At 39.0% G+C, this 288,358-nt stretch overlaps 18 protein-coding genes across 54 annotated transcripts in view; 9 read left to right on the forward strand and 9 right to left on the reverse strand.

Annotated features, from left to right (window-relative positions):
* The first annotated feature begins 63,785 nt into the window (after positions 1–63,785).
* Fife (regulating synaptic membrane exocytosis protein fife) lies at positions 63,786–118,037 on the forward strand. Of its 5 annotated transcripts, none has more exons than XM_015175813.3 (18): positions 63,786–63,909; positions 64,051–64,305; positions 75,957–76,085; positions 84,863–85,385; positions 88,854–88,989; positions 90,978–91,300; positions 93,960–94,208; positions 94,281–94,531; positions 94,585–94,845; positions 94,920–95,161; positions 100,833–100,957; positions 101,808–102,027; positions 102,222–102,286; positions 108,491–108,672; positions 108,860–109,593; positions 115,266–116,137; positions 116,215–116,376; positions 117,006–118,037. In XM_015175813.3, the coding sequence occupies exons 4-18, from the start codon at positions 85,350–85,352 to the stop codon at positions 117,195–117,197; spliced, it is 4,050 nt and encodes a 1,349-aa protein (XP_015031299.2). In that variant the 5' UTR covers positions 63,786–63,909; positions 64,051–64,305; positions 75,957–76,085; positions 84,863–85,349; the 3' UTR covers positions 117,198–118,037. The 5 variants fall into 5 exon arrangements, with proteins under 5 accessions (XP_015031299.2, XP_032290787.1, XP_032290788.1 ...); XM_032434896.2 differs by having other exon boundaries at positions 64,149–64,305; XM_032434897.2 differs by having other exon boundaries at positions 63,786–64,305; positions 94,284–94,531.
* Positions 111,740–114,935, reverse strand: LOC6623861 (synaptic vesicle glycoprotein 2C). Of its 7 annotated transcripts, none has more exons than XM_070208405.1 (10): positions 114,655–114,930; positions 114,263–114,587; positions 114,088–114,209; positions 113,731–114,034; positions 113,569–113,670; positions 113,083–113,209; positions 112,755–113,029; positions 112,573–112,700; positions 112,376–112,511; positions 111,740–111,963 (listed from the first exon to the last, which is right to left on the reverse strand). In XM_070208405.1, the coding sequence occupies exons 1-9, from the start codon at positions 114,692–114,694 to the stop codon at positions 112,462–112,464; spliced, it is 1,473 nt and encodes a 490-aa protein (XP_070064506.1). In that variant the 5' UTR covers positions 114,695–114,930; the 3' UTR covers positions 111,740–111,963; positions 112,376–112,461. The 7 variants fall into 7 exon arrangements, with proteins under 7 accessions (XP_070064506.1, XP_032290804.1, XP_032290800.1 ...); XM_032434909.2 differs by having other exon boundaries at positions 111,741–111,921; XM_070208407.1 differs by lacking the exon at positions 111,740–111,963 and adding an exon at positions 112,059–112,077.
* A 488-nt stretch (positions 118,038–118,525) lies between the features above and the next one.
* LOC6623874 (putative transporter SVOPL) lies at positions 118,526–121,939 on the reverse strand. 6 transcript variants are annotated; one of them, XM_015175202.3, is made up of 9 exons: positions 121,805–121,939; positions 121,416–121,740; positions 121,233–121,354; positions 121,132–121,179; positions 120,786–121,068; positions 120,343–120,729; positions 120,149–120,276; positions 119,982–120,089; positions 118,526–119,897 (listed from the first exon to the last, which is right to left on the reverse strand). In XM_015175202.3, the coding sequence occupies exons 1-8, from the start codon at positions 121,842–121,844 to the stop codon at positions 120,052–120,054; spliced, it is 1,371 nt and encodes a 456-aa protein (XP_015030688.1). In that variant the 5' UTR covers positions 121,845–121,939; the 3' UTR covers positions 118,526–119,897; positions 119,982–120,051. The 6 variants fall into 6 exon arrangements, with proteins under 6 accessions (XP_015030688.1, XP_032290807.1, XP_032290806.1 ...); XM_032434916.2 differs by having other exon boundaries at positions 118,526–119,740; positions 119,821–119,897; positions 120,786–121,179; XM_032434915.2 differs by having other exon boundaries at positions 118,526–119,740; positions 119,806–119,897; positions 120,786–121,179.
* Positions 121,940–122,057: 118 nt separating this feature from the next.
* On the reverse strand, positions 122,058–159,358 carry Cip4 (formin-binding protein 1-like Cip4). 11 transcript variants are annotated; one of them, XM_002047326.4, is made up of 12 exons: positions 159,302–159,358; positions 158,074–158,190; positions 130,647–130,762; positions 128,872–128,922; positions 127,743–127,887; positions 127,192–127,661; positions 126,934–127,129; positions 125,927–125,962; positions 124,903–125,252; positions 124,692–124,829; positions 124,039–124,205; positions 122,058–123,968 (listed from the first exon to the last, which is right to left on the reverse strand). In XM_002047326.4, the coding sequence occupies exons 1-12, from the start codon at positions 159,341–159,343 to the stop codon at positions 123,805–123,807; spliced, it is 1,992 nt and encodes a 663-aa protein (XP_002047362.3). In that variant the 5' UTR covers positions 159,344–159,358; the 3' UTR covers positions 122,058–123,804. The 11 variants fall into 11 exon arrangements, with proteins under 11 accessions (XP_002047362.3, XP_070064504.1, XP_070064505.1 ...); XM_070208403.1 differs by having other exon boundaries at positions 159,308–159,316; XM_070208404.1 differs by lacking the exon at positions 159,302–159,358 and adding an exon at positions 159,128–159,178.
* Positions 159,359–159,527: 169 nt separating this feature from the next.
* On the reverse strand, positions 159,528–166,058 carry Ack (activated Cdc42 kinase). Of its 4 annotated transcripts, none has more exons than XM_015175193.3 (4): positions 165,658–166,058; positions 165,043–165,212; positions 162,182–163,346; positions 159,528–162,116 (listed from the first exon to the last, which is right to left on the reverse strand). In XM_015175193.3, the coding sequence occupies exons 3-4, from the start codon at positions 163,333–163,335 to the stop codon at positions 159,968–159,970; spliced, it is 3,303 nt and encodes a 1,100-aa protein (XP_015030679.2). In that variant the 5' UTR covers positions 163,336–163,346; positions 165,043–165,212; positions 165,658–166,058; the 3' UTR covers positions 159,528–159,967. The 4 variants fall into 4 exon arrangements, with proteins under 4 accessions (XP_015030679.2, XP_015030680.2, XP_070064494.1 ...); XM_015175194.3 differs by having other exon boundaries at positions 165,043–165,216; XM_070208393.1 differs by having other exon boundaries at positions 165,043–166,058.
* A 153-nt stretch (positions 166,059–166,211) lies between these two features.
* Noc1 (Nucleolar complex protein 1) lies at positions 166,212–169,916 on the forward strand. Its single transcript, XM_002047328.4, has 5 exons — positions 166,212–166,801; positions 166,865–166,979; positions 167,041–168,603; positions 168,667–169,491; positions 169,554–169,916. Exons 1-5 carry the CDS (start codon positions 166,325–166,327, stop codon positions 169,793–169,795), a joined length of 3,222 nt encoding a protein of 1,073 aa, XP_002047364.1. The 5' UTR covers positions 166,212–166,324; the 3' UTR covers positions 169,796–169,916.
* Positions 169,917–171,629: 1,713 nt separating this feature from the next.
* On the reverse strand, positions 171,630–182,531 carry JIL-1 (JIL-1 kinase). Of its 2 annotated transcripts, none has more exons than XM_002047329.4 (8): positions 181,744–182,531; positions 180,303–181,351; positions 177,479–177,547; positions 177,276–177,409; positions 175,725–175,809; positions 174,849–175,660; positions 174,337–174,791; positions 171,630–174,275 (listed from the first exon to the last, which is right to left on the reverse strand). In XM_002047329.4, exons 2-8 carry the CDS (start codon positions 181,216–181,218, stop codon positions 172,940–172,942), a joined length of 3,807 nt encoding a protein of 1,268 aa, XP_002047365.1. In that variant the 5' UTR covers positions 181,219–181,351; positions 181,744–182,531; the 3' UTR covers positions 171,630–172,939. The 2 variants fall into 2 exon arrangements, with proteins under 2 accessions (XP_002047365.1, XP_015030678.1); XM_015175192.3 differs by having other exon boundaries at positions 180,303–181,465.
* A 422-nt stretch (positions 182,532–182,953) lies between these two features.
* Positions 182,954–183,945, reverse strand: Iyd (Iodotyrosine deiodinase). Its single transcript, XM_070208591.1, has one exon. It carries the CDS (start codon positions 183,943–183,945, stop codon positions 183,013–183,015), a length of 933 nt encoding a protein of 310 aa, XP_070064692.1. The 3' UTR covers positions 182,954–183,012.
* Positions 183,946–184,017: 72 nt separating this feature from the next.
* LOC6623813 (basic-leucine zipper transcription factor A) lies at positions 184,018–186,217 on the reverse strand. 2 transcript variants are annotated; one of them, XM_070208590.1, is made up of 2 exons: positions 185,732–185,873; positions 184,018–185,672 (listed from the first exon to the last, which is right to left on the reverse strand). In XM_070208590.1, the coding sequence occupies exon 2, from the start codon at positions 185,668–185,670 to the stop codon at positions 184,018–184,020; it is 1,653 nt and encodes a 550-aa protein (XP_070064691.1). In that variant the 5' UTR covers positions 185,671–185,672; positions 185,732–185,873. The 2 variants fall into 2 exon arrangements, with proteins under 2 accessions (XP_070064691.1, XP_032291040.2); XM_032435149.2 differs by having other exon boundaries at positions 184,018–186,217.
* Positions 186,218–187,034: 817 nt separating this feature from the next.
* Positions 187,035–187,676, reverse strand: Irbp18 (Inverted repeat binding protein 18 kDa). Its single transcript, XM_002047332.4, has 2 exons — positions 187,541–187,676; positions 187,035–187,441 (listed from the first exon to the last, which is right to left on the reverse strand). Exons 1-2 carry the CDS (start codon positions 187,649–187,651, stop codon positions 187,199–187,201), a joined length of 354 nt encoding a protein of 117 aa, XP_002047368.1. The 5' UTR covers positions 187,652–187,676; the 3' UTR covers positions 187,035–187,198.
* Positions 187,081–187,873, forward strand: LOC116650707 (uncharacterized). Its single transcript, XM_032435148.2, has 2 exons — positions 187,081–187,129; positions 187,633–187,873. Exons 1-2 carry the CDS (start codon positions 187,081–187,083, stop codon positions 187,680–187,682), a joined length of 99 nt encoding a protein of 32 aa, XP_032291039.1. The 3' UTR covers positions 187,683–187,873.
* Positions 187,874–188,193: 320 nt separating this feature from the next.
* On the forward strand, positions 188,194–190,179 carry APP-BP1 (Nedd8-activating enzyme E1 regulatory subunit APP-BP1). The gene is made up of 6 exons (XM_002047333.4): positions 188,194–188,338; positions 188,393–188,557; positions 188,617–189,262; positions 189,321–189,654; positions 189,719–189,967; positions 190,030–190,179. The coding sequence occupies exons 1-6, from the start codon at positions 188,268–188,270 to the stop codon at positions 190,140–190,142; spliced, it is 1,578 nt and encodes a 525-aa protein (XP_002047369.2). The 5' UTR covers positions 188,194–188,267; the 3' UTR covers positions 190,143–190,179.
* Positions 190,029–197,507, reverse strand: dpr20 (defective proboscis extension response 20). 4 transcript variants are annotated; one of them, XM_032435146.2, is made up of 8 exons: positions 197,387–197,507; positions 195,374–196,088; positions 193,753–194,470; positions 192,494–192,608; positions 191,624–191,849; positions 191,380–191,557; positions 191,163–191,299; positions 190,029–191,104 (listed from the first exon to the last, which is right to left on the reverse strand). In XM_032435146.2, the coding sequence occupies exons 2-8, from the start codon at positions 195,897–195,899 to the stop codon at positions 190,974–190,976; spliced, it is 2,031 nt and encodes a 676-aa protein (XP_032291037.1). In that variant the 5' UTR covers positions 195,900–196,088; positions 197,387–197,507; the 3' UTR covers positions 190,029–190,973. The 4 variants fall into 4 exon arrangements, with proteins under 4 accessions (XP_032291037.1, XP_032291036.1, XP_070064689.1 ...); XM_032435145.2 differs by having other exon boundaries at positions 197,372–197,507; XM_070208588.1 differs by having other exon boundaries at positions 197,367–197,507.
* Positions 197,508–198,213: 706 nt separating this feature from the next.
* Positions 198,214–204,163, forward strand: LOC6623846 (uncharacterized). Of its 2 annotated transcripts, none has more exons than XM_002047335.4 (6): positions 198,214–198,715; positions 199,924–200,486; positions 200,551–200,731; positions 200,914–201,588; positions 202,066–202,269; positions 202,339–204,163. In XM_002047335.4, the coding sequence occupies exons 2-6, from the start codon at positions 199,991–199,993 to the stop codon at positions 203,009–203,011; spliced, it is 2,229 nt and encodes a 742-aa protein (XP_002047371.1). In that variant the 5' UTR covers positions 198,214–198,715; positions 199,924–199,990; the 3' UTR covers positions 203,012–204,163. The 2 variants fall into 2 exon arrangements, with proteins under 2 accessions (XP_002047371.1, XP_032290601.1); XM_032434710.2 differs by having other exon boundaries at positions 201,184–201,588.
* A 233-nt stretch (positions 204,164–204,396) lies between these two features.
* On the forward strand, positions 204,397–205,479 carry QIL1 (MICOS complex subunit MIC13 homolog QIL1). Its single transcript, XM_002047336.4, has 2 exons — positions 204,397–204,665; positions 204,734–205,479. The coding sequence occupies exons 1-2, from the start codon at positions 204,655–204,657 to the stop codon at positions 205,101–205,103; spliced, it is 381 nt and encodes a 126-aa protein (XP_002047372.1). The 5' UTR covers positions 204,397–204,654; the 3' UTR covers positions 205,104–205,479.
* A 4,410-nt stretch (positions 205,480–209,889) lies between these two features.
* Positions 209,890–214,094, forward strand: SecCl (Secretory chloride channel). Its single transcript, XM_002047337.4, has 7 exons — positions 209,890–210,655; positions 212,074–212,201; positions 212,268–212,675; positions 212,732–212,890; positions 212,952–213,107; positions 213,177–213,556; positions 213,623–214,094. The coding sequence occupies exons 1-7, from the start codon at positions 210,576–210,578 to the stop codon at positions 213,869–213,871; spliced, it is 1,560 nt and encodes a 519-aa protein (XP_002047373.2). The 5' UTR covers positions 209,890–210,575; the 3' UTR covers positions 213,872–214,094.
* Positions 214,095–246,018: 31,924 nt separating this feature from the next.
* On the forward strand, positions 246,019–250,363 carry Ir64a (Ionotropic receptor 64a). The gene is made up of 8 exons (XM_002047338.3): positions 246,019–246,482; positions 246,553–246,803; positions 247,555–247,711; positions 247,775–248,764; positions 248,818–249,079; positions 249,136–249,298; positions 249,361–249,463; positions 249,517–250,363. The coding sequence occupies exons 1-8, from the start codon at positions 246,072–246,074 to the stop codon at positions 249,643–249,645; spliced, it is 2,466 nt and encodes an 821-aa protein (XP_002047374.2). The 5' UTR covers positions 246,019–246,071; the 3' UTR covers positions 249,646–250,363.
* Positions 250,364–280,914: 30,551 nt separating this feature from the next.
* The window catches only part of DIP-delta (Dpr-interacting protein delta), a 19,127-nt gene continuing 11,683 nt past the window's right edge, over positions 280,915–288,358 (forward strand). The window contains exons 1-3 of one of the 3 annotated variants that reach the window (XM_002047340.4): positions 280,915–281,044; positions 286,194–286,746; positions 288,279–288,358. The exon at positions 288,279–288,358 is cut by the window's right edge and continues 27 nt beyond it. In XM_002047340.4, the coding sequence (XP_002047376.2) occupies positions 286,632–286,746; positions 288,279–288,358 (195 nt within the window). In that variant the 5' untranslated portion in view covers positions 280,915–281,044; positions 286,194–286,631. Of the gene's footprint in view, positions 281,045–281,088; positions 281,156–286,193; positions 286,747–288,278 lie in introns of those variants that run through there. The other 2 variants (XM_032434969.2, XM_070208298.1) reach the window with 2 other exon arrangements.

Raw genomic sequence — 288,358 nt, forward strand, 5'->3', positions numbered from 1 at the left:
TTAATATGTTATACCTTTTTAAATTCGTTCGGACTCCTACTTTCAATTTGCATTCAAGCAAATTGATAATTGATGGGCTTAAAAAAGTTGTGGACCCAAAAACGATACGTTTGTAAAATCAATCTTTTTTGATGATTTTTTTGGAATATCTCAGCCAAATAATGTCAGATTTTGTAGTTTTATACCATTTTGGACCCGTAGGGATCAGGACTATCGATTGGCATTAAAAGAATGCAAATCTGAATTTTGACCCAAATCGATAAAAATAGCAAGGGGTTACATCACGTTTTTTCGCAAAATCGGGGTCGGTCCGAAATTCAAAACTTTTTTGATTATTTTTGTTTAATATCTCGAGTAAATATCGTCCGATTTTAATATGTTATACCTTTTTTAATTCGTACGGACTCCTACTTTCAATTTGCATTCAAGCAAATTGAAAATGGATGGGATCAAAAAAGTTGTGGACCCAAAAACGATACGTTTGTAAAGTCAATCTTTTTTGATGATTTTTTTGGAATATCTCAGCCAAATAATGTCAGATTTTGTAATTTTATACCATTTTGGACCCGTAGCAATCAGGACTATCGATTGGCATTAAAAGATTGCAAATCTGAATTTTGACCCAAGTCGATAAAAAAAAAGCAAGGGGTTACATCACGTTTTTTCGCAAAATCGGGTTCGGTCCGAAATTCAAAACTTTTTTGATTATTTTTGTTTAATATCTCGAGTAAATATCGTCCGATTTTAATATTTTATACCTTTTTAAATTCGTTCGGACTCCTACTTTCAATTTGCATTCAAGCAAATTGATAATTGATGGGCTTAAAAAAGTTGTGGACCCAAAAACGATACGTTTGTAAAATCAATCTTTTTTGATGATTTTTTTGGAATATCTCAGCCAAATAATGTCAGATTTTGTAGTTTTATACCATTTTGGACCCGTAGGGATCAGGACTATCGATTGGCATTAAAAGATTGCAAATCTGAATTTTGACCCAAATCGATAAAAAAAAATGCAAGGGGTTACATCACGTTTTTTCGCAAAATCTGGGTCGGTCCGAAATTCAAAACTTTTTTGATTATTTTTGCTTAATATCTCGAGTAAATATCGTCCGATTTTAATATGTTATACCTTTTTAAATTCGTACGGACTTCTACTTTAGAATTGTATTCAAGAAAAACGAAAATAGATAGGATCAAAAAAGTTGTGGACCCAAAAACGATACGTTTGTAAAGTCAATCTTTTTTGATGATTTTTTTGGAATATCTCAGCCAAATAATGTCAGATTTTGTAATTTTATACCATTTTGGACCCGTAGGGATCAGGACTATCGATTGGCATTAAAAGATTGCAAATCTGAATTTTGACCCAAATCGATAAAAAAAGCAAGGGGTTACATCACGTTTTTTCGCAAAATCGGGGTCGGTCCGAAATTCAAAACTTTTTTGATTATTTTTGTTTAATATCTCGAGTAAATATCGTCCGATTTTAATATGTTATACCTTTTTAAATTCGTACGGACTCCTACTTTCAATTTGCATTCAAGCAAATTGAAAATTGATGGGATCAAAAAAGTTGTGGACCCAAAAACGATACGTTTGTAAAGTCAATCTTTTTTGATGATTTTTTTGGAATATCTCAGCCAAATAATGTCAGATTTTGTAATTTTATACCATTTTGGACCCGTAGCAATCAGGACTATCGATTGGCATTAAAAGATTGCAAATCTGAATTTTGACCCAAATCGATAAAAAAAAGCAAGGGGTTACATCACGTTTTTTCCCAAAATCGGGGTCGGTCCGAAATTAAAAACTTTTTTGATTATTTTTGTTTAATATCTCGAGTAAATATCGTCCGATTTTAATATTTTATACCTTTTTAAATTCGTTCGGACTCCTACTTTCAATTTGCATTCAAGCAAATTGATAATTGATGGGCTTAAAAAAGTTGTGGAGCCAAAAACGATACGTTTGTAAAATCAATCTTTTTTGATGATTTTTTTGGAATATCTCAGCCAAATAATGTCAGATTTTGTAGTTTTATACCATTTTGGACCCGTAGGGATCAGGACTATCGATTGGCATTAAAAGATTGCAAATCTGAATTTTGACCCAAATCGATAAAAAAAGCAAGGGGTTACATCACGTTTTTTCGCAAAATCTGGGTCGGTCCGAAATTCAAAACTTTTTTGATTATTTTTGCTTAATATCTCGAGTAAATATAGTCAGATTTTAATATGTTATACCTTTTTAAATTCGTACGGACTCCTACTTTCAATTTGCATTCAAGCAAATTGAAAATTGATGGGCTCAAAAAAGTTGTGGACCCAAAAACGATACGTTTGTAAAGTCAATCTCTTTTGATGATTTTTTTGGAATATCGCAGCCAAATAATGTCAGATTTTGTAATTTTATACCATTTTGGACCCGTAGCAATCAGGACTATCGATTGGCATTAAAGGATTGCAAATCTGAATTTTGACCCAAATCGATAAAAAAAGCAAGGGTTTACATCACGTTTTTTCGCAAAATCGGGGTCGGTCCGAAATTCAAAACTTTTTTGATTATTTTTGTTTAATATCTCGAGTAAATATCGTCCGATTTTAATATGTTATACCTTTTTAAATTCGTACGGACTCCTACTTTCAATTTGCATTCAAGCAAATTGAAAATTGATGGGATCAAAAAAGTTGTGGACCCAAAAACGATACGTTTGTAAAGTCAATCTTTTTTGATGATTTTTTTGGAATATCTCAGCCAAATAATGTCAGATTTTGTAATTTTATACCATTTTGGACCCGTAGCAATCAGGACTATCGATTGGCATTAAAAGATTGCAAATCTGAATTTTGACCCAAATCGATAAAAAAAAGCAAGGGGTTACATCACGCTTTTTCCCAAAATCGGGGTCGGTCCGAAATTCAAAACTTTTTTGATTATTTTTGTTTAATATCTCGAGTAAATATCGTCCGATTTTAATATGTTATACCTTTTTAAATTCGTACGGACTCCTACTTTCAATTTGCATTCAAGCAAATTGAAAATTGATGGGATCAAAAAAGTTGTGGACCCAAAAACGATACGTTTGTAAAGTCTATCTTTTTTGATGATTTTTTTTGGAATATCTCAGCCAAACAATGTCAGATTTTGTAATTTTATACAATTTTGGACCCGTAGGGATCAGACCTATCGATTGGCATTAAAAGATTGCAAATCTGAATTTTGACCCAAATCGATAAAAAAAAGCAAGGGGTTACATCACGTTTTTTCGCAAAATCGAGGTCGGTCTGAAATTCAAAACTTTTTTGATTATTTTTGTTTAATATCTCGAGTAAATATCGTCCGATTTTAATATGTTATACCTTTTTAAATTCGTACGGACTCCTACTTTCAATTTGCATTCAAGCAAATTGAAAATTGATGGGCTTAAAAAAGTTGTGGACCCAAAAACGATACGTTTGTAAAGTCAATCTTTTTTGATGATTTTTTTGGAATATCTCAGCCAAATAATGTCAGATTTTGTAATTTTATACCATTTTGGACCCGTAGGGATCAGGACTATCGATTGGCATTAAAAGAATGCAAATCTGAATTTTGACCCAAATCGATAAAAATAGCAAGGGGTTACATCACGTTTTTTCGCAAAATCGGGGTCGGTCCGAAATTCAAAACTTTTTTGATTATTTTTGTTTAATATCTCGAGTAAATATCGTCCGATTTTAATATGTTATACATTTTTTAATTCGTACGGACTCCTACTTTCAATTTGCATTCAAGCAAATTGAAAATGGATGGGATCAAAAAAGTTGTGGACCCAAAAACGATACGTTTGTAAAGTCAATCTTTTTTGATGATTTTTTTGGAATATCTCAGCCAAATAATGTCAGATTTTGTAATTTTATACCATTTTGGACCCGTAGCAATTAGGACTATCGATTGGCATTAAAAGATTGCAAATCTGAATTTTGACCCAAGTCGATAAAAAAAAGCAAGGGGTTACATCACGTTTTTTCGCAAAATCGGGTTCGGTCCGAAATTCAAAACTTTTTTGATTATTTTTGTTTAATATCTCGAGTAAATATCGTCCGATTTTAATATTTTATACCTTTTTAAATTCGTTCGGACTCCTACTTTCAATTTGCATTCAAGCAAATTGATAATTGATGGGCTTAAAAAAGTTGTGGACCCAAAAACGATACGTTTGTAAAATCAATCTTTTTTGATGATTTTTTTGGAATATCTCAGCCAAATAATGTCAGATTTTGTAGTTTTATACCATTTTGGACCCGTAGGGATCAGGACTATCGATTGGCATTAAAAGATTGCAAATCTGAATTTTGACCCAAATCGATAAAAAAAAATGCAAGGGGTTACATCACGTTTTTTCGCAAAATCGGGGTCGGTCCGAAATTCAAAACTTTTTTGATTATTTTTGCTTAATATCTCGAGTAAATATCGTCCGATTTTAATATGTTATACCTTTTTAAATTCGTACGGACTTCTACTTTAGAATTGTATTCAAGAAAAACGAAAATAGATAGGATCAAAAAAGTTGTGGACCCAAAAACGATACGTTTGTAAAGTCAATCTTTTTTGATGATTTTTTTGGAATATCTCAGCCAAATAATGTCAGATTTTGTAATTTTATACCATTTTGGACCCGTAGGGATCAGGACTATCGATTGGCATTAAAAGATTGCAAATCTGAATTTTGACCCAAATCGATAAAAAAAGCAAGGGGTTACATCACGTTTTTTCGCAAAATCGGGGTCGGTCCGAAATTCAAAACTTTTTTGATTATTTTTGTTTAATATCTCGAGTAAATATCGTCCGATTTTAATATGTTATACCTTTTTAAATTCGTACGGACTCCTACTTTCAATTTGCATTCAAGCAAATTGAAAATTGATGGGATCAAAAAAGTTGTGGACCCAAAAACGATACGTTTGTAAAGTCAATCTTTTTTGATGATTTTTTTGGAATATCTCAGCCAAATAATGTCAGATTTTGTAATTTTATACCATTTTGGACCCGTAGCAATCAGGACTATCGATTGGCATTAAAAGATTGCAAATCTGAATTTTGACCCAAATCGATAAAAAAAAGCAAGGGGTTACATCACGTTTTTTCCCAAAATCGGGGTCGGTCCGAAATTAAAAACTTTTTTGATTATTTTTGTTTAATATCTCGAGTAAATATCGTCCGATTTTAATATTTTATACCTTTTTAAATTCGTTCGGACTCCTACTTTCAATTTGCATTCAAGCAAATTGATAATTGATGGGCTTAAAAAAGTTGTGGAGCCAAAAACGATACGTTTGTAAAATCAATCTTTTTTGATGATTTTTTTGGAATATCTCAGCCAAATAATGTCAGATTTTGTAGTTTTATACCATTTTGGACCCGTAGGGATCAGGACTATCGATTGGCATTAAAAGATTGCAAATCTGAATTTTGACCCAAATCGATAAAAAAAGCAAGGGGTTACATCACGTTTTTTCGCAAAATCTGGGTCGGTCCGAAATTCAAAACTTTTTTGATTATTTTTGCTTAATATCTCGAGTAAATATAGTCAGATTTTAATATGTTATACCTTTTTAAATTCGTACGGACTCCTACTTTCAATTTGCATTCAAGCAAATTGAAAATTGATGGGCTCAAAAAAGTTGTGGACCCAAAAACGATACGTTTGTAAAGTCAATCTCTTTTGATGATTTTTTTGGAATATCGCAGCCAAATAATGTCAGATTTTGTAATTTTATACCATTTTGGACCCGTAGCAATCAGGACTATCGATTGGCATTAAAGGATTGCAAATCTGAATTTTGACCCAAATCGATAAAAAAAGCAAGGGTTTACATCACGTTTTTTCGCAAAATCGGGGTCGGTCCGAAATTCAAAACTTTTTTGATTATTTTTGTTTAATATCTCGAGTAAATATCGTCCGATTTTAATATGTTATACCTTTTTAAATTCGTACGGACTCCTACTTTCAATTTGCATTCAAGCAAATTGAAAATTGATGGGATCAAAAAAGTTGTGGACCCAAAAACGATACGTTTGTAAAGTCAATCTTTTTTGATGATTTTTTTGGAATATCTCAGCCAAATAATGTCAGATTTTGTAATTTTATACCATTTTGGACCCGTAGCAATCAGGACTATCGATTGGCATTAAAAGATTGCAAATCTGAATTTTGACCCAAATCGATAAAAAAAAGCAAGGGGTTACATCACGCTTTTTCCCAAAATCGGGGTCGGTCCGAAATTCAAAACTTTTTTGATTATTTTTGTTTAATATCTCGAGTAAATATCGTCCGATTTTAATATGTTATACCTTTTTAAATTCGTACGGACTCCTACTTTCAATTTGCATTCAAGCAAATTGAAAATTGATGGGATCAAAAAAGTTGTGGACCCAAAAACGATACGTTTGTAAAGTCTATCTTTTTTGATGATTTTTTTTGGAATATCTCAGCCAAACAATGTCAGATTTTGTAATTTTATACAATTTTGGACCCGTAGGGATCAGACCTATCGATTGGCATTAAAAGATTGCAAATCTGAATTTTGACCCAAATCGATAAAAAAAAGCAAGGGGTTACATCACGTTTTTTCGCAAAATCGAGGTCGGTCTGAAATTCAAAACTTTTTTGATTATATTTGTTTAATATCTCGAGTAAATATCGTCCGATTTTAATATGTTATACCTTTTTTAATTCGTACGGACTCCTACTTTCAATTTGCATTCAAGCAAATTGAAAATTGATGGGATCAAAAAAGTTGTGGACCCAAATACGATACGTTTGTAAAGTCAATCTTTTTTGATGATTTTTTTGGAATATCTCAGCCAAATAATGTCAGATTTTGTAATTTTATACCATTTTGGACCCGTAGCAATTAGGACTATCGATTGGCATTAAAAGATTGCAAATCTGAATTTTGACCCAAATCGATAAAAAAAGCAAGGGGTTACATCACGTTTTTTCGCAAAATCGGGGTCGGTCCGAAATTCAAAACTTTTTTGATTATTTTTGTTTAATATCTCGAGTAAATATCGTCCGATTTTAATATTTTATACCTTTTTAAATTCGTTCGGACTCCTACTTTCAATTTGCATTCAAGCAAATTGATAATTGATGGGCTCAAAGAAGTTGTGGACCCAAAAACGATACGTTTGTAAAGTCAATCTTTTTTGATGATTTTTTTGGAATATCTCAGCCAAATAATGTCAGATTTTGTAATTTTATACCATTTTGGACCCGTAGGGATCAGGACTATCGATCGGCATTAAAAGATTGCAAATCTGAATTTTGACCCAAATCGATAAAAAAAGCAAGGGGTTACATCACGTTTTTTCGCAAAATCGGGGTCGGTCCGAAATTCAAAACTTTTTTGATTATTTTTGTTTAATATCTCGAGTAAATATCGTCCGATTTTAATATGTTATACCTTTTTAAATTCGTACGGACTCCTACTTTTAATTTGCATTCAAGCAAATTGAAAATTGATGGGCTCAAAAAAGTTGTGGACCCAAAAACGATACGTTTGTAAAGTCAATCTTTTTTGATGATTTTTTTGGAATATCTCAGCCAAATAATATCAGATTTTGTAATTTTATACAATTTTGGACCCGTAGGGATCAGACCTATCGATTGGCATTAAAAGATTGCAAATCTGAATTTTGACCCAAATCGATAAAAAAAAGCAAGGGGTTACATCACGTTTTTTCGCAAAATCGAGGTCGGTCCGAAATTCAAAACTTTTTTGATTATATTTGTTTAATATCTCGAGTAAATATCGTCCGATTTTAATATGTTATACCTTTTTTAATTCGTACGGACTCCTACTTTCAATTTGCATTCAAGCAAATTGAAAATTGATGGGATCAAAAAAGTTGTGGACCCAAAAACGATACGTTTGTAAAGTCAATCTTTTTTGATGATTTTTTTGGAATATCTCAGCCAAATAATGTCAGATTTTGTAATTTTATACCATTTTGGACCCGTAGCAATTAGGACTATCGATTGGCATTAAAAGATTGCAAATCTGAATTTTGACCCAAATCGATAAAAAAAGCAAGGGGTTACATCACGTTTTTTCGCAAAATCGGGGTCGGTCCGAAATTCAAAACTTTTTTGATTATTTTTGTTTAATATCTCGAGTAAATATCGTCCGATTTTAATATTTTATACCTTTTTAAATTCGTTCGGAATCCTACTTTCAATTTGCATTCAAGCAAATTGATAATTGATGGGCTCAAAAAAGTTGTGGACCCAAAAACGATACGTTTGTAAAGTCAATCTTTTTTGATGATTTTTTTGGAATATCTCAGCCAAATAATGTCAGATTTTGTAATTTTATACCAATTTGCATTCAAGCAAATTGAAAATTGATGGGATCAAAAAAGTTGTGGACCCAAATACGATACGTTTGTAAAGTCAATCTTTTTTGATGATTTTTTTGGAATATCTCAGCCAAATAATGTCAGATTTTGTAATTTTATACCATTTTGGACCCGTAGCAATTAGGACTATCGATTGGCATTAAAAGATTGCAAATCTGAATTTTGACCCAAATCGATAAAAAAAGCAAGGGGTTACATCACGTTTTTTCGCAAAATCGGGGTCGGTCCGAAATTCAAAACTTTTTTGATTATTTTTGTTTAATATCTCGAGTAAATATCGTCCGATTTTAATATTTTATACCTTTTTAAATTCGTTCGGACTCCTACTTTCAATTTGCATTCAAGCAAATTGATAATTGATGGGCTCAAAGAAGTTGTGGACCCAAAAACGATACGTTTGTAAAGTCAATCTTTTTTGATGATTTTTTTGGAATATCTCAGCCAAATAATGTCAGATTTTGTAATTTTATACCATTTTGGACCCGTAGGGATCAGGACTATCGATCGGCATTAAAAGATTGCAAATCTGAATTTTGACCCAAATCGATAAAAAAAGCAAGGGGTTACATCACGTTTTTTCGCAAAATCGGGGTCGGTCCGAAATTCAAAACTTTTTTGATTATTTTTGTTTAATATCTCGAGTAAATATCGTCCGATTTTAATATGTTATACCTTTTTAAATTCGTACGGACTCCTACTTTTAATTTGCATTCAAGCAAATTGAAAATTGATGGGCTCAAAAAAGTTGTGGACCCAAAAACGATACGTTTGTAAAGTCAATCTTTTTTGATGATTTTTTTGGAATATCTCAGCCAAATAATATCAGATTTTGTAATTTTATACAATTTTGGACCCGTAGGGATCAGACCTATCGATTGGCATTAAAAGATTGCAAATCTGAATTTTGACCCAAATCGATAAAAAAAAGCAAGGGGTTACATCACGTTTTTTCGCAAAATCGAGGTCGGTCCGAAATTCAAAACTTTTTTGATTATATTTGTTTAATATCTCGAGTAAATATCGTCCGATTTTAATATGTTATACCTTTTTTAATTCGTACGGACTCCTACTTTCAATTTGCATTCAAGCAAATTGAAAATTGATGGGATCAAAAAAGTTGTGGACCCAAAAACGATACGTTTGTAAAGTCAATCTTTTTTGATGATTTTTTTGGAATATCTCAGCCAAATAATGTCAGATTTTGTAATTTTATACCATTTTGGACCCGTAGCAATTAGGACTATCGATTGGCATTAAAAGATTGCAAATCTGAATTTTGACCCAAATCGATAAAAAAAGCAAGGGGTTACATCACGTTTTTTCGCAAAATCGGGGTCGGTCCGAAATTCAAAACTTTTTTGATTATTTTTGTTTAATATCTCGAGTAAATATCGTCCGATTTTAATATTTTATACCTTTTTAAATTCGTTCGGACTCCTACTTTCAATTTGCATTCAAGCAAATTGATAATTGATGGGCTCAAAAAAGTTGTGGACCCAAAAACGATACGTTTGTAAAGTCAATCTTTTTTGATGATTTTTTTGGAATATCTCAGCCAAATAATGTCAGATTTTGTAATTTTATACCATTTTGGACCCGTAGGGATCAGGACTATCGATCGGCATTAAAAGATTGCAAATCTGAATTTTGACCCAAATCGATAAAAAAAAGCAAGGGGTTACATCACGTTTTTTCGCAAAATCGGGGTCGGTCCGAAATTCAAAACTTTTTTGATTATTTTTGTTTAATATCTCGAGTAAATATCGTCCGATTTTAATATGTTATACCTTTTTAAATTCGTACGGACTCCTACTTTTAATTTGCATTCAAGCAAATTGAAAATTGATGGGCTCAAAAAAGTTGTGGACCCAAAAACGATACGTTTGTAAAGTCAATCTTTTTTGATGATTTTTTTGGAATATCTCAGCCAAATAATGTCAGATTTTGTAATTTTATACCATTTTGGACCCGTAGGGATTAGGACTATCGATTGGCGAAAAGATTGCAAATCTGAATTTTGACCCAAATCGATAAAAATAGCAAGGGGTTACATCACGTTTTTTCGCAAAATCGGGGTCGGTCCGAAATTCAAAACTTTTTTGATTATTTTTGTTTAATATCTCGAGTAAATATCGTCCGATTTTAATATGTTATACCTTTTTAAATTCGTACGGACTCCTACTTTCAATTTGCATTCAAGCAAATTGAAAACTGATGGGCTCAAAAAAGTTGTGGACCCAAAAACGATACGTTTGTAAAGTCAATCTTTTTTGATGATTTTTTTGGAATATATCAGCCAAATAATGTCAGATTTTGTAATTTTATACCATTTTGGACCCGTAGGGATCAGGACTATCGATTGGCATTAAAAGAATGCAAATCTGAATTTTGACCCAAATCGATAAAAATAGCAAGGGGTTACATCACGTTTTTTCGCAAAATCGGGGTCGGTCCGAAATTCAAAACTTTTTTGATTATTTTTGTTTAATATCTCCAGTAAATATCGTCCGATTTTAATATGTTATACCTTTTTAAATTCGTACGGACTCCTACTTTCAATTTGCATTCAAGAAAAACGAAAATAAATGGGATCAAAAAAGTTGTAGATCCAAAAACGATACGTTTGTAAAGTCAATCTTTTTTGATGATTTTTTTGGAATATCTCAGCCAAATAATGTCAGATTTTGTAATTTTATACCATTTTGGACCCGTAGGGATTAGGACTATCGATTGGCGAAAAGATTGCAAATCTGAATTTTGACCCAAATCGATAAAAAAAGCAAGGGGTTACATCACGTTTTTTCGCAAAATCGGGGTCGGTCCGAAATTCAAAACTTTTTTGATTATTTTTGTTTAATATCTCGAGTAAATATCGTCCGATTTTAATATTTTATACCTTTTTAAATTCGTTCGGACTCCTACTTTCAATTTGCATTCAAGCAAATTGAAAACTGATGGGCTCAAAAAAGTTGTGGACCCAAAAACGATACGTTTGTAAAGTCAATCTTTTTTGATGATTTTTTTGGAATATATCAGCCAAATAATGTCAGATTTTGTAATTTTATACCATTTTGGACCCGTAGGGATCAGGACTATCGATTGGCATTAAAAGAATGCAAATCTGAATTTTGACCCAAATCGATAAAAATAGCAAGGGGTTACATCACGTTTTTTCGCAAAATCGGGGTCGGTCCGAAATTCAAAACTTTTTTGATTATTTTTGTTTAATATCTCGAGTAAATATCGTCCGATTTTAATATGTTATACCTTTTTAAATTCGTACGGACTCCTACTTTCAATTTGCATTCAAGAAAAACGAAAATAAATGGGATCAAAAAAGTTGTAGATCCAAAAACGATACGTTTGTAAAGTCAATCTTTTTTGATGATTTTTTTGGAATATCTCAGCCAAATAATGTCAGATTTTGTAATTTTATACCATTTTGGACCCGTAGGGATTAGGACTATCGATTGGCGAAAAGATTGCAAATCTGAATTTTGACCCAAATCGATAAAAATAGCAAGGGGTTACATCACGTTTTTTCGCAAAATCGGGGTCGGTCCGAAATTCAAAACTTTTTTGATTATTTTTGTTTAATATCTCGAGTAAATATCGTCCGATTTTAATATTTTATACCTTTTTAAATTCGTTCGGACTCCTATTTCAATTTGCATTCAAGCAAATTGATAATTGATGGGCTTAAAAAAGTTGTGGACCCAAAAACGATACGTTTGTAAAGTCAATCTTTTTTGATGATTTTTTTGGAATATCTCAGCCAAATAATGTCAGATTTTGTAATTTTATACCATTTTGGACCCGTAGGGATTAGGACTATCGATTGGCGAAAAGATTGCAAATCTGAATTTTGACCCAAATCGATAAAAATAGCAAGGGGTTACATCACGTTTTTTCGCAAAATCGGGGTCGGTCCGAAATTCAAAACTTTTTTGATTATTTTTGTTTAATATCTCGAGTAAATATCGTCAGATTTTAATATTTTATACCTTTTTAAATTCGTACGGACTCCTACTTTCAATTTGCATTCAAGCAAATTGAAAATTGATGGGCTCAAATAAGTTGTGGACCCAAAAACGATACGTTTGTAAAGTCAATCTTTTTTGATGATTTTTTTGGAATATCTCAGCCAAATAATGTCAGATTTTGTAATTTTATACCATTTTGGACCCGTAGGGATCAGGACTATCGATTGGCATTAAAAGAATGCAAATCTGAATTTTGACCCAAATCGATAAAAATAGCAAGGGGTTACATCACGTTTTTTCGCAAAATCGGGGTCGGTCCGAAATTCAAAACTTTTTTGATTATTTTTGTTTAATATCTCGAGTAAATATCGTCCGATTTTAATATGTTATACCTTTTTAAATTCGAACGGACTCCTACTTTCAATTTGCATTCAAGAAAAACGAAAATAAATGGGATCAAAAAAGTTGTAGACCCAAAAACGATACGTTTGTAAAGTCAATCTTTTTTGATGATTTTTTTGGAATATCTCAGCCAAATAATGTCAGATTTTGTAATTTTATACCATTTTGGACCCGTAGGGATCAGGACTATCGATTGGCATTAAAAGATTGCAAATCTGAATTTTGACCCAAATCGATAAAAAAAAGCAAGGGGTTACATCACGTTTTTTCCCAAAATCGGGGTCGGTCCGAAATTCAAAACTTTTTTGATTATTTTTGTTTAATATCTCGAGTAAATATCGTCCGATTTTAATATGTTATACCTTTTTAAATTCGTACGGACTCCTACTTTCAATTTGCATTCAAGCAAATTGAAAATTGATGGGCTCAAAAAAGTTGTGGACCCAAAAACGATACGTTTGTAAAGTCAATCTTTTTTGATGATTTTTTTGGAATATCTCAGCCAAATAATGTCAGATTTTGTAATTTTATACCATTTTGGACCCGTAGCAATCAGGACTATCGATTGGCATTAAAAGATTGCAAATCTGAATTTTGACCCAAATCGATAAAAAAAGCAAGGGGTTACATCACGTTTTTTCGCAAAATCGGGGTCGGTCCGAAATTCAAAATTTTTTTGATTATTTTTGTTTAATATCTCGAGTAAATATCGTCCGATTTTAATATTTTATACCTTTTTAAATTCGTTCGGACTCCTACTTTCAATTTGCACTCAAGCAAATTGATAATTGATGGGCTTAAAAAAGTTGTGGACCCAAAAACGATACGTTTGTAAAGTCAATCTTTTTTGATGATTTTTTTGGAATATCTCAGCCAAATAATGTCAGATTTTGTAATTTTATACCATTTTGGACCCGTAGGGATCAGGACTATCGATTGGCATTAAAAGATTGCAAATCTGAATTTTGACCCAAATCGATAAAAAAAGCAAGGGGTTACATCACGTTTTTTCGCAAAATCGGGGTCGGTCCGAAATTCAAAACTTTTTTGATTATTTTTGTTTAATATCTCGAGTAAATATCGTCCGATCTTAATATGTTATACCTTTTTTAATTCGTACGGACTCCTACTTTCAATTTGCATTCAAGAAAAACGAAAATTGATGGGCTCAAAAAAGTTGTGGACCCAAAAACGATACGTTTGTAAAGTCAATCTTTTTTGATGATTTTTTTGGAATATCTCAGCCAAATAATGTCAGATTTTGTAATTTTATACCATTTTGGACCCGTAGGGATCAGGACTATCGATTGGCATTAAAAGATTGCAAATCTGAATTTTGACCCAAATCGATAAAAAAAGCAAGGGGTTACATCACGTTTTTTCGCAAAATCGGGGTCGGTCCGAAATTCAAAACTTTTTTGATTATTTTTGTTTAATATCTCGAGTAAATATCGTCCGATCTTAATATGTTATACCTTTTTTAATTCGTACGGACTCCTACTTTCAATTTGCATTCAAGCAAATTAAAAATTGATGGGATCAAAAAAGTTGTGGACCCAAAAACGATACGTTTGTAAAGTCAATCTTTTTTGATGATTTTTTTGGAATATCTCAGCCAAATAATGTCAGATTTTGTAATTGTATACCATTTTGGACCCGTAGGGATCAGGACTATCGATTGGCATTAAAAGATTGCAAATCTGAATTTTGACCCAAATCGATAAAAAAAGCAAGGGGTTACATCACGTTTTTTCCCAAAATCGGGGTGGGTCCGAAATTCAAAACTTTTTTGATTATTTTTGGTTAATATCTCGAGTAAATATCGTCCGATTTTAATATTTTATACCTTTTTAAATTCGTTCGGACTCCTACTTTCAATTTGCATTCAAGCAAATTGAAAATTGATGGGCTCAAAAAAGTTGTGGACCCAAAAAAGATACGTTTGTAAAGTCAATCTTTTTTGATGATTTTTTTGGAATATCTCAGCCAAATAATGTCAGATTTTGTAATTTTATACCATTTTGGACCCGTAGGGATCAGGACTATCGATTGGCATTAAAAGATTGCAAATCTGAATTTTGACCCAATTCGATAAAAAAAAGCAAGGGGTTACATCACGTTTTTTCGCAAAATCGGGGTCGGACCCGAAATTCAAAACTTTTTTGATTATGTTTGTTTAATATCTCGAGTAAATATCGTCCGATTTTAATATTTTATACCTTTTTAAATTCGTTCGGACTCCTATTTCAATTTGCATTCAAGCAAATTGATAATTGATGGGCTTAAAAAAGTTGTGGACCCAAAAACGATACGTTTGTAAAGTCAATCTTTTTTGATGATTTTTTTGGAATATCTCAGCCAAATAATGTCAGATTTAGTAATTTTATACCATTTTGGACCCGTAGGGATTAGGACTATCGATTGGCGAAAAGATTGCAAATCTGAATTTTGACCCAAATCGATAAAAAAAGCAAGGGGTTACATCACGTTTTTTCGCAAAATCGGGGTCGGTCCGAAATTCAAAACTTTTTTGATTATTTTTGTTTAATATCTCGAGTAAATATCGTCCGATGTTAATATGTTATACCTTTTTAAATTCGTTCGGACTCCTACTTTCAATTTGCATTCAAGCAAATTGAAAATTGATGGGCTCAAAAAAGTTGTGGACCCAAAAAAGATACGTTTGTAAAGTCAATCTTTTTTGATGATTTTTTTGGAATATCTCAGCCAAATAATGTCAGATTTTGTAATTTTATACCATTTTGGACCCGTAGGGATCAGGACTATCGATTGGCATTAAAAGATTGCAAATCTGAATTTTGACCCAATTCGATAAAAAAAAGCAAGGGGTTTCATCAGGTTTTTTCTCAAAATCGGGGTCGGTCCGAAATTCAAAACTTTTTTGATTATTTTTGTTTAATATCTCGAGTAAATATCGTCCGATTTTAATATTTTATACCTTTTTAAATTCGTTCGGACTCCTATTTCAATTTGCATTCAAGCAAATTGATAATTGATGGGCTTAAAAAAGTTGTGGACCCAAAAACGATACGTTTGTAAAGTCAATCTTTTTTGATGATTTTTTTGGAATATCTCAGCCAAATAATGTCAGATTTTGTAATTTTATACCATTTTGGACCCGTAGGGATTAGGACTATCGATTGGCGAAAAGATTGCAAATCTGAATTTTGACCCAAATCGATAAAAATAGCAAGGGGTTACATCACGTTTTTTCGCAAAATCGGGGTCGGTCCGAAATTCAAAACTTTTTTGATTATTTTTGTTTAATATCTCGAGTAAATATCGTCCGATGTTAATATGTTATACCTTTTTAAATTCGTACGGACTCCTACTTTCAATTTGCATTCAAGCAAATTGAAAATTGATGGGCTCAAAAAAGTTGTGGACCCAAAAACGATACGTTTGTAAAGTCAATCTTTTTTGATGATTTTTTTGGAATATCTCAGCCAAATAATGTCAGATTTTGTAATTTTTTACCATTTTGGACCCGTAGGGATCAGGACTATCGATTGGCATTAAAAGAATGCAAATCTGAATTTTGACCCAAATCGATAAAAAATGCAAGGGGTTTCATCAGGTTTTTTCTCAAAATCGGGGTCGGTCCGAAATTCAAAACTTTTTTGATTATTTTTGTTTAATATCTCGAGTAAATATCGTCCGATTTTAATATGTTATACCTTTTTTAATTCGTACGGACTCCTACTTTCAATTTACATTCAAGCATATTAAGTAAGTAAGTAAGTCAATCTTTTTTGATGATTTTTTTGGAATATCTCAGCCAAATAACGTCAGATTTTGTAATTTTATACCATTTTGGACCCGTAGGGATCAGGACTATCGATTGGCATTAAAATATTGCAAATCTGAATTTTGACCCAAATCGATCAAAAATGCAAGGGGTTTCATCAGGTTTTTTCGCAAAATCGGGGTCGGTCCGAAATTCAAAACTTTTTTGATTATTTTTGTTTAATATCTCGAGTAAATATCGTCCGATTTTAATATGTTATACCTTTTTTAATTCGTACGGACTCCTACTTTCAATTTGCATTCAAGCATATTGAAAATTGATGGGATCAAAAAAGTTGTGGACCCAAAAACGATACGTTTGTAAAGTCAATCTCTTTTGATGATTTTTTTGGAATATCTCAGCCAAATAATGTCAGATTTTGTAATTTTATACCATTTTGGACCCGTAGGGATCAGGACTATCGATTGGCATTAAAAGATTGCAAATCTGAATTTTGACCCAAATCGATAAAAAATGCAAGGGGTTTCATCACGTTTTTTCGCAAAATCGGGGTCGGTCCGAAATTCAAAACTTTTTTGATTATTTTTGTTTAATATCTCGAGTAAATATCGTCCGATTTTAATATGTTATACCTTTTTAAATTCGTACGGACTCCTACTTTCAATTTGCATTCAAGCAAATTGAAAATTGATGGGCTCAAAAAAGTTGTGGACCCAAAAACGATACGTTTGTAAAGTCAATCTTTTTTGATGATTTTTTTGGAATATATCAGCCAAATAATGTCAGATTTTGTAATTTTATACCATTTTGGACCCGTAGCAATCAGGACTATCGATTGACATTAAAAGATTGCAAATCTGAATTTTGATCCAAATCGATAAAAAAAGCAAGGGGTTACATCACGTTTTTTCGCAAAATCGGGGTCGGTCCGAAATTCAAAACTTTTTTGATTATTTGTGTTTAATATCTCGAGTAAATATTGTCCGATTTTAATATTTTATACCTTTTTAAATTCGTTCGGACTCCTACTTTCAATTTGCATTCAAGCAAGTTGATAATTGATGGGCTTAAAAAAGTTGTGGACCCAAAAACGATACGTTTGTAAAGTCAATCTTTTTTGATGATTTTTTTGGAATATCTCAGCCAAATAATGTCAGATTTTGTAATTTTATACCATTTTGGACCCGTAGGGATTAGGACTATCGATTGGCATTAAAAGATTGCAAATCTGAATTTTGACCCAAATCGAAAAAAAAAGCAAGGGGTTACATCACGTTTTTTCGCAAAATCGGGGTCGGTCCGAAATTCAAAACTTTTTTGATTATTTTTGTTTAATATCTCGAGTAAATATCGTCCGATTTTAATATGTTATACCTTTTTAAATTCGTACGGACTCCTACTTTCAATTTGCATTCAAGCAAATTGAAAATTCATGGGCTCAAAAAAGTTGTGGACCCAAAAACGATACGTTTGTAGGGTCAATCTTTTTTGATGATTTGTTTGGAATATCTCAGCCAAATAATGTCAGATTTTGTAATTTTATACCATTTTGGACCCGTAGGGATCAGGACTATCGATTGGCATTAAAAGATTGCAAATCTGAATTTTGACCCAAATCGATAAAAAAAAGCAAGGGGTTACATCACGTTTTTTCGCAAAATCGAGGTCGGTCCGAAATTCAAAACTTTTTTGATTATTTTTGTTTAATATCTCGAGTAAATATCGTCCGATTTTAATATGTTATACCTTTTTATATTCGTACGGACTCCTACTTTCAATTTGCATTCAAGCAAATTGAAAATTGATGGGCTCAAAAAAGTTGTGGACCCAAAAACGATACGTTTGTAAAGTCAATCTTTTTTGATGATTTTTTTGGAATATCTCATTTTGGACCCGTAGCAATCAGGACTATCGATTGGCATTAAAAGATTGCAAATCTGAATTTTGATCCAAATCGATAAAAAAAGCAAGGGGTTCATCACGTTTTTTCGCAAAATCGGGGTCGGTCCGAAATTCAAAACTTTTTTGATTATATTTTTTTAATATCTCGAGTAAATATAGTCCGATTTTAATATGTTATACCTTTTTAAATTCGTACGGACTCCTACTTTCAAATTTGCATTCAAGCAAATTGAAAATTGATGGGCTCAAAAAATTTGTGGACCCAAAAACGATACGTTTGTAAAGTCAATCTTTTTTGATGATTTTTTTGGAATATCTCAGCCAAATAATGTCAGATTTTGTAATTTTATACCATTTTGGACCCGTAGCAATCAGGACTATCGATTGGCATTAAAAGATTGCAAATCTGAATTTTGACCCAAATCGATAAAAAAAGCAAGGGGTTACATCACGTTTTTTCCCAAAATCGGGGTGGGTCCGAAATTCAAAACTTTTTTGATTATTTTTGGTTAATATCTCGAGTAAATATCGTCCGATTTTAATATTTTATACCTTTTTAAATTCGTTCGGACTCCTACTTTCAATTTGCATTCAAGCAAATTGAAAATTGATGGGCTCAAAAAAGTTGTGGACCCAAAAACGATACGTTTGTAAAGTCAATCTTTTTTGATGATTTTTTTGGAATATCTCAGCCAAATAATGTCAGATTTTGTAATTTTATACCATTTTGGACCCGTAGGGATCAGGACTATCGATTGGCATTAAAAGATTGCAAATCTGAATTTTGACCCAAATCGATAAAAAAAAGCAAGGGGTTACATCACGTTTTTTCGCAAAATCGGGGTCGGTCCGAAATTCAAAACTTTTTTGATTATTTTTGTTTAATATCTCGAGTAAATATCGTCCGATCTTAATATGTTATACCTTTTTTAATTCGTACGGACTCCTACTTTCAATTTGCATTCAAGCAAATTGAAAATTGATGGGATCAAAAAAATTGTGGACCCAAAAACGATACGTTTGTAAAGTCAATCTTTTTTGATGATTTTTTTGGAATATCTCAGCCAAATAATGTCAGATTTTGTAATTGTATACCATTTTGGACCCGAAGGGATCACGACTATCGATTGGCATTAAAAGATTGCAAATCTGAATTTTGACCCAAATCGATAAAAAAAAAAGCAATTGGTTACATCACGTTTTTTCGCAAAATCGGGGTCGGTCCGAAATTCAAAACTTTTTTGATTATTTTTGTTTAATATCTCGAGTAAATATCGTCCGATTTTAATATTTTATACCTTTTTAAATTCGTTCGGACTCCTACTTTCAATTTGCATTCAAGCAAATTGATAATTGATGGGCTTAAAAAAGTTGTGGACCCAAAAACGATACGTTTGTAAAGTCAATCTTTTTTGATGATTTTTTTGGAATATCTCAGCCAAATAATGTCAGATTTTGTAATTTTATACCATTTTGGACCCGTAGGGATCAGGACTATCGATTGGCATTAAAAGATTGCAAATCTGAATTTTGACCCAAATCGATAAAAAAAGCAAGGGGTTACATCACGTTTTTTCGCAAAATCGGGGTCGGTCCGAAATTCAAAACTTTTTTGATTATTTTTGTTTAATATCTCGAGTAAATATCGTCCGATTTTAATATGTTATACCTTTTTAAATTCGTACGGACTCCTACTTTCAATTTGCATTCAAGCAAATTGAAAATTGATGGGCTCAAAAATGTTGTGGACCCAAAAACGATACGTTTGTAAAGTCAATCTTTTTTGATGATTTTTTTGGAATATCTCAGCCAAATAATGTCAGATTTTGTAATTTTATACCATTTTGGACCCGTAGCAATCAGGACTATTGATTGGCATTAAAAGATTGCAAATCTGAATTTTGATCCAAATCGATAAGAAAAGCAAGGGGTTACATCACGTTTTTTCGCAAAATCGGGGTCGGTCCGAAATTCAAAACTTTTTTGATTATTTTTGTTTAATATCTCGAGTAAATATCGTCCGATTTTAATATTTTATACCTTTTTAAATTCGTTCGGACTCCTACTTTCAATTTGCATTCAAGCAAATTGATAATTGATGGGCTTAAAAAAGTTGTGGATCCAAAAACGATACGTTTGTAAAGTCAATCTTTTTTGATGATTTTTTTGGAATATCTCAGCCAAATAATGTCAGATTTTGTAATTTTATACCATTTTGGACCCGTAGGGATCAGGACTATCGATTGGCATTAAAAGATTGCAAATCTGAATTTTGACCCAAATCGATAAAAAAAGCAAGGGGTTACATCACGTTTTTTCGCAAAATCGGGGTCGGTCCGAAATTCAAAACTTTTTTGATTATTTTTGTTTAACATCTCGAGTAAATATCGTTCGATTTTAATATTTTATACCTTTTTAAATTCGTTTGGACTCCTACTTTCAATTTGCATTCAAGCAAATTGATAATTGATGGGCTTAAAAAAGTTGTGGACCCAAAAACGATACGTTTTTAAAGTCAATCTTTTTTGATGATTTTTTTTGGAATATCTCAGCCAAATAATGTCAGATTTTGTAATTTTATACCATTTTGGACCCGTAGGGATCAGGACTATCGATTGGCATTAAAAGATTGCAAATCTGAATTTTGACCCAAATCGATAAAAAAAGCAAGGGGTTAAATCACGTTTTTTCGCAAAATCGGGGTCGGTCCGAAATTCAAAACTTTTTTGATTATTTTTGTTTAATATCTCGAGTAAATATCGTCCGATTTTAATATGTTATACCTTTTTAAATTCGTACGGACTCCTACTTTCAATTTGCATTCAAGCAAATTGAAAATTGATGGGCTCAAAAATGTTGTGGACCCAAAAACGATACGTTTGTAAAGTCAATCTTTTTTGATGATTTTTTTGGAATATCTCAGCCAAATAATGTCAGATTTTGTAATTTTATACCATTTTGGACCCGTAGCAATCAGGACTATTGATTGGCATTAAAAGATTGCAAATCTGAATTTTGATCCAAATCGATAAGAAAAGCAAGGGGTTACATCACGTTTTTTCGCAAAATCGGGGTCGGTCCGAAATTCAAAACTTTTTTGATTATTTTTGTTTAATATCTCGAGTAAATATCGTCCGATTTTAATATTTTATACCTTTTTAAATTCGTTCGGACTCCTACTTTCAATTTGCATTCAAGCAAATTGATAATTGATGGGCTTAAAAAAGTTGTGGATCCAAAAACGATACGTTTGTAAAGTCAATCTTTTTTGATGATTTTTTTGGAATATCTCAGCCAAATAATGTCAGATTTTGTAATTTTATACCATTTTGGACCCGTAGGGATCAGGACTATCGATTGGCATTAAAAGATTGCAAATCTGAATTTTGACCCAAATCGATAAAAAAAGCAAGGGGTTACATCACGTTTTTTCCCAAAATCGGGGTCGGTCCGAAATTCAAAACTTTTTTGATTATTTTTGTTTAATATCTCGAGTAAATATCGTCCGATTTTAATATGTTATACCTTTTTAAATTCGTACGGACTCCTACTTTCAATTTGCATTCAAGCAAATTGAAAATTGATGGGCTCAAAAATGTTGTGGACCCAAAAACGATACGTTTGTAAAGTCAATCTTTTTTGATGATTTTTTTGGAATATCTCAGCCAAATAATGTCAGATTTTGTAATTTTATACCATTTTGGACCCGTAGCAATCAGGACTATTGATTGGCATTAAAAGATTGCAAATCTGAATTTTGATCCAAATCGATAAGAAAAGCAAGGGGTTACATCACGTTTTTTCGCAAAATCGGGGTCGGTCCGAAATTCAAAACTTTTTTGATTATTTTTGTTTAATATCTCGAGTAAATATCGTCCGATTTTAATATTTTATACCTTTTTAAATTCGTTCGGACTCCTACTTTCAATTTGCATCCAAGCAAATTGATAATTGATGGGCTTAAAAAAGTTGTGGATCCCAAAACGATACGTTTGTAAAGTCAATCTTTTTTGATGATTTTTTTGGAATATCTCAGCCAAATAATGTCAGATTTTGTAATTTTATACCATTTTGGACCCGTAGGGATCAGGACTATCGATTGGCATTAAAAGATTGCAAATCTGAATTTTGACCCAAATCGATAAAAAAAAGCAAGGGGTTACATCACGTTTTTTCCCAAAATCGGGGTCGGTCCGAAATTCAAAACTTTTTTGATTATTTTTGTTTAATATCTCGAGTAAATATCGTCCGATTTTAATATGTTATACCTTTTTAAATTCGTACGGACTCCTACTTTCAATTTGCATTCAAGCAAATTGAAAATTGATGGGCTCAAAAAAGTTGTGGACCCAAAAACGATACGTTTGTAAAGTCAATCTTTTTTGATGATTTTTTTGGAATATCTCAGCCAAATAATGTCAGATTTTGTAATTTTATACCATTTTGGACCCGTAGCAATCAGGACTATCGATTGGCATTAAAAGATTGCAAATCTGAATTTTGACCCAAATCGATAAAAAAAGCAAGGGGTTACATCACGTTTTTTCGCAAAATCGGGGTCGGTCCGAAATTCAAAACTTTTTTGATTATTTTTGTTTAATATCTCGAGTAAATATCGTCCGATTTTAATATTTTATACCTTTTTAAATTCGTTCGGACTCCTACTTTCAATTTGCACTCAAGCAAATTGATAATTGATGGGCTTAAAAAAGTTGTGGACCCAAAAACGATACGTTTGTAAAGTCAATCTTTTTTGATGATTTTTTTGGAATATCTCAGCCAAATAATGTCAGATTTTGTAATTTTATACCATTTTGGACCCGTAGGGATCAGGACTATCGATTGGCATTAAAAGATTGCAAATCTGAATTTTGACCCAAATCGATAAAAAAAAGCAAGGGGTTACATCACGTTTTTTCGCAAAATCGGGGTCGGTCCGAAATTCAAAACTTTTTTGATTATTTTTGTTTAATATCTCGAGTAAATATCGTCCGATCTTAATATGTTATACCTTTTTTAATTCGTACGGATTCCTACTTTCAATTTGCATTCAAGCAAATTAAAAATTGATGGGCTTAAAAAAGTTGTGGATCCAAAAACGATACGTTTGTAAAGTCAATCTTTTTTGATGATTTTTTTGGAATATCTCAGCCAAATAATGTCAGATTTTGTAATTTTATACCATTTTGGACCCGTAGGGATCAGGACTATCGATTGGCATTAAAAGATTGCAAATCTGAATTTTGACCCAAATCGATAAAAAAAAGCAAGGGGTTACATCACGTTTTTTCCCAAAATCGGGGTCGGTCCGAAATTCAAAACTTTTTTGATTATTTTTGTTTAATATCTCGAGTAAATATCGTCCGATTTTAATATGTTATACCTTTTTAAATTCGTACGGACTCCTACTTTCAATTTGCATTCAAGCAATTTGAAAATTGATGGGCTCAAAAAAGTTGTGGACCCAAAAACGATACGTTTGTAAAGTCAATCTTTTTTGATGATTTTTTTGGAATATCTCAGCCAAATAATGTCAGATTTTGTAATTTTATACCATTTTGGACCCGTAGCAATCAGGACTATCGATTGGCATTAAAAGATTGCAAATCTGAATTTTGACCCAAATCGATAAAAAAAGCAAGGGGTTACATCACGTTTTTTCGCAAAATCGGGGTCGGTCCGAAATTCAAAACTTTTTTGATTATTTTTGTTTAATATCTCGAGTAAATATCGTCCGATTTTAATATTTTATACCTTTTTAAATTCGTTCGGACTCCTACTTTCAATTTGCACTCAAGCAAATTGATAATTGATGGGCTTAAAAAAGTTGTGGACCCAAAAACGATACGTTTGTAAAGTCAATCTTTTTTGATGATTTTTTTGGAATATCTCAGCCAAATAATGTCAGATTTTGTAATTTTATACCATTTTGGACCCGTAGGGATCAGGACTATCGATTGGCATTAAAAGATTGCAAATCTGAATTTTGACCCAAATCGATAAAAAAAGCAAGGGGTTACATCACGTTTTTTCGCAAAATCGGGGTCGGTCCGAAATTCAAAACTTTTTTGATTATTTTTGTTTAATATCTCGAGTAAATATCGTCCGATTATAATATGTTATACCTTTTTAAATTCGTACGGACTCCTACTTTCAATTTGCATTCAAGCAAATTGAAAATTGATGGGCTCAAAAAAGTTGTGGACCCAAAAACGATACGTTTGTAAAGTCAATCTTTTTTGATGATTTTTTTGGAATATCTCAGCCAAATAATGTCAGATTTTGTAATTTTATACCATTTTGGACCCGTAGGGATCAGGACTATCGATTGGCATTAAAAGATTGCAAATCTGAATTTTGACCCAAATCGATAAAAAAAAGCAAGGGGTTACATCACGTTTTTTCGCAAAATCGGGGTCGGTCCGAAAATCAAAACTTTTTTGATTATTTTTGTTTAATATCTCGAGTAAATATCGTCCGATCTTAATATGTTATACCTTTTTTAATTCGTACGGACTCCTACTTTCAATTTGCATTCAAGCAAATTAAAAATTGATGGGATCAAAAAAGTTGTGGACCCAAAAACGATACGTTTGTAAAGTCAATCTTTTTTGATGATTTTTTTGGAATATCTCAGCCAAATAATGTCAGATTTTGTAATTGTATACCATTTTGGACCCGTAGGGATCAGGACTATCGATTGGCATTAAAAGATTGCAAATCTGAATTTTGACCCAAATCGATAAAAAAAGCAAGGGGTTACATCACGTTTTTTCCCAAAATCGGGGTGGGTCCGAAATTCAAAACTTTTTTGATTATTTTTGGTTAATATCTCGAGTAAATATCGTCCGATTTTAATATTTTATACCTTTTTAAATTCGTTCGGACTCCTACTTTCAATTTGCATTCAAGCAAATTGAAAATTGATGGGCTCAAAAAAGTTGTGGACCCAAAAACGATACGTTTGTAAAGTCAATCTTTTTTGATGATTTTTTTGGAATATCTCAGCCAAATAATGTCAGATTTTGTAATTTTATACCATTTTGGACCCGTAGGGATCAGGACTATCGATTGGCATTAAAAGATTGCAAATCTGAATTTTGACCCAAATCGATAAAAAAAAAAGCAAGGGGTTACATCACGTTTTTTCGCTAAATCGGGGTCGGTCCGAAATTCAAAACTTTTTTGATTATTTTTGTTTAATATCTCGAGTAAATATCGTCCGATTTTAATATTTTATACCTTTTTAAATTCGTTCGGACTCCTACTTTCAATTTGCATTCAAGCAAATTGATAATTGATGGGCTTAAAAAAGTTGTGGACCCAAAAACGATACGTTTTTAAAGTCAATCTTTTTTGATGATTTTTTTTGGAATATCTCAGCCAAATAATGTCAGATTTTGTAATTTTATACCATTTTGGACCCGTAGGGATCAGGACTATCGATTGGCATTAAAAGATTGCAAATCTGAATTTTGACCCAAATCGATATAAAAAGCAAGGGGTTACATCACGTTTTTTCGCAAAATCGGGGTCGGTCCGAAATTCAAAACTTTTTTGATTATTTTTGTTTAACATCTCGAGTAAATATCGTCCGATTTTAATATTTTATACCTTTTTAAATTCTTTCGGACTCCTACTTTCAATTTGCATTCAAGCAAATTGATAATTGATGGGCTTAAAAAAGTTGTGGACCCAAAAACGATACGTTTGTAAAGTCAATCTTTTTTGATGATTTTTTTGGAATATCTCAGCCAAATAATGTCAGATTTTGTAATTTTATACCATTTTGGACCCGTAGGGATCAGGACTATCGATTGGCATTAAAAGATTGCAAATCTGAATTTTGACCCAAATCGATAAAAAAAGCAAGGGGTTACATCACGTTTTTTCCCAACATCGGGGTCGGTCCGAAATTCAAAACTTTTTTGATTATTTTTGTTTAATATCTCGAGTAAATATCGTCCGATTTTAATATTTTATACCTTTTTAAATTCGTTCGGACTCCTACTTTCAATTTGCATTCAAGCAAATTGATAATTGATGGGCTTAAAAAAGTTGTGGACCCAAAAACGATACGTTTTTAAAGTCAATCTTTTTTGATGATTTTTTTTGGAATATCTCAGCCAAATAATGTCAGATTTTGTAATTTTATACCATTTTGGACCCGTAGGGATCAGGACTATCGATTGGCATTAAAAGATTGCAAATCTGAATTTTGACCCAAATCGATAAAAAAAGCAAGGGGTTACATCACGTTTTTTCGCAAAATCGGGGTCGGTCCGAAATTCAAAACTTTTTTGATTATTTTTGTTTAATATCTCGAGTAAATATCGTCCGATTTGAATATGTTATACCTTTTTAAATTCGTACGGACTCCTACTTTCAATTTGCATTCAAGCAAATTGAAAATTGATGGGCTCAAAAAAGTTGTGGACCCAAAACGATACGTTTGTAAAGTCAATCTTTTTGTGATGATTTTTTTGGAATATCTCAGCCAAATAATGTCAGATTTTGTAATTTTATACCATTTTGGACCCGTAGGGATCAGGACTATCGATTGGCATTAAAAGATTGCAAATCTGAATTTTGACCCAAATCGATAAAAAAAGCAAGGGGTTACATCACGTTTTTTCGCAAAATCGGGGTCGGTCCGAAATTCAAAACTTTTTTGATTATTTTTGTTTAATATCTTTAGTAAATATCGTCCGATTTTAATATGTTATACCTTTTCAAATTCGTACGGACTCCTACTTTCAATTTGCATTCAAGCAAATTGATAATTGATGGGCTTAAAAAAGTTGTGGACCCAAAAACGATACGTTTGTAAAGTCAATCTTTTTTGATGATTTTTTTGGAATATCTCAGCCAAATAATGTCAGATTTTGTAATTTTATACCATTTTGGACCCGTAGGGATCAGGACTATCGATTGGCATTAAAAGATTGCAAATCTGAATTTTGACCCAAATCGATAAAAAAAGCAAGGGGTTACATCACGTTTTTTCCCAAAATCGGGGTCGGTCCGAAATTCAAAACTTTTTTGATTATTTTTGTTTAATATCTCGAGTAAATATCGTCCGATTTTAATATGTTATACCTTTTTAAATTCGTACGGACTCCTACTTTCAATTTGCATTCAAGCAAATTGAAAATTGATGGGCTCAAAAAAGTTGTGGACCCAAAACGATACGTTTGTAAAGTCAATCTTTTTGTGATGATTTTTTTGGAATATCTCAGCCAAATAATGTCAGATTTTGTAATTTTATACCATTTTGGACCCGTAGGGATCAGGACTATCGATTGGCATTAAAAGATTGCAAATCTGAATTTTGACCCAAATCGATAAAAAAAGCAAGGGGTTACATCACGTTTTTTCGCAAAATCGGGGTCGGTCCGAAATTCAAAACTTTTTTGATTATTTTTGTTTAATATCTTTAGTAAATATCGTCCGATTTTAATATGTTATACCTTTTCAAATTCGTACGGACTCCTACTTTAGATTTGCATCCAAGAAAAACGAAAATAGATGGGATCAAAAAAGTTGTGGACCCAAAAACGATACGTTTGTAAAGTCAATCTTTTTTGATGATTTTTTTGGAATATCTCAGCCAAATAATGTCAGATTTTGTAATTTTATACCATTTTGGACCCGTAGGGATCAGGACTATCGATTGGCATTAAAAGATTGCAAATCTGAATTTTGACCCAAATCGATAAAAAATGCAAGGGGTTACATCACGTTTTTTCGCAAAATCGGGGTTGGTCCGAAATTCAAAACATTTTTGATTATTTTTGTTTAATATCTCGAGTAAATATCGTCCGATTTTAATATGTTATACCTTTTTAAATTCGTACGGACTCCTACTTTCAATTTGCATTCAAGCAAATTGAAAAGTGATGGGCTCAAAAAAGTTGTGGACCCAAAAACGATACGTTTGTAAAGTCAATCTTTTTTGATGATTTTTTTGGAATATCTCAGCCAAATAATGTCAGATTTTGTAATTTTATACCATTTTGGACCCGTCGCAATCAGGACTATCGATTGGCATTAAAAGATTACAAATCTGATCAGTCCGAAATTCAAAACTTTTTTGATTTTTTTTTTTTTAATTTCTCGAGTAAATATCGTCCGATTTTAATATGTTATACCTTTTTAAATTCGTACGGACTCCTACTTTCAATTTGCATTCAAGCAAATTGAAAATTGATGGGATCAAAAAAGTTGTGGACCCAAAAACGATACGTTTGTAAAGTAAATCTTTTTTGATGATATTTTTGGAATATCTCAGCCAAATAATGTCAGATTTTGTAATTTTATACCATTTTGGACCCGTAGGGATCAGGACTATCGATTGGCATTAAAAGATTGCAAATCTGAATTTTGACCCAAATCGATAAAAAAAGCAAGGGGTTACATCACGTTTTTTCCCAAAATCGGGGTCGGTCCGAAATTCAAAACTTTTTTGATTATTTTTGTTTAATATCTCGAGTAAATATCGTCCGATTTTAATATGTTATACCTTTTTAAATTCGTACGGACTCCTACTTTCAATTTGCATTCAAGCAAATTGAAAATTGATGGGCTCAAAAAAGTTGTGGACCCAAAACGATACGTTTGTAAAGTCAATCTTTTTGTGATGATTTTTTTGGAATATCTCAGCCAAATAATGTCAGATTTTGTAATTTTATACCATTTTGGACCCGTAGGGATCAGGACTATCGATTGGCATTAAAAGATTGCAAATCTGAATTTTGACCCAAATCGATAAAAAAAGCAAGGGGTTACATCACGTTTTTTCGCAAAATCGGGGTCGGTCCGAAATTCAAAACTTTTTTGATTATTTTTGTTTAATATCTTTAGTAAATATCGTCCGATTTTAATATGTTATACCTTTTCAAATTCGTACGGACTCCTACTTTAGATTTGCATCCAAGAAAAACGAAAATAGATGGGATCAAAAAAGTTGTGGACCCAAAAACGATACGTTTGTAAAGTCAATCTTTTTTGATGATTTTTTTGGAATATCTCAGCCAAATAATGTCAGATTTTGTAATTTTATACCATTTTGGACCCGTAGGGATCAGGACTATCGATTGGCATTAAAAGATTGCAAATCTGAATTTTGACCCAAATCGATAAAAAATGCAAGGGGTTACATCACGTTTTTTCGCAAAATCGGGGTTGGTCCGAAATTCAAAACATTTTTGATTATTTTTGTTTAATATCTCGAGTAAATATCGTCCGATTTTAATATGTTATACCTTTTTAAATTCGTACGGACTCCTACTTTCAATTTGCATTCAAGCAAATTGAAAATTGATGGGCTCAAAAAAGTTGTGGACCCAAAACGATACGTTTGTAAAGTCAATCTTTTTGTGATGATTTTTTTGGAATATCTCAGCCAAATAATGTCAGATTTTGTAATTTTATACCATTTTGGACCCGTAGGGATCAGGACTATCGATTGGCATTAAAAGATTGCAAATCTGAATTTTGACCCAAATCGATAAAAAAAGCAAGGGGTTACATCACGTTTTTTCGCAAAATCGGGGTCGGTCCGAAATTCAAAACTTTTTTGATTATTTTTGTTTAATATCTTTAGTAAATATCGTCCGATTTTAATATGTTATACCTTTTCAAATTCGTACGGACTCCTACTTTAGATTTGCATCCAAGAAAAACGAAAATAGATGGGATCAAAAAAGTTGTGGACCCAAAAACGATACGTTTGTAAAGTCAATCTTTTTTGATGATTTTTTTGGAATATCTCAGCCAAATAATGTCAGATTTTGTAATTTTATACCATTTTGGACCCGTAGGGATCAGGACTATCGATTGGCATTAAAAGATTGCAAATCTGAATTTTGACCCAAATCGATAAAAAATGCAAGGGGTTACATCACGTTTTTTCGCAAAATCGGGGTTGGTCCGAAATTCAAAACATTTTTGATTATTTTTGTTTAATATCTCGAGTAAATATCGTCCGATTTTAATATGTTATACCTTTTTAAATTCGTACGGACTCCTACTTTCAATTTGCATTCAAGCAAATTGAAAAGTGATGGGCTCAAAAAAGTTGTGGACCCAAAAACGATACGTTTGTAAAGTCAATCTTTTTTGATGATTTTTTTGGAATATCTCAGCCAAATAATGTCAGATTTTGTAATTTTATACCATTTTGGACCCGTCGCAAACAGGACTATCGATTGGCATTAAAAGATTACAAATCTGATCAGTCCGAAATTCAAAACTTTTTTGATTTTTTTTTTTTTAATTTCTCGAGTAAATATCGTCCGATTTTAATATGTTATACCTTTTTAAATTCGTACGGACTCCTACTTTCAATTTGCATTCAAGCAAATTGAAAATTGATGGGATCAAAAAAGTTGTGGACCCAAAAACGATACGTTTGTAAAGTAAATCTTTTTTGATGATATTTTTGGAATATCTCAGCCAAATAATGTCAGATTTTGTAATTTTATACCATTTTGGACCCGTAGGGATCAGGACTATCGATTGGCAATAAAAGATTGCAAATCTGAATTTTGACCCAAATCGATAAAAAAAGCAAGGGGTTACATCACGTTTTTTCGCAAAATCGGGGTCGGTCCGAAATTCAAAACTTTTCGGATTATTTTTGTTTAATATCTCGAGTAAATATCGTCTGATTTTAATATGTTATACCTTTTTAAATTCGTACGGACTCCTACTTTCAATTTGCATTCAAGCAAATTGAAAATTGATGGGATCAAAAAAGTTGTGGACCCAAAAACGATACGTTTGTAAAGTAAATCTTTTTTGATGATATTTTTGGAATATCTCAGCCAAATAATGTCAGATTTTGTAATTTTATACCATTTTGGACCCGTAGGGATCAGGACTATCGATTGGCATTAAAAGATTGCAAATCTGAATTTTGACCCAAATCGATAAAAAATGCAAGGGGTTACATCACGTTTTTTCGAAAAATCGGGGTCGGTCCGAAATTCAAAACTTTTTTGATTATTTTTGTTTAATATCTCGAGTAAATATCGTCCGATTTTAATATGTTATACCTTTTTAAATTAGTACGGACTCCTACTTTCAATATGCATTCAAGCAAATTGAAAATTGATGGGGTCAAAAAAGTTGTGGACCCAAAAACGATACGTTTGTAAAGTCAATCTTCTTTGATGATTTTTTTGGAATATCTCAGCCAAATAATGACAGATTTTGTAATTTTATACCATTTTGGACCCGTAGGGATCAGGACTATCGATTGGCATTAAAAGATTGCAAATCTGAATTTTGACCCAAATCGATAAAAAAAGCAAGGGGTTACATCACGTTTTTTCGCAAAATCGGGGTCGGTCCGAAATTCAAAACTTTTTTGATTATTTTTGTTTAATATCTTTAGTAAATATCGTCCGATTTTAATATGTTATACCTTTTCAAATTCGTACGGACTCCTACTTTCAATTTGCATTCAAGCAAATTGAAAATTGATGGGATCAAAAAAGTTGTGGACCCAAAAACGATACGTTTGTAAAGTAAATCTTTTTTGATGATATTTTTGGAATATCTCAGCCAAATAATGTCAGATTTTGTAATTTTATACCATTTTGGACCCGTAGGGATCAGGACTATCGATTGGCAATAAAAGATTGCAAATCTGAATTTTGACCCAAATCGATAAAAAAAAGCAAGGGGTTACATCACGTTTTTTCGCAAAATTGGGGTCGGTCCGAAATTCAAAACTTTTCGGATTATTTTTGTTTAATATCTCGAGTAAATATCGTCTGATTTTAATATGTTATACCTTTTTAAATTCGTACGGACTCCTACTTTCAATTTGCATTCAAGCAAATTGAAAATTGATGGGATCAAAAAAGTTGTGGACCCAAAAACGATACGTTTGTAAAGTAAATCTTTTTTGATGATATTTTTGGAATATCTCAGCCAAATAATGTCAGATTTTGTAATTTTATACCATTTTGGACCCGTAGGGATCAGGACTATCGATTGGCATTAAAAGAATGCAAATCTGAATTTTGACCCAAATCGATAAAAAATGCAAGGGGTTACATCACGTTTTTTCGCAAAATCGGGGTCGGTCCGAAATTCAAAACTTTTTTGATTATTTTTGTTTAATATCTCGAGTAAATATCGTCCGATTTTAATATGTTATACCTTTTTAAATTAGTACGGACTCCTACTTTCAATATGCATTCAAGCAAATTGAAAATTGATGGGGTCAAAAAAGTTGTGGACCCAAAAACGATACGTTTGTAAAGTCAATCTTCTTTGATGATTTTTTTGGAATATCTCAGCCAAATAATGACAGATTTTGTAATTTTATACCATTTTGGACCCGTAGGGATCAGGACTATCGATTGGCATTAAAAGATTGCAAATCTGAATTTTGACCCAAATCGATAAAAAAAGCAAGGGGTTACATCACGTTTTTTCGCAAAATCGGGGTCGGTCCGAAATTCAAAACTTTTTTGATTATTTTTGTTTAATATCTTTAGTAAATATCGTCCGATTTTAATATGTTATACCTTTTCAAATTCGTACGGACATGCATTCAAGCAAATTGAAAATTGATGGGATCAAAAAAGTTGTGGACCCAAAAACGATACGTTTGTAAAGTAAATCTTTTTTGATGATATTTTTGGAATATCTCAGCCAAATAATGTCAGATTTTGTAATTTTATACCATTTTGGACCCGTAGGGATCAGGACTATCGATTGGCATTAAAAGATTGCAAATCTGAATTTTGACCCAAATCGATAAAAAAAGCAAGGGGTTACATCACGTTTTTTCGCAAAATCGGGGTCGGTCCGAAATTCAAAACTTTTCGGATTATTTTTGTTTAATATCTCGAGTAAATATCGTCTGATTTTAATATGTTATACCTTTTTAAATTCGTACGGACTCCTACTTTCAATTTGCATTCAAGCAAATTGAAAATTGATGGGATCAAAAAAGTTGTGGACCCAAAAACGATACGTTTGTAAAGTAAATCTTTTTTGATGATATTTTTGGAATATCTCAGCCAAATAATGTCAGATTTTGTAATTTTATACCATTTTGGACCCGTAGGGATCAGGACTATCGATTGGCATTAAAAGATTGCAAATCTGAATTTTGACCCAAATCGATAAAAAATGCAAGGGGTTACATCACGTTTTTTCGCAAAATCGGGGTCGGTCCGAAATTCAAAACTTTTTTGATTATTTTTGTTTAATATCTCGAGTAAATATCGTCCGATTTTAATATGTTATACCTTTTTAAATTAGTACGGACTCCTACTTTCAATATGCATTCAAGCAAATTGAAAATTGATGGGGTCAAAAAAGTTGTGGACCCAAAAACGATACGTTTGTAAAGTCAATCTTCTTTGATGATTTTTTTGGAATATCTCAGCCAAATAATGACAGATTTTGTAATTTTATACCATTTTGGACCCATTTTGGATTGCAAATCTGAATTTTGACCCAAATCGATAAAAAAAGCAAGGGGTTACATCACGTTTTTTCGCAAAATCGGGGTCGGTCCGAAATTCAAAACTTTTTTGATTATTTTTGTTTAATATCTTTAGTAAATATCGTCCGATTTTAATATGTTATACCTTTTCAAATTCGTACGGACTCCTACTTTAGATTTGCATCCAAGAAAAACGAAAATAGATGGGATCAAAAAAGTTGTGGACCCAAAAACGATACGTTTGTAAAGTCAATCTTTTTTGATGATTTTTTTGGAAATCTCAGCCAAATAATGTCAGATTTTGTAATTTTATACCATTTTGGACCCGTAGGGATCAGGACTATCGATTGGCATTAAAAGATTGCAAATCTGAATTTTGACCCAAATCGATAAAAAAAGCAAGGGGTTACATCACGTTTTTTCGCAAAATCGGGGTTGGTCCGAAATTCAAAACATTTTTGATTATTTTTGTTTAATATCTTTAGTAAATATCGTCCGATTTTAATATGTTATACCTTTTCAAATTCGTACGGACTCCTACTTTAGATTTGCATCCAAGAAAAACGAAAATAGATGGGATCAAAAAAGTTGTGGACCCAAAAACGATACGTTTGTAAAGTCAATCTTTTTTGATGATTTTTTTGGAATATCTCAGCCAAATAATGTCAGATTTTGTAATTTTATACCATTTTGGACCCGTCGCAATCAGGACTATCGATTGGCATTAAAAGATTACAAATCTGAATTTTGATGCAAATCGATAAAAAAAAGCAAGGGGTTACATCACGTTTTTTCGCAAAATCGGGATCAGTCCGAAATTCAAAACTTTTTTGATTTTTTTTTTTTAATTTCTCGAGTAAATATCGTCCGATTTTAATATGTTATACCTTTTTAAATTCGTACGGACTCCTACTTTCAATTTACATTCAAGCAAATTGAAAATTGATGGGATCAAAAAAGTTGTGGACCCAAAAACGATACGTTTGTAAAGTAAATCTTTTTTGATGATATTTTTGGAATATCTCAGCCAAATAATGTCAGATTTTGTAATTTTATACCATTTTGGACCCGTAGGGATCAGGGCTATCGATTGGCATTAAAAGATTGCAAATCTGAATTTTGACCCAAATCGATAAAAAAAGCAAGGGGTTACATCACGTTTTTTCGCAAAATCGGGGTCGGTCCGAAATTCAAAACTTTTCTGATTATTTTTGTTTAATATCTCGAGTAAATATCGTCCGATTTTAATATGTTATACCTTTTTAAATTCGTACGGACTCCTACTTTCAATTTGCATTCAAGCAAATTGAAAATTGATGGGATCAAAAAAGTTGTGGACCCAAAAACGATACGTTTGTAAAGTAAATCTTTTTTGATGATATTTTTGGAATATCTCAGCCAAATAATGTCAGATTTTGTGATTTTATACCATTTTGGACCCGTAGGGATCAGGACTATCGATTGGCATTAAAACATTGCAAATCTGAATTTTGACCCAAATCGATAAAAAAAGCAAGGGGTTACATCACGTTTTTTCGCAAAATCGGGGTCGGTCCGAAATTCAAAACTTTTTTGATTATTTTTGTTTAATATCTTTAGTAAATATCGTCCGATTTTAATATGTTATACCTTTTCAAATTCGTACGGACTCCTACTTTAGATTTGCATCTAAGAAAAACGAAAATAGATGGGATCAAAAAAGTTGTGGACCCAAAAACGATACGTTTGTAAAGTCAATCTTTTTTGATGATTTTTTTGGAATATCTCAGCCAAATAATGTCAGATTTTGTAATTTTATACCATTTTGGACCCGTAGGGTTCAGGACTATCGATTGGCATTAAAAGATTGCAAATCTGAATTTTGACCCAAATCGATAAAAAAAAAGCAAGGGGTTACATCACGTTTTTTCGCAAAATCGGGGTCGGTCCGAAATTCAAAACTTTTTTGATTATTTTTGTTTAATATCTCGAGTAAATATCGTCCGATTTTAATATGTTATACCTTTTTAAATTCGTACGGGTTCCTACTTTCAATTTGCATTCAAGCAAATTGAAAATTGATGGGATCAAAAAAGTTGTGGACCCATAAACGATACGTTTGTAAAGTCAATCTTTTTTGATGATTTTTTTGGAATATCTCAGCCAAATAATGTTAGATTTTGTAATTTTATACCATTTTGGACCCGTAGGGATCAGGACTATCGATTGGCATTAAAAGATTGCAAATCTGAATTTTGACCCAAATCGATAAAAAAAAGCAAGCAACATCACGTTTTTTCGCCAAACCGGGGTCGGTCCGAAATTCAAAACTTTTTTGATTATTTTTGTTTAATATCTCGAGTAAATATCGTAGGATTTTAATATGTTATAACTTTTTAAATTCGTACGGACTCCTACTTTCAATTTGCATTCAAGCAAATTGAAAATTGATGGGATCAAAAAAGTTGTGGACCCAAAAACGATACGTTTGTAAAGTCAATCTTTTTTGATGATTTTTTTGGAATATCTCAGCCAAATAATGTCAGATTTTGTAATTTTATAACATTTTGGACCCGTAGGGATCAGGACTATCGATTGGCATTAAAAGATTGCAAATCTGAATTTTGACCCAAATCGATCAAAAAAAGCAAGGGGTTACATCACGTTTTTTCGCAAAATCGGGGTCGGTCCGAAATTCAAAACTTTTTTGATTATTTTTGTTTAATATCTCGAGTAAATATCGTCCGATTTTAATATGTTATACCTTTTTAAATTCGTACGGACTCCTACTTTCAATTTGCATTCAAGAAAATTGAAAATTGATGGGCTCAAAAAAGTTGTGGACCCATAAACGATACGTTTGTAAAGTTAATCTTCTTTGATGATTTTTTTGGAATATCTCAGCCAAATAATGACAGATTTTGTAATTTTATACCATTTTGGACCCGTAGGGATCAGGACTATCGATTAGCATTAAAAGATTGCAAATCTGAATTTTGACCCAAATCGATAAAGAAAGCAAGGGGTTACATCACGTTTTTTCGCAAAATCGGGGTCGGTCCGAAATTCAAAACTTTTTTGATTATTTTTGTTTAATATCTCGAGTAAATATCGTCCGATTTTAATATGTTATACATTTTTCAATTCGTACGGACTCCTACTTTCAAGTTGCATTCAAGCAAATTGAAAATTGATGGGCTCAAAAAAGTTGTGGACCCAAAAACGATACGTTTGTAAAGTCAATCTTCTTTGATGATTTTTTTGGAATATCTCAGCCAAATAATGTTAGATTTTGTAATTTTATACCATTTTGGACCCGTAGGGATCAGGACTATCGATTGGCATTAAAAGATTGCAAATCTGAATTTTGACCCAAATCGATAAAAAAAGCAAGGGGTTACATCACGTTTTTTCGCAAAATCGGGGTCGGTCCGAAATTCAAAACTTTTTTGATTATTTTTGTTTAATATCTCGAGTAAATATCGTCAGATTTTAATATGTTATACCTTTTTAAATTCGTACGGACTCCTACTTTCAATTTGCATTCAAGCAAATTGAAAATTGATGGGATCAAAAAAGTTGTGGACCCAAAAACAATACGTTTGTAAAGTAAATCTTTTTTGATGATTTTTTTGGAAATCTCAGCCAAATAATGTCAGATTTTGTAATTTTATACCATTTTGGACCCGTAGGGATCAGCACTATCGATTGGCATTAAAAGATTGCAAATCTGAATTTTGACCCAAATCGATAAAAAAAGCAAGAGGTTACATCACGTTTTTTCGCAAAATCGGGGTCGGTCCGAAATTCAAAACTTTTTTGATTATTTGTGTTTAATATCTCGAGTAAATATCCTCCGATTTTAATATGTTATACCTTTTTAAATTCGTACGGACTCCTACTTTCAATTTGCATTCAAGCAAATTGAAAATTGATGGGCTCAAAAAAGTTGTGGACCCAAAAACGATACGTTTGTAAAGTCAATCTTTTTTGATGATTTTTTTGGAATATCTCAGCCAAATAATGTCAGATTTTGTAATTTTATACCATTTTGGACCCGTAGGGATCAGGACTATCGATTGGCATTAAAAGATTGCAAATCTGAATTTTGACCCAAATCGATAAAGAAAGCAAGGGGTTACATCACGTTTTTTCGCAAAATCGGGGTCGGTCCGAAATTCAAAACTTTTTTGATTATTTTTGTTTAATATCTCGAGTAAATATCGTCCGATTTTAATATGTTATACCTTTTTAAATTCGTACGGACTCCTACTTTCAATTTGCATTCAAGCAAATTGAAAATTGATGGGCTCAAAAAAGTTGTGGACCCAAAAACGATACGTTTGTAAAGTTAATCTTCTTTGATGATTTTTTTGGAATATCTCAGCCAAATAATGACAGATTTTGTAATTTTATACCATTTTGGACCCGTAGGGATTAGGACTATCGATTGGCATTAAAAGATTGCAAATCTGAATTTTGACCCAAATCGATAAAAAAAAGCAAGGGGTAACATCACGTTTTTTCGCAAAATCGGGGTCGGTCCGAAATTCAAAACTTTTTTGATTATTTTTGTTTAATATCTCGAGTAAATATCGTCAGATTTTAATATGTTATACCTTTTTAAATTCGTACGGACTCCTACTTTCAATTTGCATTCAAGCAAATTGAAAATTGATGGGATCAAAAAAGTTGTGGACCCAAAAACGATACGTTTGTAAAGTTAATCTTCTTTGATGATTTTTTTGGAATATCTCAGCCAAATAATGACAGATTTTGTAATTTTATACCATTTTGGACCCGTAGGGATCAGGACTATCGATTGGCATTAAAAGATTGCAAATCTGAATTTTGACCCAAATCGATAAAGAAAGCAAGGGGTTACATCACGTTTTTTCGCAAAATCGGGGTCGGTCCGAAATTCAAAACTTTTTTGATTATTTTTGTTTAATATCTCGAGTAAATATCGTCCGATTTTAATATGTTATACCTTTTTAAATTCGTACGGACTCCTACTTTCAATTTGCATTCAAGCAAATTGAAAATCGATGGGATCAAAAAAGTTGTGGACCCAAAAACGATACGTTTGTAAAGTCAATCTTTTTTGATGATTTTTTTGGAATATCTCAGCCAAATAATGTCAGATTTTGTAATTTTATACCATTTTGGACCCGTAGGGATCAGGACTATCGATTGGCATTAAAAGATTGCAAATCTGAATTTTGACCCAAATCGATAAAAAAGCAAGAGGTTACATCACGTTTTTTCGCAAAATCGGGGTCGGTCCGAAATTCAAAACTTTTTTGATTATTTTTGCTTAATATCTCGAGTAAATATCGTCCGATTTTAATATGTTATACCTTTTTAAATTCGTACGGACTCCTACTTTCAATTTGCATTCAAGCAAATTGAAAATTGATGGGCTCAAAAAAGTTGTGGACCCAAAAACGATACGTTTGTAAAGTTAATCTTCTTTGATGATTTTTTTGGAATATCTCAGCCAAATAATGACAGATTTTGTAATTTTATACCATTTTGGACCCGTAGGGATTAGGACTATCGATTGGCATTAAAAGATTGCAAATCTGAATTTTGACCCAAATCGATAAAAAAAAAGCAAGGGGTTACATCACGTTTTTTCGCAAAATCGGGGTCGGTCCGAAATTCAAAACTTTTTTGATTATTTTTGTTGAATATCTCGAGTAAATATCGTCAGATTTTAATATGTTATACCTTTTTAAATTCGTACGGACTCCTACTTTCAATTTGCATTCAAGCAAATTGAAAATTGATGGGCTCAAAAAAGTTGTGGACCCAAAAACGATACGTTTGTAAGGTTAATCTTCTTTGATGATTTTTTTGGAATATCTCAGCCAAATAATGACAGATTTTGTAATTTTATACCATTTTGGAACCGTAGGGATCAGGACTATCGATTGGCATTAAAAGATTGCAAATCTGAATTTTGACCCAAATCGATAAAAAAAAGCAAGGGGTTACATCACGTTTTTTCGCAAAATCGGGGTCGGTCCGAAATTCAAAACTTTTTTGATTATTTTTGTTTAATATCTCGAGTAAATATCGTCCGATTTTAATATGTTATACCTTTTTAAATTCGTACGGACTCCTACTTTCAATTTGCATTCAAGCAAATTGAAAATTGATGGGCTCAAAAAAGTTGTGGACCCAAAAACGATACGTTTGTAAAGTTAATCTTCTTTGATGATTTTTTTGGAATATCTCAGCCAAATAATGACAGATTTTGTAATTTTATACCATTTTGGACCCGTAGGGATCAGGACTATCGATTGGCATTAAAAGATTGCAAATCTGAATTTTGACCCAAATCGATAAAGAAAGCAAGGGGTTACATCACGTTTTTTCGCAAAATCGGGGTCGGTCCGAAATTCAAAACTTTTTTGATTATTTTTGTTTAATATCTCGAGTAAATATCGTCCGATTTTAATATGTTATACCTTTTTAAATTCGTACGGACTCCTACTTTCAATTTGCATTCAAGCAAATTGCAAATTGATGGGCTCAAAAAAGTTGTGGACCCAAAAACGATACGTTTGTAAAGTCAATCTTCTTTGATGATTTTTTTGGAATATCTCAGCCAAATAATGTTAGATTTTGTAATTTTATACCATTTTGGACCCGTAGGGATCAGGACTATCGATTGGCATTAAAAGATTGCAAATCTGAATTTTGACCCAAATCGATAAAAAAAGAAAGGGGTTACATCACGTTTTTTCGCAAAATCGGGGTCGGTCCGAAATTCAAAACTTTTTTGATTATTTTTGTTTAATATCTCGAGTAAATATCGTCAGATTTTAATATGTTATACCTTTTTAAATTCGTACGGACTCCTACTTTCAATTTGCATTCAAGCAAATTGAAAATTGATGGGCTCAAAAAAGTTGTGGACCCAAAAACGATACGTTTGTAAAGTTAATCTTCTTTGATGATTTTTTTGGAATATCTCAGCCAAATAATGACAGATTTTGTAATTTTATACCATTTTGGACCCGTAGGGATCAGGACTATCGATTGGCATTAAAAGATTGCAAATCTGAATTTTGACCCAAATCGATAAAAAAAAGCAAGGGGTTACATCACGTTTTTTCGCAAAATCGGGGTCGGTCCGAAATTCAAAACTTTTTTGATTATTATTGTTTAATATCTCGAGTAAATATCGTCCGATTATAATATGTTATACCTTTTTAAATTCGTACGGACTCCTACTTTCAATTTGCAGTCAAGCAAATTGAAAATTGATGGGATCAAAAAAGTTGTGGACCCATAAGCGATACGTTTGTAAAGTCAATCTTTTTTGATGATTTTTTTGGAATATCTCAGCCAAATAATGTCAGATTTTGTAATTTTATACCATTTTGGACCCGTAGGGATCAGGACTATCGATTGGCATTAAAAGATTGCAAATCTGAATTTTGACCCAAATCGATAAAAAAAAAGCAAGGGGTTACATCACGTTTTTTCGCAAAATCGTGGTCGGTCCGAAATTCAAAGCTTTTTTGATTATTTTTGTTTAATATCTCGAGTAAATATCGTCCGATTTTAATATGTTATACCTGTTTAAATTCGTACGGACCCCTACTTTCAATTTGCATTCAAGCAAATTGAAAATTAATGGGCTCAAAAAAGTTGTGGACCCAAAAACGATACGTTTGTAAAGTCAATCTTCTTTGATGATTTTTTTGGAATATCTCAGCCAAATAATGTTAGATTTTGTAATTTTATACCATTTTGGACCCGTAGGGATCAGGACTATCGATTGGCATTAAAAGATTGCAAATCTGAATTTTGTCCCAAATCGATAAAAAAAGCAAGGGGTTACATCACGTTTTTTCGCAAAATCGGGGTCCGTCCGAAATTCAAAACTTTTTTGATTATTTTTGTTTAATATCTCGAGTAAATATCGTCCGATTTTAATAATAATTGATGGGATCAAAAAAGTTGTGGACCCAAAAACAATACGTTTGTAAAGTAAATCTTTTTTGATGATTTTTTTGGAATATCTCAGCCAAATAATGTCAGATTTTGTAATTTTATACCATTTTGGACCCGTAGGGATCAGGACTATCGATTGGCATTAAAAGATTGCAAGTCTGAATTTTGACCCAAATCGATAAAAAAAAGCAAGAGGTTACATCACGTTTTTTCGCAAAATCGGGGTCGGTCCGAAATTCAAAACTTTTTTGATTATTTTTGTTTAATATCTCGAGTAAATATCGTCCGATTATAATATGTTATACCTTTTTAAATTCGTACGGACTCCTACTTTCAATTTGCATTCAAGCAAATTGAAAATTGATGGGCTCAAAAAAGTTGTGGACCCAAAAACGATACGTTTGTAAAGTCAATCTTCTTTGATGATTTTTTTGGAATATCTCAGCCAAATAATGTTAGATTTTGTAATTTTATACCATTTTGGACCCGTAGGGATCAGGACTATCGATTGGCATTAAAAGATTGCAAATCTGAATTTTGTCCCAAATCGATAAAAAAAAGCAAGGGGTTACATCACGTTTTTTCGCAAAATCGGGGTCCGTCCGAAATTCAAAACTTTTTTGATTATTTTTGTTTAATATCTCGAGTAAATATCGTCCGATTTTAATATGTTATAACTTTTTAAATTCGTACGGACTCCTACTATCAATTTGCATTCAAGCAAATTGAAAATTGATGGGATCAAAAAAGTTGTGGACCCAAAAACGATACGTTTGTAAAGTCAATCTTCTTTGATGATTTTTTTGGAATATCTCAGCCAAATAATGTTAGATTTTGTAATTTTATACCATTTTGGACCCGTAGGGATCAGGACTATCGATTGGCATTAAAAGATTGCAAATCTGAATTTTGTCCCAAATCGATAAAAAAAAGCAAGGGGTTACATAACGTTTTTTCGCAAAATCGGGGTCCGTCCGAAATTCAAAACTTTTTTGATTATTTTTGTTTAATATCTCGAGTAAATATCGTCCGATTTTAATATGTTATAACTTTTTAAATTCGTACGGACTCCTACTATCAATTTGCATTCAAGCAAATTGAAAATTGATGGGATCAAAAAAGTTGTGGACCCATAAACGTTACGTTTGTAAAGTCAATCTTTTTTGATGGTTTTTTTTGGAATATCTCTGCCAAATAATGTCAGATTTTGTAATTTTATACCATTTTGGACCCGTAGGGATCAGGACTATCGATTAGCATTAAAAGATTGCAAATCTGAATTTTGACCCAAATCGATAAAAAACGCAAGGGGTTACATCACGTTTTTTCGCAAAATCGGGGTCGGTCCGAAATTCAAAACTTTTTTGATTATTTTTGTTTAATATCTCGAGTAAATATCGTCCGATTTTAATATGTTATAACTTTTTAAATTCGTACGGACTCCTACTATCAATTTGCATTCAAGCAAATTGAAAATTGATATGATCAAAAAAGTTGTGGACCCATAAACGTTACGTTTGTAAAGTCAATCTTTTTTGATGTTTTTTTTTGGAATATCTCTGCCAAATAATGTCAGATTTTGTAATTTTATACCATTTTGGACCCGTAGGGATCAGGACTATCGATTGGCATTAAAAGATTGCAAATCTGAATTTTGACCCAAATCGATAAAAAACGCAAGGGGTTACATCACGTTTTTTCGCAAAATCGGGGTCGGTCCGAAATTCAGAACATTTTTGATTATTTTTGTTTAATAGTTAGAGTAAATATCGTCCGATTTTAATATGATATACCTTTTCAAATTCGTACGGACTCCTACTTTCAATTTGCATTCAAGCAAATTGAAAATTGATGGGCTCAAAAAAGTTGTGGACCCAAAAACGATACGTTTGTAAAGTTAATCTTCATTGATGATTTTTTTGGAATATCTCAGCCAAATAATGACAGATTTTGTAATTTTATACCATTTTGGACCCGTAGGGATCAGGACTATCGATTGGCATTGAAAGATTGTAAATCTGAATTTTGACCCAAATCGATAAATAAAAGCAAGGGGTTACATCACGTTTTTTCGCAAAATCGGGGTCGGTCCGTAATTCAAAACTTTTTTGATTATTTTTGTTTAATATCTCGAGTAAATATCGTCCGATTTTAATATGTTTTACCTTTTTAAATTCGTGCGGACTCCTACTTTCAATTTGCATTCAAGCAAATTGATAATTGATGGGCTCAAAAAAGTTGTGGACCCAAAAACGATACGTTTGTAAAGTCAATCTTTTTTGATGATTTTTTTGGAATATCTCAGCCAAATAATGTCAGACTTTGTAATTTTATACCATTTTGGACCCGAAGGGATCAGAACTATCGATTGGCATTAAAAGATTGCAAATTTGAATTTTTATCCAAATCGATAAAAAAAAAGCAAGGGGTTACATCACGTTTTTTCGCAAAATCGGGGTCGGCCCGAAATTCAGAACTTTTTTGACTATTTTTGTTTAATAGTTCGAGTAAATATCGTCCGATTTTAATATGTTATACCTTTTCAAATTCGTACGGACTCCTTCTTTCAATTTGCATTCAAGCAAATTGAAAATTGACGGGATCAAAAAATTTGTGGACCCAAAAACGATACGTTTGTAAAGTAAATCTTCTTTGATGATTTTTTTGGAATATCTCAACCAAATAATGTCAGACTTTGTAATTTTATACCAGTTTGGACCCGTAGGGATCAGGACTATCGATTGGCATTAAAAGATTGCAAATCTGAATTTTGACCCAAATCGATAAAAAAAAGCAAGGGGTTACATCACGTTTTTTCGCAAAATCGGGGTCGGTCCGAAATTCAAAACTTTTTTGATTATTATTGTTTAATATCTCGAGTAAATATCTTCCGATTTTAATATGTTATGCCTTTTCAAATTCGTACGGACTCCTACTTTCAATTTGCATTCAAGCAAATTGAAAATTGATGGACTCAAAAAAATTGTGGGCCCAAAAACGATACGTTTGTAAAGTCAATCTTTTTTGATGATTTTTTTGGAATATCTCAGCCAAATAATGTTAGATTTTGTAATTTTATACCATTTTGGACCCGTAGGGATCAGGACTATCGATTGGCATTAAAAGATTGCAAATCTGAATTTTGACCCAAATCGATAAAAAAAAGCAAGCAACATCACGTTTTTTCGCCAAACCGGGGTCGGTCCGAAATTCAAAACTTTTTTGATTATTTTTGTTTAATATCTCGAGTAAATATCGTAGGATTTTAATATGTTATAACTTTTTAAATTCGTACGGACTCCTACTTTCAATTTGCATTCAAGCAAATTGAAAATTGATGGGATCAAAAAAGTTGTGGACCCAAAAACGATACGTTTGTAAAGTCAATCTTTTTTGATGATTTTTTTGGAATATCTCAGCCAAATAATGTCAGATTTTGTAATTTTATAACATTTTGGACCCGTAGGGATCAGGACTATCGATTGGCATTAAAAGATTGCAAATCTGAATTTTGACCCAAATCGATCAAAAAAAGCAAGGGGTTACATCACGTTTTTTCGCAAAATCGGGGTCGGTCCGAAATTCAAAACTTTTTTAATTATTTTTGTTTAATATCTCGAGTAAATATCGTCCGATTTTAATATGTTATACCTTTTTAAATTCGTACGGACTCCTACTTTCAATTTGCATTCAAGAAAATTGAAAATTGATGGGCTCAAAAAAGTTGTGGACCCATAAACGATACGTTTGTAAAGTTAATCTTCTTTGATGATTTTTTTGGAATATCTCAGCCAAATAATGACAGATTTTGTAATTTTATACCATTTTGGACCCGTAGGGATCAGGACTATCGATTAGCATTAAAAGATTGCAAATCTGAATTTTGACCCAAATCGATAAAGAAAGCAAGGGGTTACATCACGTTTTTTCGCAAAATCGGGGTCGGTCCGAAATTCAAAACTTTTTTGATTATTTTTGTTTAATATCTCGAGTAAATATCGTCCGATTTTAATATGTTATACATTTTTCAATTCGTACGGACTCCTACTTTCAAGTTGCATTCAAGCAAATTGAAAATTGATGGGCTCAAAAAAGTTGTGGACCCAAAAACGATACGTTTGTAAAGTCAATCTTCTTTGATGATTTTTTTGGAATATCTCAGCCAAATAATGTTAGATTTTGTAATTTTATACCATTTTGGACCCGTAGGGATCAGGACTATCGATTGGCATTAAAAGATTGCAAATCTGAATTTTGACCCAAATCGATAAAAAAAGCAAGGGGTTACATCACGTTTTTTCGCAAAATCGGGGTCGGTCCGAAATTCAAAACTTTTTTGATTATTTTTGTTTAATATCTCGAGTAAATATCGTCAGATTTTAATATGTTATACCTTTTTAAATTCGTACGGACTCCTACTTTCAATTTGCATTCAAGCAAATTGAAAATTGATGGGATCAAAAAAGTTGTGGACCCAAAAACAATACGTTTGTAAAGTAAATCTTTTTTGATGATTTTTTTGGAAATCTCAGCCAAATAATGTCAGATTTTGTAATTTTATACCATTTTGGACCCGTAGGGATCAGCACTATCGATTGGCATTAAAAGATTGCAAATCTGAATTTTGACCCAAATCGATAAAAAAAGCAAGAGGTTACATCACGTTTTTTCGCAAAATCGGGGTCGGTCCGAAATTCAAAACTTTTTTGATTATTTGTGTTTAATATCTCGAGTAAATATCCTCCGATTTTAATATGTTATACCTTTTTAAATTCGTACGGACTCCTACTTTCAATTTGCATTCAAGCAAATTGAAAATTGATGGGCTCAAAAAAGTTGTGGACCCAAAAACGATACGTTTGTAAAGTCAATCTTTTTTGATGATTTTTTTGGAATATCTCAGCCAAATAATGTCAGATTTTGTAATTTTATACCATTTTGGACCCGTAGGGATCAGGACTATCGATTGGCATTAAAAGATTGCAAATCTGAATTTTGACCCAAATCGATAAAGAAAGCAAGGGGTTACATCACGTTTTTTCGCAAAATCGGGGTCGGTCCGAAATTCAAAACTTTTTTGATTATTTTTGTTTAATATCTCGAGTAAATATCGTCCGATTTTAATATGTTATACCTTTTTAAATTCGTACGGACTCCTACTTTCAATTTGCATTCAAGCAAATTGAAAATTGATGGGCTCAAAAAAGTTGTGGACCCAAAAACGATACGTTTGTAAAGTTAATCTTCTTTGATGATTTTTTTGGAATATCTCAGCCAAATAATGACAGATTTTGTAATTTTATACCATTTTGGACCCGTAGGGATTAGGACTATCGATTGGCATTAAAAGATTGCAAATCTGAATTTTGACCCAAATCGATAAAAAAAAGCAAGGGGTAACATCACGTTTTTTCGCAAAATCGGGGTCGGTCCGAAATTCAAAACTTTTTTGATTATTTTTGTTTAATATCTCGAGTAAATATCGTCAGATTTTAATATGTTATACCTTTTTAAATTCGTACGGACTCCTACTTTCAATTTGCATTCAAGCAAATTGAAAATTGATGGGATCAAAAAAGTTGTGGACCCAAAAACGATACGTTTGTAAAGTTAATCTTCTTTGATGATTTTTTTGGAATATCTCAGCCAAATAATGACAGATTTTGTAATTTTATACCATTTTGGACCCGTAGGGATCAGGACTATCGATTGGCATTAAAAGATTGCAAATCTGAATTTTGACCCAAATCGATAAAGAAAGCAAGGGGTTACATCACGTTTTTTCGCAAAATCGGGGTCGGTCCGAAATTCAAAACTTTTTTGATTATTTTTGTTTAATATCTCGAGTAAATATCGTCCGATTTTAATATGTTATACCTTTTTAAATTCGTACGGACTCCTACTTTCAATTTGCATTCAAGCAAATTGAAAATCGATGGGATCAAAAAAGTTGTGGACCCAAAAACGATACGTTTGTAAAGTCAATCTTTTTTGATGATTTTTTTGGAATATCTCAGCCAAATAATGTCAGATTTTGTAATTTTATACCATTTTGGACCCGTAGGGATCAGGACTATCGATTGGCATTAAAAGATTGCAAATCTGAATTTTGACCCAAATCGATAAAAAAGCAAGAGGTTACATCACGTTTTTTCGCAAAATCGGGGTCGGTCCGAAATTCAAAACTTTTTTGATTATTTTTGCTTAATATCTCGAGTAAATATCGTCCGATTTTAATATGTTATACCTTTTTAAATTCGTACGGACTCCTACTTTCAATTTGCATTCAAGCAAATTGAAAATTGATGGGCTCAAAAAAGTTGTGGACCCAAAAACGATACGTTTGTAAAGTTAATCTTCTTTGATGATTTTTTTGGAATATCTCAGCCAAATAATGACAGATTTTGTAATTTTATACCATTTTGGACCCGTAGGGATTAGGACTATCGATTGGCATTAAAAGATTGCAAATCTGAATTTTGACCCAAATCGATAAAAAAAAAGCAAGGGGTTACATCACGTTTTTTCGCAAAATCGGGGTCGGTCCGAAATTCAAAACTTTTTTGATTATTTTTGTTGAATATCTCGAGTAAATATCGTCAGATTTTAATATGTTATACCTTTTTAAATTCGTACGGACTCCTACTTTCAATTTGCATTCAAGCAAATTGAAAATTGATGGGCTCAAAAAAGTTGTGGACCCAAAAACGATACGTTTGTAAGGTTAATCTTCTTTGATGATTTTTTTGGAATATCTCAGCCAAATAATGACAGATTTTGTAATTTTATACCATTTTGGAACCGTAGGGATCAGGACTATCGATTGGCATTAAAAGATTGCAAATCTGAATTTTGACCCAAATCGATAAAAAAAAGCAAGGGGTTACATCACGTTTTTTCGCAAAATCGGGGTCGGTCCGAAATTCAAAACTTTTTTGATTATTTTTGTTTAATATCTCGAGTAAATATCGTCCGATTTTAATATGTTATACCTTTTTAAATTCGTACGGACTCCTACTTTCAATTTGCATTCAAGCAAATTGAAAATTGATGGGCTCAAAAAAGTTGTGGACCCAAAAACGATACGTTTGTAAAGTTAATCTTCTTTGATGATTTTTTTGGAATATCTCAGCCAAATAATGACAGATTTTGTAATTTTATACCATTTTGGACCCGTAGGGATCAGGACTATCGATTGGCATTAAAAGATTGCAAATCTGAATTTTGACCCAAATCGATAAAGAAAGCAAGGGGTTACATCACGTTTTTTCGCAAAATCGGGGTCGGTCCGAAATTCAAAACTTTTTTGATTATTTTTGTTTAATATCTCGAGTAAATATCGTCCGATTTTAATATGTTATACCTTTTTAAATTCGTACGGACTCCTACTTTCAATTTGCATTCAAGCAAATTGCAAATTGATGGGCTCAAAAAAGTTGTGGACCCAAAAACGATACGTTTGTAAAGTCAATCTTCTTTGATGATTTTTTTGGAATATCTCAGCCAAATAATGTTAGATTTTGTAATTTTATACCATTTTGGACCCGTAGGGATCAGGACTATCGATTGGCATTAAAAGATTGCAAATCTGAATTTTGACCCAAATCGATAAAAAAAGAAAGGGGTTACATCACGTTTTTTCGCAAAATCGGGGTCGGTCCGAAATTCAAAACTTTTTTGATTATTTTTGTTTAATATCTCGAGTAAATATCGTCAGATTTTAATATGTTATACCTTTTTAAATTCGTACGGACTCCTACTTTCAATTTGCATTCAAGCAAATTGAAAATTGATGGGCTCAAAAAAGTTGTGGACCCAAAAACGATACGTTTGTAAAGTTAATCTTCTTTGATGATTTTTTTGGAATATCTCAGCCAAATAATGACAGATTTTGTAATTTTATACCATTTTGGACCCGTAGGGATCAGGACTATCGATTGGCATTAAAAGATTGCAAATCTGAATTTTGACCCAAATCGATAAAAAAAAGCAAGGGGTTACATCACGTTTTTTCGCAAAATCGGGGTCGGTCCGAAATTCAAAACTTTTTTGATTATTATTGTTTAATATCTCGAGTAAATATCGTCCGATTATAATATGTTATACCTTTTTAAATTCGTACGGACTCCTACTTTCAATTTGCAGTCAAGCAAATTGAAAATTGATGGGATCAAAAAAGTTGTGGACCCATAAGCGATACGTTTGTAAAGTCAATCTTTTTTGATGATTTTTTTGGAATATCTCAGCCAAATAATGTCAGATTTTGTAATTTTATACCATTTTGGACCCGTAGGGATCAGGACTATCGATTGGCATTAAAAGATTGCAAATCTGAATTTTGACCCAAATCGATAAAAAAAAAGCAAGGGGTTACATCACGTTTTTTCGCAAAATCGTGGTCGGTCCGAAATTCAAAGCTTTTTTGATTATTTTTGTTTAATATCTCGAGTAAATATCGTCCGATTTTAATATGTTATACCTGTTTAAATTCGTACGGACCCCTACTTTCAATTTGCATTCAAGCAAATTGAAAATTAATGGGCTCAAAAAAGTTGTGGACCCAAAAACGATACGTTTGTAAAGTCAATCTTCTTTGATGATTTTTTTGGAATATCTCAGCCAAATAATGTTAGATTTTGTAATTTTATACCATTTTGGACCCGTAGGGATCAGGACTATCGATTGGCATTAAAAGATTGCAAATCTGAATTTTGTCCCAAATCGATAAAAAAAGCAAGGGGTTACATCACGTTTTTTCGCAAAATCGGGGTCCGTCCGAAATTCAAAACTTTTTTGATTATTTTTGTTTAATATCTCGAGTAAATATCGTCCGATTTTAATAATAATTGATGGGATCAAAAAAGTTGTGGACCCAAAAACAATACGTTTGTAAAGTAAATCTTTTTTGATGATTTTTTTGGAATATCTCAGCCAAATAATGTCAGATTTTGTAATTTTATACCATTTTGGACCCGTAGGGATCAGGACTATCGATTGGCATTAAAAGATTGCAAGTCTGAATTTTGACCCAAATCGATAAAAAAAAGCAAGAGGTTACATCACGTTTTTTCGCAAAATCGGGGTCGGTCCGAAATTCAAAACTTTTTTGATTATTTTTGTTTAATATCTCGAGTAAATATCGTCCGATTATAATATGTTATACCTTTTTAAATTCGTACGGACTCCTACTTTCAATTTGCATTCAAGCAAATTGAAAATTGATGGGCTCAAAAAAGTTGTGGACCCAAAAACGATACGTTTGTAAAGTCAATCTTCTTTGATGATTTTTTTGGAATATCTCAGCCAAATAATGTTAGATTTTGTAATTTTATACCATTTTGGACCCGTAGGGATCAGGACTATCGATTGGCATTAAAAGATTGCAAATCTGAATTTTGTCCCAAATCGATAAAAAAAAGCAAGGGGTTACATCACGTTTTTTCGCAAAATCGGGGTCCGTCCGAAATTCAAAACTTTTTTGATTATTTTTGTTTAATATCTCGAGTAAATATCGTCCGATTTTAATATGTTATAACTTTTTAAATTCGTACGGACTCCTACTATCAATTTGCATTCAAGCAAATTGAAAATTGATGGGATCAAAAAAGTTGTGGACCCAAAAACGATACGTTTGTAAAGTCAATCTTCTTTGATGATTTTTTTGGAATATCTCAGCCAAATAATGTTAGATTTTGTAATTTTATACCATTTTGGACCCGTAGGGATCAGGACTATCGATTGGCATTAAAAGATTGCAAATCTGAATTTTGTCCCAAATCGATAAAAAAAAGCAAGGGGTTACATAACGTTTTTTCGCAAAATCGGGGTCCGTCCGAAATTCAAAACTTTTTTGATTATTTTTGTTTAATATCTCGAGTAAATATCGTCCGATTTTAATATGTTATAACTTTTTAAATTCGTACGGACTCCTACTATCAATTTGCATTCAAGCAAATTGAAAATTGATGGGATCAAAAAAGTTGTGGACCCATAAACGTTACGTTTGTAAAGTCAATCTTTTTTGATGGTTTTTTTTGGAATATCTCTGCCAAATAATGTCAGATTTTGTAATTTTATACCATTTTGGACCCGTAGGGATCAGGACTATCGATTAGCATTAAAAGATTGCAAATCTGAATTTTGACCCAAATCGATAAAAAACGCAAGGGGTTACATCACGTTTTTTCGCAAAATCGGGGTCGGTCCGAAATTCAAAACTTTTTTGATTATTTTTGTTTAATATCTCGAGTAAATATCGTCCGATTTTAATATGTTATAACTTTTTAAATTCGTACGGACTCCTACTATCAATTTGCATTCAAGCAAATTGAAAATTGATATGATCAAAAAAGTTGTGGACCCATAAACGTTACGTTTGTAAAGTCAATCTTTTTTGATGTTTTTTTTTGGAATATCTCTGCCAAATAATGTCAGATTTTGTAATTTTATACCATTTTGGACCCGTAGGGATCAGGACTATCGATTGGCATTAAAAGATTGCAAATCTGAATTTTGACCCAAATCGATAAAAAACGCAAGGGGTTACATCACGTTTTTTCGCAAAATCGGGGTCGGTCCGAAATTCAGAACATTTTTGATTATTTTTGTTTAATAGTTAGAGTAAATATCGTCCGATTTTAATATGATATACCTTTTCAAATTCGTACGGACTCCTACTTTCAATTTGCATTCAAGCAAATTGAAAATTGATGGGCTCAAAAAAGTTGTGGACCCAAAAACGATACGTTTGTAAAGTTAATCTTCATTGATGATTTTTTTGGAATATCTCAGCCAAATAATGACAGATTTTGTAATTTTATACCATTTTGGACCCGTAGGGATCAGGACTATCGATTGGCATTGAAAGATTGTAAATCTGAATTTTGACCCAAATCGATAAATAAAAGCAAGGGGTTACATCACGTTTTTTCGCAAAATCGGGGTCGGTCCGTAATTCAAAACTTTTTTGATTATTTTTGTTTAATATCTCGAGTAAATATCGTCCGATTTTAATATGTTTTACCTTTTTAAATTCGTGCGGACTCCTACTTTCAATTTGCATTCAAGCAAATTGATAATTGATGGGCTCAAAAAAGTTGTGGACCCAAAAACGATACGTTTGTAAAGTCAATCTTTTTTGATGATTTTTTTGGAATATCTCAGCCAAATAATGTCAGACTTTGTAATTTTATACCATTTTGGACCCGAAGGGATCAGAACTATCGATTGGCATTAAAAGATTGCAAATTTGAATTTTTATCCAAATCGATAAAAAAAAAGCAAGGGGTTACATCACGTTTTTTCGCAAAATCGGGGTCGGCCCGAAATTCAGAACTTTTTTGACTATTTTTGTTTAATAGTTCGAGTAAATATCGTCCGATTTTAATATGTTATACCTTTTCAAATTCGTACGGACTCCTTCTTTCAATTTGCATTCAAGCAAATTGAAAATTGACGGGATCAAAAAATTTGTGGACCCAAAAACGATACGTTTGTAAAGTAAATCTTCTTTGATGATTTTTTTGGAATATCTCAACCAAATAATGTCAGACTTTGTAATTTTATACCAGTTTGGACCCGTAGGGATCAGGACTATCGATTGGCATTAAAAGATTGCAAATCTGAATTTTGACCCAAATCGATAAAAAAAAGCAAGGGGTTACATCACGTTTTTTCGCAAAATCGGGGTCGGTCCGAAATTCAAAACTTTTTTGATTATTATTGTTTAATATCTCGAGTAAATATCTTCCGATTTTAATATGTTATGCCTTTTCAAATTCGTACGGACTCCTACTTTCAATTTGCATTCAAGCAAATTGAAAATTGATGGACTCAAAAAAATTGTGGGCCCAAAAACGATACGTTTGTAAAGTCAATCTTTTTTGATGATTTTTTTGGAATATCTCAGCCAAATAATGTCAGATTTTGTAATTTTATACCATTTTGGACCCGTAGGGATCAGGACTATCGATTGGCATTAAAAGATTGCAAATCTGAATTTTGACCCAAATCGATAAAAAAAAGCAAGGGGTTACATCACGTTTTTTCGCAAAATCGGGATCGGTCCGAAATTCAAAACTTTTTTGATTATTTTTGCTTAATATCTCGAGTAAATGTCGTCCGATTTTAATATGTTATACCTTTTTAAATTCGTTCGGACTCCTACTTTCAATTTGCATTCAAGCAAATAGATAATTGATGGGCTCAAAAGAGTTGTGGACCCAAAAACGATACGTTTGTAAAGTCAATCTTTTTTGATGATTTTTTTGGAATATCTCTGCCAAATAATGTCAGATTTTGTAATTTTATACATCATCGATTGGCATTAAAAGATTGTTAATTTGAATTTTGACCCAAATCGATAAAAAAAGCAAGGGGTTACATCACGTTTTTTCGCAAAATCGGGGTCGGTCCGAAATTCAAAACGTTTTTGATTATATTTGTTTAATATCTCGAGTAAATATCTTCCGATTTTAATATGTTATACCTTTTTAAATTCGTACGGACTCCTACTTTCAATTTGCATTCAAGCAAATTGCAAATTGATGGACTCAAAAAAATTGTGGGCCCAAAAACTATACGTTTGTAAAGTCAATCTTTTTTGATGATTTTTTTGGAATATCTCAGCCAAATAATGTCAGATTTTGTAATTTTATACCATTTTGGACCCGTCGGGATCAGGACTATCGATTGGCATTCAAAGATTGCAAATCTGAATTTTGACCCAAATCGATAAAAAAAAATGCAAGGGGTTACATCACGTTTTTTCGCAAAATCGGGGTCGGTCCGAAATTCAAAACTTTTTTGATTATTTTTGTTTAATATCTCGAGTAAATATCGTCCGATTTTAATATGTTATACCTTTTTAAATTCGTACGGACTCCTACTTTCAATTTGCATTCAAGCAAATTGAAAATTGATGGACTCAAAAAAATTGTGGGCCCAAAAACGATACGTTTGTAAAGTCAATCTTTTTTGATGATTTTTTTGGAATATCTCAGCCAAATAATGTCAGATTTTGTAATTTTATACCATTTTGGACCCGTAGGGATCAGGACTATCGATTGGCATTAAAAGATTGCAAATCTGAATTTTGACCCAAATCGATAAAAAAAGCAAGGGGTTACATCACGTTTTTTCGCAAAATCGGGATCGGTCCGAAATTCAAAACTTTTTTGATTATTTTTGGTTAATATCTCGAGTAAATGTCGTCCGATTTTAATATGTTATACCTTTTTAAATTCGTACGGACTCCTACTATCAATTTGCATTCAAGCAAATTGAAAATTGATGGGATCAAAAAAGTTGTGGACCCATAAACGTTACGTTTGTAAAGTCAATCTTTTTTGATGGTTTTTTTTGGAATATCTCTGCCAAATAATGTCAGATTTTGTAATTTTATACCATTTTGGACCCGTAGGGATCAGGACTATCGATTAGCATTAAAAGATTGCAAATCTGAATTTTGACCCAAATCGATAAAAAACGCAAGGGGTTACATCACGTTTTTTCGCAAAATCGGGGTCGGTCCGAAATTCAAAACTTTTTTGATTATTTTTGTTTAATATCTCGAGTAAATATCGTCCGATTTTAATATGTTATAACTTTTTAAATTCGTACGGACTCCTACTATCAATTTGCATTCAAGCAAATTGAAAATTGATATGATCAAAAAAGTTGTGGACCCATAAACGTTACGTTTGTAAAGTCAATCTTTTTTGATGTTTTTTTTTGGAATATCTCTGCCAAATAATGTCAGATTTTGTAATTTTATACCATTTTGGACCCGTAGGGATCAGGACTATCGATTGGCATTAAAAGATTGCAAATCTGAATTTTGACCCAAATCGATAAAAAACGCAAGGGGTTACATCACGTTTTTTCGCAAAATCGGGGTCGGTCCGAAATTCAGAACATTTTTGATTATTTTTGTTTAATAGTTAGAGTAAATATCGTCCGATTTTAATATGATATACCTTTTCAAATTCGTACGGACTCCTACTTTCAATTTGCATTCAAGCAAATTGAAAATTGATGGGCTCAAAAAAGTTGTGGACCCAAAAACGATACGTTTGTAAAGTTAATCTTCATTGATGATTTTTTTGGAATATCTCAGCCAAATAATGACAGATTTTGTAATTTTATACCATTTTGGACCCGTAGGGATCAGGACTATCGATTGGCATTGAAAGATTGTAAATCTGAATTTTGACCCAAATCGATAAATAAAAGCAAGGGGTTACATCACGTTTTTTCGCAAAATCGGGGTCGGTCCGTAATTCAAAACTTTTTTGATTATTTTTGTTTAATATCTCGAGTAAATATCGTCCGATTTTAATATGTTTTACCTTTTTAAATTCGTGCGGACTCCTACTTTCAATTTGCATTCAAGCAAATTGATAATTGATGGGCTCAAAAAAGTTGTGGACCCAAAAACGATACGTTTGTAAAGTCAATCTTTTTTGATGATTTTTTTGGAATATCTCAGCCAAATAATGTCAGACTTTGTAATTTTATACCATTTTGGACCCGAAGGGATCAGAACTATCGATTGGCATTAAAAGATTGCAAATTTGAATTTTTATCCAAATCGATAAAAAAAAAGCAAGGGGTTACATCACGTTTTTTCGCAAAATCGGGGTCGGCCCGAAATTCAGAACTTTTTTGACTATTTTTGTTTAATAGTTCGAGTAAATATCGTCCGATTTTAATATGTTATACCTTTTCAAATTCGTACGGACTCCTTCTTTCAATTTGCATTCAAGCAAATTGAAAATTGACGGGATCAAAAAATTTGTGGACCCAAAAACGATACGTTTGTAAAGTAAATCTTCTTTGATGATTTTTTTGGAATATCTCAACCAAATAATGTCAGACTTTGTAATTTTATACCAGTTTGGACCCGTAGGGATCAGGACTATCGATTGGCATTAAAAGATTGCAAATCTGAATTTTGACCCAAATCGATAAAAAAAAGCAAGGGGTTACATCACGTTTTTTCGCAAAATCGGGGTCGGTCCGAAATTCAAAACTTTTTTGATTATTATTGTTTAATATCTCGAGTAAATATCTTCCGATTTTAATATGTTATGCCTTTTCAAATTCGTACGGACTCCTACTTTCAATTTGCATTCAAGCAAATTGAAAATTGATGGACTCAAAAAAATTGTGGGCCCAAAAACGATACGTTTGTAAAGTCAATCTTTTTTGATGATTTTTTTGGAATATCTCAGCCAAATAATGTCAGATTTTGTAATTTTATACCATTTTGGACCCGTAGGGATCAGGACTATCGATTGGCATTAAAAGATTGCAAATCTGAATTTTGACCCAAATCGATAAAAAAAAGCAAGGGGTTACATCACGTTTTTTCGCAAAATCGGGATCGGTCCGAAATTCAAAACTTTTTTGATTATTTTTGCTTAATATCTCGAGTAAATGTCGTCCGATTTTAATATGTTATACCTTTTTAAATTCGTTCGGACTCCTACTTTCAATTTGCATTCAAGCAAATAGATAATTGATGGGCTCAAAAGAGTTGTGGACCCAAAAACGATACGTTTGTAAAGTCAATCTTTTTTGATGATTTTTTTGGAATATCTCTGCCAAATAATGTCAGATTTTGTAATTTTATACATCATCGATTGGCATTAAAAGATTGTTAATTTGAATTTTGACCCAAATCGATAAAAAAAGCAAGGGGTTACATCACGTTTTTTCGCAAAATCGGGGTCGGTCCGAAATTCAAAACGTTTTTGATTATATTTGTTTAATATCTCGAGTAAATATCTTCCGATTTTAATATGTTATACCTTTTTAAATTCGTACGGACTCCTACTTTCAATTTGCATTCAAGCAAATTGCAAATTGATGGACTCAAAAAAATTGTGGGCCCAAAAACTATACGTTTGTAAAGTCAATCTTTTTTGATGATTTTTTTGGAATATCTCAGCCAAATAATGTCAGATTTTGTAATTTTATACCATTTTGGACCCGTCGGGATCAGGACTATCGATTGGCATTCAAAGATTGCAAATCTGAATTTTGACCCAAATCGATAAAAAAAAATGCAAGGGGTTACATCACGTTTTTTCGCAAAATCGGGGTCGGTCCGAAATTCAAAACTTTTTTGATTATTTTTGTTTAATATCTCGAGTAAATATCGTCCGATTTTAATATGTTATACCTTTTTAAATTCGTACGGACTCCTACTTTCAATTTGCATTCAAGCAAATTGAAAATTGATGGACTCAAAAAAATTGTGGGCCCAAAAACGATACGTTTGTAAAGTCAATCTTTTTTGATGATTTTTTTGGAATATCTCAGCCAAATAATGTCAGATTTTGTAATTTTATACCATTTTGGACCCGTAGGGATCAGGACTATCGATTGGCATTAAAAGATTGCAAATCTGAATTTTGACCCAAATCGATAAAAAAAGCAAGGGGTTACATCACGTTTTTTCGCAAAATCGGGATCGGTCCGAAATTCAAAACTTTTTTGATTATTTTTGGTTAATATCTCGAGTAAATGTCGTCCGATTTTAATATGTTATACCTTTTTAAATTCGTTCGGACTCCTACTTTCAATTTGCATTCAAGCAAATTGATAATTGATGGGCTCAAAAGAGTTGTGGACCCAAAAACGATACGTTTTTAGGATCAATCTTTTTTGATGATTTTTTTGGAATATCTCAGCCAAATAATGTCAGATTTTGTAATTTTATACCATTTTGGACCCGTAGGGATCAGGACTATCGATTGGCATTAAAAGATTGCAAATCTGAATTTTGACCCAAATCGATAAAAAAAGCAAGGGGTTACATCACGTTTTTTCGCAAAATCGGGGTCGGTCCGAAATTCAAAACTTTTTTGATTATTTTTGTTTAATATCTCGAGTAAATATCGTCCGATTTTAATATGTTATACCTTTTTAAATTCGTTCGGACTCCTACTTTCAATTTGCATTCAAGCAAATTGAAAATTGATGGGCTCAAAAAAGTTGTGGACCCAAAAACGATACGTTTGTAAAGTAAATCTTTTTTGATGATTTTTTGGAATATCTCAGCCAAATAATGTCAGATTTTGTAATTTTATACCATTTTGGACCCGTAGGGATCAGGACTATCGATTGGCATTAAAAGATTGCAAATCTGAATTTTGACCCAAATCGATAAAAAAGCAAGGGGTTACATCACGTTTTTTCGCAAAATCGGGGTCGGTCCGAAATTCAAAACTTTTTTGATTATTTTTTTTTAATATCTCGAGTAAATATCGTCCGATTTTAATATGTTATACCTTTTTAAATTCGTTCGGACTCCTACTTTCAATTTGCATTCAAGCAAATTGAAAATTGATGGGATCAAAAGAATTTTGGACCCAAAAACGATACGTTTGTAAAGTCAATCTTTTTTGATGATTTTTTTGGAATATCTCAGCCAAATAATGTCAGATTTTGTAATTTTATACCATTTTGGAGCCGTAGGGATCAGGACTATCGATTGGCATTAAAAGATTGCAAATCTGAATTTTGACCCAAATCGATAAAAAAAAAGCAAGGGGTTACATCACGTTTTTTCGCAAAATCGGAGTCGGGCCGAAATTGAAAACTTTTTTGATTATTATTGTTTAATATCTCGAGTAAATATCGTCCGATTTTAATATGTTATACCTTTTTTAATTCGTACGGACTCCTACTTTAGATTTGCATTCAAGAAAAACGAAAATAGATGGGCTCAAAAAAGTTGTGGACCCAAAAACGATACGTTTGTAAAGTCAATCTTTTTTGATGATTTTTTGGAATATTTCAGCCAAATAATGTCAGATTTTGTAATTTTATACCATTTTGGACCCGTAGGGATCAGGACTATCGATTGGCATTAAAAGATTGCAAATTTGAATTTTGACGCAAATCGATAAAAAAGCAAGGGGTTACATCACGTTTTTTCGCAAAATCGGGGTCGGTCCGAAATTCAAAACTTTTTTGATTATTTTTGTTTAATATCTCGAGTAAATATCGTCCGAATTTAATATGTTATACCTTTTTTAATTCATACGGACTCCTTCTTTCAATTTGCATTCAAGCAAATTGAAAATTGATGGGCTCAAAAAAGTTGTGGACCCAAAAACGATACGTTTGTAAAGTAAATCTTTTTTGATGATTTTTTTGGAATATCTCAGCCAAATAATGTCAGATTTTGTAATTTTATACCATTTTGGACCCGTAGGGATCAGGACTATCGAATGGCATTAAAAGATTGCATATCTGAATTTTGAAGCCAAATAATGTCAGATTTTGTAATTTTATACCATTTGGACCCGTAGGGATCAGGACTATCGATTGGCATTAAAAGATTGCAAATTTAAATTTTGACCCAAATCGATAAAAAAAAGTAAGGGGTTACATCACGTTTTTTCGCAAAATCGGGGTCGGTCCGAAATTCAAAACAGTTTTGATTATTTTTGTTTAATATCTCGAGTAAATATCTTCCGATTTTAATATGTTATACCTTTTTAATTTCGCACGGACTCCTACTTTTAATTTGTATTCAAGCAAATTGAAAATTGATGGGATCAAAAAAGTTGTGGACCCAAAAACGATACGTTTTTGTAAAGTCAATCTTTTTTGATGATTTTTTTAGAATATCTCAGCCAAATAATGTCAGATTTTGTAATTTTATAACATTTTGGACCCGTAGGGATCAGGACTATCGATTGGCAATAAAAGATTGCAAATTTGAATTTTGACCCAAATCGATAAAAAAAAGCAAGGGGTAACATCCAAGAGGCATGTTTTAACAATAAAAAGTGGTGTAAGCCCCTAATTTTTTTTTTAATATATATACTATTTAATTAATTTCATTAATTTGGCCATTTCAAACTCGTCGCACCTTTGGATACCTAACACGTTTGCAACATCATATTTTTGCCCATACACTATTCAATATTTTTGCTTACTATGTATGCCATTCCAATCGAATACATTTGGGCCGCTGATTATCTGTTTTTTTTCTTAGTTAATTGTTGGAAACTTGCGGTGCGGCAAGCTTACTACCCTATGAACGTGTCACTCTGAGCTGCTATTTGCTGCTACTATATCCGCATTGCATGCTACATTTATGACTGAAGCAACTGTCCACACTTTCACATACTCGTATAAAGGTATAGAGTTGTATGCATATAGGTAAATATTTGTGTGCTTTGTTTCGTTCGGTTTGATTTTGTTTGCCCGAAGCTGCGAGTAGTAAAAACCGTTGCTGCAGGACTCTCACGTGCGCTTGTATTGGTGCTTGCCTGTGTGTGTGTGTGTGTATGTGTTTGGGAGAGAGTGTTTGTGTTGAATGCATGGAAATGTTTTACTTTTACTTTGAGTTTTCGGTTTTCTGGCCGTGCGGGTATATTTGGGGGCAGTAAGTAAGTGGTTTTCTATTTGCATGTGGGTTATGGTTTTTGCTGGTACTGCTTGCGTTGCTGATTGAAGCAGACTTTGTTTTAAAACAACGACCAAATTACATTTTTTCGTTCTATATGTTTATTATTATTAAGCCAACTCAACTGGACTAATATCTCATTATCCCGGACCCTGAAAAGTAGGCAACCATTTTTTTTCAAGCGACCAGATAAATGCCAAAAAGAGCGCCATAGAAAGTGAGCAGAAACTTCATCTGGAAAAATCAATCTGCAATAAAAATAAAATTAAGCAAGAATCCAACATTATAGCAGACAAGCGCAGGATGCTCTAAAGAAACCGGCATAGGCAAAAGACATACGGAAAGATAGAGAATGAGTGGCAAGGAATATGGTTGAATGGACGCACGGACCCTCAGGTATGCGTCAGGATTACGCGGCATTTCGTTACGAGTGTCGGACATAAGGGCGTGAGGACTGCCCCGCACGCAACAGTCAGCGGTTAAGCATCCAAAGGATATTCATAAATAAATATCTGCAAGCATACAAATTGATAAGCTGGCAGTCAGAGCTATAGAGCTTTAGGTCTTCACTTGGTTGCTGGGTTCGGGTACGAGTCCAGCTAAAGCCTCTCGGTGTCTCTCACGACCCAAAAGCAATCCCAACAACAACAGCAGCAATAAGGGCTCTGCATCTTAATCGACACATGCTGTCTACCTTTCGCTGTGTCCTTCGAACAAGACCAAGACAAATACACCCCTGCTGGCTGCTGCCTGCTGGCTACCTGTAAACATTGGCCACGTTCGTGCGTTCGCTTTTGCAGCTTTCTAATGGCCGCTCGTCCTTCAAGAGGCGCTGCTTCTTTCACACGCAACATTTCTTCTTATTTTTTATACGTTGGCACATTTTTCTGCTGCCTCCTCGCTTTTTTCCCTTTTGCTGTATTGTTGTTGCCGTTGTTGCTTTCGTCCTTTCTTTGTGCCCATTCAATTTTATTGTGCGCTCTCAAATTGTTTTGGTATTGAGGCTTTAAGCACGCGACTGCTTGTAGGCCCAACAAGCCCATCCTGCCATCTTGCCAACCCGCCTGCGGTTCTGTCGACCCGACCAGCCAGTCATTCAGTCAACTTGGCTGCCCCTTAACATCGTTGTTGTTGTTGTTATTATTGTGTTTTGCCTTGTGTGCGATGTTTTTGTGCTCTGCGATGTTTTTGCAGGTTTCCAACATATCCTGTTGCTTGCAAAAACGCAACCAGTTGAATATTTCCACTCGCGCTCTCTGCGCTTCGGCACTGCTCGGGATTCGTTTAAGGCTCTCTCATTCTATTGTCACTGTCTGTCTCTCTCTCTCTCTCTTTCGCTCTCTCTCTCCCTCTCTCTCTCTCTCTCTCTCTCTCTCTCTCTCTCTCTATGTTTCCCCTCCCGTCTGTTGCTTCTCGAACGCTTGGCACATGTTTAACGCGCAATTATTTTGGTCCTGTTGCGCTTTTTTCAGGGTCTGTGTGTATGTGCGTGTCTTGGTCCCACTGTGTCCTTTAGTTTGTATACAGCATGAACACAAAGCCAATGTTGAAGTTGTCAAACGCATTCAAATTGGCCATTTACAGAAATTAAAATGTAATTATAGCTTTACAAAAGTTTGAGTAAACAAGACAATTTTATTGTTTCTGACTGAAAACAATTTTGTGCATGTTTTTCATTAATAAATTGTAGTCTAATGACTACTAACTTATTTTTAAACTATTTATTTTATTATGAAAACAATCTTAATATCTTTATGCTTTCACTTTTATCAATAATATATAGGACTTAAATTTATAAAAGTTTTGTAATTTCAAATATATAATATGCATTTTCTACTCATCAAATCTGCTCTTATATTGTATTGTTTTCCTTGGCATACGTGAAACTTTAGCAAAATGTTAAAAAAATGATAAAACCTGTTGTCGACCATAAGTTAAAATTTTCATATTTCTATCTACAATTATTTTATGTTAAATTATATTTTCATTTAACAACTTTTGCGACAACTGCAATTAAACCGCGGTGTTCACCCTGACGTATACGCGACATTCACAACATCCTAGCATGCAACAATTATTAAACGAAAAACTCTCCACAGCGTGCTGGCTTGTGTAGACAAAACGGAACGTGCAGAGCACGCGCACCTAACGCAAATGCGTGGGCGACAGGAGGCGGGGCCCCAGTGCATGGACAGACGGACGCTGCTGCATCCTGGGAAATCGCTTAGCTGTTGCTTTCGCGTTTCGACGCTGTTTGCAAGGTGGAAATTGATATTACTTTTTAATGCTGCGCCAGCTGGTTTTACGCCGAGCCGAACCACACACTCACACAAAGGAATACAAGCAACACGCGGGGCGCTTTCCAGTGGCACGAAGGTGCGTGGGAGAGCGAACGCCATTAAGAGAGAACGAAGCTTATGCGAAGGACCTGACTGGCTGCGGCCGCAGCAGCTGAGCTTCGTTACAGTTCGAGTTGAGCCGTTTCGTGAACAGGACACAAAACGCGGAAGCTGCCTCCAGTCTAAAGCAGTTTGTCAAGCCAAGCAGCGTTGAAGGCGCCGCGTTCTGCATTGTTTTCTAACACTCCAGCGTCAAGGTGTGTGGTGTGGCTGTGTGTGTGAGTGTGGGGACTGTGTGACGGTGAGCTTGATTTGAGGTATGCGTGTGAGTGCGAGCACTGTGACTGTGTACTTGTGTGTGTGCGAATGAATGTGTTTCTGACCAAACAAAAATCCAGCAGCAGCAACTAAGCCCACACAAAAAACGAACACAGTAACTTTCAAGTGGCAGCTAAGTGTTGAAAATTATACGCCATTAAAAATATATTTTAACAAGCGCCCGCCCATAAGAACCCTCAAGTGCAAAAATATAAGAACCTACAGATATATATACATCTGTATATATTGAAATACAATAATACACATGCCTATTAAGAAGCCAGGCATGTAACTACGCTAAAAGCCTGATCAAAATTGGTAAAAGAAAAAAACAGGTAAGATTTTAGCCGCAATTGTATTCTTCTCACTTTTATTTTTTTCCGTTTTTTTGATTCCTTTGCTATTTTTGTTATAATTTATTTTGCTTTTGTCAGCAATTGTTGTGAATATAAGTAGTGCTTGTGGGCCAGACTCGCTAACAAATAGTTTAATTTCCGCTATGGTCGTCATCGGGCGCACGTCCGGTTTCAGTTTTTATTTCCGCCTGTGTCCAACGCTCAGAACTCGGTGGCATGTGCCGCATATAAATCTATTTAATGTTATACGCGCATTCAATTCCTCTCAACTGACATAACTCATTTCGTGTTTTTGATTGTTTAGCGATCGTCACGAAGTATTGCGCATTGGCTATTGATTTTTGGGCCAAGAAAAGAAAAATCTATTAAGCTGGCTTAGCGGAGCTGCTGCTACATCTACTTCTGCTCCGACTGCTGTCTCTCGTAGGACACCTACTCGCAGGGATTAGCAAAACAAAAGCCTGAGGCTCATGGCCCGAACGTCTTGAAGGACCAAATAAAACCAGCTAATGAAGCAAGAAATTGAAAACATTACCGAGGCGATTAATTATTGATACTTTGATGTTTGGCACCGCCTTGTCTGGCATTCTATGCTTTGTTAGATAATTAATTTATAATTAAGTTAGTAATTTGCCAGGCAGCAGGCATCAGGCACCAGACCTCAGTCGACAGGCGCCAGGAGCTTAACTCAAGCGCCGCTGCCACTTCAAGAACTGTTTTTGCCTCAAAATTAATGGGCTTTAAGTTGTGTCCAGCAGCTGTGCGGTCTTCGATTAAGACTTTCTGAACGTGACTGGCCTGGCATATTGATGCCAATCAGCAGAGTCGTGCACGGTGCGCGGGGTCTGTGAGTTTTGCTTAATGCCACAATAGATACGGCTACGCTTCAACTAACCCAAAGACCGGGGCCCCAAGAGCAACATTTAGCTGGGTTTTCAGCAGGGGCCGCAGTAGTGGCACTGAGAAACAGTCATTACTCTTGGCCACCCTAACCCCGCCAGCGATTTTGTACTCGTCTGCACCTGTCCTGGCCAAAAGTTGTTTTATGGATGCCATTTTAATTTAGATTCTTATCAATCCGTAATAAGCGTTTTGTGCGCCCCACATTTAGATCAGAGACATAATAAAATATAATTGTTATGATTATGGGCTAATTTAATTTTAGGAATCGCCACAACAACTGTACAATTATATTTAAAACAAATATTTTACAAAAATATATCTGTGTAATTTTACAACTTTATTGCATTATAATTGTAGATTATATTTGATGGTTTGCTCTTTGACACTGCACAGCGTAGGCAAAATTGTTTTTGATTTTTAGCTGCTTTATGGCATACGTTAACAAAAAATAATTCTTGCCCAGCCTTTTGGGACACAAATTTACATAAATTTCCGCCTCATTTTGTTAGCAATTTGTATGCGCAAGCGAGTGACACGTGCGTTTTAATTGAATGCAAATAAAATACGCCATAATACATAATATGACAAGCCATAATCCTGACAGCAACAGTTATATATGCTGACAGCTCGTTCGCCTCTTCCTTCTCCCACACACACACACAAACATTCAGAGGGAGGGGTAGCTGCCAGAAGACATGTCACTAGCCTGACAGGCTGCCCATCTCTCAGCATTTAATGGCATTTTAAACTACTGACTCTACTCTGTGTCTCAGTTCCCTGTCTGTCTGTTTATATGTTCAAGTTTGTCTGACATATATCAAAATAGTATATATACGATTGTGTACATATATATGTTCGTTAATGTCTGCCAAGTCAAAGTGTTTAAAATGTTGTACACGCTCGGGGCAAATCCTCGTGCTCCTGCTAGATTAGGCCGCAGAGAAACATGTGTGTGGGGCTGCTGAAGCCTTTTCTGCTGTGAGACGAATTACTTCTGCGCCGTATTTAAGATTTATATATAAAGCAGCAGCAAAAATTAATTAATTTTTGGCGGAAGCGCCAAGCCAATTGAGCCGTCCCCCAGCGCTTATTTAGCTTAATGCCCCGCGTTGATATATGTGTATGTATTATTTATATATATGTGTGTGTCTAGCATATTCGGAAAAAAACAGAATAATAAAACTCTCCGGTGGCAACTGATGCCTTGTGCTATTGCACAATGTAAATTGCCACTTCATTTGCACAAATTTTTAATAAACCAGCGTCGCTCGGCAATTTTTTATAGCACACTTTTGGGGGCGGGCGAGTAGCAGCGAAGGCCAAAAAACTTGGTCGAAAAAATTCATTTGCCATTGGCAACGCTTTTTTGACTGTGGCCGCAGACACAAACATTTATTTTAATTTTTTAAATAACTCACATATTTGCCTCTGTTTTTTTTTTTTAAGTATTTATGTATATTTTTTTTTGTCAGAACTTACACAAATTGTTTGGCTGTCGAACACACACACAGAACACGCATAAGCGAGCGGAATTTAATTAATTTAATTTCGTTGGACATGCCCACTTGTTGTTCAGGGCACAAAGCTGCCTTTTTAGTTTATTATTCATGTGAATGGGGTGCAGAGTGGAGGGTTATGCAAAAATCAAACGACTTCAAATGCAAGGTAGGCACATACACATACACACATACACACATACACACACACACACACACACACACACACACTCACTCACACACACGCACTGACCTACCCCTAGCAATATGCGCACACACATAACTCAGTCATGCAATCAGTTGTCAACTTGTCGTTTGCAGTTGCTGTCGGTCCTATTTACTTGCTGCGCCCTGCAATTTTCAATTAAAATATTCACTCAAAGAAGCGCAGAGTGAAGCTTTTTCCAGCAGCATTTGCATACGTATGCAACTATTACTTATGTTTCAGGCGACGCATTCACTGGCAAATCGTTGTTAATTCCCAAAATTAAAGTCCATTGCCATGTAAAGCAACAAATTGTTGGCTTAAATTATTAAGACATGACCTCCAGTTAGTTGTTGCTGTTTAAGATATTCTTTTGCTTAGCATAATAACATAATTTCCATATAAATGCTACAGTAAATCCCGCGCCACAGCTCCGGCCGAAAGAAAATGTAACAAATTTTACAAATTTCGTGCGCAATTTTCTGTGTGTTTGGCTGGATTTGCTTGGCCGCCGGCTGTTGGCATTGCCATTATCGTTACGCGGACTAAACCTAATATCCGGCAAACACAAGCTCTCACACACACACACATACCAATGCAGAAGCGCAGACAAAGGTGGTTAACTAAGGCGATGCCTGGCCTAGCTGCTTGTTTACATTTTTGTTAAAAGTATCCCTGACCCATGTCCAACTCTGTATGCCCGCCCTTCTTGCTCCGCTCTCTTCCAACTGTGACTATAATCTCTTCAAAGCAGCTGATAATGGTTTATGTTAGCTAATGCACCCCCCGCACTCACCCATCACTCTCGGCAAACACAATTTTGCCGCATTGTTTGACTGGCCCGCAGTGGCTCTGCAGCAAAAATTGTCATTTTTTCCGACCTTCTCATAGTTTGAGTGGATTTTGGGATTGGATTTTACAGTGCAGGTCTAATGAAATATTTGAGTTCAGGCTTTGGTCTCATGCTTTGATTAATGTAATTGGCACCCAGGGGCACAATTTGGCATTTTGATCCCATAACGCCCGTGCACTCGAAATGATTAATGTATGCACCATGAGCTACGCAAAACTTAAAAAGCATAAAACAAATATAAATAATACATTGTGAAAAATCTAAAGAATTTTTCCTAAATGTAAAGTTAAGCATGCACAACAACAATATAATAAAGACTGAGATGGATGGCAAACCAGCGAAGTTTTGACAGCTTCTCAGCTCTCGGCTCTCCCAGCTAGTTGCCCCTATTGCCAACTGGTAGCTGCGGCACATAGGCGAAATCTGCAATGGCCAAGGCCAGGCCAGCCCTGGGCGGCTTGTTTGCTTAAAGTTTTACGCAAATTTCTACGTTTTTTTTCTCCGTGCACAGTTCGTGTTTTTTTCACGACCACGACGCTGTGGCTCGCTGATATCGCTTGGTTACAAAGCTTGGAAAATTGAAACTGGGAACTGAGCTAAGCTGAGAGCAACAGTTTGGCGAAAAGTTGAAGCAAGCATTTATCAAACGAGCTGTGCAAAAAGTTTTACCACAAACATGAAAAAAAAAACAGAAGAAAAAGGAAAACAAGCTTAAATACAACGACATTTTAATGCCCTTGCAAAGCTTTATTTGTGAGCATAGATACTTATTCAATTAAGAACTTTACCTTACAATATGCTACAAAAAAAAGCTGATTTTTAAAAAAAAAATCTTTTTTTAAAGAACTTAAATGTGCAAGTCGAAATATATCGGAAAACATTCTAGAATATAAGTATACATATATATATGTATCATATGAGTGACTAATTTTCTACAACCACTTTGAACATTGTTTCACTGAGTTTTTATGGCTGTTGTCAAAAATTGTATTGCTTCTCGCAGTTGCTGTTGTTGTTGCGGTTGAGGCTCATATGCTATACGCAAATTACGAGCGGTTTTGTCAGTTTGGCAACTGCCGCGCCCAAAAGCCAAAGGATTGACAGTTATTAAAAATGAAACGAGGCAATTACGAGTACATGCTGTTGTTGTTGCTCCTCTCCTTGTTGTTATTCGCGGTTAGCTGGGTGTGTTTTAGCTGGCGTGTTTAACGGCGCTTTGTTGCCAGCAGACAGAGGTGACTGTTTATTCGACTGTGCCCGTCTGTGTGTGGGTGCGTGGGTGTGTATCGGGGGGTGCCAAAACGAGGCCACGCATATGCTGATTGCCAAGGTCTTGCCTTATCGTTGGCTTTAAAAAATTGGAATAACCCGAAAAGCGAGCATTATGCTTTTTCAGACTGAACGCTGCTTTGTGCTCCTGCTCCCATAAATCATATATATTTTCGTTATATTTTTTTTTGGGTAGACGCAACAGCGCTCGACATGCCCAACAACTCATTTTTCATGGCGTGGTAAGCGTAAGCGCATTAAGCTTCTACTTTTTTTTAGCAGATTTGGTTGATTTTTTGCGCTTCTGAAATTGAATTTTATATTTTATGCGACTGCAAAATAAATGTTATATGCAGTAATTTTTATCTGCTGCAGGACAAAATCAAAATCCCTTAAGTGTGCTTCCCAAATGAAATATTAAACGGGGCCAGCCGCCTCATATATCATTTTATAGGGTCTCCTATTCCGCTTACTGTTGGCCACAGTATGCCAATTATGCCATATGGAGCAGGAGGTTGAAGAGGCGGGGTAACAGGCTGTTGCGTTTGGTTGCCCGGACTTGAAGCTCTCGTTCATCTTCCGGCCGAGCAGATAACGCCAAGGAGGAAAACTTTGCATAATAATGAGCAGTTTATTTAGCTCCATATGTGAATATGTGTGCGTTTGTGTGTGCGTGTGTGTGTGTGGCTTCCGTTTCCAAGCCTCGCCATGTGTGTGCGGCAGCTGGCTGCTCGGCTGGGCCACAACAGCCACAGCAAACGACGGCGGCGGCCAAAAGTTTGCACAAATTTCGTGTTGTTCTTTCATTTGGCGCAAAATTGTTGCGTTGTTTTCGTAGCTGCCGCACTTTGATCAGATTAACACGCCCAGAATCGTTTTGCTTTCCGGTTGCCTTGCTAAAAGAAAAAAAAAAAAGTAAAACAACAACTGACTTATAAATAGGAAGGCTTAAATAAAATGTTATTTCTTGCTTAATACCGTATACAAAGAAAATAATAAAACGCAGAGATAAGCAAATATTCTTTAAATATTCTACAAAGGCTAATAAAAAATAGATGAGAAAATTAAAGAACTCGCTTAGCTATGTGCATAAATATTATTCGCAATTTATAGATAGAAAAATTAATTAAAATGTTGCTTTTTATAAATGCTTGAATACAATACAAGAAATTTTATTGTTGGCAAATGTAATTTAAAGCTTTTTGTGGCTCAGCTAACGAGTTGCCATAACTTTAAAGGGTATAAAAAAATATTTGTTAGACAACTTTTGATGCATGTTGTTTGTTTTACCTATTTTTAAAAGCTCTGTTTGCTTTGCACTTTGCTTGCTGTCCGAACAAACTCGCACAAACTAAGCTCCGACCAGAAGGGCGAGTGCCGTTTGCTTAGCGCTTGGGATGCGGTGCACCCAACACACACTGAGATACAGACAGGCACTCGGGCCCAGAGAACAGCAAGGGAGCAAGCGTATTTCTCATGCTCACAAAACGCACATCAAATTTGCATAATTTTGCGCAAAGCAACATTTTGCACAAACAAATGGCCACCTACCAGGCACACGCAACAGGCAGTCCAAATGTGGTCTGCTCCGCATGGGTTGGGTGGCGGTGGGGGGTCATGTCATTGCTGTCATTGCTGTCATGGCTGCGCATTAGTTAGTAGATTTTATGAGCTGTGTTATTGCGTAAAACAATGGAATCTGCTTGCATTTAACTGCCAGCTAAACGCTGAAATCAAAAATTTGACAGTTCGAGTGAAGTTTTAAATGCTAATTAAAGGCGCAGCTGCCAACGGTGGCGTATACATAATGAGGCCAATTTTTCAAATTGGCCAAGAATATGAGACCTGGCAGCGAAAAAGTTTACAACATGTGCGTGTGGCAGCAAAATCAACATATGAAACATGAGAGAATTGTTAGGGGAATGGGCCTTGGCAGCCAGTAGTACTAGGCAAACAACGTGATCGTGAGCGTGAGTAAGTGTAAGCGTGGCGCTGACTGACTGCTGCTGTCTGCTGTCAACTTATTAAGTCAATGTGAATACACTCTCTGCGAAGGCAGCTTCGTGAATTATAAGCATGGCTAAAAATACTTTACCATGCCCAAGTATCAGCCAAGGGGGCCGGAAGCAATGCAAAGAGACTGCTAACTTAACGAATAGACAACGCGCAATATATGATTTTCATACTATTTTAACAGCTGTGGCTAAGTGATAAGTAATCCGTAGCAAAATTAATATATGCTGGACATTTCGATTGAATCAAAATACGTATTTAAATTACTTACCATTTCCGCATGAATTTATACTATAGAAATGCATACAACTAACCTTAAAGTAAACTTAAGCCATGCCTAGCAACCGTTTATCGTGCTCTGCTGCTGCGCCTAAGGAAACGCGCATCATTGCAACATTCACGTAATTGCTGCCACACGCATGAGAGCCGGCAGGCAGACATGTGCATAACCATAACAAGTATATAACTAGCACCTGAGATAACAGGGCGTATAGTTGGCTCGGTTGCCTTGACATTGAGTGTGCGGCCAAATGTTAATGATGTGGCCTTAACTGCACTTGTTGAGCATTACTTTGTGACGCCACATGACGTGCCGCAAAACGTCAATCTCAGTTAGAGTCGCACGTTTCGCATTTACTGTCTCCATTGACAGTATGTGCACTCAGTGGAGGCAGCGTAAGCTCCGGCAAATCTCTATTGATTATTGCGTTTATGTGTTTGGATTTGGTGGCATAAAGGCATAGCATGTACCACGTTGCAGTGGGTGTGGCACATACAAATTCAACGTGTCGCAGCTGTCTTTGATAGCAGGTAAATCAATATTTTCCAATATAAACGCCTGAACAACCATATATATTCGTATTTTTTCTTTCTTATTTTGTTTTTGTTTAACGCTCTTCAACAAGCAAATCCTTTGCCAAACAAAGGAGCCAGGACTTTGCTGGCAGCATTCGTGCCGAATGCGCTAGGTTTGATATAGGGACTAGAAAAGAAATGGTTGCTGCTTTGTTTCGCTTAGTCCCTCTACATGTGTTGTATTTATTTTTATTTGGTTTATTTGGCCATCGCCTTGTTGTATGTATAAGTAATGCCCTACCAGGACATGGCAGCAATGGGCAATGCACATTACGTGTGCACAAGGTTAACGAAACCGAACTTAAGTAAGAGAAATCCTGAGATCTATTGGCGTTGGCAGCATTTTAGATTGCCTTGGCTATGCTCAACAAAAGGGTTGCCCGGAAACCGGAAAAGGAACTGGCAAAGGAAGCGCCCCATTGCAGTCAGCATAGCTCATGGCTCTTGGCTGCCAAGCAGGCAGTTCGTGGCAGGCCACTTAATCCGCTCATTAGGCAACAGCTGCAGCTTAGAAATGATATTTATATAAATTTTAGAAAGGCTTATTATGACTTTTGGACACACAGCACTAGCACCAGCACAAACCTAGACTAGTGTTATAAATTATGGTTTTCATAGCCGCAGCAGCAGCGATTGCCATGGCAAAAGCTGAGAGAAGAAAGCAGGGCAGATTTGAAAATGCCGCATGCTTTGTCCTGCGTAAAGTGTCACTTTGAGTTGCAATTCTTGGATGCATTCTGAAGGCAGATTGTTGAGCTGGTGCCATTTATTATATACAATATAAGCAGCTGTCATTTGGCATGCCTCGCTGCACATCAGGTTGCAAGCCCTTGTCTGGCCCGCATAAGTATGCTACACTTGCCTTGTGGCGCCTTTGTACTAAACTTGGCTGCTACTGCTGCTGACTGCTGCTTTATTTATTTACACACACATGCACAGGATAGGCTGCTGCGCCTTAAGTAAACATTATTAAAATTGCCAACGCCGTTGCCAGGCAATCCTAAAATAACCAAGGAACCCACGCAGCCATGAAAACCGGCAGATATAGAGTGAGATAGATATAATGATAGCAAGAAAGAGAGGAAGGGAGAGTTGTGGCCCTTCCACCAAGCCCTGTAGCTAAGCAAGTGCCTTTGTAGTGGCAATGGAAATTGTCATTTTCATATATGAGAAAAGTCTCGTTTTTCCAAGCTCTTGAAAAGCCACATTGAAAAATACGAGGCGTCATGGCAGCCAAGGTTATTATTATTATTGCTCAGCTAAAGTGGACGCCACACAGACACACACACACACATACAGGGATGTCCACACCCACCCGCACACCCACACACACACACACAGTCGCACATATAGAGATACACATCTACTTGTTGATTATGCTGGGCCCTGTATGATTATCCTTTTTTTCACTGGGTTTATTAGAAAGCTGTCAACAACTCTCAGCGCGCCTCGACGCACACTTGACATTTATTTATGCAAAAATGTGAAATCATTTGTGAAACTTGCTTTCAGCGCACAGCAGTTGCGCCCACACCCGCCAGCAAAAAGGACCAGGCAAAAAAGGATGCATGCCTCGCTGCCTGGAATATGTGTGCCACAAAAACTGGGCAAGGCTTATGGTTAAAAAAAGGGTTCGCGGATCAAGTTTTTTTTCGCAGGCAATCAAATCGTAAAGGCTTAAAAAGAGGCGAAAAAAATGCGGGCGGCAGTCAAATTCGCTTTTGTGCAACATTTTATGGCACACTATGCGGCATATCGCTTGCTGCAGCTGCAGTATGCTCTTTATCCCGCACCCTCTCTGCTAATAACTCATCATTAGATTAAAAACTTTTGTGCCATCACGCGCTTTTTCAGTTATGGCTGGGAAAGCGTAAAATTTTCAAGCATTTTATAACTTTGTCTCGCCGAAAAAATCATACTTTTTTATTGTGCTGCCGGGGTGCGCATTAATTTGGCAGCAGGAAGCATGAAATTTTCATATTAAAATATTCAGGCACATAAATGGATCACTCGTGCCTAGCGAGTCACAGCTTCCTCTTCTCATGTATCTCTCTCGTAATATGCTTTTGTTATTTTTTGATGAATCTCAGTGCGCACGTGTCTCTGGGTTACTTCCGCTTCCAGGAAACAGCAGGCAATGCCAACGCTGGCATCAGGGGCAGCTCATTAGGCGAAATGCAAAACAAATACATGTATTGTTTGTGTAATTCAGAAGGTTGTGCTTCGGTTATTACTCTATAAGTGCAAAGTAATCGCATAGTCTACATAAGTGATACAGCCATAGTCAAGTATATAAGCACAGGCACTGCCACGTCCACACACAAAGCCTCAACGAAGGCTCAACCCGAATCGCTGTGACGCATATCAGGCGCAAATATCTTGGGCACACTTCGCTGAGCTTAGGCAAACAACTGAGTGACAACAACAACTACAACAACGAACAATCCACTGCTATAGATACATTTGGCTACAGCTATAGCTATATAGCTATATAGCTTTATTGTTGATTGAACAAAAACAAGTTCATGTAGAAGTAAAGTGCCTACGTGGACTATGGACTGAGTTAACTTTAACTCTTGTGTCTGACTGGCACGTACAGGAAACCTCTCCGGCCGTCTGGCTAGCCTGACTATCTGACTGTCTGTCTGGCGGTGCTTCATAATTTTTGGGCCTGGCTATGCATACGCTTAGACATGTTGGCCAAAGTTCCAACTTATGTGCTTCAACGACTTTGATGCTGTTGAAAATGGACTTCGACTTGGAGCGCCTTCGACATGATGAAACTTCAGACTTTGGTACAAAACTTTCCATTGCCTTTGTGTAATTTATGCTCTTGTTTTTGTGTGTGCAATTTGGCAAGGACGAAAACGTTCAAACTGTTGTTGGTGGTGCTGCTGCTATTGACATTGACGACAACTTCCGCCAACGTCAACTGACTTTACATTGCGGCTGGCGACGCGCAGCTGTTAGGCATTTTCTAATTTACTAATTTAAATCAACTTTTGCAGCGCTGCCGAAAAACTTTTGCGGCACAACTTGGGAAACGGCACTTGGCACAATTATGAGCATGTCCTGGGCTCAAAATTATGCCAACACTATCATTAGTTGCCTTGCACAATACAAACTGGAATCCTTCGCTTAGTAATTGAAGTGCATACTTGAAGGCATTGTGGGCGGACGCTTCATTGTCAGCGTTTATGCCCAATGAGGCTCGACCGCAGCCCCAGCAGCTCCAAAGCTGCCTCCCCCAGAGCAGCCCAGTTGACCAACTTTGATAATTATGAGAGTAACGGCAACAGCCGCAAATGCCAAGGCACCGAAAACTTTTCCCAGTCAGCCAAGAAATTAACGATGCAAATATATTTTCCTTGTTGAATATGACTTAGTGCGAACTTTCGGGGGACTTAGTAGACACTTAGACTGATATGCTGATAATTTGTGCCAACTGAAAGCATATTTAAATTGCTTTTCACAGTTTTTCTGTACTTAAACACAAGTTATAGCATTCGTTATATATGAAGCCAATAATATGTTGGCTTTAAGCTTAATAATTAGTTCAAATATTTTACGCACTCAAAAATATTTTCTAATTTGTAAAGTTAATTCTTATCACATTGTTCGTTAATTTAGCAATGTAGGAAAATATGAATTAAAGTTTTGGCAATCAAGTGCTCCAATCATGGTATGTGTCTTTAGTTTGCCTTCAACTGCGAGCCGAAAATATTTTTGCAAATATTTAGATATGCTTAAAACTATTTCAATTAAATTGTAATGCATTTGGTTTAATTAAAGTAAATTCTCCTTTGCTGAATACTTGCAATTCTCTCGCTCGGCGGTTGATTTTGAAATGCCTATATATTGGTTTTGTTTTTGTAAAATTTCAACTATGCAGCAAATGAATTTTGGTTTAAGTGATTTATGCTTCATCGCACCTTTTATTTGATTTATATGCCACATTATAAATTCGACAGCTGTCGAATACCATGCCGTGCTCAGCCCATACTCAATCAGCTCTATACACATTTTTCATCTGCAGTGCGTCTAGAAGAAGCCACGTAAATATAATTCCCGAAACCGAATCAGGCCAACAAATATACGAAACAAATCGAGCAGCTTGATAATGGCAGCAGCTCCCACAAAAAGGAAATGAAATCAAATCGCACAGGTAATTTGTACTCACAATCTTATGGGGAGTACAAGGTAAATCCCAGCCTCCTTTACTGATTATATACTAAAACTTCTTATATACATAAACATATTTATATATATATATACATATATATTGTGTGTGGATGTGTTGCCGTGTATATATTATAAATGTTGGGCTTAGGCTGGGCTGAGCTTGCGAAGCCTTGAACAACATGAATCGCCTGATGCGGGGCTGTTAGGAAGCCACAAGCCGATATGCCAGCCCGTCCAAAGACAGCCAGTAAGTTGCTTACCAAGGCAAATGCGGTTGAGTAATGGCATCATCTATGTGGCTGCTGCCAAACCAAACCACAACAATTATTGCTTCTCCATTGCCAATGCCTGCGGATCCATTCAAATTGCCCGATTCAACAACAGAATGACTTCGGTTCTACTGTGTGCGTATATCTGTGTCTGATTATATGTTTGCAGAGTGTGTTTTTGTGTGTATGTCTGTGCTTGATTAATAGCCATGTTAAATGCATTAACAAGAAAAATGATTTGCCAAAGTCACTTGAACCCGTCACATGCGGCGTACGCGCAACATGTGTGTAGCTCCACACAATGCGTATACGCCATGCTGTGCAGCAACAACATCAAAAGCAATATGTTCTATGCGTGCTATTGTCTGTTAACAAAATTATGAATTATGATGATAGATGTTGATTTTAATGGCGTCACAACATCAACACAATTAGCAAGGCGTTCGGAAATATCCATCCATTTGTATATATAAAATTTAATATATGCAAAATTGATGTAAATTTTGGCAGCAATTACATTAGCTGCTATTTAAATGCATTTCAACATCATTTTTAATTAAAATGTAACTTCTTGTCGCTTGTCTAAACAGACAATCAGTCGGTTACAGTGCAATTAATTTTATTCACAGCGTACAACAATGAAAATAAGTGGCATAAATGTTCAATTCTGCTCGCATTATTTATGAGAGCACTGTGGATTACATGTATTTAATGATAAAATCAGAGAGAAACTGACAGCTGGCAAACGGCAGCGGGCAAAAAAATAATGTAAAGGATTTCAAGGCAATGGCCCGAGGGTAATGCAAGTGTAAATAGCACAAGTCAAAATCTGCGGCCAACACAATAAAACCTATAAGCATTTAGCTGACTGACTGTCTGTTAGTTTGTGTGTCTGTCAAGCTGTCTGTCAGGCAGCTGCATATGGCATTTGACCTTCAAATGCTTGCACCCAGGCGGCAAATAAATAGTGCAAACAATACAAGCCCTTGTTAAATATTGCATGAGTAACAATAAATAACAAGTGACAAATCCTAGCACGCAATGATTCGACTTAACATACCCTTGGAGTCCATCTGTTATGCATTGCTGACGCGAATATATTATGTTGAATATTCTCAACTGTTTCGTTAATATATAACATTATAAATAATACATAGATTTAGAGGCAAGGCCTGATGACTGTTACATATCGTAGCATTAGTTTTTACTACCGTATCATTGTTGGTTACAGGGTATGCACAGAAAAAATGCAACACAAATAAAATGCAATTTATACGCTCGAGCATTTACTGTGGCAAATGCTTAAAAAAAGTTGCACCAAGAGACACCGAGTGGAGACACACACACACACGCGCGCTCATGCACACGGATAGTCAGACGACATGCCAGACGATGCATGTGTGGCGTTGCAATGTGTACGATAAGTAAGCAGAGCAAAACAGTTTTAACAACAACAATGAAATTGTAATAACAATAATGACAACAGCGACTGAGGCCAAAGGCGGAAGACAGAAAACAGCCAAGGATGCGACTTCGTCCGTCACAAGGGAGACAAAAAGTCACGCCATGAGAATTGAGGGCAAGTGAAAGTATGTGCTCATACATACACTTACACACACACACGCACACACGCCCGAGCAATTGTGTGCATACGAGAATAGACAGATGTCTAGATAGTACCACAGACATGTGAATTGCTCTGCAAGTTAATGTAGTGCATTTTGCTTGTCTATGGAACGCGATTAAACAATTTACAATTTTATAATAAACATTTTTCCAAACGTTTCACTTGAGTGATAATACAGCGAATAAGTAATATCTTTTACATTAAAAATATTTAAATGTACAGGGCTTAAAATAACTATGAGTTAGCATAAATAATTAAATTCCACTATTATGGCTGATGCACATTTTGATGCCCGTCAACGTTCAGATATTAATTAAGCTACCTAAGAGACACTCTCTGCAAGAAGCTAAACTGCAGCGTCCTTCATTTGCATATATATCATCTCTTCTGCATATTAATGTAAAATTTATTTAGTTGTCTCTCATCGTTTTAATTGACTTTGGTTTTGAAAGCTGACGAACTGACGCAAATGACTTTTAGAAGGTCGACCTAACCCGACGAATTTGACATTGAATTCACATTAGTTGCGCTGCAAAAGTTCTTGTGGCCGTTGAGCTACCAAACACCACCCTGCCTGCTAACTTTGTTAGCTTGTTTCATTGGACGACAGTTTGACATTGACATTGAGATTGACATTGACATTGACACTGACATTGGCAATCGCCGATTGCATATATGAAACCACAATAAAAATCAAAAAGCTTGAATATTTAATGCACTTTTTGTGCAAGAACCTAGACCTTGCTGTATTGCTCTCAATTAAATATTAAATTCCAAAAATTATGCATTTTGATGCATGCGTACATGTATCCTCTTCTCTTTTCAAAGCTTCGCAATAAGCTTTTATTTTTTCCAGCTCTTGCGTAGCCTTATCATTCATTTAATTGCCGACGCCGCAAGCTTCCATCTCCTTGTGTCTAATTAATTGCGGTCACTTTGTTTTCGCTGAAATTCCAGCACTTGGCTGCTATTAAACCCTTTTCGCGAGTTTCTGGGCCCTTATTTTTTTTTTTTTTGCTCTTGTCCTAGGTCTTTAGCAATTTGATTTAATTTGCTAGGTCAGACGTGCTTTATTTATGTGGCAACAGTTTTACTTAATTAAATCAAATAAATCTAAAGTTATGCATTTCGCCGCACTTCTGAATTTGGCCAGATAAAATTGCAAAACTAATTTCTGTCCAGCAGCCCAATATTACCTCAGTGTGTTGAGTTTCACGCATTGCTAATGTGCTTTCATGGCGCGACTTCATAAATGCGAGGCTGCCACGCACACACCTTCTCACATACACACACATGAGGAAGTCCTTGAGGACAACAGCTGAGTTCGCTTGGTTTGTTGCGTGCCGTCATGGAGGCAAATGGGCAACCATTGCACATTCTGCCCCGGCCTTAATGAGCTCCACTCCTTTTATATTGCCCATATTCAGTTGATTTCGTTTTATGGCGTCGCGACGCGTGACTTCAAATATTTTATGGGCCACGCTGCGTATGCGTAATTGGTCCTTGGCGCTTTTCGGTGTACCTAGCCGTAAACGTTGCGTATATATTATATGTGCTAAGTGAAGTTTCGCCTAATGCTGCAGTTTTGCTACGTGTTAACGGTGCGTATAAATGATGCAGAGTTCAAAACTCACTTATGCTATGCCACACATACGATTGTAAGTAATAATAAAAATATAAGGTGAACTGTAAGCACAATTCCCTCGTGCATGTGACAACAAATACGATTTTCGGAATAAATAATTCAACATACAATAAGCCATGAAAAACAACAGCACAGCACAGCAGGGAGCAAACAAACAGAATACAAGTAAATTTAGTGTAAAATTGGAAATTTATATATCGTCCACAAGGAACAATAGGAAATCATTAGCAAACCGACTGACAAATCCGACCAAAAAATGTAAGCCAATAAATTACGAAAATGGCAACAACAGTAAAGATCGAAATTGCGGAAAACAAAAGCACGCAGCATGCCACACAATTACATTCTGAGAGTGGAATCACTTTGATTTGATTTCAATTAAGATGAAAGCGACAATAGCAAAAACAGTAACAACAACAACAACACGACGACCAACAGAGCACAACAAGTGACAGCCGTTGGGCCAGACCGCAGCAAACACATGAACTTGTGGCAGAAAACCCATGATTCTCAATGGAGCACGTTGCCAGAATAGCTTTCGGGCTGAGTATTTGCTGTCTCTGAGCATGTTGATTAAATGCCAAATTGCGGGTATCAGCGCATGGCCGCCGTACATGTGCCACGCCTACGCAGTTACAGCACTCGCATCATGGCATTTGAATAATTGAGTTTGAGTTCAAGTTTGAGTTTAGGCAAATGCCTCGGCCCACCCCCGCTTAACAAAAACCAGTTTAAACGTTTGTTTGCTACAGTCTCAGCCAAAAATGTTGTTGTCAACAGTCAGCCACTGCCCTGACTTCCGCACCCGACGTCTCCTGTGGGGCGTAGTTCCATTTCATTTGGATGGCATCTACGTGCCTCGCATGACCAATGCCAAGTGCCAGCTGCTGCGACTCAAACATCAATCTGTAAGACCAAGCCATCGCTACCCTAGTGCTCCTGCCGCATTGTTGTTGTTTTTGTGCAATTAAATGTTTAATTTAAGTTGTTTAAATTCGTGCTTAGATTCAAGCTCTAAGTGCTGACTGCTGCCTGCTGCCAGTTGATGCTGCATTACGCAGCCGCCGCGTGTAAACCGGCCGCTGTCAATTAGGCAAACGGCGTTGACAATGAGTCTAGCTTACGCTTCACTAGCTAAAAGCAAATGCCTTGCCTCGTTTCAGCCCACCTTGCCGCACTTTCGGGTTCATTAAAAATCCTGTTAGACAATAATGGCCGTGTCGCTTGCCTGTGTGTGTGTGTATGTGTGTGTGTATGTGTGAGTGCTAAAAGCTTTAACAATGATCCTGGCTAGCGCATATGTGTGGCTGTGTGTATTGCTGTGGACAGCAAATTGATGGTTATTATGTGCGCTTGTTCACTTGTTAGGCAATCTCTTTAAAGCTCTTTATATAATGGCAAAACTAATCTATATTCCTTTTAATTACTTTTTATTAGAAAGCTTATTGTTATTATTATTTAAGCTGATTAGTTGAATTTATATTTGTAATTTGCATTGGCAAATAGTTAAGTAATATTCAATGTACATAAATACACGCCAAATATGCCTGCAAAGCAAAGTCAGTCAATATAAGCAAGCAAAACAACAACTAACGTTTATATTATATACTTCTTGCCAAATGACTTAGATGCATTTTGGTTGAAGGATAAAAGGCAATATGAGGGCCCTCTTTTTACTGATACCCATATCAGCCTGACAACAATTTCAGACAGTCGTATATAACATATAACAAGGATCTCGATTTCATTGCCAAAGTAAATGGTACTGAGTACAATTAGGCTTAATAGTAAGTGGCCAATCTAATCCATGCTGAATAAAGCATACAATTTGTCTTACGTAATAATATATTTATGACAAAATAAAATTTGCTGTTCAATCAATTCTTTATTTATGGACTAATTTTAGTTGATCAGCTTTCGACGGTCACATTATTTGATTTACTGCAAAGCAGCTACTCTCAGCTCTCATAGTTGCTACTGTTCATAAAACTTGACTGAGATGTGGTGCAAATTTAACATTTATCTTATCTTGTTGCTGGCCAAAGTCCTGACCGCAACAGCATCCACGGAGCAGCATTTGCAGCGCTAACAAGCCAAACAACAGGCAACTAGTTGCAGTTGCAATCCCCAATCTCTCCGTTCTCTATCTCAATTGTGTACGCAGTCCCCCTCTAGTTGCTTGGCATTGTTGACAGCGCTTCATTCATGGCATTCATGAGGCTGTGGCTGCTTCCTAGCCCTCTCACCCGCTGCTTGGCACTTGCACCCTGCTGCTGGCCACTTTATTTATGAACTGCGCTGCGATTTCTCAACTGCAATTTGAGCTGCTGCTGACGCTGCTGTTCGACTCCTTTCGAGGTCCTGGGGCTGGTGGCTGCTCTGTTCCATTTGGGTTTTTCTTCATGCTTCATTTGGTCCAATACAATTTCATCTGGACTGCGTGCTGCCATTTATTATAGCATGCTGCTGAACAGTTAATTTGTGTCACATGCACGTTCCGGAATTCTGAATTACAATTCACTTTCTACACTCCATTGACGTGTGGCACGCACAACCCAACAACAACAACAGCAACAACAATAAAAAATAACCTGTTTGCTTGTATTTATTTATCGAACGTTTCAATTTCGATTTCGTACGCCTGTGCGTGACAATTTCAGGACTATGTCCTTCTGCGTTTTGTGTGTGTGATAAATCTTGTTTAATTTTGCCTAATGCACGCATTATTGCCACATACATATTGACCTTTAACGCTATTGGCTATCCTGATCAGTTACCGATTAGCATGCAAAGGACGAAACTTGCGAAGGTTGTTTTGGTATTGGTGTTGACGTTGGTTATGGGTCTGGAAGCCTCCAGCGTGAACAGCTGCCGGCTCGTTTGGCCAATTTCGCGCTAATTAACTATGTGCCAACCATACCAGCTGGAACTTTGCCAGACCTCGTCCTGTGTGTATGTGTGTTCATGTGATTTCATGCTTGTTGCCTACAACCAGCCGCAGCAGCAGCAACAGCCAAAGTTACAATTTATGAGCACATCCTGGCGTGACAAGCTCGTGTAAGCAGCAGCGGGGGCAGGCGGGTCAGCGCCTTCCCCAACATTCTCATACTCATTGTCGTCGTTTTCATCGTGATGGGCGAATGGGCGTGGCATGCAAACACTTGTAACTTGTTACAGTTTGCTTTACATTCTGGAGGCAAACGCCCACGAAAATCGTCCGAATCGCGCATATTGCAGCGGGTCCTGATTTATATTTATCTTCCTCAGTCTCCTTGACGTGTCATGCAGCTCCGTCCTGTTGCTGGCATGTTGACAGCCTTCAGCTTCAACTAATTTTTCTGCATTTCTTATTTGCCAAATGCCATTTATAAAGTTAAGCAAACTCAACTCATTTAGCAAGTCAAAAATTTCATTTAGCGTAAATATTTTCGATGTCAGGCCCCAACCAATTCCCATGAATATCTCAGCGCCATCTCTGGATGTCCGCCAGTTGCCGGCCAACTTTCCAAACAGCGCTTCGATGGCTTTTTATGAACTTTTGTAATGTGCACACAAATGTCAAGAAGAACCCAATGATAGAAATAACCCAACAATGAACAAACCATTGAAATGAAATTTCTTTTGCCAATTTCTTTTTACGCAAAGTTCGAAAACTTTCGGACCATGTGAAATAGTTGAACACTGTCTTTAATTTTTGTAGCAGCAACTAGATATGGGAATTGCAAATGTTGCAAGTGCTCGCACAGATCGTATATTGACTGCAAATCGAGCGATTCAATTGCTATGTGGGTCATTTGATTTAATAATGCAGCCAAGCCAAGCCCGGTGAAAGAACAAGAAAAACCGCTAAACTGAACAGTGATTGACTAGAAGATACCTTGTAGGAAGCTTAAAAGTAATCTACCATATGAACAACAAACAGCTGCGTAATTTCTAACTTTTGTGCTTATTATATTTATATATAAACTAACCCTAAAACCAAACCGATTGCCCAAAACACAGGCAAATCTTTTCGGTTCAAAATAAAAAACTTGGAGGGAGATCCACACATAAGAATTACGTGTGTCCCAACCATCAAATATAGCCTGCAATTTCTATATGATAATATTGATGGCTTACAATATTTTCATTAGAGCGGGCAGCTATACATTCAGCAAAGAATTTATTCGAATTTGTTTTGAATTTGCTTAGAATATGCAGCACAATGAAAAGTTTGTATACTAAATTTATTTCCGCAACTTTTTCTTGTGTATGCCCAATTGTAATATATACAGGGTATAAAAAGGGGGAACTGCGCTGCTAAGTGCGGCTACTATTCCTTCGTCAAAGGAAGGCAAAATAAGGGCAACAGACTTGCTGTGAATGTACCATAAGCTGTACAAAGCGCAAGAGTTGTGAATGGCTGTGAGCAGCTTACGAGTACACCCAAGGATTTGCGCCAACAGAGAAAACTGATGACAATGACTGACATAAGCAAAATAAGAGACACAACTTAAAGTTGAAGGCCTTAAGGCGACTGAGTGGGACGGTTGGCAAAGTGGCAGGTGCCAAGTAAGTAAAGCAACTCGATACTAGTCGATGCTTTTAAGCACCTAAGTGCTGTGCACGAAAGCACGTATTCTTGCATTTATTTTTAAGGTAAAACAAAGAAATAAATGCCTTAAGCTTCTTACTAGCTAAAAGTATGGAAACGAAATACAATTTTGTTTTCTTAGAATGTTGCTATTTGCGTACCTATTTCTTTTGTTTTAATATATATTAACGTATAAGTTTATTTTTACACGCGACTTAAAGCGACTGCCTAACCTAGTTGTAAGCTCTAGCAGCAGCCATTATAATGGTCAGTTTATCGCGCTGCCACCACGCCCACAATTCACAGTACCCTTAAGCACTTTGCATGCAGCGCAACACATTATTTTCCGCCTTATAAACTTTTGCCGCTCGACTTTTCAGCGCCATGTCAGGCACGAGTGTGTATGTGTGTGTATGTGTGTGTGTGTGTGTGTGTGGAAGTGTGTATGTGAATGAGTGTGTGTGAAGGCAACCCAAATGCTGTTGATGCTTATCGCTAGCAAAAATTATGGCGGGCCAAAAATTTAAGTACGGTGTAAGCCCTGCGGCGATTTGGGTATGACTTGCACTTAAAACGATTCCTGCAACTTTTCAGCCTATATTAAATAACTAATTATAGCCCCTAACCATTTTTTCCATTATTGCAGTCGCTGTAAATTAAAACCAATGTAAATTAAAGGCGAGCGGCAACAACAACGTTGAGCTGGCTTTAAAACCCATTAATGCCATGGGACTATAAGCGCGCATAAATCAATCACGCGGAGCCGAGGAGCAACATGTAGTTCGTGAAACCATGTTGCATACGCTATAAGAACGATTTCGATATACAATGTCAATGGCTATTTACATGGCACATGAAAAATGGCCATTTGTTTTCAATCAAATTGAAGCGCACACAGAATGAACAGCAACAACAACTACAACAGCAATGCAGCAAAAACAAAAATGACTTAAAGCCGCTTAAGAGCGCAAAACAAACGAAAAAGGCAACATAAAACGAAACTCACGCGCAAACAAAACAAAAGCCGCAGCAGCATAAATTCCAGCAGGCACACGGCCAACACGGCGTATGCGTGATTAATTGCACTTTAAATACAAACAAAAAGGACACGCAAGGACGACAACACTGACAAAATGTTGCCCACAAATGTGATGACGTTCATGAAAAAGGTAAGCGAGACCGAAACTGACAACATTTTCAATATTACACTTGCCGTAATTTGCTTTCCAGCTCTTATTAAGTTGTTATGTGTTAACCACAAAGGGGCAGGGTATATTTCTTCTGTACAATATCTGTCTGTCTAAAGAAAATAGTTAAGATCTTTCTCAAATGATAACGCCAAACATTCTGTTAACACTGGAGCAACGGAATATTCAGTGATAAAATTTCAAATGAATATTTTCACACTCTCTTTGAAGCAACAGTCTTTGACGCTGTCAGTTAACAGTTGCTAACGTAATTTATGCCTTAATTTCTTTTTCACTCTCGCAAAGTGTATTGATTTTAAATTATTCTTTTTCGCTGTCACTGAAAACTTAATGAGCATTTGCTGTGTGGAATGCAGTGAAAACAAATGAATTGAGAACCAAATTAAAATTCACAAGCCAACTGCACTTATTTAAAGGTATATCAGCTTCCACTGTGTGGGCACCCAATGATTTTAAGCCTTTTTCAAACGGGGATCAACAAAGACAAACAACGCTTAATCGCAAGGGAAGAGAAGGAAATAGGGTGAATGAGAAAAAACAATATGCAAACAAAACTTTTTAATTAAAAAGTCCGCTAAATGCTTTGGACGCTTGACTGCATTTATTTTTGTTATTTATATTTTTTCACCTAGCTAGAAAAACACGAAAATTATCAAAAATAAATAAATGAAAGGCGCAGCAATCAAAGGGATTCAATTGTATTTAAGCACCTGCCCGAAGGTTGCGTCGTTTGCCTTTTTTTGGCATAAAATTAGACATGAGCCAAAAATAATACTGTAAAAACACACACAAAGAACATGCCAAAAAAACCCAACCAAAGTGAAAGTGTAAATTCCGCTGAAATTATTTAGCCCCAAAATTCTTTGGAAAAGTTTATGAGAAGCAGAATGTAAGAGAAAATATAAGTAAAAGTAAACTGAAACAAGCAAATGTCTCAGGTTGTGCGTGATGAAATGTTTCCTTAGGTTGCCTGAGCAGAAAAACTTTGATTATAGCAAATGAAGCACAAAATCAAAGCAGAATACCACCCAACTCAGGAAAATATGATGTGCCGATGACAGTTAAGCAATGTCATTGTCAGCAGATCCTTACAAAAAGAAATAAATATAAATGAAAGGATTGCCCAAAGTTTTGCTATTTATTTTGCCCATTAAATGCCTTACATAAATTTCATGCTACTCTGTCTCTCCTTTTCCTAAGACAAAGAAAAAGCGCACAAAAAAAAGCCACAAACTCCAAAGCCAATCAGTGGGGCGTAAATGAGTTGCAAACAGAGAGCAGGAGAGTGAGAAAGAGAACGAGGGAGAATATAAGATTAAAAGTGCGAGAAAAGCTTAAATGCAGGCAAGCGCCTGTTGTAAATGATGTGCTGTAATTTTCTTAATAGTTTTCCTGAACTTTATCAACTAGCAAACACACGCACACACGAACACATATACACCATATCAGACCAGAATTTAAGTAGCTGCCTGCAGTTTGTGGCTGACAGTTGTTTGTGGTTTTTCACTGCAATGAACACATCCACACTCACATTCGGCCTAATGTGAATGTTGCCTGTAAGCCACATGATGTCCAAAATTTGGCTCTGTTAGTTACATTTACTCCTGAGATGCAAGCAAATCAGCCGCCCCTAACAGCATGCTAGAGCATAGCTGAAGCTTTTGCATATTTATCCAAAGAAACATCTTTATTTTACTGACAGCAATACCAATCAGCAGCCGACTTTATGTCTAGCTCAATTTGTTAGTGTATTGCATAGTCGTTGTACGTTTTGATAGATGCTTTCAATTTGGTTTTTATTGATTTTCATGTGCAGTCAGCTGCAATTCGTGCGCTTTCAATCACAACGCGAAAAAGCCACTGCTCCGTTTTCGCCCACCTCAACCCTGCTGCTGCTCTCTTATTACATATTGACTTGCATTTTATGTAGCGTACTTTACGGCCATAAAGGACGCACATATGGCTTGTGTGGATTATGGCAGTCTTGGCAGCATCAGCCGCACTTAAATGTCTATACAGCTGCCCATAATTTTTGGGCACTAAAAACAACACTATTTTGAGACAGGGCTCGCCTCTAAAAAAACCTCATAATAAATGACGAAATTAACACGGCCATAATTACACGTGCTAAGCGGCAGCACCAGACACTGACAGAGACGATGGCGGAGTAGTTTTTGCCATAGTGAGTACATAAATTATATGGAACGCCAGGGCATGGATATGAGAGTATGCAGTAGACCAAGATTGGTTTCCAGCTAGTTAGCTGGGGCAGACAGAAAAGCATATACATAAATCCGGAGCAACATGAATATTGCCTTGAGGCCGACTTCGAAATGACATCATCAAAAATGTAGCACAAGCTGAGCACAAAGCGACCATAATCTGACACTAGGCAGCGCTTAGCCGAGTCTGAGTACAGAGCAGGTGCTTCCCTCCTCCCAAGGCGCACCGCCAAAGGTAGGCAACGAAAAACGTTGCAGCCAAAAGCACTTAGCGTAATTTGCGCCATATCTGACTGAGAGAGACGGAGAGTAAGATAGTGTGTGTGTGTGGGTATGTGTACTGGACTGTGTATGGCCCACATAGGCGGCTGTTTGTTCCGGTTTCGTCGCCGCCATCGCTTTGGCAAATAGAAAATTTCCACTTCATAAAACGCTGACAACGCAGAGCACTTATGTTACGGCGGGAGATGGAGGGGCTGCTCGCTTGGTCGTCTTGCCAGCCAACCAGCTATTTTGTTGTTGTTTTTCTCAATTTTAGTGTTACACTTTCCCCTCTTCCATTGTGAGGCTCACGCTCACGCACTCTGGGGTGTATGTGTGTGCATTAAAAAGAATGACGGCAATTTTTGAAAGCCGCTCACTTGGTCGTTTTTTTTTTTTAGTTTAAACAAAAATTGCTTGCCGCATTTTACGATTTCTTGGCAATTTGTTGCGCCTGAGCCGCAGCCGGTCCAGCAGGTACAACAACAACAACAACGAAGAGAAGCAACACAAAAACAAATAAAACGCAACGCACTTTTTCACCTGCCTGCCTTTTCGGTGTTTATCAGAATGACGATGCTCGAAATGAGCATGAGCTGGCAAGACGTTATAAAAATATGCGAAGAACCAAGGGCTGGGAAGGTGGCATGAAAAGTAAAAAGAAAATTCAAATAAAATTAACAAATACATTTGCCCAGCTGAGCAACAGCTGGCGCGCAGTTAAATGAACAGTCATAAAGCTGTTCCGGAATTCAATTTCGATTCAATTTCAACAAGAAATTGCATTTAAAACCATACAGATTTAATAGCCCCTGCGTGGCCTTAAGTGTATGCACATAACTATAAATATTTTGTTGCTGCCACAAATGAAACTTTCAGCTCAATATGCAGTTAATATTTTCAGCTACCTTCTTAAATTATTTTTTTCTTTTTTCATCTTACCCAGATGGTGGCCACCGATGAACAGGCCAACCAGGGGCATCAGCATGCAACTGATTCTGGCAGTGGCGCCTCAAACACTGGCGCTTTAAACAAGATGAAGGCAACGCTCTCCTCATCGCTGCTAACCGTGACAGACAAAGGTGAGTCCAGGTGTGGGGTTTGGGTTTTGGGACTCGGATTGGCGTACGCGTTTCGTAAGTGCATGCGAATTTATGGCATGAATTTTTATGCAAGTGCTCATAAAGCTGCTCGCAAAACTTTCACAAAACTTTGCCCTTGCAATGCCAAAGCCAGCTGACGGTTGCCTGAAAAAATATTACGTATACGCAGCGTAAGCGCAAACAAAAGGCCAAAGCTAAGTAAGCGCTCAAAGTGCACGCAAGTTACAACAATGAGCCAAACAGGAGATGTGCCAAGCTAGCACAACCAACCCGCTCCTAATAACACCCATTAGCTCTCGGCATTTTAACTTTGCACAAAGCAACAAACGTTGCGTATACGCAATATTTTCTTTTTGCTTTATACGCTCGCTGCGCACCTTGAATTATGCAAGGGTCAGTGTCAGCCAAATGCATTAGCCAGTCATTGGCATTGCCATTATTATAGTCATTGTTATGGCTGCCATAAACAACGAGAGCTGTACATTTTTTACTAGTGTCCACAGCACAAATCCAATGTCAATAAATGGCTAACAGCAGCTCCAGCAACCGCACATACACGAACGGGACTATTGACTTTTGTGTTATTATACTCTTGCAGAGGGTATTCCAATTTTATCATGATATGTGGCATTCTTTCAAATAGGCAACATTGACATCACAATATTTATATATTTATATATTTTCTTTGACACACAAAACAATTATGATTAGGAGCCGTTTCTCTTATTAAATGTTAGTAAGGGTATTTCTAATTCGTTAAGCCACATAAGAGTGTTTCTTCTTGATTTTATTGCATTTTAGTTGGCTGTGCGGTGGCTTCCTGCTTTTATTGCATCCACAGCAGATTTATTAGTTCGAAATGAAATGTTATTTTATGATGTTGATTTAACCAACTCTACTTGACTTCGCCTCCCGCTGATTCCCCCATCGCTACCATAAAGACAAGTCCACAGCCTCAAGTGTTTGTGCTGTTATTGCTATTGTGTGCATAATTTGTGCAAATATTTTGCCCAATGTACTTGTGCACGACCTCGACTCACGATTCCAATTGCCACATAATTGACTGTGCTTAAGAGCGCATTTGAGCGCATTTTATAGCTGCATTTTTTGGCCATATAAACTAGCGAATTGGCCAGCAGCTTATTAAATTATTTCAGTGTTGTTTGACTGGTCCCTTTTAAACCAATTTTACTTGGTCACAATAGCGGTAGCTTTTTTACAAATTCTCTTACAGATTAAAATACATCGTTCATATTTAAGCAAAATTAACAATTTATATAGTGGTCACAAAAATGTTGATTCACCTTTTGCCATTGTTCCATTTGGCCCAAAAAAAGCTTTGTTTCCTCTGGCAAAAGGAAAGTCTTCACGTGCAACTGAGCGTATACGCAACATGCCAAACAAAGCAAGCTTTGTACTTGCCTCTCGACTGTATCTAATGCGAAGCAAACTTGTCCATGTCATGACTGCCTAAGTGGCGAACACTGAGAGCTTTTTACCAGCCAAACGACCCTTATAACATTTTTTATTTATTAAAAAATAATTTCATACATTGTATATATTAATACAATTGTGTATTTGTAGGCAAGCACATATTAATGTACATAAATAATTTCTTTTTCCGTTTGGCTTCCAATGGCCTTAGCTTTCGCCTTCGCCTACGCTTGCCTCAATTAATTGGCAATTTAGAGCCACGCCCACTTGTCGCTACGATGTCGGCAATTTCCGCTTTGACTATCGCTAATCGCAGTCATTTATTTTATTTATCGCCCTTTTTCGTCTGCGCCTGTCACGTTACTAATTTACAAATGAATTAATTATGAAATCAGGTCACATTTTGCCGAGCAACAAGTGAATTATTAAATCTGCTTGCACAAAGCGCCAGCCACGCCCATTTGGAAGGGTGGGGTCGAGGTTTTCAATGCATTTGTGGTGACTTCATTGAGCGCAATTTTCTCTCGTTGCAGTTAATAAAATGTCGCCACGCCCCTCGCTGGTGCCAACGGATGCGGACACCAGCGGCAGCTATGGCTCGCCCAGCTATCAGCAGCAGCAGCAGCAACAGCAGCAGGAGGCCAGCAGCAATCTGAACAACAACAATAACAGTACCGGCGGCGGTGGCAGTGGTGGCGCCGCTGCCAAACAGGAGCCCGGACGCCGAGCGGGCGCGTGCCGGGTGTGCCTCAAGTCGTTCAAGCCGGACGACTACCACAAGACGTGCTTCGAGTGCCAGCAGCGTGTGTGCGAGGATTGCGCCAGCTACAGCAAGCTGGACGATCATGAGGATGCGGTAAGTTTTGTCATATGTGGCGGGGTTGGAGGAATAGGTGGCGAAGTTGTTGCTGTCAGCAACTGCAGCGAAAACTGGGGGACAACACGTTTCCAAGCCACTAGGCAATGTCCATTTGTGGGCGTGGTAAAAATAAACACATTATCCCGCGGCGCTTAATTAATAAGAGAAACAACAGCTGTGTACGTGTATGTGTGCGTTGGCGTGTGTGTGTGTGTATGAGCGCCACAATGTGTTTTGCTACAGTTTTTGTTGGGTATGGCGAAACTAAAGCGCTGCTGGCATCTGGCTGTGACAATGATTGCGTGGGCGTGGCAGCAAGGGCGTGGCAGTGGCATACATTAACCGCTGCCTGCACACAAATTAGATTACATTTAGGGGCTGCCAGCAACAGTGACAGCGGCGCCAATAACAATAGCTCTGCCTTCGCCCTGCCTCGTGGCATTAACAAGATAAAAGCCAGATTAACGAGATTAAATGACAGCTACAAAAGCCAAAGAGTGGCTCCGCGGTGGTCAGGCTGGTGCCAGTTGCACTTGGCCTGTTGCTCGGCTGGTTGCCTAGTTGCCTAGTTGCCTGCCCAGTCAGGCATTAATAGGGCGACAACGCCCACAAGTAAGCAGCTCTGCCTGCTCTACTCCTGCTAAAACCTATTCAATCAAACACTCGCCGCATGTATCAATAACACACATAATGACCACGGACAAGGCAACCATAAGAAGCATAACATAACATACGTATATATATATATATATGTATCCATAGAGAGATAAAGCGAGAGAGTGAGTCTCGTATCTGTTGAATCAGCAACAATGCCCGGACGGCTGCAACTTTGTCTTGAATTTGTGGTAACTTGGCGGATTTTGCCATGTCGACAGCCCTGTGAAGTGTCCGGCAACGCCCTGCGCATAAAATTTAACGTTTGTCCGTCAGCTGGCCACTTTGGTTAATTGAAATTGATGTTTGTGGGCGAGCACCAACACACACATAGCTACAGTTACTCAGCAACGATTACACTCGCACAATCACACACGCACACAAGCATACATAGATGTGCATATATATTTATGGCCACAGGAGCGTAATTATGGCCCACGTTTGCACAACGAACGCATGCGACGTTTCAGGCAGCTGTTGGCTTGACCACAACCTGACCCAAGCCGCTGTCATCATTTGAAATGAGTTGGCAATTTGAGGTTGTGGCAGAGGCATATGATATGCCTGCCCACTGAATGCAGCAGCTATTGCATACCCACAGGGGTATGCGCAGCAGCAATTAATCTGGGTTATTCCAATTTAATTGTGTTTGTTGTCATTTTCAGCATAGTTAGGGAGCTAATATTGTATTTATTGCAGTATGTCGATATAACAAGTTTGTGGGGTGCATAGTCCAATAAAACAATCGGATTAGGTAGGAGGAGAGAATTGCAATACACAGCTTTACATTGTATAGAATAGTCTGTTGGTGCAATTCGTCAAGCCCAATCGAAATTTGCTTATTGATCAAGTCTCCAGTTGTTCATTTAAAAGACCGCTGCGCATCTTTCTGTCTCTAGTCAGGTTTTCCTTCTAAAATCAACAGCAGTCCACTATTTAATGCACTTAATATTCAGAGTTTCCTGCCCGGCTTCCTTTCTCGCTTGCATCTCAAATCGATTTCCTGCTTATGCATACGAAATTGGCCTTCAATTGAAATGCCTTTACTTTGCAGCAGCGCTTAAAATGTTCACTCAAAATCGCAGCTGCGTTTGTTGTGCGACAAGCTTTAAAACCACAGTTGCAATTGATTTCTCGCCGGGATCACGAGCCGGAGCCACAGCTTCTGTAATTATAATACAACCAGCTGGGGAAAACAAAAGCAATAAAAGCGAAAGCGCAGCTTCTGCATTGCCGTGGCTGTGGGATGGCCTTAGCATGGGGACAATACAGTACGATCCATGATTATAGACGCACTTGATGCACACATACACATGGACACACAAACTCACTTGGATACATACAAGCACGCTCTGCCGCACCTTAATTAAAATGGCGGCAACTTCCGGTGCAGCATTCACACACATGACCTTACCGTCGGCTGCCGCTGGGTCAAATGAATCAACGACCAGGTGGAAGTGAAGCGGGCATTGTTGGAGCTTAGTGCAGGCTATGGTACACGTGCAGGTGGGGTCGGGTTGAAGTGCCAGGCAGTCATTTGCGCTCACTCGTGGTTGAGAACGTGGCAACTGCTGCCCACTCTTATTCTCGCTTTTCACGTGCGCGGAAATAGATTCATTTTTCGCACAGCTCTCGGCTGCACAGTGCAACTTTTGTTCAAAAAGTAATTAATATTTATTTCCAACCAACACTAAAACAACAGCAATAACAACAATGCCAGCAGCAACCGCAGCCACAGGGCCGAGCATAATGTGGCCTTTTCTTCAACTTTAACGAACTAATAAATATTATCCCGCTGTTTTCTGCAGCCACAAATAGAATTTTGCGCTAAGCTATTTAATTTAATTAACGCGGCGTATACGCAATGTGCTTTTCACTGATTTCCCATGTCTCTCCATCTCTCTCTATCTCTCTCTATCTCTCTCTCTCTCTCTCTCTCTCTCACTCTCTCTCACTCTCTCTGTCTCTGTCACACTTCATCCATCCCTTTCTCCATTTGCAGAACATGTGGCGATGCAGCGTTTGCCGCCGCAAGATGGCCTCGCGCGTCTGTATACCACAGGACTCGACAGATTCCACGCTGGACGTGCCCGTGCTGGAGGCACTGCAGCGACGACACTCGGACGCTAAGCTGGGCAGCAGCACACAGACGCTGGCGCCGAGCAATGGTGCCGCCTTGGCACCGCCGCGCAGTCCAGAGTTGCGTCGTCATTCAGATGTTTCACCTGCATCACTGAAGGAGCTGGAGCGCGTAAGCTAATCCCAGCACACACAGCAGTTACTGCCCACTGCCATTTGTTTCATGAAATTAATGTAATTTCAGCAGCTAAAAGGTGGCCGCAGCATGGCACCAAGCCGTTCGAATAGTCCGCCGCGTGGCAGCGAACTGGAGCCCGCATTTGGTGCGCCCCTTTCACGGATGCAGTCGCGGCGTGGCTCACGTGTTTCGCGCCAGCACAGCTACGATGATGACATGAAGACGGGCGGCGTGGGTGGGAGCATGGGTGGTGGCGGGCCCGCGTTAGGCGTGGGCCCTGATGGTGCTGGCCTGGGCATACCAGCCATGCCGCGCAGGTAAGCGAAATGGCCAGCAAGCAAGACTGCTGCTAACGATAAATTTCCAACAGGAAATCAGCCTACGATGTTTTTGCCCCGGGACTGTTGCAGGGCGCAGCAACAGCAGCCACACAACTGCAGCGTTCACCATGTGATGGCGGCGGTGGCATAATGCCACCCGTGCAGCTTCCGGGCTCGCGCCGTCCCTCGTTTCGTGTACCGCATCCCTCGGAGGATATGCAAAATGATGAGTCGCCCGGCTCGCCGGATAAGGGCAGTCCTGTGCTCACAGTGGATGATGATCGACGCATGCGGCGACGCGGTTCACAGCTGTAAGTGGAAACCAGTTTTGGGGCTGGCAGCTCAGCACGTCTTAACATCATGTTTTATTGTGTCTCGATTGCAGGCCGGACATTGCGGCGCTGCAGAATCGCGGCGCGTTGCCAACGGGTCTGACCTGCGCAATTCCGGCGCCAATGGCCTCGTTTACGGGCCCCAATTTGGAGGATTTGGAAGCCCCACGACGACAAACTTCCATGGATGGCGAGGCCATACGTATTGTCATACACGATGTTGATTCCGGTCCGATATGTGCATCAAAGCGTCGCATTGTCCTGCGCCGGGACCCCACGGACAAGGCACATCGCAGTAAGTAAAGCCATCAGAGAGCACACAAAGTGCCTCCACCTTAATGTGTGCATAAGCATGTGCATGTCTGTGTGGGTCTATGTGTGTGTGTGTGTACAACAAATTTCATTTGATGAAAGCCCACTTGGGCCTTGCTCCCTCCTGGCCATACCGGAAATGGCCAAGTAAATAAGACTCATTACAACGTTTGGCTATGCTAATTCGTCAGAGCGACCTACCGACCAGAGACTCACTAAAAGGACTCGACCAAGCCGCTAACATTTCCTGTCCGCTCTGCGCTCTCCCCAATTCCCAAGCAAACTGCACGCCGATACGATACGACCGTAAAGAATAATGTGGTCGGGGTCCCATGGGCCCTAATGAAACCCAAAGCGGAAGCAAACTGGTAGCAGATTAAGCAACTGAGCGGATTTTATCGACATAAAGGACTGCAGGCACTACTACGACTGAGCCACAGACCCAACACAACAAAGTTTATACGTGCATGTACATATATCTATGCTAGTTTACATATACGATAGATATATAAAGGCAGCTAGCTGCTGGCGTTGCTTCTCCACTTTCTCCCAACAGCCATCAATTTAAAGTGTGTGTGCATGTGCGAGTACGTATTTTAATTATATGCATTTTTTGTTGCATTCCTCCATGGGCAGCTGTGGCTGCGATGGCGCTTGACAAACGATGCGCATAAAATGACCGTGCAAATGAATTTTTAATTATCAGGACAGCAAAAAATCAATAGCAAAAAACGTGCCAGAGCATTAGAATTAAAAAGAAATTGCATCAAATGAGCATGAAGAAGAAATGAAAACTTATTAAAACAAAATGAGCAAAGAGAAACTCAAGAGTTGATAAAAAGGCACAAGCTTAAGACGAACTATTAATTATTCCTAAACATAATAAACTGAATGGGAACTTTGAAAAATATTATTTTAGTTTTCTTCGCTTATCAACTTAAGCCATAAAAGTTTTTATATCTCAAGTCCTTGTGAATATCGGTTTAGTTTTGACAAAGTTATAAAAGTGCAAAAACAAGATTCTTAACCAATTGTAATGTTCATAATTGCTGTCGTGCTTAATATTAAAATTAACATAAATTAACTAAAAACTTGTTCAGCTTGCATTCACGCTCAGTTGTGTTCCCTAAAAATTACCTAATCGCATAACAACATTTTAAAGTACATGCAAAACTGTCACGAATGGCTAGGAAATGTAAAAAGTTACAACCGAGGAGAGCAGAAAGATGGAAAAGATTGAAAAAGCAGCGGAGCAGGCAAGAGACGTTGAGTGGAAAGTTTATGCAAATATGTAAGAGCGCAAATTGAAAATCGATTTGCCAGTTAGTGGCTCACAATTAAAACTCAAATCGCTTATTCGTCCATTTCACTGATTTCACTTTATATATGCATATATTTGACAGATATATATTGGCCATGACTGCAAGCCAGGTTTTCACTTTAAATCGAGAACAAAAGATAATTGGCTTTATCTACAAATTTTTGGTAGTTGCCAACTTTGGGTGAAGATCTAATTTAGCCCGCAATTTCTGTATGAAAATATCTACGGCTTGAAATATTTTCAGTAGAAGGGGCACTTACAAATTGAAAATGAGTTCTTGCATCAAAATGTCGAGAGCATATGACAAGCCAAGGTTCGAAATAAAAACTGGATTAATGGCTGTGAAAATCCAGCTGCACAAATCGAAACACAGGTCAGGTAGTTAGTTTGTTACTGACAACTCGTGTTGCTGCTATATTCGCTGGCCGGAACACGTTAAATTACATGAAAAGCAAACCTAATTGGCTTAAAGTGCTTGGTAGTCAGGCTTAAAGTCACGAACACAAATAATTTTAATCAAATAACTAGCCGCTGGCTTGTTGGCTACCTGTCTGCCACTCACCTGTGCCACAAACGTGCGCCTGACTGGCTTATTTCCCTATATACGTATAACTCTATATAGTAAAATTTCAATTTGCATATCATAAAAAAATGTCAATACCCAACAAATACGCGTAAGCGCAGCCTGCAATGATAAAAATGTGTGCGTGTGAATGTCCTCCTGTGTGTGTGTGTGTGTGTGTGTCTGTACTCGTATCAAGAGTTAAGCAGGCTCTCCTGACTGGTTGGCTGGATCGTCTCTATGCCGTCGCCTGCCTTGGCTGCCTGCTTACCTGGCATATTTGATATGCAACGAAGCAAGTGGAATTTTAATGTGCTAAACCATTTTCTTGCCTGACGCTGGCGCGCCACTGCTGGCATTTGTTGTGGCTGCCATCCTTATACATATACAATATATATATATATAGATATATATATATATATATATATATCTTTAGCTATATCCCTGCTTTAGCTATTTGCCGTGCGGCTTAACCGCAAGCGCACGCCTGACACACGCTGTGACTGTGGCTGCGGCACCTGCTTGCCTTGAGAGAGATATTGACTTGCATGCGATGCAACGGGTGTGCGTGTGCGCGTGTGTGTGTGTGTGTCATACGAGTGCCTTATAATTTTAAAGCATTTCTGCACATTTGTTAGAGCAGTTGCGCAATTAGCAGCTGCTTTGAAAGGGCGCTCAATTAAACCGAAAAGCACATCAAATGCAGCTACAAAGCAATCGATGGCAAATGTAATGTAATTGTAAATGGCCAAATGCGCTTTCAATTATGCAGTCCGTCCAAGTGTTTTATTGGCTGTTAGGGTAACACACACACTCATACATACACATACACATACACAGTCACACAAGCAATAATGAACGCCACTGGGCGACTGCGTTAGTGGCCCGAATGGCGTCTTAACACGCCTAATGAAATTTTATGCAGCCTCATGAGCAACGCATTTATTACTGCAAATCACGTAAAACCCGCACACCCACACACACACACACACTGATAGGAGTTTGCGTGCGATTGGCTCGTTTGGTTTTGTTCGGGGCAACAGGTAGCCAGAGTGCGCCCCCTACCGCCCGCAGCAGCAAGCGTGGCTGCCATTCATAGTTTTAGTGCTCTTAAGCACACTGCTTACTTGCGGGTATTTTCCAGGCACGCTATACTTAGCTGCAGCCCCTTTGAGTCGCCTGTCTCCTTCAGCTGCTGGCTCGCTCAACTGTTGACATAAACGAGCGATTGGCTGTCTTGTAGCTGTTCCAGGTGTTCCAAAGTAGCACTTGGATGCACACGTGCGGAGCACTTGTTTATTAGTTTTGTCTCAAAGTTGATAACCTGGCTAAGGTCTGTCTCATGTCTCCTAGCGGCAACTACGCTCTTGCTAGTTTAATTAAGAATCAATTTTTATGGCTGCTGATAGCAGCCACTAAAACGCTTAGTCATGCCCTGGCAGCAGCTGCGTGTGTGTGGGTGGGGATGGGACTGTGTGCATCGATTAAGTCCTTCGCCCAGGCAACTAAAAGTTTGCACTGCTAATGCCATTAGATGCAGGGCAAGCTTTGGCATGCCACACAAGCTATTGCCAGGACACAGGCTTAAAAGTTTCTCAGCACAAATTTCAAACAGGTGAATCTTAAAGCAACTACCACAACTTCTGCCGCACACATAGATCACTTTTTAAGCGTGCCCAAAAATTAGTGGCTGACCTCAAAGGATAGGCGAGGGTTAAATAAGAGGGTGACCCTCAATAAAAAGTTGGCAAACTCTGGGCATAAACATGGCCATAGCTACCAGCAACAATGTTCAGTATTTGGCTTATTAAAATCCTAATGATACCCACATAAAAATAAAAATACAAAATACAAAAGAAAATAAAAATAAAAGATCAACAAATTGTATCATAAAACGTAGCTGAATGACACATGCACACGAAAGGAGCAGCTAGCCGACAACCGACAACCGGCAGCAGGACAGCACAGGACAAACAATAAGACACGGGCTGCCAAAATAGCCGAACCAAACAGCGAGTAACAGAACCCAACCTCCCGCATCGGAACCCAAAACCCAACCTCACCTTAGTGCTGTCCATTCAGGGGTAGTCTCATGATTTTAATGTGGCCGGTTTTATGACCAAGTCTAAGCATATCGAGTATTCACTCAGCACGCACAGTTCGTGCATGTTAAGTGCGGCCAAGGGATAACTTAGTCAAAGTTACATTCGCGTATGCACGACTAATAGTTACCCTGCAGGCAGTTAAGTTTCCGTTGCCTCATAAATCAGTCTTAATTATTTCTAAATGGCAGCAGCAAATCGCGACTTTCAAAACTGCCACGTCACGGACTACCTTTATATCCCGGTCAGCTTGTGAATAATCTGCGCAATTTTACATCCTTTTTTTGGCATTCGCTTTTGTGCTGTCAGTAGGACGCAGGCAGCGCTGACAGCAAAGGATTTGAGTTTTATTTATTTCATTTTTATGGCCGTGTTTAGCGAGCATAAGAAAAGATAAGAAACAACAAGGGAAAGTGAAGCGAAAGAAAACTTTTGATTAAAACACTTAGAGAGAAAATGTCGCGTTATCCTAATTGGGTATCAATGTGGCCCAAATCAACAGCAGCAACGGGGCGTATGCGCAACATTTTATTGCATACTTCTGAGGGCGCGGCGACAGTTTGTTGGCATTTCCTGCGCAAAACTTTTCCAAAAAGAAAACGGAAGGCACCTGCTCTGAATAATTCTGCTGTGGAAATCCACGCAAACATAAAGGCAAAAATGTCACCGAAAACCTTGGACTAACAAAATTTCATTGTCAATGTCTCGTTACCCCACATACTAGTCTCCCTCGCTACTTGGCTCTCCTCTTCCTTGGCTCTCAGCAAGTCGCTAGTTAACTTTCTTGGCAATTGTCTGCAGCAAGCGTTCAACTGTCTGGCCGCGAGCTGAGCATTTCTTGGTTGAGTTGCTGAGAAGAAGATGGGGCAGGGGCGGAAATCCGCTTTCGTAAGTTTTCGTGCACAAATTGTTGAAATTAGTTTTCTGCGCCCAATGATAAGTACTTGAAACTGAGCTGCACATTCGCAGCGCACTCGGCCAACAGCAAACTGAAATTGCAATTAAATTAATTAAATCGTTTGGATTCTTGCAACGAAATCTTGAGAGTGCAGCTGCAGACTTTGCCTAAGGTAATATTTGCTTGTTTTCAAGTTGAACTCGTACAGGTGGCAACCGAATTTTCTAGAGCTGTTCTGCTTTAGAAATATTTTTTAAAGTATACAGAAGACTAAACAATTTTGGCTTATAGCATTTTAGGCAAGGCAAAGGCACTGGCCAAAATAAGTCGAGTTCGGCTCTATATAAATCCAGCACGCGCCCAGCTCTAGCTCGAAGCTAATATGAAACTAAGCATCCCTTTCAAATAAAAGTCGACTAAGCACAAAACTTGTGCAGACAGTCAGCTAGAAAAGTAAATAGTCGAGTTGTTTGCCGAGTCGAGTGCTTTTGTCTATAGCATATACGCAGTGTGCTCGTAGGGTGTCAGACAAACACGCAAACAACGAGGCGTATACGCAATGTACTCGGGGTGTCAGACAAGCAGTGCAAACTGCAAATGAAATCAACACAAATTGCTTGCCACATGCCCCAAATTTGTTGCTACGTGCTATGTCTGTGTGGACTCGAAGATTTAATATTGATTTTCCTTTTTGTTTTTCGGTACCCATAATCAGTCAGCATATTTTCTTATTAAATTTGTTGCTGTCTTCTTCATTTTTTTTTTTTGCAGCACGAGGCTTTGGCATGCGCGTTGTTGGCGGCAAAACCGGCACCGACGGGCGGCTCTTTGCCTACATTGTCTGGACAGTGCCTGGCGGACCGGCTGAGAAAAATGGCCTACAGCAGGGCGACAAGGTGAGTCAACTCCTAAGAATCTTATTACCAGAACAATTCGAATAATTAATGAAGACAGGACAAAGATGATGTGAGATTTTAAAAACTAATGTTTTAGGGTACTGTCCAAGGCTAAGTTAAAATTCAGTCTGGTCAGGCCATATACCGATAATAAAACAAATAATGAGCGCAGAGTGCAATGTCGGAGTTCAAGTACAGTAGCCATATAGTCCGAAGGGTATACAAAAGAATATTTATATCAATTCCCTGAATATAAAGCCGAAGGCAATAACGTTCATGTCTCAAGACAACATAAACACGACAACTAAACAATATAATTGTTTTAGAAAATGTGTAATTAACAACTCACCCACTTATTTCACAAGCGTCGATCGTCAGTGCACCTCTCCCCGCACGTCTGCACTCTTCAAGCGACCCGAAACTACTGCGCAGTAAACAACGTTGCTGCTAACGGAGCACTGGATGCGCCTTTTCTCTTACGACGTCGACGCTCTGTTAAGTCTGCGACGCAAGCCTAGAGAGCGTGTCTCTTTGTCTTACTCAATTGCTATTAGAAGTTGGTGCGTCGCTCAGCGTCGCTGTTAAATCTCCAGAGAATCCATTTTGTGCAGCTGTCTAGCTTTCAACTATGTGTGTGTGTTCGCTTTCCGTTCTTTTTGTTGACAACCACTCACTCAAACCTGCGATAAATAAAAGATAAGAAATGTATGTAGAGACCAATCGGTATATGAGGGTAATAGTGGATAATAAATTTATAGAAATATATAGCTGCATGTGAGAAATGTTACTAAAGGAAAACATTTGCTGACAAATGATCGCTAGAAGGATAACTTTATTTTTAACATAACAGATACTCGAGTGGAATGGCATGTCGCTAATCGATCGCAGCTTTGAGGAGGTCTGCTCCATTATGGATCGCACAGGTGACATTGTCGAGCTGCTGGTGGAACATGCCACAGATTTTCGCATGTGCGATCTGTTCGATGAGAATCTGCCACCCGGCAATAGTGGCGGTCAGAGCGGGCCAAGGCGATCCGGCGATGGTCCTGTAGGACTGGGACTTATAGCGGGTAAGTTTCAGGCGCTCATTCATGTAGCTAGTCCCACTGTCCAACACTGTTGTAACCAATATTGTATATATATACATGTGCATAACTAATTTATTGATGTACCCTGAAAACAAACATTTACATAATTTTCATTTGTTGTTCTCCTTTCTTGTTACTTCTTTTTCAAAAAAAAATAATTGTAATAAAAAAAACAGACCCCGAAACCAACACAGACAAATCACCAGCATCGCCAACTAGACGGAAATTACCAAAAACTCCGGTATAAAAACAATTTCGTAATATTTATTTCAATTTGAGATTTGCGATATGCGATTTGCGATATGCAATTTGCGATTTGAGATAAAAGAGAATATGAACTCTGGCAGTGAACATACAAATATAAAACGGAAATTACCTTTATATACTAAAACTATAATACACAATGGGCTATAATGCAATAATTAGCTATAAAAACAATATGCAGCTTAAGCATACGCAGTTTTCTCCACACAAACTTTTCAGCTTTATCTCAAAGTGCTCACAGTATATGAAATCATTTGGCATATTTCAGTGCAGCTTCAGTGCTATAAAAAAAACTCACCCTTATATCAATCCACTTTACCAAACGGTTTTTATGATTTTCGATATATTTGATTATGTTTCAAATACGAGATTTGTATTTGTAGTAGATAATATTGATTACAAATATATAATTATGTTCTGATTTGATTTCTATGTGTTTTTCGTTTCGGTTGATTATTAATATTACTTACTTACCACTAACTAACCATAAACAAATGGCTATGGCTAAATGTGTTCTTTGCTATTTTGTCATATAATCACAATAATTACATTATATTAATTTTTCGGTGTTGGTAGAAATGATTGTTAGTAAACTAAAAACAAAAAAAAAAAACAAAAAAACAAAAACAAATACAAAAACTACGTATATAACATAGTATATGTCAACTACTTAACTAGAAATAGAAGTGACTACGTTTAAGGTTACTATAAACTAAACAAAGGAATTAGCTTAGCTACGAATGCTCAATACTAATACTATACTAACGATTTCGATATACGTTATATAGCACCTTATATTATTCATTACTCGACATATATTTTGTGTTAGTTGAACCTTCTCTTGGGCAATCGAATTGCCCGTAAAACACAGTAAGAACAAAGCACCAACAATAGATTTATAAGCTGAACATAAAGTTTTACATAATTGTTAGTCGTGTCTACTCTGAGTAATTGTCCGCAGCCGAAGACCCGTTCGATAAGAGAGTAACGAATTTTTAAACATTTTCCTATATACGCAGCTTGTGTAGTACCATTAAATTAGGCTCTACAAATCGATACAATAATTGAACAACTACTAAGAATTATGAAATAGCTGTGCTGCGTTTAGGGCCAGGCTAACTGAAAACAGTTGCCCAAAACGCAGTGAACAGTTATTAAAAACTATTTATATAGAAACAAAACAACAACAAAAAAACTTTATAAATGTTAATAGTGCAAATTGTAGCAGAGTTTAACTATATATTTATGTGTGTTTTAAATGTTATTAACTTTATATAAGTAGCAAACAAAATGTGCAAAATGTGCAAAAAAAAACTAAAGAACAATCCAAAAAAACAAAACAAATAAGTAGCTTGTTGTTGAAATGTTTAAATGTTTTTTAACCGAAAAACAAAAAAATTAAACAAAATTGAACCCAACTTCCTTAAATGGTACCCAATCACAAGTAATTGATGTATATGTATTTTGCATACATATACATATAGAACATACGCCTATATCTACACCTATACACATTTGTATTTGTGTGTAATGTCATTGTTAGTGCTGTGTTTGTAAATGTTTAACATAAATACAATTTTGGAGAAAGCGCGATTATATATACATATATATCTAGTAGATCGCGGAGCCCACCTACTGATAATTACATATATGATGAACCCACAATAACAAAGTGCTAAATGAAATATAAATCATTTCTTGAAAGAAACAGACAAAATAATAAAACTACATTTTAGACTCTTACTAAAATACCGTTAACTAAAGCTGCTGCTTAGCTGTGGAACTCCTGTCAGATGGGTGATAAAATTGAACTTTGATTTTGTAAAATACACTTTGTATAGCCTACATACACATACACACACACATACACATACATACTTATAACTGTAATTGTACCTATGTATTTATAGTCCTTATACAACTCGTTGAACTACACACAAGTATACATGTACATACGTACTCATATGTACTTATTACTATGTACTACTTCCCCCCAGCTATTGACTTAAGTACAATCCAAAATGAGAACTCTATAAAATGATTATATGAGAAACATGAAAACTGATGACTGTAATTGTATTTTTGGCGCAAGTTGTTGCATTGACATTTTTTTGTATGTATATGTTTAATTAAAAGTGAAAGGGTGAAAATAGAAGAGCTCCAGTTCGAGCTATTTAAATGGAGCCGCTGGCAGGAAATTTAATCACATTTTATGAAAGTCAGTCGCTTATCTTTATACCTATATATATATATACATATATATATATATACCCATGTATACATAACTTTACAATTCTATACGATATCTATATACACCCAGTTATTTTGAAAATTTAACGCATACCGATGTGCTAATGATTTGAAAAGTAAAAGAAACGTGAAAAATAAAGTCTCTCTATATTAACTGCAAAAAAAAATATCAAATATGAAATGCCTGGAAATTCGATTTTATAACTTTTGTATGCAGCCAGTTTCAAGATTCCAGCCTCGACACCAATGCACCCCATTTCGATGCCCAACAAATGGTAAATGAACAATAAACAACTCTATCAATACCCAATATGTAAATGAAGCATCCCATACAAAATATATACATAAACCAACTATATATATCTTAATAACTTGTACAGCTCTAGCACTCCCAAAACAAAAACGAAAGTAAAGCCCGCTAGCAAAAAATCCTTTCAATAATACCAAAACCAGTGTAATATAGCTAGGTTCTATAAGTTGTACTTACATATTGTAATGCCCACAAAACTATAAAAGGAAATGTGTGCGCTTTTCTTTTTTTGTTTCTTTTGAACTTTTGTTTCTACTGCTTTGTTTTTTTTTTTTTTATTTATATATAAGTATATATGAAAATACATTTTTCTTTGTTACTGTTGCGTATACGCCCCGTTTTTTCGCTGCGCTGTGTCCTTGTGAACAATTTCCCATTTCTCTGTCAATTTATGAGCTTTTGTTTACGTTTCGCTTAGCAAATGTTTACCTATCCTTACCCAACGTTTCATTTCGTTTCAGTTTATGCATATTTCTTGACTCTTCAATGATGCCCCCTCTCTCCACCTCTCTCTCTTTCTTTCTCTCCAACTTGTACTCGTACATAGTGTTGCATAACGTTTTACACTTTCTCTAGTTGTCTAAACAAAGCGAAGCCTTGTAATATACTTACTATTCACACACCTTGCAGTAAATACTACCTACTATTCCAATTCAATCTAATCTATTTTTTGTTTGTATATAAAAAAAAAGTATTTAACTTGTATACAAGGAACATTAATTGTAATGAGGACAGCTTTAAGATCTGTATTAGTGTTAGCTGCTTATATGAAGGGTCGCTTGGCAGATTTACAAAGAACAACAAAGAACACATACAAAAACAACTTGAAACTTTGAGTTTTTGTATATTTTGGAATATTTTCATATTAGTTTTGATATTTTTCATTTGTCTTTCAATTTTACCAACTGTTTCTTTAACTTGATTGCATTTTGCTTAATTTGCATAACATGTACCGCAAAGCCTACCAATACAATTTATTTGACTAGCATTTAGTGGCTCTTTAATCTTAAACCGATTAGCATTTCTTTAAACAACTTGCAACTAATACAAATGCATTTAACTATAAAACTTTATATTAAACATATATATATATATATATATAAACATAATAAACAAAACCCTACTACCGATTGTATATGAACTAAATTTTCATTTCCACCTGTACAAGAATTGTAACCCCAGCTGGCACGAGTTATGGCAATGAATATTCAAAATAATCTTTACCAAAATAGAACTGCAGCAAAATGCAGCAAATCAAAAATATACTAAATAGATCACTTGGTTTTTGCCAGAAAAATTACACGCAGTAAATAAAATAACGATGACAAAAATAATATCAACAAAAATATTTAAAAAAAAATAAAAAAGCAGAGCAGTACAAGCTGCGAAAGCAGTAGGAACAAATTAGTGTCATCAATGCGATTGATTGATTGATGAGCAATGCTGTTTCGCGTCTGATTTTATGATAGATTGATTCTTTTGTTGAATGTAATAATTTCATTGACATATGCATATATGTAGCGGACCCTTAGACATAATGAATTGAAATTTAAATACATTGACTTATCTATAAATACTATACATATATATGTTTGTGTGTGTATATATACTTATATATCAAGGGGATTGAGTCGCCCAAACGTATGAGTAGCTAATTATATATCTATGTAATTTTTTATTTATATAAATGTATATTCTCTTGCACGCTTCAAACTCATATAACATCGTATTTAAGCGTTTATTCGTAAACTTAGTCTTGTGTCTGCTGAATGTCTTGCGTTGAGACTGTCTGCACTACATTTATTATTCATACGCACCGTAGACGCAAAGTTTACTATCAATTTTAGTTACTTTTGCCACACGCACAAACAAGCAGTCGGGGGAAAAAGGGGCAGATGGCATGGGGCAAGCAACCACAGGCCTTCGCCTAGCTGTGGTTTAAGCGCCACAACTTTGAGACACTCTCTCTGCGTATATGTGTGAGTGGGTGTGTGTGTCTGGGGCAGGTGTCAAGTTAGCGTGCGAGTTTTTCATTACGCCCAAAGAGCAGGCAACAGTTGACTCCTGCCACAGCGCTCAGTGGCTGTGGGATGGGTGGTCTGGGACCTCGTTTTAGGCCCTGGCGGCTGTCAGCAACAGGTGCTGTCGCCTTTAATTGACAGCTGGCAGGCATAAAATGTTTGAAATGTCGAAAATTAGAAAACTTTTAACAACAATTCAGGCAGCGACGTCGTCATTATTATCGGCATTGCCTTTGAAAGGCAACAACCCCCTCCGATGCCCATGTCTTGTGCTAGCCTTCTGCTGCAAAGTTTTTCAAGTGTTTGGGCACTTATCGCTGCCTGCCAGCCAGCCATTTTGATCAACTTCAATAATCCTTGTGTGTACGTGTGAGCGTGTGTGTGTGTGCTGCTTACCTTTAGATAAGTGCGCGCTTCTGCCTCATAAACGCCCCGCACGAATTCGATTTCATGCGGCCCGCTACCCACTCAACAGATGAGAAATGTGTCTCGTAATGTAATAAACTTTTTGGCACTGCCATAAAGAGTTGCTACACACACACACACAGACACGCGCACGCCGAGCAACAGTTCCTTAAATACATTTGCATGTGTATGTATGGTCCATTTCCGTTTTGACACACGTTATTGCAATATGGCGGCTTCCGTTGCCATTGCAGTGCTCTCTGTACGCCAGACAGTTCGACATTCGTTTCAGCTATTGCTGTTGTCGTTGTTGTTGTTGTTGTTGTTGTTATTACTGTGCGCATATACACGCTATGAATATTTTATGAGGCTGCGCTATATTCAACACACCCAAGTATAATAAACACAACACTATGCCAACAACAACAGCAACAACAGCAACAACATCATCAGCAGCAACAATGACTCTTATGCGCAACTGCGCAGCAATGACTTCCGTTTGTGTGGGATGGCCCGATAGTGGAAAGGGGGGAGGAGGTGAAGTACAAATAAAAAACACCAGTCAGCGCCCACAGCAGATTGCATTTGCGGTTCTCCGTGTGGTCAATGTAAATACAAATATATCTCTGTGTCTGTACGTGTGTGAATTTGTGTGTGTGCTCATGTGTGTGCTATAACGTGCGCTTATTCAAGCATCATTTACATGTAACTATGCATGCGTTTTTGTATGAGTATGTGTGTGTGTTTGTGCATGTGTTTGTATAACGCCTGTAGCTATGCACTGCATATTCGCATGCTTTTCACTTCCTTTACTTTCACTCTATGTCTCTGGCCTTGCTCGCTCTCTCCCTTTCTCTCTTTCTCTTTCTCTGTCTGTGTGTGTCTCTGTCTTTATTTTCACCCGTTTAATTAGTTTTATTTATGTTTATATTGCTTTAATTTGTTGTTCAGTTATGTACACAACAACAACAACAACAATAACAACAACAACACAATCAAGCAACTGTAAATATGCGAGTTGAATAATAAACTAAAGAGTAAAGATTCAATGCGTTACATATGTAGGCATTAGGCTAATATAACCCACTAAACTAAATACTAAGCTAAAACTTGTACAGCGCAGCCTTTTTAACATGCTTCGAGTTGTTGGCCCGTCGTAATTGGATCTATGTACTAATACTTCTCTCAACCGCAGGAGCAAATTGCACGGGAGAAAATGGTCAGCGGCCGTGTCCAAATACAGGTTTGGTATCATGCGGAACGCAGCGAATTGGTCGTATCCCTAATGGCTGGCGATGATCTAGCATTACGCGATGAGGCATACGGGCATGGCAATCTGCCGGAAGCATATGCCAAAGTACGCATATTGCCCAAGTGGTAAGTGTACCTCTTTATTTAGCTATTAAAGTTCTTATGCAGCAAACATCAATAATCTATAATTGTGACTTCATTACTTATTTAAAAATATACTCAAAAATAGACTCTACAGCATTTTCTTTTAGTTTTTTCTATTAATGCTGTATAATATATTTACTAACCTTTGATTATCCTCTTGCTACTGCAGCGGCGACGGCAGCGTGCAACAAACAGAGGTCAGTCGGCCCACTCAGAATCCCATTTGGAATGCAACCTTGACCTTTGCCCATGTGAAGGCCGACAGCTTGATGGATCGCTATATAGACATACAATTGTGGGATCTGGTGCCGCATACAGAGTCCATATTTCTGGGCGAATGCAACATTGAGCTGCAGCAGGCGTTTCTCGATGACCAGGCCATCTGGTGTCGTCTGGAGGACCCAAAGGGGCTGCGTGGCATTAGCATCAGCAAGTCGCCAAGCGTCTCGCCACGTGGCTCCATTGCTGCGGGTGCTGGCCATTGTGCCGACATGACACGTTTGCTGCGGCGGGATTACAATATGCAGCGCTCCATATCGGACGATGTCGATTCGATAGGGGACGGTGCATCATTGCTACATCCGGATCACGCTTGGATAGCGGGCTCGCGACGCGGCTCATCGCAATCAGAGACAATGGAAGTCGAGGTATACCAGCTGGGTAAGGACTTCTCGCGCTCATTGCCGGGCTCGCGTCGTTCAAGTTTTCAGGATGCCGAAAAGAATCGGCTGGAGGAGGATGCCATGGCCACGCCACCCACATCCTATCTTGTGGGCCGGCGTCGCTCCTCAGTTGCACGACGCGATCCGGATGAGATCTTGAAGTCCTTAAAAGCTGTACGCGGCGAGCTGGGACGCACCATGAGCCTGGGCACCGAACAGAACAAGCGCATGGGCTCGCGACGTAAGTATCGATACCAAGTAGCTTAGGTTAATTCTTTACCTTTCAGCTGGGTTCGGGATGCAGCTGTTATGATTTCATAAAAATAAAAGAGACCTTTCTCCAAAGTGTGCTCCTACAAAAACAAACTCTCTAGTGCTGTCATGATACCCCAACACTGTCTTTTTCTACCACACCTCTTTCTCTCTTTCAACACTCTCAGAACCTGCCTTGCTGTGCGTCTGGTACTATTTTCCGCCTCACTCTAGCAACTATATACTAACTATATAACTATACAGATATTTGCATTGGCCTCTATTTACAACTGTCTATCTAATTTCTTTGCTCTCCCATATCTTTCTCACTATTAGCCACAATATCGGTGTCGCATTATCAAAGCTTTGACACACCCTACACTAACTGGACAAACACTAAATGATAAACCATATCACACAATACTCAATTAACTAAGCAATAAGCAAATAAATCCCATTAATTTCCAATGATTAAAATATAATGCAAGCAAATATTAAAGAACTCTCTCAGCACCTGACACCTAAACTTCGTTGCCAAACCTAATCAAAAGCTCTCAACTACACAAACTCTAATATTCAATTTTAAAAACATTCTTTGCACGGCAATAATCAAATTAAATTAAATAACTAAGCCAGAAACCACAACAGCAACTAAGTAATCGAAAAAAAAAAAAACAAAAGTTTTTAAAACACCAAAAATCCCAAAAATCTTTTTTGTAAATTATACGAGACACATTGCAAAAACCACACTGCAAATTGAGCTTGGCAGCATAATTGTTTATGTTATTGCAAAAGAAAAAAGAATATATATATGTATACATTTATAAAACAATACAAACAACAACAGCAATGCAAAGCAAAAGTATTTAAACACACAAAAACCACGAACTCACCCACTGGTAAGAATGCAAAATGAACTTTCGTTTTGAGTTTGAGTTTTGTGTTTCAGTTCTGCCCGACTAGTGCTTCACTTTGGCTTATTTCAATCTCTAAAGGCTTTTAAAGAATTGTTAGTACAAAATTCTAGCCGCATGCCACTTAATTAACACACACTGAGACACACACAATTTACCTGTGCACGCTGCCTGGGCCTAAGAACTCCGCTTGCCACTCACCCTGCACAGCTTTTGGTATATTATTAAAGCCCACACCCACACACAAACACAGCCAAACCTTCACATACACACACATGAAAAAGTCCTGGGTTGCGCGTGCACAAAAAAGAACGGATAAGTCAAGTCCCAGGACTCGTGAAAACTTTTGATGCCATCATTTGGTTGAGCTTAATTCAGCTTATTGCTGTTATTTGCGCCAAGCAACAAAGCAGCCTCAACAAATTTTATTTAAAATGCAAAGCCACACACCCACACACATACACTCACACTCACGCCCAGCCAGCGAGCTGCCACGCCCTATTACCTGTTGGCTGACAACTCCTTGACGCCTGCCATGAACCCTTCCGCAGAACCGAAAAATAGCTCAGCCTTGAAATTAACTTTTAAAAGCAAGCGACACGCAAAATATGAAAAGCCGCATAAGGCACAAGCAAAAGAAAATCAAGCAGAAGAAGAAGCACACGATGTTAAGCAAATATTAAAGAAAAAGGGAAAACAACAGCCAAATGGGACGTCCTCTTGATGAGCCACAAACAAGCCTTTAAATATGGAAATCAGCCGCGGCCCCAACTTCGACTCCAACTTCTACTGCCCACAAATTGGGAGCTACGGCAAATGTTTGCGTGTTGATGTCACGAAAGAAAAACACGGCAAGAAAACCTACTAAAGAAAACTAAAGAAAATGGAATATTTTGTTTGAAACCGAAATGAAATATACAAAAGACCAACAAATTATTTTCATTCTAAAATAATAAATAAAAATGAAATGAAATACAGCGAAATTACAAGAGTCAAGAAAATTAGTATTGAAACGAATTCGTTACGTAATGAAAAAAGACGTGTTACTCAACACGAAAAAAACGCTGACACAGCTCTATCCTTAGATGCTGCGGCGGCTCAGCAGCTTGGCCTGTTTAGTTTTGGCACTGGTTTTCAATACATTTCGATCTACGGAAATTTATTTGGCTTCATATAATACACATGCACAAATACACGCACACAAACACACACCCACACACACACACAGCTCTAGGAAAAGTTTTGACATTTATTTTATTTTTAGTTAAAAGGGCATTGGTAACAAAAATCTTTGAACTCTCGCCATAAGCCCTTTTGCCACATTCTGTGCTGTGCGCTCAATTGATTGATTGATTGATTGACTGTTTGAATCAGCTGATAATGAAGCTGGACGCTCTCGACAACTATTATATAAGTATGCATATCACGTCACAGATACCGCCGTACTAGTAAAAATATATATTTCAATCATGTGCAAGTCCTTCGTTGGTAAAAACAATATGACAACGGCGAATCGCACAGCCAATGATTGTATTAAGAGCAAATTAAGTATACGCACCCTATGCAACTTACCCAAAAACAAGTGCAAAATAATTGAACAATATCAAGCAGTCAGTCCACATGAAATTGCCGATAAGGTGAGAGACATAATAAAATAAAAAACTTGATTAGCCAGATATTATCCATACGCACTGTTGGATGCTCACAACATATGAGCCGAGCACTTAAAAGCGGTTCACGCAATTCAGAGCCCGCAGCAGCTGTGCTAAATCGTATATGTCGTACGTAGTCCAGTACGGAAATGCAGCAGATACTGCAATTTCCGGACTGTCAAAGTTTGGAGGCGGAGCAACTTACCAATTGTAAAGAAATATATAGACAAAATGAAACCGAAAGCCAAACAAGTACAATACGAATAAGCATAGCCTGGTTGCCGCAGGGCCTTAGTTGCCAATTGTCTTCTTCGGTAGAAAGAAGATGAGCAAAATGGTAACTGCATAAAAAGAAGTTTTACAATATCAAGAATGTATGCACCATATGCATAGGCCACTTACTTGACATGCCCGCTACGTACACATTAAATGTTACAAAGCAGCAGCATTTCAGCGTATAGCCCATAAATAAGCTGCCAATCAGAACGCCAAAGCGACCACACATCATAGACAGGGCGACAGCTTTGCTTCTGCAGAAAAAAGGGTGTTGGAAATCTGTTTGAAATACGTCGCCTGACTCTTACCTCAAATGCGTGGCTATCACATCGATCAGCACAGTCAACGTCAATCGCATGCTACACAGCGGTGGCACAACGAGCAGGACAAATGCCAGAATGACCAGCTCATCGTGGATGACAAAGTTCAGCATGAAACCTGACAAACTGGAGAGAATCGAGAAGCACAACAGAATTGTCTTACGGTTAAGACAAATTAACAAGACGCTGATCATCATGAATCCAACCAAACAGGCGCTGCCATGATAAAGGGAAGCGAGCAGATTAGCTGTAGCCAAATGGCACTAGAAATTGGCTATCTTAAGTTCTGGTCAAGCGCACTGATGAAACAACGAACCTTGGAAACGCCCGTACTGGCATTCTGAGCGGCATATTCTTTTAACACATCACAGAGTACCATACTATCTTCGACTTCGCTTGTCATTTTGAGAACGCGCGGCATCCAAACCGTCAGGACAGCGCCGCTATAAATGTATATTATTATTTATATAGATATACACGTGAGAATACCCGACTAGAAGCTACTCTGAACCCAAGAACAAGCTGCCATTACGAACATTCCAAGATTCTTCTCTTAGAATCGACTATGTTATCATGATGTTATGAGATTCCGTAAATAGGTAAACTAATACGAGATTATATACATTCTCCCTAGTTATATTCAATATATTCAATAACTAAGCAGAAGAGCAGATGAACAGACAGACTGGCATAGCTTACTCAACTCATCTTGTTGCACAGATCAACAATGTATATGCCTTATGGGATTAAAGTCCGCCTTGTCAGCCAAATAACTATCGACTATGAATGACCTGATACTCACGTGGCAAACATAAGAAACATAATTCCAATAACAATGAGCATATAGCGCACATTGCTGCCTTGCAGCAGGGGTTTCGTATCTTGCCAGACACGTCGGAAAAAGCTGTGGAATAGATAGTTATTTTGAGCAAAAGGTGCAAGGTTGCTCGTTAAACTTACTCACTTCTTATCAGGGACCAGGGAATCACGGCGAAGATTTGACTGCGTTACAGATTCAATGCCCAGACTCTTCAGCGTTACATTCTTACCCTTGTTGTATCGACAGCACATCTCCAGGGCGTCGAGAGCCTCTTGCGTCTTCTGGACAGACAAATAGTACTTGGGACTTTCGGGCATGGGCAACAGCATGAATAGGGAAATCATGCCCGGCAGCAGATTGGTCATGCTGAGCACACGCCAGCCGCTAATCGCATAGTCGCCGGATATCTTCAAGTTTATTTCATACGGCAATATCAGCATCGCAGAAGCTGTGCGTGGAGCCGGAACAGTAGGCATCTCTTGATACGAGCAATGCGCTTACCTGGCACATACATCATGCTGACGCCAACGGAATAGCACATAAAATTGAGCACCATGGGCCGCAGCTTTATCTTGGTGAACTCGCCCATGTACGTGAGCAGCGCCATGCCAGGACCTGTAAGACTGTTAGACCGAGAATAAATGCATGAAATATTAGCAACAAACGAGAGACTTACAAGCAGCCCACGATGAAGCGCATCACAAGGAACGACCAGAACTCTGGCATCAGCGATGATATAAATGAGGTCAACATGGTCAGTGTTGAGGTGATGACCAGCAGCTTGCGGCGCCCGATCTCATCCGACTTGTAGCCCATATAATGGCTGGTGCAGACCTGCGCCATCAGCCCTGCGGTCATGAGCCAGGACAAGTGATGATCACCGATGTTAAGCTCACACCTTGCTGCCACAGTTATCAGCGAGATGCCGAACTGCTCATTGGTCACATAAAACTGTTGCATTGCACAGCCAAAAAATATAATCAGTTGCATGCGGCCAAAGCCTGTGAATGCCACGGAACACAGAACTAAGAAACTGCAACCGCAGATCGAAATGCAGCACACGCTTACCAAGTGTATTGAACACATCGTCAATGTCCACATCGGCCATATTTCACTAGAGAACGTATTGGAGCAGCCCTTCACAAATCTGAAGCCTAAGAGAAAGTAATCAAAAGAGAATTCAAGTTTTCATGGGGCAGTTGAGAATTCAGCTTAATGTTTAAAAAAGTGCACATGCTTTGAATTGGAATAATCGGAAATAAACCACATTCTGTAGACCAAATGACAAACACAGCTTAATTTGAGTTTAAAATTCTAAATAGAAAATAAAAATGTTAGTGTAGTAAATAAAAATTGTACTGTCAATATAAAGCACACAACTCTTACACAAACACATACATATATGTTTTTATTATATATATTCAAATAACACGCATACGCACTGTTTATTTCTTAGCTGTTGTTTTGCATGTTTGTTTTGTATAGCTTAAAGCATTTCTCTGCCCTTAGACCTTAGACTTGGTATTAGACCATGCAACACTCTCTTCATACTTCGCCCAGTAAACCTTGAATACATTGAGTTGGAGTTGGAGTTTCATTCAGTTGAGCCACCTGCAGTCCATGACAATGCCGAGTTGTATTAATTTAATTTGTGCTTGTCGCATCCCTTGCTGCTGCAGGTGCCAGCCGTGCTGGCCTGCCCAGTGGTCCCAACAGTCGCAAGAGCTCCATACAGGATCTGTCGCAGCAGCAGCAACAGCAGCAGCAACTGCAACAACTGCAACAACTTCAGCTGCAAAACTTGCAGCTGCAGCAACAACAACATCTGCCGATTGGCATTGGCACAACGGAGACCAGTCCGCCGTCTGATGATGAGGACAAGCGCTATCGTCCACGCTGGAAGGGCTCGGGCACACAGCTGCCACCGCAGAGCGCCAAGCAGGCATTGTCCAGGCTAAAGCAAGCCGCCTCCGTCTCGAATGTGGCACAGGAAAAGCAGAGCCAGCTGTTGGGCAGCAGCCTGGGCGACAGCAGCCAGCAGCAGACGCTGCGCAAGGGCAGCATGGTCAATTTGCGTGGACAGGATACGCTCAACGCAGGCGGACAGCTGCAGCAGCAGCGCAAGGGTAGCATGTTTCAGTTGGGTGAGGGGCATGCCCCACAATCGCAGTCGCAGTCGCATTCGCTGCAGCGCAAGGGCAGTGTCTATGTGCCCTCTGCCAGCGATACGCCACCCATGGGCACGCCCACACGCAAAGGCAGCATCTATCAGCGGACCAGCACGGAAAGCGGCGACAGTCCACAAAGAAAGGGCAGCATCTATCAACGCACCAGCACGGACAGCGGCGACAGCCCACAGAGGAAGCAGAGCGTGGTGAAAACCCTCAGCGGCAGCTATGTCAACGTCTCGGCCATCACAGGCAGCGAGTCCAGCTATGGGCTCAAGTTGGGCCCCTCCCAGATACATCCCAAGGGCTATCGCCTGACCACGGCGCGATATGGCGAGCTGAAAATGGGTTTCGTGAAAATTAAAGGCAACGTCGAGGTGGAGGTAAAAGAAAGCTGTTGCGTTTTAATTAAAGCACTGGAAAATATATACCTAATCAATGGCATTTTACATTCTCACAGCTGATTTGTGCACGAAACATTGTCAACGCGGACTGCGAGACACCGCCAGACACCTACGTCAAATGCTACATCAAAGACGGGGAACGTTTGCGGCACAAGAAGAAGACGCGCGTGGTGCGGCATGCCGCAGAGCCAATCTACAAGCAGACCATCAAGTATCAGGTGAGCAAATGGGCCATCAATAAAGCGGGACAACTCGCCGATGATGACTCAAATGGCGATAAGCACTGACGCTGGCCGTCAGGTCCATGTTGTTGCAGTTATTGGTTGCATTTTAATGCGATTAATGGCGGCCAATTTGCAGCAGACTGCGCTGTGCGTGTGTCTCCAGCGCGTGAATACAATGCAAATAGGCCGACAGAAGACGGTCGGGTGCCAGCGACTAACTGATACTCTGTACACAGTTGAATTAAAGGTAGAGTTAGCTTAAAAGAGTCTTCTTGCACGAACAAACTGTGCCTTGGGGAACAACTCTTGCCAACTCTTGCTCTATGACTGTAGAAGATAATTGACTTTACTTGAAAATGCATTAATTACTAGCAGACAGCCAGACGTGTAAACGGACAGTGCATAAAACAAATATACTCTTTTGACTTTATGAACAGTGTATAAGAAGCATGTAAGCATTGGCTGCTTCTGCTGTACATTTATTTATATGTATATTTCCCAGTAATTACACAGAGTGACATTAATGCAATTTGTATGCAAATAAACTTTACTTTTAAACACGCACACCCACACACACACACACACTCACACATACACACGCTCATGGACACTTACACGCACAGAGCTCTGATGTCTTTGGCCGGAACATTGTCATAATGGTATGGCAACGATGTGTGGGCTTCGAGCACAACCAGGGCCTAGGCGGCACGGAGGTGAATCTGGACAAAGTGAACATTGGACAGCACATCAGCGGCTGGTATCCGCTGTTCCCCATGCACAGCTACGGCGGCTCGGATTCGGATAATTCCCCTTGACCGAACACGCGAGCGTGCGCGACAAACGAAACAATAAAAATGAAATGCATAACACCAATATTTAATGATATGCTATTGCTTAAAGTAAACGCTCAATTTGTTAGTACTTAAGCTGGGCCATCCGAACAATTTGTTGTTTAATCGAAGTTTTAATCCCAAGCCAAGCACCAATAATTCCCACATAAACATATATATAATCATATATATATCTATGTATGTCCCCAAAATAGTTTTAGTAGTTAAATGAGCTTGACAGCGTTTTGGATGTGTTAAAACATTATGGTGCGAGAGCTTTGTAGGTACAGTAAGGCAACACTATGGCAAACAATTGCAGGCACAATAATTGAGAAACCGGAGTACCAGAACGAACAGACAGATATATAGAAATACGAATTATACAACAAATCGAAAGAAAAGAAAACAAAAAAAAAAAATGAATCAAATATATATTTTTGCTTGTTGTTGTTGTGTTTGTGAGTGTTTAATGCATGTTGTGTTTGTGGCACGCGCAGGAAACGCAAAAATCCAATAAAACAAATCGAAAATTAACAATAAAGTCGTAAAATGCAAGGCAACGAAGAGGCAAGTAAATCGAAAGCATACGCTACAGGAAACCTAAAGTACACTAACTTATATTAACAAATATATTCAACTAAATGTTTGCTAAATGCGCTAATTAATCACTTTTCAGAAGTCAGAATGGCGAAACAATTTAAACAGTTAAAACCAGAGCTAAATAAGCCCGCGAAGGCTTCAAACTGCAAGACACACAAATCGAATGCAAAACTAAACGCTAAACTTTCTCAGTGTATAAGATATGAAAAAAAAAAAAAACACTCGAACGATATCAAGTGAAAAACATATACAACTAAATTAATATGACAATCTTCTTGTGTATGTGTGTGCGTGAGCGAGAGTGTGTGTGTGTGTGTGCGTGAGCGACTAAAGCGTGATTAAGACGAATTTACTGTAGTCATTTTTTCGGTAGTCAGTGTGGTAGGCGCAACACAACACTTTAAGCATTTTGCTTAAATGAAATCCTCAACTTCCTTCCTGTCCCGCTTGCCAGCCACCCATTTGTATTTTCCCAGAACTTGCAGCTTCACATTCGACTTTCGACAGGACAATCTCTTGTAATGAAATACTAGGAAACAAAAAGGTTGAACAAAACAAAACACGTCTTTTTGTGGGCTTGCAAACAAAACCAACGTTCAACTTATCGACTTGGAGTTTCAAACTTGGCAAAAATTATATGAGAAACAAAACAAAAATTGTCTAAAAAATATTTACTATCTCTAGCATATACTGGTGTCATATTATAAATTCTAAACTAGACTACATTTAAGCTTTGAAAAATCTTCAACTTTTTACTCTCTACTAACTAAAACCCTCTAGGAAAAAACAAAAAAAAACACCCGACTATTTCTACAAGTGCGACAACTTTTTAACGTTAGTTAGCAAAAGGACTTCAAACAATTTCACATGGTACTAAAGAAAAAACTATCAAAATTCTATATACTCTACTACTCCTAGGTATTAATTATATATTGTTTTTGTTTTCGAAAACCCCCTAATTGCTAAGATTAAGAAATAATCTATTTGTCATTGTGCAACTACTTAAGTAACATGTGCATATATGCTATATATATATATATGTAATTTGTCCAGGTAGCCAGGGTAAAACCTTCGAGTGGTATCGGTAATAAAAAACATTTCAGTTCAAATAAATATTAAATACTCTTTACATTTTGGCTGTTGACCTTAGCTCGAGAATCAGTTCAAAAATATTGTTGTAAAACGAAAGGGCGACAAAACGAAATGTTTTGAAACGAAATGAAAGGAAACGAAACGAAACGAAACGAAAACTAAAAATTGGTTGTGCTTTGAGAAATCTATTGTAATCATTGTTGAACTCTATTTTCTATAATGGCTGTAAAAGCTTTAAGATATTTTCAGCTAAACTTAAGTATCTTAATACTAACTATTGCTGTAACTGAAACTTAAGTCTATTTGATCAACTTTGTACGATCTGTACTTTAACTATTAAACCTACTATACCTATTACCTGTTGTTAATTGTAATTGAAAGTACTCTGAAAAGAAAAACACTGTAAAAATAACACCATATCAACGTGTAGCGTTGAGGACAAGGATTAGCAAAGATTAAGGACAGCGCTTTAAAAGTGCAGAGTGTGTGTAGCATGGCTGACGATTATATGAAAAGGATAACTTAACTTTAACAATTTGTTAAAAATAAGTAATTACTTGCATTAAACTATTAAATACAATATATATATATATAGACAGATGTGAACAATATGAACGTACATATATGCGGATATATACAAATATTATAATTAAATGTAGCAAAACCAAAAACACCCACAACAATATGTATATCAAATTGAGTTTCAATAAACATACAATATTTATTTGAACAGCGCTGTGTTCTTATTATAAACGTAGAAATTAGCAATTGGTTCAATCTTGAGGAAATTTCTGCTAATTCGACTATTTGGAATGCATTTATGGGATCTGTTCTAACTGGATTTGCAATCAAGAATACGTTCAATTTGTTCTTAGAGACGTGTTCGTGCTATAGCAATTACCTTTCAATTACCTACCAGAGACAACCACCACGTTAAGTTTCAGTGGGCCGTCCTTAATAAATTTGGCACGAACCACTTCAGAATAACCGGCACTGTAAATAGAAAGGAAATTATGTGCATATTGCGTACACAATATGTCCAATCATATATAACAATCAGCCTTCAATGCGACTTACCAGAGACAAGCACCAAACTGAGTTTCAGTGACTCAAGATTTTTGTCAGCCACCATGTCGTTGACTATTTTTCATATCTGTGGCAGGAAGAACGTCAAAATCGCCACCACTGTAAATATAAAAGAAATGATGCACATATTACGTATACGACCCGAGTGCAGCACTTACCCAATGCAAATATCACAAAGATATTGAAGGTTACCAGGCAGAAGGGGACCATCCAGTTGCCAATAATAGCGCTGGCAATAACGACCGATAAGCGCGCGAACATATAGCTCATATTGATAGCCATGCCCCTGAAAATATATAAACATACGGTATATATACAGATCTGACAAGTGTATTAAGCAATCTGTGCTTACCGCAAATGCGTGGGCACCACAGCGCATAAAACAGATGATATCAGTGGAATGCTGCTGGCTAACAGCGAACTGAACATCACCATCGCGATAAGGATGGGCACATGAAGCTTCAGGAAATTTAGGCTAAAACCGCATACTGTTGCGATCATTGCATACAATAGCTGAATGTAAGAGTTGCGCACCCAAATCAGCAGCAGGCTGATTAAAATGCAACAGCCAAGGAAGGCGCAACCCAGGATTATGCCGTCGATAAAATTGGACGCATCGTGTGAGCATTTTGAGGTGGAATGCGAGGTTTTCGTGTACTTTATCATGTCGCAGATGATCATATTGGAATCAGACATGTTGTGACGTAGCTTCATGAACCATAGCGTGATGCCATTGCCCCTGATGGAGAGAGAACGTGGTAGCTATTGGACAAGAGTCATCCCGCATAAACTCACACAAAAAAATAGCCAGACAGAATGATGGTACAGATCAGAAAGTTCTTCAAATATGGTCGCTTAAATAATGGCACCGTATCGTACCATAAACTTTCACAGAAATTTCGTTTAACTGTGCTTTCGGGTAAATCTGCTTGAAACACGCCGGTTATGCCCAGGCTCGCCAAGTCCTTTCCTCGATTCTTTAAACAAAGCCGATCGAGAGTCTCGTAGGCGCGATCCACTTTTCCTACGGATAGTAAAAATTTCGCTGTCTCGGGTAGAATCCACATAAGGGCAATTGCTAAAAATCCAGGAGTCGAATTAAGCAGCATATTAAGACGCCAAGCACGCAGATGAAAGTTACCCCAGCTAAAAAGTATGCGATTGAGCGGACTGAGAAAATGGGACACAACTGCAGACGGTAGAAGTCAGGTGGAGAGTCGAGTCTTGAGAAATGCTACTCACCTGGCACATAAATAGCACCGAAAGCAAAAGCAAAACACATTATGTTGACAACAACAGACTGCAATTTTACTTTGGTAAATTCCGATATATATGTAATATTATTGACGCTAACACCAGAGATTCTGTGGGCGAGAGTAGATATCGATCAAGTACAAGCGAGCCAAAAAACTTAGCCGTACCCACAATAGGCCCGTCATAAATCTCCAAAATAGAAAAAAGTAGAAACTTGGCATTAATATGGAAATGATCGATGATACCATAGCCAAGACCATGGAATATAACATAATTGTACGCCGTCCAATCTTATCCGTCAAGTAGCCCGAATAGTGTGATGTCAGAATCAGGCCCGCAAAAGCGGCAATAGACAGCAATGAGAGCTGATTATTACTCAGCGAAAACTCACAGGCTATGTCAACGGCAACCAGACCCACGCCCATGATCTCGTCATTAAGAAATACGCAAGTCAAACTGCAGGTAAATACCATCAGCGCTTGCATGCAACCGAAGCCTGTGAGAAAATGCTGCATGTCCTGCAATTGCTGCCTGGTAAAACCAATAAAGCCAATAGTTACCAATCTCATCCAGGACATCGTCTACATCCGCGACGACCATCTTCGGTGCTAACTAAAAATAGTGTTTAAAAATATGTATAATATAATACAAAAATTTAAATTTGACATTTAATACTTATACAATTCCTGGGAAACTTGGCTTTAAATCCTTGGTAGGTAGTGCGCGTTTTTAACTACAGATGACGGCTGCAGATTTTTTTTAAGTTTAATCCAAGACAAACACCACACACAACTCTCAATTTGTAAAATCAAATTAGTTTAAATTCATTTTATTTTCTTTATTGTTAATTACATATGTTGTCATGTGTTCGCCCACAGGTCGAACAACTCCCACATATGACACCATTTGCCACATTCATTTTGCTCAGCTCTCAATTCATGTTCAAACACTTTCTCATATATCAGCAAGTGTATAAATTATATAAAGTTAAGAGTTTTGGAATTGTTTTCAGTGCGCTCGCACTTCGTTTCAGTTTCAATCAAGTAACCGCGCAATTGCAAGGATCAAAAGTTATAAAGCTTTACTTGATTTAAGGTTGGGCAAAATTAATAATTACGAAAGGACAGCTTCTCCAACATATTTACAGCCTGATTAGGTTTCTATGCAGGCTGCACACAAACGGACACGTACAGTAGAGACTAACTAACTAAGCATCTAATTCACTTGCCAGGCCTCTAAAAAACGTTTACTAAGCCGCAGACTTTTCACTTTTGATTACGGTTATTAATATATATGCTCTTTTTCGTTTTTCCATATCATATATATGTATATATAGTATATATTATGTAAAGTATAAATAAATGTATTGCAAAGTGGCGTCCAACATAACAAAAGGTAGCGCCGCCCGGCTTTGCATTTGACTTAAGCCTGAAAAGTAGTCAACTTAAATAACTAAAAGGGCCCTAAAACAATATTAATTTCGTATTTAATGAAATCTTGTGTTTTCTCATTTTCATCGTCTCATTGTCTTAACATATAGTATCTGTGTTTTTATGTGGGTGTGGGTGTGTATGTGTGAAAATGTACAAGGCAAAAGCAATACAAAAATTATTTAGGTATAAAATTATAATTATGTTTTTGTTTTTTGTTTTATGCATAATGCGTAAAGTAAAATGTACAATTGTTGCTATTCCATATATAACAAGCTAGCTCGCTCTTTGCTTTCCAATTCGCATATGCCTCATGCCTAATGCAAAATTGTCATAACTTTTGCTATAAGTAAATCGTTAAGGAGGAGACTTTCTTCAAATGCGGTCAATGGAAGTATTTCTCTCCTATATTAATTATTCTTTATAGATTTATCAATGATTGAAGGTGCGTTTTAGTGTATTCTTTTTTTATCTAATAGCCACAATTACTGTTGCTTTTCTTGGTCAGCTCGAAAAGTAGCAGGTGCCATTAAATATGAAATGTGATTATAAAAAATAAATCTAGTAAGCATATTGCTAAGTGCGTTTCCATTTTAATGCTTTCAATCAATATGTTTACCAGCTTATTTTTCATGACGAATGTGGAAAATGTATGTGCCATATAAATTACATTTTATATATATGTGTATATAAATAGTTAATACATGATTGTTATACTTGTAGTTCTGTTGTGAAAAGGGAAACGTTTCATTACGTTCGCTTACATTAGGTGAGGTCTTTTCGTGGGGTGCACATATGTATATTTTTTTGTTATATGTGTGTGTAGCTATGATTAGTGACCGTATTTTATATAATATGTTGTTCTCTACTTTATAATCAATGCAATTTTAAATCAAGGTAAATATACAAACACTGTGTAAAGAAATGAAAATTTTTAGCTTATCTTAAAACGAATGTACATGGTTGTGCGTTAGAAGTGTATGTGTGATAATTGGTATGGTATTCATGTTTTATGGCTGTCCAGAATAACGCAAAGTTATGACAAAAGTACACAAATGTATGGAACATATGCAAATGCTGTTAAGTAGTTAACATTTAAAACTGCCTGCCTCCTCCCTACTAGAACGAATCTAAGCAAAGAGTGTGCACTCAATGTAACTCGTGGGCACAAAACCCTCGTCCCAGCCATTTGAATTGTTCGCTCGCCGCACACGCGTCCAGCCATCACCCTGATCATTTTCAATCACTTGCAGCTCCTCGCCTTCGTTCATGGGTATGCTGCCTTCGCTGGTAGCTGATGGGAGGCAAGATAGACAAGTTAATTAGATAAGAAGGTTTCTTCATAAACACGTTTGAGGACTTACCTTCAAAGGGATACAGCGCTCGACATGTGCCTAGGGGCTGTAGCAGTTCCACCTCGGTTTCGTAGGTCGTCTCCTCGCCAGCGGCATTTTCATTGGCGCTGCCCTGTCCGGAGCCGGGCAGTGACGTGTGCGAGGTGCCTAGGCCGCTCTCGGGACTTGCCGAACTGCTGGATTTCACCATGGAAAGGCAAAATGAAACGAAATATTTGAAGAAGTTGCGATTTGGACATTATTACGTGTTATATGTATGATGTAAGCAATTAAAAATCAATAAGAACTAAAAGTAATTTAGATAATTGAAAGCAAATTAGATGAATTAAATATAAACTTTGTTTCTTTGGCATATTGTGGACTTTCTTTTTTAGTGGGCAATTTTTTCTATTACTTAAAAGTTTCGCTGATGACAAATCATACGTGCAAAATATGAGCAAACGGAACCAACACCATAAAATGCCACCAAAATAAATTGAAACAAAACCATGTACAATGGAAATGATACAAAAATGAGTAAGTGAACGAGCCAAATCATACGCGAATATACGGCATACAATAATGTATGAATGTGTAAGTGTGTGACTGTGTGTGTGTGTGTGTATGTATTAATGTGTAGCTGAGTGAATATATAAACATTGAACGTAGACTTATGAGTGTACCCGTTATTGTTATTATTATGCCCATTTTGAATTTGCGCCACATTATCCTCAGAATCTGACCTGCTTAAGCTGCCAGCATCATCGGGCTGATCATCGCCATCATGATGATCATCAGCGCTGGCGCTGCCATTGGAATGTCTGCAAAAGAAAACATTAAGAAATGTCACGTTAAATGGACATCATTAGCTAGGTGGCTTATTGAAGTACTCACCTGGATGTTCGGTGTCCGTTTTGCAATTGATTACGATTCGATTGCGGACTATTGTTGGCCACCTGCAGCTGATTAGCCTTGTCCAAAAAGCCTTGATATTTTTTCAAATTCACTTTCAGTTTTTCCAATTCATGTTCGGATTCGTTCAGTTGTCCCTCAACAGTCATCGGATTGCCCAGCGATGAGTTCGCCTCATAAACGATTTTCATTTTCATTAGGCCATCACGTGTGTTCGTCTCCTGATCAACCTTATGCTGCAGCTCGGCAATTTTCGCCTGCAGTTTTTTGCGCTGCTGATTTGGTGGCAGATCGCTAAAGTCCTCCTTTTGGCCGTCCGCAGTTAGTGAATTCTAGATATGAATTCAAAAAGCATTAGTTGTTGGGCTCAAAAAATCAATACATACATATACATATGCATATATATGTTATATATATATATGGTATGTAGAAGTGCAATGAGTACTATACAAGACAGAAATGACGGAACAACAATTTTAACAAACACATTCACAACGATTAGCAGACGCCAGTTGTTTACACAGATAGGGTATACAAAATAAATAGAAACCTTAACGGAAATTGAATAGAGTTTCCAGAAATGTAATGAATAGAAAATAATTAGTAAAATAAATATCAGAATAATCAAACAGCATGTCGCAAAAAAAATTAGAACAAAAAACATGCTTGAATTTGTAATAAATTATTGATAAATTTAAACAAAAGTTAATTATATTTTCTGCAGTGTGTGAGTGTGCTGCTGTGGCATGTTGCTAACTAACCAACTATTTAATTAATCTTCGCATATAATATTAATTATTATATTTAATTTAATAATTTTTAGTTTTAATGTTGTACTTAAGGTTAGGTGTTCAAAGTGAATGTAACTCAGTGAAGAGGCTAAATAAATTGCGCTAGTGTTTGTTGATAATGTTTAGCAGTTGTGATTAGTAGTTAAATGCTTATTAGTAATTGATGTTAAGAGCAGTTAGTTAGTTAGTTAGAAGAGCTGGAATTTACATCATACCTTCATTGTGATACAAGCTTCAATTATCTGCCGTTGCTATTGGCAGCGAATTGATTGATTATTGATTTATTTAACATTTATTTTGTTTACATTGAAAACGTATCACATTTTGTTTTCGTTTTAGTTTTTCCGAGTGTGGGTGTGGGTGTGTATGTATGTGTAAGTAAAAGCATGTTTTTTGTGTTAGAAAATTGTATGACAGCAACAAATATGCATAAAAGAAATTAAAGAATTAAATACAATTAATATTTGTGAACTGTTCATTGTGGTTGTGTCTGTGGCGAATTTTCAATAATAATGGAAAAGCGAGTGAAAAGCGTAGGCAGCCAATTGTTGCATAACTAATGTAAAATTTGTTTTAATAATTGTCAAACAGAGACATAAAATATACAAATTCGTATGCAATTGTTAAATGTATGTTTATATAAGGTGTTGAGTATGGTATATATATTGTATATGAAAGACTGCAACAATCATTGTTTGGTTTAGTCGACATGTAAGACATGAGATGGGAGGACACGAAACGAAACGGCGCTGAGCTGCCTGGGGTAGGTTGGACAGGCAGCTGGACACTTGGTACTTACAGCAAGGTGGAACCAACGTCCATATGTTTCGTGACATAAATTAAAGAAATGGCATAACGATTTTTGTTTTTGTTTTCGATAAATGAAATAAGAACAGAAAAATAGAGACGGCATGAGTAAAACTATAATTAGAAGACACAAAACCTACTACTTAAAAATTAACTTAAAACTAATCAAGAAGCATCGGAAACACAAGAGGCAATTGTTGTGCTGACTGGTAGAATCTCTCGCAACAAACAGACACATCGAGAGAGTGAGAGAGAGATAGAGAGACAGTGTGTGCCAGGCAATGATAGAGATAGGATAGAGACATGAACATAACAGAGGATCACTTAGAAAGAAATAAAATAAAACGGCTTGAAGAGCTTGCAGCTAAATTGTAAACCTGAACCAGAAGCGGGAATCGCCAACGACTGCTCTCACCTTGTTGCTGCCAAAGATGCTGTTCAAGATGCCGCCACGGGCCTTCTTTAGCTTGGCGGCGGTTAGCGTGCCGCTCTTAATGGTCAAGTGATTGTAGGGAACACTGCTGTAGTTGGATTGCGGCACTGCGCTGGGGTCCATCTTTGACAAATCCTCAAATGGTATGTCCGTTGGTGGTGTGAAGCCCGATTGATATCTGAAATGATAAAAACGTTTAGTTAAGCCCGAACAGAAGTAATTCGAGTTTTTCAAGCAAACCTCTCGATGACTTTTAACGAGTCTTCCGTCTCGTTGATGGATTCGCCGGCCTTGACAATGCCTTCCATGCAGCGCGCAATTATAGGTGCCACCGAGGACTCAACGTCCGCGGCACCAATAATAAACTCGCGTATGCCACGCGTACGCTTCTCGTCCAGCTCCTGCAGCCGATTGAAAACGGCGGGCAATAGTATACCATAGTGTTGCTGTTGGAGATTGTTGGTCTTCTGCAGCTGATTGGCGTATTCGTTCTTTGCATCATCCGACTGCTGTATTTTGGACGTCATAATGTTCTTGTAACGCTCCACTTCGGCGCGACTCAGATTGAAATCCATGTCAGCCTTCTTGTAATTCTCAACAGCCTTCTCCGAATCCCTATAGGCCTTGTCATAATTTCGCTTGGCGCGCTCTAATGACGAGAGCTGTGCGCTGAGGGCCTGTTGCAGCATTGTGCCATCGTTAAGGCATTTCTATAGAAAGATGACAGATGAGAGTATGATTAACAACATATATAAACAACAACAACATATGCAAAGTTCAATAGACATTACCTTGCGGTCCTCTCGCAGTGTTTTCGATAGCAACGTCACACCCTGGATTATCTGTAGCTGCAGGGTCTCGGACACCACCTCACGCTGCCCCGCCAAGTCGCCCACCTCCTTGAGCAGATTGCGGAAAGCTTGCCTCGATGTAAATCTGTAAATAGCAGGCCAGGCAATCAGTTAGTTAACTGGGTTTACAGTCGACCCACGCCTTTTCGCGCCTTCGGCTACAAACTACTTCCAATGTCTGTCCCGAAGCACCAAGACCAAGACCAAGAGCCGAACACTGGCTAAGGCGATTTATGGCCCTCTTATTGGACACGCGCTTTGTGACGCGCACTGAACACCCACGCGACGCTGTCGTCGCCACAGTCTGTCTGCCAGTCTGTCCGCCAGTCTGTCAATCCGCATATGGTATAGTTCCAGGCCGAGCGGCAATCATGAATAAATATATGGATTTTACAACTGTATAAGGCGAAACGTCAAGCGATCGAGAGAGCTGCCTGGCATTTCATTACCAACTCTTTAACTTGGACGCAACGGCTTCATTGTCATATTACAAATGCCAGCAAAGATTTGCGCCGAGCTATTTGCGAGCCATGATGTCAGGCGGCCGCAAATTGTATGGAATGAATGTAATTAAAACTGAGTGGCAGGCCGCACAATATTCTCAGACCACACATGGAACATGTGGACCCTAAAGTGGCTACAATCATGATTCCCCTACGAGTCTCTCTTACAAAAGAAACGCCACAGACACGCAATTGGTTATATGAGAGTCATCGCTAGCGTTGGCCAAAATTAACACTTAACACGTTGCTAACATGTATGCCAAACAGCAAATCGCTCAAATTATGGATAATTTTCCAAAAGATTTAACAAACTTTTGCGCAATCGTATTAAAGAAAACCATCAACAATTTTGGGAATACCCTTCAAAAAGCGTAGTACAGGGCATAGTCATTTTCATGGAGCAGCATGTAAGAAGTATAAAAGTTTGGATTCCATTTCTGGAATGGAAAAAACCCAGCTCACAGAAATCAAATTTTCAGTTACAGGGTATACTCAACGCTGAGCTGTTGCAATTAACTTCTCTTTTTCTTACAACTATATTTAGTTTTTATATTTTTTGTGCTTACTCATTGTCTTCCTCCTCCTTCTTTTTGGGCTGATAATTTTTCACTAAGCGCCTGTAAAAAGAAAATCAAAAGAGCATGGCATTAGTGAAACTTTGTTTATGCATAGAGAAAGAAATAACAATAACAACCACTATGTATAACTATTATTACAATAATAATAATAACAACAGCGCCAAGTTAAAACATTTGCATTAACACGAGACTTTTCATTTCGGCATTGCGGGACACGCGAAGCACTCTTCAAATTTCAGTCTACCCGGCCACAGATTTCTGATTTCACTAACTACAATATGGATATATACATATGAATATATATATATTTAATATACAGAGAGTGTTTTTCAATCAATGCGGCCGCATTTGTGGTCTAGTTGGGCGCCTGGGAAGAGACGCCGCCAACGCCGCGTCGCAATGATAATGTCATTATAAAGGGCTCAGACCGTACAGTAGCTGCAGGCATATCAGGCACAGTTCAGCTGGTTCAGCTCAGTTCGGTTCAGTTCAGTCAGTCATCAAGCCAACTCTCGACTCATTTTGCGGCATTCAAATTGTGGGAACAGACGCCACCCCATTGAGAAATATAGTTTTGAAAAAAAGCGGCAGCTAACGATAACCACGTTGCGAGACAGCGTTCCCAAGTGCTCCAACAACTTGGCCCAAAGCAGCAGCAGCCGCAGCAGCAGCAGCGGCGACGTCGGCGGTTCGAATCTTCAAGCAAATTATACAATTATGACGCCCAGTTGCAAGTACATACAGCCTGGGCTCGGCGTTGCCCAAGCTCAATCATATTTAATGGACAGCATTATCAGCTATACCCCACACCTCTCCAGCGCGCGCATCACTCTTAGTCGCGTGTCAGTTGCGTGGGGCAGGTCGCGGTCATCTCTTGTTTATTCAGTTGTCAATCTATTGCGCAATTTAGCTGGCGAGCTGGACACAGGCATGCGCGCATATTATTGGGGTGGGTACCAATGCGCACACCCTACATACCCGCTCCCTACACACAGCCCGCCCATACACGAGGTGCGGCGCAACATTCTCGAAATTGAGCCCATGTTGTCGCTTGTAAAAGGGCATTAATTGAAGTGCGGCGCAAAAGGCGTGCATATATCTTTATGAGCGCTCTCTGCGCTGGCCACACAGCATATAATTAGTTACTTATTATATATATATAACCCGTCTCCCCTCCCCCCGCGCCATCAGTCAGTGCAGCTCAGCTACTGCTCAGGAATGGCCATTGGACACAATGCACCGGAGCACAATCTCTAGAACTGGCTGACCTTGTGCTTATTTCATATTTCAATTTATATATATGAAAAAAAAATAAACTTTATATTTATGAGAATTGCACTCGCGTTCAGTTTAATGTGTCTTGTTTTTTGTAAGGAATTGTTTGTTATTTACTTGTTGTTGTTGTGTATTTCTTTTTTGTCTTGACAGACCCGCAAACGGGCGAGGCCTTTGCCAGCAAACCGTACAAAAAATCATTTAATTGACGTACAAATGTGGGCATTAAGTGGCGCCACATGATTTACACATTTTTGGGAGGCTTTAAAAGCATTTGTAATTACAATTATTTTCCAACATTTTTTAATAAGATCTCAACAAATGAGATGTTCAGTTTGGGCTACAAATGTTTATATTATCTCAAGTATTTTCCAGCTAAGTCTTAGTCTGTCCTTATTATGATAATTATCTTACTTGAAGTAATCTTATCTTCTACTACTAATCAATCATCTAGGGAATTGTAGATGTATATATTTTACTGTACTCACCTTAATTTGCCGGCATATTCCGTTTCTATGACCACTCGATCGCGTAAAAAATTGGCATATTTATCGAGCACTTCAATGCCTTTGTTTGTGTGTATTGAAAGATTATCGTACTGATCCTGCAAATGAAATAAAACGACACATGATGCGGATTAGTTGAAAATCCTTTTTTTTATTTTTATAAATTGACATTGAGCCAGCAAAGAGAAACTTAATTGCGTGTGCAAATCAGCAAATCAAGAAATCTGCGCTCCACAAAAATTTAATTGAGTTTTGTATTTTATTAGAGCAGTAACTGCGTCACAGCATGCGAGTGGCAACAACGTGGCGTATACGCAATACAGTCACATTAATGAAATTTAATTGAATTATATGTAAGATTAAGATAGCGGGCTTTCAAGTAGTGTGTGGATAAAGATCGCAATATAGCTTTTCAATTAGCTGCCATAATTTAAGCAATTTGCCAAATGCTTCAACAACTAAAAGCGATCTATTTAAACAATAATTATCCGACAAGGAAGTAATGAAATGTTAGCCTGCACCCAGCTGTATCATCAACATTGTAATGTATTGGAATTTATAAAAATCGCAGTCGTTTGCTAGCTCTCTCTATTTCTCTCCGTCTCTAAACATTTCTCTCACCCTCTTTTTTTTTTGTCAATACTAATCTCTCACTTAATTAATGGAATTACCTCACTCTCTCTCTCTCTATTGAACTCATGCACTCCTGCATTATCACCAAAAGAATATAAATCTGTAAGCATTACCTGATTTTTTGAAAATCGCAGAGAAAGGCGATATGCATAAGTAAGTTCTCTATTGACTCATTTCGTTGCCCTGATAAATGTAGAAATATAGATAGAGATAAAGACAGGTAATTAAAGAGATACAGAGATACAGAGAGAGAGAGAAAGAGGAATAGAGATATCCTTCATCTCAGCCCATTTTTAATCGGTTCTGCCTATAAAAATAAGCAGAAAAATACAAAGCTATCAAATGCCATAAAGAGACTGGCTCCAATTAGCAGCTACTGCAAACGATTTAGATTCAATATTATGCTAAACGTTAGCAAACGAAATAAGTCATTTACAGTAGTTGCCGCAAATATGGAAGTCGTCAAGCTGTGCAACTTCCTCAAAGCCCGGTGACATAATGCTCGAGATATGCTGCGGCAATTTGCAATGCCATTCAATACACAATTTGTCAATAGAGAGGCAAAACAACAAAATGTGCTCCACTTTTTACTTTTTCGCACACAACAAAAATAACAACAATAAAAATAAAAGGAAAAAAAAAATAAAATAAAACAAAATACGTAACATCAAAAGACGTGGCCAATCACGCCCACAAAACCAAAACAACAATAAAACAATAGCAACAAACTCGTCAACTCGGCAAACAAATTGAATTCAAAGCATTCAAAAAACGGCAAATAGACCAAGTTTAAAGCTGGCCCCAAACATGCAAATTTGCATAAGCTGCACAAATTCAAAAAACAATTACATAATGGAGCACAGTTACAGGTTGTTATCATGATCATGATCAACATCAGTCCTCAATAACAAACTATTTGGGACACAAGCTTTACGTTTTTTGGGTCTTCTTCATTCGACTTGCATTTCGTATACCCTGTACTCGACAAAAGTGGACATAGATGGGCAGTTAGCGAAGCTATCAGAAAGTTTTTATCAAATGAAAACCACATCTGGGTATTTAATAATATTCCAACTGAAGCATTTTTTAACACATTTGAAGATAAGAAGCTTTTGGTATTTCTTATGGATCAAGGGTATCTGGCCAGTTGGGCACAGGCTTTGTCTTTTTTGTTTATTTTTTTTTTTATATTTTGTTTAATGTGTAGCGAATTTAAATTTGTCTCGTTTGCATTGATCAGTGAAATTTGGCAATGTTGCTCGCTGCCTTCGACAATTTTCACTCGATTTTTGAAGGTAACTCGCACACATTTAGTTAAAAAACACAACAACAACAACAGAAAACTATTTATGTGGTATTTGTAGAATTTTTTGTCACACAACTTTCACTCGGTGCGTGTGGGTGTGACCCCCGAAAGAAAAGCATTTTTGTGGTTGCACAAAAACTAATCAAGAAAATGGTCAGGAAAATGCGGCACGCCCGCCCGCCACACACGTGAGCGAGTTAATTGAGTGGCGAATGTTGCAACGTTTGGGCAACTGCCACTGTGTCATGCATAATGCATGCGCATTGTTGTTGTTGTTGCTGCTGTGGCTAAAAATGTGGGTGGCAGCTTGTCAAGCAGCGGGCCTAAAGCACCGAAGTGCCAACTGCTGCAGTTCGCATTACTAAAATGCCCGAGGGATTCAACTAGGCCAGGCCAAAACCAAATTACTTTTGAAATTTATTTAGTTCGCTTTTTTTATTATCAATTTTTTTTTTTTTTTTGTAGCTGCCGCTGCGGCGCTTGCGCAACAAACCTGCCAGCGGGAAATTGATTTTACAAGTGATCTGCTCTGTGCCAGTTTATTTTTTAAACACTTTGCTGATTAAATGGGCGCATGCGAGTGGCAAATCGTTTGCGTCTGGGCAGGAAAGTTGCGATTAGCGCCATTTATATAAAGAGCTAATAACAGGTGAGCGGCACAAACATTAATTAAATTGTAAATAAATTATGTTCGGAGACAGCCAGAGAACAGCGATAATAATCACTTTCTTGAGGTCTTTGAAAAAAAAACGCAAGCTGCAGCTCATTTAAAACTCAGCCAACATCTTTAAAAAGAGTTGCACGCATTCTTGCAATATTTCTCAACAGTTAGACATTAATTAATTAATTATACAATTTATAGTATTCTTAACTATGTCAGACATATTTTGCAAATGTTGCACAATCTTAATGATTTTTAAAAATTATTTGTACATATATTATTTTTAATATTTCACAATATTAGTTAGCTATTGAAATAAAAATTGCCTAACAAATGCACAAAAACCACAAGCTAATTTTGGGTTTCGTAAGCAATTTTGTAACATTACATTTTTAACTACTTTAAGTTCTCGACAGTCTAGACACTTATCTCTGTTAAATATTAGCTGTAAGACCTATTCTGAAATATATTCATTTGATTTGTTAACTCAGTTTGGCGACTTATGAGCTGATCAATGCTGATTCACAGATTAAAATGCTGCTCAGTTATGCTGGGTATTGGGGCTCATCTCTATGCACGCGGCGAGTCCAACGTTGACATTGACAGACGACTCTGGAGGTTATTTGCCAATCGGAACGGAGCACATTGGATCGCATAGTTAACCTTGACCAGGCGGCTGGCAGGCAGTCAACGAGCAAATGTTTCGCGCGCTCCGGCTATAAAAGGCGGATAGCACAAACACGTACATATACAAGCATGCTTATAAGGAGCAAGGGTTTAAAATTGGCATGCCAGGGCCGCCTCCCGCCGGCTGCGCTGACTGCTGGCTGCTGACTCCAACTGGAGACAGACTCCCCAGTGCAGCATGTGGCGGCACGCGATGCCAAATGAGGAGCGCTGGCAGATGGCAGCAACAAAGTTGCATGGTTTCAGCTGAGGCTGCGGCTGTGGCAGCTACGGGTTGGTTGGGTTGGCTTGGGTTAATAACCTTTCGATATTGAAGATAAGCAAAGATAAACATTTAAATAATATTTATTTATTTCAGAGAGTCACAGAGATTAATGTCGCAATGACCGAAAATGCTGGCCAATAAATCATGGCGAAAGCTGAACAACAACACAAAAAAGAAACAAACTACAAGATGAGGGGAGTACAGCGGGCTAGCAAATGTCATCAGGCACACTTCAACTTCAAATCCATCGAGTTATTAGTCGCAGCAACACCAATCCCCAAAATCACTAACCAGTCGACGCTTTCACTGATACCACTCATGTCTCTAGCCGCGCACACCCGTTGGCCCCGCGCAAGCCACCCCTTATTATCGCCAAAGACAATCAAGTTAATGTAACAATAAGAATCTAAAGACAACACAATAAGTTTCCACTTTCCCAGCAAAAGAAATAGAAAAGAAATACGAACAACAATGACAATAAAAACCAATAAAGAAATTAACAAATTGGTGAGAGAAAAAAGATGCAGCAAATAGCAACAAAACACGACAGAAACAAACAAAAATTAAAACCAAAAGTGTTAAATTCGTTCAAAGATTGTCATCGATTGAGCGGGAAATGTGAGCAATCAATGTGAAATGGAATCGCTGCAGCCACAACATAAGGGCGTTTCCATTGCCCAGACCCCATCCGATCTGAGTGGGGGGGGGCCTTCAGGTCGGACACATGGCCACTGGGTCAAGATTGAAATTTGAGCGATTGATTAAGGCACTCGCAATCGCACTCGCACTCGGAGTCACACTCTGCGAGACTCTGCATTGTTGAAGTTCATTAAATTAATCGTGCCTCTGTTTCGATTCGTTACGATTTGTTTTCTTACTTTATTTTATTGTATTTTATTATGTTGTTATTTGCTCGTGACAATTGATCAAAACATAAGTTGAAAGATTAAAAATGCAGTCGAAATGAGCACAAGCTGAGGAAATGCTGAAACGTGACTGTTCAAGTTCTAAAATCCATAATAAATTCGTTTTTATAATCCAACTGTCGTGAAATTGTCGCATTTGAATCGATTTCAAAGCCATTTTTATCATAACGTTTCCTTAAGCTGCATTACTTTCTTTTCAATGTTGTTTCATTTCTTAAATTTAAACTAATAATTATATTTAATTATACTTCAAATTTAATTACATTTATTTTTACTAAAAACCTAACTGAATCATTCTCTTGTGGTTTTCAAAACCGATTTTGAATAAATAACTTGGGCCCCGCAAATGGATTTATCTAACCACAGTCTTGCCCAGTTTTGGTGTATATCAAATATAGCGCGCCTCTTGTATATGAAAATAATTACGACTTGGACTATTTTCAGTAGTACAGACGCGCAGTTTTATATTCAAAATTGAATTGTTATATTAAAATTGACAAAATATGTGACTAAATAAATTTTAAGCCGAAACCTGGTTTCAACGAGGTGTAAGCCTGGGTTCGAGCAGTAAACCTAAATAAAGACATTTCGATCTGGGTCTTATACTTATTTATAAATAATTATAGTAATTTTATTCTTAAAAATACAATTTTGTTTGATCACCTTTGGCAACTTATCCTTAGCTAACAATCTGCAAACGTGATAAACTAATACAATAAAGCGGCTAAATTGACTAAAGGTAGGGAATTCACAAGCTCACAATTGCAATGATTTGTTATTGAGTGATATTGGTTTATGCTTGATTTTGTTTCTTTTTTTCACATAGCTTTGGGGCCTGTCATAAATTCAATTCTATTGCCTGTTGGTGCAGTGCGGTGCCTAGTTTATCTAATCGAACACAGACACACAGGTGTATTAGACACCATGGTTAAAGCCAAATCAAATATTGTGCAAGAGCCGGCGGTTGCGGTGTAGGGGTTTCCCCTTCGCTCAACGAGCTGCGAGCCAGCGTCGTGATGGCCACCAAATGAGCTGCGCGTCGTTCGCAGTCAATGTTTGTTTTTATGCAACTGCAACTGCCACTGCAACTGCAACTGCAACGGCAACTGCTCGGCTGAAGGGTGTCAATTGAAGCAGAAAGCGACAGCATTTATATGCTTGTCTCGCTTGCACCAATCGCAGTGCCACAAGCGTGTGGTACAATATGGTTCCTGTTTTACATTACAATTGTCGAGGCGCTCACTCGACCAGAAACATTGGCTTCCTTTTGGCCACGCATAGCTTTTGTTTTTAGTTGTTTTTTGAGACCCACTTTGGACGACCGACTGACCAAGCTAGCGCTAGCCCGCCCGGCCAACAGGCTAACAGCAAGCAACAAAACTGGGTAACAGGTGCAGCGACAACGTCTTTCTTGCCAGTTGCAGCTGGAAGCCATAGACAGGCTGAGTAATAAGGGTGTGGGGTGGATTTTTGGTCTGGGTTGTGGTCAGGCGTTAACTTAGACATGCCAACAGCTTAAATCGCTGCCCCAAAGGCAAGCCACGTCAATTACACTATGCAACAAGATTTCAAACAAAACCTAAGCTGCAGTTATGTATGCTAAATATGAACTAGACTTTTTAACTAAAACTTTGAACATACATCAAGTCATATATTTCTTTAAAATAATTTGGTTTTTAATTTTGGGCTTATAATACAAATAGTATTAACATTTAAGTGCTAAAAGTCAAGACCTTATCTGAATATATTTCTAAGAAAAAATCGTAAGAAAGTTATCTTTGGGTTGTCGAAAATTTAATACCCCTCCAGACATATATCAATATTTTTGACAAATTTCTTTGCTTGGCTACACATTTGATGAAATGGACTCTCTCGTTCTATATCTGTATTCCTCTTGAGCTTTAGCCAAGTACTTTTCTCGATTCAGTAAATTCTTTAATATAAAAAGAAATGTTGCAGTGAATGGTTCATATGGTTGACGCATTGCATGTTATGATTACAATAATAACAAAAAAAAATGAAACTTGTGAATGACTCTGAATGGAAGTTCCGCAGCACGCGTTTTATCTGCAACGGACGTGGCACGCAAAATAAGCAAAAGAATTGTAACAGCCGCAAGAACAGCGGCAACAGCAACAAATGCAACAGCAGCAGCGGCAGCAACTGTTGCAGCTGATAAGCAAAGCAACAACTATCGACAATGAAGTTGAGCGCCCCAGCGTGTCGTTTGTTGTTGCTGTTGCATATGTAGCTGCTGTTGTTGCTGTGGTTGTTTTTGTTGTTGTTGTTGTTGTTGCTGCTGCACCCAGTTGACATTTAGATGACGCTGCTCGCTGGTCGTTGGTCGCCCGTCGCTGCACGCGGGGCCTTGGGCCTGGCAAATTGACATTGGCTTCATGTATTAAGCGCGTATTCATGCTGCCGACACACACACACACACACACATACACACTCACACATGCCGCCCGCTCCCTATCACCCCCTGTTGTGGCCATATGTGTTTTGTACATACATTTTTTTTTCACAATTTAACAAACGGCGGCGCCTTTGTTTTGACTATAAACTGTCAAACTCATCATGATGTTTGCTCGAAGTGCATTATTTTTGCCGTTGTTGCTGTCAATTGAAGAGAGTGTAAAAACATTTCTGAAAGGCGGTTCAAAGTGCCAGCAACGTGCAACAATTTAAGGAAAAAGACAACAACAACAACAAAAACCCTAACTAACAACAACTGTCAACAATTTGGCCAGCTGTCTCATGTGATTTTCCACAAATTTGCGCTAATTTCGTTTGATTTGAGGCAAAACCTCAACTAGGCAAAGAAAGAGAAAACTGCGAAGTAAAAAAATACAGAAAAAGACAACGAAAACAACAGCACAAACAACTCCTGACCCGTTTTCATACACTTTTAGAAGGTACTATAAATTTCTCACGTGCTATGTATGTATATATATACAATAATATGCTAACTAGTCTCTCAGTTTACCTTTTTTGTCATGAAACTTTGCTTAGGTGTGTCTTTCAGTTTCAGGCAGGTTACGTGACTGCAGAGCCTACTTAGATTCTTGAGAATCAAGGAGAAGAGCACTTGGTAGAAATATGTTTTATTTAAATTTGCAGCACAACAACATTTAAACTAGACATGTATTGCATGCATACAGTAACACACACACATACATACACAGGCACACACACTCAAACACCAACACATAGACCTATAAGCCTTCCTACAAAATACTTTTATTATGTATATGTTTTTCATAGAACCAATCGGTCGGAAATAAAGCTTTCTTAAAGCACTTCCTAAGCAAACGCCTGGAAGGGTATTTAATCTTCGGCATGACGAACATCGCTGTTCTTTTTATTTTTTAAACTATTTATAAGCAGCTTGCTCGCTTTTGTTGTTGTTGTTGCTCATTTTCAGTTAATTTGTTGCAACGATTTTCCGCATCAACAGCAACAACACTGAAGCCCTTGTGGGCAACTATTGTTGTGTATATTGCCTACCACTTGTTAGCCCACAATGCCCCAACACTACCCTTCCCTACCCCCCTCCTATCGTTTACTAACTCAACTTTTCAAAAGCTATTTATATGTCTATGCGTTGCCTCTGGGGTCTCTCTCGCCCTCTCACCTCTAACTCCCTCTCACTCTCACTCACTCATTTGCACTCTTACGTGGTTTCTACCAAAAATTAGCACATTAACCCGTGTGTTGTTGTTGTTGTTGCTGTTTCCTTTGTGTGTCACGTTTGTTATTGATTAAATAACCTTTGCAAGGCGCGCACCAAAATCAATACCCATATCTTGATATTAGGTTAGGCAACCACAAGATCAAAAGCAACGCGACTTTATCCAATTATAAACTTTACAAGATAAAATTAAAAAAAAAAGGGAAAACATAAATAAAAGGTACAGTCGCAGCCTGTCAGAAACATGTGTACCATACTTGCAACAACAAATTGCCCGCTTACAAGCTCTGATAATTACTTGAGTGTATATACATGAATACATATATATATATACGTTTATATATATACTATATATACAGCAGCTGAATGAATAAATGAATAAATCAAGCGACGCCTTTTCACAGTTAACTCTTGAGCAGCTGCCAGAGGCCAGAGGCAACAGCTAAAGCCGCTGGCAAACGAAAACAAATCTTGAGAATCCACAGAGCAACAGTCAAGTTAATCTCCAAGCGCTAGACGACAGCAACAACAACAGCAGCAACAACAACAACGCGCACAACAACTTTGTGGCAGCAACAGCTACATGATCTTGGCCAGAAGAAGCTCACGCTCGTAATGATGACGACGCCAACTGATAATGCGCGCTCGCCAGACCGAACAGGAAGCATAAAGCATCAGCCAAAAAATCTAACAAAAAACACATTCTATACTATAATATAATATGTGTATATGTCTGTGTGTGCGTACAACCGTTAACAGCTAGCAGCTAGCAGCAGACAAGTAGCATAATCATAAAATACTTGAACAACGCCGTTTATTTGAACTTTAACTTTAGCCACAACAGCAGAAGCCAAGCAGCAGCAGCAGCAAAAGTTGGTCAAATTTGGTAGCCAATGGCCAAAAATGCAACTCTTTCAGACGTGGTCACGTGAATGGCCCAAACGCAACGGTTCACTTAGCGTGAGCTATCATAACAAGATTGCTTTTTCAACAATAATATAATAACTTATTTGGCTTATAGGCAACATAAAAAGCGCCTTAGCTAAATTAAATAACTTTTATAATTCTTGAAGTTTTTTTGAAACCAATTTATACTATATTTATATAGTATCTATGATATTTTGCCACTTTATTTAGAATTTATTTATATTCAAATCATACTTGTATTAAAGTTGCTTTTTATCTACAAATATGGGCAGCTATATATAAACAATGTTATCATATATACATTCCAATTTTCAAATCTTTAAAGGCTTTGTTTAACGCTTTGATTTAAATATAACTTTGAATTACCACAAATATTCGTAAGCCAAGTAACGAATAAATTTTCTCTGCTTCTTGAGACACACAATTCACATTTATATTGGGATTTTCTTTTCGATCGTTTGATCAACTTCTACACTTCAGCACCAATTTTACATTCTTTCGAATTTATATCAATAAAGTGCACATTTTATAAATTTTATTCACTTCCAAACAGTTCTTAAAGTTCCTTAACGTACGACTGTACTTTCTCAGCTTGCATTCCAGCAACTTTTGTCCAGCTCTAGCACACACACACACATTTACACGTCGTTTACAGAAGTTGGTTATGCAAAAATCAAAGCACATTTAAACGGCGACATTTAATTGCAAACTGGTTGGCCACGTTAATGCAACTAGCAGCAGCCAGTTAACCACCTGCGGTGCAGTTCTTGTGGCTGTCGCTGTTGCTGTGGCCACCTCGCGGGCACTCACCAAAAATTCCATATGCCAATCCTTGTGGCTGAAATGTGTAACAGCAGTCAAATAGCCAAACAGGCAGCTCATGATGTTGAAAGCCAGATGCTAACTAATTGGCCAAGTGTTGCAGTTGCAGCGCAGCTTAAAGTGGCCCAAAACTCATTTTTGGTGTTTCGCGATAAGCCAAGAATTTCAATAAATAGCCAAATCGCAATTCGTGAGCAGAAGAACAAGAAGTAACGCCGATTTGCTTGCTTATTAAAAATTTATGTTATTGTTATATTTATTGCGATATTTATGTGGTTTTTTTTAACGCTGATTGCGCGCTGGCCAAGTGACCTCGAAACGTGCCCGCAACGCGCAAAAAAAACTGGCGCAAGCTGAACGCTGTTGGCCTGGCCAAAACAGAACTGGCCCGTTGACAATTGCGGCTCATTAGGCGTGCAGCAACAACAAGCAAAAACAATTCGACTGATATAGTACAAAGTACCTGCAAAGTGCCCAACAACAACAAGAGCAAGTTTCAAGAAACAAGCAAGCAATTTCAATTGGCAGCTGGTCAAGCAAACAGTTGGCCAACAAACACTTCCGGCTTCTCATTTTTTTTAGCATCATGCTGTGATCTATATAAAGTCCACAAGGCATTCGGCAGTGAACCGCGCTGCCCCCAACTCCCGTCTCCTCACTCAAACGCCATCCAAGTTAATTTGCTCCAATTATGAAAATGCCCATGTGCTCATTAAACTTAATTGAGAAGCTGCAGAGAGAAGCTGCAAAGAAGCTGAGCAGCAGAAACGAAGAAAACAAACAACTTAAGACTTCAGACTTAAGAAAAAAGCCTAGCAGCAGATGTGCTCTACGTTTTAAATGAATGAACGTATTGTAGAAATGACTGAATGACGACGGACTACGGACCACGGACCTCTCCAACTGACACTTAAACTCGCAACATAGTTAAGTCCCACTTCATATGCAAAGCAAGGCAAACGGAAAATCTTTTGTTTTAAAGCCACGAATGCTGAGATACACTACATGAGTTCAAAACCAAAATAAATTACTAGGAAAACTTAAAAGCAATCGAAAAGATAAAATACTTTTAATGTAGGAATGTACTTTTTATGTTCACAAAGAAGGAAAGTTCAGATATCGATTTAACTTGGACAACTTACAACGGGAATCCAAAAAATTGAATGTAGGGAACGTTTTTTCCTCCTTAAGAACAAAGCAACAAGAACTATAAGTTCTGCAAGAGTTTTTTGCATGAGTCCTGTAAATCTCTGGGTCCCCAAAATAATTCTTATATAAAATGGCAGGCCATTTAATTTTCATATTAATAGTTTTCCATTTTTCTTTGTTATACATATAAACTAAAGCAATCTAGAACTTCAAGAAGTTGAAGAAAAATGGCAATTGGCATGTATCAGAAATATAAAGACAGTTATTTAAATACATCTTCATAATCTCTAATTATTTGTTGGAATATTTATTGACATTAACTAAAAACTTTAAGACTTGCGCTGTTGACACACACACAGATTTTACATAGATATGATGTGTTTGGCATTTATCGGTCGGCCCTGCCCTCTTCCCCCTGCTCAAGTGCTAGTTTATGTGGCATGGCCATTTGGCGCAACATATTTGCGTAAATCTTGCACGTAAATTGCTAGAAAAGTTAAATTTACTTATTTTCTAGCTGTTGCTGCCGCTGCTTCTGGTTGAATAGCTAGAAAAATGTATATTGAAGAAGACTTCATTGCGTAGCCGGCTGTAGTAAAGTTGAAAGCAAAAGAGCTATAAATTCGCAGCCACATTCTTGTGGCCGTCGTCGCAAAGCGGCCGAACAGGTTGAACTACTTTGTTGGAACCGTGTGGCGCATGCGCATTGCCCAATGCAGGCCCGGACATTGTAGAATCCATATAGATGTGGCTGGAAAGAGGATCATGGCATGGTCAGGGCAGCAATAGCAATAGCAATCGCAATAGCTACGACTATCTTAGCTATAAATAGACAGTGGCCAGGACTTATAGGCCAAGCTTAGCTTTGCAATAGTTTCGCTTTTGCAGTGCGTTTTCGTTGCCATGCGCTTAGACAACAACAATTTGTTGCATTTCCGTTGCTTGTACGACAAAAAATGCAATATTATTATATATATTTTTCAGCTTTAACTAGAGCAGGCGGCGTAAAAAGTGAACAACATTTCCAAGTAAGTAATTTCTCATGCACTCGTGTTATTCTTCTACGTTGTCTTTTCGCTGGAGAGTCAGCTCTTAACTCAACTCAAGTTATCATTAATCTGAGCGCAGTGCAAGGCGAGAGGCCCGAGGCATACATAGTTTTCATATATAGTTATACATATATCTAAGTAATTAGTTGTTGTTGCTGGCTTATAATTAAAATTCTCACATACATGTATTTACATACGCTTTTGATTGTACGGATAGCGGCAACAGATTCGTGGAAAACAAGGTGGCAATTATAAAAGCGAAACGCGTTGCGAGTCACTAGGCAAAAGAACTAAAGGCGAACCATAGACAATTACTTGGAAAGAAATGGGAGAGAAAGAGAGAGAGGGAGAGAAAGAGAAAGAGAGAGAGAGAATAGGACAGCTATCTAGGAGCCAAGAATCTTGTTCTCACATGCCACAAAGTAAATAAACAAAGGCAAATTAAATATTTTATTTGAGATCTCTCGCGTTGAGGAAATGCTCGGCACTATAAAAAAAATCAGTGCGTAACTTTCGCTGCATTTTTCTGCTATTTTTATGCCTTGTGCTAAATATTTTATTACCTAATAATTTAAGGGGTATCATAGGGTAGGAAGTTAGTAAAGTTTAAGTTTGTATATTGGACAGTGCAAGAAATATTAATTATTAAAAGTCTAACAGCAATATAACAGCAGTAGGAGCATGCTTACTTTTGTATATACACAACCACAGGGTATGCACATAGTCAAGCACTCAACGCCTGTTGACAGAGAACACATGAGTATGTGAGTAGTGAGTGACTGTGAGCCATAATGCAATATTTATGAGCCATGAAAATGCAATTCGAGTCTTCCTGGCAGACAGACGCCTCACACCTCACACAATTGACTGCAGTTTTTAGCTGCGACTTCATTAAGCAGCAGCTTCCGCAGCAGCAGCAGCCATGGAAATTGTGGGTGTTGCACTCCCCACACTCTCTCCGTCTCTCCCTGCCTCTCCCTCTAGCTCTGTCTCACACTTTTTCCTAAAGTTTCGGGCTGCCATAGACAGCGGGGCGTATGCGCAATAAATTAAACGCTGTCATTTCGCCCGGTCGAGTCAACTCAAAAGTCAATTAATAACAGGCAGGCAGCAGCAACAACTACAACAACAACAATGTGCTACTCCAGACATGCAACGGCGACGACCGACCACAACTGACGTCACATGCTGCCTCAGCTGAGCTCTTTGGTCAGTTCAAAAGGTTAAATTGGCTACGACATTCGCCAGCTGCATGAACGTGAGAGAGTTTTAGCTGAGGAAGCAGCCAAAAGTTATGTTAACTTAAGTTATGTCCCAAACGCCACAACAACAAGAACAACAGTCACAACAGCAACAAAAGAAAGAACAAGATTTACATGATAATTAAGCTGGTAAAATGTAGCTAATTTTTAAAGAAGTATTTTAAATGAAGCATTAAAAGCTGTAAAAGTTTTACGGTTTTGTTATTTCTACTGATTTAAAAAATAGAATAGAAGATTCACTTGAAAATATATATAAATCGAAATAAAAAAAGATAAAATATTATTAAAAAAATTAATTAATAATGATTATATAAAATATATAAATAATTAAACTTGCCAAATACATTATTATTATTAGTAGAATAAAAACAAAAATTGAACGTTTTATGGTCTTCATATAAGTTGAATAACCTTGGAGCGACTGAGTATTTGTTTTGTTTGCATTTTGGGCAACTGTGAATGCGCTCCAAAGTTTTCAGCCACTGCACACAATTATGGCCAACAACAGCTTTGCATAAACTCGGCTCCAATCAGGTCTGCAACAAGTTGAAAAACCAATTCTGCAATAGCCGAGCAACTGGCAGCTAATCAATGTGGACAATTGGCTGGGCCAGAGACGCTTTCAATTAAGCGAGCGAAATGTCAGTAATATGCGCGCTTTAGAACAAAGCGAAAATTGGCCCAGGCAGCTGCTGCTGTGAACACGTGCCGCTGGCTGCGATCCAAGTGCAGGAGATGGCACAGACGCCTCCACCCCCAGGCCCAGGCGCAACATTCACTGACTGAATGATTGGCAAGCGTGCGAGGCGGGAGGGTTGGTAATTGACCGACAGCCGCAAAAGTGAAAATCTAAACCAAACGAAATTCTGGTTTCAATTGCTCGCGGTTGTATTTGCTTTTTTTCTCTCTCTCTTATTTTCAGTTTCCTACGGTTGAGTGCAACGAGCAGCTAGCGGCAAGCGGACTTTGCCATTGTTTAGCCGAGATTTTCTGTTTGTTCCAGCTGCTTGACGACGTTAAACACACAAACACACACAGACTGGCCGGGGTGTGAGGGGCGAAGTAAGAGTCTAACTTAGTTGCCTGCAACTCCATCATCAAACGGCTAAACGAGTTTTAGCGCCAAGTGCCAGTCCCGTCAGTCCGTCTGGGGCTGTGCCATTGTTTTTTGGCCTGGTTCAATTCCAACGCTTGGCGTTTGAACAACGCCTTTTGGAAAAATTGAAAATGATCACCGGACAATGAAACGTCTGCAAAGCTAGCTAAACACAACTAGGCACTCAGGGAAAGAGAGAGGCAGAGATAGAGAGGGAAGGCGGAGTGTTGGCGATTTCATAACAATTATTGCCAAATGCTGCCTCCTACCAACAACCAAAATCGAAACGATTTATGAACGAAGCAACAAACGCCGCATTTAAAATCTTTTTTATGCATATGTTTTTATATCTCGAGTGTATTCTTTTTCTCTAGTTTTCTCTTCATTTTTCGCCGGCTGTTGAGGCTTTGTGGCGTGGGCGATTTTTGGGTGTGCAGAAAAACGTTAGCCAAGTGCTTTGCTTATTTTTATATGTAAAACAATTTCCAAGTGGCCATTTGGCCGCCGTCTATATAAATACATTTGCGTATTTTTGTATACATAGTAAGGAAAATTTTGTTTTCCATTGATTTAGTCATCAAAAAAATATTTATATATCATTTGCTTGGATATTTTTACCTTACAAAACAATCACAATATATTTGATATAAAACCTAGGTAAATAAACAGTTTACTGACAATATTCCGATATTCTTCAAAAACTTGGTTCCTCAACTGCAAATACCTGTCAGTCTTAATCTTCTGGAAAATGTTCTTCAAATAGTTCCCCAACTTAAAAATAAACCTGTCATCAGCAACATTTGTGCTTGGAAATTTATGTTTAAGATAGGCCTAATATGGACACTTAAAAAAAATTCTTCTGTCGGGAATTCTTAGAAGTTTCGGGCTCAACTTAAGAGCTGCAACAACAGTTAGAATGCATTTTAACTACCGTTAGTAAAAGAGATTCTCGAAGCGCTCTTTAAACAAAATTTTCATATGTTAATTTTTTCCTCAAATGTTTTTATGATTCAACAGTTGCTTTTATTTTTGTGTTGTCTGTGTTTCGTTGCTTAATTTGCATTTTATTTGTGTTATTAAACTAAATTGTTACTGGGCTATAGCTATAAAAAAAAACTGTTTTCACTTTCGCAAATTAACAAAAGAATTCAGACAAACAGATTCCAAAGCAGACTCTCCCCAAGAAATGCACACAAAATTCAAATCAAATCGAAAATCGAAAAAAGCACAACTTTATGATGCAGTCAGAGTTTTATGAAAGATATACAAGAGTTGGTAGAGTCTCAACCTTATAAACAGGTTTTAACCTGTCGCTGCGATATGCGATATGTTAAATTATGAAAGAGCTGGGCATAGAATGCATAAATAATTTTCAAAACAAACAACAACAAATCTTTTATGAACACAAATTTAGTGTTGTTGTGTGTTATTGTTGCTGCTATGATAAACAATGGGAATGCAAATTGACTGGCCGCATGACGTTTTATGATTTGTAATGTTAATTATGCTGATGAATAATCCGAACAAGTGAGAGAAAGGGAGGAGGGCTGCAGCTTCATTAGTCAGCTCGTCAAGTAGACAATAAAGCGAATGCATGAGCATTAATGCATATATATCCATATATATATATATATATATACTCAGATATATATATGATTTATAAAACAGAAGGGGGAATACGCATAAAACTGAAAGTGCCAAAACAAGCTGCGGAAACACTTCCACATATCGCATATAAAGAGAATTTTGAACGGATTGCGATCGTACATATGTATCATATATCAAAACTGTTGCGTTATTTCAATTCGATACAAAAGTAAAAGTTAACCAGCTGCCCTTCCACTGCAAATGGGTGAAATGTTTGTGGCCTGTGCTGGAAGAGCTCTGATTGCGACGTGCTGTTTACTAAATAGAAAATTAAGGAAAACAGTGAAATGCCACGGAAATGCGTCAAGAAGTTAAAACGAATTGAACGCGGCGCAGTTTCAGTGGGTGGCTATAGATGCCTATGTGCTGTCTTCCTCTTCTCATTCAGCCAGCAGTCAATGTTAACATAAACACAACAACAACAACAACTGGAGACTTATAAACATTGCCCGATCGAGCGCTTGAAAATATATGTATTTTGTTTATAATAAATGCGCTAAAGGCTTATAAAAATAAACGCATCAATTGCAATGCCGGCAAAGAACGCAGCTAAAGGCCGATACTTGGTGCTGCTTCTTTCAACTTGCTGCCCCGCGCATTGTTTATAAACTGGGAAATGGCAAATGTGTTTATGGAATGGCAGCTGGTGCAAACGACTCACGTGGCTTGATTAATTGTGAAGATTGAACTTACCTGGAAAGCAAACATAAAGAGAAAGAGAGAGAGAGAGAAAGAAAGTTAATGAACATACAGAGGAAAATTACAGAGTGGGAAATAAGTGAGTTACGTTAGCGATTTAAATGGAAATTATTTCTACAACCTACCACAAATGAAGAATAATTGTATATGAAATTGTAAAGGCCAAAAGTTCGGGAAAAACAATGGAGCTAAACGAAAGAAATGTATGCTGATTTATATGTATACTATACTATATAGAGGGGTTTTCGCTAACTTATCTATTGATCGGTTTTCATCTATAACAATTTAAACTTTTTCTATCCATCTTTCACTTAGTTAATTTACCCTCTGAGCATTCATCCAAAAGTAACTGATAGTCGACTCAATTATAGCCGCCAATTTGTGTGCCCAATAATCATTTATGAGGCACATGTCGCAATTGATTAAATATAATCGATCGCTTGATTAATCGATTGATTTATCTTTCTGCTTGGATTAACATATTTTAATTAGAAATTCGCTATGCATCACATAGTTTGCCGACTCCCCATTGGCTAAAGCTTCAAAGTCAATGTTCTGCTGCTTCTTCTCTTCTACTTCTACTTTATGTAGAAGTTGTTGTTGTTCTGCTTCTTCTTCTGTGAAATCAACGCTACCATCATAGAATAATGGCATTATCACAAGGCGACAACGACAACGACAACGTTGAAGACGACGTGTGCAGCGAGTTGCATGACACGACCCAGGACACATACACGCACAAACACTTGCAACACTCATTAGTGTGTGTGTGTGTGTGTGTGTGTGTGTGTGTGTGTGTGATGCAAAATAGTTGGCAGCTGAGGCAGCTGCCACAATGACAGCCTCGTATGGAGTGCAATGCACCGGCAACAACTGTGCAACAACTTCTTGTGCCTGCCACACGCCCCACACCCGACGCCCCACAGCTGCCTGCTTCTGCTCCACTGGCAGCAAACAACGCGCAACTTTTATGCCCGTCGCCGTCGGTCGCTGTCGTCGCCCGTCTGTTGTCCGCCCAGCAACGTTTTTCTCTCTTTTTTTTTTATGAACCAAGTGAAGTTTTAATATTATTATGCCACGTCGGAGTGGCGAGGCAGCAGCAACAAAGTCGGCAAGACACGTCTCAGACTCTTGACTTATTTCGACTTTGCCACAATTTGAGGCAAAAAGTGTGCCGCAAGCTGAGCCAAAGCTGCTGCTCTGCGCAACTCGGACTCACGGACACAAACGCAAACTAAAACCCGTAGTCCATGATGATGCTCAGCTATTATGAACGGCTATATCAATGCCAATTCTCACGCGCTGGCAAAACAAAGCCAATGAGATTTTTTAATGTGCGCCATTCAATGATTGATGCATTTTATTTCAAATTGTCATAAAGAGCAGCAAAAGGGGTAGACAATGGCAAATACCTCACCAAATACACAATCCCCCCGTCACTCTCTCTCTCTCTCTCTCCCTCACTCTTTCTCCGGTGTGGCACGCGTTTCCTTACACTTTATGCGCGTTGCGTTTTTATGAACGAGTGATTCAGTTATGTGCAGAAACTGAAAGCGACCCCATTTGTGTTTATGCCACGTACAATATGGCTCTGGCCGGACCGGCCCATGAGTCAAGCACTTCGCTGATCGTGCCCAGTAGCCGGCTACGTGCGCGATCCACGCTGCGGCGCTGCACTGCCCTGCAAGCAGCCCCGCCCCTCGCCCAGATCGTTGTGCGGCCCTTCCGGCCCCGAAAGAATCGATTTCTTTATGCACAGAAAAAAAAACAAAAACAACACCATGCTGGCTTTTAAATGAGTTCGTTGGCATCGTTGCAAAATATAGATGACAGACAGCCTGGCAACATGTTGCAGCAACAAGCAGCTTGTTGCCTCAGCTTGACGCTTATCTGCGCCTGCTCTCAAAAGCATTTAACGATTTCCGTTAGGTGCGACTCCTTCACACAACTTGCCCACGCCAGCACGAAAAGCAAAATCATAAAGCTCAAAAACAAAATGAAGATAAATAAATAATTCGACTGGAGATTTTGCAAGCCGCGCCACGAGCAAAACAAGAGACAACATAGTTTCCAGTTGCTGGAGTTCTAATACCCTACATATTCATATCAAAGCCATCTACAGCTGCAGACTATCAGGCTATAAATATATGAAAAACTATAAGAAAACCCGTTTTAGACAAGTTCTTGCAAGATTTCTGCAAATGTAACAGATTTCACAGAATAGTTAGTTCTTCTTAAGATATCTTCTGATTTATCCCGCATAAATAGACTCGTCATAAACCAAAACTAAATATACCTCATGGAAATCAAAGTTTTCGTCCCAATTCTTGACAATATTATAAAATATAAGGGTATAAAAAGACAGCCATGTCCCAGACAATTTGCGTATGCCCTTTAAATATTTATGAATAACATCAACAAAAAAAACAAGAAAAGAAAAAAAACAGGCGTTGAATTTTGGTAGGGTTTAAGCCGCGGGCTGTCATGTGACAGGAAATGAAGCTAATTTGTTGGCCGGGTGTGGCAGCTGCTTGGCCAAAAAGGAGGGCGCGGACCAAAGACAAAGACCAGACCAGGCCAGGCCAGGCCAAGGCGATTGCAAAAGCAAGGAACTGGCCAGGTAGAGCTAATATTTACATTCAGTCTTTATGGCAAATGTATAAAAGCGCGCGTTCAAAAACGCATTCACATCACATTTTATGATGAGTTGTCAACACACACCCGCACACACAAACACACACACACACACACACACACATACATGAAGTATACATAACACAACAAAGGAAACATCCTGCCGCTCTCTTTCGCTCTTATGCTATTGCCTTTGAACTTGCCTGGGGCAAAATATATATGAAAGCTTTCTGTATGCGGACCAAAGCTTGCGACAGCTTCCACTGCACTGAGCGAAAACCATGGGTAAGTTGTTAAATTTTAACGACTTGAACTGAGCATTTTATTTAAATTAAGAGTAAAAAAGCAGCTCGTTTATCGAACTAAAATGAATATATATCCAAATAAAACTTAAATTATTAAATGAAACTTGTCTGTCGCCTATTCTCTTTAAATGAAGGATATTTTTTTGGTTAGTGCATCGTAAAACAGAATACTTTTCCACTTTCAGTATTAAGCAAACATCATAATCAAGCATTTTGCCGCAATTTTATAGACAAGGGTTTGTGTACCAGGCACCGAGAGCAGAGGGGGTGAATAAATAACAAAACAACAAAGCCACCCACGCGGCCCACCCTTAGAATGTCAGCTGTGGCCGTGAGTCATACAGCCAACAGCTGCTGGTGGGTTGCCCCGTTGCCAACTGAGGGTGGACCTCATCAGCCCCTTTTGCGTGTGGGTGAGTCAGCAAGATTATGGAAAGTCGGAGCTGGGCAGAGAAATGAGTCAAAAAGGAAAAGCTTTTCGTCAACTGTCAAGCAGATAATGAAACGTGTTGCTGTGCGGCGAAAACGTGTTGCAAGCTGAAATTAGAGCATTCGCATTTTGAATGTGACAGAAACGTGGCTAAACAAAGGAATCGGTCGCCCTGACTCCTGGCACTTGTCCACTTGATGTCAAGTGCAGCCAACAGTTGAAATTGGAAGTGAATTTCTGATTTAGCTGCTCGAGGGTGGCTGCCATCTGTTTCCCGCTCTCCTTATCTCTCTTGCTTTTACGCTCTTCTCAAGTGATTTGTGGTCGATTTTTGTCGCCGATTTGCAAAAAAATGGCCTCACATTTGGCAAGGGCTGCTTTGTTCTTTAATATCCCGTGACCGTGTGGCAGCCACATGTCGCAGCATGAAAAGTCCTCAGGCGTAAATGAATTATACGCATACGCTCTTCACGACACATTATTCACACAAGTAATTAATATAATTTTGAAAAGCTTACAGCTCAGAGTTTAATAATAAAACAAAAGAATGGAATCCAGGCGAGCCTGTACCACTTCATCAGAATTCTGCAGTGCTTATCAATGCGGCAATTCTAAGTAAGAGTATTGGTATTTATTTACATAACTATTTTTTATCAGCTCAGCTCCATACATTTATTTGCATAAGCTCACAAATATACAAAAAAAACAAGCATTCTTTTGTTTTTCTCTTTTATTTTGTTTGCCTCATAAATAATTTTGGTATTTTTAATTATTGAAAATAAATCTCTAAACGCGCAGGAATGCCTGACCATATTAAACACGCCTGAGTTGCCCATTTTTATTTTTATTTTTATGTTTTTTTTTTTTTTTTGCAACCACACCCCAACATGGCCATGTTGAAACGCTTTGCAGCCGAAGCCCCAGCATTAATTGGCTTTGCTTATGGCCTTTGGGCCAAGAAAAATACACAAAATGCGAATAAAAAAAGTATTCTAAAAGTTACCTGTCACGACGTTGTGTATCTAATATCCAACTAATATTTGCTTATTAACCTTTGCTCATATCGCTGTCAGCATGTGTGCGTGTTTGTGTGTGCGTGTGGCAAGATAGCGTACAAAGTTAAACAAAATATAAATATATATTCGAGCTATCGCTTGCAACCAGAAATGTATAGCTGAGTTATTTGTTATACTTTATTTAAGGCTCCAATTCCCAACGAGTTCTTGTTGCAATTGAGAGTTGTAAAACACGACATAAACTCTCGATTTGTCTATTGTTTGTTAAAGCAAGTGTTGTAAAACACGATAAAAACTCTCGACTTGTCACCTTTTCAGGCCCTTATGCCTGCCAAAATGTAAAACTGAATTATTTGATATAAAAAAATTCCCAATGAGTTCTTCTCACAGTTGAGTGTTGTAAAACATGGCATAATCTCTCCACTTGTCTATCGTTTTTCAAGCACTGCAAACGTTTTATTATCATCATTTGTTGTAGGTCATATGAAGCGCGGCGATAAGGCACAACTCTCGATAAAAGAGCCAACAAATTTAATAAAGTCACACGGCTTACCTTCTATTTGGGCGAGTGTGTGTTGTATATATGTTTTGTGTGTGTTTGTATATATTTATATGACCAGCAACAGGTTCATTTAATTTAGTCAGAGTCCACATATGCCCCAACCGATTTACTGATAAGTTTCTTACATACCCTGACGCATCCAAATATTACACATATGAAGCGGAAATGTGTGCATGCCTTATAAAATCTAGAAGCCATAACCCTATAGAAAACTACAATATGAATCAGCCTAAGATGCTGACCAAAAAGACGAGAGAGAATGCGAAACACTCACTTATAAAACAAAAAAACAAAACAGCAATGCGATGACGCATAAAGTTTAAACAAATTAAATTGTTTGCCGCAGCGGGGAGTGGCTCATAGGTGTTAATCATACAAACACTCACAGGGCAAATCAGAAAAGAAAATTAAGCAAAAATATAAGAAAATAAAACAAAGTGCTCTAATTGAGAATGCTTTTTAGGATCTACAAATCCTGTAAGCAGGAAAGTACAGAAAGTCGCTAAAGCAACATTCGTATCTCAATAGGGCAGAACTGGATCTATGGAAGCAGGTGTTAAAGTCGAACTTTTCACCCTCTAGCCTCTGGGTTAGTTTAAGTAGTTATCCCAGTCTAGTTTATCCTTATATAACATCAAGCTGAGACATGTCTATTGTCTGTTACATATATTTGCACAACTTTATGTTACCCTTTTCACACATTTTTAATGAAAACAGGGTATAAAAAACATTCGCTGCATTCAAATTGTTTGTTTATCAGTTGCAAATGAATGGCTGGGCAAAAAGTAATTTCAAGCGCCAAAAATTGTGTTGAAATATTTGTTTATTGTTTTCATTTAATTTGTTTTCAATTTGTTACGCCTTTATCGCTGCCTCGAAAAAAGTTGGTCAAGCGATAACTGGCAAAGGAAATGCGTGCTCTTTAAAAGAACAATTGATATACATATATATTAAAAAGTTTACATATATTTACTTATATGCAAATGCGATGTCCAGAACGTCTTGGCTTATCAATGTTTTACCACAAATATGCTATACGAGTGCAAGTACATGGCATACTATATAACCATATAGGAATGTGTGTTGACGCAAGAGCAAAGGCAGGCGCCGGCGCAATTTTGAATGGCAACGGTCACCATTTGCATATGAAGCACCTTGGCCAAATGTATCTGATGGATACACAGCGAAAGAGATAGATAAAGAGACAGTGGCAGACACAGCGGCAGCTGCTTAATATGCATACAGCACAAGCTAAAGCCTGAAGGCTACTGAAATCAATAGACAACAGACAGCAGACACCACAAAGCAGCAGCAACTCGAATGCAACAACAACTGCTCAGTTTATTTTACAATGCACTTGGAGAATGTGAGCGGAATTCGCAATTATTATAGACTAAAAGATAAACATCGAACGCAGCTCGAGAAGAGCGAGAGAGCGAAGAGACAGATAGACAGAGAGAGAGGAAGATAAAGAGTATTTGCTATACATTGTCTTTTTACACAGGTACTATCTAGATATAGATCGCAACTTAAAATGCTGCTTCGATAGGTATCAAAAATTATCGAAAAATCCCGCCTACGCAATCTTAAAATATATTGTAATCTTTATGATTTCCTTTGCCCATTTTCATGGGATGTTGTTACTTGCGTAAAATCTAATAATATATTTCTACCCCTTGGACAACATGAATTGCGTCTTAAATCTACCAAAAAGTAAAAATAAAAATAAATAAATGAGAGAAATGTCAAGGAAAACCCGCCGGATGCAATGAAATCATCGAGCATTTTTGCAACCACCACGCGCATGGCTCGTATGCCATATCCTTGCAAGTCCCAAGGCGAAAGTCCTGGCCGAATGCCACGCACAAGCGTGTTGCGAATTTTCCGCTGCAGACTGGCGCCAAGAAGCTGCCCTCCAGCTTGGTCTGAAGGTCTGCTGCTGCCAAATCGATGGGATGTTCAACAAAGGAGATTTGCACTTAGGGTGCGACCCCAAAGAAATTGTGTCTAATCTGCAATCGAAATGCGTTGCTTGACAACTTGGCCTTGAGCGCATAAGTCGCCGCCGGTGCCCCTCCCCCCCTGACCACGTCTTGTGCCTTAATTGGCAGCTGCAGCGATGGGGTCGCAAGTGTTGTGTGGGGTGTGTGTGTCGGGAGGGGGTTGAGTGCCAGAATTTTAATTATGGCGCACACGTTAGCTAAATTAACGATCCGACTGCAAACAGTAATTGGTACTGTTAAAAAATATACGAGCCCGAGTTCTTGACGCTTTTTTTAAGACTTTACGATACATGTGTGTCATTCGAAATGTCCATAAAAACTGTTGTTGTCTAGAGTTTATTTTTAGCTTGAAATACACGTGTCATTAAACAGCTAAAAATCGTTAAAAACAACACGCAGTCCAGTTAAGTTTTAGCTAATTGCATTCGATTTCAGTGTCAAGAAAACCTATTGAAAAACTTCGAAAACACGAAATCTCTAGAAAACAAAAAAACAGCTGAAACAGACAAAAATGACGACAATGGCTTTGAGCATCGAGTCGATTCGATGGAAGAGTTTGAAGGAGCTGCACGACGCACAAGAGACCTCGTTAGAGACACATTCGGAGGGGGAGAGGGGGAGGGGCACAGCTGGAGACAAGTGCCTGCCACAACAAACAGATACAAAGCTGCGAATCGATTAACAATAACACAAATGCACATCAATGTTGACTAAGCATGGGCACAAGCTGATAACCTCATACACTAAAAAGACTATAAAAGTCACAGAAATGCTCGAAAATTAGGCAGAAAAAGTAGAAATAATCGTTATAAAATGAATCATGATATTATTTAATCTGAGTTTATAAAAATAATCAAAGCTTGATAGCGAACAGCTGTAATAAACAACGAAAGCAGCTGATAAAATACTCAAGAAATTGCGGGGTTTTTTTTTTTGTTCTATAAACAAGAAGTAAAAGTTAACTACGATTTGACTAAGATTAAATATAACAGATGTACAATATCAGCGCAGATCCCAGACTCAAGTGGGTGTTTTATTGTTATGTGGTTTATTAGTCGGAAGTTAATCAATTTCGACTCGCAATAAAACACATGACTTCTTGTGCAAATATGAAAGGCACAAGCATTTCTTTTGCATTGTAAGTTACACTAAAAACCTATTAGAAAATGAGAGAATATATCTATCTATACAAAGGTTTTGCTTATCAGAGCAACTTTTCATTGAATTTTCTAAACATTTTCTATCTTTTCTAGTTCTGCCTCATTTCCACCAGGGGGGAATGCATAGGTAAATCTTTGAAAATGAATGGAATTTTCCCACACAGTAAGTGTGCCAGGATATGTATATCTACACCTTCGTAATTAAAAGTGTGACCTTGGCTCTAAAATCTTGTTTTGTCTATATTGAAACGCTTGACATTTTATCGTTTTTCTTATACACCTGAGCTGACAAATGTTTATCGATTCGAAATTCCTGACACTAATCCAAAACTTTATATAGGTAATGACAACAAAACGCAGCAGCGCAATAAAAATACTCGGCGCAGAGCGGGAAGGTTTTCCACTAGACCGCCGCCGCACCCCTCCCTCTTTTCTTTATTAAATGACAGGCGGCTATTTTTAGAGCGTGCGTGTGAAAGAGAGAGAAAACGTTTAGACGAGGGCGTCAACGAACCAAACAAAAGTATAGAAAATAGAGAAATGTAAAGGAAATTCACCAAAAATAACGACGGTTTTTATTACAATTTTATTTAATTTAATTTTTCGTGCTTTTTGCATATGCAAGGGTTCAAGATTTTAATGGACTTGAAGACGGCGGCGCGTGCTTTAAATTTAATTAAAGTGAAAATTTTGTTCACAAAAAAAAAATGAAATAAAATAAAATAAAAAAGAAGCGCAGCAAAAATGCAAAGAAAGTTTGTTGTATTTTTTTTTTAGTTGACTGGCGCTGAAATTGGCTTCGGCTTTGGCTTCAGTTCGTGGTTTGGTTTTTATTTTTATAGTTATTTCTATTTTTATGCAGGCCTCGCAATTGACCCGCTTATTAGCCCGGCTTTAAGCTTGCAATTTGCATTATAAATAACGATATTTTCGTTTACGTGTCGTAATCAATTAAACGTATTTAATACTCTGCTTACACTTTCCATGCATGACATGCAAAATGCGATTTGTTTCTATTTCTAACAAAAGAAATCATTTTTTTTTTTTTTCACTCTTTTCTTTCAGCCAAATATTTGCGTGTAAATTATTTATGCAAACGTTGAAATGTTTATGGTAAAAAATAAACAATAATTGGCCACAGTAGCTACAGATTTTTATTCTCAATAACAATGAACAACGATTGAGTTTTCAATTTATGGATGACTCGGAGAAAATGCCTCAACAAAAATGCGTAAAAGGCTGGCAGAACAAAAATGTGAAATCAAATCTAAAATGAATGTGAAATTATCGTTAGGCTTCATTACAACTGAGCATTAAACAATTTGTATTATAAAACTATTTATTGGGAAATTTTACTCGCAAAGGTGAAAGAAGGCAAAGACAATTTCAAATTAGAAAATACAATTTTTATTTAGTTTAAATATCTCTAACCCTTTTAGCGTTTTTGGTTTAAGCCAAGAATGTGCAAGAACAAGTTCACGAACCGAACCTAAAGCTCGATGTTGAACTGAACTTGTAATAAATGACTGAGTTTGCAGCCCTGGTACATATTTATATCACAGTTCAAATTGCTTCCTTAAACCCAAAATCCAAAATCCAAACAAAATACTCCCTTTTAGTTGGGTTCAAGCTTGACAAACTATCAAAATGCGAAAACATGGCATGAATGCGAATAGTAGATAAATCTGACTGCGAACGTCTAGACATGCAATTTTATCCTGGCAGAGAGCAGCAAAGCTGCTGCGATGGCAACTTTACCAGCTGCACACACACACGCGCACACACACACGCACACCTACATATCGATAAAGAGAGTTTGAGGGTGTGCTGCCGGCTGCTGTCGCAAAAACTACCCCCAAAATTGAAATCGAAATTGAAAAACGAATAGAAATGAAAAGAAATCGCATCGAACTGTTAAGCAAAAACTAAAAATGATAGACACCACCCCCCTCCCCCTCCCCAAAATCTACGCCGCGCAACCACAGCTGAAGCAGCAGATTTGAGTGCGTGCAGCGTTGGGGGCGGCGATGGCGGTATTCAGGTGAGACGCTAAACGGGCGTGTCAGCAAACGAGTTAAAAAAACAAAAAAAAAAAAAAACAGCTGTGTGCCAAATGGCGACAGGAGGCCATGGAAAAACAGTTAAGAATAAAATCAGTTGACGGCTGCCTGGAACGGACCCAAAAATAAAAAATTATAATACAACAACAGCAACAACAACAACAAGTAGAATTCCACGCTTGCGGGCCGCAATTTACATAAAACACGCAAAACCAGTTTTCAGTATTTTTTTTAAGTCGTGTTCTGTTGGTCAAGAGAGAGAGAGAGAGAGAGGGAGAGCGCGCGCGAGAGAGCAGCCGCAAGAGAACGCTTAAAACACACGCTTGCACTTTGAGCTTTACGTACAAAAAAAAAAAACTACAATAGCTTGCTTTGGATATACAAAAACAATAACATGAGAAGAAGAAGAATAAACTTACCCATAGCTCAGTACCCCAACTCATTTTGTTGTTGGAGCTTGCCGCTGCTGCTGCTGCTGCGTTTTCTGGTTCTGCCAGTTTCTGCTGCTGCGCTGCTTTTGCTTGATCCGTTTGCCACTGTTATTATAATTATTGTTGTAAGCAACAGCGAAACATGGGGTAAGATAGATAAAATAAATATAAAAAAAAAGAATAGAAACTGAGAATTTTGTTTCGTTTTCGTTGCCTTTGCTTTTCGCCTAATTGCCTGTGAGCAAACGACAACAAAACGAAAAGAGAGCAATTTCCAATACTCTGCGTTTCCAGCAACGTTTAATGCAGACGTGTCCACAGGCGCAGCGCCGACGCCGGCTGCGGCGGCGACAGCGGCAACGGCAGGTAGATCAAATGGTTAAGGAATTTCGTTTGTGGAATGGGTACGGGTATAGGACTCTTAAAAAAAAAGTGCTGCCAATCGCTTTGAAGCTAACAACAGCAACAAATAAAACCGGCCGCCGCCGACGCCGCTGCTGACGTCAAGAAAATGTTCGTGCACTGGCATTTGCTGCAGCCTCGCGACAGAGCCAGTGACAGAGACAGCGCGAGAGAGAGATAAGACGCGATTTTGAGAGCATGGCTGCATTTCGTAATTGGGAGAGTGCGATAGTCAATTGGAACGTATAAGCAATCATTTATTTATGACTTTCGATACATTAAAATATTAAACACATTTAGCCGCGCGCACGCCTCTGTTTAATTAAATTTGCCATTAGTTTTAATTTTCAATTTAACCGCTGCCAAACAACGAACCGCAATAGCTACAACAACAAAACAATTCGACGCCAGAGCTCACAATAGGCAAATGTGCCTATTGTTGTTTTTTTTTTACATAATTTCGCACACACACACACACACACTCACACGCAGACTCATACACGGGCGCGGGCGCGCACATACACACACGCACACAGCAACGAGCATAGGCCGAATGCACGCACTCTGCTTCTTCTATGCTGCATTGTTGGTTTCTTTTTTTGCATCGTATTGAACTGAAGTGCAGCGTTTGGGATTTTACATTTTTTGCCGTTCGAGTGTTGCACAATATTTTTATCACACTGATATGCGCTTGCACTTAGTATGCGTCATAAATTTAGGCGATACAAGCACTCGCAGACACACACACACGAACATAATTGAATTGTTGTTTTTTTTTTCTCGCAAAAACAAGCAACATGCGGACCAAGCGTACCTTTACCTTCGCCGATTCGATTGCAACTAAAACAAAGCTCATCAGTGTGACCGTACTGCGATATAACAAAAATACTATAAATACACCGATGTTACAATCGACGAAATGTGTTATCGATGAGTAACGATTAGTCCGAAATTAAAAGTATCGAGTAAATGGAAATAAATCGTTATTTTCGAATTAATTATCGCGCTATTACTTTGCACAAAGAGGAAACGTATTAAACTTTGTAACAATTACATATAATTTATTGATTTAATAACTAACTAAATAGCGGCCATACATTGGCGTTTTTGCTCGCCTATTGCAGCTAGCATCATTAATTGTGAAGTTGCGTATTTTTCTGCAAATAATTTTGCATTAAATTATATACAGTAATGCAAATAACAACAATTACAAAAAGTTCATTTCAAATCGTTGCTTAAGCTTAAACATAAAATAATATGCTTGTGTGCTAATACATAGTACAGTCATTGGACTTTTGTTTCTGTTCTGAAATTCATGCATTCTAGTCGAGTATTTCGCATAGATTCGAGACTTTTTCGTTTGGGCAATAAAATTAGATCGGGCTAAAAACTAAAAACACGGCGGCTGGCAGCAACGGCCCGATTACAAAACTAATCCAAATATCTGGCTAAACTAAAGAATTGTGCCAATTGGCTGCATTTAACCCGCCGCCGTCTGCAGCAGCAGCTCTGCGGCCATTTCCAAGCTCCAGCCGGTCTGATGCAGCGCCTGCTCGCACTGCGATCTGCCGGCAACGCCCAGCCGGGTCAGCTGATCGATTTTGTAGTGGCGCTGAGCCAGCTGCACATCGCCGCTGGCGGCGCGCAGTGCATTGCGCACATCCTGCTCCACCGCGGCGCTGCCCAGCTCCAGCATCAGCTGCTGCAGTTTCTCCTGCTCGCGCTGCGCCTCCGCCGGCACCGGTGCATACAGCTGATGGGCGCCCTCGAGCTGTTGCTGTTGCTGCTGACGCATCTTGTCCAGACGCCGCTGGATTTGTTGTGCCGAAAGTGGCGGCGGGGCCAACGGTGCCGGCCGATGCGGGCGCAGATAATCGTCGAGGGTGACCTCATCGTATATGGCCGTACCGCTGCCATTGGGCACCTGACCATAGTAGGCGGAACCGGCCATGCTGGCGGCCACCTGATCATAGCGTTCGCCGCCGGTGGCCGCCACGCTGCCGTACAGCGAGGCATTGGAAGCGTAGACGCTGCTCTTGGGCGCCACCACGCGATTGGATATGGCCACAAACGAGTGATGCGTTTCCGGCTGCTGCGACTGATTTTGATACAGTTGCTCCGCCGACTCTGGCGGCGGCTGGGCATAGTACTCTGAGGACGTGGCTGCCACACGCTCATACCAAATGCGATTCACGACACTCTGCGTGCTGACAGCTCCTCCTGCTACTGCGGCTGCAGCGGTCTCCACATTATTCTGTTTGGGCGTGGGCGTGGGCGAGGCCTGGCTGCCGTTGGATGTGGGACTGGAGTGGTTCGAGAGATTGCCGCTGCCAGTTGCATTCTTGAGGGGCGTAAGATTCTGTTTGTAGACAATCTCCTTGTTGGCATACATCTGCGCCGAGTTGCGTTGATAATCCTCCTGCGCCTTGTTGCTGCCGCAATACATGTCCTTCTCCAGTTCAGCTATAAAGGATTTGTCCAGCAGCACGCTCTCCGATGCTGGCTGTGACGACTGCTGCTGCTGCTGCACAGTTGTCACCTCGTGGCGCTCCAGCGTAAGATTGCTCAGGTTGTACTGCATGGCGGCCGATTCCAAAGCGGGTATGTTCTCCTTGTTGGCATGCCCGTTGGCCAGGCCAGCGCCAGCGCCAAAGAGACTCTTGCGTGCAGCTGGACTGCCATAAACGGGCGCAACAACAACAGGCTCTGGAGCCGGCGCATTCGAGTAGAGCATGAGGGCGCCGGCGCTGGCATCCAGGCTACTTGTATCGAACGGATCCCGCACAGGCGTCTGCTGCTCGCGCTTCTGCAGCTGCTGGGCAAACTCCATGGTGTTGGAGTAGGTGGGCGGCATTTGATAGGGCGGCGGCTGCAGGCGTCCCGGCGAGGCGCCTGTCGTCGACTCAAAATCAAACTGCGGCTGCTCGTTGAAGTATGTGGGCGTGTTTGGGCCCGAGGAATAGGCTGTGCCAGCGGCAGCCTCAGCAAATGTGGGCACATCAATGGGCGCATCCAGCAGGCAAAATGAGTTGTCCAGCTGCAGCGAGGCGCTGTCGCCAGCGGCCAGAGCTGCCGTCGGTCGCATCTCCGGCGAAATGTCGATCAGTATGCCCTCCTGCTGCTGCTGCTGCTGCTGCTGTTGGTGCGGCGGCGGTGGTCGGTTCGGACCTCTTGCTGAGATCTTCTGCTTGACCGCATTGCGTCGCTGCAGGCCGCCGCAATCGTTGACGAGCTTGTTGTAGGAGAACTGCTTGCTGGATATGGACTTGCGCTCCTTGGCATGACCCTGCGGCGACTGTGCGGCCTGTGGCGTCAGTGAGGCGCACTTGCGCTGTCGCTCTTCGCCGTTGGCCTGCGCAGCGCCAGCAGCGCCCCAGCAGAAGCCAAAGGGCGAGCCAGGCGCCGCATTGCCTCGCAGTTGGACATCGCCGAGACGTCGCTGCTCCAGCAGCGCACGCGGAAAGACGCCAATGTCGTAGGTGCGCTGGTTTTGGCCCTTGATCAGCTTCAGCTCCGTGCGGCCATCGATGATAGCGATGATGTCGCCCGGCTCCAGCTGCAGGCCCTTGGCGTCATGATAGCTGCGCGTGGCGCGCATCACCGGCGGCGACATGCTGGCCAGATACTCCCTAGACGTGGAGTATATTGAAAGCATTAGCAACGAGTCTCGTGTATATCAAAGAGCGAATCTTACTTGAGTGCCGCAAACGTGGGTCGTTCGGCGGGCGTCTTGTCCCAGCACTGCAGCATCATGGCATACACATCTGGCGGGCACGCGTCCGGCTGATGCAGTCGCTCGCCCTCGCGATCGATTTTGCGCAATATCTGGGAGCCATTGAGGCCCACCCACGGATCCTCGCCAAAGCTGAACATCTCCCAGAGCGTAACGCCAAACATCCAGGTGTCCGAGGCGTGCGAGAACTGACGGAAACGTAACGACTCGGGTAACGACTCGGGCGCACACCACGGAAACGGCACCTTCTTGTGCTCGGACATGACATAGCAGTCGTCCTCCTGGGGCAGCGCACGCATCAGACCAAAGTCACCAATCTTGATCTTGTTGCCGGCGGCCAAGAGCACATTGCGACAGGCGAGATCGCGATGCAGAAAGCGCTTCTGCTCCAGATAGGCCATGCCAGTGACAATCTGCACGGACCAGTTCCAGATGTGGGTCAGCGATGTGTGGCGGCATTGCTTGCGCAGCGTGTCCAGCAGCGAGCCGCGCTCCGCCAGCTCCGTGATCATCATCATGGGCTGGGATAGCACCACGCCATACAAACGCACCAGATTCGAGTGATCCAAGGCGTGCATGGCCTGCACCTCGCGAAAGAAGTCATCGATGATGCCCGGCTGTGTCAGATTGTCCGACTTGAGCACCTTGACGGCCACCTGCAGCACCTGGCCCGCCGGCGAGGCGCTCCACTCGCCGCGCCGCACCACGCCAAAGGAGCCATCGCCCAGCTTCAGGCCCAACGTTATGTCCTTCTCATGTATCAGGCACGTCAACGCGCCCGGCTGCATATGCTGCTGCTGCTGCTGCTGTTGCTGTTGCTGCTGCTTCTTGGACGAGGGCTGCTTGCCGCCGCCAATCAGCTTGGAGAGTATATTCTTGCGCCACTGATGCGCCTTCTTCTTGCGCACCGCCTCCATCAGACGTCTTATGGCCGGCTTGCCCAGGCCACAGCGCTCCAGATCATCGGGCAGCACGTAGTCGAAGTGCGCCAAGCGCGTCACCTGCAGATCATCGCGTATGCGCTCCAGGAACTGTTCCAGCTGCACCTCACGCAGCAAATCCTCCAGCCAGGCTGTCTCGCTGGCGCTGCCATCGCCACCCGCAGGTGAACCCATTATTGTGTCAGCTGCCAGGTGCAAATAAATCAAGTAAAACAATTAAATTTGAAGACAATCTTAAATAATTTAACAGAAATAAAACAGCTGTCTTTTTATGCAAACGATTTTTTAACCAAATAATAAAAATCGCGATTTAACAGAGGACAAATACCTTTTAAAATGTGTGTTTCGATTAATCCTGTGATTTGACATAAAAAATATTTCGCTCAGAATATATATTTTTTGATCTGGAAACCTTTTCCTGGGTGCTTCGAGTACTTTTCTCACACTGCGTAGAAAAGTATTCCAAGTCTTTTAATGAATCATGCTTTGACTCAGTATATCTTTTTGAATATAATTGAAGTATTTGACTATCCATTCTCCTTTTCTTGCTGCTCTCTGAAGTTGCTTAAGAAATGCAATTTTTCACAATATGTTTGCATCGTTTTTAAGTTGAGAATAGCCCTTTTCTTTGGGGGGATGGGGGGTGGCCTACAACAAATTGAAGTTTGTTTTTTGCCTCGAATTTAGACGGGGACTTCCCACGCTCACGACAATTTGGGAAATTTGATTTGCATGCCGCTCACGTCTGTTGTGTTACATTTTCTCGGCAACAAAAAAAATAAAATAAAAGAGGAAAGCATTGAATTGTGTCTAGCTTTGAGTTCGAACATGTTTAAAGGGGGTTGCGGTTCGCTTTCAAACTTGTTGCTACGCCCAGTTTTTTCGAAAAGCCGCGGCGAACTTGAACCCATAAAGTCGAGACATAATTGCCTTAAAGTACTTAGTTAGCGAAAGTGCCATATGAGAATTTATGGTCAGCATAAAATTAAAATTGCCCACCAGTCGCTGCTTTATTATCAATAGCAACAGCATTACGTCAGCCATAAGCAGCGGTAACAGCGCAGGCGACGCAGACTGCGACTGCGACAGCGACTGCGCTGCTGCATGCAAGTGGGCCACGCAGTGCCTGTGCGCGTGTGTGTATGTGAGGAAGAGAGCGAGAGCAAAAGAGAGAGAGAGCAGAGCGCGCAGCTGCAACATCAACAGCACGCATGACGTCAAAGTAGCAGCGACTGCAACGAGAGTTAAAAGAATTCTTGACGCGTGCTAAAGTTGCATTTGTAAGCGATAAGAGCCGGAGGGGAGCTGCGGAACAACGAGTTTCTGTGATTGTTTGTGCTCGCTTAGAAATGAGCGCAGCCCACATTTTTAGAGCTTGACTAAGATCAATTCCAGCGATAAGCTTTGCAAAAAGCTTGAGCTAATAACGCTTAGCGAACTAAACTATTGAGCAATTATTTAGACGGAAACAATTAGTGTTGCAAAGCGGATGCGGGCGAACAACGACACAAACTGATATTAAAACTACAAAAGTCGCTTGGAAAACAGATATTCCAGAAATGAGAGAACTTATAAATTTACTCTAACATCTTCATTTGGAAATCAGAAAAGCCGAAAATGTATTTTTATCCAATTTTTAGTCCCTTTAAATAATTATTACTACTATTATTTCTTCTTAATAAAAGATGCGATACGAAAATTATTTTTTATTAATTAAGATCCCAGGTGTTCGCATTTTCGAACAACCACTGTTATCTGTGGTGAAAATCATCCACCACCCAAAATTAGAACAGTTGCGACCACAGAAGGATACAAAAGGCTCACAGTTGTGCGAATTCGCAGCAGATTGATAACAAGAACACCCAATAAAGGGGCGCTTACCCGAGTGAGAGCTTCTGGCGAGCGGTTTTGGTTTTTGGGAACAGCTGCAGCCGCTGGCCGAATAAAGTCACAGGCAATGGCTCAGCGAAGCGTTGACGCTTCCGTTGTTGTCGTCGTCGTTTGTGTTGTTGTTGTTGTTGTCGGCTGCTGCACTTTGCGAAACTTCCTGTCTGGCTGGTGAACAGGTTGTGAAGATGAAACTGAAACTCAATACGTGTGCACAGCTTGGACAGCCGCAGCAGGCGCAAGGTGAAGGACGTCAACGTCGATGTCGATGTCGACGTCTACGTCGTTTTGTATTGTGTTCGGTGCGTTTGTATGCGTGCGCGTATGTGCGAGTGTATGTGTGTTGCTTTGTTTACACTCGCAGAAAGAGCAGCTGGCTCTGGAAGCGCCAACGTTGTACATGGAAATTGGCCATCATCGTCGTCATAACCGGGGCGAATCGAGGAGCAAGAGGAGGCCGCTTAATATTAATTTAGCTGGGCCCCCACACACGCACACACACACTGCACAGACACTAATGCACTCTTTCAACAGACGATTTGCCCGTGCCCCGCGCTGCTGCTGCTGCTGTCGTCACAGTTTTTTGCACAAATTTTCTACAGTTTTTACCCCTTGTTTTTGATAGTTGTTGTTGCTGCTGTTGGTTGTGTGCGTGCCAGCGTTTATTTTGTTACATATTCCTCACATTAGCTTTGTGTAATTTCGCATAAATTAAACAAAAATTAACGTTTTCCATGGAAATGCGCGCACGAAAGACAGCACAAAATGAAGATAGTAAAAAAAAAAATGAGGGGCGAATGCACGAAACGAAGCTTTAGCTTTAGCTGCTATTGCGTTGACAAGTACTGCACGAAGAGCTTTTATTCGAGTCACGTTTACAGCTTGTTGTTCAGCAGCAGCAAACAACAAAACAAAGCGCGAGGCTTAATTATATTTTTAAAACAAAATCTGCTGGTAAAACCCGTGCGACACAGCCGCTTTCTGCGTAAGCTGATGTATCAATACTGGACGGCAGTGGGACCGAATCTCAAAAACAAAAATATACTAACTTCCTTAATGCCAATCATTCCAGTGCCATCAAAATGCTAGCGTTAACAAGTCAACTTAATGTGGACTTCGCAGCCAACTTCATGCGGCTCATTGTGCGTCGCAACGGCGGTCACACTGTGTGTAGCCGCCTTGTGGTGAATGTCACTTCCAAGCACACGTGCAGAGCGCTCAATATTTGTTAGTGAGTTTTATTTAATGCTAAAGTTGCTTTAAAGAAACCAAAAATATGCCGGCAGCTGTAGCTACAGGCATGCAAATCAATGGACCATTGAAAAATAAAAAGATTGTTTTTAACGATGATGGCGAAGCCTTGGCAAAGCCCAAAAACGAGAAGCACAACAAACAACCGCCTGCCCAAAAGGCACAAAATAATAAAAATGCGGCCAACAGAAGCGGACAGGTGAAACAGCCGCAGAGAATTAAGTTTGCCGACGATGGCAATGCAGAAGTAGAGGAGAAGGAGGCGCGATTCACTAAGAAGCCCAAAGAGCAGCCAGCAAAAAAGAGCAACCAACTCCCAGAAGGAGGCCCAGCAAAGAAGCCGCAGCGCATAAAGTTCGACGACGACGGCGCCGAGAAGCAGCAGGTGACGGAGAGTGAGAACGAGAGCGACTACGAAGCTGAGGAGACTGCCACAAAAAAGCGGAACAGGCAACAGTTCCAAGCAGACGACAACGATGCCCAGCAGAAATGGTATCAAGTGGTACGTAAGCTTTCCCAGAATATATATATGTATGCTTATTAATCTGATATGATTTAAATGCAGCACACGGAGTATCCCTCCACCGATGAGGTGCTGGACATGAAGGAAAACGAGCAGCTGGAGCTGTTCAATCTATGCAAATCGTCCTTTGAAGCGGAGAAGACAACATTCAATAAGCGTAGGTTAATCGTTGATAAAGTGTGTCAAACTTCTAACAATCATTTTATATTCCCGCGAAGGCAATCCCACTGATGCACGCTGGCTGCAGACTGCCCTGCACAAAGGCACTGCCAAGGATCGGGCCAATGCGGGCGCCTTGCTGGTGACCAGCAATCCGCTGGGCAATCTGGATGCACTCTCCAACCTGATTGCCTTCTGCAAGATATCAAACAAGAGCAGCAACGATGTCATTGCCGTGCTCACGGATCTGTGGCAGGAGGTGCTGCTGCCGCCGCAGCGCAAGCTGTTGGCCATACACACGCGCGGCGCCGACTGGAAGCATCTGAAGAAACGGGAGCTGCACAAGGAACAAACACGTCGCATCTACGCCTACTGGTATTTTGAGAGCGAGCTCAAGGATCAGTATCACGAGTATCTCAAGAACCTAATGCAGGGCCTGCAAACGGGTCAGGAGCACAATAAGACGGCTGCCATTGTGGCCGCTGCTAAACTGTTGGCCTATGCGCCCGAGAAGGAGCAAATGCTGCTCACAATGCTAGTCAACAAGCTGGGCGATCCCATTGCCAAAATAGCATCCAAGGCGCTGCATCATCTAAGCGAGGTGGCCCAACGGCATCCCAACATGTGCGGCGTCATTGTCGCCGAGGCCGAGAAGCTGCTCTTCCGCAACAACATTTCCGAGCGTGCCCAGCACTTTGCTTTGTGCTTTCTGTCCAGCATAGCGCCATCGGGTCGTCCCGAGGTCTGCACCAAGCTGGTCAACATATGCTTTGCTCTGTTCAAGGTGCTGGTGCAGAAGGGTGCCGTCAACAACCGCACCATGCAGGCGATTCTGCGTTGCCTGCAAAAGGCTATCACCGAGGCACAGCCGGCCAAGGGCAGCACGGAGCTGTTGACCAAGGAGATGCAGGATACCATCTATCGTCTGGTGCATCTGGCCGACATACGCGTCTCGGTTCAAACGCTGGGCCTGCTGCTGCAGCTGGTCACAGTGAAGACCGAGAAATCGGATCGCTTCTACAATGCGTTGTACATTAAACTGCTGGATCTGAATCTTATCAACATTGGCGGCAAGACAGCGGCCCAACTGCTGCACATTGTCCATCGAGCCATCCACACGGACAAGCATGTAGCACGGGCTCAGGCGTTTGTGAAGCGCCTGCTGCAGCTGGCGCTCTATGCGCCGCCCAACATGGCTGCCGGCTGTCTGATTGTGCTGCACAAGCTGCTCCGCATGCGCCGCGAGCTCGTTGCTGGCATTGGGGACACGGCAATGGCGGCCAGTGCTAAGAAACTGCTGCCGGCAGCTGCTGCTGACGATCTGGACAAGTTTGGCAGCGATGGTGAGGAGGTGTACAAGGATGTGGATGTGGATGTGGATGAGAAGCAGACGGAGGCGACGGTGAAAAAGGAGAAGGAACCCGGCAGCAGTTCCTGGCACCATGTCCATCTGGTTGCCACCGAGTCGTCCAAGGTGCGCGACATTGACGCCTGCAAATACGATCCCTACCATCGTGTGCCCGCCTTTGCGGGTGCCGGCTATGCGCTGCGCAACGAGCTGCTGCTTCTGCGCCAACATTATCATCCCACGGTGCAGGTCTTTGCCGAGCATATACTGCTGGGTGAGTAGCAACCGTTGTATGCCGTTTGGACTTCACTTAACTGTTACCTTTCCCGTCGTATAGAGCAACGCATCGATTACTATGGCGATCCGTTGCGTGACTTTGGTCTGCCGCATTTCCTGGAGCGTTTCGCTTTTAAGAATCCCAAGAAACTGGACCATCAGCAGGCAATGGAGGGCGCCGCCAGCGCTGCGCACAAGCGTTACACGGCATTCGGAGCACGTGGCAAGCCTGTTAAGTCGCTGACCAAGACCACCTGCACAGAGGATGAAATGTTTATATTCAATTATCTGGAGCATAAGCGCAAACAGGCAGAGCTGATGGAGCAGAGCAAAAAGCAGCCAAAAATAGAGGAAAAGGCACCGGAAACGGTGGATGATGATTTGAAGGAGGGCGAAGTCGACGATGATGAGTTTGAGTCCTATTTGGATGACTTCTTTGGCAAAAAGCTGAAACAAGGCGGCGATGATGACCACGACGAAGGAGAACTAAACTATCTAGAGGAGCTCGGCGGTGAGCTGCAGGCGGACAAGTCCAAAAAGAAGCAAAAGAAGAAGAAGCAAACAGAAGATGATGATATGGATGACGATTGGGACGATGATGCTGAAGATGATCTATCAGGCGCTGAAGCAGACGATCAGTCGGACGATGAGACGGGCTCAATTGATTTGGAGCCCTTGGATGACAACGATGAGGACGACGATGATGATGATGATGATGCTGGCTCCATATCTATGGATGACGATAGTGATGCAAGCGAGGCGCCCGACAGTCCTGACGCGGATGAAGATGATGATGATGACGATGCGCCACCCAAAACAAAGAAATCACGCAAAGATGCCACCTTGAATGAGCGCAACTTCGCTCAAAAACTGAAACACAGCAACGGTGCGTATGAGTTATTTGCTTAACTTACAAACTATGTATACTAATATATAATCGATTCCTAGATATGAGTTCGCTGTTTGCTGCTGCGGATGATTTCTCAGCGCTGCTTGAGGAAACGGGCAAATCCAAGGGACAGGGCACCAGTAATGCGCTCTTCAACAAGGACAAATCCTCCGATAAGCAACTGAAATGGGAGGAAAAGCGTCGCTCGAATAGCAAAATCTATACAAGCAAAAAGTTTGGCGGAGGCAAAGCCAAAATGGGTGGAGGCAAACCCAAAGCGGGCAAAAAACGAAAGCATTAGCTGGAAATCGAGATGCAGAGCGCTGTATGCAACTGGTTTTATATATAGAAATCAAATTGCTTTATCAATTCTGTGTAAATAAATAAACAATAAAACGACTTTTGATAGTTACAAACAAAAACCACTTAAGTTTTGATGTCCTTCGAACTAGTTAGCAATGAGGCTTTGGGTTCTTGTCAGCTGTCTTAGGTATACCAAACGCAGGTCATTTCGATAACCAAGAAAGGAAATTAGCTCTTTTGACGGGTGTATAGCACACCTACATACGTACATACATACGAACACCTATGTATGTATGTGCGTATGTATGGATGTATGTATGTATGTATGTATGTATGGATGTATGTATGTATGGATGTATGTATGTATGTATGTATGTGTGTATGTATGTATGTGTGTATGTATGTATGTGTGTATGTATGTGTGTATGTATGTGTATGTATGTATGTGTGTATGTATGTATGTATGTATGTATGTATGTATGTATATATGTATGTATATATGTATGTATGCATGTATGTGTGTATGTATGTATGTATGTATATGTGTATGTATGTATGTACATATGTATGTATGTATCTATGTATATATGTACCTATGTATCTATGTACCTATGTATGTATGTATGTATGGACATACGTATGTATCTATGAATGGACATACGTATGTATGTACATATGTATGTACGCAAAACACAATAAAAAAAAAACACATTAAAAAAAAAGCACAATAAAAAAAACACAACAACAACAAAAAGCACTACACTACTGGCTAAGTATGAAAAACTGCTGAGCCTACTTGAATTCTTGAGAATCGAGGAGGAGAGCACTTGGCAGAAATTTGATTTATTTACATGTGCTGTACAGCGACAAGTAAGTTTGGCTTGCGTTTGTGTATTAGAAAACAAACATGCATGCTGTATATATATATATATACATAAAGGCATACATATATACATAAATGCATACACACATGCACACACATATAGCACTTACATCGCTTCGTGCGAAATACTTGACTGACAATAAAATCAAAGGATTTTTAAGAAATAGGAAACTGGCGTATATAGTTATAAATTATAAAGATTCTACTGATTAATTAAAAGTTATGTGTTTGCAAACATTGAAATTCATAGATAATTCTAATTTGAGACTTGTTGACTTTCTGAAATCGCTTAAAATTGATATTTGAAATGTTTTATTTGAACTTTATATACAAACTTTGGTGACTTATACGCTAGCAAGTTAATATGTGGTTTTTATATTCTCATTTTTACAGCTAAAACCAACGCCTCGAACTTTTCGCAACTCGTAATTCTCATAATTATAATATGCTATTCTTATAGATGAACCGTATCGTATGCTAAAATAAGATATTCTATGCGATTTGATTGTTGATCTTAACTTGTAACTAATTGTTGACGTCCCTTCATTTGTTGCTTAAACTTGGGTGTTGTGGTACATATATATATATATGTATATATATTCTATTGGAACCTTATAGACTATTGCTACGTTTGTAAAAATTCTCTTGCATAACTCGTTAACAACGCTTGGCTCGTATTTGTTAGCCAGCGCATTCTGTATTTTGGCTTCCTCTAAGCGATAATTCATGTTTTCTTTTCTTTTCCTTTTTTGTTGGAGATTTTGTTTAACATTTTCATATTTTGTTGTTTGTTTTCTAAGGCAACTTGTTAAAAGGCAACTTTAATATATTATTAAATGTTAATCGCTTTACACTAAACAATTTCGGGATCATGAGCTCTTGTTCTTCGCCTTTCCACAATTTCAATTATCAATTAATTTCAATTTAAAAAAATATGTAGATATGTGTGTTTTTGTTGTTGTCAGAGTTTAAAAACAAACCAAATATAAATTGGTGTCCTTTTTTTTTTTTTTTTTGATATTTGCATTTACATTTATTTCATTTTAATTCATACAGATGATAAACGCTCTTAAGTTTTGTGTGTTGGGGAGATTTGGGGAAATTTCAATTTCATTTCTTTTAGCTAACAAAACAAAATGCATAAAACAAATCAAAGAAAACATAAGTTAACAATATATTGTAGGTAAAGTTAAATTAAAAGAATGCTATATAATAATTATATAGCAATGCTTGAAGAGTCAATCATAAATAGGAGATTTGACATAATTAAATAATATATCGCTCACATCGAGCAGATGTATCGATGGAAATATGAAAAAGTAAATTTCATAAACAATTCACTTTCAATGTTCTATGTTATACTTATTGTTGTTGCTGCGGTTGGCATGCCTGTTTAACAATTATTTCTAAACTTAACATAGAGCACAACTTAAAGCGTATTATTATTTGTAATATTTAATATTATATATGTATGCATATGTATGTATATAAGACTATTAATATGTGTACGCGTTTAGATCTCCTTTCGTTAAATAGCTTAATTAACTATCTTTGCACTTAACTAATTTTCAAAATTGTATGCCTTTTTCTTTTGTAATATACGTTATTTTCCAAACAAAATTTACAATAACCAAATTTACATTTGCCACCATTTTTCTTCAAGAGTTTACAAAAATTGTTTTCTTTTTTTTTTGTTTTGTTTGTTTTTTGCTTATGACTTTGTACATTACGCTATAAAAAACAATTAACTAATCCAACAACAACGAAACTTGTTTTGTTGTGTACAGGTGTGTGTGTGTGTGTGTGCGGAGTTAAATATTCCAATAATTAATCGAAGTCAAATTCAACTTATACTTAAACTTTACACAATAACAACTTCTAAATCTCTATTGACAGGATCTTTGGTGCTGCTCAATGATCCGTTAGGCCCACATTAAACATCATCTTCACATCTATGCATGTATATATATGTATGTGTGTGTGTGTGTGTGTGTTTGCGTGTGTCCATATGGGTGTATAGGTTTATTAAATTGTTACCATCTGATTGCGCCGTCGTAATCGTCTTCCGTCCAGCGTTTTCCTTGTCCAAGTCAGAGTCAATTCGCTCATCTGCCGTCAGCTGCGCTGCTGCAGCCGTTGCATTTGCCGCTCCGTCCACCTTCCATTGGCCGCTACGAGCACCGCCTGCAGCAGCCGCTGCTCCTCCTCGTCGATGACAGTTGTTACTTCCACCGGCTCGGCCTTCTGTTCCAGTGAGTGTCATTCAAACACATAGCGCTGGCGCAGCGCACGCGCTCGCTCTGGCTGCACACGTGTGGGTGGTCGTGGCACTTTGGGTTGTTTCTTGGCCTTGCGCTGCGCCGGTGGACGTGGTCGCGGGAATATCAATGGCTTCTCGTAGGCCTCGTCCAGACGCTCCGCTTTGATTGTGACACCGCAGTAGACGCGTCGCTCCTTCTTGAAACGATGCTTGAGCACCTGTTGGACACCATTGAGCAGCAGACAGAAGTGACGCCAGCTGGCGCGCGATTTGCGCCATGTGCCCTTCGCCTTGCCAAAGCCACAAAGATCGTTCAGAGGACGCGGCGAGCGTCGGCTGTTCGTGGGCGATGCAATTGGCTTGGCCACAGGCAACACATCCACCAGTGGTGGCAGCTGCTGTATCAACCGATACAGTCCAGCCTTTGAATCCTCCTGCTCCGGCGGCGTTTCCGCTGTTTCTCGTAGTTCGGTACGGCGTTGTTGCCGAGTGCGTGGTCGTTTATTTGCTTCAGCCGGCGAGACAATTGGAGGTAAAGCACGCGACGGTCGTGCAGCTGGTGGCAGCATAAGGGCTGCGGGCTCTGGATTGTTAGTAACATTGCACTCGTGTGGATGTGGGAGCGGCAGCTCAGTGTAATACTCAGAGGGCAGTCGCAGTGGCGGCGCAAGTTCGTCAAAGCCATGGAAATCGGTGAGCGCCTCAAAGTCCGGATCAAAGATGCCCTGCATAACATCCTCGTTGGTCGTCGGATCCGTTGACAGCTCTTCAGTCGACTCGCCGACAGGCAAATCAACACCAATGCGCATCTCTGCGGCCGACCTTTGTTCCATAATGAGAAGCAACTGTTTTTGGTGTTCCTGCTTGATGGACAATTCAACTGGCTGCTCCATGGTGTCTTCACTCAAGTCGACCACAACCTGTTCGGGCGGTGGTATTATGTCTACATCGGGATCGTTATTCTGTTGCAACCAATCGCTGTCCAATATATCGCTTAACTTGGGCCGTTTTGCTGGATCCTTCTGCAGACACCAGCTGATCAATTGTTTGAGCTGCGTGCTTGCATTTAACCAGCGCTTGGAACGCTGATTGAATGACTCCTTCTCGATGCGTTTACGCAGCTTATGATGCACCTCGGGGCCATGACCACAGTCGCCCAGGTAGAGGCGATAGGGCGCATGACCCACAAACATTGTATAGAGCGTCGCGCCAAGACCATAAACATCCACAGCTGGCGAATATGTTACTACATTGGGATCCTTCAGAAGCTCCGGCGGCGCATAGTCTACAGTGTAGCGCGGCTTGTCCCGCCAGCTCTGGAAGCGACTATTGTAGCTGCAATGAATTGTTGGTAAGTTAATGCTTTGAAGGCGATTAGCAAGCGTTTGGTTCTTACCAGGCATTGCCAAAGTCCACCAACTTAACATCCATGCTGTCACGGCTCACGAACACTATGTTCTCCGGCTTGATATCCCCGTGTATAAAATGCTTGGAGTGCACATGCTGCACAGCCTGTACGAGCTGCAGAAAGATGTCGCGGCAGCTGTTCTCGTCGAGTGTTGCGCTCTGTAGATAAGTGGCCAGCTCCTCGCCACAGAGATATTCTTGGATTATCCACACCTCACACTTGTCACGGAACGTGCCATGATAGTTCACGATGCTACGGTGACAGTGCGTGTCCAAGGCGCATGATGTAAGTGCATCAACTTCGGAGGCCCGAAACTTGGACAGCGGTATGACCTTTGCCATAAACACAATATCCGAAGCGTCCACCACAAAATAGCAGGTGCCATAGGCGCCCTTCACAGTCCGCGTGCCCAACTCTAGATCATCTGGTCGTGAGGGTATATTCTGCAAAGCGATTTGATTAGTTTAAATTTTCCAAATGAGAAATTTATAACAACCCACATGCAAATCCGGATTGCAGTACTCAATCTGGCAGCGATTGTCGCGACGCATTTGCTCCAAATGCTCGGGCGCCACATATGTATAGCCGCGAAACAATCGTATGCGTGCGGGCGGTGCATCACATTCGGGATCCTCGGGCAACTGATCCGTAAACTCGTTGCTAAAGTTCTGCACATCATCCTCGGCATTGAGTGTTGGCTTGTAAGGTGCTTTGCGGCGTTTGGCGCGCAGCTCCTGCCAGTTAATGCCATGGAAGAACGGATGGTCTTTGATCTCGCTGGCATCCCGATGATTGCCGCCAAGTCGACGCTTCGGATTCTTCTCCAACATCTTGAGCACAAAATCACGGGCATTTGCACTAAACGACGATGGTATCAAGGGCTGTTCCTTTTGTATGCGACGTGAAATCTCCGATTGCTGACTCTGACCATCCGAGGTAGCAAATGGTGAGGCGCCCGTCAGTAGCTCAAAAGTGAGAACACCAACCGACCACCAATCAACGGCACTGTCATGACCCGGCGGCCCAGTTCGTATTATTTCCGGAGCCATATATTCCAATGTACCGCAGAAGCTGTGTGCACGATATTCATTCTCGGCGGTGAGTATTTTGGACAGGCCAAAATCGGATAGCACAATATGACCATCGCCATCCAATAAAATATTCTCCAATTTTATGTCACGGTATATAATGCCCAGCTGATGCAGCTGCTCCAGCGCCAGCACCACCTCGGCAATGTAAACCCGTACACGCGATTCCTCAAAATGCTCCGCATGATAGAGATGTGTGAAAAGTTCCCCGCCATTGGCAAAGTCTGCAAAAGCAAAGAACGCCAAGTCAATAGGCCATGTTGCAATGTTGGAGCATTTAAATCTTACCCAGCACTAGATAGAGCTTCGACGATGACTGAAATGCATAGTGTAGGCCAACCAGAAACGGACTGCGCTGCACCGCTTCCAGAACCTAAAGTATTAAAAGAGCATTGCATTAGTTTTTTCATTTTGCTAGTATGTTTGTATTTAAACTGATAACATTTCTACTGAATATATTATAGGCAAAAAGTAACGGTCGCACTGCCGCTTATCGAATATTTTGCCGATGACTTTTGCCACATTGCTCTAAAGCTTTTTTTTTTTGCCTTATCTTTACGCTTACTATTTAATATGCTTTGTTTATAAATTGCGTTCGGCGCTCGTTAGTTGTGCGCGTTTTGTTGTTGCCATATACGTTTGAGGAGCTAACTGTACACAACAGCTGTTTGGGAATTTCCCCCAACACAAATATCCCAAACATACCACAATTGCCCTACGGCTCTTAAATATATATGCATATGCATATGTAGTAGGTGTTTTGGTGGCGGCGTAAAAGTGAAAAGATATTTGTGGTACAATTTAATTTCATATTGAGATTACTTCATCTTTCTCTTTTTGCGTTCATAGAGAATTGTCAAGCATCTCTTGTTGCATACACAACTTTCACATTTCACGTTTTTATTCCTTTCCTTTTTTGGCTAAAACAACAATACAATACAGCAATACATAACGCAGGGCGAACAGCGATGCCAGCGTAAGCACGAAATTTATATATATTACAGCCGGTACATAGGCCTCCACTTCCTCGGCCCTGCCCTATTTACCCCACCCCTCCTCCCTGCCACTAACACACTTATGTATACTGCTTAACTATGTCAATATCTAGGTTAGTAGCACAAGCGTCATATTCGTCGTTGTTGTTTATGTACCTTGAAAAATGTAAGATGCGTGTGTGTGTGTGTGTGTGTGTGTGTGTGCGTCGCGTTTGTATGTAAAAAGACAACAAGTTAACGCAGTGTACACTTTTTAAATTGTTCGCCGAAAATTGCCCTTGTTGCCCAGTTTGTACTCTCTCTCCTGTTCTCGCTTACCACCTACACCTGTTTGCAGTTATTTAACCAAGTTTTGCATTCGGTTTTCTATTTTCAATGCCGCTAACCGGTTGTGGATAGCACACACACAAATTGAATACATGCACACATACACACATGTAGTAGATCAGCCAGCTCTCTTTTGGCTCTCTCTCTCTCTCTACTTGTGTCCACCACTATCTTTGGTAATCCGTTAGCTTTTTGCCGGTGCAACAAGTTAAGTGAGCGGTGAGCGTACGAGTGTGTGTGTACGTGTGTACGTGTGACACGAGCACGCTTTGATTCTTACAAAGTTTTTGGCTACCGCCTCTTTTTTGCTTTCCTTTAGCTTTTTTATCTTTCTGTGTACGTGCAGCAACTAAAGGTTTTGTTTCAATTATCTGCGCTTTTTGATCATGTTAAATGGCAAGGGAAAGATGCAATGGCAAACAAAAAAAAAAAAACTTTGATTTGGGCTTTCTTATGTTTTTTTTTTTTTATTCTTAATTTGCTTTGAGCATTTCTCTTTACTGTACATTTTACTTACCACACGCTCAGTTTTTGTATGCTCAGCCGTTTTACGCTTTTGCACTACTGTAATCTTATTGAGAACCTTCATGGCATACAATCTGCCTGCATCGTGTCTGGTCAGTTTACGCACCAAGAAAACACGTCCATAAGCTACAGGGAAAATAGAAATAATTGTTTATATAAACTTGATATAAGTTTGATCAGTTATTTAATGCTTACCTCCCGTGCCAAGCACGCGAATGATTTTAAAGTCGTTTAAACTCACGCGCTCATCGCTATAAAGTTTGACTGCGAACGAAAAATTGAAATGCAGATTGATTAGCACAAGAAATGAGAGCACTTACAACTAAGAATAAAGCTCGAAAGACAAAACAGAAAAAGACGACAACAGCTAAACACATTGAAAAACGATAATGGCCACACATACCGATGCATGTACATATACACACACACACACACCGACTGTGTAGACTACACAATTGTTTACTATGTAGCATGTGATTAGCATTATCGCAATTCGGTATGCAGCTGAGCAGCACGTGCGACACTTGATACAAGCAGCTAAACTATAAAAGTGTATGCATTGCAATGTATACAGAGCGAACTATCACTTGTGTTCGCTGTGCTATCAACATTCATATATAACACACATACACATATGGGCATATTAAAGTACTTGTATTAACATGTCATAAGGACAACAACAAAGAGCGTCGGGCGACATTGCAGCAGGTGGCTGACCCACTGAGAACGTCAAACGTCTGTGCAAGAGCAGAAGAAGGCGCAGCAGCCAATCAGAGGCAACCTGCCAGCCAACTCTCTCCCTACTTAACGGTTCATTGGCCCTGTCTCGCATTTTGGCAATTTACAGTTACAGTGACGCGTTCAGACGACATTTGTGCATTGGGCATGGAAAATGACAACAACAACAACAAAAAATATTCAAATTGTGTGCAAACAAACCTGCGCGCATATTTAATCAAATTTCCCAAGTGACTAACATGTTTGCCGTCTCTCACTCTCCCCCTTCCACTCCCACACACAGTGCTAACATTTGCCAAATGAACTCCGCAGTTGACAAACAGCCTGCGGTAGACAGAAGAGAGCGCACCAGCAAAAGATAGATAGAGAGCGAGTTGAATGCCATTGCTGGACATTTGTCCTTGAACCTGCGGCCTTTTTATTTCGTGCCAGTTTCATAGGATTAGTCATTTCTTCGAAAATATTGGAATACTTATACAAGAGAAAAGTAAGGTAAACAAAATCAACAGCTCTTCGTGTGCATTCAACCCCCTTTTCTACTGGCTTCAATCGAAATTTCAACTTGTTGTGAAATATGCTCAGCACATTGACACAAACCAGAGGTTAATGAAATTACCTTGCTAATTTTTGTTATTTCAATAAACCAGTTACTTATATTATTTATATATTTTTTAATAAACCCAAGTTGCTAACACGTCCCGAAAATGTATGTACTCCCACTTGTTTTTTGTGAAGGGTCCAATGAACTTAGTAGTGACAGCATTTTCGCCTCTCTTGGGTGGCCGAGCACATTAAAAACAAACAAACAACACTTCAACAAAAATATGTTTTTGAATGGCTAGCAAAATTATTGATCCAACACAACGCAGTAGAGAAACACTATAACATGAATATTTCTGTTAGCAATTCTCTGGATATCATAACAGCCTCGTGTACTGTTTACAGTATCTCTTCGAATTTTCCGGAATTGTGTTACAAACAACAATCACAGTAAAAAAATGCAATGGAGCCAGAAACCTACTGAAAACATGTTTCTCTTAAAATTGTCGAAATGACCATAAAAAATGGCATATTAAACAATGTTCAAGCTTTTCATCTATAAATTAAATAATTTAATAAGTTTTTTATTAATACACTTTATTTTTAAACCGCAAAACATTCAAAAATCACTTTTTGGCCTTGTTGAGAGATATATTTACATACAAACGTGCATATTCGTACATATGTACATATATAGAAACATATGCATGTATTTTCCTAGCAGGCTTTTAAACTGTTTAACCTCAATGCGATTTCAGTTGTTTTTTTTTTTTTTTTTTGTCGACTAGCCAAAGTTTAATGAACGCGAAAAATGTGAAAATAAGTATTCCAAAAATATGTTAAACAGCTACAAGTCGTAAAAACGATTTAAGTATCTTGGATTTTAAATAACATGCTTCAAATTCAATCCGAAGAAGTTATGTTATTAACATGCTTATCTGACAGATCCATGTAAATGAGCTATTGACGCTGTTAAAAAAGTTCGTATGTTAGATGCTTTTTAAATCGGGTGCGGTGCTGTACACAACATAAAGCGCACAGCTGTCTTCGTGACATTCATACGCATTCAAGCACACGCACACACTTAAGAGCCGTTATGGAGAGTATATTAGCGCTCTCCAGTGAGAGAGCTAGTTCACGATCTGTTGATTGCTGCACGCACTATAACAAATTGCAGCGTAAAGGGGGAGGTCAACAAGAAATACATATATGCTCTCCGAATTGACGTCAAGTTGTTACACACTGTTAAATGTAAATTACAAATTGACAATAAGACGCAAAGGCTAACACGCTTTAGATAAATATGTGTATGTATATGCATATAGTTGTTGCTGGGACAGTTGCATTGTCAAGTTCAAGTAAATCAATTGCTTATATGTATGTATGGCCATGCTCACACACACACACACACACACACACACACACACACCTATATATGCAAATAGCCAAACAGTCTGAATGTGAAATGTTGTTCGTGGTGTGGTGAGTTCAGGTGAGTTACGATTTGGGGTGAATTGCAGTGGGACAACGCAACAAACACCCAAATAATACCATTCTTACGCTCGCACATGTGTATGTGTTTGCGCAAGTGTGTCAAGGTTGAATGCATGTGCCCCATTTCAAAAGGATTGATAGAAGACGAGGTCGATGCCGCTGCATTGACCAGGCCATATTACCTCCCCAACTCCCCGCAAATCAATTGTAGACTCAAGTGAGTCTAGACTGAAAAGCATTTACTCACCATACGAACGCAGGTCGGTCACGTTCTCCAAATCCCGTTGATGCGCCTCATTTTCTAGATCCAATGGCGTGCTGTTGCTAGTTGGCATTGCATATGTTGTGGGTGGCGTAGCTGCTTTTGCTGCTGCTGCTGCTGCCGCCGCCGCTGCTGCTGCAGCCGCTGCCGCCGCATTGTTGTTGTTTTTGGGTTGCCTGCTGTTGCTAGTGGTGGGCGATTCATCGATTTCCAGGTCGCTATCCTCCTCCGTTTCTTGGTCGTAATATTCGATGCATTCATTCTCGTCGCTCTCCGCATCCGAAATACATACAACATCTGCCGCAGCATTCTGGGGCGGCGGAGAGGCCGGTGAGGCTGGCGAGGGCGGCGTCGGTATTGTGGATATGTTATTACGGTAACTGTATTCCATTCGTGTGCTTGTTGCTGTATTGGTATTTACGTTTTGCTTCTTCTTCTTATTGTTATTGTTGTTGTTGCTGTATTGCCGCCCGTTTGCGTTGCTAACATTATTGTTTTGCTTCTTATTGTTGTTATTATTATTATTATTATTGTTGTTGTTGTTGTGGTTGATAGCTTTCCCGTTGTTAATTTGCCGCTGCCCACTGGAGGTCCCAGAACTGCTGCTTGTCTCCACGACATTTTGCTGATGCTTCAATTTCGGATTTTTGCTGCCGACTCCGTTGGTCAAGTGCTGCAAGGGCTCATCATCACTCTGTCGTCGTCGTTTGGTCGTCTTACTATTACCGTTCGCCGTCATCGTGTGTCCATTGACGAGCTGTGCTGAGCGCATTTCACTATCGGCTAGCGGAGGTGCTGGCGGGGGTTGTTTCCGTCTGCTCTTTGCACCGCTGGTGTTGCTACTTATAATTTCGCACTGGTTGCGCTGTTGTTGTGATTGCTGTTTCTGTAGGCGACTCATTTTAAGTGACAGAATCTCTTCGGCGTATTACGCTTTACGTTGCAAGTTGTAGATGCTAATTGCAATAACTGTTTAGGGCGAGTTACAGCAGCTGATAAACATGTCGCTTAGGAGCCGAACGGGCGAGAGGGAGCTGTAGAGTGCAATCGAAAATTAACACGCGCTCTCTCTCTCTCTCTCTCTCTTGCGAGTCTACCAGTTAGTCAACAATATGGTACAGTTTGGACTAGAGATGAGCGCGTGTCGGCTAAATTTAAAGAACGAACAGAATTATTATTTTTTTTTATCGATATTGTTATATTTGAAAAAAACCCGAGTTCACTAGATTTTAATATTTTATGAAGACCAACTCGGTATTAATTTGTATAATTGTAAAGTAATAAACTCAATTACAATAATTGCATTTGGTCGAAGTGTGTTTTGTTTATACACAGGCACGAATGCATCACGCGCTCATCTCTAGTACAGTTTGGACACAAGCACCGACTAAAAAAACTCTGAAAAAAAAAAACAACTACAACTCACCTCAGAGCAATAAAAGGCGCAAATATGTCGGCAACAACAATTTAGCACAATTATGTTTGAACACGTTTAAAGATGTTGGATGCCAGGCGTTTTATTATTTGCATATATATATAATAAATTGTTGTATATATTTTTGCTTTTTATTTTGTTTTAAACCCTTGGCTTAGATATTATTCAACCATTTGTTAATACGAATTTGTGATAATCACAAATTTCATCAATTGCGTTTTGCGCCTGCTTTTCGTATGCACTATTTTTCTTTCGTTTTTTTTTTTTTTTTGCTATGGGTCTTTCTTATTACGCTCGTACACACACATACAAACACGCAGGCGTTTTTCGGCTACGTTTCACGGTTGTTTTGTTTTGACTTGCAGATTCTACAGTGCAATAGGCCTGATTTATTTAAAATTCCAATTGACGATGAAATCGATTTTGGCGGTATTAAAAAAGATTTAATTTTATTATATGTATGTATCATACGTGTGGATTTTACAAGTTTTTACCGCCGCTTTCTACTTCACATACACACACGCACATAAAACCAACACCAATGCGGCGCGACGCTCTTTGCCATCTGCTTTGCGCTCTCATTCTTTGCCACTTATTTGCTGTTGCATCGACAATAAAGCACACGTTTGTAATAATTTATTAAGTATATTTCAGCCAGCATTGTACGCGAACGGCTGCAACTACAAATGCATTAAAGCAAATTGTAATATTTATTTATTAACTCATTGGGTTCTTTGGTAATTTCGATAATTTCCCGACAGCGCGACCGAACACATTGAAGTTATTTATAAAATGAACTGGTATGCGCTGTTATCGATATGTGACAACGCTTTATATGTATCGATGATACATTTAGTGAACGGGCACGATCGAGTTTTTAATAACTATTACTATAAGATGTAAAGAAAATAATTTTCCGTGCCGCAATTCAAAGTAGCGTTAATATTCTTGTACGGTTTTGGAATAAGTTAGCAAAATTAAAATAATTATAATACTCACACATCGATAGGGCTTGGCCTATCGGTGGCCATTCACAGTAAATGATAAAACAGCTGACATCCCTTACAGAAGCCATGCAATCGATAGGTTTTAGAAGCGGATCGGCCAAGCCACCACAAATTATTAAAATGTGCTCCTGAAGCTTAGTATGCATCTTAGCATTTTGCCTAATGCTTAGTATTAAAAATAGCTATGTAGTATATACTGAAACAGATTCAAATTTGTTTACTGTGTTTTTTGAGATCTTTTGGCATGAACAATTTAATATTTAACCATAATGTCTTGCAGTTCTTTGCGTTTTAAGTCTGGCACCTTGCAATTGTCTTCCGCATAACCAACAGCAAGCAAAATTAACAGTTTCTCATTCGTTGGCCTCTCGAGCAAACGTCTCAAAGCAGGCCCACAATTAAGGGGGGTTGTGACTAGCGAGCAAAGTCCAGCTGCTTGAAGAGCGCACAGTAATATCCCGGCAGCCATGGACGTTGATATTTCATTATAGTAATGCAGCTTCTTGCGTCCATCTGTTGTGGTACCATGCGTTTGCTTAAAGATAAGAATCAGATAGGGCGCATCCGTGAGATATGGCTTGACTGCATTCGTGTGCAAGGGTCGCAGATCCGTCACCCACTGTGCATGCATGCGTGTGCTATAGTTGATCTGCTCCTCGTGCTCCACGATCTCGCGCACAGCCTGCTTCACTGCCAACTGCTCGATCACACAAAACGTCCAGGGTTCGGTGTGTGCGCCGCTGGGCCCCGTGCCGGCGCCGCGTATGCAGTCCTCTATGACGTCTATTGGTGGCTTAATGTTGGCGTTAAAAGCACGTACACTGCGGCGACCATGCATCAGCTCGTAGAAACGCTTGCCGCCACTGGGATTAAGATTAAGGCCAGGTACAAATGGCACATGTGGCTTCTCCTCCAAGACGGGCTGAATGCCAGAATCAGCCAGTGTGAATTCAACTGTGGAAGAGCTACCCGCAACATTCTCTTCTCCCTCCAAATATTCGCAGATCGAAGTCTTTGTCCTTGTAAATCGCTTTCGATAGTTATTGATGTATTTAATGGTCAGCGCGACGAGTAAACCAAGCAGAATGCTGGGCCAATGTCTAAACAGCTTGGAGCTGCTCAACAGTGCTTCCATCTTGGATTGCAGCTGCGGGAAGACTGTCGGGCGATAAGCGACAAGGCACATCTCTTTCTTATCTAACAAAACTTGGTCAGGGCCGGCGAAAAACTGGTTGATAAGCGAGCTAAAGTGACGATTTTACCGCCTACGTGGATTGGCACAATAGGGGCAGCCTTGGGATTTAAGGTGGGCCAGCCGGGATGGTCCGGGTTTTTTTGGATCTGGAGGTGGATCGCATTCATTTGGACCGCACGTGCATTGTGACGGATCACCCCTTTTGTGAATCATTTGACGTTTGTTTACTTCACGGAGGATTTCAATAATGCGCCACTTGGCATCGAAGAAAATGAAGTCGGGAGCGAATTCAAGCTCCGCTCTTATCAAGTCGAGCAGCATGTCCACCTGCTGGTCTCTAGGAGTTTCGGGCGTTGAGCCGCGCGGGTCTTGAGATTTACGTGATTCATGACTTGCCCGAGATACACGAGAGTGGCCATTTGAACTCCCCGCATTTCGAGTGTCGTGCTTATGTTCAACACACGACATTGGGGCATCTTCACTATTGTCCGCTTGTTCTGGCGCTTTAATGACTGCAATACACTTGTAGCGCGGATTTTGAACACAGACTGCTTTACATTCATAGCTTCCTGAACTAGCTAGTTGTTCATAAGCTGGACACTCACAACTTTCCTCTAGCCCAGCTTGCGAAGCACGTTTATTGTTTTCCTCTTGCTGAATCGACTGCCGCTGAGACTCTGTTGTCAAAGCTCGTTTTTGCTGCTCCGCATCAACTGGCCTCGCATCGCTCGGCCGCTGTTGCTGTTGTTCCTGCAACAGGCGCTGCGGCGACTGCTGCTGCCCAGGCTGTTGTTCCTGAGATAAGCGCTGCGGCGCCCTCTGTTGCCCAGGCTGTTGGTCCTGCGACAGGCGCTTAGGCGACTGCTGTTGATCCTGGGATAGGCGCTGCGGTGAACGCTGTTGTCCAGGCGGTTGTTCCTGCGACATGCGCTGCGGCGACCGCTGTTGCTCAGGCTGTTGATCCTGGGATAGGCGCTGCGGCGAACGCTGTTCCCAAGCCTGTTGTTCCTGGGATAAGCGCTGCGGTGACCGCTGTTGCCCAGGCTGTTGTTCCTGCGACATGCGCCGCGGCGACCGCTGTTGCTCAGGCTGTTGATCCTGGGAGAGGCGCTGCGGCGGCTGCTGTAGCCCAGGCGGCTGTTCCTGCGACATGCGCTGCGGCGACCGCTGTTGCCAAGCCTGTTCTGGCGGCTGCTGAGTTCCCTGCTGCTCTAGCATCATTGGCTGCTGTTGCGCTTCCGGTCCTGATTGTTCCTGTACCGGCTGCTCTCCTTTGCGCGAGGGCTTAAAAATCATTGGGTTCGAGCTCATGCTGTCCGATTGCTCTCTGTTTTTCGTTTTCGTTTTAAAGAATTGCATGCCAGACGCAGACGAAGCATTAACAATGTATTTATTTCTAATACAGCTCAAGCCCATCGGATTCCACGCCTTGCTAGAAGAGGTGCGTATTTTGCTGGGCCCACAGCCGGCTGTTTGCCCATCAGGGTCTATCGGCTGTTCAGATGGCAGCGCTTCGTCGGTGTCGTTAAAGTTGATATTTATAAAGGGCACCAGAAACAGAAACTCATTGTAGTATTTAATCGAGGGCGTCAAAATTTCGCCATAACGACGACGCGCATTCTCAATGATGGCGTATTCACGTTCAAAGGACAGGCGCAGCTCCTGCAGGCAAGCTTGGATTTGTGGACCTGTTTGGCTTGGGAACGAGCGTGCCATGTCTGAAAAGTAAATATTTTCAATTTGCTTATTGCCATATTGAGGGTTCTTCGGATTGTACAGATTCTCGTATGTCGAATATAGACTTATCAGCTTGCGTATATCAATGTCGTCGAGAGGTGTTTCTATTTGATCCGTGCGCTTCCTACTTGACTGAACTGTGGATTTGTTTCCAGAGATAAATGGAAAGAACTTTCGGAAGCCGCGAAGATTCTTTGGCTTATGGTTTGGAGCATCATTGGTTTCTTCCACAATGTAATCTTTAGTTGCGTTGTCCTTGAACCCTAATGCTTCCCTATCGGAGCTCATCGTTGGTGAGATATCGCGTGCCTTCAACGTCAGATCGGAACACTTGAAATAGCTGTGATTGCGTCTCTGTTCCGTTCTCAGCAATTTGACGCTTCAGCAGGTAGAATTTGGAGTTGGCGTGTAGATAGGGAACAAAATCATTCAAGGGCAGCAGCATTATTACTGTTTTAAATTTTGTAACATTCTAAAAGAACAAAAAACACAAATTTGAATTGTTTGAAATGATCTTTGACGGCGCACGTACTTAAATTTATCGACATTTACTTCAATGCAGCCCTAATCAATTTTTTGGCTATGACATTTTTCAGCACTGTAAAAGCAAATGACAAAAAACCTAGTTTTACTTTTTACTTACATAAAAAAAAACAGTATTGTAACAAGCCGATAATATTAAGAATGTTTTGCACTATAAATTCAACAACAGTTGTTGCTCATGAATTAAACATTAAGAAATTTGAGTTTTATTGATCACTGTTAGGTGCACTGTTAAGTAACAGCTGTCTGTCGTCCGATTCTGTAAACTGGCCATGGGGCAACAACAAAGCAACAAAAACAAGTTACGTGAAATATAAATGGAATAATAGACAAATAAGTAAATGGCATGGCCAGCCTTGTGATTACAGAAGCACAGAATTCGTTCTAGTCCGACACACAGCGTCAATTAAAGCTGTCATTTAATTGAAACTCAGAGCAGGCTATGCAATTGGCATTGGGAATTTGGCATGTGACGTTTCTCGTACTAAAACTTGCTGTCAAAACCAGCCGGGGTGTTAATTATATGTTAAAGTTTCAGTTTTGATTTCTCCGTTTCGGCAGATTATCAAAAGTATTAACGCATATACGAAATAAATACTCGGCAATTCAGCTAACTAGTGAAGACTAAATATAACGTGTACACTCACACACACACACATATATATATATATACACACACATGAAAAGTGCAATAAATCAATGCCCAGCAGTGTGAGACGGAAGTGAGCAAAACAGAAACAACAACAAAGACCAGAAGACTGAGCAGCCGTAACGGGATATTGGCGCAAGCTACAAAAGAATTTAACATTACATTACGCGTTGGTTTATTACATTTAACAACCAAAAATGGATGAAGTTTTTTCACTGCACATGGAAAAGCTCGATGTCTATGACGGTTAGTAGAGGGGAATTGTTTAAAAATATGTAAATAGTATTAGATATATTAAGAACAATTGCTCGTTAGTCATTTTGGTTTGATGTCCTCGTCGTCTTCGTCGTCCGTGGATTTATTCAATATCTCGTCAATAAGGCGATCCTGTTCTTCATTCTTTTTGCCCTGCACAATCATTTCCCGCAGTGTTTTAATGTGCTGCTTTTCTGAATCAATTTTTGCCCGTAGTTTTAGGTTCTCATTTTTTAAATTGTCGATTCGCAGTTTGCGTTCCTCGGCGGTTTTTTTCGTCTTTTCACGCGTTCGCTGCACTGCCTTTAAAAATAAACATACAGTTAATATTTTTGGAAATGCTATTTTAGGGGGTCGCTCATCTAGGCTAGCAACATTATCGATCATTTTATTTACATTTACCTCGTTATTCTTCTTTCTTTTCAACTTGTACGCGGGATCTTCTGTCTGTGGACTGGTTTCCGTGCTGCCGCTGCTTGTGGACGGTGTTGCAGTCCTTCTCCTGGCTGGCATTCTCTCGGTGATAATATTAATTTGTATTTAGTTTTATGTTGTTTCCTTTTATCAGCTGAAAAATGTAGCCAGCAAACAAACACAAGTCGTTGTGAAATTACAACGCGAATAATGTACCAAAGCGTAATTGTAAAACATATGTGCCCTCTTGGAGCAAGTGTTGTAAAGCGTCAGCAGCCATTGCCCATGAGAACAAATAGAGATGCGGTATTATACAATTAATTTATCGACTTCAGTGAACTATAGAAAAATTACAATTTTAACATGATTGTCTACAATAGTTAATTACATTTATTCTTACGTCCCTGAAACATGTATGGTTTTGCTCACAATTTGGTATTATTTTTGCCGATATAAAAACTATGTTAATACAATTTGTTTGTAAAGACTGATTTCTTGTATGTAGTTGAATAAGATAACAAACTTGAACGCAATAAATTTTAAAGCAAACACAAAAACCATAAGTATGTGAAATGTTATGCGTATAAATAAATAAATAAATATTTAAAAACCCAACTCGCGCCTTCTATTGGGGGCAAATTCACAAATCGATAACACACGATAATGTGCAAGTTTTGCAACACTCACAATTATTATTTTGCTACCGGCTTGGAAAATGTCTTCGCCTGCACCGCCAAAGTCGCCTGAATTATCAGATAAAAGCAAAAAATATGATAGGCAAATCAGGTAATTATGTGAATACGCTTAAACATTGTGATTGGCCTAACATGACCCCAACAGGCTGTGGGGTGACCACGGACAGACATTGCTGGAGACGGCCACAATTTGCCTGGTCAATGTGACAGCTGTAGGCTGTGAGGTAGCGAAGGGACTTGTGCTGCCGGGCATTGGAGGCTTTACTGTGGCTGATGGCAGCACTGTTAAGGAGGAGGATTTGGGTAACAAGTAAGGCGGCAAACAAAATATGTTCTGTTCAATTGTATTGACTAAAAGCTGGAGAGTAGCTTTTTTCTAGATTATAGTTACCTGGGTAAATCGAAGGCACTTGCGTGCAAACAGCTGTTGCAGGAGCTCAATCCGGATGCCAATGGTGATTATGTAGATGAGAGCATTGACTATATTTTGGAAAATCGGGCGAACTTCTTTGAGAGCTTCGACCTGGTGATTGCCTCAAATCTGAACGAGCAGTCACTACTGCAGCTGTCCAACCGCTTGTGGGAGTCCAATGTGCCGTTTGTATATTGTCGTTCACTGGGTATGTTGGGCTCCATACGCCTACAACTGAAGGAGCACTGCATTGTCGAAGCCCATCCCGATAATCGTCAGTTTGATTTGCGCCTGGAGCAACCATTTGAGGCATTGCGCGACCACTTAGAAAGCACAGAGGTGACAAACAAGGTACCCTGGCTATTGGTGCTGTATAAATTCCTGAAAGCTTGGCAGACTGAGCATGGAGCTGGGCGACAGGCGCCTGGTAACTATAAGGAAAAGACACAGTTGCGCGAGGCAATTGGAGCAGCAATGCAGAAGGATGAAGAAAACTACGAAGAGGCTATAAAGGCGGTTAACACTGCATTTGGCGCTGGCCTGGTGCCAAGCTCACTGAAGGCCATATTCGAGGACGATGCCTGTGAGCAATTGCACAAAAAGGTAAGGCGCCCAGTCTGAATGGTCCATAACTCATACAACAATTTTCAATTTGCAACAGAGCGATGTCTTCTGGATTATGGCCAAGGCACTAAAGCACTTTGTGGTGGAGGAAAATAAGGGTTATCTGCCACTGCCGGGCGTACTGCCCGATATGACAGCGAATACGGACTCGTACATAGCACTGCAGCACATCTACCGCCAACAGGCTTTGCATGATGCCGATCAGGTGTACCACAAATGCCAAGAATATCTCAAGCAATTGTCACTGCCGGCGGACAGCATAGACGAACGCACTGTCCGTTTGCTGTGTCGTGAGGCTGCCGGTCTGTCGGTGCAACGTGGCACACGCATCGCCGATGAGTACGAGAAAAACTGTCGCCTGCTGCCTCTGGGTAAGTGCCGCCTGAGTGAAAGATCGAAAATTTGTAAATAATTACCTGTTAAACCGATTTGTAGTGGAGGACAATGAGCTGCAGGGCAATTTAACCGTCTACTATTTCGCTCTTCGTGCCTATGAGCGTTTCCTAAGCGAGTGCGGCAGCATTCCCGGCGAGTGTACTGTGGAACAGGACATTGGACGTCTAAAGACCATCACCAGCAAAATGTTGAACGACTTGGGCCTGCATGTGGCCATCAGCGACGATGTGCTGCACGAGATATGCCGCTACGGCGGCGCCGAGCTGCATGCTGTGTCTGCGTTTATTGGTAACTATATACTATGGTAATGTCATGACGTATGTATATGTATCAATTTAATTTGATTGCAGGAGGATGTGCTGCACAGGAGGTGATCAAGATTATTACCAAACAATACAAACCAATCGATAATACTTTTATCTATAATGCTATAAGCACTGAAAGTGTAACGTTAAAGTTGTAAATGAATTCCTTATAATACAATTATACGAAATGGAAGATTCTTGAAGCATTCAGAAACTTCCCGAATCTGATTGAACAGTAAAACAATACATATTATTAATGGTGTCACATTTCGGTAAGGGGCAACTTGTTCTGATCAATTTGTAGTTTTATATTTATTAATCATATCTCTGCTTATGCTCTAGATATTGTAAGCGTTCGATTACGCATGTTTATGCTGTGGTATTCTTGAAATAGTACTGTGTGTATACCTCGGTGTTGGGACTTATATTGTAAATTCCATTTTTTTCTTTTTTTTATAAAAGCCCAGCACAAATTCTTTTGCTCATATGTTATCTTACATTCCTGTATTTAATTGTGTTCTTTTAATTCTCATATGCGGGTTCCTTCATTGTTTGTATAGAAATTCGTTGGCATCATTTGCGCCAAACGCAAATATTTGACTTATATTAATTTAATTAAGTTTATGTGTGCTTTTACATGTACAAATAGATGCTAACGAATATCAAACGAATAGACAGTACATTATATGATTTAAATAGGCATTTACTTACAGTACACTTGCTTATAACAACAATTCAGTTTAGTTTTCCTCTTATTATTTGTTTTTTTTTTTGAACTTATTTCGTTTTAATTTTAACTTAGTTTTTAGTTATTTCTAATAACTTCCCGCTATGTGTCTATTCCAAAAATCTTTACAATTAATTAACAAAAATGTACACAAGAAGACTACCAGGAGAACAATTTATGCCTATTTCATATTTTTGCATATATATATATATATATATATATAATATATAAAATTAGGCGTTTGGTGTTCAGTTTGTTAACTTTACCTGTATGTAAACACGGTCTTACTGGCGGCCCATCGAAGCAGCAGCAGGAAACATAGTCCGACTATATGTTGCCAAGTGGCATGAGCCGCCCCAGCACCCCCGTGATGCAGCTCAGCAAAACTTTCGCCTTAACGAACCAAATGTGATTAACAATATTTTGTAGATGTTGCGAAGGCAAAACTTACCATTTAGTATGTGCACCACTATCGTGAAATTTTGATACTCGCTTATGGAGCAGGTATAATTCCCGGAATCGGCTTTGTGAATTTTCGCAATGGACAATGTGGAATTCGCACCATCTTCCATCAGTTCAGTTTTAACACTAGCAACCAAATAAATCGGAAACAAATAATCAATTAACAATGAGTTAGCTCATCTTGTAAGGGTTTAGCATAGTCTTACCTAACACCACCTCGTGTTACATCATAATTGAGTACATTTTCGCTGTGTTTCCAGAAAACAACGGAGCTAGTCATAGCCACATTTCGCACCACACAGGACAGCTGCAGCGTGGAATCAATTTCATAGTATTTCTCCTGCAATGGATCCCCGTATTCATCCACAATCATCACCTTTGGCGCTGTGCGTGGAGGGAGATGCGTTATTAGTTGTATTAATTCGAAAGTTGATTTCAAGAATTTCCTACCATTGACATGCAAGTTAATTTGTATGACGCGGGGCGGATGCGTTGAGATCTGGCATTCGTATGTCGCCTCATCGTCCTTTTTAACATTTATAATTTTCAGTCGCCAGTTGTTGGGATATTGAAATTCCATTTTATAGCGCTTATCACCTGTGTAGGCGTTCAGGCCAACAGTCAGTAAATCCAATGCGTTCTCCTCATTTTGCGCACTACGACGCACCCAGGAGACCTGTCAATAATAACAACAATAAAACATAGCTTCGTCCAATGTTTCTATATAGTCATAGCTCTCGTCATTTCTATCGGTCTCTCTGCTTTTCTCTATCTCTCTCTCTCTCTCTCTCTCTCTCTATTTCTTGACTTTAACTAATACTCTAACGGAAATAACACTTTAATTTGTTTCTATGAAAATCGCATAGAAGGGCGATATAATGCAATGAGTAAATCAAATATGCTGCAATTCGTTCTCCTTGATTCACCTGCTCTTTCTCGTTGACTTCTTTGCACAAGAATTTTTTATTTAATTTTCTTTTCCCGCCCGCTTTCTCTCTGTCCGTCTCTCTCACTCTTACTCTCTCTCACACTTTTTCTCTTTTTTCTTGCACTTTTTATCTCTCGCTCTCTCTCCTTATAGCCCGGATCAAGTTACGCTCGTTCTTGTTCAGCCCTGCTTACTTGCTCTCTCTCGCTCTCTCACACTTATCTTTTCAATATCGCCCTTCTATTCGATTTTCATATAGATATGTGATAGATATGTATGTACATCGATGCGACTCTCATAATTGTGTAGCTCTCCCATATATAGCTATACTTCAGGCCTTTGTTTTCTTAAAGCTAGGCACAAACGAGCTTACACTAAGTATGCATGCTTACAGTCTTATCTTGGAGCAATGAAATTCTGCAATTTAAATGAATGCTGCTGCCCGCCTGTACAGTCATATTTGTGGGTTGTCCGACACGCTGCACGTCCTCAAAATGGGGGCCATATCTGTAAGAAAAGTGAGCCATATGTGATGTAAGTAAAACGTGTGCAGACACACAAACATATATATAGAGAGAGACCGATGTGGTTATGGTATGCATTTTTATTGGTCAGCAGGTGTATGCAGGTAAGCCTAGGCGCGCGCACACACACACACACACACAGACTGCCAGTTAGTGACTCGGAGTTTGTGTGCCCTTATGCTTAATGTTTATTGCTTGTAGCAAAAGTCTTAAAAACTTGAGTTTTAAGCACGTTTTACACAGCAAGGACCTTCGGTAAACTGTTTTTATTGCCGCTTGTCGGGGCTAAAAATTTCTTTTTTTTTTCTGTGTAAGTTTCACAAGTTTGTGGGCGAACTGTTCTTTGAATTCTATTTACAGTCCAATTATTATGAAAATTATAGATTTGTTGTGTAATTACAGGCTTAGGAGTACTTTAACCTCAATGGCAAAATGCTCTAATTTTATTATTGGGTTGCTGGTTTTTATTATTTATACGAATTGCATAGAAACTGAATAAAGAGCTAACTGGAGCAAGGTGTTCCATTAAAAGCCGAAGTTAATCAATATTCCTTTCCGATAATTTCATAAATATTTCATATTCATAATTCAGCAGAAATTTCAAAAGAATGTGGAGCTCGGAAAAAAACAAACTTCTCGGAACCAGTTTATTCGGACTTCATTAAAGTATATACTGTTTCGTATTTAGGACTTAATTTATTAGATTTTAAGATTGAAAAGAGAATTATTCTCTCAATTATTCTGTTCGTAATTGTAGAGTCAATAAAACTTTACTCGATACAAAAATCTAAACTACTTTCCCATATCTGAAATAGGATTCATTTGGTTCAAAAATAGATTATTATATAAAAAATAGAAAAACTAAAAATAAAGAAATCTATAGACCGTTTGAACAGTATCTTGTGATGAGTTTAACGAGGCTTAAAGCCCAAGACAAATTAAATAAAATATCAAGATTTTTATCTCCCGACTAAAGAAGTTGGCTCCTACTTGGGAATAAAGGTTAAGTTTACTTAAGAGATTCGCGAGATTCCCGACTTGTTTTTCTCGCAGTGCAGAGTTAAGGTTTAGGCTTAAATGAATAGTATATTAGGGAATAGAGACTGAAATCTTGCAGTTGAACCAACCTTTGATCGTGATGATGATGTTTGTTAGCCGCTGAGAAGGTATCGAAGATATAGTTGAGCATGGGTGCATCGGTTTTCTGCTGCTTGGGCAGAATATATTTGCTCTCCACCTTCCTGGCCGAGGTGCGCACTGGGGACTTATCCGCACCGCTCGCTATCGATGGGGTTGGCATGGCCAGGGAGCCATTGCCAGCGACCTGTTGGCCGCTGGAGCCCTCAGTGCTGGCCATTGTGGTCGCTGGCACATTTCCATTGACGCGCTGTGAGCCAATTTGTTGAAATGTGCCACCAGCTGCGGCGCCACCGAAGCTGATGGAGTTTTTCAGACTTGATGCGCTCTTCTCGCGTTGCACAGCGGCTGCTGTTGCTGGTGCTGGTGCTCGTGATGTTGATGTTTGATACGAACTAAGCTGCGATAAGGACAATAAATCTTGTGTTTTTGCATTCATTAGTTGTCTGCCATTCGCTGTGGCGGCCGGCGCGGCAGACGTTGCTTTTGGTGCTCTTCTCTCATTTTTCTCGTTTGTTATATTGTGCCACTTGCTCTGCTCCTGCTCCTGCTCCCGCTCCTGCTCCTGCTCCTGCTCCATGGCAATGATGTAATCATTGGCCGACTTCTGAACGTCATCGGCATCAGCATCAGCATCAGCATCCGCATCAAAGGCAGCAGCTGCTCCTGCTCCCACAGCGGTATAGGAATTATCGATTTCATTGGAATCTGTGTCGCATAATGAAAGACAAGACAAAATTGAGTTTAAGGTCATTTGGCGAGCTGGTAAAAAGAATAGAAACCATGTACTTTGATACCCTAAAAAAGGAATCCATACTATATTAAGGATAGCCTATTGCAGAACCGAACTCTGGAACCTTTTGTCTACAGAACTATTGCGCCAAGACTGCGTCTTCTTCTTAAGGATTCATGGTCTTATTAATGAAGCTTGTTTTTGTTGTGCCTTCAGGGAATATTTACTTAATGCTTAAAAAAAAAGTTCGACCTACTTCCTTGCTGGCATATTTATATCCTTGGCAATTTGAGCTGCCAGGGTATTTAGTTTTCGTCCCGCCCACGCATATCTTTGTTTCCTTTTTGAAACTGAGACTTGATTAATATGTTGCAATCAAGTTTCAACGTTTCTCTACGGCGGGGGTCAATTGTGCTCGTGTTAGGTTAAAGCTGCCAATGATTTTTGCTCAACAAAAAAGTATGGAAAGAAAGTATCGTAAGCTTTTCCAAAAATTACTTTAGATTAATGAGTCTATAAATAACATGATCTTACTTATTTTTTATTTATTGCTTGTGTTTAACACATAATGGCCCAGAAAAGTGCAAGGAGCTTGGAAAGATTTTTTGCTAACAAGCGAGAAAAATGCTTAATTTTCCATTAAATATATTCGCTTGCGTTACGAGAGAGAGAGAGAGAGAGAGAGAGAGAGAGAAAAGTGGGAAAAGTTGGGCTTTCAATTGACAAAGATCTGGACTTAATTACAGGAAAGTAAGCTCAAGGTCGTCGAAACACAGCAAAAGCTTTTGAGTGGGGGCATGCCTGGATGGCTTTCGGTTGGTTTCAATTTAGATAGCACATATTCTGGATAACCGCACAATTGACTAGCCGTTACTTACCATGGCTAACACGTAACGTTGTGGCCAACTGCATGTGCGGCTGCTGCTGCTGCTGCTGTGTGCGTGTGTGCGTGGGTGTGGCTGTGGGTGTGGGTGTGGGTGTGTTCGTGGTAAATTGAAATCCTGCGGATTGCATTGTTGTTGCCGCTGGCAATTTGGCAACTGCAGCTGCAGCTGCAGCCAGCATTGAGGAGACGTCGTCGGCTGACAGCTGCCCCTCCTCCAGCTGGCGACCACGAAGCGCGTCCATGCTGGCCACCGAGTGAGCCTCTGCCTGGAGCGTACCGCGGCCCATGGCGCTAGCGGTGCAGACGATTGTTGTTGTTAGTATAAATAATTGTATTAAATTGCAAATAAAACATTCAGTTTGGCGTGTTGCAGGCTTTGTTGTTGTTGTTGTTTTTCTTGCTGTTGTTGTTGTTGTTGTTGTTGCTGCGGTTGAAGCTTGAAGCGTTTGTTTCGTTTTGGTTTTAATGCGTGTTGCTGCTGTTGTTGTTGTTGTTGTTGTTGTTGCACTTAAACGCATTTTGTATTCGTGAATTCCTGCGTGGAATTTGGCTTAACTAAAACACATTTCACAAACTGCATTTGAGCTGGTTTCCACACACTGATCCCAGCCGCTTGTTGCCACTTATAAAAACAGTTATTGTTTTTAATATTTGTTGGCCTATTTTTTTCTCATTTGCATTTGCATTTGTTGCTGTTGCTGTTCTTGCTAAAACATGGTTAAATAATATTTAATTGATAATTTTGTGTGTTGTAAATGAAATCAGTTCGCTTTCAAATATTCATTTTAATATTTGCCAAATGGTTGATTGTTTAATATTTAATGCAATTGCAATTGCACGTTTCACATTTCTTTCTCGCTCACTGCCCCATAATATGCCACACATAATTGAATTGGCTTAGTCGTCTGTAATTATTTAGAAATACAAAATATTTCCATTGAATAAATACGGCTTAAGCTGGCCAAAGTAGGCGTTGGGTCTATGCTATTTGTGATTTGCTGTTCTTTGTTGGCCCAAATAACTTTTCCAGTTAGCAGAAACAGACAGACATGTGTTCGACTTGCTGTGACGGCAAGGCCTCTTGGCCATAAACTAAATTTTGTACTAGGCTTTTGCTTTTATGCTGCAAATGCCTTTCAGCCTTTATGCCATAAACATGTATTTATTTGTGTGTGTGTGTGTGTGTGTGTGTAGGGCTCACATTACGGGCGCAGCATAAAGGCAAAAAAGAACCTGTACAATATATTGACAAGCCTAGGCATTGCATGTTTGCTGTTCTTTTACGTTTTGTTTTCTGCAGCTGCATTCATAACAAATTCTCATAAATTCGGATATGCTGATTTATAAAAGTCAGAGCACACCAGGCAGCTGTCCAACAAACCGCGCGGGTTTTTGCAACGGTGCCATAAAAATAAAAATGTAAATTAGCGCAAAATGGTTTTTGGGCAACAAAAAAAAAAAAAATAAAATAAAATATGTTACAGCTATTCAAGGGATTTTTGGCTTTACAGCCCGATATCCGTGCCACATAGAAATTGTTTTAATTTCGCATTCGTATTTCCTATTCCATCGCACACGCACACTCAGCTAAAATATCTTAAAGATACATTTTTGTTGGGGCACCGCGAACTTTTCTTGAGGGCATAAAACCGCGACAACAAATCCCATTTATGAGCTACGCCCAGTTTATTTATTTTATTTATTTTTGTGTTTCTATTGCGATTCTTTGTGATTTGAAGCGCTTTCAGCTTTGGCCAAATCTTGTCCCGAACTTGGCATAAATATTTATTTTGTCTAACTTGGCACTGGTTTCTCTCTTTACAGCCACAATTATTTGTTATTATTATTTTTGTTGTTGCTATTACAATTTCATGACATGCACAAAAAATTAGCATTTCCTTTGCAACACACACACACACTCACACACACACACGCACAGAATCAGAGCCAAACTTTTTTGAATATGAAATCTAAATAGTTGCGACTTCACGTTGTGTTGTTTTACACGCAAGTTTGGCCATCTACAAGCGCCTCGACGAGATTCGGGGATACGCTAGACACGTTCAGCCGGGTGCGCCTTTTGGGTAAAACGTCAACACGCCGTTACACTTCGTTTATGACTGTCCATCTGAAGGCAGCCAAATCAGTGGATTGTTGAATTTGAATTGTTGTTGACTTGCCGAACTCGTCAAAGCTGCGAAATCTCTGTCTCGTTAACCGAGCTTCGGCTCTGGCTCGGGGTAATGCGGAGCGGCCAATGTTGCTTTCGTTAAGTTTGTTGAATTTGCCGCGCGTGTTGAGTTTATTTACTCCGAATTTGTTAGGGGTTGTGTGGTGACAAGGTTAGGCATAAATTCGGTAAAGCAGTGCACTTTAGGTGGAATTGTTCTTGAAATATTTGGGATTCATTAGACTTAGTATTTAATTGTTTTTCTGATTTTTCATTATTTGGCATTATCTTTCCCCCTCTTACGCTCTATCTTAAATTATAGCTATTTAGAGCCGGGTCTTGCCTTTAAAGCTATGCATATTGGCATAATTCGTATTGTTCGTAATTTATAATGGACTATTTTAAATACATCCTTTACTCAGTACACTTACTCTGTTATACAGAGGCAACTTGTATGTTCGACAAGAACACTTCTACGTATAATAGTATAACAGCTCGTACTTAACCAGAGATGGCGCCATCTGCAGCATTAAACCGTTTTATGCCAATTCGCTTGCAGAGCCCACTCAACATTCTCGCTCCATCTCAGCGTGCGCTCTCTCTTTATACCAATCTCTCCATCTGCAACTGTTGTGGCTGCTGTGTTATCAGAAACGCTTGGATGCTGGTCGGGTGCAGACGTCCTTCGGCCTTGACAGTGTTATAGTCGAGTGCTAGAATAAATTGCTGCAACTAGTTTAAAGTGCGGAAAACGTCTCGGCTGAATGAAAAAATTTTAAGTTTCCCTCATAATATACACACACAACCTGAGTAACGTGCTAAGAATAAGGCAATAACGATATTGGCCAGTGTTTTTTTTTGTTTTTTGACAATCAAGACAAAGCAGACACCACGCACAGCAGAATTGAAGCGTTCTAATGAATACATAAGTATACACACACACACACACACACACACATCCATACATACATATATACACAAACGTGAAAAGAAAAGTTGTTTTAGGTCAAACAAAAGCCAAAGCGAAGCAAAAAACGAAAAAAATTCGAACATTACGGATAATTTAAGAGAGCGCGAACAAAGGCCAAAAATAATGAAAATCAATTGGAAAAACCTTTAAAAAGCCAGCCTGAGAAAATTAAGGATCAACTAAAGCTGAGACGCGTAAGTAATTAATTATGCATGCTGTGCGTGTGTCTGTGTGTGTGTGAGTGTGTGTCTGTGTGTGTGTATTAATTATACTCAAATGTTTGTTATATAAAAGAACGTGTGTCTGGGAAAACTTGGCGCTGGTTCTAGGCGCTACTCACACGTCTCCTTTAATTTGCAGGTGTCTGCACACCTGAAAAGCTCTTGTTATCAGATCCTTCAGCTCGCCTCCCGCCTCCCGCCTCCAGTTGGGATTTGTGCTAATTGTCCGATGTGTGTGGGCTGCTCCCCCCGACAAGTGGCTGCTGTTGTTGCTCCATAAGATCTGTTTGCAGCTACACTTGCCACTGACATTGTTGTTGTACCTCTTGTTGTTGTTGTTGTTGTCGTTGCCGAGTCTTGTTGTGTGCACAATTAGTTCTGTGTGTGCATACACACGCCCAGCCGCAGCGCCTACTTGAACTGGGCGCTGTCTTAACAGCCCCGAGTCACGCACAGATGACCTTCCCATGCAAGACACAAACAACAGGTGGATGTGGCAAGTTCTTAACAACTATTGTTACTTATTGGTAGCCGCCAGGTTGTGGGGTCGACAGCATTTTGCAATTCTAATTAGTAAAAACTAAATTCTAATTAGTAAACTAAATTGAACCTCATTCAAAAGCCTTCAATATTTCCTAATAATAATCATATATGTTCAATAAACTTTACATGAAATAAATTTGCTAGTTCAGGAAAAACTTAAAGGGTATCTTCTAGTCGATCATTCATGATTTGAGCACTCTAACTTGTAAACAGAAAACTTGTAGTTTACGTCTAGTATGTTAACTTAAGCTATATTATCTTATATAAAGTCCAAGTCAACTTGTAGAAAATTATGAATTGTTGTTATATTTTGACAAAGTTTAGCTTGAGTTTTCTTTTATGTGAGTCGAAACTGAAGATTTGTAATCTTAATATAATAATTAATATTTTCGTTAAGCTTAGGTAATGTTTTTAAATAAACCATGCTCATAAATCTCCTGTCGTCTTTCATATCGTTCTCTTAAAGCTTTAATTATAATCAAGTTAAAATATAAATAGAAAATATTGCATAGTCGCCTTGACTTTTTGTAGGATAACTTGCAGTCCTTTATGTCGTGTCCTTTGACAACAAAGAACTGATTGTCCCATTCAGAGAGAGTTGCCTGGCTTTCTAATGGTGCCTTTTGTTTGTCCTGCAGCGCATCCGTTGATGAGCAGCTCGTTGGCTATAAATACACCGCAGAGCGAGACGTCAATGCGGTTGTAATGCCGTCACGTCGCAGCGGTGGTGTTGGCACCACACGGCGCAAGCACTCGGTGGGCAATCTGCGCAGGGCGCATCCGGCCTCTGGTGCCACATGGAATGTGCAGGTGGTGCGCGGCAAGATGTCCTCGAAATGCTTGTGGCACGCGTGCCGGGCACTAATATTGGGCCTGGCCCTCATGATGGTGGGCGCTGGCATGGCCACGCTGGGCTACTATGCGGATCATCTGTCCATGGGCTCCGAGCTGCGTGGCAATGTTACGGTGCGTGTCAAGAACGATCTGAAGGGCTTTCATTTGAACAATTTCGCATATGTGGGACCCATTGTCATGGGCTTCGGCGGCTTCATTGTCGTCGCCTCCTGTGTGATGACCTTCGAGGCACGCGACTCCGCGGCCAAGGTGGTGCCGGCACGTCTCCGCGCTGGCGGCGGCAGCTGCAACAAAACGACAGCGCGCAGCAATCAAGGCAGCTCCGCCTCGCAGCGCCGTGGCATGGGTAAGTCATAGATTTGGATTTGGCCAGCTGGCTGCTGCTTATTGCTGCTCCCGCTCTGACACAGGTGCTCAGTATCAGACGACGCGCTGGGATCAGCATTTTGGCGTCTTCCGCTCCTCGCCCGGCGATCCACATCAGCAGCTGCAGGCGGTGGCTGGTGCGGCTGGCGCTGGTCAGCAGCAGGCGCAGCCTTTTGATCGCGAGGCTCTCACCGCGGAGCTCATCAACTTCTCCAAGTCACTCAGGTACTTTTGCCATGTCCTAATTAGTGCACACTGAATTCACATAAGCATCGCATACTCTGTAAATTTGTATATAAAATATTGGCTGCCTCATGCTGTCTCTCTCTCTCTCTCTCTCTCTCTCTCTCTGTCTCTGACGCTCTCATGCATTATCTTTCTCATGAATGCTTTGCATCTGCCATTAGCGCATCCACACGCTTCTCGCCACAGCTGCGCCGTCTCACCTTCACTGGTTCCGTGCCCAATCTGTCTACCATCCGTGCAAACGCTCATCCAACCGCCTGCATCGACACTAATCACTCCAATCTGTTCTTGCCGCATCCCAAAATGCCGCTGGAACTGCTACTACAACAACAACAACAACAACAACAACAACAAATGTGCTGTAAACGGCATCACCATCATCGCCATCACCAACACAAACAACGCAAACAACAAACGTCCACCTCGAGCAGCAGCGTCCGGCGCGTGCGTCAAACGCGCACAGCCACCGCCCCCGGCGGCGGCAACGGGGTTGGCGTCGGCGGTTTCGGCTCCGGCGGCTCGAATGCACGCCTCATCAGCAACTCATCCAGTTTGATACAGCGCGCGACCAGAGAGTATGCCGCCTGCACCTTACTGCAGCCGCCGGCAGCCAGCCGCGTTTACTGGCAAGCCTCGTCCTTTGATGCCGGCATAGGCGCAAGCTCAACTCACGGCTCTGCTGGCGGCGAGAAGCGCGCTGAGCGCAACAAACGCTCCGATACAGCCAAACGTCATGTGCTGGCACGTCAGCGACCCATCGAGCATGAGGAGGCTGCAGCGGCGGCAGCGGCAGCTGCCCGTGATCGGGAGCGTTGCAGTCCGCTGGGACACAGGCGGTAAGTTCGGTTCCCAACACTACCTTAAAGCTTTAAAGCCACAGTACACATGCTTAACAGCACTGCATAATAGTTAATAAGTTTGAAATCTATTGAAAGCAAACGAAAGCTTTCAGCTAAAAACTGAACTCATAATTTGATGCTATTATTATGGCTTAAAGAGCAACATACACGCAAAACACATGTTTATCAACACTGCACATTGTTTACAGTCTTAAAGGCACATGAAAGCTTAAGTTCAGCTCCAATGACAGTTTACTGTTGCTCATGCTAACCAACACTGACTATTGTTAAGAGTTCGGAAAGCACATTAAAGCTTTAGTTCAGTTAAAAGCTTCAACGACTATTTGATATTGTTCATCTCTCGCTCAAACCAGTTGCGAATTGTTTAAAGCTGTAGAGCTTTTGCAAAAGCTTTCTTAAATTCAAAGCACATTTTCCACCAACTTTTCCTGCACATCTGCAACCTATTTTCAGCAACTCAACCATGTCAGACTCGTCGTATAGCGGCCGCTGGACGGCGCGTTGTGCTTCGGTAGCGAGTCGCACTTCGAGCATTGATTCACGGCGTATCCAGGTGGATCTGCACAGTCCGGAAGTGATGCCCAAGTCAATACTGCGCTCGCCCAAACGCTACAGTTCCGGCCCCTCGGCGACGCCATCAGTTGAGAAGGAGTTCCGGTAAGCGTGCCGCATTATCATATCCACAGCACAAACGATTTACCAACCGTGAAACTGTATGCCTTACAGCAGCCAATTGTCGGTCTGTTCAGAGCCGCCTCCACCCGTGCGTCAGCTGTCGGGACAGTCTAGCATGGAGCCGGCTGTGCCGGAGGAGAGTGTGGAGCTCATCGACGAGCGTGTCGCGATTGAGTGCCACAGCAACAGCGAGTGCAACGTGGCCTACAGCGAGATCAGCGAGCTGGTGCATCATACGCACAGCCTACCGCCAAAGAAACAGCGACCCGACTTTTTGCCGCTGGGCGGCAGCTCAGATCAGCCACAGCAGCAGCAACAACAACAGCAACAACAACAAGAACAGCAACTGCAGCGTGAACGAGAGCGGGAGCAGAAGACGACACTATATAGAAGCAACAGTTCCAGGCAATTCTATCGGCCCAAGCCGGCCATAGCCAAGGATCGGGATGATTCGGTTTTCTATATACGCTCACTGGAGCGTGCCGGCAGCGCGGCCAGCGGCGATGATCACATGTACGATTCGCTAAAGGTGATCAATGAGCGTCGCACCACCCTGCTAAAGGCCGATTCGCAGAGCTCGTTGGGCTCCGCGGAGCGCAAGCTGAGCAGCTTTTCGCTCAAGATGCCGGACATAACGGAGCGCGAGAATTCCATAGATATAGAGGACGGACCTCCGATAACACAGTCAATCGTAGAGCTTGAGAAAAACCCAGATGAAACTTGAATATTGACCTAGATAATATAAATATGTGTGTGTGTGTGTGTGTGCGCGTGTGTGTGTTGTGTGTATCGATAAGGTGTATTGGATATTTAACCAACGACAGTTACTTTAGCACGGATCTATTATAATGTTGGGGAAAAACAGAGATTTTTTGATAAGCCAGCAAAAATTGGTACACCGAATTTGAATTTAAGTTAAGTACAGAAATACGATATCAAAATACCCTTACTTTCACTTTCGCGAATCAAATCTATTTGAGAAAATCGTTAACTATGAATCGTTATCTGTGTTGCCCTAGGCGCTAATCGATGTATTACGAATTAACTATTTTATATATGTATTTATGTGTTTCAAATTGTAGTCTTCCCGCTGTTGAATTGTTAATGTAACTACAAAAAAAATAATAAGAAATCGAATATAACATTGTTATATGTTAAAATGCATTCTATGGATATAAACGAGCTTTTAATAATTAAGCGCTCCGAACCCGATTCCGGCTGTATTCTGTTTCCTCTGTCTAAGCCACAAGAAACCAAATGCTTAAGAATTCAATTTGAAATTGTATATAAGAAACTAAATGTAATATTACAATCAGCTTACAAGCGAAGACTGATGTTCGTAAATTTATGTTCTCAAAGTTCTGAAAAAATGTCAATTTCTGTTCAAATACAATGAAAAACCAATAAGCAATTATAATTATTTATAATGCACAGAGTGCAACAAATTAACAAAATTATGTTTCAAGTGTTCCACAACTTAAACATTATAAAGCGAAAAAACAAAAAAAAAAAAACATCAGAAAATCCGAATATCAGCTAACTTTGGTTTACTGAAGTTTATCAGAGTTAATATATCAAATATTTTCACAGAAGGTTTGCAGCAATTTCTACCAACGTAATTATTGATAATCATATAAAACAATAATGTAAAGTATATACTTTACATATTAATTATACACACATAAATATGTATTTTATATCTGAGTGTTAATTTATAAATCGAAAACGAAATCGAACACAAGAAATGTTTCTTAATCCATGTTTCTTATAAATGTGTTGAACAAAAATTTAGTGCAGTCAGGCATTGACACTAAAAGAAATACGAAGGAATTTGTACTTATGAAAATATCAGAAAAAAAAAAAAAAACAAAAACAATGCTAAATGTTTGTTATACGTACTCATTATTGATGTGCAAAGAGTTTTATATTAACTGTTTATTGCATGGGAGATTCAAATTCATTAGAAATGCAAACAATATTTATATTAATAAAAGGAATTATATGTGTGTGTTAAAATTGAGAGACTTGAAAATTACTTCAAATATTTTATCAATCAAATTTTTCAAATTTACAGAATGTAAACAGGACTTTCTTTCGTTAAGTGTGTAATATATTTTATTAATTTGTTTTTGTTTTGTGGAGCAGCGTTTCGTTTGGTGTGGAGCAATTCTGTTATTTAACATAGCTTGCCAGAGCAAGCGCAATGTTAGCTCGCATCACAATTGTTGTTGTCCACGCCATACACACAATTCTGCGGAATTTTTAGTTTAATAGCAATTGACGATCTACGACCAAACTTGCCCAAGTTTGGAATACATTCTGCCTAACACGATTCCCCTTCCGTAGCAAATAAGCAAACGAAATAAAATGGTATTTGGGTAAGTTACAGCAAATTGTCTTTCACCAAATTACGTAACCTTAAAGCTTACCCATTGATCCATGTTAGACTTTTGGTGCGGTGCGGTGTAGTCGCTGGCGCTGTCTACTACACCCGCCAGGCTGGTGTCTGGGGCAGCACGGATGAAACGGATAAGCTATACAAAAATGTGAAGGCACAGCTGACTCCATATGTGCAGCAGGCAAAAGAGCGGCTTCCTTTCGAGGTGCCTGAACTGCCAAGGGTGGGCGAGATGCGCTTCCTGGCCAAACACTACTACAACGAGGGCGTCAAGAGCTCCTTTCGGTTTATCCACATGCTGCCCTGCTATGCGGGCCGAGGCCTCAAGAAGGTGAAAGACACAATTGAGGAATTTGCCAAGGCACCCGCGATAAGCGCCAGCAGCGAGAAGCCGGCGACGGAAGCGGCGACGAAGTAGTCCAATAGATGCTCTGCTTATCTATCTATTCAGTAGAAGGCTGTTTTCATGTGTTAGTTCATAGCTAGTCTATTGAATATTATGTTTATATACCATTTCACCCCCAAGACAATTGTCGAGTAGCTCTGCGTGGGGTTGAAGATGTCAAAAGCAATTCTTTGCTATAAAATACTTATTTACCTCTTTTTTTGTGTGGAATACTTAAGCGGATTGCGCTCGTTCTTTTATTCTAGCAATAAACAATATTATGTCTTAAGCGTGAAAGCCGCCTAGAAAACGTATTAGGCATTATTTAATTTAACATAAACCAATGCGTTCGCAACTATTACAATTTTGTAAATCTAAATATACGAAAATTCTAAATTGTTAACCTAAACGAGTTCTCAGCGTGATAAACTTGTATTATTTAAAGAGTCGCGACAGATAAAAAACAAGTCATTGCTCTTAATTTATTATAAAGAAATCTAATGTTTGGCCAACAAATAGACAAACCATGATGACGAGGGTAAAAAGATGGTAGCTGGGATGAGCAATACGCGAATGGAGCAGGCTGTCTTGTACTTAGCCATAGGTGATCCCCAGACGGTATCAAATGCTAAAGATTGACTCAGAGATATCACATTTAATTAATATAAATTATTCATTCTTTAAATATATTCTACTAGATAACCAGAGCAATGAGATAACACCTATAAATGGCAATTATTGGCAAGCACTTTCGTGCAATCGAATTAAATTGAGAAAGAAAGAAGCTTCTGGACAAAGATGTTATCTGCCCAAGTAAAATCTTGCTACCCTTCAACCAGGAAGTCGAGCATCTCTTAGGGCTTCACAGGCACAATAGATCATCTCGGACGCAGTGTTCCGCCCCCTGCATCTCTCTATTGCCAGACACCCCTTACATTATTAATATTATTTATAGTTAAGTATGTTCTTCAACAAGTAGTATTACTTTTATACCCTCATCTTATTTTAAGCTAGGCTTCTTTAATGCATATGATCAGCATCTATAGTCCGATATATTTGCTGTTAAGAGTGCAAGCAATTTTCCAGATTGTCAATCACTATAATATCTGGTGTATATTGTTGTCAAACAAGCTTCGCGGAGCAACTGGTTGCTGATAAACAATAAAGAATATTGGGGCAGGCTGTGCACGGAGCGTTTCGCTGGCAAACGTCACTCATCTCGGCGCATCAGATATTGACCGACTGAGTCATTGATTAAGCCGTAGAGAATGAAGGTTGTCGGCCGGCTGGCATTTCCAGATTACGGCCAATTACAGTGGCAGTCGGGCTTCCGTTGTGATTTGGTTTACTGTAAAGTAGATATTACGCATACGCCGCGTATGTCTAAATATCAGACATTAAACATGGCTTTGTACGGCTCATTGGGGCAAATAAAACAAAGCTAACAAAGCGTACTATATACGGAACAGACGTCACCTGGAGGTAAACGTGTGCCGCGCACTGATAACAGCCAGCTCTGCCAGTCGTATCCCTAATTGTGGAGCACTTGAGTGCGCCCAAAAATACACCAGCCGGGCGATAAAAAAAACCCCAGTTTAGGACAATTGCTGCAGTTTGATGTAACTGTCACGGTTTTAATTTTAGCAATGGTCGCAGCCAGCCACTTGAGTTCGGGCTCTGATTATCTTTGGACGGGGGCAAAATATGAATTTTGATTTTTTTTTTAATTTAGAGTATTTGTCATGTCTATTTATGATATTTGCCTATATTCTCGCGTTGCTGCCAACAACTATTTACTCGGCACACAAGCACTTTTTAATTAATAAAACGTTTTTGTGTTTTATTTTCTTGCTTGTTTATTGGCCCAGTTAAGCGGCACCAAACACAAGTAACTGTCGGCCACAAAGTTGTCAACTCTCGTCTCGCTGACAGGCAGCAGATAAAAATTTACTACTCACACCACCCCCGGATCAGGCCCTGCTCCCTGGTTGGCCATGAGTCATGCTATGGCAAAGATAATGTCAAGATCTAGATCTTGGTACAGCGGCTGCTGTGGTAAGGCTGGCGGCAAAAGTACAAAAGACTCGCTATGAATCGAATTATATCACGTGTTTAATAATAAAACGAATTTTCATTTCAACTTGTTAATAATTAAATTTGTTTTGGTAAGTGCAAATGGTCAATATTTGCCAGCCAGTTGAAAGCAAATATAAAATCACATTTTCGGCGACCCATAAAAAACGACAAACACACCACAAAAAAGCAAAAAAAAAAAAAAATAAAAAAAAAACAATATGCAAATAAATAAAAGCTTAACCTCTAAATGGGCGAAAACATGTATACGCCATGTTGTGCCGCCCCTCCCCAAGCCAGACACAACAAGCAACACCTCAGAGACCTACAACGATCTCGAGGCCGCAAGGAGAGCAAATGTTGTATGAGCATACACACACCTGACACACACACCCACACACACACACACACACACACACACACACACACACGCACGCGCACACACTGTCAGTGATAAGCAAATTTCTTTTCGACATTGCGCATACGCCGCCGCGCGTGACGACACAAGAAAGCGTCTGACTATATAAGAAATAAGAGAAAATCGTGTTTATTTGTTTATTTGGCGCACAATAATTAAAAATGCTTTCTTGTTTAGTTTAATTAAAGCACTGATAAACAAAATATATACGTTGACTTGGTCAACAAATAAATTGACGCAGATTCAAAGTTCAATATGAAGTTGCCAACTGCATAAATAATTAATTTACAATTTTTGCAGAAAATTGCACTACGATAACAGAAGAGGTTTTACGGCAAATACAACAGATTATGGTCCTATATTATTTGGGCATTATTTGCAGAAACTAAACACATCTACCGCTGTTCGTGTGCTTTATAAGCTTAAGTTTATGATGCTTAAATTATGTGTTTTAAGTCGCTTTTAGGTTAAAGTAAACCATTTGTCAGTTTCAAAAATCTGTTATCTAATTGACGTGCGTCGTGTTGGGTCCAAACTAAGAAGGCACATTCATGGGAAAAGAGTTATAAAGTGTATATTATATATATAAATAATAATAATGCTACCCAGCTCTAGACCCTGCATATTGTAGCTGTTGCCAGGTCTTGGATTTAATTAAAGCTCGATTTATAATTTCGATTTGAGCATTCAATGTCTATGCAAACAAAAAAATCAATTAAACAAACAACACAGCAGACACGATCATGATCAGTGTGCTTTCAGCTACTGTCGCATCCATAGCAACAATGAACGTAATGTTATTAACTCATTTTGTTATTGGCCATTTGTGATATTCAATTATTGTCACACAAATATTTCTCTATGTCACGTCGCGGCTTTTACTGATTGTTGTTGTTGCTGCTTATTAAATTGCCAAACAATAGCGTTAAGAGGGCGACCTTTAAGCATAAGCCGGCAGCAGCATCGTATGCAAAAAGGTTTGTTCAACTAAACAAAATCGCATAAACAATGATTGTTCTTCAATAATTGTAAGCTGCTGATAAGAATTAAACAGTTTGCCAAAAGTTTGTTGAACTGCAAATCGCAGGCTGGCAGGCAGGCAACATCAGCAACAACAACAACAACAACAACAACAACAACATCGGCAACTTATATAATTAATTTATATGCTACATTCAATAATTAATTTGCTCAAATCATGTGCGTTCGTGCATTTGTTTAAACAACAGCAAAGCGTGTGCCTTGGGCAAATATTACAAACTGAAGCACCCAATCGCCAATCGCTTAATTACAATCCGATGTCGTATTGCCACAAACACCTGAGCACACACACACACACACACACACACACACACACATACATACTGCTAATCCATCAGATCAGGCAGCCCCCATTTGCCGCCCCCTTCTTCATCAAATAATATGGCTTAATATGCTAATGCTGCAACTAAGAAATGCTGCATCAATTTGCACATTCATAATTGTTGATGTGCATTAATTACGATTTCTACTATTTATTTGCGTTGACTAGAACGCATTTCCAAGACTCGGAGATACCGGTTTGCTTTATATTCAAACACACACTTATGTAATGCTTCCGATATCGCATATACATACACAAATTGCTTTAGTTATTATATGTGCCATTTGAAATTATACCCTCTAGTATGTGTGTTAGTAGTGTATTAATGCCAAACGGTTGAGTGTGTGTGAAATGGGGGGCAGGACCTAACTCGGCTGCATACAAAATTTGTAAATACTTAGTCAGAGATTGGAGAGTTTGAGTGCTAAAAATAGGTTGTTAAAAATGAAACACTACAAAATGTGCCTAAAACCGGCTTTGAACTGAACCAGATCTAAATTTGAATTCTCTTTCAAGTAAGTTGAACAGAAATAAGTACTGAAGAATATCCAGCTTCAAAGCATAATTGGCCCTGATCAAATCTAGCCCGCATCTTGTATATGAAAATATGGACACTTAGCCATATATTCAGCACAAGCGGGCAATTGTCAATAAAAATGTTAAGTGATTAACAAATCAGAGTTTGAACCAAAAGGAAAATCAACAAAATCACTGGTTCAAACCGTGAATCGAACCATTAAGAACTTTCCATGTTCTGGCTGCTCTGAATAACTTTGATATGGAATATGAGTTATAGAGGAAAAACTGATCTAAGCTATGGGCATAGTATTTGCGCATGGTTAAAGGGTATCTGCTAGTTGCGCTTTTGTGGCTTTTGCTGCTGCTGCAGCTGCTGATGCTGTGGCCAGTTTAAAAGTGAGACGATCTCCGGCGACCCTGCGCTGTCGCCTTTACGCTGTTCGACAGTTAACACCGCAGCACCGAGAACACCTTCACAAGCCGACAACACGTCGAACCGAGTTGTTCGTTGTTGTTCTTGTTGTTGTCATTATTGTTGTTGTTGTTGTTGTTGTTGTTGTCTGGCTGACTGTCTGGCTTATCAGTAAAAGCGAACGTACATTTTGGGCAACTGCGACTGCGGCAACTACTTACAGAAAAATTTCGCTAGCTTCCCCCGCAGCTGCTCAGCGTTCGGCTCAGTGCTCTTTGAGAGGCTACGCAGTCGACGACAACAACTTCGGCAGCGACAGCGGCGGCGGCGGCGGCGGCAGCGCAGCGACCTGGTGGCAGTCAGGTATTTCTGCGAGGCGCAAACGCGACGCGAGCTCAAAGCGGCAACGACAAGCAACAGGTCCACGTCCTCGTCGGCATTAGAAAATCGCCAGAACCAATCAATTAAATTATTTATTTATTATTATTATTATTATCAATATTATTTATATGCAATTCGAGATCGTCGAAGTGAATGTTGTGAAGTGAAGCGAGGATAAAAGATCGTGTGTAAATCGAGCCGGCGACAGAACAAGTGTTCGAGTGTTCAACAAAACATGAGCATTAAGCAAATCGAAATTAATTAAGTCAAATAATATACAACAAGTGCTCAATAAAAGTGAAGTAATAATATTTGAAACACTTAAGCTATTTCGACAAAATGAAGCATCTGTATTTTGTGCACTTTACAAAAGTATTTTTAATAACAATAATATGCAGAAATATACAAACGATTGTTGGGTAAGTGCAGTTAAATTGCTTTTTGACTAATGTCTCGGGAATTTTAAAGTTTTTATATTTATTCGTCATATTTCCGTTCTCATGCATTAGGCAATGCTGATAGTAATTTTAATTTCTTTCTAAATTTACAAATAGACTGAGACGAAGAGCACGAAGCAATTGCGACTGATAAAACTAAATAGCATTGATATGTTTCCATTTGTCAGATACAAAAAAAAAAAAAAAAAAAAATACAAACAAATTTACAGAGTTTGGCCAAAAATAACTAATTGATTTTTTCGTCTTGGCATTTCTTTGTTCGTTTATTCTTTGTTGCCACACTAATTATTTGGGAGTTCTTTGTTTTGCTTTGAATATTTGAACTTTGTTTTCTTGTTGATCTTCAGTTAAAAGTGAAAATTTCCACAATATGGTTGACATTTTTTTTTTTTTATTTATACAAATGTTTACATTTTGAATGACAGTGTTACACAACTGATAAAATTGATAAGAAATTGCTGCAGTTTGTTGTAAAGAACACATTTCCTTGTTCTGTAATATGATAAAGTCAAAAGATGTCTGGGAATTTCAGCTGGTTATCAATTTTAATATGAACAATTATATTCAGATAGAAGATGTGCCAACAGTTGATAAATTAAGTAAAATGACAATCAGCATCGAAATTAAATAGATATTTAATATTATGGTGAAAATGAGCTGGCATTACGTATACGCACTGCCGCCATAAATTTGCCGTTATTCATATATGCCGCCGACGCTATAAAGCAAATATTTCCATAATTCGAAGGTGCTACAAATTTTAATTAATTCAAGCCGACTTTCGGGTCTCATGTGCATAAGGTTGGAGCCAGAGAGAGAGAGAGAGAGCTCATGGAAAATTATTATCTGCCATTAAATGCAATGTCAATAGGTAAATATTTAAAAGCAAACCAGAAATAAACGAGCTACTGGAGTTTATTTATGGATTTTCTGGTTAGGGATCAGGCCAAGTGCAATAATTGAATTAGTGTTGGCTTGTGTAACAACAACAACAGCGACAACAACAACAATAAACTTTAAACAATAACAATATTAATAATAGAGCAAAGTAGGCAAATATCCCGGAGACTTAGCTTCAAATGAGCTTGCACAGCTGCCCAATGGCTTGCGTGCACCCCCGCCCCTGCCATTGGAATAACACTTAACACTTGCCATTAAAAAATGTAAATAAAATATTTGTATAGCCTATTGAAATTGGAGCTGTTTTTACTTATCTCATAATCGTAGAGTCAATTGCATTTTTTGCCAGTTGCGTTTAAATATAAATGAACTGCAATCGAATGCAATTAATTAATTGGCCCAAACATTATACGCATTGCTCATACGCAACGTTAGCCTGACTCAAAGAGTTCACTCGCTTCATTCTGACCATCTTCTAGCGCCGCAAATGACAGCAACGTGGACGAGAACTGCCCAACGCTGGCCAACGCAGACAGTTTGCAGTACACGGAACTGATCCAAAGAATGACGCATGTCTGTCGTTACGATCGTCTGGAACGACCCATAGGCAAGTGACGGAGCATAATCCCAGCAGGTCATAGGGTCGAGTTTCTAACCCGATTACTCTTCACAGAATACGACAAGGAGACTTCAAAGCGTCTGCCCATTGTGGTGAAGATGCGCATCTATGTGTACTTGCTGCAGAATCTCAACTCGGATCTGTTGCAGTTCAAGATGCACGCACTGCTGCAGCTCAGCTTCCAGGACAAGCGACTGGCCTACAAGGAGTTTGCGCCGGAACGACGTGAGACGATTTTGGGCCAGAAACATCTCAGCGAACGCCTCTGGCTGCCGCACATATTCTTTGCCAACGAGCGAGAGTCGAGCATATTGGGCACCGACGAGAAGGACGTGCTCACATCCATATCACGCGATGGCAACGTGATCATCTCCACGCGAATACAGGCCTCGCTCTACTGCTGGATGAACTTCAAGAAGTTTCCCTTCGATCAGCAATACTGCTCCACGGTCCTAGAGAGCTGTAGGTTGTCCACAGATTCCTATTGGTCGCACAAAATAATGGTGATTCTCTTCTAGGGATGTACAACACTTCAGATTTATTGCTGGAGTGGGAGGATCGTGCGCCCATATCCTTTGATCCCGAAATGCGGCTCACCGAGTATAACTTAGGCCAGTATTGGCACAACACATCCATTGTGCTCTCAGATGAGGTTAATATGCGACATGGCGCATTCCGTAAGTGATCTGGCAGTGAACTCTTTTATAAATCTAATAAAATCCTTTTTTTTTTGTTTAGAGGGCAACTATAGTTCGCTTAGCTACACGGTCAATTTGCAGCGCGAGATTGGATTCTATCTGTTGGATTACTATCTGCCCTCCATGATGATTGTGGCCATATCATGGGTGTCCTTCTGGCTGCAGGCAGATGCCTCACCGCCGCGGATTATGCTGGGTAAGTTAATAAATCCGGCCGAGGCAGCCGCAGGGATTATTAAGCTAGCTCTTCTTCTTTTCTCTATAGGCACCAGCACCATGCTATCCTTTATAACGCTGTCCTCGTCGCAGAGCAAAACGCTGCCAAAGGTCAGCTATATTAAGGTATCGGAGGTGTGGTTCATTGGCTGCACCTTCTTCATCTTTGGCAGCCTGGTGGAGTTTGCCTTTGTCAATACGATATGGCGACGCAAGGAGAATATTGAGCTGAAGAAGGTCAACAGCAAATATATTATAAAATCAACATTAACGCCGCGACCCTCGCGTCGTCAGATTGGCGGCAGTTTGAGCAACGATTCCAGAGCACGCTCCTGCTCCAGCCTGGACAACATTATATCCAGCACGGAGAGTGTGCGCAATGGCAATGGCACTGTCAATCCCGCCTTTAACAATTATCTAACAGTTCATGTAAGTCACTGCAGACAGCAAGGAGTTGCCTGGATATTTATATTTATATCCTTTGATCCCTTACAGCCTAACCTGCCCATCATACGCACTGAGTGCGCTGACAATGTTTCGGTGTGCAGCGCGCGGTCAAACAACGACCACGTTGTGGACATTGATAAAGATAAGGATAAGGACAAGGAGAAGGATGCACCCACATTTACAACCATGACGCCACAAGAGATCGCCATGTGGATTGATAGACGTTCGCGTCTGTTATTTCCCGGCATGTTCTTGGCCTTTAATGCGCTTTACTGGATATTTGTCTATTGTTTTTAGGCTTAAGCGAACTGTACACAATTATATATGTGAACTATTAACGCACGCACACAATTGTTGCCATACATGTGATTTCTTGTCGCTTGTGTTTGTTTTCTCTTAATATTACGCTTATTGTAATATGTATTAATTAATTGTAAGTAACATCATCTCATAGTCATAGTTGTACAAATGTCACGCATATCTTATAAATACCTTCAATAAATACTTTAAGTACAAAATCAAAAATCAGACTTTTAAATATTGCGCTATGCGGCAAGTGTGGCCGAATGTGTGCTGCATAAAATTCACCAGCTGTTAGTTAACAGACTGTAAAGCATACAGCTGTTAGCGTACGACTTTCTGCAACACAGCACTAGATGGCGATGTTGCTGCGACAGTTTGGCTATGCCAAACGCCAGGAGGCGCCTACTATTTGCATGTGCAGAACAAAACGAACGCAAATGTTGCAATTAAAATAATTAGTATATAATAATTAGCTTGTTATTGCTAATTAGCACAAGTTTTGCGTTTTGCCTCACCAATTAAGCGACATATTAGCGAAGCTAATCAGCTTAATTAATTCGAATACACAACAATTAGCATAGCATTCCTTCAATCGGAGTTACGCCCCGCTTAACGTTCATATCCGTTGCATTCAAATTTCCTGCTTTAGTTTGGTTCACTGCATCCAACAAACCTCCAACCAGGCATCCGCCCGCCCATCCCAACGAATCTGTGTATCTAAGCTCGATGCATTTGGCACTTTCGTTTCCCTAAATATAATCAAAATATGCAAATGCAATTAGGGGAAAATTTAACATTTACAAAAGCGTGTTAATGCCTTATATTTCTATAATCTACATATATTCATGACTTGGCAAGCATTAACAGATTCTGTTTGCTTTCGGAAAAGTGAAATTCCTTGTGCCACTCGGTTTTTATGCAAGTGAGGCAAACATTTGCATTTGGCTGCTAAGAGGCTTAAATTGCAATATAAAATTTAATTATATATACATTTTTTTTTGTATGTTGTGTGATACTTCTTTTGAAATCTTCTCTTTTTATGCCCCATTCTTATCCGCTTTGCATTGCAATTTCTTTCGTATTATTCCCGACCCTGCCCTGGCCCATTGCACTAGCTCGTAAATTGAAGCATAATTTATTGAATTTGCGCGCTCATCGAGCGATTTGCAGCAAAAAGGAAAATCGCAGCGAGCAACAGTTGGTCGTTGATTTGTATCTGAAAATTGCATCAGTTTATCAGTTTAACATTACAATCAAATTACGCACATGTGACTATGCAATCTAAACGGGCATTCGTTGCATTCAATTGCCATGTAAATTGATGCCAAAAATTATTTGACATTTGTCTGCATTTGCAATTACGCTATGAATTAATAGCAAATTATTATTAAATTCCTTTTAAAGTGCAATTGCAATTTTCAAATAATAATAGTCATATACAATGGTATTTTTATGTCCAATAAATGGTTTAACTCTGGAAAATTTTAAAGAAGTCGGTATGTTAAAAAAGAGGGAAAGAGAGAGGGAGGGAAAAGGAAAAGAGAGAGAGAGAGAGACAGATAGAGAGACAGATAGTAGGGCACATCTACCTCATTTAACGCCCTTCTATGTGATTTTTAAGAATTCAAGTGCGCCTCAATAACCATATGCAATTTTAATGAGCATATCTAAATAGCTTATATTCAAAAAGATATTGTGTAGACATCACATCGCAGCTTGCATTAAATATACCGACAGTAGAATGCAGCGCTTTTGCCTCTTATTCTCTCGCTGAAAATAGAAATGACATAGCTTGACAGTCTACGGCATTGTGTGGTATTGTTTTCAATGTCCTTCTTTTTAGTTTGTGGCAGTTCACACTTGGGAAATCAAAAGACATGACGTCAATCAATTGCTGCTGCTCTCAAGTGGCAATCAATTGAGATGCGGGTGCGTTCTGGCTAAAGGCAAGCACGAGGGAGGTGGGGGCTCCGAAAGCGGCCTACAGCAAACTACAAAACCAAGAGACGATTCTTTTTGGTAACGCCGGCATTTTACCTAGGTTGTGGGTCTTCATCAAGTGCGAAATTTCCAATTTCCGAAATGCGCCACAGCAGCAACAATGGGCCACAGATATTGACATAGATACGTGCTATGGAGTCTATATATATATTTATATACATATATATATATATTTATATGGATGTATGGTGGCACCCAATCGTTTATTTACATTTGCAGAGCTATTTTATTATTTGCCATTTTGCTGACCAGTTGAAGGCACGAGTTTGCCTTTGATTTTGTTGCACAACATTTGGCAGCAGCTACCTGCAGGTCCCACTAAACGTTGTTTGATTAAGCCGGCCATTTGTATCTGTGTATCCATTTGTGCTACTATCCGTAACAGGCAGTTCCGCTGACGCTGTGTAAATTTGTTAGCTCTGTCTATTTGCTGCAACTATTTGCCGATGTGCCTGTTTACTCGTCTGCACTGCCTGCTCCAACGATATGCCATCGATTGGCAATGCTCTTAAGCTTTTAGTCGCAAAACGCAGCTTTCAATTCTTCATTTAAGTTAATTATGCTTTTAACAATTGCGCAACTGCTGGCTGGTACATTTATGCAACAAATTGAGTTAACATCCCTGGACTTGGCTCATTTCGCATTCTGTTTACGTTTTAGCTGCCTCGCCTCATCGCATATTCGATTGCAATTTGTGTTATTAAAAGCTGAAACATGGCCGCTTCCTCTGTGCTGCTTTAAATGCGTTAATTTATCACCAGTTGTCTACCGAGAGAAGTCTGCGCCTTTGTATCTTTGCCATTTCAATATAGGCATTTGGCTAACAAAAAATGTGTTGCATACTTTCGAGCATATTTAGTTGAGCTTTGTCTATATGTTAGTCACGTCTGCGAGGGAGTCTCAGCACATGTTAGGCTCAAGATTTATTGGTAGCCTTAAGTGAGACTCAATGGCACTTATTATACCCCGTGATATGAGTAAATGAAACGCCTATGCGACTATATAAAGCATATAAGTTCGAGCAACCAAATCTAGTCGAAGTTTTTTTTGAATAAATGCACGACTTTTAATTATAAGTTAGCCAGAAATGGCTAAAAATAACTGGCACATAAAAAGCACCATTAGTTAAATATAGCTTCGTATTGAAAGCAACTCTAATGCGCGCTTAATAGGCATGCAACATTAGTTGGTAATTAGAAACAGTTGCTTATATTTATGAAAAATCAAAATAAATCTAATGAGTCATCCAACTAAAGAACAGCTACTTAAATGCACAGAAAGTATCTATACGATTCAAGGTTGTAATAATACAATTGTTACTTTGAGTAATTTGTATCTTATCTTTTAATATGCGTATTATGTTTGCTTGATTAATTATGTTAAATTAGAAACGTAAACATTTGAGATTCTGTTTTTGACATTGCCCCATTCCCAAAGGCATTAACACAATAAATAAACTGCGGCAATTCAAAGCAAACCCATTGAGTGCAGACTTCAACTGAATTAAGATATTACAAAAGCTAATTGTGTGTAGCAAATCACTTTAAATAAATATTTTGAGTGTGTTTTCGACAGGTGCAAACACAAGACAAAAGCAAATTTTAATCAATACTTGAGAAACCCAAGAGCCACAATTTTATAAAAGCAACGTCTACAGGCAAATCCTGAAGCTAACTGAAAACTACTTTATAAAGTTCGTATCGTGTTTGACATGTTTTACTATTTGTTTTTAATATTGCGATAGCCAATTTATATTCTTTTATCTCACATTTTCTACTGTTGGCGAAGGTATTATAATTTACTTCCTAAATCCATAGCGTATATATATTTTCTTGATAAAGATAACGATTAGATATAGCTTTTTTTTTTTGGCATAGATGTTGCTTTTTGCTATATCGGAGATATGTGGATCGATCTGACAAAAATGATTTTATATTTTATTTGTCTGATTATTTATCTTGTTGAATTTAGGCATATATCAGCCCCTTATGCTATAGTCTCTATATAGAAGTCATGCGGATCGCATTTCTTTATTAATTATTTGTTATATAAACGACCTGTGGCAAAGCGTTTAATATTTTAAGATTTCGAAACAGATTCAACTAGCATAGGCGAATCCAAAATCTCATTGCTTAACTTGCAAATGTCTGCAAGAGTATTTCATCTTCGGAGTGCCGTAGTTTTTAGTTTTTTTTTTTATTTTTAAAATTGTTACAATTGAATTGAACTGTTGCAAAGTGTCCAACAGAATATGTTGCATGCCATGCTTGGCCTCAAGCAAAATTTGAATTGTCAAAAATATAACGAGGTTTTATCCCGCCCACCCCACAACCCACCTATCGCTGAGCCCATCTCTCAGTTCGTTGGCCGTTGTCTCGTTGCGCTGACATAAACTGCATTGAAATGTCATAAAAATTGAAACACGTTTCTCTCGTCCACCTCTCGGCTGGCTTGCCGGTTGCCGGTTGCCATCTGCAACCAGGATTCGACTCGTTGTACGTACTGCGTCCTGCGTCCTGTGTCCCGTGTCCCGTGTCCTGTGTAGTGTGTCCTGCTCCTGGCTGACTTTGAATGGCAGTTGGCTTGTGTCGGTGCAGTGTCGCATAATGTTGTTGTTGCCATTGTTGTTGTTGTCGGTTTTGGGCTGCTGCTTTGCATACAAATAGAGGTAATCTTTAGCTCGCCCCGTCAGTTGGCCCCAGTCTGGTCGCTGGTTTGCCTTTCCTGCTGCGCTCGGCATTTGCCCCATTTCGCTGATGTTGCGCTTTGCACTTTACACATGGGCTATGCGCAATGGGCGTGGCCTTGTGGCCATGTGAGGGCGTTGGTCGGAACTTAGTTGCGCGAATATTACGAAAATTTATTGTTTTACGTGCGAATAATTTTGGGCATTTTTGAATAGGCTTTGAGCAATTGCTGGAATGAAGACTGCTGCAGAACTGTGGGCAAATATTCTGTAAATATTTGGACACAGACTAGTTGCTTGTTTTTTTTTGTACTGTTTTCGGTTGTGACAAAAGACGAAAACAGAAAATAAAGGATTTCTTGTTTATCTTTATATTTTAGTAACATTTTAATAAAGAGGAATTTTGAAATTATTGCAAACTTATTTATTAAAATTATTTATTGAACTATCAATTGATAGCATTTTATATTTAAAATATTTGTGGCAATTGTGTGGCCGCAACATATCTCACCCCTGGCGCACTCCAACAACAATAACTAACTTCGACAAACAGCCCAGAGGGACAAAATCTGCACGCAAAATATTTAATCTATTAAAAACTAGAAAACTAGAAAAATGATTGAAATATCTAATAAATATGTATAATAATTGTCTGTCTAAGCTGGAATTTTATATCTGAATCATAACAAGAAATGTTCATTAACTGCAATTGGGTTCAGCTTGAATGGCATATTTCCCATTTCAAGGCAGTTGATTATGTACACACACACACATACACGCAAACTAAACTATAGATTACCGTTTGAATGTGTGCGTGTTGTACAGCCGAATTACAAGCAGAATCGATTTGCATTTAATTGCATCTGCGGCTGCACAAATTTGTTGCTCGCAAATTTCCGTTTTCGAAATTATTGTTCGCATTGTTGTAATGTTTACGCATTTGTTTTGTTTGCTGGTTTAATTTGCTGACAAGTTTTGTTGCACAGTGTATTGTTGTTCTTGTTGTTGAGCTGAGCTCGAGTGCACGAATGTGTTTTATGTGCATAATCGTAATGGGGGCGGGATGTTAAGTGTTTTGTACATTGGCCGGTCACCTTTTGTTTATTATGTAATTATCAGGTACACCAGGCGTATGCTTAATGAGCCAAATATTTGCTTGTAAATCAAATAATTTGAGCAGCCTATTGCAAATATATAGAAGAATGAGTTTGTAAGTGATAGTGCTTATGAGCGATATTAAAATGAAGGTTTATAAATATTTCACAAGTTTCCTTGACACGATTTTTACAGTTCGATTTGTTCGGTTCAAGCTCGACTTCCAGGGTTTAACTTGATATTATTGGACCTACAAGATTTCAATACAGCATGAAAACTTAAAGATCTTTTGAAACTCTTTGGGTTGAAGCCAACATCAACTTTCACTCATCAGCGCATCAATTTTATTTTTTTATTCAATCTGAATAGAATAATATGTTGATGGTAAAAGCTTGAGTTTGTCCATTTGCATTTTTGGGTATCTATGTTAATAAGCTCAAGCTACTTTGTCTTAACATGTAAGCCGTAAAGGGCATAATCCATGTAATGTTTTACTATGGTTGCATCTTGGCCAGGCATAAGTCGGCCTTTTGCTCAGTTATTAATATTATAGGTAGCTCAAATGTATCTCCGCCTGTAATCTGTCAGCTCGTTATGTTCGCTTCCTGTTTCCAGCCACGTTTTAGTGCCACAAAGCCAAATGACGAGGTATGCGGGGTATGCGGGGTGCGGGATACCGGCTGATGTCTGCGGATGCAATAAGCTTTAGCTTACACCAACACTTGTGAAATGCCATTCGCCTCCAGCTGCGTATCAATTTCCATTTTATGCCAAAGCGACAACAACAATAAAAACAAGGACTACAAGGACAAGGCACAGAAAGAAGAACAAGGACGGCAACAACAACAAGTTGCTTGTTATGCATTCGTTTGTCGGCACTTTTTATGCGACTTTCTCCTGCTGACAACGTCGTTATCTATTCAAGTTTGTCAATTAAAAACATAATCCCCAATCAGAAGCCAATAATACCCCGCTAACGCCGCCGCCCCCCCCTCTTCACCTTTCCTACCGTGCCGACTTGTCGCTTGTTCGTTCGTCTCTGCCTGGCAGCCACTTTTGTGTGCCGCGCCATCCCCTGCGCCTCTCTTGATACTCTGGAACAGCTCGCACACCATCAAAGTTCCAGAGCTTGGAGCTGCTTGGCTGGGTGAGGGGCAACCGGAATGACATTGTCATGGCAAAAGTAAATATTATTTTTTTTGTTCGCGTTTTTTTATTTTTGCCTGAATTTTGTTACATTTTTGGTAGTGAGGAGCGTGCTGTTAGAGTATACATATATATGTGTAAGTGTGTGTGTCTCTCTCTCTCTCTCTGAATCTCTGGATTCTGGTTGTGGGCGCGCTGACAGATAATTGCTGCGATTTCCATGGCCATGCTATTGTCGTCTATATTTTTTGTTGGCCATCAAAAGCATCGACAATTGGCGGCTGCTGCGCGGGCGTCAGGCAAAGATGTCAGAGTTTTGATTGAATTTTAGCCGGATTACAATAATACGCCATTGCTATCGGTATTTGGCTTGTAAAATGCTGACTTAGTACGCTTTTTGGCTATTGAAATCGCATCAATCGCAATTTCCAAACAATCGTCTCAAGTGATTTATGATGTGGAACAGTCGCAAGACGAAGTTGCAAATCAGAAAATTGTAAAGTAATTAAATAATTGGTGGATCTGTGAGCGAATATGCATACGGTTTGCGAAAAGTCTTCACATTTCGACAGCATTTTATCGGGCATCACATTCGGCAACATTTTGCTGATAAAAGTTCACTTGCTTCTGAGCCAATGAATTCTAAAAATGTTAATTAACTGCGATAAACCAAAGCGTTGCTGGCTGTGCATAAGTGTATTAAGGCTTCGTGGTGTTGGATTCCAATATCTACATATCATTCCTGTTTTGAATATATACTTTTGCCCTGCATCTATGCAGAGCAGCGTTTACAATTTGCATAGCATCAAAGCAAGCTTTATAGCAAACACTTTTCAATTACATTTTAGACAAATGCAGTGGATTAAAAAAAGGAAGCAGAAGCAGCTGAATTGATATGTGAGGGCATTTGAATACATTAATGTTTGATCACGTTGTTTGTTTTCAATTTACGCTCAAGTAAATTTATTTAGTTGCATACGCACAGATTGGATGATTGGATGCATTACGCAGCATTTAAGAATAATAAAATAATGTGTTTAGCTTTAAGTAAGCCTTCAGGCCGAACGAGTTAAATACATTTTTTGCCATAATCCTCGCAGCTAAACTTCAAGTCAAGCCTCGTACACCTTGCCCCACACACTCCATTCAAGTTAACCGCAAATTTGTAATGTTTTTCATTTGGTTTGCCATCACAGCAGCACAAAGCTTTTACAATTGTGCAGAAGTCCAACCGCATAGAGTAGAGAAACTGTTTTGCTAAGTTGGCAACGTCTGCGGTTGGGCTGGGCTGTTGGCCACAGTTTATGGACCCGGCACTCATTACTCAAGCATGTCCTTTGTACTTTGTTGGATTGGCCTGAATTTTGGGTTTTTGTTTTTCGACGGCGCACATTAATATTTTTGTGACTAACCCGCTTTGCTTTGATTGCAACTTGGGATACGTTGCTCTAATGGCGTTTATCATACGGCTTGCACCTTGTGCACTGGGCTACAAAACTCGCTAAAAACAGCTGACAAAACAATTCTAATTTGTGCGCACTCCTCCACTGAAAGCCAAAATGCAAAACAAAGCACAAAATAATCAGATTTGGCATTGTGAAAAGTGAAAAGCTTTTAACTGTTGCACTTGCGTAAATTAAATGCCATTAAAATTATTTTCATAGCGCTGCGCCAACACGCTGAAAACTATAAACTTGAGTAAATGACGGCGGACTGAAGGCGGGATAGTACGGGACTGGCTGCTTCATAAACATTTATGCGCGGTGGGTTGGGTTGTATGAGAAAATAATAACAATAACTTGGCATGACATTTAAATTGAAATGTCAAAAATGGCTGACATCAGCTGAAGAGTCTTAAGCTCATATTATAAACCTAAATAATCAAAGCAGGAGTGAGAAACATGCTAAAATGGAATTCGCTTAACTTGCAGTATATGCGGAATACAAATGTATATTGCCTTTGCATTTTCTATATATATATATAAATCTACGCTGCGATATTATTTTCCTTTTTTTACCACTTAGATCGATGGCTCGTTTTCTTTTACCGCATTTATTATACTTCATTCTTTTGCACTTTCCGATACGATTTCATTCGCTTGCCTTTCCCACTGCATACTTTCCTGCGTCTTTTATCTCCATCTCGCTTAATTTGGCTTTTAAAGCCACATACAAATACTCATGCAGTTCATTTCTCAGTGTCAACTTAAACTTGGAGTAATTTGTAAACAATATATTTACAGAGCTCAACATGTACAGACGGGCGACAATAATAACAAGTAAACCATGAAAAAAACAAAAATCGAATGAAAAAAAAAATGAAAAAATGAAGATTTGTTAGGCCAATAAATTTGTCTGCATGTCTAATTTGCGCATGTTGCACACACGCACACACACACACGGACACACACACAATTTAAGCGGCATCACCATAAATTATTCTTATCTACTTCGTCATCGGGAGTGCAGTTTACCTTGTCGGTTCGGTCAGCTGTGGTCAGCATGTAACCGCAAAGTTTTCGCATAGAGTGCAACATGAGTTCGTTTTGGGGCCTCGGGATCTGTCTATGTGTGTACGCGTGTGTGAGTGTGTGTGTGGCCAATGTGCCCATTGTCGAGGCACAGACACATTTATCTGAAATGGCGGACAGCCTGCTCTGGTCGCCTAGCTGCTGGAGAGCGCAACGCAGAGCGACCATAAATTAAATCAACACACATATAGAAAGACGCTGCCGCTGGCCCTACGTAGGGTGTGCGTGTGCGAGAATTGCTGTAAAATGACGCAATTGCAGCTGCTGTTGCATCAATAGACTGTCTGCCAGCATCAGCACAATGAACCAGGCCCTATCGCCCAGCCACACCTACAAGCTTAGTGCCTGAAACTCTACGTCCTTTTTGCCGTTCAAACTGCTTTTGCCTTTGCCTTTGTCTTTTGGCATTTAATTCGATTCGATTAAAGTCGGCGCCACAATACCGAAATGTTAAATAATCCCATTGTGGGTCAGGTGAATGCTGGAATTGACCTTAGCTAAATTAAGCTGAATTCTCAATTATCAAAGCAGCCAATAGTCAGAGCTAATTGTTGCTCTGCCCTGTTTCAACTAGCCAGCCAAGTTTTTCTGGGTTACTTATATAATAAAGACAATAAAGGCTGAAAACTTTTTATAAACTATGTCCATTATTAATATGTCTGCACTCAAGCATCCATTTGAACCCTTCCCTTTATTTTGGGGCGGTTGGTTGAAAAAACTTTGGCACTTTGCATGACCAACTCAAACGATTTGCTCGGTTAGCCGGAAAACCAACAATAACAAACCCTAAAAGATACACAAATGCTTAGAGACCTTAAACGACTGCTGATCCGCTCCCTTCTCTTGCCATGAAATAAAAAGAGAAGATGGCAAAATGCTTTATAAAAACACGAAACAGAAACAGGGTCCTGAGGTTTTTATGTGTTTGTAAAAGCACACAAATCCCAACTTAATCCATATGCAAACTTTAAGGACACTTTACAAGGGTTTCGCATCTAGAAGGCCTATTTGAATATTTAATTTTATAAAACTCTTTCAACAGCTGTTAGCAATAAAGTAAGCATCAGTTAAGTTTTTGTATTCAATTTGAGGCAAATATTGTTGCATGTCAATAACAAACATGGCCATGAACTTATTTTAAACTTTACAGTCGATTTCTAAAGATTCATATATAAATATATAAAAATACCCTTTATGATTTGAAGTATAATACTGTATCCTGACTGAAATCAGTTTACTTAAAACTAACATTTAATTATTTTGTGTATATTAAACAACTATCTAGTTCTAGCGCATACAGGGTATGCATACTGCAAAGCACATGCTTAAATATATTTTCATAATTCATTTGTCAGAATGTTCCATGGCAAAAGAACATACTGGTTTGCATATTTGTTGATGTATTGTTATGTTGACAGGTGAGTGAAAAATATTTTGCAAGACGACAATTGTATTAGTATTTGGTTACAGAAAATAACCATGTGCCAGGCTCCATGTTGTATACAATATTTAGTATTTCTGTGAGCTCAGCAAATTTTCATTAAAGCACTTTAAATAAAATTGCAAGAATTTATAAAGCTTTATATATAAGCTCAAATTCGTGCAAATAGACAAAAGAGGAAAAAAAAACATTGCAACAGTGAAAATTTTTTGATTTGGATTTCTCACATTGTTGACAACAAAGCAAAAGGATATAAGAGCATTAAATGTGCTATATATGAATGCATGTGTATATAGCTACACACATGGCTAAGCGAGCAGCTGCACTTTGAGGACAATGGAAAATGTATATTGTGTTTTGCCTTTTGTTAGAGCATTGGGAATTCATAAGAATTACACATTTAATTCATATCAAATGGCAGGAAGTGCCTGGAACAAGTCTTAAATAATTGCAGCTGGCATGACAATTTTAAATTGCATTACACTTGTTCTTCTCGTTCTGGCCACAAAATTGTGGCTTAAAGACGGCCAACGATGCGCTTTTAAAGCAACAATAAGATGAAGGAAGAGAGTGTGGCTCGGGCGGGGGAGTCTGTTTGGGTAGCAGACAGCTAGCTCCCTATGATAAATTGTCACTCGAAGCGACTGCGAATTGAAAGCGCAAATATTAACATTCAAGACAGGCACACACACTTGTGGCATCAACCAGCCACAGCCAGCTGCCGCGTTCCCCAAAGCGTCGTCCAATGCACACTCCATCACACTAGGAGGCGCCACAGTTGACAGTGCAGCAGCAGCAGGAGCAGCAGGAGCGCACGACTCCTGACCAGAGTCGTGTTGAGTCAGTCAGTTGGGCAAACAATGACTGTGTGTGTTAGACACATGCGTTGGAGTTGAATATTATGCACGGCAAGTAGTCAAAAACTTTTATTTAATTCAAATTATGCATAACATGAGTTTTAGGTGCCATTTAGCCAGATACAAAATTCTTGTTAAGAGTAGAATCATTTTTTGCATCTGTATGTAACAGGCGAAATAAAAACCCCAATAAATTATATATGCCTGAGTTGATATCGGAGACTACTTTTAATTTCTCAACATCGATAAATTTCGATTTTGATACAAGCATAGCATAGATAGTTGATTGGCTTCTTTGAAAATAAGAGTCTTTCGCTCTGCCATAACTATATACTGCCATAACTATATACTAAAGAATGTATTTGCATATGAAGAAGGGTCTAATGTTTGAACGACCTTAGAAAGACCTAGAGTCACCGCACTTGACATTAAGCTAAGAGTATACTATATCCAGATACTGCATATCCCCAGAAAAGCCATAAATCTTCAGTATATAAAGGAAATATTCTAGTCAATTGCAACTAAAGCACTCTAACTTCTTGATTCCATCTTTTTTTGGGATTTGAAATTGAATTACAGTCAAACTAAATTACACACTATTAAGGTTAAGTCAAGAAATGTCCTAAATATTAATAATATCAAAAGCACACACACACAGACATACACAGAAGCTTTAACACACGCACACATTATATAATTGTTTCGAGAGCCTCATTAAATGCCAGAACTTAAGCCCAAGTGTGCCAACAAATTCTAGGAATTGTCTCCAGCTCAGCTAAGGCCTTGTGAGAGTGTGTATATGTGTGCGTGTGTGTGTACTTCAGATTTATATGGAACAAGCACAGCATGGCATTATGATGATTATTAACTTGTGCATGGGCAAACGATTGCCAGCCTGTTTGGGTACTCTTTAAAGCCACATAAAATGTTGGTGAATTTCGGCGTCTGTTTGAAATTATCTTGGCTGGTTCTATAATTGTCGCAGCACGCTCTGCACCCGCCCGCCCTTACCCGTGCTATCCCACAATTGCTATATAGTTGGGAGCCAATCATTTGGGGGGCGTTACGTTGTCATTATGTCAATCTGTGCGTTCCCAAAAATCTTTGCGTGTGAAACGTGTAACCATGTGTCCTTGCTGCAGCCACCTTCGTCCTGGCAGCGTGTGTGTGTGTGTGTGTGTGTGCGTGCGGAATGATAATGAGTGTGTCGTTATCTTTTCTATGTTGTGCTTTTCTGTTTTTGGTAGTTCATTTAGCTGTCGTTAAACACACGTTCCAACTTAATTAGTATAGGGGCGTGCACATATGGCCAGTGGGCCCGGCTGGGAGGTATCGGATAATAGGCATGATTTGCAGTTGAGCTCTGCATGGAATTGCTTAACAATTTTCGTGCTGACTTAAAATTTACGGTAATTTTACTGCTAAAAGTTAAATAATTTCACGCTTTCACTATTCAAATAGTTTTAACATTTAAATTAATTAATTTGCAAGCTAAATATTTTACAAATAAAAAATGTGCATTTGCGTAAATTAAATGTGTTTATTTTAAATGTTCATTATTCATTTCAGTTGTGGAATTTTTATTTACATACTTTTTTGCAAATAATAATTGTTGCAATTTCTGCAATGCATGCGTATTATATAGTGTTAAATAATTAACATACAAATCATGAAAAAGTGCAACTGTATATAGGAAAAAAGTAAATAAAAATCCATTCAATTATTGATGTGAAAGCGAGCCCTTTAAAGTCAACAATTCCTTAAATATTTTCTAGCAGCAGCTGGCATATATCGCTCTATCGCTTCATAAATAAAACAAAAACCTCAGCCAAAGCTGTGCATGGGGCAGCTCTTAAAGCAACAACAAGCGCACAAAATGTTCGTGTATGCAGCAGATACTTTATGCATGTATCTACCAGATACTTTGGCTGCAACTCTTGCCATTGGCATAAAAACGTTTATATGCTGCAAACCATTGAACTGGCTGGCCACATTATCTATCAGGCAATAGAGCATTATGAACTTCAACGTACGAGTCTTTTGCTACACAATGATGGAGCTTGTTGGGCGTTGTTGTTGGCCATGTTATGAGACTTGGCAACTTTTATTATTGCTTACTCTGTGGCTTACTAATAAGCGATGATGTGTAAGAATTATGGCTCAGCAGAGCCAATTCGGCAAAAAGGATTGGCCCCAGCTTTAAGACAGAGTTGAAAGTTGAACTGAGTACTTTAAAATTGTTTGAATCGTGTGTAGCTCTGTACATGCTCGTAATAATAACTCAGGCCGACAAACGTAAGCCGCACAAATCGCGTGCATTAAATATTTACAGTTTAATCCACTCAATGGCAGGAGCAAAGCCGCCGCCGTCGCCGTCGCTGCCACAGCCAGACGACGCGGCATTCGCAACACAGCCGAAATTGTGTGGCAATAAAAAATAGCAAAATATCTTACAAATCAGGCGCAGCGACAGGCGAGCAGGCAGCCAGCCAGCCAGGAATACCGACAGAAAGACAGACAGACAGACAGATACGCCCTGGCATTTCCCAGCAGACAAAGGCAGATTCAAATACTCGAATGGAATGTTAAAAACGTGCCTCTCCTAAGCGTTTGAGAGGTGCAAAAACCCCAGAGCTGTGGCGCGGCTTAAAGGTTTCGGGGTCAAGGGGTTCGTGGATGGCTGGGTGGTGTGTCTTTGTTCGCCTGCAAAGGCTTAGCACTGTATCAGCACTTCATTGAGAGCACACAGCCAGAAATAATTATGGGAGGCCAAACGCAATTTTGGCCTATTGCTGCGGGGCGTTCTGTCAGCTCAGCCCTAAAAATCAACAAGCGACGCCCCCAACACTAAAATATACATATAAATATATTCGAGGGCACAATATTAAAAGCTAAACAGCACGAAAATAGCGCTGAAAATAAAATATGAAGCATTAATATTCACACCCACATGAGTGTGAGAAGGTAAGGAAGATGGGAACCAGGAGGGCGGGGGAGGCGGTGTGACAAACAAAGTGCCACAGAAATGGGCACGAGGCATGCCACATCAGACAGGCACTGACCTTTTGGCACGGCCGCACTTCCGGACGCCTCAAATTATGCCATAAAATGTTGCCCAAGGGATGAATTCATTTACGGCACACACAAGCAACCCCTACAAGCACACGCCCACACATACACACACAAACACACACACACACACACACACACAGCCATTAAATCACCAAAAACAATGAGCTGGCCTCGTGCTGCCGCAGCCGCTGCTGCTGCTGCGGCACGTCACGAAGTTACCTGCTGAAATTAATTTCATTTGAATTAAGCACAGGCAATAATGCCAAAATTATTCACAGACACCACCAATACAATCAACCCCCTCCCTTCGGGTCCACGAGCCCCACCCTGTGCCCAGACCCTTGGCCCAAAACCGAATTGTTTGCCAGCCTGTGCTGTTTTGTTAACTTGGCTTACGGTTTGTGTTTTGGGGTTTAGGGGCTTTGATTTTGGCAACAGGCCCAGCGATTTCTGGCAGCTAATTGAATACATTAGATTCAGTTTGACTCAAGTTTATGCAATTGCCTTTCAGTGTTTGTCATTGTGTTGGATAAACCATAAACCAGCCGCCGCACATACCCTAACATTAATATTCATATTTGATTTGACCACAGGCTGTTGAGCAGAGAACACATTTTGAGCAACAATTTAAATTTGCATTTCTCACTTTTTGCTGGCCACGCATTCTGGCCAGCTGTCCAAGCATTTGAACATGCGCCTGTCCATTTGGCCCAAACGGACTGTCAGCTGGTCAGTCGTTCGTGTAAAGCGCTGCCCTTGCATTTTAAATGCCACACACAGACGGACAGAAGGACGGAGGCGCGCTGTGCCCTGGGGATAAATAATGTAAAATATTTACATGCCGTCGCCTGCCGGACTGTCGCCCTCATCATTCGGCCTAACGCTTTGTGTGTGTAAGTAATCACAAAGTATACATGATCTTCAAATTAACAACGATTATATTGTCTCATTTTTGGCTAAATGAATGAGTGAATTGAATAAATTTGTTAAAAACTAAAAACAATTATTATTATTCACAAGGCTGTCTTTATAATTTCTATAATTCTACTTAATACGCTTTTGTAATAAAATATGTGCAATTTTTTGCACATGTTTAAGGTTCAATAAAAAAACTTCTAAGGCCGACCCAGCTACAAAGCAAAAATAAGTAGCTTGGGTCCCAGCCATTGCATTTATCTAACCAAATTTGACAGATGTCAATATTGGATAGAGATCAAATATAGCGCGCATCTTGTATATGAAAAGATGCACGTATTGGAATATTTTCAGTCGAATAGGCGCGCAATTTTAAATTCAAAATAGAATTGTTAAATATAAATTTGAAAAATAAAGGATAAAACAAGTTTTGAAACAAAATATGTGTTGAGGGATGTGGAAAATTGGGTTTATATGCCAAACTTAACGCCAGGAAGCTCGTTCGAAATGGGAGCCGAACTCCCAGCCTTGATTATTATGTGATTTTGCAGTAAGCTTGTGGCGAAGACGAACTTTTTCTGAACAAGTTTACAAAATAGCCCAACTAATTTGTTTAGGAAAGTGTGTACACACACACACAGAAAAGAGAACGGGTAAAAAAATATCAAACAAAATATTCATAAGGATATTTGGAACATTTGATTTTCGGATGAGGCATGTTAACTATTTTGATCGCTCAAAATCTTGAGGATTCTCATTTGCGTGAGCACAAGCGTAACTTTGTTATCAGCTAGTCAACTAAAACGTATTCACTGGAATATTTTCATATTATTAAAATCGCCGCACTTGCCTTGGCATGCCTCATTGGTGTGGATGAATGTTGTTCCGCTTGCCTTAGCAATCTGCCATCATGCAACACACTCATAGCCGTTTACAGGTAAACGTTGCTCTTTTTTCTCTCTGTATTTTGTTATTTTGCGTTTCTTTGCCTCAAGTTGATTGCATTTTTCAGAAGCTGAACTGCATATAAGAAAACAATCCGTTCACAGGCAGCTTTTGCATGCATCGCACGTTCGCTTTTGGTTGATTTCTTGCATTTCTCATAACCCCTCACTCCTCACGCATACACACACAGACGCCCACACACACGAGCACAGCTATTGCAAGTCAGGAGTTGGAGTTGCCAGTCCAGGAGTCAGTCACATGCATCAAGTGCACACATGCATTTATAAAGCCCGACATCGCGGGTCAATTTCATGCTACGGCGACGGCAACCTGCTTGCAACTTGGTCCAACCCAGGGCACAGCCTGGACAACGGCACGTATACGCGTTATACTTCTTCTGCTCGCTCTGACTACACCTGCCACCTTTGCATTTTGTCGTTGCGGTGAGCAAAGTGCAGACCCTAAGTTACGCCTAACAGTAAGTGTTTGTGTGGATGAGTGTGCTTGTGTGGGTGAATGGGCGTGGCATGCCGGCACGTAATTGATTGTTCAATCTGTTCCAGATCAAACGTTTGACACCGTTGCAAGAGCTGAGCAATTGCTATGCGTAGTGGTATCCAAAAAACGCCAACCACCCCCATGGCTACACAGTACTTGCTCAGTTTAAATGAACTGTGAGCTGTTCCCCCAACACACTCACAATCATTGGGAGCCCTCCAACGAATTGGACGCACGACGGCGCTTTAAGAAGTGTAAATGGGTGTTCTTAAAGCAGCTTCAATTGAATTTGCAGCCCTGTGTAATGAAGTTCTAGTCCAGCTAATTTGTATGCCACAGCGTTATTTGGCCTTGTTTCGTGCCCATAATACAACAAATGACAAATGCTGATTGCCTCGGCGGGCAATATTTAAAAGTCATTCGGTCAATGCAGCTGTCACTGATTGCTCTCTGTCTACCCCCCTCACCCTACCCACCCCCTTCAACAAATGGGCCACTAAATCGGAAGTTTTATGCCAGCATTTTGTGTTGCAAATTGAACTTTGAGCTGCTGCCAAATGTGCAGCGCATAAAAGTCACTCTGAATGTTGTGTTTGGGTCTGTCTATCTGTTGGCCAAATCACATGCAGCATATTGTCTAACCAACTGGCAAAGGGCCAGTCAAAGAAAGAGTCTTGCATATGTTTTCCAAATCAAATGACAATCGTTTTAACGTTTACGGCGATTGCCTCATAAATTTACTTGAAATGGCCAACATGGCGTATACTTAATGTTGATTACAGTATTATTATATAGTTAGCATTGGCCACAAGGCAATTTTATAGTTATAACAAGGATTGAAACTGCTACGAATTGCGCCCTTAAGCCTTAATCTTTATAAACTTTGACTATTTGTTAAGGCAATTAAATTTAATTATTATTTTGCTATTTATGAGAAAAGATTATTTGGTTTTAAGAGCTCCCCAAAAACTTGACTTCAATCATATTTGCACACTGTTTTCTTTCTTCATCTCTTTCTTCGTACTTAACTCAGCTAATCCTCAATAAAAGTAATTGCTCAGTCTTGTCCACACTTGGGACTTAGCTGATGACATTGGCTGTGGACAAGCCCTTTTCAAGTTGAACTTCAGCAAGTTTTTAACTTCTCGGTGCAGCTGGCAGCTAGTCGTGCTGGACACAGATATGGAATTCAATTTGATTCAATTACAACTCATAATTCATGAGTGGCCCTTCATTTGGCCAACTCAATGTGTATTCAGATTTGCACTCACAATGAATATGCATTGGTTTTGAATACCCTCTCGTTTGCTGCTCGCATGTGTGCCATTTTTTTGTTGCTTGTTAGTGATTGTCCATTGGGCATTCATTTGAATTGTTTTCCTTTTTATTTTTTTACTTTTGGTGTATGCCCATGTCAAAAATGTGGACAGTTTGTCACTTTAATTGAATTTCCATGCCAAGGCTATATATAAAAAAAGTGCACAATAAAACCGAGTGGGAAAACACTGCAATTTATGTGAAACAAAAAGAAAAGCAGCAAAAACGAATGGGGGAAAAAAGTTTGCATAAATTTGCGTACAACTGCTTAAATCAGCCATATGTATGACCATATGCCCAAATAGCAGCTGGAGTCTAAGAGACTCTTTCTCTGCAAAATGCAAAACATGCCCCACATACTACATGCAACATTTGCCGCCATCTGCTGCCTGGCACATTGCCACAAGTGAACAACAACAGCGAATATCCAGAGAACCAGCGGCAAATTCACGCTTCTAAGACATTCTGGTGTGGGTGTGTGAATTGGGACAGCGAGGGAATGTGCGTGGGCGTAATGCTTGTTGTGTTGACGATTTCCGGCACAGAGTGTTTTCCTCTACCTGCCGCATGCCGCATGTCGCATGTCGCATGCCGCATGCCGCGTGCCGTCTGCCGCATGCCTCAGCTTACCTCAACACTCAAGCAGCCACGTCTTGTGTCACCTCAAAAGCCGCCGATGCGCAATTCGCGTTGCCAACGCTGTTGTAAGGCGCTTGCTGCAAATCCCCAACACCCCCAATCCCCTCCCTGCTACAGGCCCACAGCGTGAGTTGTTTATGTGCGTGTTATGTTTGTGGCATGTTCGAGGAGCTATGTTAAACATCTAACGCCATCTAAGTGGCTGCCGCCATGACAATGCGTCGCGTGTATTCCAAGTGTTTGATTGGAAATATCTTCCATCTCGGGCAAAATACCCGCTATGCATCTAATTAATCAACTAACTTTTTGTAAGATTTAATTAATTCAGTTTGGAGTTACATTTGCTGCTGTTGACTTTGTTTATTAAGTGTCAAACGCTTGTTGACTAAACGTTAATTAAAATAAGTTTCCAAGCGGTTTGATTGTCTTTTTAGTTGTTATTGAATACCCACCCTAGTCAAGAGTCATATTTCAGTCATATTTATTACTTCCAGACAAGCTACCCTTACATAATTTTCATTTTAAACGAAGATTTAACAAACGATTGGCAACGAAGCGCGACGGTAACTTTTATTGACAAGGAAATGCTTTTGAGCAGGAAATAAAAATCGGATATTGTCAATTGTTTACTGTCCATTGAATACCTGAAATGATTTCCGAGTTGGGTACAAAGTAGTAATAAAAAAAATAATAAATGATGATAAAAGTGGACTCATTTGGGAGTGTGTGTGTGTGTTTTTTTTTAGTCTAAGAGTTAATCGTGTTATGAATAGCAGCAACATAATCCCCACTTTACTTTGGCAGAGTGTAAGAAAAATGATAGAAAATAAAATATGGAAGGGCTTAGTAGAAAAACTCATTACCTTTGCAGTCCGGGTTGAGCGTCTCGATGTGCCACAAATTGTCGCTTAACACCCTGTAAAATATGAGCCGGATGTGGGCAGTCAGGCGAAATGTGTGCCAGGTCATAAAAGCTGTCTGACAAACTTAGCCCACAGAATGCATTGCAGCAGAAAGAAACAGAGATAGAGGAAAAGAGATGGCGAGATAAAGCGAAAAGAGTAGGCCAACAGTCAGGCAGAGCGACAAGCAGACGGACAAACACTCATAAACACTTTATGAGAGTGCAATAGGGGTTCAAGACCGCTGCTCACACTTGGGAAATCAAACGACATGGCATCAATCAGACGTCCCCAACTGCCGGCAACAATGTGACAATGAAATCAAACTGAGAACTCTATCAATGTAACACCACCGCCAGCTGCAGGCTGAGGCGACACACAAAGTGCCCCGGGCAGAAAGAGAATCGAGCTGCGTTTTAGTTGGTCAAAGGCTAAAACCACAGATCTCTTCTAATTCTCCCATTGCCCCGCACCAAAAAATAACCGATGGCCCAAAACCCAAAAACCGAAATTCTTGTTTGATTTTGACCGAATCCCGCACACACACGCAGCAATGAAATTGGTAGCTGGATGTTGCCCTGCGCCTTGTCTTCATTGTGGGCCAATTTGTGGACCATCATCAAGTGCGAAATTTCCAATTTCCGAAATGTTCAATGGGCCAGCAAAACGGCCCGCAGCAACAACTGTCATGGATTCCCAGCAATTTGTGCAAATTTGTTGGCCTGAGCCCCATGACAAGTAAGAGCGCTACGGTTGGAGTTGCTTAATAAATAGATACCCTGCAAATAGTACAGTGGGTGGTGGCCAAGTACCTTTATATTCATCTAACAGTTTGTCGAGATAATTAAAAAATGGATATAAGATATGGTAAACAGATGTTGATAAGTTTTTGCTAAGTACAAAGGGTACTTATGAAACCAACAATGTTTTTTATTCATTCAGTTTTTAGCCAATTGTTCGTATTGTATTTATTTACGATATATGTTAGATAAGATTCGATCCGAGCCACTTTAATATATGTACAGCCTCCAACAGAACATGGAGCTCTTCCCTCATAAAAGCCTTATAGCTAGGAGACAGGTTTGTGGACAGACGGAGAAAGGTATCAACTAACCGAGTCGAAAATTCGGATGTTATGAGCTTGTTTGATTAAGTTTCGGTAAGGTGCCCCTATTAGTATACCCGTTTCGATAAATTCTCCGTGTATAGGGTATACTAAACAGAAGAACAACAAATGTGTTGGCTGGCCTTGTTCTCTGCCGCTTTTCTCGTTGAACTGTCTCCAGCTAGTTTCTCATTGTTATTTACATTTGGAGAAGCATTTTATTATTTGCCATTGCAGCAATTGGGGTTCGAGCAGGTATAAAATATTTGCCAATGGCCACGATGGACGGAAACTTGTAGATACAACTATACAAATTGCATAGATATCTGTAGTTATTTATATGTACGTATACGTCGTTTGAAATTCTATGTAGTTTAATTATTTGCAGACTTTTTTATTTCTTGGACTTTTAATTGTCTAGCCCATTGGCATAGAAGTCATTGCCCCGTGGGCCAATTGTGTTAAGCAACTTCAACTTTTCGGCTCGATTTAAATTGAGCTTTTGGCAATTGGTTTAACTTTTGAGCTTTGCACCTATTTTTGTGTGAAGCTATTTTTGGGAACTGCCGAGTGGCTTAATTTGGGGGTTTTTCAGAGCAACGGACGCAGCTGCTCGGGGAATATTTATAGGTTGAATTTCCATTACTTTCCGTTTGCAGCTTATCTTTAATGCTAATTGGATTTTAATGATGAGATAAATTATATCAAGAATGTCCAATTATATCATCGGTAAAAGCCATTCTACTTTGCGGCACATAATTTGGGTGCCAGTTTTTATTCAAGAGGCGCTTTGCACTTTGTATTTTGATCTGCCTGCGATTGACAGTTACTTCCAAAAGTTTTCGCCCAGCATTTGGCAAATAATTCAACACAACAGTTCGGGCATAGCTGGGCGCACCTTTTGGTATTTTCATTTCCCTCCGCGTGCTGCAATAAACTTTAACGTATTCATTATGGCCATCCGGAAAATGGCATTTTCTTCGTGCATGGCGAGCTTTTCCGTTTCTTCTTTGGGACGAGGTGGAAATGGTTTGGCATTAAATGGCCGCCGCGGTCTCCTCACGTAAATCGTTCGACTTGGTTGGACATTCTTTTTCCTACTGGTTTTTTTTTTCTGCTGCTGGTTAGTGGTTTTTTGCCGCTCGCTTTGGCTTGAAAAGGGCAAGGGGTGGGCAACAAATGTCAATAAAAATAAATGCGATTGTCGGTTGATGCAGCGAGTTTATTTTTCACCCCAAAGTTCGCTGTTGTGTAGAGATTCCCTTTGACGTTGAGTAAGATATACGTGTGTATGTAAGTGTGTGTGTGTGTGTGTGCATGTGGGTGCGGTCATCAAGTGCGCTACAGTTGATGGTAATTGTCATCAAGTCAAAGCAAGCGTTGATGGAATTGTAATTAAACGTGGATAAAATGCATTGAGAACACTTTTATTGATCTCGCACTTAATTAAAGGAAATATACAGGAAAATTCATGAAATCCTATCCTATCCTTTATGAGGATATGCTTGCCGCATTTTGCCATAAAGCATAACCTAACATTTGGCAATAACCATAAAATGGGAACTCTTTTGATTCCCATGCCCCGCATCTAAACCAAGCTTCTAGACCAATTTCATTCCCTGCTGGTTTGCTTTTTATTATTGTTTGATTTTAGCATAAAGGGCGGATTTGGCAACAAACGGCATCCATTTGGTTTTGGGTATTAGTGGGATTTGCTTGTTTCTTGTGGCCCCCGAAACAAGTCCCACTCCACCTCCTAAGCCCCAAAGCTCAATTCTTGTTTGCCGTGTCCTACAGGCGTTTATCGTTTTCTCGCATTTATTTTGTAACTTCTTTTTCGTATTCGATTTGCATGTATTTTGTGCTTGTCGCAAAAAAGGCAACATTCTTTGCACTTCGTGCGTGCATGTGAGAGTGTGTGTGTGCTTATCGTTGTATTGTGAACAGAGTGTTGCAAGAATACGCATACGCCATGTGTGCCCTGACTATGTTATATACACTTACGCAACAGCACTTTGTATTACGTTGTGTATTATGTTTTGTTTTGACAAATTATGCAAATGAGATGCAGACAGATGTTTCGGGGATTTACACAGCTGCCTCAAAAAGATTGCAGCCCATTGTCCGCATTGTCGTTTTGGTTTCATTAAATGCTGCCCCATACTCTATCAACGATTTTCATGACTTAATTTGAGTTGCGTGTCCTCACTGTGCCATAAACAGCTTCACACAATAAAAGTTGTGGACGTTTCTTTTTTTGTTTGTTTTTTTTTTTTTTTTGGTGGCAGGGGAGACTTGGTGTAGTCAAACAAACACTTCATTACTACTCGTATTTGTTTATAACTTAATCTAGCCAAAATGTCAACACAAAGCACGCGGGGGAAATTTGTATGAGCACAGGACACGCACATTTGTCGCGGGCGGGCGGAGTTCTATAAACAGGCACCAGAAATTTGGGGTTTGAGTGACCCAAAAATAGGCAGCTCATGAATTGTGATGCCTTTGTGTATTTCACATTACAATCTTTTGGTGGATTGCACAAGAATTCTTAGCTACTGATTTTAGATTCAACTTCAAAAATGAAGTTCTCTAGTATGTGCCAGAAGCTCTAAGTTTAAGCTGCCACAACTTTTCATCAAGCGCATAAAAGTAGGCAACAGAAAATTAAACTAAATTTTTTTACGTCCCTTCTTAGAAAGACAAAGCTTAGTATTTGTCATTTTGTCTGTTCTTGGGTTAAATTAGTAGCTTAGTAGATTTCTAAGTTAGCTTAGAGTTGGCTTCCCCTTTTTTCACCTGCCTCAGTTATATGCACACTGCGCCTGGCGCCCGACTTTATTGCAGGTACGTGTCGTGAATTATTGTCATCGCTCGGTGCCAAGATTAACAAATGTTCGCGTCCGACGTTTGACTGTTAGTCGGATTGTATTTTTTCTCTCTCTCTATCTCTATCTCTCTCACCGTATGTCTGTCGTTTACAAGTGGCTGCCGTCTTGCGAGCCAAATTGATGAGCAAGTAAACATGTGTCTGTGCGCTTTTATTTATGGATTTCCATAACAATTCAGCGTTACATATGCTACGTAGCTTTTGATTGAAGACCGTCTAGTGAAAGCCAGCTACATCTGTAGCCATAAAAAAATATAGTACGCAAAGGTTTGATTAAAGACTTTTTATGCAGCGCAAAAATTAGGCAAAATGAGAAATATGAAAAAATGTTGCGTTTGTTAACCAGGCAAGCATTACAAATTCTTTTGTAAAACAAAATGATACAGCAAAGATGAAGATGAAGAAAAGCAATATTAAATTTGAAGTTTATATAGAAATATAAAGTTTTCTACGCCCAAAATAGAAAGTTGCAAGTAGGCAGCCGAAAGCAGGAGACAAGTAAAGGGCAAAAAGAGCAAAAAGGAAGAGCCAAATCATGAGATATTAAAATCAGTAGTCCATGCGAACAGGCAGTGCATAAGAAATGAGAATTACTGCACAAAATATGAGCAGCCAGACTTCACGGAAAGGCTGCAAACTTACATTATTCCGGATGAAGCACCATAATGAACAATGAAACACGCTCCTTTGGTATTCCTGAGCACAATATTAATATAATTTTCTTAATTTTAATCATGTTAATAGTAAACAATAATTGCTTTCGCTAACCAACTATGCTTCAGATACAATGGTGCTATATTCTGGAGTGCCCGAGTAGCAGATACCCTGAACCTACTCCTACTAAAACTTAATGCACTTCTTTAACTTTAGCATTCAACAAAAATTAATAAAAAAAAAAATTAAAAAAAAACTAGTTCCCGTTTCAGAGTCGAGCTTGGAACTCTATTCAACCTTGCCACCGTCGCATACCCCACAACCATAACAAGAATTCATTTTCGATAAATCAACAAAAAAAAACAGAACTAAAGTAGCAGCACATACACAGTGCATGGTATACGATACAATCGCAATAGCAATTATATTTTTGCGTATGCATGTGTGTGTATGTGTGCACATGTAAACAAAAAATGTTTGGGCTTGCCAATATAACCATACGTTTTCTTTAATATCTTCTGTGTTTCTTAACCGATCTGAATGAAATTTTTCGCCCTAAATCTTACCGTGAAATATTAAATTTAAATGAATATTCGTACGTAATCAAAAAGACAACATGCTGAAAATGTTGCCTTAAATTTCAAGTCTTTAGCTCTGGCGCTGTGATCGACGCCTCCATATATACGGACAGACGGGCAGCGAGACGGACATGGCTATATCGACCCAGCTATTAATCCTCACCAAGAATATATATACTTTATGCGGTCGGAGATGCATCCCCTGCCTGCTACACATATTATAACATGACAAGCATACCCTTTAAACCATTTCAATGGGTCCAGGGTATAAAAATGATTTATTTAAGCTGTAAGCTGCATCCCATTGCTCATACGCCATGCTGACCTGCGCATAACGCAAACATCTTCAGTTTCTTGTTTCATTTTTGGTTTTTGTTTATTTTCTTGATTGTTTTTGGCACTTTTGTTGCACTTTTGACTGCGGCTGCTGTTGGCAAGCTGCTGCCGCTCTGAAGGCCGGATTAACATGCCGAGGTACGTTGTCATCGCGGCAAATGGTTCAGGTGTCAAAATTGCGGGGTGAAAGTTTGTGGCTGCTTTTACGGCCACGCTTACTTTTTGTGTGCGTTTCATATGCAGGTTATTCGTGTTATTCTTTAGCTATAGTAACTCTTTGCCGCTGTTGCTCTTGTTATTATTGTTACCGTTGCTTGAGTGCAGTGGGCGAAAGTTTTGCACATTTTTGCCACAGCATTGAAATATGCTGCAAAGTTGCAAGGACGTCACGACAGCTTGCCTTAATAATGGCAAGCATGCAGCCAGGTGGGACGGCCGGGGAGCAGGGTAAACTATTATATAGCACGCATTGTACAAAGGAGCGCGACATGAAGCGTTAGGTTTGCAGTTCGCTTTCTCTGGACCAAGAGAAATGCATAAAAAACGCATTTTATTATTTCACTCGAAAGTTGTTTACGGCGCCTTTTGCTGTGCTTTCTCGCCCCTCATATTTGGCTTCTTATATACACTGTTCATAAACAATAAAAGAGTATAACCATTTTGCAGTGCACCCGTCTGTCCGCATAAGCGAACATTTCGACGCTATGGATGCTAGAGAGTCAAAAGTTTATATGGATGCTATATTTTCTAATGCAATTGATTTTCAAGAGCCACCAACTCAAAAATAAAGAAGATTTTAAGTTGTTCTGCTGAGGAGAGCAGGGTATAATGCAGTCGGTTGCAGTGGTCTACAAAGTTATTACTTGTTTTATATCTGGCGTTGCACAGCTACCCCGTTGCGCGCATTCATTATATTGTAATATGTTTTTAACATTATTTTTATTATAAATCAACAAAATGCACTCAGCGCGACTTTTCAGTTGACGTCGCAACTTTTACTGAGCTGCCAAATGGCTGCAAAGAGAGGCGTCAGGGCATGGGAAAATGGCAAAAAGATTGGACTGCGATTTATTTTATGGTATTTAAGTTATGACTTGAGTTGTAAAGAACTAAATGGTCGGCGTGACTGTGGTAGACAGGGATAAGAAAAGCTGAAAATTTGCTTTAACCATAAATTAACTAAAGGAATGGTTACAATAAATTAAAGATAAATAAACTTATACTTTATAAATATATTATTAACTGCATTCAATTTGAATTTTTTTAAAAGTTATCTTTGCCTTATTTTTAAGACATAATCAGTGTGAAGATTTGGATATATGTTTTTTTACATATTAAAACATGTAATATAAATATGCACTTACCCATAAATTCTCAAGGAACTCGTTTATTTTCATATTTTGGTAAGGGAAGGTCTAAATTTCATATAAAATATCACTGAAAAATTAAGAAGTTGAGAGTCGATTAGTTAATGTGAATAAGAGTCAGGGATAACTTTATTAGATTGCCAAAAGAACTGCTTAATATAACATTCAAAGCATGAAAACCTGCAGGGCTTACTTGAATTCTTGGTAATAGTAGGGCAATATTTAAAATTAATTTGAAAATTTATATTGCTTCGGAAGTTAAACTTGGCCATACGCATGATGCACACATAAGTGCGTTTATAAATACGCGCATACATACAGATATATATACATACATAAATGTATACATATGTCGAAGCCACTGCCAGCTCCTGCTTTATTAAAGCTACCGCCTCCTCATTCATTTTTAAGGTAGCCGTTTCCTCCACCAGAGTCCAAGCCGCGTTGTCCTCTATATTCAAAGCCACCACCTTCCTTTATTTGCAGGCGTCTTTTTTTTTTACGGTCCAAGCCACCGTTTCCTCATTTGTTATTAAAGCAGACGAGGCGTCTCCTCCTCTATAGTTTAAGCTGCTTCCTCCCCCTTAGTTAATGCCACAACCTATTCCAAAGTTGACGCCGTCTCCTCCTCTATAGTTAGTGCCACCGCCTTCTCCATAGTTGAAGCCGTCTCCTCCTTAATAGTCGAAGCCGCCGCCTCGTCGTAAGTTAAAGCCGTTTGCTCCTAGAGCCTCCGTCTACTCCATAGTAGAAGCCGCCGCCTCTTCTATGGTTAAAATATTTGGGGCTTACTTGAATTAATGAGAATCGCGTAGTAAGGCATTTGATGAAGTCGGTTCTTTTTAATTTGCAGCGCAGTTTATGTTTACCCACATACATACATACTCACATACATACAAATACATATATGCACATACATACATACAAGCAAATATTCGTATATATAATTATGAATATTAACCTGCTTACATAGATGTGTTAATACGTATATATATATATGTTCACACCACAGATATATAGATTCATTTGGCATCAAAATCGGGCAACATTTCTCTTGGTCAAAATCCATGTAAATAAGATACTCTCAAATATTCTATATAGTTATTGGTCAAAATGTCCCATACCATAACTCAGTCAAAACTCAACAGTTTTTTATTGTTTTTTTGCCTCTAAATCAATTTTGCTTTTAAATCAGGCCACATTATTTTTGGTAAAAATTTGAGTAAAAATGGTACCTCCAAATATCTTATATGAATATAGGTCGAAATTTCCCACCCCAATAACTCGTTTAAATCTTATTAGATTTGCACGATGCTTGGCTCTTTGTTAGTGGCTTGGTATGTAGATCAATATGGCATCGACATTATTCTTGTTTTTAGGTTCTCAATGATCTTTGAGAGAATATTTATATATTTTTTATACGTAACACGGGCAAGACCGTGGAATACCCGCTAGTTTATGTATATTTTGTATAATTTTAATGTTAATGTTAATGTTTCTCCTTTTCAGTGGCAACTAACTGAGAGCTGTTACGCCGCAAGGACTATAAAAATAAACATTTTTCTTTCGGTTCCATTTGACTACAACTGTCAGTCAGCTGCGCTTTTACTTAACCAGAATATCCTGAAAGATGCAAATTTGTTTCAAGGATAGAAGCGAGGGTACAGCCCTCCTCAGCTTCCTCTTTTTGTTTGCTGACACTGTCGGAGCGACAAGCATAAGAAAATGTCACGAAAATTTGTCAACTTGCGGCATCTGCGTAATGATGAAAAATGCCACATGACAGTCGAGTTTATAAATGCACAAAAAAAAATAACATAAATAAAATAAAAGCGAAAGTAAAATTTGTACAAAGAAAGTGAAAATTCTTGCTTCAAATGCCTTTCATTACAAAGTTGGCTTAGATACCCCCACTCACTTTCAATCCACAAACAGCATTCTCAAAATAAAATCTTAAAGAGAATCAAAAAATGTTAAGAGAAATCTCTCATAATCTCTATTTATCAAACTATTAGCACTGACTGACTGACTAACAGCCTAATTGGTGATCAAGGCAAGCAGTAAGAGCTAGGACACATTTTCATTTTATTTACTAAGTAAATACTAGTTAGTAGTTGAAGTCTTGCATGCTAGGATTTAATTTCAAAGCCCTGCATAAGAAGTTAAAAAATACGTGATTCCTCGATTTTGGTAAGTGTGGAAAAAGCGTGAAACAATTGTGCACGCATTTGTTCTGTTAACTGGAAATTATTATAAACTAGAAATTATTATAAGCCATGTCAAGAAATATCCAATCCTGGCTTCAAGTTGTTAAGCTCAGAGACTGGTCCTCATGACTTAGCTCTCGATTAGGATATTTGCTTTGTGGTGTTTGAGGCTGATTGACGTGCACATGTCCAGAGTCCTTTCGCCTTTCTCAGTGAGATGAGTAAGCACACTGTTCCATTTGACCCATGTAGGTATGCATAAAACGTGCAACATTATAAAGCTGAAATTTAGCTGCGGGCTTGAGTGGGTCTTGTGTCAGAGCAGCTCAGCTGGAAAAATTACCATTGGCCGTGTTCAGTCTGTAGTCTCTTCGGGCTTTCTGGTTGAGCAATGAAAATTTCAGTAAAAAAAAAAACATAAATTGAAATCATCATCAGAGGTAGCACAAAGTACATTTGGCCTTTAGCGTTTACGTGTTGCAAGTGAGTTGTGATCTGTGAGCCGTGAGCTGATTAATGTTGCTTGTCATATTATGGCGGCCTGATGCTGATGAATGCGAGTAACTCACTTACGGGCCATAATGTAAACTGTATAATGTGCAGCTGTAATGGCTTACTTTCATTGCAATTTCCTGGCTTATTGAGTGCCGCACTCTTAGCTCTTAGTCTTGGCCGGCTGCAGCTGCCGCTGGTCATTTGCATGCTGATCTCATTAGCCACGAAGCAAGTTCATCTGGTTGGGCCAATACGCTACACGTCCGGGCAATTGCAGTACCTCTACGAGTATTGGGAGTTGGTTCAGTTGCCACTTGCTAGTTGCCACTTGGCTGCCTGCTGCATCATTTGCATGCAAATGTCGTTTGGCACTTTAAGCCACCAACAAGTCCCACGTTGCCGCCAACCCCAGCTGGTTTACTTTGTGCCGCTGCTTTTCAGCTTGGGCTTGTTCATTTTGCGCTTTTGCACGCCTTTGTTGTGGTTTAGTTCTGCACTTGGCCTGACTTTTAGCTACAGTCAAGGGGAGGGTCTCATAAAGCAAGCCCAAAAGCGGCGACAGTTGCAACTGCCGTTGACACTTCATGGGGCCAATATGCCGGGCACGCAAAGTGCGAGAGAGTGAGATGGAAGCGGTGGAAAAAAAAAGAAGAAAACTACTTGCTTTCATGAAAAGTTTTCATGCTGGGCAAGTTTTTTGTGGAAATTGCCGTTTGTTGTTGCAATCTTTTCCTTTTTTATTTCTATTTTTTTTTATGGCCTCACTGCTCGTTGCACTTGCAAATGTGCACTTTACCACTCATTAGTGACAATTTGGCAACAGTTATTTGCTGTAAGTGCATGCTCTTTAAAGACAAAGCAAAACCCTCAGTGGGATCTCCTCATACATATGCAAGTATTTTCTAATTGCATCAACACTAAGTTGCCAAAAACTTTTTGGGCTACACTCAACTTTGTAGTAGTTGCGGCAAAAAGACTTCAAATCCGATTACAAGCTGAATATTACGCATACGCCCCGTATGAGCGCTGCTGCTCACATGCACGCTGTGGGGCCAATAAATAACGACAAAAAGGTATTGAAGCATTGTGGAGCCATTAAAGCGCTGCGCTTCGACGCGCTTGGCAAACGCAAAGTCTTCGCGCTCCGTTTGCTGCCAAGAACAATTAAGGATTTCAACGAACGCCAAAAGCCATACAAAATACGCTTTGGGACTAAACGAAATAAAATTTAAACACAAAAATGTATATATATATATATGTATATAAAAAACAGGCAGCAGCAGCAGCAACGACGCCTTAAGGTCAAGAAGTCAACTTGATAAAGTTAAAAAAAAAAACATAAATAAATAAAAAATAAGACAACAGCGTAAAACCTCAAGTAAAATAAACAAAAATGTAATTTGCGCCACTTAGCAGCAAATGGACAGTGCCATTAATAATTCCATTTCGTTTTTTTTTTCGTCTTAGGTATTTCGAGGATGGCCCCGCGCAGATAATAAGGAAATATGACTTTGTGGCCAAGTCCGTGGACATTGCCGGTTGCCGTCTTGCGTTGCTTTAAGCTTGAACACAAAAACCGAATTAAATAATGACAACAGCAAAATATTAAAAGTCAGGAAATACGAAAACTGCCACAAGAAACATAAAGTTTAATATGATTTTAGGTCAGCAATTAGAGACCTGCGCGTGTTTCCAGTTTTCTCTAAATTATGCATTTCTTATTTAGCTGTTTCCCAATTACGAGCTTGTTTAGGATGGCACAGTGTCATTAAAAATAATATAGAATGGCAAATGTTTGTGGTCAAACATATTATTAGATATATATCAGTATATTTTTTAGTCTCTAATTTAAGAATCTCTTGTAAATTCTTACAAATTTCAGCTGTCACGTCTTTAACAGAAGCTATGTAACTTTTCAAAAAATCAAAAAAAAAAATGTCTGTGCTACTATAAACTTCTCCGAGACCTTTGCATAGAAATTCAATTAAAGTGACAAACTGTCAAAATTTGTGACATGGGCGCACAGCAAAACCAAATGAATACCCATAGGACAAGCACAAAAACACCACATACACACACGTACACAGATTATCCATACGAATATTTCGCAAGGGAAAAGACATTCATACGCATTCACATGGCCATCCACATGCATATTTATAGGCAAATGCAAATGTATGCGGTCGGGTGCGGGGGTCATGGCTTGTGAATTATGAAAGCTAATTGATTGAAATTGAATAATAATTGTGTCAGCTGACAAGAAAAGTGAAATTCCATTGGCCGATTTATGGCTACCAATTCATCGCTTCAGAGTTTTGACAGTTGCACGCAATGTCCCCGACATTGATCCATAATTGAGCAGTTGGAGGCAACTTCTTATAAAGCCGCTCGACGGCAATCAAAGCGCCATTTGAAGTCATGGTTGGCTGCACAACAGTGTTACTATTAGTCAGCCTGCTGGCAGGATTACTGGCAGCGGAGTTAGAGCCACGTAAGACGGCACTACTGCAGAGCCGGCTGATGCTGGAGTTCGCGGAGCGGCACAAACAAATACCGAGGTTAACTTACTTCAGCTGCCGCAATCCCGCCAACAATGACACGGGCAATGTGCGCGCCAGTCGCGCCAAGCTGAGCCAACTGCAGGAGGCGTTCGATGCCAAGAATGCGCAGCTCATTGGTAGCCTCTACCAGGACAACGTGCAGCACAGACCCTTTGTGCGGATTGTGATGTTGGATGTGCTGCGTCAGGTGCGAGCCAAGCCGGGCAGGGGCATGCCACGTGGCAGGCCGGGGGCCGGATCGGGTACAGGTCTCAGCACGGCAGCGAGCAGCGCCGAATGGTTGGACAGCGTGCTGAAGGTGGAGGCACTGCGGCAGATTGTGGTCGTGGATTTGGCATGTGGCATGCTAAGTCGTCGTTTCCTGGAGATGGTAAGTGGCACGGGCAGGCGGCAGCATGCCCTTATGCATATTGAGTGCTCCAGCTGCAACTATTTGCAAGGCTTCAGCCAAGATGCTCTACAACGATAAATATCACTGGCTATTGATTGAGGATTATGCGCTGCACGTAAGTGCGGGCGTCATGCGAGCGGAACAGCAGCTGCATCTGACGGATACGGACACAGACACGGATACGGATGAACTGCAGCCCATTGAGAGCTTAATGGAGACCCTGAACTTCTACATGAACAGCGAGCTAACGCTGGCAAAGAGAACGACCCAAGATGCCAGCTATTCACTGTACGATGTCTGGTATGTAGCACTTGGAGATTTTATCCCTCTGCTAGGGACAGCTGTCAGAGGTATTTGCCATTGACTTGTTGCTATTGACAGTGAGTGCTAACGAGATGTTTGAGAATTGAATGAGTCAAGAATGGGTTTGAATAACATACTTATTCGATTAGGTCACTTCGTGTTACTTTTAACCACGAGTTTATCCACAAAATGTTGCCGTATTTGATCTATTTTTTAACATATAAAAACGACTTGCAGTTGATAATATCACTCTAAATGGGTTAGCAATCGAAATACATTAATAGCTAACAAGGCTGCAAACCAGTTTTGATCTCAGCCCGGATCTCAAAAATAATTCTTACTATGAGCCAAACTGAAACTCCAACAAAGCATTTCCTTTTTCGAAAATGCTTGGCTTAACAATAAAAATCGTTTATGGGGGATCAAGCTTCATGTAAATAACGTCGGAACTAATAATAGCATTTTTTTTTATAGTTGCCAATGGATATGAAATTTAGCCCATATCTTGTGTAAGAAAATATGTAATGCTTGCAATATTTTCATCACAAATGGGCGATTAGATTAAAATTAAAATTGTTGCATTACAACTTTAAAAATATATGACAAAATCTAATCCTGGATATGTAAGACATGGTTCATAAACTAAACACAAACTAGGACAATCAACAAATTTTCTAGTGCTTGCAGCCCTACAGACTCTCATGATAAATATAGAAATATGAAAAGGGTCTCCCGTTTCGATTCTCAGGAGTCCCGGCCGTATTTATGGCGGAAATGTCAATATAACGGAAATAGGCAGCTTCACTTTGACGGACGGACTGCAACTACACAATTGGTTTCGGACAACATCCACGCTGCTGCGACGCCTCAACATGCAGCACGCTCAGGTCCGTTGCATGGTTGTGGTAGGTATTGATGGTAGGGGCGTGTTTGGCGTACACGAACTCTAAACTGGCTACCATTGGCAGGTGACCAACAAGAACATGACGGGCACTCTCCTCTACTATCTAACGCACACGGTGTCGTCGCATATCGATACAATGAACCGCTTCAATTTTAATCTGCTGATGGCCGTGCGGGACATGTTCAACTGGACGTTTGTGTTGTCGCGCACCTCCACCTGGGGCTACTTGAAGAATGGCCGTTTCGATGGCATGATTGGAGCGCTCATACGCAACGAGACGGACATTGGCGGTGCGCCCATTTTCTATTGGCTGGAGCGGCACAAGTGGATCGATGCGGCCGGTCGCAGTTGGTCCGGTCGACCGTGTTTTATTTTTAGGCATCCCAGAAATACACAAAAAGATCGCATTGTGTTCTTGCAGCCATTTTCGAATGATGTTTGGGTGCTGATCTTAGCGTGCGGTGTTCTAACTGTATTCATTCTTTGGCTGCTGACCACCATTGAGTGGAAACTGCTGCCGCAGCAGGGTGCAGCGCTGATCAAGCCAAAGGGCGGCGCTCCGCAGCATCATCATCACCATCATCAGCAGCAGCAGCAGCAGCAGCAGCAGCTGGAGCAGGAGCAGGAGGTGGCTGCTGCGGCGGCATTGGAAGCGCAGCTTGAGGACGATGAGTCAGTGGCTTCACTGCATCTGCTGACAGTGAAGGGCGGATTTTGGCAGCGCTCCTATGCACGATTGAGAAACTACATCAATAAGCGTCAGGCGAAGGGCAAATCATCCAAGCGCGAGGGTCTCTTTCTGGAATCGGTGCTGTTCTTTGTCGGCATCATTTGCCAACAGGGTTTGGGCTTCTCCACAAGCTTCACCTCGGGCCGCACCATTGTCATAACCAGCCTGCTTTTCTCCTTCTGCATATATCAGTTTTACTCGGCTAGTATTGTGGGCACGCTGCTGATGGAGAAACCGAAGACCATTAAGACACTGAGCGATCTGGTGCACAGCTCACTGCAGGTGGGCGTCGAGGATATAGCATACAATCGGGACTATTTCTTGGTAGGCTACAAGCATATTCAGAATAATACCAAATACTTCAATGCACCTCACAGAACACAAAAGATCCTGTTTCCATGGAGCTGTACGCCAAGAAAATAACCAGCTTGCCGCCTAACAAGGATAATGAGGCGCCAGCTAGCGGCGGTGGTGGAACTGTCGTCGCTGAAGAGGAGGCCGAACCACCGCCAACTGGCGCTGCGGCCAAATCCTATCGCGACATTGTGCACAGCCATGAGGTGGGCGCGCATGCCAAGGAGAATGCGGCCACTAATTGGCTAGATCCCGATACGGGCTTGCGGCGCGTCAAACATGAACGTAAGCTGAGCTGCATATGTGTGTTTTGGTTTTTGTATTAATAAATTGGCATATAGGTTTTGCCTTTCACGTGGATGTTGCGGCTGCCTACAAAATAATTTCCGAGACTTTCAGCGAGCGCGAGATTTGCGATCTCACAGAGGTCAGCATGTTTGCACCACAAAAGACGGTATGCATAACTCAAAAGAATTCACCCATGCGTAAGGTGATTTCATACGGGTGAGTAAAAAAAGGAGAGCTTAAGTAAATATTTTATAAATAAACCTGAAACTTTTGCAAAGCTTGCGACGTGTTACGGAAACGGGCATATTCTCATATCAATTCAATGTTTGGCACTCGAGAAAACCGCCCTGTGTGAAGAAAATTGAAACCTCCGATTTACACGTGAGTTGCACAGAACTTAAACTTGAATGTATCTAAATTTATGTTACATTTAGGTCGATATGGACACTGTGAGCTCGGCGCTGATTATACTGCTCTTAAGCTATGGCATTGCACTACTCGTGCTGGGCATAGAGATACTCTATGTCAAGTGGCAAAAGCACATTGAAATCAAACTGAATTGAGGCGGAAATTAACTTGGCATATAAAGTAGTATGCTGTTTATTATATACTGCTAGATTTTCACACCTGACTTTCTTAAAGTTTGTCAGCATTTCACGTTCCACGCTTTTTCATTTCATTAGCCGCATACAAAGCCAAGTTGATTTTCAACTTTGCGTAAATATTCTACGAATTTGTTAAGCAGCGAAAGTTAAATTAAATGAACTTTTCAATAGGTAATGCCCACATACCGAAATGTTCGTTTAATTAATTAAATTTCGGTAGTCACTGTCGCTGTTTGACATTCAAGACGTTGCGTCAACGGTTTTTTTTACTAATCCAATTACAGTTATATAATTGATTCTATTTAATTGAGGCTCGTATATAAGTGGATTTTAGCTTGATTAGCATAAAGTTTGTATACGACGTGTGGCACAGAGAAAAAATTTAATTAAGTCAGATTCAATAGCAGCCTTTATTCAACAGTTTTTGTGAAAAACCTTTAGGGTTTGGTTTTTCTACTACTAAAATATTGAATTCCTTATGTAGTGGTAGTACGACAACTACATTGGCAAAAGAAAAGTAAAAATGGAATGGCAAGAAAACATATTCAACAAATAATGCAACAAGAGGGGAGAAGAGCTTTTCTTTCTTCTTGCCAGTTTTTCGCTATGTGCGCCGGGAGGCAAGCAACTAGCTAGCGAGCTAGCAAGCGGCCGAGTGAGTCAATTTAAACCACAAACGAAGTACAAAATATCCATTAAGATAACAAGTTTTCAGTAGTTGTAACATTTTCCCCATGCCAAACAGCCACCCCCGCCCTTACAGGCATTTTTCTGCCTTTTTAGTGCCTTTTAGCTGAAGCAGGGCGACTGCTGCTGCTGCTGCTGCTGCGGCTGTCTCTTGTCAGCGCACAAAGTTGTGGGCCCAGACCAACGTCTTGTGCCTTGGCGCACTGCCAAAGTGACGCTCTTAGGCATTTTTAAATTTGAAAAGAATTTTATTTCGCAGTCTGCGTGTAGCAAGCCTCAAAGTTGCAGGCTTTTGAAAAGTGCTAACAAAAATAGAGAACCTCAAGAATGTCCTTGTTAAAACATTAAAACGTTAGGCAAAGCCTGGGAAATCAATTACAAGCGGTTCTTGTTTTGGGTCGCCAGGATTGCTGCAATTCGTGTCCAGTTCCATACAAGGATCATGCATCAAATACCGCTGCTGTTGCCATGTTATTTAATGTCCTTGCTCATTAGCGAGCCATGAAATACATCGATGTAGCACACGACAAGAAAAAGATATAAAATAAAAATGACTGTAAGAAAACACAAGGCTTTCTGCTGAGTGAGTTGGTGGATTTGCTGGTATTTCCAATGAAAGTAAAAGAATAAAAAAACACAGGCAGATTGTGCTTTTTGGTCGCAGCCAAACGACTGTTGCCGGTTAGTTGGTTTTTTTGGCCATTGTCTGCTGGCAGTGTCAAGAGTTCGATTGGGACTTCAGATTGCATAACCTATCACACCATCAAGATTGCCCCATTTGCCACGCGTTAGCAAGCTGGCTGCTTTGGTAGCGACAATTAAATTGTTTTTGGCTTTGTTTAAGCGCAAATTGTGCAACAAAACTTTTGCGGTTGCCGAGCGAAGAAAGCCAACAACAATGACAGGATGTAGCAGCAAGAAGTTGCTTGCGATGGCGCCACCGACTGGGAGCTGCAGCATAATTAACAAAGCGCTCAGCAGGGCGCATAATTTTACTCACTGCCAGTTCACAGTTTGCAATATTATGCAGCGCGGTCTGGCCAAATGCGAAAGTTTTGCCAAAGCCAAAGTAAAGTAGTTGCCTTAACGCCCCTGGAGCTAACCGACTGAGACCCATGAAGATCGGGACGCAGCTTGGGACAGTTTGGGAAGGGGGGCGGGCGAGGCCAGTGGCACGGCCAGCGCATATGCTTGGGGCTTGTGTCAAAGTGTGAAAAAGTTTCGAGCGTCTTAATTAAATTTTATACAGAGCTACGAATTATGCCCCAAATTAACAGCGTGAGGTGATGGTAACTTTTTAAAAGTGACAGCTGCACATGAGAAAAGTAATGTAGCTAAAGTGTAAAAGGAGGGTTCCACGAAGCAGACTTTATTTTAAGCCAACTAATTACTGGAAAGTTTCCGTTAATTGAGTGGCTGCTTATAAAGCATTTTTCCCCTTGTTTAACATTTTTAAATACATTTTTTGTGCTCAACATATATGTTTAACAGCCAGAACAATTTTAAGTCAAATTAAACAATTCACAACTGTAATAAAAAAAATAAATTAAATTTTAATTGTATTAAAATTCAATAAAAAAATGCCAGAGAAATGTATTTTTGCTTGCAATTAAAGCAATTTAATTAGTAGAAAGCAAAGAAGGGTTCCACAAATTGCAGCAAAGAGACATTCTGAAAAATTTCATTAAATCATTTTTTACCAATTTCAATGTAAGTGTATGCAATTCTCTTTTAACTGGAATTTCCCACTGCCAGCACGTGTCTGCTGCACCTGCTTACGGTGTAATTCTTAATGAATCTATCCAAAATAATAAAATAGTTTGCTTTCTTCATTATGATGCCAAGCAGGCGCCGTTTAAGATTCCATTTGAATTTTCAGCATATGTGAATGAAATATTATAATAAATTTTCAACGCCTTAAATGACATAAATGGAAACGACTTTGTGCAATTTCTATTTAAGTGAATAATCATTCATAATCTCATGCTGTGCCGTGACCGTATGAACGGCTTCTAGTGCTGAGCCTGGACACACATCTTGGCGCTTAATAAGGCTACCAAAACAATTATGTGTCCAGCTCTGTCTCTCTCATATTCTGTGGCTGTGTGCCTTGACATTATTAATATTTAGTTCTGCTATTTTAGTCAGACATGAAACACACACAGGCACACACACACGCACACACAGGCACATACACAATCATAAATAATTCATGCTGTAGGCACAATTATGTATAATTGAGCGTTTGTAATAGTTTAAGCACAATTAAGTTGCTGTATGTGCGAGTGCATGTGATTTTTTCCGTTAGCACATTCGTTTTTGCCACTTACCCACCATTTGCACTTTTCCTAAATGCAATAATTTATTTATTTTACTTCTTTTTTTTTATTCGTCGCACAATAATGTATAACTGTAATTTATTATTATTATTTTTGCCCTGTGGCTGCCTTTTGGGCAAAGTGCCAACAATTCATATTTTTATCAACCCGTGCAGGTGCACAAAAAAGTGGGAAAAATATGTATATGATAATGTAAAACTGTTGCCTAATGCACAAATACATTAGATATACAGATATTTTATTTGTGATAAAACATATAGAGCACAGCCAATTTAAATATGCTCTAAAAAATGTTTAATACAAATGTGTAAGCTTGCTTACACTAGAGTTCTCTAAATAACTTGTGAACCTATTCTGTGCGTATATTCGATCAATTTGCGTTATTTAGTTTGAATTTTAAAGTTTCCCTTTTATCTAAAGCTGCCATGCTAGAAAAAGTTTACTTACTATTTATTTGAATGGTTCTCGTCTGGCCGATGGCATCGCAAGTTTCCGAGCAGCAGCCGGAAAAACTAAAGAAAATGGAAAGTTTTTGATTTATAAACGCGAAAGTTTTGCGCTTCATTCGACAGCATAAAATATTTTGTATACCCTCGCAGAGGGTATTCTAATATGGCCATTAAATATGTAAGCGACATAGTATATTTTATGATCAGGCAATGCTCCTAGCCAAAATGTACATACGAGACTCTCAACTAGATGTGGGCGGCAGGAATCACGATGTCCTAGCAAAAATTCCTATAGGAATCTTATCCGTGTATAGCATGAAAAAGAAAATGTAGCCCCGCTGTATACTTTGTGAGACAATCGAATTCCTATGTATTACATTTTAATAGGGTATTAAATTCATGATACCAATCTTCATTCTCATTTTTTATTCAACTATTTGATATTTTCTTTGCCTGAATGTCGGGTCTTTATGAAGTTTACTGACTTTTGAGCAGGCATTGTATAGAATGTTATTGTCAAGATATAAAGAAGAGTACTAAAGTTTATCAACTGTCTGTAGTTTTGTGGCAGAGATTGCGAAAAAGCTTGGCAATTATGTAATATATATATTTATAATATTTAGATTGCGAGCACAGAAATGTATTTTAAATAATAATTCGATTCGTTACTTCCATTTTACGCTCTAGATCGCAGCACTTCATATGTACACAAAGCTCGAATGAAACATATTGTTGGTTGGTTAAAAAAAGAACAATTCAATTAAATTGTCAGTAGAAAAACAAGCCGCAGAATGTCAACAATGTAAGGCCACTGTTGGACACAATCTGTCACTAATATCAACGAGTTTTATTTAAAGCTGCAACAACATTGAAACAATTGCTTTTGGGCATGCTGTGTGCCAGCCAAATACGAGAAAATTGTTGTAAGATATTTTCACATGAGATTTATCGCGGCCATTTGCTTATTGACAGCTCAGTACGCAGCGTGACAAGACAGATATGTAATACAATAACAGAGAAAAATGAAAATGGAGGTTGAGGGCCATTTGAGTAATTTATCATACAGACGTAAGTCAGGTTTATATAGTACACACCTGTGGCTGTCCATGTTCCATCAATCAATCGAAATTTGACTTCCCTTTCGCGATGAATAGAAAATGTTAAGGGAGTGAAAATGATATAACATTAAACCGGAATGAGTCGTTGTATTAAACAAATTGAAAAAGTTTTATTCAAAATTACGATATTATTTAAATTCTCAATTTATAAGCTGCGTGTTTGAAAATCTATTTAAGGTGTTTCTTGTCGTTCGCCCGTCTAAATGTACATATATATATATATATATATATTGAATGTACTTTGGGCAAGCATAGGTCCGTCCAGGGCTTAAAAGTTTTGGCCAAACTGTTTTTGGCCTTTTCGTCTAAAATAACGAAAAGGCGCAGCGACTGCGACTACGACTACTCTGGTTAAGTCCACAAAGGCAAAAGGGGTTAAAAGCAAAAACTGAGCTGCGTAAAATGTTCGAAATTGAAAAGCGCTTTTCCCCGTTTACAGTTTTGTGGGGAGTTGTAGAGTGGAAAGCTGTTAAGTGCGTACTCTTGATTGCAGCCAGCAAATGGTTCCCAAGTGAAGCGAAACTTAATGACACAAAGCGCACTAATTTAGCTACACCCTCTGCCACCGCTGCGTCTCCCTTCATTTTATTCTGGCTATGCGAAAAAAACGTGGCACATCCGAAGGCGAATTATTGTAATCCAATTCAAATCAAATTCAATCAATCACTGACTGCACTCGTTGTAATGGGTACCAAAATTTAACAGTTAAGTGCAATTATCAACGATTCTAAAGCCTCGATTTTTTAGCCATGATTTCCACAAGAGTCTCTTTATACGGACTCAAATCACAGCGAGAGTAAAAACTACCACAAATAGTTTGGTAACGGGTCTCTGTTCGTGCATATACCCTGTCATTTAGTTAACGGAACGTCTGAAAATGTTGAAAAAAAGCAATGTTGATCGACTTTTCTTTATCTATCCTATCGTAGTATTTATAAATATATATAAATAGACGAGTAGGACTGTCAGTTATGTCAAAGATTCTCACAGGCTAACCAAATGGTCTGCTGATTGAGTATTGTGCCTTGTAATTTAATAACTTTAACAATTTTTAAACAACAATGAAAACTAAAGAGCTTAGATATGAGCTTATTTATCTAAGAACCTTCACTCCGTAACTTTGCCCTAAATTTCTTGCGAAAAATGTTTTCGCTACACAGATGCTTTAAAGGTTGCCTATGCATTAAGATTATTATAATGCCTTTTAAAATATTCAAATGGCAAAGAAAACAAAAGCCGCTTGACGTTGGACTCTGCACTGAGCCCGTTGTTGTAGTCTCTGGTTCAGTCTCTTTGGAGCTCAATAAATGTGTCTAAAAACTTTGCGACTGTAATGCGACTCCAGGGAATACAAATATTCAACTTGGTAAATACGTAAATATGACAAACACAAAAGCGGCCGTTGCAGCAACAAAAACTCTGACCAATGGGAATAGCAAATGAAAAACAAAAGCAAAAACTCAACTCAAATAAACTGAAATCTGAAATCTGTTTGTTATAATGCCACGATTACGTTGCTCTCAGTGTCACGTACATACAAAAAAGTTAACATCGAGTGCGAGAGACGAAGTGACGTTGTGCAAATATTGTTGAAGCTAAAATATTTGTCAGACGCATTTAACACGTATACGCCCCCATGGTAATCACTGTATAAAACGAGTCGAGCCAAACAACATTGCCTGTATTTGCATTGTCAATTGTTAACAAAAGACAAGCCGAAATGAAGCTGCTGCCCAGAGGGTTTAACTAATAAATACATACTTTACTCGTACAGCAGTCTGTAGTGTTCTATATGACAGGCCCATTATCCTTGCGTACTCTGTTAAATAAATGCAAGGACACAAGCACAATAAGGCAATGCAACCGAACAATTATTGTTCAAATACAGCATTTGGCGAGCTGATGCCACCATTAAATTTAAATCGATTTGGCACACGACACGCCCACAATCAAGTGCTAATGCATGTGTGTGTGTGCGTGCTTTGAAAATTCCAGCCTATTGTTGAAGCTGCCTTCCTGCAACTGATGGCCGGTTCTGGCCATGGGTTATGAGCTCTACGTTTTGTCTGCAGTTTATATAATTAATTGAAAATGATTGTGCATATGTCATGGGCAATTTATTAAAGACTCAGCTGCATTTTCGAATAACGGATTAAAGAGTTCTTTGCCTGCGCCAATGAATTCTGCTCATTTGTGCAGTTGCTCAAAACCTATTCAGAATATACCAAGAATTATTCGCACGTAAAACAATAAATTTTCATAATAGCTTCGCAACTAACCGCCTAGCTAGCGCCCACATATGCAGAGGCCACACCCATTGCCCATTGCCTATTGCCCAGTGGCCACGTGTAAAGTGCAAAAGCGCAACATCAGCGAAATGGGGCAAATGCCGAGCGCTGCAGGAAAGGCAAACCAGCGACCAGACTGGGGCCAACTGACGGGGCGAGCTAAAGATTACCTCTATTTGTATGCAAAGCAGCAGCCCAAAACCGACAACAACAACAATGGCAACAACAACATTATGCGACACTGCACCGACACAAGCCAACTGCCATTCAAAGTCAGCCAGGAGCAGGACACACTACACAGGACACGGGACACAGGACGCAGGACGCAGTACGTACAACGAGTCGAATCCTGGTTGCAGATGGCAACCGGCAACCGGCAAGCCAGCCGAGAGGTGGACGAGAGAAACGTGTTTCAATTTTTATGACATTTCAATGCAGTTTATGTCAGCGCAACGAGACAACGGCCAACGAACTGAGAGATGGGCTCAGCGATAGGTGGGTTGTGGGGTGGGCGGGATAAAACCTCGTTATATTTTTGACAATTCAAATTTTGCTTGAGGCCAAGCATGGCATGCAACATATTTTGTTGGACACTTTGTAACAGTTCAATTGAATTTGTAAAAGTAGAAAAAAAGTAGATTTTGGCCGCGTGCTTATCGCCTGGTATAAAGCGTTGGGAGGCACGTGTTTGATATTACGCATACGCCGTGTGTTCGACAACATTTAACATAGAGCCAGGTCATCAAAATGATAAGCGTTTGGCTTTTTATTTGCATATCAAACGCATTAGACACATTTATATGACCTTCGCCAGGAGCTTTGGGTGCACATGTTGGTCATAATATTCAGCTCTGCTTAAGGAACCGCTCGTACCTTGAGCTCACTTTTAAACATTTTCAGCACGCAGCATTCTTTTTTTTTGGTCCCGAACACATTATTTATGACTCGTACGTTTTGGATGTTTTCTTTTTTTGTTATGTTTTTTAATATGCTTGCCACAACAAGAAAGTTGAAATGTGCAACATAAAAATACATATACACTCATGTATTATTTATGGGAACATTGCTGCTAAGGTCGAGCTTAATGATCTGCTTTAATGTATGTGAAAAAATTTAGCTTTTAAAGCTACTTCTATTTGTTTGAATGAAATTATGATTGCATTATGCGGCGAGTCAATGCCTTTAATTCATATAATATATGCCACGAGGGGTATAAGCAAAGCGTGGGCGTCCGAGTAGCTGGCATCAAGGAGCAGAGGGTAATAGAAGGAAAGCGGCAAAAAACATCATCAACGGAAACTTAAGTATCTCAATAAATCTTGAGCTTAACATTTGTTGAAGCTTTTGCCAGTGGGTAAACGTGACTTGAGTGCGACACATGCTATAAAGGTCTCTCTGCGTGTATCTGTTTGTGTGGGCGCCGCAAAGTATGCAGTAATATTTTACAAATGCTACATTGAAATGCAGAAGCTTCTTCTGTGGACTCAGTTACACGAGCACTTGTCTCTCGGCATCTGACTACAGGGCGTCGACTATTTAACCAGCAGATGTAACGGCTTTTAATAACATGAGTTCTATTGCAAAAAGTTGGTGACATATCAATTGAAACCGCCTCTAACTTTGAAATACGCATCAAATATGCAAATTACTGCAAATGGCTTTATCAAAGTCGACTTGGACTCCACCTCATCGTTGGCATTTGTAATTAAATTTAATTAAAAGTCTGCGCACATTCCGACTCGAGCAGATAAATGCCAACTGAACCTGAGCTGCTGCCCAAGTCCATTCGTCACACGGCGCTCACTTAACAATTCAGTTATTCAAATGAAGCCTGGCACCAGCTAAAGAGGGTGGAAGCATGAAAAAAAAAAATTATCAAAAAAAAAACCCGCTTTACAGTCACTTGGCCGCGGATTATTTTAATTTTATTCATTGTGCATACAAAGATAAAAGGTGAAAAATCTAAATGAATTCTTAATGCGATTTAAACGCATGCCAAATGTAAGGCAAGCCTACCAAAAGCACAAAAGAAAAGAGTTTTGCTTAAATAAAAGTAGACACTTTGTCACATCCAATAGAAAACATACATTAAAATATATATTTTTTTCTATTAATTTCAATTAAGATAGTTTATAAAACTAAAATTCCCTCAATAGAAATGAGCCGAATTCCATACCTGGTAATGGCTCGCAAATTGTAACACCAATGCAGGAAGATAAGTACATGCGTAACAAACACTTGCCATCCTGTGCATCCTAGCAAGGAAACTAATTCGGTATCTTTTGTGGTAAATTCTATTTGACCAACTCGACCCGCAGTATGGGTTTGATTTCGGCCTGGCCAATTGATTGGCGCCGTGACCCTTGATTTCCCTGGTGTGCACAAGCTAGAGGTACGTTCTGCTGTCATAAAGGGCAAAACGTGAGTGTCACATGGCCCAATGCGTTAGGCTCGCTGCTCCATTTGTTGGTCAAATGTGTGAGACAAATCAGACTCAGTTACAGATACGGATATGATGTGATTTCAGTTAGTGAACTGAGCAATTGTTGTGGCTTTAAGAAGTCAGCCAAATAGTAAACGATTTGTCTCTCGCATATCCCACGCACACAACAAATGTGGAGCTGGGACCGACTACATGACTTATGTGCTAGTTAAATAAATTTATGCTCTGTGATTTTCACATAAAATTGATTTATCACATTAACCACAGATAGAAGGAAGTCTCGGAGTTGGCTTCATTTCATGCTCGTTGGCTTTTTGGCTCATCAATTGCCAGAGTCGAAGGTTGCCTCCGCTTTGACAATATGCGATGGTAATGGAAACGCCAGCCATATGAAATTGCATTAGATGTACCCAAAAGAGAAGCCCATAAATTCTAGTGGACACTAAGGTCGCACACAGCACAGCAAAAAAAAATGGCATACAACTTGGGTTAAGCTACCGCAAAAGAAGGGTTAATGGTGCGGCGTCCCAACTTTTTTTTTGCAAAATAATTTATAACATTTGTAATGAAATTTCAGACATAAAATAGGAAAAAACAAAAGTAGAGGTAACCCCTAAGCAGGCAAGCGGTAAGCGCATTTATTTCAATTCATATTTTATTCTTAGTTTTTGAGGAATCCTTGAGCTGGCCGCTAGGGATAATCAACATAATGAGTGAAGCGCATTGGAGCGAGAGCTATCTCAATGGACTACCCCAGAATGTACGTAGTATAAACAAGGCGAAGACGAGTTGTGTCAGAAACAAATGCTTTTCATTTCAAATGCAGCTGTTGCTTGGTCTTACCCCCGGGGCCCATGTTTCTTATCCTTTTCAAGTAGCAACAAAAACAACAAGAGCTACAGCTAAACACCAAGACACATAGCTGCTTGAAGGACAACAGATGCTTCACTGCGGCAGCTTGTGTCGCTCGCTTAGTGTTGAATAACGTAATGTATCCTGAATTCAGTTGGGTTCAAAATGCTTGGGGTTTGAGCATTAGTGGTATATTGGGTTCTAAATGAGTTCACATATATCTGCAACTAGCTGGCCAACAACAATTTTTTAAGTAGATAATTGCGGGATCTTATATCATTATTATTATTAAATTATGGCATGTCTTGAGTAGAGAAGTAGCGGGAAAGTTGATACAATATTTAATTCAAATTAACTAAGTTTGAAAAACTACCAATAGTTTTAGCAAGCTACATTAAAATTTTGCTTTAACTGTTACCTGGAAAATAAAAACAACGAATAAAGCACAAAGCTTAAAATGAACATGTACTTTGCTTCTTGTCCCAAGCTGTTTGCTTTCTGTTCGATTTGTGCATAAAAAACGAATTTGCCGTAGCAAAAGAAAAATGGGCATAGAACGCGTGCACATACGCATTGGGGCATTAGCAGGATTTGTCCTGTACCCACATACACACACATACGCTCGCAAGTGGCATAAATTGTATGCCATATGGCAATGGGAGTCTGGGTTTGGTGTAGGATCTATCCCGCTGCTGCCCGAGGGCAGCAGCTTGCCACCAGGCGTTTATCGTTTGTAAAATTCGAGATTTGCATGCATTTGCTTGTCATAAAAAAGAAGCTGGCAACGTTGAAAGAAATAACGAAATGTGTTTACATGTTTATGTGCGAAGGAAAACGAATGTTAGATTACCCATACGCAATGTTGCCGGGCCACTTTGTTATACAATTTCAAGTTGCGTTTCGTTTCTTCTATTGTGCCACAAAATTATGTAAATAGAAATCATGATTCAACTTGAAAATTTAAAGATATGAGGCGCTTCGAAAATGTTCCACTCACCTGTATTTGTTGCATGTCTCAAGCAATTAAAAGCAGCGCGTCATACGATTTTGTGGCATTTCTTTTTATAATTTAATCTGCGAGCTGTCAACAAATGTGCGTAATTACGCATATACTTAAGTATTAATGGGCAGCAATTCTTATGTGCCTTGGACATGCCATAAAAATGGTCATCAGATGCGTGCTGAAATATGAATAAAATAAAAAGAAATGATTTCATGCCACAAATGAGCTGTCGTATGTTAGGGGGAGCATTATAACAATTACGTTTCGTGTCCATTAAGTAGATAAATGAAATGTCATAAATGCAGTTCAATTAATTGCTTGAAGGCGAAAGTTAATCTTAAAATTATTATATTTATCATCATATTTATTTCTCATACATTTAGTTTTGTTGTTGAACAACAAAACGACAAAACTTTTGCAACTGCACAGACAAAAACTATGGCAGATAATACAGATAATAAAAGTTTTGCCTAACTGAACGAAACTATGCAGAAAATTGAGTCAAAAGTCATGAAAAGTTTTTGTGCATGCGAACTGTTGTTTAGTTAAATGTCATTGGAATTCGTATTAAATTGTACATTTTAAATGCATATGCGATTAAAGAGTTGAATAGGTTAAAGAAGGAAATTAAACACGCCAGCTGAAGGTGTTGGAACCGCTTTGAGCGCTGTTAAATACTTCCAACATTGCACCTTGATGTGCTCCTTGAGTGTCAACTTAATTAAAATTAATCTCTGCACAATATGCACACTTTAAATGATCTGTCACAGACAAGCTATTAGGGAACTCCTTTATAATTTAGCTAATCAGCTGGTTTACCCTTTCAAAACAAAACATAGAGAAAAAAAACGTACTCAATTTCCGGGACGCGGAAATGCGAGTTAATTGACTCGCCCGGGCAGCAGCTCGTCCCTTCATTTTTATTCCTCACTCCACGCGCCCGCAATTTGCATGCTTATCTCATTAGCTACCAAACAAGTTCATTAGGCAGCCCGCCGGGGCTCACGTCTCCGGTCGCTGTTTGATATTGCTGGCTGGCTTGGCTGTCAGTTAGCCCATTGCTTGCCACTTGCAGCCTGCAACATTTGCATGCAAATGTCGCCTGCGCGGCAATGTCCTTTTAACTCTTGACTGCTTGTGCTGCTGAGCCAAGTTGCTTGGTCCTCTTCAGTATTTTTTTTTTAGTGCCTGAAAAGTTTGCTGCACTTGACACATTTGTAAATATTTGCTAAAGGCGCAGTGTAAAGCTTTAGCCAGCGGCACATCGCGTATACGCAACGTGGTGAGGCAAATGAAACTAAGCAAATATCGCGCGCAACAGCAACAGCTGCTGCCTATCCAGAATGGCCGCTGGTCTTTAGTCACCTGTTAATATGCAGGCCAAAGGGCAGTCATTGAAATTCTTTTTTAAGAACTAGCACCTGCCACATGCAGCACTTTAAAAGCTAAAAGCAATGAAAACAGCCAACCCATGGCAGCACTTCGCTGGCGGCCTTTTGCATCGCATGAAGCTGGATAGCTCGAGAGTTGGCGTGGGGTAGATAGCTGGAGTCGTGACGTGAAGCGGAAATTATGTAAATTTAAGTGTTTTTTCCGCTGCATATTTTTGCGTTTTGTTTTTAGTGGCGCGCAGTTTTGCTCATGGCACTGGAAAACATGATGAGCAAGCGGCCAAAGGATAACAGCAGCAGCAGCAGCAGCAGTAAAAAAGCCCGGGCCAAAAGCCAACAAAAGCAACATGCATTTTTAGACCAAAACAAATAAGCCATAAACTTGGCTTTTGCAACTGCAAGTAGAATGATTGCATTACTTTTTGAGGTTGAAGCATTACAAAAAGTTTTGGTAATTGTTTTGCAAGTTTATTTTGAAGGCACTGAAAGTGAAAAACAAGAGGATCAGAAAGTCTACAGTACACCCAAAGGCATAAATATATATGCACATAAGCATATTGTATGAATCACATGATAGATTGCAGCGACTTTTCATAGTTAAATAAAAACTTTTACAAAATTAATAGTAATCCCTGCAAATATTAAAAACGATTGCTATTATTAGGAGTAACAACTATCTTCATTCGTAACTATTTTCTCGCAACCTGAGCTAGAATGAAACGTGACCAAATGCGCAAACGAACAGTTTCCATAACTCTAAAGGTTGAACTGCAACCCGACAATTGTGTGGCCCGAAGTAATCCCAACCGCAAAATATATTTACTTCAATTTATAATTCATCCAATGGAGCAGCGGCAGCAGCAGCAGCAATGCTCCGTAGCTGGTAGCGTTTAGCCCGGGCACACACACGGCGTATGAGCAATTCAATGGATACTCAACGTTGCAGCGTTCATTGTTTTCGATTGCTCAGCGCTCGGAGTTTATAATGGGCATACACGGAGCTCAACTGGAGCATACAAATGCTGGAAAATTTCTCAAACCGGACACCAACAACCGAATGGATTGCAATTTAGCCGGCCATTTGGTATTTGTAGAGACAATTCAATGGCTTGGTTTATGTGCTGGCAGTTACTCAGGTGATTGCAAATCGTTTATCCTATGGAGAATTGCTTTCCAAATGTCCTAACATAATAGTGGAAAATGAAATGGAATTATCATTTTTCAGTCAGCTTCCGTTTGCTTTTTTCACACTCTCTGTGAACTGCACAAAGTAATTTCCAAATGCAACCTTTGATTAAGTTTGTTTTACCGCAGCTGAAAAATAATATTTTTGCTCTATGGCACTTAAAATTATGGTTTGCATCGCAAGAAGAAAAATTAATTATTTTTCACTTTTTTGCAGTTTCCTGTGATTTCTCTATTAAACTTCGCTTTTAAATGCAATCCGCAGTTGCTGCTCTGTTGCCTCTTACAGATCTCCGACTGACACTTACTGAACTCTTTAATTGCTACGCTCCAAAGCGTCTCAAGCAGCAGCTTGTGGGCGTGGCGCAGACAGCGTCAGCCACTTGGTGGCACATTTCGCTGGCTATCACATGAGCACCATGTGATTTCTAAGTAAACTAATTAGGGCAATGGGGCTGGGCCTGTGTTCGCTTAAAAGTCTTGGCTGTCGCTACAAAAATACCTTTCAGCTTTTCAATTGCAAGTCAATTGCTGGTGAGCTTGAGTGGGCCAAAAAAAAAATAAAAAATCATGTGGCAAAATGTTTTTTGGCATTTGAATATTTTATGACATGTATCAGTTTACGTGCCACAGACACAAGACTCGCAACGGCCAGCCCACTTGAAATGCAAAATGTTTTGAAATTCAGCCAACATGCCGAACCGTGAAAACTCAATTTGCCTAAGCAAATAATCGACAGGGCGTACACATGTTTAATTTGTTTGAAATTTATTTAATAAACGAACCGTTTTTTGTAAAAGCGACAAATTTGCAGCGCTGAACTGAAAAATGTGGGAGGGAAACTGTGGATAAATGCACTGCAAATATATAGATTAAAAATGTTTAACTTTGCCCGCCTAATATATGTGCAGCTGTCATAGGAACAATCAGTCGAGAAGTTGATTCTTATATGATCAATATTCTGTTTAACAAGATATTTTATACTAAACTTAGCATTAATAAGTGTCTGTAAATGTCTACAAGGGTATCAGCATGCCGAAGATATTTTTTTATTAGCTTCATTTCCGTTTTTTTTTTTTAACTTTTACTAACTTATAAACTATTTATAAATTGCTTTGCAATCATTGCATAGCAATTGTAGTTTCAATATGGTCGCACACATTATTTAAGAGCTTTGGCACACACATACAGAGACAACAGTAATTGTTGCAGCGACAGAAATTGCAGAAAAACTGTTCAAATTGTCACTCATAAAAGTTGCACGATTGAAATTACGTATACGCAGCGCGTGCATTTATTGTCCATTTGTATTATCATTACGTGTGCAATGTCCATTTTGAGTGCTGTCGAAAGTTTTTGTGTTCTACTCATAACTGACAACTGACAAAATTAATTTGGCCCCAACCCGACTTCCTCTCCGGGCCATCAACCCCCTCTCAATACATAGCAGCACCCACAACAGCGAGACTAGAATTGTGAACTTTTGTGTGCGAACTTATTTGCTGGCTTTTACCTGCAATTAGACGCAATTAAAATCGCAAAATGTAATTTATTTTAATTGCTGTTTCAAACAAGTTTTGGCCAAAGCCTCAAAACAGCACAAGGGTGAAGCAGGGTGGTGCCGGGCATACGGGCTGGTAGTCATGCTGAGTGTCTGCATGTTTAGATAAAGTTCGTTCAAGTGCTTTTAAAATAATAAAATTATGCACGCAATTTTGAATGTGAATTTGATGAAATTATAAAGTTTTGACCGTCCAAGCGCAAGAAGAAACAGCAAACAGCACTTGAGTGCGAGAAAACTGTGCGTGTAGACGTCACAATTGTTGAGCTGCCAAATCATCGCAAAATCTTGAACAGATTCACAGCTTAAGCGCATTAATCAAGTCCATAAAAACAACTAATTATATTTGGCTTTAACGCTGCTAGTCAACATTTAGCTGAAAGTTTCACTTAACCCTCATAAAAAGCAATTCCTTTTCGGCCTTTAGGCGTGCTTACTCTCTCTCTCTCTCTCTCTCTCTTTCCCTTTCATCCCTCTCTCTACATTCTGTGTATGTGTGAACTGCTTTACCACAAAGGCGCACAAGAACTTGGGCGGTTTGGTGAGCTCATTAGCGGGTTTATCTATTAAGTGGCTAAAAGATACTTAGCAACTTGTTGAGCTGGCGTTGTTGACTGAGGTTATCATGGCCGACAGTTGGCGAAAACAATTGAGCATGTTCAGACTTGTCGAACCAATAAATATCACAAATCACTTGCCATTCGCTTTGGGCACAATTGAGTGCGTGTGTTTATCGGGCTGAAGTGCGACAAATATAACGCATTAAGTTAACATTATTGCCAAACAATTTCACTCTAATCGTGTTTATTTGTGTTATTTGTTGTTGTCATTTCAACCCACATCCACACTCAGCCACACACCCGCACACACAGCAGCAGGAGCAGTGGCAGCAGCAGCGCTGTGGGAAACGACTCGATTTGGTTGCTTCTTCTACACATAACTCACATCCGCATCGCATTTTTGTGGCATTTTTTTTCGTTCTTGTTGTCGTTGTCGACGCCGCCAATTGACGTTTCGGAAACAACAACAAGAGTAGGGGAAATTTATGTGTAATATGAAGCTCTGCTCTGATAGCACCCCAATTCACCACACACTCGTTGTGGCATCCTCTTCAAAATTCCGTTTAGCAGTCAAAATATTTGCACGGCAAAATATCGCCATCTCATTGAGTTTAGCAAACAAAATCAGATTCGGCTCAGATTTGTCGCGCCCTTATGCCGAAGGGTAAGCGGCACAGTCGTGAATTATCCTGTGTAGCCATGGGTATATGTTAACTAATTTGTGTTTCACTTAACACACATGTAATTGAGTGTTGTTGTGGGTGTGTTTGGGTGTTGTTTTGTGATGTGATGCGATTCTCGCCGTGGTATACTTTGGCGCCTAATTCCTGAAGTGCTGAAACAGGTTACACAGCACTTCACTAGATTTACCCAAATGGCCTATTCATTTCCGAAATGTGCTTAATGTGAAGCGGGCCTCACAAAATACCCTGCACCTGTGGCGAGCTTCCCCCCAGAATAGCTCCCGTAAATCTCATTTAAAAAAATATTTATGTTAAATAAGTATATTAAGTCATGGTATAGAAGTCCTGTAATTTTCTGCTGTTGCTTTTGAAACACGCTTCTACATACCTCTATACTCATCAAACTCAATTTTCTGCCTAAAGGGTATCAACGAAAACGCATTTTCAAGCGGCTTTAGTCAAATTTTAATTGTAATTGAGAGTCATAAATAAATATTTAGTTGCATTCTCATTGAAACATTTGATATATGTTCTATAATTAATTAGACATAAAAATGTCCTAACTGCGGAAAATACACTGCGAGAATAGGAATTTTTAAAACTTTTCATGATGGATGGAAAAGTGATGCATGTAAATTCGCAGACCAAAAATCAGGCAATGGGCCGGTTAGTACCCTCTAGTTAAGTTATATATATATGTATATATGATGAAACTTTAAAAATATCCAAAAATTTGGCTTTTAGCAAATAATGTTAATGAAATTATTTTGATAAGCTTTGCTGCAGAGCAGACATCAATTACGCTAATGTGAAAATTCGAGTTTAATTTGAAAATCTAACAAACGATTGCATAACCAAACGAAAGCAATTCAATCAATTGCAAATCTCTGTCTAACACATTCAACAAAATTTAAGCTGATGATATGTTAGACATGCAGGATAAAAAAACATAATAGACACACTCACACACACACAGCAGCTGTTACTTATTTCATATGTAATTGTGTGTATTTGAATTTAAATGCAAATGCGGGCAAGTTTGGTAAATATTTAATGTTTGCTCTGGGCACGCAGTGTGCGAAGGACCATGTCCAGTGATCGACCATTAAATATGCTAAAGTTTTGTTTTATTTGCCGAAAGACCGCAAAGCATTGTACATTTTATTGCACAATCTATAAAATTGTTGGAAAACTATGTCACAAACATCACACTTGAGACCAAAGGCATTCACACTGGTACCAAATCTTTTTCAGCTCTGACCAGCTGCAGCACCAGTTCTTGTGGCCAGTGCTGGCAAGTTTATGGGTTCGGGTAAGTTAAACAAAGATAAACATTGTAAGTTAAGCTCGGGCATTACACGCCACAAAACACAATACCTAAACATACACAAGCAAACACAGGTTTATGCAATTAGAAAAGTGTGGATATGCAAAACATTTATATTTATATTTCGGTAAAACCTTTGTCAATCAAGAAAACACCTCGACAACAAACAGTTTATTACAGCGTAAACAAATTTATAAAACAAAGGAAAACATTTAAACTGCTGCAACTATATAGAGGAATAAATTAAGATCAAAAAAGATTTGAATTTCGATCGTAATTCCTTTCAATTTTCGTCTCTTCTACTCTACTTTAATCAGAGCTGTGTGCATGTAATTCGGATTTGTAATTGTTTGGCTTAGTGTGCGGTCAGGCAGGAGTTTCCTGTACAAAAGTATTCAATTATGCTGACTCTTCTTCTACGCCTTTCGGTCGCAATTGCTGTGGGCGTGTCAAATCGCAACACTTGCTGCGCTGTCTCATTGCTTTTGGCTGATTTATTGGCGTTGTTGGTGGCGCCACATTTTGTGGCATAATTTTAGACGGTGGCCGGATGCGGTACACAATGCGCTGCACCTTTCACCAAGTTCTCATTGTGGCTGCCTCTTTTTGCCCTCGGTCAGTTTGTTTGCCACGCCTATTTATGTGCTTTTAACGTGGGCGTGAATATTAATGACTCATATTTTGCAAAGTTTGGGGCGTTTCATGTTGATTTTGTTTGTGGTCGCGGTCTGGCCCCACGGTTTTTAGCCGTATAATTATTTTGCGGCTGTATGGGTAAGTGTGCCTGTGCGCGCGCGCGTGTGTGTGTGTGTGTTTGTACTGGCAGGGGAATTTATGGTCTATGGCTTTGCGTGCTGTGCGGGCATAGCTCTCCGGCTCGATGTTGCCGGCAAGTTTTATGTCTTAGCTTGTTTTACTTTTCAATTGCCAAGTTTTGTGCGCTCGGCAAAACTGTTTAACATGCGGCGCACGACGGCTTTGCGGCCGGCAGGGGAAGGCAGGAGCACAAAAGTCTGTCAGTGTATATTGGTATAAGTTGCTATTTTTTTTCTAGAAACAAACACACACACACACACACATGCAGCCATCGACTAGATTGAAGTGTTAATATTTAATGTGCGCATTGCTCTGAATTATTTTTCCATACAACTTCCATTCAATTTTTTGTCTTTCTGTCTGCCCGACATTTATGAAATGTTTTGGCTTTAAAGCATTTAACACTTGCCAATGCTTATAGGTTAATGCCGTCAGTCTGCCGCGTCGAATGCATTAAGCTAACAAGTTCTAACAGTTCGCTGAATGTTGCATGCCACTCTTTGTTGCGGCTGCTTGTTGTTGTTGCATTGAACTAGCACACCAGACAACAGCTTCAAAAACTTTGGTAGTACGCAAAAAGTTGCTAGGTCTTATTAAAAAAATCAAGTATGAACTTTGCAGCCGGATGCAACTGACTGCGTAATACTCGTTCGCTGCCCAATTATAGTTTAGAGTTGACTATCAGCCGAATCTATTGAGATATATTTATCTCTCTAGTCTCTCTAGTGAACGTAGCCACTCTCTAATGAGAGTCTGTACATCAAATTTAGTCGTACCGCGGAAGATATAGTTTGTTCCCAATTTGTCAATCGTTCAGAGGGCATATAATCGTCCTACTTTATTTGGCCTTAACGAGCATATATATAAAGTTTTTTACTTTAAGGACTGCTTTCACGTGAAAAGACGAACAATACGAAAATATTATTAAACCAATATGCTCTTTTTCATGTTGTGAGCGAGCGTAAAAAACACAAAAAACCTCAGCTGCCGACATTTGGAAAATCAATTACCGCACGCAACGCGTCAAATAACCGCCCCGCAGTTCCGCCACGCACGCGGCGTCTTGTCTGGCACTGATAAGCCACAACGACAATTGACCGACATTTTATTTAATGTCGCCGTTCATTAGGCAGCCACAGAACGCATCAAACGCGTCCAACTTGAGGGTGGTTGGGAGGATTGCCGCCAACCGCAGAGCCATTTAGTTGGCGCAAGCCCCGTAAACAACAGGGCAAACAGCGGATGTGCCAACTGCCGTTGGCCACCAGGCTTCTAGCTTCTGGCTTCAGGCTCCAGGCTGCAGCCCCAGAATTAGAAGCTGTTTGGTGTGGCTGGTGGGGCGACCCGCTGGCCTGATCATGTGTTTCTATCTTAATCTGATAAGTACGTGGGGAGACTGGCTGGCTGACTGGACGTTGTTTGTGTTCTGTTTAAAGTTCCTGCTACCGGTTGTTGCCTCTGTTATTGATGACTTGCCCCGTGTTGTTGCGGGCTTCCGTTAACTGGCAAGTGCAGGGATTTGCCGTTGCCTTGCCATATAGCTGGCAGTCAGTTTCCCTGCTATCCTGTTCTTTAAGCAATGTACTCGCCGCCCGCTTTTCATTCACTTTACTAACTACCAACAAATTACGCTTGGCTTGCTTTGCCATAATGTTTACACTAGTATTGAGCATAAGATCGATAAATGCAGCTCTATCCAGGGCCGACATAAGTTTAACAGTTTTGATACTCTATAAACATAAGAAATGGGTGGAAGAGAGTTTAGGCTGTGCAGGTAATAGAGGGTTGAAGCCATAGTTACAACTATATTTAAGATCATTAAGGGTGTTCTAGAAGCTCTCAAGAGCTCTACCCTAAAATAATACTCTGCAACGCCTTTAAATCGTGTCACAAATAAAAAATATGTGCATTTGGCTGCTCTGCTTTGAGTACAGGGTAACTCCTGGTCAAGCGCTCTCTAACAAATAATCGTTTATTGTTGCTGTGGCGTTTTTATTAAAGGCCATTTGAATGCACTTTAAATCATATTTAATGGAAGTCGAGAGAAAATAAGTAAACACAATAAATTCTGAAAAAGCTATTTATACACAGTGCAAAGTGGAATAAATTCAGTAAAAGACAGCACTTTAATATATATATAAAAAAAACAAGACCCATACATTTCCTGTAAACAACTGAAAACACGCGTTTGGTAAAATATATTAATTATCTCCGCTGCATAAAGCTTAAATAGCTCATGGAGGGAATAAATTTAATGTTGTCTTTAAACGACGTGCTCATGCATTAAAATAATAATTGTTGTTAAAAATCACAATAGATTCTTAATCTTCCAAATATTTTGTTTAATTTAAGAGCTAAGCTATTTAGTTGAGAATTTCATAAGTTCAACTCAAGTAAAACAGTTTTTACGCTGTCACTTGAAACTGTCTAGTATTTTCTTTTAAATCACATTGGCATGCAAGTCTCGTGCCACAAAGAAGATTTATGAAACGAATTTCAACTTGAATTATTTACATGTGAAATATTTGAACAATTCCAATGTCCTGCGGTGTTCAATATTTGCATACATTTTTCCTTTTACCGACTGCAGCTGCAGCAAAAGTTATCCAAGAAATGAGGACAGCTACTTAAGTCTGGCTTGCTGTGTGAGCTCAAAAATTTCTTGTGGAAATGGAAATGACATTTGTTTAAGAAATTTAACTGCAAATTATGATGCGAAAAACTGTACTCGGAGTCAAGTTTTCCTACTGCTTTTTTGAAGCCTTTCCGTTAAAACACACACAACAAATTTGATTTATGTGCTAAGCCAGAAATTTGTGTAACTCCTTGCTGCACAGACTATTGACCTAAGGCACATTTCTCACTTGCCTCTCACTGCTGACAACCATTAGACAAGCAGCTTACTTCAGCCCACCTCACCAAAGCTTACCTCTCACCTTGTCAGTTTTAATGGTAAAACTTTTTCACTTAACCTTCACTGTTGAATTGATTTCTTTCACTCTTAACGACTTTTTACTTGAGTAATGACTTTGCATGCGTCTCTGCCATACGATGAGTTATGTGTGTATATATACATATATATATATGTGTGTGTGTGTACGAGTGTGTGTGTGTAGGCAAGTAACATATGAAGTCTGTTGCACATCTGTGCCTGAACTTGGTGCTAAGCTGTTTGGCTTCATAAACTTCCTGCAAGTTTCGACTGGCTGTATTTACAGTCTCAAAATTGAAAGTCAAAAGTGTTAGTGACAAATTATGTAATGCGTTTGGCATATTTCAAACTTTCCAAACTTGTTAAACAAAATATGAACAAGTTGAAAGCTTTGACATGTGGGTCAGTAGATTTATGCCCTGTACCTCTTTAAAAGCTGTAATTGACGAACTACTTGCAAAATATCTGTTCATAATTGATTTTAGTTGACTAAAAACAATATAATATTATAGTCAGCATAAGGTATATAGATGTTGCAAAAATGTTTATTAGCATCAACGACACGTTGTTTTAGTTCAAGATACAGAGTGTCTAATAGTCGACAAGTCCATTATTTATCTATCCTTTTTTGACATATAAACCTGAATGAATGGTTTACTTGTTGTCCAAACAAAAAGTTAATTAAAATGCTGCTTTTCGGCTAACATTTCGTGCTTAACAAAAGCCCCAACTACAATTCAATGTTTATAAACGAATTGTTTTGTTACTAAATCAACATTTACTTGTATTTCAGCTACATGCTGCCCACAATGCTCAGCTATTCGACTGAGTGCCACAAAGCGCAACATTGTTTAGCTGGCTTTAAGCAGGTCTTGTTGCAAATAACTTAAATTTGATTTATATGTAGATCATTAAAAGTCAGCTAAGTGCGTTAATCATTCAAATTGAGAAAGCCGACAATGGCATTTTGTTACAACAAAGCCACAGTAATCACAATATCCAGCACAACACTTATGGGCGTATCCAAGCAGCAGCTAAAACTGAAAATGGAATAAGATTTAAGGCTTTAATTAAAGCCAGCGTGCGCTGCATAAGCTGATGTGTGTTGCTTTCTTAAGAGCTGGAAAGGTTACTGCCAGTCATATATACAGCACATACATCAATAAACAAGAGGCAGCATCATTTACATGTAAGTACAACATGCCAGAGAGAAGTGTAAGCCGTCAATTGCTTGCCAGGTGCAGCTACATTCATTTTGTTAATGAATTGCCAACGTTGCGATGCAAGTGCGAAAGGCAAAAGGTAAACAATAATTCAACCGGATCGCAGTCATAAAAAGGCAGCAACAGAAGCAAAAGAAGCAGCCAGTTCGCATATTAATTAATATTGCGCATACGTAGCGTCTGCCCAGCGTAATCCATAGCCTTAAAATCTTTGCATAAAAGTTAATGTACACACACGAGTATATCCACACATATCAGTATAAACATATACACTGTATCGAACATAAACCACACCGTTTTTTATTATATTTCCCAATCTGGGCAGCTGTTACATGTGACTTGGTGAGCGATAAATCTTTTACACGCTGATTTCACATATGCGTCGAACCTTTTGGCCAAATTTAGATTTATTTCATTGCGAATATATTTGAGGAGGCAGAAACTTTTGACATATTTCAGACATGCGAAAGACAAATGCGCTTTTAACGTCAATAAATTAAAAGATCTTTTATGATTTATAATTTCATTCAACTAAATAAAAGAAATTTGAAAATATGTAATACAAAAAAGTCAAATGTAACCAAAGCCAACATCAGCTGTTCCCTGTGGCATTTGTTTTTGTTCCCTTTGTCATATCAAATATATTTGTGCAAAAAATATTTTATAAAAATCATTTTTAGTTTAGGCCAGATAATAAATCATATTGCAGCGAAACACTTTTAGCCACAAATCCAAAACGAAGTTAGTTGTAGTAACAACAAATGTAAGCAAACTGAAAAACATGCGAGTGTATAAACACAAAAAAGTTTCCATAAAAATTTCCCCGAGCAGCAAAAAAACCAACGAATAAACAACAAGTGTAAACTACAAACTATATGGCTTCATTGTTGACTTTAAATTATGCGTAGCAAAATAGTTTGTTGTGCATTTTTATGTCTGAGTACAGTTGCAGCTTGCACTTTTCCACATTTGTTAAACATTTTCATTTAGAATGATGGGCATTGCGGTGGCTTCAACTATATTTAGGACAAATATATAGCACATTGAAGCACACGGGTTGCTGGCGCGCCCGTGAATCACATTGTTTACCATTTCCAGCAGGCTAACACTCGAATTAAAAACATGTTTTCTCCCCAGTTTAGCCTGGAACACAGCAGGATTTAGATTCAATTAAACTGTCAGCGGGACAGACAGTCCTACACAAGACGTGTTCCTCGCCCCAATGAGCCCCCTGGCTCGCTCGACACCTGCAATATTTGTCATGCCGAGCAACGTGCATTAAATTCGAATTAGCAGAGAAGCGTCAACAGCACAGCGTGGGAGATCTCCTTTATATATATATAAACCGCCCGCCACAGTCTCTGATTATGCTAAACACTAAGCGAATTCGATTTTAAATTGCGACCAAGATTTATCGCTATCGACGCTATCATTTTTCAAGCCCTCCATAGCCTAAGATAGGGGGCAGGGTGTGCGCTGGCAGGTGGGCAAGCTGTCAACTGAAATACAGCCCAAAACCGCAAAGGACACGCGAAGTTCGAACTTAGCGGCCATTGAGGCCGCTAAGGACAACAAAGTGGAAATTTGAAATGCGCGAGCAATTTGCAGATGCCGACCGCAACCGTCTGTCAACAGGGGACAACTGACAAACGCTGGTGGACAAAGTGGACAAGGACATCGAGTTGGAGTTGGAGATGGACACCTGTGGCTTTTGCCGGGCAATAAATCAATTTGCCTGACGTCTTGACATTTGCCTCTAATCGCTGGGGACTTGAACCAGAACTTGCTCATTCGATGTCGAACTGAGCGAATTTGCGGTATTTGCTGAGGGAATCTGTGAGAATTTGAGCATAGTTGGACTAAACAATTGTCAAGTAGAAAGCATTTAATTTGAGTAACCAGTTAAGAGCTGTTAGGTAACCAAAGCTAGAAAATAGTTAAGCATGTCAAATTCCCAAATTCTGCGACTTGGTTTTTTAATCTTCTCTCTTTTCTCCGCTGTCAGATTTTCGTTGGTTACTCAAAAGTCTTTCCAAGACTTCAACGTGTCCTGTTTCTTTCAGAAGCTACTGAAATTGAATCCACTCGATTGCGTCTATCTGAGAGCTGCCACTTTCAGTGACCATCGCCTAAGGTTGCCCCCAGACTTGTGTGTGGGCGTGTCTGGGTTCATTTGTATCACTTTTTCCACTTAAGTCGGGCAAAATCAAGCAAATCATTCGCCTTGGTCAAAATCAATCAAAGTCAAAAAAGTTTTGATAAAAACGAGGAAATGTCCTCTGCGAATGTTTATCTGGTTGCTTCTCTCAGTTATGGAGGTAATTGACATGTTTTTCAACTTACATAGAGCTGCCATTTCCCTCTTGCTTTGAATATGATTAGCAGAAGGGAGCCGAGTACCAAGTACATCACAGTCATCGAAGTGCGCCCAATGACTGCCAAAAGCAGGCAACATTCGCGTGCAGACGACAGACGGGAAAGTGAAGTGCGTACTTTGGCATTAGCCGGCGCCGATTTATGGCGCCACTTGATGGGCATTGAGAGGGAGGCCTCGATAGAACGGTGTCTGAATTGTGGTCATAATCCAGCAATTGTGGGCCTCCAAACAGCTCAGCTCTTCCCACGTGATTCGAATGGTATTTTGTATGAGGCCGAAGCTCTACCCTTTCTGTCTGTCTGTGCCGCCCGCTTCAAATAACCATATTAAGGGCTGGAGTGCATTTTGGGCGCTTTGAGTAGAATAATTAAACCTTGCATCGCCCTCAGTCAATGGAAATCCGTAAGAGAAGAATTGTCGTCTGCTCTGCAATTGACATTTATCGCAGTCAGGCACTCGGGCGACAGTGAGACTGGCGCCCACTTTTGTCTCTTTGGGATAACTTAACAACTCATTAAAACGCTCAACGGAAATGACAACAAGAACAACGACAACAACAGCAAACAACCAACAATTGTTGTCGCTGCCCTTTCCAATTGAAGTTGAAGCACTTAAAATGTTGTAATTCATGTGAATTCAGTTGTGCACTCACTACTCTATTTTTGGGCATAACCCTTATCAAATTAGCTGAATCGTTAAGTAAATGTCAGCTAAAGGATCAGATGATAAGGAAACAGGAAATTGCGAATCCCTTCAATCCCTTTTAATTGCTGGTTACCCAACAATGAGAGATAATCAGGATAAGTCCCTGTCCATTCATCACCATTGAATCAATTTATGACACGCCTCGCCTAGGAAACAGATGGGCCATTAACAGGAATGCTAGCTATTTACTGAATTTAAAATATAAATTTGATAAATTTAATACTTTCATCTCCTGGTCAAATACCTTGAAAAATGCGTTGTTATTCAAGTTGTATAAAAAAACACTAAAACTGCACTTAAAGGACACACGAATGTTTCACACTCCTCATCAGTCATCTGCTCCAGCTCTCCCCGAGCAGAATTCACATGTGCGATTGCCACCGGGCCTGAGAGGGCCTGAGCACTTCTGGCATAATTCCAGTTGTGCTTCGACCTCGCTCTCGACAATTTTTGAATAACTAATGAAGGTGCCAGAAAAACAACAACCTAAACAATAACAGAGCAGCAACAACTGCAAGAGGGTTAAACATTGTGTCGAGACTCGAGTTCCCGGCCTGAATATGAAATTTGGATTTTCATCCAACTGTCGACATTCATCTTGCCAACTGTCTGTCCAACTGGTTGGCATTAGGCAGGCTGTCTGTCTGTCTGTCTGTCCTTTGTCCAAGACTTGTGCGTCATTGTCAAAATATTAACAGCTGGCACATTCCAAGTCCAAAGCTCTCCTCTCATACTCATGTGAGCGCTTAAGCCTGGCCCTGGATGAGGCTGATGATGAAAAATAGGAATTTAACTATTTTGAAATATATATTTTGGCAAATAAATTTGTGAGCATGCGACTGGCAATGTGGGTCAAGGCGGTCAGGGTAAATCCTTTTTGATTTGGACTCATTTTCCTCTGCAAAGCGTTTGCATATCTTTTCCTTTGGCCAGCAGCTGTCAGAAGTACATAAATCTTTGATAATGTTTAAACACCATTGTCTAACTTCAGACTGCTCTACAGATTAAAAGCTTTAATCTGCTCAAGCATCTATAAAAATTAAAAATTAGTTTTAAGAATCATCACTAATTGAGTGCAGTTAAAGCACAAGAGAACTTGTTCGTATATTTCCCAACAACCTTTTAGGTAAATATAGCTTCATAGACTGCCAGCATTTGTATGCTAAATGGGGAAATCATTTACAGGAAACGAATTGAAAAGAACAGACACAAACCCCCGTCGAATGCAATTCCACTCAGAAGTATCGAAGTATCGATTTCCATGAGTGCACAGGATGCAAGTGGCGGAAGAAAGAGACAAGGGACGAGGGAGACATATACTTGGGGTGTCGTCTGCTTCATATGGGGAAATTCTAAATAAATTTGCTTTTGAGTAAATTAAAAACAAACAGCAAAATCAAATATTAATGTTCCGTAACGCGATATCCAAAGGGTGCTTCACTCTGATCATTGTGGACAAGTGGAGCTCTGATTCCGATGCTGATTCTGATTCTGACTCGGTTGTTGACTGGCGTTGAGTAAACAGCGTCATTTAGAAAAATCAATCGAATGCGCTCTTTGTTTGCCTATCAAACGAACGAAACAACGCAAAAATTGTCATTTAGTCACTTTCAGACAAAGATTTATTTTCATTTTTAGCTCAGCCTCGAACTGTCCCCATAGCAAGGCCTCAAAAACTCCAAATAGAGTCGTCTCCATCTACATCTGCATCCTCGTTAGTCTGACGCGGCACAAAAACCGTTTTTGGTATTCAAATGTTATTTTTGGCGCAACATTTGTGGAATTTTTCTGATGCCCCAGCAAAGAGAGACGAAAAACCGTGTGAAAAACGGAAGTGTTTTCCCGTTTGTTGTTGTTCTTGTTGCTGTTGACACCGAAATGCTTGGAAAACGCTTTGAGCGACCGCAGCTACGAAACGCCTTCAAACTTTTCGCTAAATTGTTTGTTTTTTTATTGCCCAACTGAAACCGGAAAAGGATTCGTGTTTGTTACGGATTCATGCAAAACACCAACGGGCGGTCCTCAAAGGGTTAAAAACAAAACTCCAAAAGCGGAAAATATGCGAGTTGATGTGCCCTTTGGCTGCTCAACCATTGAGTGTTTCCCTAATTTCTGTGAGTGCTTCGCAAAGGAGGCGTGACAGAACGAAAAAGCGAATGGAAACATAAAATTTGATATTATAGGTAGTTAGTGCTAGCTCCTCTATGAGGTGAATGCATCTGTGTTATGTATTCTAACAAACATTTCCCGAAACAGTGTAAGCCAGAGAAGTATGTGTATGCGTGCGTGTCGCTGCCAAGAGCATGATTCGAGAACCAAACAAATATTGCGAATCGGCAGGTGATGTAGTTCATGTTTAAGGCCTATGCTCAGCCTGAAGAGACCAAACAATTATTTCAATTAGTGAATCCGAGAACCAGAAATTTCTGCTGCCGCAGGTGCAATTAAATGTTAATCGATTGTGTTTGCAGTTTGGCATCTGGAGAGGGGGAGGACTTCGAAACGCCCACAGTCAGGTGCAGAGCATATTTTGTGTACTCACATGAGTGTGTGTGTAGGTGAGTGTGCAAAATCAACTGCAGCTGACTGTGAAGTTGCGAAGGTGGCGATGATGACCTTTTCTGGTTGCCTCCTCTTGTGGGTTGCTCTTGGTTTAAGTGTTGTCTGTTGCTTCGGCAATTCGGAGTTGTTGGACAGAGGCAGAGAATGAGAGGTTCTTTGTGTGTCAGATGCGTAATTAATTGTTAATAATTGGTCAACTGTCACATGCAAATAATTTATTTGACAAAGTCAATGTGAATGACCCCCAGAGAGGTATTTTCAATCGAAGAATTGGGTCTTTAATTCTCATAATTTATAGTTATTAATTCTATCTACTTCCAAATGTTGCATATTGCGTATACGCCCCGTTTCAGCTGCTGCTTATAATTGCCAGTTGGGATCAGTTTTAGCTTCTTTTCCGATATTTGCATGTCAAACGCGTGGTAATTTTATATTACTGCGACACTCGATACCGTCTCTGAGCCCTTCGCGTTGCTCGAACACATTATTTATGACTTGTACGTTTTCCGTGCTATTTTATAAACATTTTTCAAAATATGCTGCCCGTCCGCCAGAGAGGAAAGTGGCGGAGGCTGCAACTGCTTGCCGACATCATAAAAAAGGAACTCTACGCACCGACGCCTTTATGTTTTATTTATGAGCCCAAGCACGCCTACAAAAAGTTAACATAGGGCCCACAATGCGCGACGCGTTTTAATGTGACTCAAGAAGAGGGGAAAGTCTGGATAGGAGCGGGCTCTGCGAGAAGATGGCAACTTTTATAGAGGTAATTATTGCCGGGGCGAGTAACAGGCGAGCGAGATATATGCCTGAAATGTATCTGAAATCGATTTTCTTACATGCAGATTAAGCATTATCAACACTCATAAATAAACAGCAAAGGGTCAAGGGTTGAGTGCAGCTACCCAATGGCCCTTGAGTCGTTTTCCGTGGCAGTCCCCGCAGAGCTGCTTGCGGAAGCCACAAATCGCCGTTTAAATATTAATACATCAATCCACTTAATATGCGAGTTTGCAGCGAGGAATGATGCAATAAATATAAAAAAGGGAAAAACACAAAAGTAGAGAAGACCCAAAGATGATAAGCACATGCAGAAGTTGCCCTCACAAACACACACACATAAATCCAAAGCGCATTAAGAACTCTTCACTTTATGATGTGTTTTGTCGGCGATATGAAATGATATGATATGCTATCATAAACGAGAACACAACAAATGTGCATTAAAGCAACAGCTCAGCCTTGACAGGCTTCCCGTACTTATTTTTGCCTTTTTCAATCTGGCCACAAAGCAAACAAGATTCTTATAATATAAGACAAAACAAATTTTGGTATAAGCGCGCACTTCCTGCAGCCTCTCCTTGGAGATGTGGCACAAAGGAAGTGCTCCGCTTGTTTATTTCTGCAACTTGTAATGCAAACAAAAACTTCTATTTCCGAAAAGTCGCCACAGCCAAAATAATGGCATGGACACAATTTTGGGTTGTTTTTCGAGGGCGTAAAAGGCAATGATGGGAAATTTAGTTGTCCAGCGAATTCGTTGAGTTGCTAGTCAAAGATTGCGCACAATTTTGTTGGGTATGCGCTTGTGCGTTATGATTGCACAAGCTGCACAAATATGCAGTCCACGCCCACAGTCAGTATATTAAACTGCCTGCCCACAGAGCTGCAACTGACATAATTACGTATGCAGAATATTTAAATGCAGTGTGCAAATGCAACTGTCTGGCATAACTCTGAGAACGGACTGGACAGCAGGCGGGATGTGATTATAGAACACAAAACTAAAACTAAAAGCTTGTTTACATTTTTTGCAGTAGATTAATATTTTGAGCTTTTAAAGGGGCCTTTTGAGTTTTGTTTTCACTAATTTAAACAGTTTTGAAGAATTTTATAGTTGGTGCAAGCCCAAGAAAAAATTATTGTCCAAGGTTCGAAACAATGCCCGACCTCTCGTCTGCATTCTTACTTACAATTTACTTACTTACAAACTTACAATTGCCCGTCGTGCAGGAAATATGGCAAACGTACATATTTTCTAATACAAAATGCGGGCTACATTTAATCCCTGCCCAAAATTATCATCTACCAAATATGGTTAGATAAATGAAATGCTTCGGGTATACTTTAAACATTTTATTTTATAACCTAGACAGCTGTTGCGCAGATTTTAACGTTTATCTGGTTCGTCTGCTGCCGCTCGCCGTGCTTGCAAATCCAATTCAAGTTCAAGGGGGTGACTTGTAGGCCTAATGCCTAATGGCCCAACACAGCCAACAACAACAGTCAGCGCCGCTCTTTGTATTAATTTGTGCACACATTCTTGGCCAATGAGATTTATGCGCTGCGTATTAGGTTTTTTTTCTCTTGTGTTGTAGTTGTTGTTGGGACACCCACAAAGCAGACGCTCGTTCCACCCACACAAATACACACATCCACACGTATTGTCACTACGTTGCCAGTTGGGAGCGATGTTCGAAAAAGGCGCGAATGTTTATTTTCCTTTTTTTTTTTGTTGTTTTCCTTTGCAACGCACGTGTTTCGTTCGAAAACGGCGACGCAGGCGCAGCAACAACAACAACTTGAGCGAAACTCGAAACTTGACGAAAGACGAGCACGAGCAGCGCAGCCGAAGCCGAAGCGAACTTCGGCTGCGCCGGCCGAATGCTGCGGCATTGGCTGCCAATGAAGCGAGGCATCGAGCCATCAGTTCGACTCGAAACTGCGCCGGAAGTGGACGCCAAACGTGGCCGTGTTAAGCAACAACAACAACGACATCGACAACATAAAAAGTGCCGTTCTGTGTGTTGGCAACAACTGTGTTCGCGTGTTGATGCTGCATGTAATGGCCATAAAGTAATTAAATTAAAATTTAATTAAATAATTAAAGGCTTATCAAATGCTCGTGACAAATTTAACTTAACATTAAAAGTGTTTAATTGTGCTGCGATAAAACGTGGCCAGAACGTAAATGCCGCTTGGTTAATCCTACCTGAACTTCACTTTGTAATTTCCATGGGCGAAAATTCATTAAAAAAAATAAAACATACAACTACAAATTCCCCTCATGAAGCTCCGCCCGCGCACATAAATTTCACGGCAATCAGCCAACAGCACGGACAACACCGGCAGCCGCGTTGCAAGTCATCTAAACTTCATTTGTTGCGCTGCGGCTGCTTATGCAGCAGCTCCTTATTCAAAGACTCCGCTTTGTTTCATCCTGCTGCCTGCTGCCTGCTGGCCGGGTTGAAATATTGCTTTCATTATTTATGTTAAGTTTATGCAACATTCTCTACGCTTTTGCCTGATGTTCTTCCTGCTGCTGTTGCACTTTGGCGCACTTGTTTTTAATATCCTTCAGCTTGTAAAGGCATTACGGCTCGTGCCACAAAACTTTCAGCGGTAACTGCAGACCCAGCACACTGATCCAAATTACGCGGCAATGGTTTTTCTATCATTTGCCTCGTTAGAGCAGTCTCCGTTGGTTTCTTCTTGTCGCACTCCCCACCGCCGTAGGACATCAGCTGTCTGCTTCAATTCTTGGTCTAATGCAGCAGGAGTTATTGATAGCTATGCATAAATAAAAACAACTGCTTACACTTTGAAGCAAGAAGGATTTGTTTTTCATTTATTGATTGAGCGTTGGAAATAAATCAAATCCTGAGTTATTGAAAAGTGTAATATAATCTTTTCCGTACATTTCGCTAAAGTGTGGATTGTGTCCTGATTGAAACGCGGATTGATGTTTAGTTATGACTGGTTCTAGAAGAAATTGTGATAGTTTGATGCAAAAGAAAATTCTCATAAATAAATAAGCCAACAAGCAAACAGACACTTAACGAGGCGAAAACTAAACAACGCTGTTTTAACTATTTATGAAAGTTTAAAAGGCTGAAAGTTGTGCTGTCTGGTAAAGTGTCATAACAACGCATTAGACCACATACATTATTAAACAATATCCTTTTGATATTCCATAAATATAAAAAATTCTCTACAACTAGCAAGCACAAAGTCTCAATTGTTCAAATGGACCGCAAAACTGCTTTTGGCTTGCTTTTTTTTAAGCTACTTATGAGCTCTTCCTCTCCAGCCCAAATGCAAACAGCCAAAGGGCGCTTTCTGGTATTGTTTTGTATGTCCTCCATTTTGAACAAAAGATGCTTCTAATAGCCAAAATAAGCTAATTAGCGGTACAAGGCAAAAATTGCTAAAAAGCAGCAAATGAAAAATAAAAAACAAAACAACAAATTGGCATAAAAAATGCCAAATAAAAATGCCTTTGTTTATTTGGGATGGCAATTATAATGTTGACTGGGGGTGTTTTTTTTTTTTTAATGTCTTTTGTTCTGCTCTTGCATACGAATTAACTTCTTAATGTTCATTAACTTGTTGGGGCATCATCATGTCAAATGTATATGTACATGTATTCTCATATGCATGCGGAGTACACTCCTTTTTTTTCGTACAGGAATTTTTGGTTGGCTTGAAACATGACTTTAATGCACTTTCTCTACTGCAGCATTGTGGTGGCTGCTGCTGATGCTGCTGCATTATCCATTATCCGTTCTCTCTGCCGTCACGCTGTCAGCCGCGATTCCATTTGCACTGGCTGCTGTCAGCTAGCTGCCTATCCGTCCGTCCGTCTGTCTGTCTGTCTGTCTGTCTATCTGTCTTTCTGTGCCACCACTCAAGATGCAGTCGAGATGACAGCCTTTGGATGCCATTTCTTTGCTCCAGCTCGGGCATAATTTACATTGTGCGAATGGAATTGAAAATTTCACACACACAAAAAAATGCATTTGTGGCATGAAGCTTTTATTTTTTTCTTTTGCATATATAAAAGTTGGCTTGGTTCATTTATTTATGTCAGGCACTTGGGTTGTGATTTTTAGCTTTGTTCATTTGTTTTCAAACTGATTGCATCATAATTACCCAACTGACGTACCGATTTTATGCGCTTGCCTCCGCCCCCTGCGCTCCTAAGTGCTTTTTAACGAGCTGCTGCTGTTGCTGCTGCCGCTGCTGCTGTTGCTGCTTCTCATGCTTTGTTCGTCCATTTGGATATTTGGGTTCCATTCCTGTGCGCTACATGGCCGAAAATAAATGCTGTAATTTCCAGCCATGTGCGTTTCTCTGATTTTGTCGCTATAATCTGGTACATGAACCCATAATTTGTAATTTCAACCTAATTACTTTGCCTGCTGCCAGCGTGTGTGTGTGTGTGTGTGGTTGTGGGCTGGCCAGGGGGGCGTGACGGAGCCAAAAACATTGTCGTCAGCCATAAAATGTCAGCAGCAAGCAACAAAACGCCCATTTCGGCAGCAGCAGACTTCACATGCACACACACACACACACACACACACACACACACACACACACACACACACACGTACGCACGCCCAGCCACGCCCCCTCATTCAGTCATGTGTGGCCAGTACATGTATTTGTGGCTGCCGCATTGCTAGCTGCTGAAATTTGTGGCGCGACATATGTAAATTTCTGACAGCTGTTTGGAGGTCATTGAAATTGATTTTTAGTTGCATTGCTTTGTTTTATTTTTTTTTGTTTCAATCCAAGTAAAGGATTTTAAATATAAGTTTGCATATAATGGGTATCTAAATTACCTATTGCAGGGCTAGAACGAAAGTAGAGTTGATGGCTTGATAAGTTAAATGGAAAATACACAAAAAATAGAATGTATTTTGTGATAGCTGAGCTAAAATGCTTATGATCAATTTGATTTAGATCATCTAAAATGGAGGGATATAAAAATTTTAAACAAAAACAAATCGAAAGTAAAAAATTTGATAAAAGGGTCTAAACTCATAAGATAGGGAGACAAACTACTATAATTCTTCAATGTTGATAAGATTACAAAATAGACTTGAAGCAAGCAGGTTAAGCAAATAACAAGGGAGTAGATCCTTTTATATATAAAATGAAAGTTTTCCCATTAAAAATAATTGTTCGCTTTAAATTTCGCTGCCTACTTTTCGGCGCAGCATCTGAAGCCTACAATTTACATATTTTAACTGTCAGTACGCGCAATTAAACATTTTAAAAACACATTTCATTTCCAATTTTATTAATTTATTGCAGCATTTTAACATTAAATACTATTATTATTGTTTTCTTTTATTACATTTGGAGAGAGTTAAAAAATCGGCCAGCAAAAGAAAAATCCATTGTTCTATACAATGTCAATTATATTTAATGCAAGCGATTTTCATAAAGCTATCTTCTGTGAAATTTTTATAAAAGTTACATACAATATATATATATATATATTTAAATGCACGTTTCGATAAAAACTGAGATGAACTCCACGTGCACGACATGAGGCCTGTTTGTTGTTTACATTTTTATTTTATTTTACTATGTAAATGTTATGCCAGGCGCAGTTTTAAATACTTTGAAAACAGTCGCAAGCAAAAAAAAAAAAAAAAAAAAAAAACAAAATGAAAAGTATTATACGATTATTCGTTTTATTATTAAATGCAAACGCATAAATATTTAAGCCAAGCGAAACTGACGACAAAAAGCGGCAGTTAAATCAAATATTAATGTCTTGATGCGACAACTGGAGTGGCGGCAGTGGCATATAACAGCAGGGGGCGCGGCACAGGATGCTGATATGTCATGTGCATTCATAAATCATTTGGCAAAATTGAACTGGCCAAGTCACAGTGCGCCACAAAACCCAAACGTATCAGTCAGTTAAAGTGCATTTAAGCGAATAAACGTAAAGACAGTGTGTATGCAATGCCAGTTGCTTAAACGAAGTATAAATACTCTTTTTTGAAACAGTTATCTATACGATTTGTTCCGCTTCTCACTTATCCTCTTTCTCTGTACGACTGGCCCCATGGCCACTTTAAATTAAGTTCTAAATACTCTTTTTTTTTTAAAGTAAGTGCATTATTGAGTTATCTTCCAATGTCAGTTTGAATAAAACCTTGTTATTTGAGGTCTTAGCCCTAAGCATACAGCCTGTTTCTGAATTGAGTTTTAAATTGTCCTCCATTATCAATTTAGTTCGACAAACGCTGAGCGATTTTCTGTCAGTCTTTTACAGCAATAAGTCGTTCCTGTTAAAAGTAACTACTCAGCCGCATTGGGCCTCGATTGTCGCCTCTTTACTCTGTCGTATTAATCCTTTATTGTCACTTAAGTTTATGAACCCAGAGCAATTACATATTAGTCGCATTGGTCCTTCATTGTTACTTTAAGCCATTTTCATTATTTAGAGCCGTTTCCATTAAATAGATCTCTCCAAAAGTGTTTGTATAAATCGAATGTAGTAGTCATTATGCCCTCGTAAAGCGTGTAAATGTACAACAATAAGAGATGGCAGCGAAACGAAATGTAACAATTCATGCGCAATGAAAATGTGGCCATGTTATGACAACGACAGCCGCAGCAACAACAACATCTGCAATAAAGGCAACAATAACAACAATAACAACAGTAGCAGCAGCAGCAAAAACAACAACAACTGAAATGCGTATTGGTCATAAAATAGCAACATCAATGCAATGCATTCATTCACTCTGGTCCGGAATACAGCGCTATTAATAATAAATGTAGCACTGGTTACGCACACACACACGCAGACACACACACATGCGTGCAGTCACACACACAGCAGTCAAATGAACTTTGCAAACCGAAATTCCCGACAATAGCAAAAACAACAAGTTACCAACGAGTCATAACCCATAAAGCCCAACAGCTACAATGGGTGGGTTTGTTGTTGTTGCTTTTGTAGTAGTCACACATGCACACACACACATGCACACATAAAACATTGTAAAGACCATCCACACACACGGCAACAACATAAACAACACGAATTGAGTATGCGAGTGCCATAATAATAATAAATGCTATAATCCCTGAAATCGTTTGCGCCTCTGCGAACACCTCCTGAACACGCCCCGCACAGTCTTCTCACCAATCCAGTGTATGCATTTTTTATTTTCAATTTTCATTGTTTCGTCTCCAGCAACAACGAGAACAGCAGCAGCAACAACAACAACAACGACAACAATCAGCGCATCAAGTGAATTAAGCGATTTTTAAAGCTTTACGCTAAATGAAATTTGAATTGCCGTTCAACGAATACACGAAATACACGAAAGTGTTCACTTGTGTGTGCAAATTAAATTACGCAAATCAAATAAATGTTAAAAAAAACCAATGCAACAAAAACCCACAAAACAAATGTATAAAATGCATGGGAAATAAAAGTAAACCTGCAAATGGAAATTGCTGTGAAAAACTAAACCAACAGAAATATAAATAAAAAAAATAAAAAGGAAAGTCGCGTAATTAAACGAATATATATTAAAGTATATATTCTCTCTGCGCATGTGTATGTGTGCGTGTGTATGTGTGTGTATTTAACTAATTCTAATTAAACGCACAAATTGCAATACACAAAATGTTTATAATCACGGTAATTAAACTTTTGCTAATTGCGCTCAACATATTTCCAAGCCGTTTTACAAATCGGCGGATTATGTTTCTCATCTATATGACGAATCTAGTGACACATGGTAAGTTCTTTGAATTGATTTAAAAAATTTAACCAGCTTTTAAAAAAATAAGTAGCTTACAGAAAAAATTATCATAAACAGACTTTGCTTTGAAGCTTTAACTTGTTGCGAACTGCAAGCGTCAAGATTGCATGACAAGCAAAGCTTTGAACTGAGATTTGTTATTGGTAGGGTTTTAAGTCACAAATTGCTTGCATTTTTGTAGATTTTTATATAATTTGATTTATTTTTTCGTAGATATGTTTTTAATAAAGAAAAACAACAATTATCTAGGTTCATTTATTATTAAATTTCCCCAATTATGTAAATGAATATATTTAAGTCAGTTTTATTTTAAAGCACAGCTGCAAAATATTGCCCCAACCCATCCAATTATTTTATCAATTTTATATTTGCTTAGATTTCAACGAAGAGCTGCGCGCTATTTGAACAAAGCATTCCGGACAGTGAAAGGTGTTGGGTGTCGAAACTGTCGACTCGGAGTCGGAGTCAAGTCGAGTCGAGTAGTCATAATTTAATTAGTAAAATGAGACCTCAAATTGCCCGAGACGACGATGGCATCAAGCGGCTAGCTTGCATTCAATTTCAATGCCAGGTCCGTGTCCGTGTCCATGTTCGTGTTCGTGTTCGTGTTGCTCGCATGTGCCAGGTGCAATGTTGGCATGCGGGCCGCCAACTGCGTGTTGCAGATAACAAGGTCCGCTCCAACAGCACCGTGGTTGCACAGTTGCTGTGGCAATGGGGGCACATCGTGGCAGGCATCCACTTGCCGTGCTTAACAGCCTGGCTGGTGTTTTGCTTTTGTGCGCCATTTCCGTGGCAAAAAAAAAAAACAGCACACGAAATGAATGCATAGAAAAACAAAAGTGCCATCGCAACAGCAACAACAACCAAGGACGTCCGCAATGCCTCAACAGGCTGCGGTAGCCGCTACGGACTACCGACTACGTGCCGACAACAGCTCCGGCTCCCGGCTCCCGGCTAGATAAAAAACGAAATACGAACAAAAAAAAGAAAGAATAAAAACACACTGCTTTGTTAAATTATTTCATAATGACACTAACGCAGCCGTTGATTATATTTGGCCTGCGGGTCATGGAATTCCGGCAGCAGCTGCTGCTGTTGCAGTTGCAGAAACGCGCAGCATCTACATATATTTGCATTGGATTCTATGACTTTTTTATGCAGCTGGCCAAGCTTTATATATAATTAATATGTTTGATTTACGCAACTATCTTCCTACGGGAACTATTCAAAAATATGTGCCCCAAAAAGTATGCTTCAATCATTTTTGTGCAGCTTTTTAGGGAGCATAGTTTGACTTTGATTTCTGGGCATCTTTTCCATACAATATAAACTCTAATTGAAAAAGTTTGTTCTTCACATTTATAGTTTTTCATGCCTCTCTATTTTTAGTTTTCTCTGTTAGGGTATATTTCCCTTCGGTTATTTGCATACCGCAAACCATATTATTTAGCTGCATCTGCTGCTCATTAGCTAACCGAGTTGTCTATTCCCCTCTTCATTCACAGTTATGATGGATGAGCCCCGCTTTGCGCAGCCCATACCAAATGTCACCGTTGCCGTTGGTCGTGATGCCAATCTGCCCTGT

Source organism: Drosophila virilis, chromosome 3, assembly GCF_030788295.1.
Source record: "Drosophila virilis strain 15010-1051.87 chromosome 3, Dvir_AGI_RSII-ME, whole genome shotgun sequence".
NCBI lineage: Eukaryota > Metazoa > Arthropoda > Insecta > Diptera > Drosophilidae > Drosophila > Drosophila virilis.

Bases quoted from the DNA above. Each gene is read 5' to 3' on its own strand.
- Fife (XM_032434895.2), top strand. From the start codon at position 85,350: ATGTTGCCCACAAATGTGATGACGTTCATGAAAAAG. The intron at 91,301-93,959 runs GTAAGTTTTGTC...CTCCATTTGCAG, and splicing joins TGGACGATCATGAGGATGCG to AACATGTGGCGATGCAGCGT. The intron at 94,209-94,280 runs GTAAGCTAATCC...ATGTAATTTCAG, and splicing joins CACTGAAGGAGCTGGAGCGC to CAGCTAAAAGGTGGCCGCAG.
- LOC6623861 (XM_070208405.1), bottom strand. From the start codon at position 114,694: ATGGCCGATGTGGACATTGACGATGTGTTCAATACACTTG. The intron at 114,588-114,654 runs GTAAGCGTGTGC...TGGCATTCACAG, and splicing joins CGATGTGTTCAATACACTTG to GCTTTGGCCGCATGCAACTG. The intron at 112,512-112,572 runs GTAAGTGGCCTA...CTTTTTATGCAG, and splicing joins GTACGTAGCGGGCATGTCAA to TTACCATTTTGCTCATCTTC.
- LOC6623874 (XM_032434916.2), bottom strand. From the start codon at position 121,844: ATGGTCGTCGCGGATGTAGACGATGTCCTGGATGAGATTG. The intron at 121,741-121,804 runs GTAACTATTGGC...ATTTTCTCACAG, and splicing joins CGATGTCCTGGATGAGATTG to GCTTCGGTTGCATGCAAGCG. The intron at 121,180-121,232 runs GTGAGTAGCATT...TACCGTCTGCAG, and splicing joins CGGTGCTATTTATGTGCCAG to TTGTGTCCCATTTTCTCAGT.
- Cip4 (XM_002047326.4), bottom strand. From the start codon at position 159,343: ATGAGCTTTGTTTTAGTTGCAATCGAATCGGCGAAGGTAAAG. The intron at 130,763-158,073 runs GTAAGTTTATTC...TTTCATTTGCAG, and splicing joins GTTGGGGTACTGAGCTATGG to GATCAGTACGATAATCTTTC. The intron at 128,923-130,646 runs GTGAGTACAGTA...TTCTTTTTACAG, and splicing joins GAATATGCCGGCAAATTAAG to GCGCTTAGTGAAAAATTATC.
- Ack (XM_015175193.3), bottom strand. From the start codon at position 163,335: ATGGGTTCACCTGCGGGTGGCGATGGCAGCGCCAGCGAGACAGCCTGG. The intron at 162,117-162,181 runs GTAAGATTCGCT...CTCCACGTCTAG, and splicing joins CCCACGTTTGCGGCACTCAA to GGAGTATCTGGCCAGCATGT.
- Noc1 (XM_002047328.4), top strand. From the start codon at position 166,325: ATGCCGGCAGCTGTAGCTACAGGCATGCAAATCAATGGACCATTGAAA. The intron at 166,802-166,864 runs GTACGTAAGCTT...ATTTAAATGCAG, and splicing joins AGCAGAAATGGTATCAAGTG to CACACGGAGTATCCCTCCAC. The intron at 166,980-167,040 runs GTAGGTTAATCG...ATTCCCGCGAAG, and splicing joins GAAGACAACATTCAATAAGC to GCAATCCCACTGATGCACGC.
- JIL-1 (XM_002047329.4), bottom strand. From the start codon at position 181,218: ATGAGTCGCCTACAGAAACAGCAATCACAACAACAGCGCAACCAGTGC. The intron at 175,661-175,724 runs GTAAGATTTAAA...TTGCTTTTGCAG, and splicing joins GAAGCTCTATCTAGTGCTGG to ACTTTGCCAATGGCGGGGAA. The intron at 174,276-174,336 runs GTAAGAACCAAA...AATTCATTGCAG, and splicing joins GTGGACTTTGGCAATGCCTG to CTACAATAGTCGCTTCCAGA.
- Iyd (XM_070208591.1), bottom strand. From the start codon at position 183,945: ATGTGCCTTGTCGCTTATCGCCCGACAGTCTTCCCGCAGCTGCAATCC.
- LOC6623813 (XM_032435149.2), bottom strand. From the start codon at position 185,979: ATGAGCTCCGATAGGGAAGCATTAGGGTTCAAGGACAACGCAACTAAA.
- LOC116650707 (XM_032435148.2), top strand. From the start codon at position 187,081: ATGGATGAAGTTTTTTCACTGCACATGGAAAAGCTCGATGTCTATGAC. The intron at 187,130-187,632 runs GTTAGTAGAGGG...ACGGTGTTGCAG, and splicing joins AAAGCTCGATGTCTATGACG to TCCTTCTCCTGGCTGGCATT.
- Irbp18 (XM_002047332.4), bottom strand. From the start codon at position 187,651: ATGCCAGCCAGGAGAAGGACTGCAACACCGTCCACAAGCAGCGGCAGC. The intron at 187,442-187,540 runs GTAAATGTAAAT...TTATTTTTAAAG, and splicing joins AAAGAAAGAAGAATAACGAG to GCAGTGCAGCGAACGCGTGA.
- APP-BP1 (XM_002047333.4), top strand. From the start codon at position 188,268: ATGTCTTCGCCTGCACCGCCAAAGTCGCCTGAATTATCAGATAAAAGC. The intron at 188,558-188,616 runs GTAAGGCGGCAA...GCTGGAGAGTAG, and splicing joins GAGGAGGATTTGGGTAACAA to CTTTTTTCTAGATTATAGTT. The intron at 189,968-190,029 runs GTAACTATATAC...ATTTGATTGCAG, and splicing joins TGCTGTGTCTGCGTTTATTG to GAGGATGTGCTGCACAGGAG.
- dpr20 (XM_032435146.2), bottom strand. From the start codon at position 195,899: ATGCGTTTAAGTGCAACAACAACAACAACAACAACAACAGCAGCAACA. The intron at 191,850-192,493 runs GTAAGCATGCAT...TATTATTGACAG, and splicing joins CATTGCTCCAAGATAAGACT to GTCTCCTGGGTGCGTCGTAG. The intron at 191,300-191,379 runs GTAAGACTATGC...TTTGGTTGCTAG, and splicing joins GTAACACGAGGTGGTGTTAG to TGTTAAAACTGAACTGATGG.
- LOC6623846 (XM_002047335.4), top strand. From the start codon at position 199,991: ATGCCGTCACGTCGCAGCGGTGGTGTTGGCACCACACGGCGCAAGCAC. The intron at 200,487-200,550 runs GTAAGTCATAGA...GCTCTGACACAG, and splicing joins CTCGCAGCGCCGTGGCATGG to GTGCTCAGTATCAGACGACG. The intron at 202,270-202,338 runs GTAAGCGTGCCG...TATGCCTTACAG, and splicing joins TCAGTTGAGAAGGAGTTCCG to CAGCCAATTGTCGGTCTGTT.
- SecCl (XM_002047337.4), top strand. From the start codon at position 210,576: ATGAAGCATCTGTATTTTGTGCACTTTACAAAAGTATTTTTAATAACA. The intron at 212,202-212,267 runs GCAAGTGACGGA...TACTCTTCACAG, and splicing joins TCGTCTGGAACGACCCATAG to AATACGACAAGGAGACTTCA. The intron at 212,676-212,731 runs GTAGGTTGTCCA...ATTCTCTTCTAG, and splicing joins CTCCACGGTCCTAGAGAGCT to GGATGTACAACACTTCAGAT.
- Ir64a (XM_002047338.3), top strand. From the start codon at position 246,072: ATGCTGGAGTTCGCGGAGCGGCACAAACAAATACCGAGGTTAACTTAC. The intron at 246,804-247,554 runs GTATGTAGCACT...TTCGATTCTCAG, and splicing joins TATTCACTGTACGATGTCTG to GAGTCCCGGCCGTATTTATG. The intron at 248,765-248,817 runs GTAGGCTACAAG...TGCACCTCACAG, and splicing joins ACAATCGGGACTATTTCTTG to AACACAAAAGATCCTGTTTC.